Raw genomic sequence first — 281,691 nt, 5'->3', positions numbered from 1 at the left:
TCACGAACCTTGACGGAACTAGCTTCCATGTACTTGGCAAGAGCTGCAACTTCAGGGATGATGTAGCATTTCATGCATAGAGCTTGCCGGCGCTGGCGAACCAGTTCGTGAAGCATATTTAATTGCGCCCCGGCTTGGAGAGCATGAATTCGTGGCAGGCCCGCAATCACCCGTCTCGCTACTCTGTTAATAAATTTTAGGCGGTCCCACCCTGCAAGTGTCATGTGATGGAATTGGAGTTGGTAGACCAATCATGGCTGTAGCACTCGGAGCGTATGGGGAGGTGGGAAATGGTGGCTGTAGTGCCTCCTGACTTTTGAGAAATTCGATGGATGAGGTGCAGCATTTCAGATGCTTTCTGTCGTACTGTGCGAATACAGGGGCTGGCGGAGCCGGTATCATACAGATCAAGGCCGAGGACTCGGAGTGAACTGACAACTGGGATTCTATTCCCCTGTAAATAAAGGTTGATAGGGGTGGCTTTAAATGCACGACAGAATGAGTCGTCTTTTGGGGCGACAGCGCGAGTTGTCTGCTACCGGAAGTTGTACCTGTTGTAGGCCGTCAGTCGTCCGCCTGGCGGCTGAGGCAGCTGAGGGGCCGCGAAGAATCAATGTATCCTTGCGCGCTTCTAGTTGCGGAGTCACAGCCCCCTCCTATTCGGGTTTGCGTACCTGGGTGTGGGAGTAGGGGAACCTCCTTTATCGGCGGCAATAAAGTTTCAAATAATAATAATTCTCTCCCACTTCTCCCTTTTAGCGAATAAGCAAATACTCGGAACTGTTTGTTTCAATTTATTGTTGAATGTTCCGATGAAAATGTGTTTGATAAGATGTTATTGCAATGAATGTATTTTTTTTTCTCTCCTGCTTGAGCAGCACTGCTTCCTGCAGTATATGTAAATAAATTAATAAACAAATAGTAAATTCCGGACCGGGAAGAGTAAGATGAATTGGTTTTAAAGGGAAAGGAGACAGGATGCATCAGGATGCACATGAAATCCTTCAGACCGATTACGATAACTTCTATACAGACTGTTAATGCACGTGGTAAAATTAAAAATGCTGCCAGGAAGTAATATGATACTTGGAAGATTTCAGAAAGGCTTTAGGAATGGTAGGCGCTTAGATGAGGACCTGTTCGTGCTTAAACATAAACTGCGCATACGACAACATAAACGGGGAACTCCTGTGGAACATACTTAGGTATGAAGGTACCGGTGACGCGATAATTGATTTCCTACAGTAAATATACCGAGATAAGGCTGAATTACCTGGGAAGGCATAAGAAGTGCAATAAATATCGAGGTATGCAAAGGATTAAGACAGTGTTGTCAATTATCAATACTGCTGTCGTTGCTTTATATGATATAAATCTAAGACGAAGGCTAAAAGAAAGTAATCTTTACGTTTTAGTACGCTACATAGATTAGGGGGAAAGGCGCTATAGAGAGGATGCTCCCCCATTTATTGTATGCAGATGATATTGTCATGAAAACCTGGATTTACACGAAAAGTAAGAGGGCAGAGACAAACTCAAAAGCTGTTCTACCGCGAGTCTCAGCTTCTTCAGCTTCTTCGTATTTCGGGTGCCACCTGAAACGACCAGGTGGCATTATTGTACTGTTTGCAGATAACCAGCCATTGAGGCATCTGCTTGTCTGCCCTATGTATTTCTTGCGTCAATGACAGGTTACGGGAACATAACAATGACGTCAGGAATGGTGTGAGAGGGCATTTGGCCGGTCACATCAATGAAAAAGAAAAAGATGGTATAACAAAAAAGTGTCCTGATTGTCATCCTGATTTTAAAAGCTCTTCTGTCATTGATTGCCACAAAGATCAGCTTACCAGGGAAATCATAGAAGCGTTCAATATACTATCCCAAAAAGGAGATACGTGCGTCAGTGCCGCCTCAGTGTTTTTATCTGACAAAGAAATGCAATTCCTCTCTGCCAATCTGTGAATGTCGCTCGACGATAACACTGTTTGATTGCTTCCATGTATTTTCAATCGTTTTATGTCTCCTCTTCATTGTTAAGAAAGTGCTTATATTGCTTCTTTCATGCAATAAAAGTTCAGTTGTAAGTTAGCGCCCGTCCCGTGTGTCTCGCTGTGTCCCTGTCTGTGCAGCTTCATGTGGCAAGAAAACCGTCGCCAACTCGCCTAAGCTTCGATCCTGAAATATGCATTTGTCTAACCGTTAAATATGCAGAACATAAGGACTGAGAAATAGAAAGCTTCAAACGAGGGATAAAAAACTATTATTAAATAACAAAAAATCAGAGTGCAGAACTACGCTCGAATTACGTGGTTATGCATGACCAAGGTTTTAAAAAAGATTCCAAGCCACTTTACTATATCGAATTCGTGCGTACTCTGCTCGTACCCCTGGATGGATGTGCAAGGCGAGCCTTGCAACGTCTCCGCCGTGTTCCACATGCTTTGTGTGTAGAGATATGGAACACTAAATTATGTGCTGTCCGGGGTACAGTGTTGAAAGGCGCGTGCTGCTCGCTTCACTCAAAAAAGCAGAAGTCCGCCGTAGTTCAGGACATTGTCTACCCATGCAGAGAACAGGTATTGCATAAATGTTTCACACCTTTTTTTGGTTTTCTTGAAAGACATAGATCTTGACGCCAGATGATAACATCAGTCGGGATTATTTTTTACTTGTGATTGTGTTGACTTGTGGACACTAATAAATATTTAAGTGGTATTACGGTAGAATAGTTGCCAGCAAAATCCGTAAGGCAACGAAAAGCTTCACCGCTCTCTCAACCTTCTATACCGAAAATGACAGATAGCGAACAATCGCAGGTAACACCTCACTCTTTGAAGGTACGTGTGGGTGTCATAGGACGCGCAGCTACAAAAAGAAATTTAACCAAGAAGATAAGACGTGAGTAATGTGGTGAAAATCCGCAGAAATAATTGATCAACTTATACGCGAATGGAATTATATCCATCCCAATGTTGATGCACGGTCGTAGGGTTTAGAGACATCAGTGGCCAAGTGAACCTGCGCTGCGATGGTGACAGGAACACAACCTCCACGTTCAGCACAAAGTGGTCTCTCCTATCTAGAAACTCTAACAGAAATGTGCTGCAGCGCTCTGTCCCTCCACATTCTGGGTAGTTGGCGGTGTTCTGGCCTGGTCACCGTCCGTGCCGTCCGAACGAGCTCGTCATTCTAGGGTACCGGCATTGTCCCTCAGCGCAGTAAGGCTATGACGCCTGAATCCAACCCTAAGGCGCGGCGCAGCGCAGCGTGGAATTCAGGTTCCGCGCTAATTTTTGAAGAACGTGTGGCATCTGCCACGCCAAGGTATTCAGGCGCGGCACCATCCATGGACGTCCCTCACTGCTCCTCGTATATGAAGGAAGGAGGTTTCGCGCCTCCCTCTTCTGCAGACCAACTTGGATAGCATTTACCACCGGCAGCTGGGGTTTTGGATTCTCCACCTCCATTGAACATGATCGCTTGCTGAAGCCGACAGGTTTCTGGCGCTGTGGAAGGGTGCGCACTGGCCTTATATAGAAGTGAGTTCATAACGTTTAACAGCTGCGCGAAAATATAACGGCAGATTAGTACCCTTCTTTTCATATCTTTCTTAACGCCTGGCCGTTATCCTGCGCACAAAATGTGCGTATATTATATGAGATTATAATCTTCAACAACTGTAACTCCACTTTAGGCGCACCATGACAAAACCGGCGAATCTTTCTCCAATCAAAACCGTACTGAAAGGTGTTTCCTCTACAAAAGAATTCCAAGAAACGTATAATGGTTCAAAGGAATCTCCTTCAGATTTTGAGAAAGTTTGTCTGGTTTGCAACAATCGGTAAAAAAGAATGAGGTGCATATATTGTGCAAAGACGAGTTGCAAGTGCCTTGTACACAAAGGCTTCGCGGGGTGCCCCTCTCGAAGCATTCAACACATATCACCTTAGCCTAAAAAGCACTTAAATAGCATTCAATTAAAACACATAGCATGCTTTCTACATGTAGAGGATATACTGCGTGTTTTTGAGCGCTATTTGAGTGATTTTTCGGAATCGAATCGAATGCGAACAATGTAGCTAAAAATTAGGTTAAACACGCATCTTATGGTGAATTCATTATTAATCGCATTTGAGCTGTATGTTCTGTACTTTTCGCGTAATCGCACACAATCTGTAACCGTGAGAACCAGCGAAGCGTTATTTCAGAGAAGTTGCGGTATACGGATGATAGCGCTGAGGCGTCATTTGACGGGAGTGTGTTGTTGGCAACTGCCCCAACAATGGAGCATAGCCGAAGCGCCATGCCTCGTGCACCTCCCAACAGTTCATGTACGGCAGACGGCCCTGCAACCAGGACGTGGCAGCGAAATAATAAGCTGCTGCAAGATATCTTGAAGAATTCTCTACAAAATGTTCCACCGACTCTAGCTTCTGCTGCACAGTTCCCGCTTAGTTTCGATGCTTACGCAGCACATCGTGATATCGTGTAACGTTTTCTTGTTTTTTTTTTTTTTTTTTTCAATGCAAGTGAATCAAAGCGAGGCCGCCGCATTTGAACTCTGATACCGAGTCATTCTTCACTGAACACTGCCCAGTCACCCTCAGCACCCACTATTCAACTATGCCTCCCACTACCTGGCCTACCTGATTGGCCGCGTACGCAGAGGTGATCTAAAGGAAATTGCTATAGTCGATACTGCATACGATGCCGAAATTCTGGGGTTTGAAACGATGCAAGGGCTGTCGAACCAGTGTTTGGTTGGTCTTTCCTAAAAACGTCCCAGCGTTGTACTCGTTGCCGCAACGAATCTCACTGCTTCGAAGCGCTATTGTAACAGCTCCGTCCAGGAATACAAGGCAGCATCCCTTTGATAGTCCTTTTCCTCCCAATATTCACACTTCTAGAAATGAGCAGATAAAAAAAATTGCATGTCGTCATTTTTTTCATCTCTCACGGATAACCAGCACTGTTTTGCATAAGCGGGACATTATAAAGAAAAGACAGCGGCGACTGCGACATAAGCTCCCATGTGGACTGATTTGTGCTTTATTGAAGTTCCTATCTAATGTTGCATAGTGTTCCGGCTCTCCTAAAGTGCAGGTATAAGCAAGTTTACCTAGACCGCTCATCTGTTTCCTTGAAAAGTAAAGAAAGAGAATTTTTAGATGCTGGCGCTTGAAAGCAGCTAGTAGGCATACGAACGACAAAACCGACAAGAATGTGTTCCTTCCGGCCCAGTCAACACAGCAGATGTCATTAAACTTTTGGCACGCTTTCCCGGTAAAATAGCAGAAAACGAATTCGAATATATATATATATATATATATATATATATATATATATATATATATATATATATATATATATATATATATTATATATATATATATATATATATATATATATATATATATATATATATATATATATATATATATATATATATATATATATATATATATATATATATATATATTATATATATATATAGCAGAAAACGAATTCGAATATATATATATATATATATATATATATATATATATATATATATATATATATATATATATATATATATATATATTGTAAAGAAGACAAAGAGCGGAAAACGCTGCGGCATCGCCATCACCATCGCTTGTCTCCGGCGCCCATCTCTCGTGCTGAAGCTGTGCCCTGCGGCTGGCAATTCGACCCTGCTGTGCCCGAATTACTGGCAGCGCTAGACGTTCAAACGAACTATTAAATCCACATTTCAGCTCCGAAAACCACATGCACACAAATTCACACAAGAATATATATATATATATATATATATATATATATATATATATATATATATATATATATATATATATATATATATATATATATATATATATATATATATATATATATATATATATATATATATATATATATAACGTCACATGCGTTAAGGCAACTACACCCGACTGCCGATGTGCTGCATGTAGTTTGTGCAAATCGCGTTCGGCATACGCGCTAGACGTAGGGCTTCGTCGGCACATTCGCGCATTGTCAGCTCGCCGAACTAACGACGCGCGATTCGGCAAGGTGTCGGACCGTAATAAACCCTCCCTCCCCCGCCGGCGACTACATCAGCGCGCGGCGCTAGTACAGTGATCCCACGCATCCCCTGCCGTTAGGATTTCCTCCTGCGAGCACGGCGAATGCGTGTGTGCTAGCGGTAAAGGTTTTGTTGGGTGCGTGCCCTTGGTCCGCTGATGGATGGACGTCGGGAAACCCCAGCCGGTCGATCGGGGCCAGCGCTTAATCCCGGATTAAGCCTATCTCTGGCCACCTAATCGCCCGGGGATCAGCCGCGCTGACGCCGCAGTGCCACGTGCAGGAATGCCACTGCACGCTTGTGCTCAACGCGCAGGAGGCTTGGTGAGCCCTGCCACCTCTGAGCCGGCCACCTTATATGAGTTGCCGCTACGAGAACGTCATTGGCCTCGGTCGACGTACGCATGCGCACTTCGTGTGCTCGCCTGGATTCATGTGATTTTGATGACGCTTCCCGTATAGAGCAGCACAAGCTGTGTGGAACACGTGTAAGGAAGCCCACGAAATAATTTCGTTAACTTGCACAGCTATATGGTGCACGCGCTGTGAGCCTTTCACTAGTTTTGTTGGGGTGCATATGCTACACGATTAAGCAGTGAAACCATTCTATAGGGATCGGACAGCTGAACGGGTGGGGCCGCCTCTCGGTGCTTCGCTCGTTGCGGGAATGCACCGGTTGGGGCCGGCGCATTAGAGTGCGCAGTCTGTAGTTAGTTTGTGCGGAAATTACTTTGGTACTCGATGTTTTGGCGGTGATGTGCGTGAATATACCTATAGGAGGCCAGAAAGTTCGGCTACTTGTGTGTATATATGCCCGGTGAAACAAAGTCTGGGCAAACGTGTCAAGTTGGCTGCAGTAGCAGCTACGTGAACACGTTGGGCGCTACTAAGTCGATTCATTAACTCTACGGATTTCCACACAAGCATGAGCGGCGGATAACCTGGACACGGTTGTTTTTAAGACAAAGGCACGTGTATCTAAGCATTTTATTACTGTGTGGTTCTGGAAAGTGTGGAAGTTCTTAATATCTTGTAGCAACCAGAATCTTTGTGCCTTCTGTTCCCCATATGCAGGAGTGACAGCACGGCAGTCTCGGAGCCGGGGCCGCACTCCTGCACATCTGTAGCCATCATTTGATCGGCAGTTGAAAATCGGAGGAACCCAACAACCTAAGTTACAACGCCAACATTTTCTCCGCCAATGTGCATGAAAAGGCCGGCACGGAAAAGGTAGCCACTATCGTCGTTGGAGCGGCGTTACACGCCTCACAGATGGACAGAAATTATGTTTGCACAGCTGCTTTCGCTGGCATAGTTAGAGAGTCATTTACTTTTATCTCTTAACAGAAAGATCAGATAACTGACACTAACAATTACTATTCCTATGAACCTCTTGTCCTGTTTCCTCTTTTCGTTCGTCAACCAACGCCAGCATGCTGACAGCTCTGCATTGACTCTTAGAATTAATTCAGGTTTGTCTGGGGCATGCGCTTCTCATCTAGTAAAAGCACTCAATGCTGAGCTCATTCAATACAACATGGTCACAAAGGCTGCTATCAGTGCCACATAAATTTCGAGAAATAAAAAAAATTAAATATTACAAACGAGCATAAACGCATTTTTTTTTTTTTTTCATTTTGAAGGCACGCGATTGCTCCTTGGAGTGTTAACAGGTTCCGTATACATTTCTTCTCTAAAATCAAATATTTCTCTGTTGGTTATTTCGCATTAGCTTCGCACTTGACACCGGTTTACGTATTTCTCAGCTGCACCCATTTCCTGACCCGCCAGTGCACGGCGTTTCTCACTGGCCTTTTAGTGAACGCGAGATTTTCTTTTTAGGACGTATAGTAAGACCAGGCCGTTTTACCTCGGAACACATTAAACTGCACTCCAACAAGCCGCAGTTAACGAGTGACACGTTATGTAAAAGGCTCCCATTTTGATCGTCCGGGGGCCCTATTCTCGACACATAAGGCCGACGTTCGGCGCCATTTTGTTTTCTCTGATTGGTTCTCAGAACAGTCACGTGTTTCAGAATACGTAACCTGATTGTGTGCTTACGTTACCTGGCACCGTCCTACTGCACACGTCACGCGTGTGTCACAATTTCAACAAAATGGCGAATTGTCGAGAATTGGGCCCCGGGATTATTAAGGACCAAATAGAAAACTGCCTACATGGACGTATGCCCTCATATTCATCGAAACGCGGCTACCGCTGCCAGGTATATCAGCCCTGCAAATTCGTGGTACGCTGAGAAAGTAGAACACCTTAGCGAACAAGCCATTAAAGCGAGTCTTTTAGCAACTGAATTCTTTCTTCGTTGTTCAGCAGCTTGTCTGACAATACACCATGCTCTCTGTTTTTATTCGATCGAATTTTACGATATTGGAAGTCACGGTTTGGTCAGTATGAGACTACTGCCTTCAAGGGCTCTAGACAGGTGCCGTCAATAGTAATGAACGTCCTGCGCTGGGAGAACACCTAGATGAACAAAATAAAAATATTCCTAAAATCACATCATCATAGCAGGTGTTCGAAAAATGTCCGAAAGGTGTCGCTCAGAGCAGGAAAATTAACTTTTCTTTTCTCAACCTCTGCAGTAGTAGTAAGTGATTTTTTTTTTATTCAAATAAACAAAACGGAAGTAAAATTATGTTTGCCAGCAATGATATCTGCTATCTAATCATCAGAAGTACCTGAACTCGGGCGGCGGAAGTAAAGGGATAATAAGGAAGATGGATAGAAAATTAAAGAGGTGATCGATAGAAATAAAGAACAAAGGTCGCCGGAGAAGGGGTAGGCAGCGAACACGATGGTTAGATGGCATCCTCGAGGCGCAGCAGATGAAGTTATGTGATGTTAGGAAGATGGTTAGAGCCCGGAAAGCGTGGCGTGACATGGTCCATAGGGTCACGAAGAGTTGGACACAACTGAACGACTGAACTACTAACTACGATAAAACAAAAAAATGTACACTGCGATATAGGGGAACGGTACCATGCTGAGGCTCGCCCTCTAATAGTTTTAGGAGGAACAGGTTAATATCATATCCGATGCCAATCATTTCTCTAGCAGCTCCGACGGGTCCAACCAGAGCATAGTTTTATATGTTGAGACGCTGCAGTGCTAAGACGCTGCCCAATTTTGCGCATATGATTCTTAAATTGGGTAGTCGGGAGTAAGGGCTGAGTGAGCCATTGTAGCATATCTGTGCAGGGAGTCCTGAAAGTTTGTTTGCTTTTCGCACCACCTAGTTTCTTTTTATTGCATTTGTTATTTCACTGCTGTGTTGTATATGTTTGGTTTTATTCCTAATTGTGCAGAAGAGCTTCAACTTGCACTGTAATTATTGTTTATTTTTGCCTGTTTTGTTAAACTGCTTAGTTTGTATTCCCACCCTGCTAAAATCCCAACACTGGGATTGCAGTATCAATAAATAAATAAATAAATAAATAAATAAATAAATAAATGAATAAATAAATAAATAAATAAATAAATAAATAAATAAATAAATAAATAAATAAATAAATAAATAAATAAATAAATAAACAAAATAAATAAATAAATAAATAAATAAATAAACTTCTGCCTTGTTTACTTTTCTACTTTTCCAGCTCTCGTTGCAAGCCCGAAGCTAGAAAATCATCGGCTATAATTGTCCTCTAATGGTTTGAGCCTATATTGCCAAACGAGACAGATATAGCACTTTTTTTTTCTTAAACTGCAGACCATTGCAACTACCACGTACTACTACTGCGTCATTGCTTCGTGGCTCGGCGGTATATGATCTTCCGGCAGGTTTCGACAACAAAAAAGGTGGACGTGCAGGGCGGGCGCGGGTCTCGTCGCCGAAGTCGTTTTCATGAGCGCCTAACGAAGACGTTCCTAGCGCATTGTGAAATGGCGCGCGCGGCATTCCGAGTAGAGTCGTGCTTCGTTAACACGACCCCCGTTAATATGGACGACTCGAATTATGGGCAGTTTTTTGGGTATCAAACGTTTTGCATGCATTTACGTTTCGTTGTTATGGAACTCGCTCTCAGGACAATGTAAAAAGAGAAAATGCACAAATACCATTAGGGTTCATGTATATTTTTCGCGTTAATATGGACAGCCATGAAAACCAAATCGTTACACTGCTTCAAAGATAATTTCTCTTCTGTATTTTGTTGACAGGTGCCCCATGAACGTGGTGCCAATGACTGATTGATTGCCCTATTCGCTTGTGGTTTCATATTGTTACGGACGACAAGGAAGAAGAAGCGGGCAGTGGCGCGGGCAGGAGCGCTTGCGCTAGGCCCACGAACATTAATTAAACGTCATCTACCATCGCCATCGGTCATGTTCTGTCTCTTGTCTTCATCGGCTTGCCGCTTCGTAACATTTGGTGGAGGTGCGGGGTACGGCATCCCCATCCTCGCCTTGGAGCATCGACGCCATCTTCAAGCCGGGACCATCACCGAGGGCCCAGGGACATCGCCGAGCAGCTTCGCCCCAGCCCTTCAAGCCCAGACCTGAACAACTACCACCGCCCAGCCCCCAGCCCGGACCTGAAGACAAGGAGAAGAGACATACCGATCAGAACCGAGATGAAGGACCCGAATGACCCGAAAGAACCGATGGACACGAACACGCAACCATCGCCCAAGCTGCCCGACGTGACCTCGAGCCATCGGTACCATGGACTCTGGTGACGGATGGTTGACAGCTTCAAGAGAGGCGGATCACCCACGCATCAGACATCGTACCGGCAAGCCGTTCTATTCTTCCTCTTCTTCTTCAAGCATCCAGACACGCCCATCATCATGCCATAAAATCATTAACATCGCTAAACTTCCTCGTCCACGATCGGGACGATCACTCGGTGGCCCCGGGTCATGTTACGGACGACAAGGAAGAAGAAGCGGGCAGTGGCGCGGGAAGGAGCGCTCGCGCTAGGCCCACGAACATTAATTAAACGTCATCTACCATCGTCATCGGTCACGTTCTGTCTCCTGTCTTCATCGGCTTGCCGCTTCGTAACAATATTTTAGTCGATTCACGTTACGATTTTTCGTATTGCATAAATTTACTTGAAAAAAACTGTGACATCAGCTTACGCCTTGTACAAAGTTGGCATCAGTAACTTTCAGCCAACTAAATGCTGATGTGTAGCAGGAGTTTTTGGGCGATGAATAGTAGAAGTCAAGTAATTTATTAATGAAACGCCATCGAGAACAATATGCAACTGCTTCACAATACTATCAATTGCATCGCATTTGAAACATAACGGTGACTCGGATAATGTTCTTGTATCTCCTAATGTCAACTTCGCTGGCCTACAATATGCTCTAAAGCAGACCTTATCCTTAGCGTTTTATTTCTTTTTTCAGAAAAAATCCGATTCGTCATTACGGACGACTCACTTTATGGACAATTATTCTCTAAACCAGACCTTATCCTTAGCGTTTTCTCTTTTTTTTTTGTTTCTGAATAAAAAATCCTATTCGTTATTGCGGACGACTCCCTTTATGGACAGTTTTGTGCGGAAACCAAAACGTCCATATTAACGAGGCACGACTTATATAACAGAAATACCATGCGTCGGGTGGCTTCGAAAAACGCACTACTATGGAGGTAGGCTGGTTTAGTTAACTATCATGACTATGGAGATAGACTGGTTTAGTTAACAATCCGGGATAATATGCTTGAACGTTTTGATAAAAAGATGCTCCAGCAGTTAAAATTCGGGCAAGGGCCACTGCACGTGGGCGAAAAGGGCAGATGTGGATGCACCTATGAGACGGTCAATCAACTAACCGCCACTTCGGGGTAAATGACGCACGCAAACACTTCCAATGCGTGCGCACATCGTACCTTTAAATATGTATAGCGACGTGAATATAGGTGAAAACAGACTGTCTCAGACAAACCGATATCCATAGCTCAATAGTCAAGTTATTGTTTCTGCGGTTTTCTTCGAACATTATTTATTTATTTATTTATTTATTTATTTATTTATTTATTTATTTATTTATTTATTTATTTATTTATTTATTTATTTATTTATTTATTTATTTATTTATTTATTTATTTATTTATTTATTTATTTATTTATTTATTTATTTATTTATTTATTTATTTATTTATTGCGTTAAGTTTGCCACATGGCATAAAGGGTGGTACTAAGGGACGGTGTTACAAGAACGTGTGCAGTCCACTCATGTGCAAGAAGTCGCATAAACTGCGAACATTAATGTTCTTCGTTATTCTTAACTGGATGACTGCTTCTTCGAACACTGAAAGACTGAAACAAATGGGTGACACTCAAAGTGAAATTTAAATATGACGCAATCGGATCTCCTAGAAGTGCGCGCTAAAGGGCTCTTGGAAAAAAAAAAATAAAAAGCCGCAGACAAAGGGTTTGTAAGTGGAACGGCGCCGACGGGCGCAAAGAGTTTTCGTCACAGCGGCGCTCGCGGGAGCTTCTTTAAGAGCAGCGAAACCGTTCAACCTGGTCCCACTCGTTTTTATTTTTCTTACCATTTCTCAAGTTACTTCTCTTTCTTGTCGCCTATATCTACTGCAGCTTCAACTCCTTGCATGCTTGTGGAAACCCACCTTGGTGCTCTCGCGGCATGCCGCCGACAAAAGTAGGAGCTGCTTCCAAAGAAAGACAGATCGCGCGCCCGAGACTTTCTCGCTTCTCCGGCAAGGTGCAAGAGCGTCGTCATCGGCGACGACGGCGCTGCCAGAAAAATCCGCGCGGCGGCGGACCACCGAGGCGCTCGCGACACTCGATGGCAAAGTCTGGCGAAAGGCACCTGTCAAAAGTTTGCGGAGTCGACGTCGAAACCTGGATTTATGAGAGGTGCAACGAGATAGATGGCCCCATCTTCACATCGGGGAGACCGGCGGCTTCTCGTCGCTTCTGAAGCGCCTTCTCGACTTTATTATTATTATTTTTTTCTATCCTCGTTGTTCGCATTTCTTTCTATTCTAGTGGTGGGGATAGACCGGCGGGCGTTGGTCGGCTCCTCAGCCTTGCTCGCGGCTGTGCGCGCGAGATCAGCATACTGCAAGCCAGAGCAGGAAATCACCCTTCGGCGCCCATAGGACAGGCCTGCCCGCTTCATACTGCCTGCGCTTCTACGCGCGTACGGAGCGAACTAAGAAAAGCAAAACATTTGTGGGCACGCAGCAAAATACATATTGAGGGAAGCGACTACATTATGGGGGCCGCCGGTTCGAACCCTACTCGTGTCATCTTTCTTGATCTCGGCTCTGGTGCGGGGTTTCGCTATAGGTGCCACTAGGAGCAGAGCACAGGAGGAACGGGTAGGTGTGAGAGATGCATGGCGTAAGAAGAACGAACGAGTAGTAAGAAGTGCTCTGAAAAGAGAGCTGGAGAAGTCATTGCATATGAAGCGATCAGGCGAGTATGAAAGAAACAGCGAGGCTTTTAAAGTTGAGTGCGAAGTTAAACTGTGCGAACCAATATGCTCCGAGAAATCTGCATAAGGCATCGTTGACCGTGGGAGGTATGTTACCTATGCGCGCGTGCGAAACCTTGATGAAGTCACCATTGCGTCTGCATATTGTGCTTACTGAGTCTACATTCTGTTATGCAATGTTGCCGACACGCTATCACTCATTCTGCCCTTCGCGTCAGCATTTATTCGAATACTTTTCCCGCGCTAAATCGTCACTGTCCACATGAACTCTGCCTTCGGTTAACAAGGTTCAAGCTCACCCGTGTTCTCAACAGTATAACAAGTGAGATGCGGAGTCTCAATGTACTTTTTATTTTTATTTTTTTGTTAGTGGCCGGAAACAGGTAGCAACACGTAAAGCAGAGTCTTCTTTTCTACAGCAGGATAGACCACTTAAAATTCTCAAATTTCCAAAATGACTATTTTGCTTGGTCGAAATAAGACACGAATGATCAGCCTTTATCAGAAAGAGTCAACGCGCTGGAGTTCTGAGGCAACTACAAGAAAGAAAAAAGGTTGCATCGAACCGTGGCATTGGATCGCGTAGCGACAGTGTCCTGAACAATCCACGAATTGTGTCTGCGGACAGAGTCCAAAGCGCAGCTTTTTAAGACTGCGAGTTTGAACAGATTGCGCGCCATGTCGCGCTGGTGGAAATGCGTAGAATGCAAGCAGACGCCTGCGAACCTGTCGGAGAGAGGAGAGAATGGTCAGACTCTCAGTGTCGAAGGAATTCCGACCAGCTGCGTGGCTGTGACAGGCTCGATTATTTGCACTCGGTAGGGTCACCAGCCCGACTTGTGATGGCGGGACAGAAGAACGCGAGCGATAGAGAGGGCGGAAGTAGAAGGGAATGCAGTGATTGAATTCGCTGCATTCCGCTAATACTGCCTTGTCTCTGGCGACGTGGAAACACTAAGGTGCCTGAAAATGGGGAAAGCTATTTCGATTCGCCGAGAATCAGGGTTGCCTAACAAGCCAGTCTTTCCGTTGTTTATGTGCGAAAAGTTTATCTTACCCTCCCTCCCTTTCCTTGCTCACAACATCAACCACCCCGTGCTCTTTTTCTCCTGCTCGGTTTCTGTTTGTAAGGAGGTAGTAGCGCAGCTGTCGCTGAAGCTGACGAGGTGACAACAGGACCAAGAAGTACGAGGAAGTGTAATTCAGGAGCGGCTGTTCTGTATCCGCACAACTTCGATTTATATTATTCAGAGCTGGACACATGAGAAAAACCTGAGAGATGCATCTTGCACGCTGACTTTATATGCCCTGATTTTTTTTACCAGGAACCCCGAGGAAAAGGCTTCCTATAGTTCGAGCGTGTTGGAATATCTTCTCTCTCACGGGAATCCAGTGTAGTCTTAGAGTGTTACTAAGCACACGAATAAAATAATTCACTATATAATACACACATGAAGTTCCTGCCGCCCCAAGCAAGCGATACGCAATGCGTTTCTGAGTTACCAATCTCGTCTGTAGCGCTGCCGAGTCCCAAGGGATTCCGGCCGACGTTTAGGACAATGAATGGGGTTTATAGGCTGACGCCTTCTTCCTCGTCATTTTTGACGGGTGCGAATAAAAGTTATTTTTCTCTATCTCTGAGTTAGAGCTATATGAACGTATCACATCGCTGTCTGAACATATCAGCCGTCACGTGGCCAGACCTGATGTTTTTTTCTGTCCAGTGGTTTTCGTCTTCTTCAATCAAGCTTCCTGCTACTTTACCCATCACAAGACATCTCTGTGAATCTGCTATGACTGGTTAAACTGTTTGTCGGTGGCATATTTAGTGGAGCCGTGCGTATAGTACGTCTTGAATTTACTTCTAATACACCTCTGAAGCCAGTTTTGAGTGCGTGGGCACAACACCCATGGATAAGCCGCCACCTGCAAGGCCTGTTGCAGATTCGCGCATGAGCTTACAAGCGGAACGAAGTGGAGGAAGAAGAGGAGGAAGAAGGAGAAGAGGAAGAAGAGTTTATGGCAATTGGGCTAGCCCTACTAAAAGTTCCCTGCAGTCAATCAAAAATAATTTTTCTATCAGACTCTCTTTCTGTTTTGTTGTCACTGGAGTCAGCACGGGATGCTCTGTTGAGCCGTTCACTAAAGTATTTCATATCGGGGTGGGTGAAAGAAATACGCTTCATCTGGGTCCCCGGACACAGCGGTATTTTCCATAACGAAGCGGCAGATTTCCTGGCTAAATCAGTTCTTGATGCATCTGTTTCATGTACCATCCATAATATCACCATTTTTGGAGTGTCCCGTTTCCAGCGATATCAATACCTAGCCGCTACATGCAATGATTCTTTGCTATCTACAGCCGAATACCAGCATCTCATATATTCATGGAAAGTTCGAGCATGTAAATCACGGCAGTGTGAGGTAACGATGACTCTCCTGAGATGCAGGATTCCTCGCTTAAATCTTTATTTATGTAGATGCGGGATCAGCCCCACAAACCTTTGTGAGGCTTGCGGTGAAATTGAAAATATTGATCACTTCCTTCTAACTTGCCGAAGGTTATCGCATCAGAGGAGGGTGCATTTAGAAACTCCAATTGCACGCTTGGGATTTACGTTATCGGTCCCGCTTCTACTCTCCTTCGGTGCGAGTGCGAAAGGATTTGCGTTGCCTCAAATTTGTCAGTACTTACATAGCTACATCACAGCTACGGACAGATTCCCTTGCTAATTGCATTCCAAATTTACAAAACTCCAAATTTTTGCTTCATATTTTTTCATTCAATAAATTTGTGGTCTTAAATCTTTTGTTTTTGTTTAGTTGTCAATTACTTTAATACACTAATACAGTTTGTGTAGGACATTTGGCAGTCCACACTGAACCCTGGCCAATCCCCCTTCGTGGGTATGTGCCAAATATCAAGGAAGAAGAAGAAGAAGGAGACTACGCCATATTGACAGCCAGGGGGATCAGGGATTAAAAACAGGAGGCCTGGTGTCCGCCCTCATTCTTCTATAAGGCCGACAGCTTGCATTCAGCTGCATGACAACGTCATCAAGGGTCATAACCGCCACCACTGGCAGCCAGACTTTCCTGGTTTTCGTCCTTCACGCACCTCGTTCACAGCTACCGTACAACGATGACAGGCTTGAGGACATGGAAGGTTGGTTGGTCAGTTTAGACCGTGTGGCGAACTTCAACCAGTGGGACGGTGAGCGCAAGCTGAGCAACGTCTAATTCGTACTTCGGCATTCGGCCAAGACATGGTTCGAGAATATTCATGATTCTTTTTTCCCACCTGAGAGGCGAGAGGAAGGAGACTGTGACCGTTCTGTACTCGATATTGCGCTAGCCAAATTATATTGTCGCTATGTTCTTTTTCATCCACAATGATCGTGCTATGCCCGAGGGCACAAGGTACACCATTTAATGCTAAGTGGGAAGGACAAGTTGTTTACTGGACTTGTCGGTGACACTCCGAAAACTAAGGTCTACTTGGCAAAACAAATAAGGTAGCAGCCGCTCATCCCTGCACGCTTACGTCGCTGCCTGCCGATGAGCTTCTAAGGAGCACTGTGCGTGAAGAACTCGGGGAAACCGTCTGCATTGGCAAGCGTCGATACTGCAGCAGAAGGGATCCGGGATGAAATCATGCGAGTGGTGCAGACAGCACCAGCAATCCCATGCACAGTCGGTGCCCTATACATATACTTACAGCGATGCGCTACGAAGTTCTGCGCCACTGATTTATAAGTCTTGATCCCCTCACTTCTGTACTTCTAAGCAGCACTCAATATTAGCCATGTCCGCCATTGCTTATGCAGGATTTTATAGAAAGGGGTTTTTAAGGCTTTCGCATTAAAATCGTAGTTGGTCTACAGTGGAGGAACTGTCGCGTTCATATGACCGCGATCGCCATTGCAAATTTAAATGCCCGTTTTCTTTTTAACCCAATTACGTTAAAGGCCCCGTTCTGCAAATAACCTGGCGTGTTGAGTGAAAAATCTTGGACATGGCTATGCAAGGTGATAGTTGGTGTGTGGCCTGGTCAGGTACTGATTGGTCGGTGGCTTGCGTGACGCACGAGGCCACGTGACATATGGCAGGCACTGCCAACTGCGGACCTCCCTTTTGAGACGGGAGGGAGAGAGGAATCGGACCTTACAGGAGTTATTCGTGGACCAGGCAGGCAGGTTCGCATGCTTGGTTAAAGCGAGGATTTATAAGCATCTATGCGGGGTTGTGTTGCACAAAATTGGAATACGACATGTTAATGGATATAAAGGGGTTAGTGATTAAGCTAGTACCAAAGTGCATGAAGGAGAACGAGGATCCGCCAGGGGGAGCAGCAGACGAGAGCCAATACCATTATCGCGTCACGCCCTTAAAAGCAGAGCTTGATTGTTTCATGATTTTTTAGAGCGCAGTTGTTGGGAGCCCGTTCCCAGCTTTAGCGGCATCGCCGTCAGCATAATCGCAGGGCAGCTGCAGAGTGACCGAAGGGGCCACCTCATCACAGATGGCCAACCTGCAGTGTGATGTTTTGCTCGGCCTCCCGCAACTCGTCATGGTCAGCGGGAACACAGACGTCTTGGGCACTCTGGTGAATGGCAGCCTCGTGATGCCGAGGGACCCCTTAATGCTACAGCATCCCAACACGAATGGGAAAGCTTAATTGTACTGAGGATGCGGTACCTCGGGTGGGTACTTTATTGCAAGCGGCATAGTCCAACCTGGGGCTTAAGATTCTGTTCGACTTTGGGCAACCTTCTTTGGTCGTATACGGAACATTTACGCCTCGGACAGTTAGGTGAACGGCAGCATAGCTCTGGAGGGACCCCTTAACTCTGTCGTGTCAAGGGACCCCTCGAAATGCCTGTACTACCGTTACTGCTGTGGCGCTCACAGAGACCACTACACAGCGTTAGGGGCGGCCACCATCCCGTGTAAGGGTGTGCCTGCAGTATTCATTGAACTGTTCGGTACTTCCGATGAAGATGGTGGACTGTGTGCTGCTGCAAAGCTGGACACCGACTTTCTGGTAGCGGGTGCATACGTATATACTTGCCTACCGCGCTTGCCAAACGCGTATACACTTCCTGCGTCACGCATTATTCGCATATAGGTCGACACCAATTTTAGTAATGAAGGACTTAAATCTAAGGACAGGTACTCCACACCGATAATGTGCGAAAACATCTCGCTTGTACCCATTGTGACTCCACCTCTTCTTTCAGAAGCAGCTACTGGTGCTGCAAGTACATATTTCCCTCAAATTTCTCCGACCGCAAGGTTTACTTAATCCCAATCAGACTTGGAGAGCAATATATATATATATAACTTGAAGAACGCGCATATGTGCAAAATAAAGTGTGCTAACTGTACAGGGTCATTCACTTCTAGCTATAACACGGTCACTGATTTCTAAGCGACATTGCATCCGAAGCAGGCGCATACCGAAGCAAAGCCATACACCCACACAGGGACCCACAGGTGGCGCTTCGCATAGGCTACCCCTAGAGTTACTATATAGTAACTCTAGCTACCCCATGGCTTTATTGCATGGACGGGCCAGACGCAATGGCGCTTTGAAAGCAGCGACCGTGTTACAGTTAGAAGCGGACAACCCTGTACATACTACTCTCTCAAACTGTTCGCCACAATATGGCGAAAAATCCAAACGTGCAAAAACGTTGCGCTCAAATATCGCATTATAAAGCATAGTAATCGTCAGGACAGTTTTATTTTTCTTCTGGCTTGCAACTTGGAAGTCAGGGTACTGCAATCATCTTTAGATTATTTCTGACCCAGACAAAAATGCACCCTCTCCTGATTTAATTCCGTCATGATGTCGATAGCTGCAACCTTGCCATTTCTGCTTGTTTCATTGGACCGCCAACAGCGTCCAATGCTCTTTTGCGGTCTGAATTCACGAAGAAACTTCTGTCACTATATTACTGTTCTCAAGATAGCGGAGATTCCAGAAGATTTTATTTTTGTTTTTAATTATTGGGAAGAACCCCCACAAAAATACTGAAAGTACCAAATTGTATACAGCAGCGCAGGGGTATACTTGACAAAATTACTTTAGAAAAAAAACTAAATTACATCAATAATCGTGTTCTTTAAAAATCTCTAGAATGTAATAAAATTACTTACTAATTACTGCTTTAAAAAGTGTTAACGTTAGATTACAATTAACTTCGCAGAGTAATGTAGTTACTCTTAAATTACTTTTTGGTTTTCATCCATACGCAAACTAAGGTAATTTAAAAAAAAAATGCAGCCTCTCTGTAGACTCGACGCACACATTCTTCCACATTCCCACCACATCCCACAATATTACACAAGTAAGACAGCAAAATGAGACAAAAGGAGTATAGTCGAACACTCGTGCCTTCCACTGCGTTCGAGAGGGAAACGAGCGGCGAACCCCGCGTTTTGCTTGCCCGGAAGTGGCTTCATTATTTGAAGCTCCCGAAGTAGGTTATTTATTAATGTGAAAACCATTCTTGTATCACGCGTGGCGTACAGGACCTGTGCACATAGCGTGTCACCAAATCACCAAAGCGTGTCCCCATGGCATGTCCCTAGGGCTGTCAATCATTAATAAGAATATATATATATATATATATATATATATATATATATATATATATATATATATATATATATATATATATATATATATATATATATATATATATATATATATATATATATATATATATATATATATATATATATATACATCCGTTCAAAAGAAAGTTAGGCGTGGTGAAGAAAAGAATTTAATGACGTTTCAGCCGCGACGAAGGCCGGTCCCGCGGCCGAAACGTCAATACATTCTTTTCTTCACCACGTCTGATTTTTTTTTGAACATGTTCTCAACCAAGCCCAAAGAATCACCCTTTTTTCCCCATATATATATATATATATATATATATATATATATATATATATATATATATATATATATATATATATATATATATATATAGAGAGAGAGAGAGAGAGAGAGAGAGAGAGAGAAATTTAAACTCTGCCCGCATATAAAGCTCCTCTTTAACCGAGCCGCATGAACGTGAATACAAGGGTACTGGCGGGCTGATTCTAATGTCACCCTCCAGGATGCAAAAAGACGCCTCAGTTGACAGCTCCTGCTAAACGTGACGTCGGGCAACCATGTGTCCAATCAGTGCGCGGCCATGCTACCGGCCAATTTCCTTCTGTCAGCGTCATGCTCATGATTCTTGGCTCACAACGACGACCCCGGATATTGTGATGAACGGGGCCTTTAACGATATCGTGTTAAAAATGCCGATGTGTCTAGTTTCTTAACAATAATAGCGGCAACAACGATCCCGCTTTCGCATTTCTGCAGTGCAAATTCTGCAGCGCTCTGAAAGAGCTTTGCCTCGGTGTACACAGGAACCGACCACTGCAATTTTCGCTAAGTAATATTCACGCTGTGGACATTCCCGCTCATTTCGGCTGAAACATTACCGAGGTCAATGTAAAAACACAAATCCGAAAACATATCTTTTTTTATTATTACTGGAGCAAGAGAAATGTGATAAAATTTTGCATCGTTTCTTTTATCAAGTAGTATATAAAAAAAAAACATAAGTGCAATATTCTAAAAATATTTGCCGTTTTACCTTTTTTTCACACTTTATTTATGAATCACTTTTTCCAAACAACTTTTATTTTTGCGCGGAAACTTTCGAAAGTGCCTACGTGCGAAAAAAGATATTCTTGATAAATATACTTCGTTGAAAGACCACTCATTCAATGTTCAACATGCTTTCTCCCTTTTTTTTTTTTTTTTTTTCGTAGTACTCGGCGGTGGTCGTCTGGGACATTTCTTGCGCAAAGACTTTTCTGCTAACTCTTATGCTAGTGAACCCCCTACTATTTCTGTAGAGCCTATGACGTAGTTACTCACTACCTGGCCTCCAACCTGCTTCTCGTGTGCACTGAAGTCGCCGATAAGTACAGTATACAGTATTTTTGCCAATTGTATGTCTTCACAAAATCTTCAGTTTACATTGTCATCATGGCTATATGCAGGCCCCGCGTAGATCTGTATACACAACCTTCAATGTATACCTGTTACTAAATTTTATTGCGATACCCACTATTATCTCATTAATGATATAGAGCTCCTCTTTGCTACCAGCTAAGCGCTAACCAACAAGTTTCTTTATGGGGAAGGTTGCAAGCAAGAACGGCATTTATTTGAAGTGATGAGAGCTGCATACAAACGCAAAGAAAATAAAACAATCAAGTGAAATATAAAGACAACACTATTTAAAAACTTCACCAGTTCAGACATGCAGGCACAAACACTGGCTGGCATTAAATTGAGCGTGCACAGCTATTATAGAAAGAAAAGGACCCAATAATGGACTTTTGCCGCTCTAGGCGGATTTATCCGATGGCGGAACGGATCACCGTCCCACGGCGCATCTATGGACAACACCAGCCTCCGATGCGCACTTTAGCGACTGTTGTCTTTGACAAAGAAAATAATAAAATACCAAAAATGGCGGGTGTCAGGCAGGAAGACGGGATCTCTCTGTTGCTATTCAGCGTGTTGAAGGTATTCCGACCCCTTTATTGGGAACAGTTGGGGATAAGAGTAAAAGGAGAATACCCTCGAAATTTCCACTTCACTGACGACACCGCAACAAGTTGCTAGGTGTATATAACTGAGGGTGAAGATTGCTGGAAAACGTATCAACAACCTTAGATATGCGGATGATACCACTTTAATGGCAGAAAGTGAAGTGGAACTCAAGAGACTTCTGATGCGCGCACAAGGAGAGAGTGAGAGGTTTGGGCTTAAACTGAGCATTAAAAAGACAAAGATCATGGCGTCTTGCCCTATCAAGTCCTGGAGCATCAAGGGACAAGAAGTGGAAGCTGTGACAGATTTTCTCTTCTTGGGCTCCAAGATTACCCCGGAAGGAGACTGCAGCCATGAAATTAGGAGACGCCTGCTTCTGGGAAAGAGAGCCATGGTTAGCCTTGACCGCCTAGTAAAGAGCAGAGACATTAGTCTGCCAACCAAGATCCGTATAACTCGTGCTATGGTCTTTCCAGTTGTGATGTATGGATGCGAGAGTTGGACTGTGAAAAAGGCTGCACGCCGAAGAATTGACGCGTTTGAATTGTGGTGCTGGCGAAGACTCTTGAGAGTTCCTTGGACTACCAGAAGACCAAATCAGTCGATATTGTCGACCATAAACCCTGACTGCTCATTGGAGGGTCAAATTCTAAAGTTAAAGCTCAGATACTTTGGTCATCTGATGAGAAGAGAGGAGTCGCTGGAGAAAGATTTGATGTTGGGAAAAGTTGAGGGTCGCCGGAGAAGGGGTAGGCAGCGAACGCGATGGTTAGATGGCATCCTCGTGGCACTGCAGATGAAGTTATGTGATGTTAGGAAGATAGTGAGAGACCGGAAAGCGTGGCGTGACATGGTCCATAGGGTCACGAAGAGTCGGACACGACTGAACGACTGAACTGAACGAACTACAAAGCATGATAGAGAACATAAACAGGCAAATCTGATTGGTGGGTCTAAAAATCAATATGCAGAAAACTAGCGTAATGGTGAACAGTCTCGAGAGGGGACAGCAGTTTATGATATAAGCAGAGAAGAGTTGGAAGCGGTACGAAACTACATCCCTTAGGGCAGGTAATGAGGGCAGATCCAGACCGCGAGAGTGAAATAATTAGCAGAATAAGAAAAGGGTGGAGCCCATTTTGTTGATACTCCCAGATTCCGAATGGCAGTTTACCAGTGTTCCTTAAGACAATAGTCGATACGAGATACATCTTACCGGTACTTATCTTTTGGGAAAAAATGTGGAAGCTAACGAAAACCGTTTGGATTCAGCAATTTATTTAGTTTACCCTCAGGGTACAGAATACATTACAAAGGGTAAGGGCAATTCACAACAATAAAAATAGCACAAAGCATAATTTAAACAATAATACAATAATAGAGATAGAAATTATTATTGTAATCACAGCGTATAGCGAGTTACGAAAAGGAAAGTGATAAATCTAATAGTGTTGCGAGACAGGAAGAGAGAAGAGTTGGTCAGGGAAAAAAAAACGCTTGTTAATGATGTCCTCGTCAAATTCGAGAGGAAGTGATGGGCATGGGCAGAGTAAGATTGTTAACAGATTCCAAACGACAAGTTAGGTGTGTGCAGGAGATTAGGAAGTTTGCATGTGCAAAGTGGCTTCAGCCGGCACAGTACAGAATTGAGCAAAGAATAATGGGAGAAACCTTCGCGCGGCTGTGCGCGTACTGATGCTGATGATAATGATGAGGTTGATAGTGCCCTCCTGTTTGTAACTTCGCAATATGTTCGAGCATTTCCCGTTTTAGGCTGTGATGCATAGAGCCGCACACATGATGGCATGTTTTTCTGTTTTACAAGAATGGCATGCACCTTAGCATTGCGTACTGGAAACCCCCATCCATAACGAAAGCTACAGTATCGAAAAAATCTCCTTCAATATGTTTTTTTTTTTTTTTTTATGCCGATTCCCCCTTACAAGCTCACGAGGGAAGTTCTCTGAAGCCTCTATGCGATCTGAAAACCTCTGAATGTAATGCCAAAGGAAGCACTCCTCTGACCGCCTACTGTAACAAGTAGTGAGAACAAGCTTTTCACCGCCATTCGCTTCCTATACGCATGCCTCCAGCTCATCGATAGAAATATTTTCCGCAACTGCGATGCTTATTGGTTTCATTCGCCTCCCTTGCATCCAACGCATTCCAGGTGGCGTCTCAATGACCGCATAGGAGTACACATGTCCGGACAGATCAGAGGAGTACATATGCTGTGACCGTCTGCATTCTGCTCATATGTAGGCCAATTCGGTCTCGTCGCTCCCCGAACTCAGCACGGGCCAGACGCACCCCGCTCGTCATTCTTTCGGCAGAAACAGGGTACACTTAACGTTCAGCCGAAGCGGCAGACTAAAGCGACTCCTATCGCCCAATCGCGCCTTTCCACCAACTTTCGGGCGCGACACTCCCGCGAGCGCTTATATGCACCCAGTATAACCGTGCCAGCTGTACAGCGTACATAGTACGCAGAGAAGCATCGCTTTCCTCTGCGGCGTTTGCAGTGGCCCTCTTACTCGGCTGGCGGCCCCTGGGGACAGCCCTGGTCTCCCGGGTACCTGGCGTCGCCTACTGTACTCCCCCAGCTGTAGGGCCGTCCGCAACCACGGCCACCGCCTCGGCGAGCGAATCCCTCCGTTCTCTCCGCACCTCGGCTGCTGTGTGCGCCTGCGCGGCGAACCCCTCCACCTCATCATTCATGATTCCCCCGTTTCGTGATTTGTCACCTTCGCTGCTCTGCACTGGTCCGGCCGTTCTTGCTCGAGTCAGCACACGCACGCACTCCCCGCGGACTTCGCCCCGGCCCTCATCTCCTTCCTCGCTCTGTTCTCTGCATTTCTCCCTTTTGTTATTTACACCTCCTTCACCCCATTTTACTAGTTTTCCGCTTCATTCGTTTAACGGTTTTTAAGAGAAGCGTTGTAACAGGAGCGAGTAGAGAAGAGGGCGAAAGCGTCGACCTCGCGCTTTTGAAAGTCGTGGTGAGGCACATTCTCCGTGTGTATATGGCTTCACGCTGCCCGCCCCTTTCTCGCCTAACAAAATTTTGTTTTTGTTGCACGGGGTTATGGGCTGTGTAAAGTCGATGAGGAAATTCGAGCGTTTTACTGGTCCATGCATTGTCAATGAAATGTATATAACCAGAAAACAGAAGAGGAAAACAGCTGAACCCTGCCGCAGTGCGCTGTCAAGCGAATGGTTCGCAAATACATTGGTTTGGTTTGGTTTGTGGGGTTTAACGTCCCAAAGCAACTCAGGCTATGAGAGACGCCGTAGTGGAGAACTCCGGAAATTTCGACCAACGTGCATTGACATCGTACAGCACACGGGCGCCTTGCTTTTCGCCTCCATCGAAAAGCTGCCGCCGAGGCCGGGATTCGATCCCGCGTCCTTGGGAACAGTAGTCGAGCGCCGTAACCACTGCGCCACCCCGGTGGGGTGCAAATACATTGTCTTGTATTTAACTTCTGCAGGTTTCTCCTCAGGGTGAGGCTCGGGCAAGCGACGCACAAGTATGCGTGCAAGGTATTACCAGTTCGAATGGGACTGCTATTAGCGAATTACATGTTTGTAAATTAGAAAGCATATATGTTTTTAGCCCTACCATCTATATCATCTATGTATCTATAGGGTGCCGGCTGAGGAGAAATGTACTTCAATGAGTAGAGTTTAAACCATATTTTAGTGCCACAAAGCCCGAAGAGCCTTCTATCTTGGGAAAATAATAAATTAGGTGATTCTACTTCTTTTTCATGGCGCGAAAAAACATGATCAAGGTTCCATCTGAAGTTTTTTCTGTCGCAAATCATTATGGCTGGTTCGCATAAAGGGTGTGAAATGGTCGCGAGTGAGTGAGTGAGTGAGTGAGTGAGTGAGTGAGTGAGTGAGTGAGTGAGAGAGGAAGGGAGGGAGGGAGGGAGGGAGGGAGGGAGGGAGGGAGGGAGGGAAACAGCTGAGCTTGATGGACGAGGAAACCATTGTTTCTAATTCTAAGACAGCCGCACATCAAACGCTGTCTCGCCAGAATTACAGAAATTACTCTGGATATGACGAATGACGTGGAGCAGTTTCCTTACAATAGCGGTGTATGGTAATGGTTCATAGGAATTTCCATCCGAAAGGTAAGTAAGGTCATTCACTAAAAGTCACTTAGGTTTCCTCAACGCAGCTCTGATGCAGCAAACTAAAAACAGAGAGCGAAAGAAGTAATATCTATTGAAAAACCCGAACGCAAACTGAATTGAGTGATTGCATTTTCAAAATTGTGTCTCTAGTTCCTTGTCCAACGCTTAATTCTTTCTATGTGTTTAAGTTTGTAACGATAGGAGGTAATACAAGCAGTATCAGGGATGAAGTTTTGCCCATTGTCCCAAGGGCAGTCAGTGCAAAACACGAAGACTCGGAAGAATATAAGGCGCGCAAGCTCCACTTAGAGTAGACACAATAGCGCCTTTAAGGCAGCTTTTTTATTCCGCGAGTCTTCGGCACTGAGAGACTGGCACAAAATTTTGCAAAATTGTAAAACGTATTTAATAATAATAATGTGAAGAGGAAGAAGTGCACGAGGAACATTCCGGGCAGTGACATCGTGATCGCTGCGCGTGTTGGACCTGACTGTGTTCGCTGTCGCTGTGCTCGCCGCTGATTTCCTAGTCCTGCTGATCGAGTCCTGCTGATCTGCTCAACAAACCCCCATCTTACATTTGGTGGAGGCGCGGGGTAAGATTTATCCTCCCGCCCTGGAACTCCGCAGCCGCACATTACCACCTTCTGCGATGCCTGAGGACGTTAACCACCAAGCCGTACAAGTTTGCTCGGCCATCATCTGTCCCGGTTCCCTTTGCCAGCGAGACCCCGCCATCTTCAGCGGCACTGACGACCAGGACGTCGAGGACTGGCTCACATCCTATGAGCGAGTGAGCGCTTACAACAAATGGGACGCGGAAACGAAGTTAGGCAACGTGATTTTCTATCTTACCGGCGTAGCAAATCTATGGTTTCGGAACCATAAAGCGGACCAGCAGGGTCCGTGTTCAAAGCCAGCTTCACTGAAGTTTTCGGCCGTCCGGCTGTGAGGAAACTCCGTGCTGAACAGCGCTTGCGTGCGCGGTCTCAGCAGGTTGGCGAGAATTTCACGAGTTATATCGAGGACGTCGTCGACTTGTGCAAGCGCGTGAACGCTCAGATGTCAGAGGCCGACAAGATTAAGCACATTCTGCAAGGCATTGATGACGACGCCTTCCAGATGCTGACTGCTCGAGATATCCGCACCGTCGCAGAAGTGGTCACACTGTGTCAAAGTTATGATGAACTGCGCAAACAAAGGGCCATAACTCACGCGAACACCATGCACTCTGAGTCGCTTGCTGGCCTGACAGATTCAGCTGAACATTCTGCGCTGCTGCCACAAATCAAGAGCTTCATTCGGAAAGAAGTTGCTCGACAGCTCTCTCTTATGTCCTGCCATGAAGAGCCTTCCTCACACCTAGCTCCCAGTTTGCGCCAGATTATTCAAGAACAAGTAGCTGAATCTCTTCCTCCAGCCCCTCAATCCATGCCTGTCGTAGCCCCGTTGACATATGCGGCTGTTGCTGCCCGACCACTACCTACGTATGTTCCGCCGCAACCTGCCTATATACGTTCAGTCGCCTCCTGGTCCTGCTCGAGAACCTGCGCAGTTTATTCGACCGGCTCCAAGACCGCGCAATCCCTGGCGCACGACAGATAACAGGCCAATTTGTTACACTTGCGGGCTGGCTGGACATATTTCTCGTTATTGTCGAAACCGTCTCCCAGTGTCGGCACCACCTAATCATGGTTCTGGGTACTGATGAGACCGATGAGACCGTTGTCTTCACACCAGCCCATACCTTCCTGCGCCGCAAGTGCCTTCCATTGCCCTACGCTGTGCTCGCTATTTCCGCAGGCCTTTCCATGTTATGGGTCTCTAACCCATTTAACTCCCCTACTGCTTTGCGCCATGGTGAATGCCTCGACAGTATCCAGCCGAGCACATCTCTTCTGATCTCTGAGGAACCTGACGAAGCGTCGCACTCTGCCGTGACTGCGCTCAGCCCCCCTTCACCTGCGCCTGCTCCTTCCTCTACAGACTTGTTCCTCCGCTCCATCGACGCCGATCTTCCTCCAGCGCAGCGCACACAGCTTTTGAACCTACTACATCAATTTCGCTCCTCCTTCGACTCTCATCAAAGTTGTTTGGGTCAAACTGCTACAGTCACTCATCGCATCGACACCAGCACCCAGGCACCACTGCGACAGCGCCCCTATCGTGTGTCTGCAACCGAACGCCAGACTATTGAAGAGCAAGTCGACCTAATGATTCAGAATGGCATGATTCAGCCCTCAAGCAGCCCTTGGGCGTCACTTGTTGTCATCGTAAAAACGAAAGATGATTCTATCCGCTTCTGTGTCGGTTATCGCCGCCTGAATAAGATTACACGAAATGACGTCTACATTCTACCACGTATCGACGACGCTCTCGATTGTTTGCAAGGAGCCGAGCTCTTTTCTTCCCTAGATTTACGTTCCGGGTACTGGCAAGTTCCCCTGTAAGCGGCTGATAGCCCCAAAATTGCCTTTGTAACTCCCGACGGCTTGTATACGAATTTACAGTTATGCCGTTTGGCCTTTGTAATGCTCCGGCAACCTTTGAGCGGATGATGGACACCATTTTGCGTGGCCTAAAGCGGAAGACGTGCCTCTGCTACCTCGACGACATTGTCGTCTTTTTTCCTGACTTTGACACACACCTCTCACCATTCTTGGCCACGTTGTCTTCAAAGAAGGTGTATTTCCAGATCCTGCTAAACTTCGTGCCGCAGCAGCCTTTCCCAAACCGACTTCCATCAAACATCTATGTAGCTTCTTCGGGCTGTGCTCTTACTTTCGCCGCTTTATTAGAAATTTTGCTTCAATTGCTGCTTCTGTCCGGCAGTTCCGACCTTTCGTCGTGGTCGCCAATGTGCGACGATGCCTTCAATACTTTACGCCGCATCCTCACGGCACCACCTGTCCTACGTCACTTCGACCCCACAGCGCCTACTGAGGTCCACACAGACGCCAGTGGTATTGGTCTCGGCGCTGTGCTCGCTCAGCGCAAATCAGGTTATACTGAATACGTGGTCGCCTATGCCAGCCGTACACTCACGAAGGCTGAATCCAATTACTCTGTCACTGAAAAAGTGTGCTTAGTGATTATTTGGGCTCTTACTAAATTCCGCCCTTACCTCCATGACCGCCCTTTTGACGTAGTGACGGACCACCATGCGCTTTGCTGGCTTTCCTCACTCAAAGACCCGTCCGGCAGACTGGCAAGATGGGCTCTTCGCCTTCAGGAATATGATGTCCGCGTTGTTTACCACTCCGGCCGCAAGCATCACGATGCACTTTCCCGCTGCCCCCTTACAGCTGAGGTCGCGAGCCTTTCCTCTTTCGACGATTCCCCGCCTGCGCTTCACATCAGTGACATGCCGTCAGCGCAGCGGCAAGATCCTTGGATAAATTCTCTCCTCGATTTTATCTCCAATCCTACAGCTGCTTCTCCATCGCGTGCTCTCCGCCGCCATGCTTCTCACTTCGCCATTCGTAATAACTTCCTCTACCGTCGCAACTACTGCGCAGATGGCTGCAAGTGGTTGCTAGTTATTCCTCGGCAGCTAGGTTCGCAAATCTGTGACTATTTCCACGCTGACCCACAACCCGGTCACGCGGGCGTCTTCAAGACATACACTCGTCTCCGGCTGCGTTACTACTGGCGGGGCATGTACATCTTCGTTCTCAAGTACGTTTGCTCATGTCTCACCTGTCAACGTCGCAAGTCATCTCCTCAACGTTCCGCTGGAGAGTTGCTTCCGTTACCCATGCACAGAAAAGTAAGAGCTAGGTGGCAAGCTGATTGGGAAAATGAAAAAAGATAAGCTACATTCTGTAGAGCCATTTTTAGGAGAATGGAAATCGTGCTATCAGGAACGTTTTATCGAGGATATTTTATGTCGTCTACGCATGGAACACACAAACATCACTCATAATTTTCTCTTGGCAAATAAAGACAAACCAGTGTGTATGAATTGTGCGGAGATGAGCTCACAGTCAATCACATTTTAATTTCATGCCCGTAAATTGAGAACCTTAGCAAAATAATTTTACTGTATTTTATAATGAACATATTCCATTTCATCCTGCATTGCTTTTAGGCGAACAAGCATTCGTCAATATTTCTCTAGTTTGTACATTTCTTAAGAAAGCCAACGTTTCAAATCAGATATGAAACCACAATTCTAAGCACTTCACATAAGAAATCATCTAACCTTTACCCAAGCTCCTGACACGAGACCCAAAAATCGTGTTTCGCCCCGATGGAGGCCTTGACCTAAGTAGACACAACGGGGGCTATATACTGTCTCTAGTTACCAGCGCGCTGCAGCTACCGATAGACGCAGTGCGAACACAGGACGCCATCCGGATAAACCCCAGGCACAATTCATTCACCATCAGCACGCCAGCCAAAGACCGTGCCCGCAGATATGTACAACTAGAATTTATCAAGATAATCGACCAAGTCTACCCAATGAAAACATATATCGCTCCTCCGGACAACGCCATTCGCGGCATCATTTATAATGATATCTACAACCAGACATCTGAAGAAATTTTTACAGAGCTAAATACGTTCAACCAAAACCCCTCCTATCTCATCACTGATGCACGCCAACTCGGACGCACCAAATCAATTCTGGTCACTTTCATAAATACCGAATCGGTACCTCAACAGCTGCGCTTCTATGGAGCGGTCTACCACTGCCATTCATTCCTCGCCAGAACAGAAGCCTGCTTCAACTGCCGTCGCTCGGGACATCGCAGCGACGTGTGCATGGCACCCAAAAAGGACTTATGTCAAAGATGTGGAGATACCCATGCATGTAAAGACCGACCCTCCAACGTGTCCACCAGTGCATTCTATGCGGCGCCTCCCATTTTACGGGCTCCCGCGATTGCTCGGAGCGATTCAACAGACCAGGCAACAAGAGACTGACACCCTCGACAGCTGGTTCAGACGTTGAGAAACCAACCCGGCAAACCCGAAGCAAGCACCAGACGAGTTCCGCTAAGCACGTCCGCTCCAGGTCCACCGCGTCCGCCGCTTCGACCAACGCCAGTAACCGCTCGCTTTCCTTCCCGCCCCTCATCGGCCAGCGTCCGCCGGAAAATAAGGTGAGCTGGGCCCCATGATCTTCCTCCATGGTCCAAGAAAATAATCAACTTAAAGAAAAGCTAGAAACTCACGGCAAGCAAATTCAGCAACAGAAAGATCAAATAAAAAACACTCAATGACCATATGACCATGCAAAGCTCACTCAGCAAATCTAAACGCTAATTTACAGTCTCTCCTCCGCAGAGGGAAGGGAAAGTTCTTCCACTCCCCTCCCAGGTCTCCCCACCCCACTTCCACCGCCTCCTCCGACATGCAACAACACAGCATCTACCGCTAAAACTCATTCGCCCTCCAAACGCAAAGCACCTCACCAAGACATTCCTGCAGTGGTCGACTCCCAAAAGCCTGATTTGGTCGCCTCCATAGCTTTATTCGAAAAGAAGCTTGCGGAAAAATTTGAATCTATGGCCGCCAGAATGAACGCATGGGCAGCTGGAGTAGACGCGCGGATAGCGGTGCTCGAGCAGCAGATGCAGCAGCAACAGATCCAGATTCAAACTGCTCTAGAAAAGCTGCTCTCTACCACAATCTGAAATGATCCCACCCGCATCCCAGCCCCAAGATAACAGGACGTCAACAGGACATTAAGGTGTGGCAGTGGAATTGCAGAGGCTTTCGCTCCAAACGTATATAGTAATCTGCAGTTTTACATTTAATCCCTTCCGGCCTATGAAACACCAACGGTAATCGCATTGAAAGAAACAAACTCTCTCGTAAACATAGCGATATTGTAGCGCAAACCAGACGAGACACACGAGAAGACCGAACAACACGAGCGCTAACTTCCAACAACAGTTTTTCACACATGCAGCACATTTATACGTCAAAGGCAAGATATGACATGTGCTACAGTATCATCGCCGGAGAAAAGACAGTTCCTTATCACATAAACAAATCGACGGAGTGCTAATACGTGTCTCTCCGGAAGCATTTATCCTCTCCGCTTCAATTATTACACGTGTGGTCATATTAAAACTTCTTGCTAGCACAGCAGTTTGGACGATGCCTAAATGGACGATGCCAACAGGACAATGCCTAAATGAGCGATTAATGGAGCACGCACGTAACGTCAAGAACGGGAAGGGAAGTTCACTTGTTGATCACATTGTTTCTTGTAAATCGAGAACTTGGAAACCATACTTTGAACAAACTGCTGTGCTAGCAAAAAGTTTTAATATAATTCAGGCGATTCTTTTGCAATTTTCAGTTTTCTTTTTTTGATCGACATTTCAATGAGAAATTTCCTGATCCGTCGGTGCGATTAGAATATCACTTGGAAAATATATTCCTGAAATTAGATGAATGAACCGCGAACAATAAAAATGTTAATAATTATTATTAGATATGTGTTTTACTTTATTGATTTAAGAAGCTACAGAAGATATTATTCCAATTCTTCACACTAGCGCCAGAAGTCAGCAAAATATTTCGTTTCAGTAATCGTGAAAAGAAAGAATTTAAGGGTTTTACAATGAATTTTAAATAGAAATAGAAGAATGAATTTGACTGCGCAATTCGTTACACATTACGTCCAGGCTTGTTTGCATGGGAAGAATAACTAGGCAAAGCTGTTCGCGAAACACCCGATATTTAATAATTTCTTCCCAAACCCTTAATTACTTAGCACCCTGCCGCAAGCTCTAAATATAGGTTAATTGCCAAAAATGTTACCTGGAAGAGAATTTGGGGCAAACTGATTTTTTTTTTTTCGGAGATACAAGAGCGTGAAAATTTTAAGACTAATTCGAAACAGCTGAGTGTGTCGCACATGCGACGTTTGATATGGAGCGAACTTTCGGCACAGCGCTATTTCTGCCCCTCCCAAGATGGCGAACGCCGGCTCCACAGTTTGGGCACCACTTCAACTCCAGCAGTAGACGCGATAGTGCTTTTAACGCAGCTTGTTTACGCCATGGTTCCTCGTTACTGTTCGGTTCGTCCAGTGGCAGGATTCCATGGGGTAATTGGAATGGAATCAATCATATCAACTCCCCTCTCTGTGGGTAACAAATCAACAGGCACGCAAACCGTAATAATTAAGGCTTGTCATTACGTTCCCTCGCGCTTCCTTTAATCGTGTGCAGTCACGGTGGCTGTCAACAAATGAATAAGGCTCACATTAACAGCGGAGCAATTCACTTGTTTAGAAACAGAAGCTTCAGAAACCGTCATTGTCCTGCAACCACTACAGTACACAACATGCAAACTATTTGTTCACGATCTCTCTCTCTCTCTCTCTCTCTCTTTATTGCCGGTATAAGCAGACTAACGCCATGGTTTTTAACACCTCCTTTAACTCTCAAGCGCGAAAATGACTACGTAACGAGGCAGGTAACATACGTTCTGACAGAAAAAAAAAATAATTGGGGGGACACTTCAGTTCCGCTTTTAAAACATTATAATGACTCCCATCTGTGGCTCCTCTACTCAATTAATCTATGATCATTTAATTTGTGCCTCCGTTGTCTCGCACGTATCGATTAGCACGCACTCGTAAGCTACCCATTAATCTGAAAGGCCCTCCGTCATAGATATTTACAAAGCCTCGCTTTAACTAAGCCGCCGTATGACGTGCCTGCATGCCTAGGTGTAAAGCCTCTTAGTTCTCGCCCAAGGGTAGTTCGATGACGGAAAATGCAAGCCCAAGTTGGCAGCGCCTACCATGCCATGTGTTACCGTGACTTCCCACAGCCGTCCGGCTAATGAATGCCAGATCATGTCACCTGTCAACTAACTTCTGCCAGAACTATGCTTTTGATTTTTCAAGTGCAACCCCGACGCCGGATTTTCTGGAGAAGGTGACATTTAACGTTACCGCGATAAAGGCAACAGACTCAAGCTTTAGCTTAACGCACATCTGAACGTCAGAAGCCTTGGAGATAATTAAGAAATAGCTCACGCGGCACTACAAACAATACTGAAAACTATTCTCTCGGTGGTTATAGTTGTCCCAGCAAATGCAAGATAATATTTTAAAGCGCTTCCTATTGTTATCTACTCTTGTTTTGCTTTTGTGCGCTGTTATAACTCCTGCTGCATTAAACACAGAGCTAGCTGACTGCCCCGCGTACATATGTGATTGTCAGTTAAAGTAATGATGGGCACACAGGTACTTTTTGGTGTTCAAAGCTGATCCCCGGCTAACCTGGTGTTACCTCACCAGCCAGTGATGGCGCGCAAATCTGTGTAGGAAACAGTGTGACGTAATTGACCGCTGGCGCGCGCGCGCGTGTGTGTGTGTGTGTGTGTGTGTGTGTGTGTGTGTGTGTGTGTGTGTGTGTGTGTGTGTGTGTGTGTGTGTGTGTGTGTGTGTGTGTGTGTGCGCGCGTGTGTGTGTGTGTGTGTGTGTGTGTGTGCGTGTGTGCGTGTGTGTGTGTGTGTGTGTGTGTGTGTGTGTGTGTGTGTGTGTGTGTGTGTGTGTGTGTGTGTGTGTGTGTGTGTGTGTGTGTGTGTGTGTGTGTGTGTGTGTGTGTGTGTGTGTGTGTGTGTGTGTGTGTGTGTGTGTGTGTGTGTGTGTGTGTGTGTGTGTGTGCGTGCGTGCGTGCGTGCGTGCGTATGCGTATGCGTATGCGTGTGCGTGTGCGTGTGCGTGCGCACTCATAAAGAAAGCGCAGTACGGCGGCCACCATCTGCCGTCGTTCTGGAAACCCTTCCTGCATTGCTCGAATGCCAAGACACGCCGGGAACAAGCGCTTCATTGTTTTTCGAGCGCGCCAGCTAACGAGCCGAGGAAATAATCAAGCGTTAATTAATTAATTATCTCTACATCCAAACCGTGGAGCGCAAGATAAATGAAGGGGCGAACGTAATGGCAGCTGGTGATTAATTGCCCCCAGGCTGATTGTTTACCTTCTCCTTGAAGTCATTAGCGCCTCCCCGGCAGGCTTCCGCAGAAAAATGCACCCTCTCGCCAGCGGGCCCCGGTTAAGACGACGGTCGCGTTCCACGGCTGCTGTGTGGCTTGCCATTCTGCGGGCACAGAGCTGTTTTCGGGAGCCGTTGTTATCGTTAGCGGTGCCAAACCTTGAGTTTCAAAGCTGCGTTCTTGTGCTTGCTTAATATTCGATAGAGTACATACGCTCGTTCGATCGAAAAGGCACCGCCGTCGCCGTGACCCATAACAGAGAAAAATGTGTCGCAAAAATTACGCACGTGATTTCATATCAAAATAGTATCGCAGCCGTTCTTTATGTCGCATTTCGACATGGAAGGTATCGTAGTGAAGGGTTACGGAGTAATTTAGACCGCCTGGAAATCGTTAACATGCACTGACACCGCACACAGGACACCTCTCCGTTTCGCCACCACAGAAACGCAGCCTTGATTTTCGCCTCAGTCGAAAAGCGACCGGCGCGGCCGGGAACCGATCTCGCATCCTTATAGGCGCAGCAGTAGGGCGCATTAACCACTGCAACACCACGACGGTATACCTTACAGAAATGTGTCAGTTTAAAAGAGGGAGTTTAACGGGGTCGGCTTCGTCATCCATCATACGCAATCCCTACCCAGTAGGGCAAGTTCTTTGCCGTTATCTTTACCAAGCGCGGTCGGGTGGCCGAGACGATGGTCTAGACGAAGCCACTTAGAACCTCTCATACAGACGGAGAGGGAGTCTACGTAAAGCATCGCGCAATCACAGATATACTTTCTTGGTATGCTGTCGTATATGCATGGGCATTTAAAAGCTTGCGCGTAGAGGCAGGTATAAAATGTACATCGAGACGACAGTGAATAGTGCATATATACGTCTAGCCACTGCGAGCGTACAACAATATTCACCCCTCTAATTTTTCTTCCTAAAAATGAGCGGCTTCATTAGGTATTGAGACCTTGCGTGACTTTTCATGTCACACTACTACTAAAGGTTAAGGAAAAAATAAAAATAGCGCGGTAGCGTTAAATGCCCCATTCCGCAGACAATCCGGTGTTGTCAGCGTTGCAAACGAACCAAGTGGTAGCTGACAATTGACATGAACGGATACTGACTGGTCGGTAGGTTGTGCAACGTCTCGAGATGAAAAGAAAAGCAGGAGCTGCCGGCTCGGGCTTTTTCTTACAGCTGGGTAGGTGAAATAGAAATCAGAACTAGCAGCACTGTTGGGCGATGAGTAAGACACGCTTCCCTTAGGCCACGCAGGCTAGTCCTTACAACTTGGTTAAAGCGGCGCTTGATAGGTATCTATGTGGCGTGGTCTTTCACACAATGGGGTAGCTTACGAATGCATTAAATAATGAATATATGTGCGATAACAGAGGCATTATTGATTAAGCGAGTCGAAAAGTGCATATGCATGAAAGAGGATCCGCAAGACGAGACGCAGGCGGCAGCCGTTAACGCGACCATGGCATGCCCTTAAGGAATAAAGGAAAAAAAAAAAAAAAGAGTCCCACCCATCTTTCCTTCACACCCAAATAGTTTCGTTGCTTTGAGCTGTATGCTGCGTATCCGACACATGACCATGCATGCAGTGTGCGCTTCCAAAAATACATGATCGATGTTTATCTCTTAATCAGATGGGTTGTGTAATGAGCGGCCGACGAAAACCTGGTAAAATCCCACCTTAGAGCCCTATACTGAATTTATTTATAAATGAAGAAAAAAATATCTATAACAAAAAGGAAAAAAACAACAACAACGACAGAGTGAGATTTAACCGTGACGCAATGGTAACGGCAAGAAGAGGCAAAGTTTCATCACGCAGGCTGCTTGTTTGCGCTCTCGTCATCTCATTTCCCCTGTCCCCTGCTGCACGTCTTACCCCGTACCCATGTGCCAACCACTGCAGCAAAGACGTCGTCACAGTGACCGTACCAAGTTTCGAGGCTTTTGCACGCCTTTTCCTTGTGCAGCTCACCGACAGCCATTATTATAGAGACACTGGATATTTCATGCACGTTCTTAACTGCATCGCACGGTTGCAAGACGAAGGTTCGGACACTAAGCGTGTTTCTATGTCACATTCAAAGCGTGTCGAACACGGCAGCGAGCAGTCGCTATCTTCCTCTACTCAGCGTATGCGACGCTCCACCTCCCAGCATTGCAGAGCACGGTTGCATGCTCTAGAGTATACGTGGAGACAGTTAGTGCCCTTAATAGCGGTCATAAAATCGGTGGCGTGGAAGCGAGAAGCGATTCTTTTGCGAACCTAGGAAAGGGACGCGAGAGAAATACGAACCGGGCATGAACGAAATGCTCTCCACGCATTTCAAACAGGTTCCCGGCGCTTTGCTACTGCTGCTCTCGGGCTCAAATGAATGATAAAGGGGAAAAAAACGGGCGACATGTGAGGAAGACGTATTGAATTTATATTAGTGGGCTACACGACGCTGATCAGGAGCTAGGAGAGAAATTTTGAAACCATTTGTAAGTTGAGGACGAGACATATATCCCGAAAACCCGAAAACCACAAATATTTGATTTCTTCGTTGCCAGTGGCTGTTGGTTTCCTTCCTATGTAGATTACAAGCACTTCATTTCCCTATATTTGTTTGTTGATTATCCCGACAATGGCACTGATTCAGGCAGCATTGATGCTACAGGGCGTTGTCGCAAATCTCCCACCCTCCCCTTTAAATTACGTTCAACGTGATATTCGCGTTCGGTGACACAGGAAGTACCGCATCCAGCGCTATGGGTGACGTTAGTGAATTACCAGTCTTACACACAACATAAATAAGTATGACAGTAGATCATGGCAAGAAGTCTGTTGGTAGAGCATCAGATTCTAAAGTGAAGGTCATGGGTTCGGACCTTCCCGATAGCATAGGATTATTTTTTTTTATCTCATAATCAATTATCTCCATGATTGCATTTATTGCTTCGTGTTTGTCAACACCCCAGAAAAAATTTTATATGTCTTCCTTGGTGTCAGTGTCAGTTGGTACACTTTACATAATTTTGAAAAGAGAACTCTGTACTTATAATTTTAAACACCCGAGATGCCGTCTCTGACGTCGCTTAGCGACAAAAAAAAAAAAAAAAAGTCATTACTACGGCCTGGTCGCTAGATCCGGTCCCGAAAAGGCGCTTCTTTGGTGATTATTTACAGAAGCATTCGGTTGTAAGGTGATTACGTCTCCTGGTGCGTCATGGAGCTCTTTGCAAGTTCGCTTCGCGCAACATACGAAAGCTGAAAACCTCATTTAGTTCTTGTAGACTGTGGGGTTTTTATTTTTTCTATAGAGTTTAATTAGAGGCAAATAAGTTTTTTGTTTACAGATATAAATTTCGCCTTGTTTCCCATATTAGAGGGGAAAAATATGTTGAGACTAATTTTATCCTGGACACACGAACTCTCAGTTGCTTGCGCAGCCTGGTAGAAAATAAAGAAAGTGAGAAATAATGACACTTTCGAAAGTTGTGCTGCTACTGCGTGCATGTTTCGGATGAAAATAAAAATCACTGACTGTTTCAAACAAGCACACTTCAAATCCTTTTAAGAGTTCATTCCAACTCACCCTGTGTGGACCGAACCTTTGCACTGTGCTTGGCATATATATGATACTGAAAGAGTAATTTTTATGCCCGCTCTCTATGTGCAGAATCCTTCCTCTAAAAAAAAAAAAAAAGGAGGAAAAAAAAAAACGAGAAACGGGCCTATCAGCGAAGCCTGTAGTGCCGGAGCCGGCAGCGGTTGTGCCTTTATGGGGCACGGCGTACTGAGGAGGACAGTTCATATATAGCAGGGGATGGAGAACGGGGACTTCGGAGCACCCATTTACGGTGGCGTTTATTGCCCTCTATTGCGTTTACTGCCGACGGCTGCTTCGATCATCGCGTCCCACGCAATCGGTGACCCTGCGTCGCTGTGCAAGGTGGAAGGAAGAGAGACCTGAGAGGAGCAGTAATGGGACCGGTAGGGAAGAAACGATGTCCACACAATATACCATCGCACACTGTTAGATGACCAAACACAGGGGCGGCTATATATGTCGTCGTGAGGAAAACGACTTTACATGATCGGCTCACGCGACTGGAAAGCTCGAGTATTTGCGGCCAGCAAATTGGAGAGGTGGTTTAGCGGTAATGAGGTATGTTTTTCTTAAGCTGTCAAGATGGTGACTAGAGGTGGGTGCCATGGATTCGACAGGTGTGCAAAGGAGGTGATGACAAAATGGTGGCTATGCTGATTCTTTGGTGCCCTTTGATTAACGCCAATGTGTTAAAGAGTGCTTATGTACGCTGTAGACACAAATATTTAAAGAAATAATAAACAAAATTAACTAATAACAATTATTTCCATCTTATATCATGAAACTATAATGTGAAGCTGAAGGTCGTCAACATCGAAGGCGAGCTCAGTGTTTACTGTCTTAAAAGGCAACTTTTCCCTTCTAAAACTGCATAACGTTACCTCAGAAGAATTGTTTACTACAGAAAGTCTGGGAAGGCCGATTGTGTCTTCGTATCTACATGGACGCACGCACGCACGCACGCACGCACGCACGCACGCACGCACGCACGCACGCACACACACACACACACACACACACACACACACACACACACACACACACACACACACACACACACACACACACACACACACACACACACACACACACACACACACACACACACACACACACACACACACACACACACACACACACACACACACACACACACACACACACACACACACACACACACACACACACACACACACACACACACACACACACACACACACACACACACACACACACACACACACACACACACACACACACACACACACACACACACACACACACACACACACACACACACACACACACACACACACACACACACACACACACACACACAACAATAACAACTGTCAATATTCTTAAATCACCATTAAAGGACCTCTCAGTCAAGCATAATTCCTCCATTTATGCAGGACATATTCCATTTTCTTCGAATGATAGAGCGCCAAGATTTGACGGGAAAGGTTTAGTCTGACTATATACTTTGTCGCATGTACGTACGTCAGGGCAGTGTATACGAACATTCTTATTGATTAAGGTATCGAGTACTAATCGAAAGTGCATGTTCACTTGAACCACTGATTCAACTAGTACGCACATTAAATTACTTTGAGTTTGAATCACTTTATTACCTGCAAATATTGAGAACTAGCATGGACACTCCATTTGCGCTGACTTACGCAAATATCCATGAGAAATCAGGAATCCAAGTTATTAAATTAATTCGCTGAAAAAAAAAAAGTGATCTACTGGCTGTGTGGAGATGTTTGTATTAAGGAAACATGAATCAGAAACACTTCGTGTTCTCCCATCTTAATTATAAAAACGCCATTAAATTCACTTGCCAATTTTCCCGATTGAAATTCAGTTTTTCCTAGCACCACTGTGTGCGTGTAAAATAGAAAACTTAAAACTTATTTGTACACAGGGTTCTCCTCACAGTCGGCATCAGCATGGCCGCCCTCTTCTCCAACCACCTGCCCATCACCGCCTACCTCTCGGGCTTCAAGTTTGATACTGGAGGTAGCGCTCTGTGGCTGTGCAGTGGAAGTTGCGAGCGCAGAAACTGGCTTCCCCGAGCGCTGTTTCACACACTTACTAACCAGAGACGCAGGCCAGATAGCTTGCATGGCTATTTTGACGCCTGAGTGATTTTACTTTTACATTTTCGGCTTTAATTATTGTTTAATCGTGCTATTGACATAACGTGATACCATCCTGACATCATCCGCTGTCGATTACAACAAGAACGACACAAAACTCTACACAGTTTCTGTAAACACATTTTTCACACACAACCTTGCCGACGTAGCCTAGGAAGGCTATCGCATTTATAAGGAAAGGCGAGGATTATGGTCACTGCTTAATTTAGCCAATTTTCTTTCACCCGTTAATATGGCGGTAACCTTTGTACACTATGAACTGAAAATGTTCGCAATGTCGCGTCTGCAAAAAGCGTCCGCAGCAAGCTGGTGATAATCGCGGAAGACGGTGGTATGCGTGGCAGTGCGTGGCCTTCGGCGCACGGGTGCCGATTGTAATTCTCGAACTTACGGCGCGAACTCTGCTCTCTTTGTCGTCTTCTACAGGCAAATCTTGTTAATTATATTTCCGTTCGTTCCAAAATTCGGATAATTTGAACTAGGAGCGCAGTTGAGATCGACGCGAATGTAAATTTATACCGTCGGACGCTCTAAACTTGCAGCGGTTTATTCGTACGGGGGATCACGTTCCGGCAAATCTCGAGAAGCTATAGCGATCGTCCAGATAGACCTCCCCGAGCCTGAAGCTTATGAAACGCCAGTGGCCGCGCATCTCAGGCTTGCGCACTATGAGAGGCGCCATCTCGCCGCTATCATCGACAGCACTCACGCCGCTTCAGGCACTAGAGCGGGCTTTTAGTTTTATTTCGTGATGGCGTCACGCCGGTCTAACGAATGCTTTTATTTTTATCTCGCATCCACGCGCTTCCTCCGCCCTTCGAGTACGCTGGAGTTGCGTCATATAGATGGTTCGACCTTTCTGTTAATGCGGTGAAGCATCTTCAAAATGCAACAAGACCGATTAGAGTCACTGGAGTACCGCATTTGTTTTCCCCGTGCCGCCGGCTCGCCTACTGGCTAATCTGCGTCACGTGACTTCACGTCGCCATATCCCTTCCAAGCGCGTGCGCGGAATACGTGTCTTGCGCGGGAGTTCCTGTTTTTACGATCGTTTCTCGCAGTGTACACACGTGAGAAATTGTGCTGTGCCTCTGGTGTGGCATCAGGCCTTAGTCTAGAAATGCCTTTTCTCTGTGCCTGAATGAAAAGAGTGATCTGCACCAGTGGTAGGTGTGGCAATTCACAGAACCTACCAGAAAAATTCGTGCCCTCAAGGAACACCTTGTGCGAAATACGCTGGTTCATTGGTTTGAAATTTTGTTCGTTTAGCCGCGAAAGAAGCGCACGAAATGGTCAACGTAAACAGGGTTCGCCTAATGGCAACGTGCGTTTACCTTCCAACGCCGTGTGCCGCACGTCGAAGTTTGCAAAAGCTACCCTCACATTAAGTTAAATATCCAGCCATCTGGCATCAGATACATCTATATTCAGTTCTGCGAAATCACACACACTGTTTGTTCGTGTGCGGATCGAGTGACTCTGGACCGATTGTAACGAGGCGCCCTATGCTACTGCGTCGCACAGCGAAAAGGGCCGCGCTGGCACTAGCGATTTCAGAGCGGTTCTTCGAAACTCCCGGCAGTGTGCGCAGAACAAAGTACTAAAGGAATCCGCGAAAAATTGTAGTTGCTTCTTAGCTTCCATCTCGGATGTACAGCCAATCATATACCAGGTGTTCGTTAAACAGAATAGTTGTGATGCTAACGGTTTTCGGCAGTTATTCAGGACCATTCGATAAGTCGAACATTTTGCCTAGCCCCTGACAGGGCGAATTAGCAAGATTTTACTATATTCGCAATCTGGCTGCCACTTTTTTTTTTTTTTTTCGATTTGTGTTTCTGAACAGCTGCATTTTATTTTTCGTGCAATATTACCATTAGTACAGCACCTACTTTTCTGATGCATCTACGCCTTCAAAGCTTTCATTTTTCACAATAGTATGGTGCCACTGAACGTCCCGCATTCGAGAAGGACAAACATATATCTCGTGCACTCTAGCACTAGCGACACGTGAGCAAAGCCAAGAAGAGATTTGAAATCGTGCCATGCGCTGGAGATAGGCTAGAAAACTTTTTTTTTTTTGTTATTCAAACCATATGGGCACCGGTCCACTCTCGGCTAAACACTATAGGTTAATTCGAGCGGTATACCCACTGGCTGGCAGATCACTAAACAAAGGGCAAGAGGACATTCGGAGACTCCTACAGACAAGAATTTACCCCTACTCCCTGCTCATAATCAGATGGTATCCGACGTAATACAAAGAAACATGCAAAAGCTGCAAAAACGCAGCAGATACAGTTCACATGGTCTGGACATGCCCAAACACAACACAAACATTTCAGGAAGAAAGAACAGGGGCCACCTGGGTGGCTGGCTCTGACGTTCAGCTCGGGCCCGAAAACACAGCTTACTCTCATCCAACTGGCTGAAGACGCCGACCGGATCCAAGAGCTCCAAGCCGCCGTTTAAGCGGATGGGTATCCCCATCCTAATTTGTTGGTAAATAGAGTAATTTCAATCAACCAATCAGTCGATCTCTCCTTTAAGATGTCTGCTGTGTTGTTATTAATTGGTTTGTAGTCAATGTTTCAAGTGTCCAACACTGAGCTTTATGAGAAGAACCCTGCTTGTATAGCATACCAACAAACTGAGAGTATGTACCATGGATTTCACAAACAATCATACGAGGTATTACAAACAAGTCGTATTTGTCCCACAGGCGACACTGGTCAGAGAAATAAGTAGCGATGATAACGACTACTTAAAGCGATTACAGCCATTAAAGCAATACTAATAAAAAGATTTATGCCTGTGACTCTCTGACTATGGCCCCCGAAAAAGCAGCCATTCTAAAATGCAACGACATGCTCAAAAAACGTTCAAAGACCAACATTGCAGGCCCGATTTTTTTTTTCTTAACGAAATACTCCGACACCCTTTCCAATACAAACAATATTCTGCGAAAGTATCACCCCATGTTAGCATATAATGGCAGCCTGGAGAGGATATTACACCGGATGCACCAAATGCAACTTGCAAACGTAGCACCGACCTCAGAGGTACAAGTAGCACCATGGTCAAAAGCGCGCCAAACGCAAAATTTTGCACAAAAACTCAGGTTTTAGTTCTACATTATCAAACCGAGTAGAATGCTCCTACTTCCAGAAATAGTATCAGAGAGAAACGACAATTATAGAGCATAAGATTAAACGTTGGTCAAGGGGGTACAGACAAAAACACCAGGGAGCAATTTCGCAGCCTTTCAGTAAAGATGGTCATGAATTTGATGAAATGAGACTATTTATTCTTCAAATATGCATTGGATATTGGGGGCACAAAAAATGCAGGGAGGTATTTCTGATCCTCAAATTCAAAGCAGCACTCCAACTAGCAGGAACAAATATCTCGCAATGAAAATTAGAACGTTTTGAAATATATGCACTTTGCGTCATAGTCATTCTGGTAGGCTATCACATGGAGTGAAGCGTACTTTTTCTACTGTATTTGTACGCCTTGCTGTACATCCCACCTGCACAGACTGCATAAACGTGTCTTTTCAAATAAAGATATATTAAAACACAAGCTCCCATGCATGCACGCACACACACACACACACACACACACACACACACACACACACACACACACACACACACACACACACACACACACACACACACACACACACACACACACACACACACACACACACACACACACACACACACACACACACACACACACACACACACACACACACACACACACACACACACACACACACACACACACACACACGCACGCACGCACGCACGCACGCACGCACGCACGCGCACACACACACACACACACACACACACACACACACACACACACACACACACACACACACACACACACACACACACACACACACACACACACACACACACACACACACACACACACACACACACACACACACACACACACACACACACACACACACACACACACACACACACACACACACACACACACACACACACACACACACACACACACACACACACACACAGAGACTCTTCATTCTCGGACAGCAGCTGCATACATATGAAGAATGCTGTTAATGGCGCAGTGTAATGTCAGCAATTTCTTAAGTAATTCCTAGACGTCCGTGTCATATAGCAGCAGCCGGTACTCGGGGTTTGCCCTCTTCAAGGTGCCTCGATATGACTCCACACTCAGTCTCGACGAAAGCTTATACGGGGGCAAAGTTATCTTCGCTACATGCATCGTCATTTCCTTTCCCCATCCTTAGCTCCTTCTTTTCTTTTTTCTTTCTTGTTTTTTGCTTCCCTTACAAGATCGGACTTTTCCGCCTCTCATTAGCCATATCTCTTTACAGTCTTTTCACTCGTTCTTCGCCGGGGATGTACAGGCTCTCAATATGTTGCACGACATTCCCGTTCATTTTTTTTTTACACGTTTTCAACCTGGAAATGTATCTGGCTAACTAATCAATGCACGGGATCAGGCGTAGTCACATATGCAAATCATCCCTAATACATCAGCGCCAACGGCGCCGAGATACTAGTCTCCTTCGGAGGCAGTGAAATAAGGTCCTAGTATCTCGCGAAGCAAATAGGGCAGCCTCTCAAGTATGAAACTGGTAAATGTTTTCTTTCTTTTTTCTTTTTTTCGACGTTTCAAAACGACGTGTCATCTATTACGATTCAAGGCTTTTTCATTAAGGGCAAGTTTCGGCTGGCTAGACGGCATCTCGTTGAGAAATAATTTTCCCCCACAAGTCTGCCGTTGGCGCACTAAAATAAGCTTGGTAACTGGGCTTTTTATTGCATGTGAAATTACCTCTATAGCACAGTTTATATGTAAGTATATCGGTACCCTTACCTACCAGTTGGCACTGCCAAAGTTTGAGTGTTTGCACATCGATATGGAAGGTATTGCTCAGGAGGCACTAAGGTTTGCTCCCTCGCTTAAAGTGCAACCACCGGTGTTCACTCTTTCCTAACTATCAGAGTCGTATTTGGAGCGGCGAAGTGCGACATTTTTGCAGCCGGGATGCACTGATTTGTTGGTGGAGTTTGTTGCGCGACGAGACTGCCTGACATGGCATTACCTGCCAACTAGCGCTTCTCATGTTGAGATGGGAAGGTAAAATGGGAACCGGACCGATCAGGAACATTTCCCTCGATTATGGCACGCTACTCCTAATCCGAGCCTAATCCTAATCCTAACGTTCGCCCAGCTTGTATAAGAGGTGCATTGTATGTGTGGCGGGTGTCCTTCCCTTGATGGGGTACCTTCCCACTGTATGCGAACCAAACAAGGACATTGGGTACTTCAGCAAGTTGCACTCAAACATATCGACCTATCATTACCCTCCTTCTCCACTCGCAGAAAACCTGAGAGCGACGTCTATTCCAAAAAAAAAAAAGAAAAAAAAAAAAAACGTTGCACCCGATACCAACCCAGGCAAACGTTCCGATCGCGTTTCCGAACATGTTCATCCTACTGATTCCACGATCGTCTACACAGATGCATCTCGAACTAACGTCGGAACGGCTGCTTACTCAATTGAGAGCTGCGGCGACGCATACCCTTAGTCCTTACATAGATCCTCCTCCTACAGCGACTCTAGAGACCCTACCAATAGTCGCCAGTATTCAGGAACTTGCACAAGCACTCCCTAACCCTTCAGGATATACGATATACACGAATTCAATACAGCCTATACGCGCCATTCACACGGGTTGCATTCCTGAAGAACTGCAAAAGGATGATCTACATAGAGCTCTCACCAAATTATATTCCAACACTGCACACTGAGGTGGATTCCTGGTCACGGTGGAATTTCAGGCAATGAGATAGTGCATTGCCTTGCCCGCGACCGGGCGCCTGAGATTCCCTGGCCTTATCTACCTACGTGGGACGCTACTCTTCACTACAAAAAAGAAATCAACATTCACTATGACGAATTTAGGGAAACTGTTCGTACACTTCCTCTTCCTGATAAATTCCTCATTACCACGCAAATATGCATTCTTCGACGCATAGAACTAAATATGCTACTTACTTCTGCGCGATCATTTCTATACCGAATCAGACCTTCGCCTGCATGTCCGTATTGTTCTGAACACTATGAATTTAGAACACTGCATGTTTATCTGCCCTGTGGCAGTTCAGTCACCTTACTTTCCCCCCTCTCCTCCCCCAACGTGGCGGGCTTGGTTAGCCTCTGACTAGCCGAAAGACCAGTTGGCCTTGCTGACCCTGGCCCAGGACATCCTCGACTCTTAATAGTGCGTTAAATAAAGTTGTGTCCTCCTAATGAGCATGTGGGAGATAACAGAGGTGCAAATTAACGGAGTAGAGATTCCTCGAGCAGCAAACTACGTGCACGCGAACGAGGATCTCCAAAGGTGTGCCTGTAAATTGGAGCCAATACAGAGCAATTGCTTTATACCCTTAAAGGCGCAACTTAAGTGTCTCCTCAATTTTATATTTCTCGGACACTGTGCCATTTCGCGCATTTCTTCTTAGATTAGAAAAAGAAAAACGGCCATAGTTATTTTTGTGTTATATAGAATATATTTTAAGGTGGGGGTTTAATTCTACAATGTTTGTGAACTAGAGTCGGCGTAAAAGCAGTCACCGGTCAGCGAGACCAGCCAGGCAAGCAAACTAGGCGAAGACCACGCGGCATCCAGCGCAAGCCCGTCTTCTTTATAATATTGATAAACGAACACTGAGATAAATATGTGCGGGAAGGTAAATTACCTAGAAAGCCTCGGCAGGCAAAGGCATTTGCAGAAAGAGAAATAACCTGTTATGTACAATCTATCTGTCATTGAGCAATTGGTTTTTCAAAATTTGTGCAAACGCGATATTGGCCAAACTGGCAGTGTGTTGTTTTCTTTCGACTATATGGGCTTAATATTTTAGGCTGTCCGCGCATTCACGATAAACAAAAGTTGTTTCCAGAAATATAATCGCATTTGGACTTTGCCGAGTAAACCTAGAGTAGAAAACAAAATGCAATACTGCAGTTCTAGACCACTTCTGCAGTGCATATACGTTGGCCGCTTGCATTGAGCCCTGAGTTGGAAATGAAAACAAATAAGCTAATCTGAGTAACCAAAACAAAGGAAAGTAACTAATGATGCCTGCTACCGGCCTGAGGCTATTAGTCCGCTGGCAGAACGAGTGAATGAGCGGCCCAGTCAAAGCTGTCTGCGTACCCCCCAGTGGCTTCAGATTAAAACACGAGGCCGGGACAAATAATCGTAAAGAGAGCGCTGCAGCCCTCGAGCCGTTGATACAACGGCCGCAGGGCCCCGAACCAGACGCGTCTGCTGCCGCCCACTTCCGGTGTCGTCATCCTCCCGTTTCCTGGCCTGACTTCCGATGGCGTTGGCCTCAATTTCCGCGCGAACTCCGTGCTCTGGGAGGTTATCCGCTCAGACCCGTGTCGTACTCCGCCTGGCGGCCGACGAGGTCCCGATAGTCTCATTTGCGACTGCCTGCCGCTCTGAACAGTGAGGCAATGTTGTGTAACAGACGGAAAGACAGAGGCGATTGCAGCCAGAGCAAAATGAGCGACGACAATTGTATATCGACCTGTTCGTCGCGCCATCTTCTCATCCTATGCCCTCTCCACAACGTTAAGCCCACACATTAGGTCAAAGCACCGCAGTGGAGGTAGCGTACGTTTCTCAAGCCCTTCAGTGTTTTAAAAGCATGTGCGAGAATACCTCTTGCCAATTTTCCAGAAGAAAATAGTCTGACACACACACACACACACACACATATATATATATATATATATATATATATATATATATATATATATATATATATATATATATATATATATATATATATATATATCTCCTGATGACGTACGTAATCTGGTAAGAATTCGTTACTTCGGCGAAATTATTCGTTACGCCGCCTCGTCGAATCACCCGCTCTCTGGGTGTGGTAACTATGGTGGGCCTAGTGCTGAACTGATCTCTTTCGTCTCTATCGAAACAGGGGAAGACGAGAAAAAATTGCCAGCGATTATTATACTCGTTAATACTAAATATGAGCGCAGCTATCCAGGTATTCTGGCTTGTGATATTCTAAGGCCAATATTTAGAAAGTGACGTGTGTACTGTACATGGACTAACACGGTGTTTACAAACAAAGGGGGCGCTCGCGACGCCGCAGCAGACTGAGGTTGAAAAGTAGGCCTAGCGCCTATAGGAATACATGGAAGCGGAAGTTTTCAAAGCAGTTTTCACATTTCACGGGGCGCCTACGATGCCATTTTTTTTTTTTTTGTATGGAGCAAGCTGAAGATCCTTAAACAGACTGTGAAGGCATGAAACGCCATTTAAAAGGTGCAGTATTTTTAAAACCCTGCGAAACGTATAGGGGGGGGGGGGGGGGGGGTGCGAGTTGGAAGGGCGAACCTTAGAAACATGATTGTAAACACAATTTACCTTAACATTTTTCTCGTTTCGCAGAACATCAGAAGAGATGCCGGTGATAAAACTTCGACGAAAGTTTGGAAGAAATGTGTGACAAAGTATGCTACGTCATTACGCAGGCAATCTATTTTTAAAACGCCGCTAGAAATATGTGTTGTGAAGCCGTACATAGCCCCGACAGGCTCGTTATATCCGCTGGGTGTTTCTCCGAATACTGCAAGCCTCTCTTGTAACCTGATATGCTGTCACTTGCACGAAATTTGCTTACTAATAATGGTCGGCCAAGGTGTGCAGCCTAGAGAGAACGACATCTAAAGTACTTCTTGAACTTCACTACAAGAAGACGGAAGAGAAGGGCCTACTGTAGCAGATGGTGGCTGCGGAACGATGCCGGCGTCCGCGAACGTGACAAGTGTGAGCCGACGGAGCATTTTGCCCGTCTCCTGCTGCGCACAGTTCGTTTATCATGCTGTGTGAGGACTGCATTCAGCTTAAACGTTTTTTTTTATAATTTTAGCAGCAGTATTCAATAAGGAATGTAGCCTGTGCGGTGGCATGACGGACGAAGAGGCTGTTGCGATTGCGAGAAACATCCAGCGGGTAACTATACTTTTTCAGGTGTGTGCCGGTATTTACGATGCACATATCGAGAAAGTTTAAAAATTGATTGGCTTCAAAATGGCTTAGCATACTTTGTCACACTTTTTCTTCAAAACATTAGCTATCTTTTAACCATTTGCTGTGTGCATTGGTGCTCTCCGAAACCGGAATTTATTTTGGCAAGCTTTCCTTGCATTTTTTTCTATGAGCCATGCTCCTGCCTTGTATCCTCATACATATTTCGCGGTATTTTAAATATACTCCGCCACAGTATGAGGTTTCATAGCTTCACTACGTGTTCAACTATGCTCATAGTTGCTATGCACCGAATGGCGACATTATAGAAGCAACTTGAAGTTAGGAAACTACTTTGAAATGTTTTGGTTCAATTTATTCCTATGTGTGCTAAGCGTTCTTTTCACCCCAGTCTCAGCTTGCTTACATCACAGGTCGTAGTTGTTCCATATGAGCAGTTAGAGCCTGCTCTATATTTTCCCACATAAAATCCTTCATGCGACCCTTCTTTCTAAGTTCTTTATTATTATTATAATGGAGGCCTGTCGGCGCTGCCACCGTGGCTCGTCGACCTCATTTCGATCGGATAACCACCGGAGGCCGGAGCCGCACCACCAGGAAAATGGCAGGCGACTGCATTCCAAACCAACTACGCCACATTGTTGACTAGGGTGCCTCGATGGCCACGAAGGCAAGAGCATCGACGCACCCTATTGTTGAAACTAAAAAAGCGCCCCTACTACGCTAAAAAAAAAAAGAAAAAAAATTAGCCGTGGCTTACTCAGCTAGAGAGAACTTCTTGTTGGACTGGTTGGTGTCTGTTCATCCATCATTGAGTTGTGAGTGGCGCTCTGTCCTGTTCTTCTTTTCTTGTGTGTGTGCGTATTGTTTTAGCGCCTTAAATTTAGAATTTGCTCAGCTAGGTCAGCATATACGTAGCAAAAGCATATGTACCTGGCGCTGGACTGCCTATTCCTCTCCAATCCAACCAGTGTAATCCGATCCAGTCCAATCAAGTACAGTTCATTCCAATCAAATCCAATCTAATTCAATCCAGCCCAATTCAATTTAAACCAGTCCAATCCAGACCAGTCAAATCCAGTGCAATCTACTGTAGTCAAATTCAATAATGTGCAATGATGAGCACACGCTCGCCCGAAATTCGCCGCTGATTAGCCTATCATCATCACTACTACCATCCTCATACCAGGAGAGGAGAATTAAGATGCACTGTTCAGGGTCCCGGGCGTTTTAAAGAAAAACGCCCGGGACCGTGAGCAGTGCACCTCAACAGCAAGACATCCCTTCTTCTTAGCCGTGCTTAATAAACAATTAAGTTCCCATTTGCCTTATTTGTTTGCATAGGAGTGAGAGTCCTTTTGTGGGCTTTTGTTAAGGAAGTTCACACATTGCATTTCCGCACTGGACGGTTTGCTTAGAATACCTACAGAGTCTATCCAGAAGACGGATAACAAAAGTTCTTATTGAGACCTTATTTCCTGTACCGATGTAGTGGTCCCCTTTCTAGACCATAGTGCATTAAAGCGGGTGCGATCAACGGACGTATATACAATCAGCCGCAAACTTCCCTTTTTAAACTTCGCATGCCAACCTTATCTGTCAAAACGTGGATTCGAGCAAAAAGGACTTTTGTGCCGTGGTCAGTGAACTGTCGCCTGTGTCAGCAGCCAGAAACTATAGATAATTGCTTTGTCTATTGCCGTGATGCAGTGTGTGTGTGTGTGTGTGTGTGTGTGTGTGTGTGTGTGTGTGTGTGTGTGTGTGTGTGTGTGTGTGTGTGTGTGTGTGTGTGTGTGTGTGTGTGTGTGTGCGTGTGTGTGTGCGTGCGTGCGTGCGTGCGTGCGTGTGTGTGTGTGTGTGTGTGTGTGTGTGTGTGTGTGTGTGTGTGTGTGTGTGTGTGTGTGTGTGTGTGTGTGTGTGTGTGTGTGTGTGTGTGTGTGTGTGTGTGTGTGTGTGTGTGTGTGTGTGTGTGTGTGTGTGTGTGTGTGTGTGTGTGTGTGTGTGTGTGTGTGTGTGTGTGTGTGTGTGTGTGTGTGTGTGTGTGTGTGTGTGTGTGTGTGTGTGTGTGTGTGTGTGTGTGTGTGTGTGAGAGAGAGAGAGAGAGGGGGTGGGGGCATTCTTCAATGGTCTCTCAAAAAGTACATTGATATTACGCCTTATAAGATTTTGCCCTGCAGTGGAGGCTTCTGAAGTGCAATGTGATCTTTTGTGCTCATGGGACTGTTTAGCCTGTGGAGAAGCGGCATGACAGATCGCCACGCAGAGCCACCACGTTCATCGAAGTCTCTGTTCGGAGAACAGTGTGGATGGTGCGGAAGGTATATGCTGCGCAGGATCGACCTCCTGCCTGGGTACCTTTACTAGATGCACGTATATATATCCCGGAATGTTGATGTGTGGGCGAAGTGAGAGCTTGATACTGGTATGACTGTATATGACAGGTTGTCGGATGCGACCTGGTTAAATCGGGCTTGAAGTACTACCATGCAATTAAAAAAAAAAAAAAAGAGAACTCACGGTCCCGGGCTTGGCGCAGTTGGTAAAGCTCTCGGCTGGGTATCTAAAGGATAGAGGTTCGATACCTGATGGAGACTTCTTTTTTCTTTTTTTTCATGAGGAGACCGGCCCAGCGGTGTGACGTCATGCCATATGGAGCTTGCAAGCGCGCGGAGCCGGCCAGCTGCGGTGGTTGCTACGCAACGGCTCTGGTCGTATACACACTAGATGGCGAGGTGGCGGCTGCTAGGAAGCGGCGCTATAGCAGTGCAACTACAGTGGAAGTTGGTGCCACGGCGAAAGCGCTGCATCGCGGCCACTGTAGCTTTTGCTACGAAACACCATTGTTGCCCCTATGGGATGTCGCTCTGCTAGACATATAGCTGACCAGCCCCACATTTTGACAGAAGAAGCACGCGCGCCTGCTTTTGGCTTACGTAAGCTGCGCCATCCGCGGATGATGCGGAGCCGGTGACGTCGAGTCACGTGGTGCTCGTCCGCTCCCGGACGCGTATTAGCAAACCATATCCCGTAGGAGCACTCGAGCAGACGACGCTCTGGCGCGTGATTTTTCTGAGCAACGCCACCAGGCGACAAATAGCGGATATATTGTCTGAACGAATAAGAACACATTTAAAGGCCACTGTTCCCGTCGTTTTGGTGGCGCAATGGATTAACACCAAGCATCTCTTCACTGATGCCACTTAAACATGCGTTTGAATCCTGTGTTGTATCTTTTTTTTCTCAATATTTTTATTTTTTTTTTGCAGTTTCCTTCGCTGTAAATATATCCTGCCTTCAGTGAGATTGTTACCTTTAGGTTGGGTTTACAGACACCTTTAAGTAACAATCGGTATGACAACCGTTACACTAAGCAATTACTTTCCCCATAATCATTTCCTGCCTCGGTGAGTGTATGTTACCTTTAGGTTGCGTTCAGAGACATCTTTCAGCAACAATCCCTGTTTACAGTGAGTGTATGTTACCTTTAGGTTGCGTTCAGAGAAATCTTTCAGCAACAATCGCCGTTTAAATCGCTGAAAGCGTCATCTGCTCGAGTGCTCCTACGGGATATGGTTTGCTAATACGCCTCCCGGACTCCAGCGATTCCATCAGTCATGTGAATCGGCTTTTAGGAGGACCTTCAACAACAATCCTTACTGTGCGAGGCTGCACTGCACGTTCATAACTTGATTTCCCTTCTTCTGTTTGTTGCTAGCACATACCCTGTTTTCGTATTTATTTATTTATTTATTTATTTATTTATTTATTTATTTATTTATTTATTTATTTATTTATTTATTTATTTATTTATTTATTTTTGCCCTTCTGGCACCTTTTTGAGCTTTCCACTCTTGGCAAAAATCTTTTTAAGCTTCTTCGGCGGCTTTGAGCGGTCTGGATTTTGTTCCTGTAAAGCGTGCTTTTTTGCACTAAGAGTAATGCTGAGGAGAAGCACCAGGCGGTGTTAAGGAGAAAAGTGAATTCAGGAGTCGAAATCTGGGTTGGTTGGTACATGCTTTCAGAAACAATTATTTTAGATCAAGCTCTGTAATGCGTTTCCGTGACGTTCCCATTTTTTCCTTCTTTTTTTCCATGTCATTTCTGACCTTGTTAACTTCACTGCGCATGCATAGTTTGTTTTTCTGGGGGAGGCTTGCTCTTCGGTCAAGCTCACTTTTTAGCCCTAGTCTTCGTTCTGTGGTATGCTCTTGTACTTCGTCTTTTTAAGGCGGTGGTTTAAAGGCCCCGTTCCTCGCAAAATCTGGGCTCGGCGTTGTCGGCATTGTTGTAGGCGTCGGCGTTGTGAGAGAGGAAATAAACGGCATGCCTCTGACAGGGGATAGTTGGCAAGTGGCATGACAGTGTACTGATTAATCGCCAGGTTTTCGACGTCACGAGGCCATAATACATGGCCAAGCTGGCAAGCGCTGCCACCTGGAGCTTTAATTTTGAGATGGGAAAGCGAGATCAGAGTGCAGTCTTGCAGGACGCTTGGATTTTGAGTTTGACGTGCCCCTGGACATACAGGCACACTATAGCACAATCTGGTTAAAGCGCTGCTTTATATATACTGCGGATGGTCTTTTCAATAATACTGTTGCTTACGGCTGTATGCTAATTAGTATGAGTGGAATGGTAAAGGCAAATTTAAAAGATTTTTGATTTGGTGAGTAGCAAAGGCAGGTAGTACTTGAATGAGGATTCGCAAGGGGGGCCAGCAAACGAACATCATACCCTGTAAAGCAAAGCTTGAGTATTCCACCAGTTTCTTTGCTCTTCGTTCAATGCATTCTTCGCAGGTGCAATGCGAAAAGCACAGCTTGAAAAGAAAATGTTATTGGAGACATTGAATGGTGCGACTGTATAGCGTAGACTACCACCCTGCATATGAAACCCGGCTTTAACAAAGCCATGTGAATTTGCTTACGTGACCCAGGGGGAACGTGAATTCAAATGTCCTGGCAGTCTGATTACGGTATCGTCGATCTCGCGTCGGTTGGTTCGTGCGAGCCATTCGCGTCGAGTTCGCTCAAAGAGCTTGCCTCCCTGCACTCGATCAGGTGTATTCTTGGAATCCTGAACAATGCGCAGTCCGATCGCACCAGCATCGTCTACGCGCATGCATCGCTTCATGTAAGCTCCCTATAGGAAGCCTGCTGCTAGCATTGCGGAGTGTAAAACACACCTTCTTATAGTCATTTAATTCTATATAACTTTATATCGCCAGTCCGCAGAGCATCACAGCCGCAGCTAGGTCACCAAGTGTGCATATGCGGTAATGGTCTCAGTTGAGCAGCTCTGTCGGAATAAGCACTGGTTGCTTGAAAGGGTCGTACTGTGAATGCAAGGATCTTCACACTTATATAAACCTGTATAAAAACAAGCTTTATGAGTTATCCCAGCTGCATTCTACAATCATGCTCTTTGTATTCTTTCTGGGAGAACGGGAATGAGTAGAGACGTTAGAGCCGAGTTCCCACGAAGAGTTCTGCTATGCCATTCGTGCAGACGGGCACACAGCAGAATTGCACGTTTAAAGGGACCATGAAAAGCTATTTACCAAAACCAAGAAACGAGCACGCAAAAATCAAACGTCTCCACAACGCGAACATTATCAGCTTCTCTTGAACTGAAGACTTCGGGGGTTGAAAAGGATGTTCCTCCTCCCCCCAAAGTTTCCTCATAAAGTGCGGGTTAAATTTAGGGCGCCGTAGGCAATAAAAAAATCTACATATGTAAAACAAAGCCTCGTTATGCACAGAAATAACTAGAAGAGTCCTCCGTCGGTGTATAGTGCGTGTGTACTGTGTTTACTTATCAGGGATACTTGATTGGGGAGTATACACCGCTGAAAAGGATGTTTCCAAGCTAAAGAAATTTCCTTCTGCTTAATCGCCTCCCTATTCTAGATAAATTGAAAAATCAAAATGTATTGATGCCATACTTATGCCTAGCCATCTATAACAAAATTTGTTGCATTCGCTAACTATTCTTAGATTTAAAATGAGTACCACGTTAAATGATCAATGTCATCCAGAGGGCTGTATTAGAAAGAAGAGCTAGATGGAGCAAGGTACATCAAGGAGCTACATGTGAAGAGACTCTTCTTGAGGCCACTAGATGCATTTTTTTTTTTTTTTTTTTGTGAAGTAGGTATATGCAGCAATATCGTGTATCCGTTGTCAGAAGGACTTAACTGAAGAAAACAACGCAGAAAATAAGTGAATCACGTAAAAACCTCCAGCACAATAAGAATGGCTTCTGGTCGCCGAGCGCCATTTTAATTTATTGTCACCTGGTTACGTTATTCACACGTGGGACGATCTGCACTTTCTCATTAGTCAATCTGAAGGGATCATCATCGCGCTCTCGGCGCGGGATGAAGAGACCGTGGGAATGGACTCCTACTGCCAGCCGGTTGCCCACCGATTTTCTCCAAAGGGCACAATCCGTCGCCAGACCATGGCTATCGTGTTTCCAGTGTGCATGGCTGAGAAAAGAGCTCGAGCCTCCACTGCACGGGGTGGATTTACGTTGTATGACGGCAGAAAAATCACCGATCCGTCAGCACAACCGCACCATTGTGCTAAAGGGCCATTCCGTATGGGAAGGCGAGCACAGGGCCAGGTGATGTACTTGCCTCCCCCCCACCCCACTCCTGTCCTCGGATTTGGACGATGCTAAAGGTGAAGATAACGTACGATATGGTATACGTAAGTATAGCATACAGTCGGCTCATTGCCCGGCTGCCGCATTAGAATTAGTTCCGAAGATTACTTGTATTGTCCCTTTCATATCGCGGTATGACGCTGAATTGGATTGGAATGTGAGCCACTGTTAGTATGGCGCCTTTGATCAATGCCTATAGTCTCGCACCACACAGCAGTTGGGATGTCACACGCCTTGAAAGCGTGGGGAGTTGATTAGCTCGTCGGCATAAAGCAGAAAGTCAGCATGTCTTGCATTCGCATTATCTTTCGCGCAGCAATCCGAGGGTAAGCCACTGTTCTGTATAACATATCAATACTTCTTAAGCTGTCGCCAGTGTTTACTGACTCGTTGCATGTTTGGCAGAAAACGTTGTCTATAGATTTCCGCGAAGGCTTCGACGAAGATATTTCGCGGCAAATGATATGATATTACTGTATATAAATAAAAAAAAACAAATCCGCGTTCAATAGGGAAAAGATTATACGTTTGTAACGCATATAGACTGCACTATTATCTTGTTCTTGGAGGTTTTATATTTAAAAAAAATTTAGAAAAGAAAGCGCGAGGACAGATATCTCAAGCACCCAAGCTGCGCCCGTGGGAAATATAAAAGGGGCAGCGAAGAGATTGCAATGAAAAGCACTGAGCGAAACAATAATGAGAACGGACAGGAAATAGATGTTGACATCATTTAGCGGCTGATATCCATAGACAGCATCACATAGTTGTGAGAGCTCACAAGTAAGAAATATAGTCTAACAGTGTATGCAGAAAATATATAGCCATTTACGCAGTTTTTCTACCTCTATTTCATTTTATTTTTGTTTTCTCGCTACGTATCTTCATCCGAACTCAGAAATGTATTTTATTTACTGTACTTATTTATTCACGCCTCAGATTTGTGATTCTTCATTTTCTTGTCATTTTTATGCACCATAATAGCCTTACATCAATGTATATATCTCTAATTACGTCGGCTCGGTATTTGTATAAGCGCCCTTCAGGGGTGTCGAGTTGGGCGATCCGGTTAATTATTACAATATCGACCTTGTTTTTCGTGTCGACAGCCACCATGCAAAATAAGGATCAATGTGCCAGTGTGTGTGTGTGCGGTAATGTGGCCGAGAGGGCGTTGTTTCCGGCATCCCTCCAAAGTGAGCGAAACCCGATCGGGGAGCCCAACAGGGCGGCGGCGACTAATCGCGCGGGACACAAACCGCAGTCAAGCAAGCGTGCCGTCATGCGCCGCTGGTTCATCCGTCACCGGGCCTGCAGTAGCCCGGCCGGGGAATGCAGCCGGTGCGCGCGCCCGCGGCCAGAAAACACGCGACCAGGGCGTGGGCGCAAAACCCGCGTGTGACACGCGCTCTGATTCCCGGACCATGCCTCGTCGGTGATATTACGCACGGCGCTGCTGGTGCATGGGCTCGCGCCTGGATCGGCCGTGCGGAGGTTTCGCATGTATATCGGCGCATCGCTGTTAAAGGCACACTTCGTTTCCTCTTTTTTTTTTTTTTATCATTTTCTGTCGATTATCGAGTCTCAATTCTTTAGGCTAGCTTCTTTCTTTTTTTCTTCTTTTTTTTTTAGGAAACAACCTTGAATCAAAAGAAGCAAACCGTGGCCGTAGCTGGGCAGCCAGGTCAAGCCGTCCTTGTGCTTGAGGAAGCGATGACCTTAAGAACCTTATAAAACTATTCTGTCATACGCGTTAAATGACTTATAATTAGCTATAGCTAAGAGCTATAACTATAACACTATAACACTCCGGTACACCTTGTTGCGTCACAAATACAGTAATGTCCACACAATTAGCCTCAACTTCGACCATGGTAACAGGACATTTTAAATTTGATTTCGACGCGAAGTAAGAAAAAGTTGAGCTCGGTGCGTTTGAAAAAAAAAAAAAAAAAAGCCAGTAAAGGTTTTTTAGAGAACATCGAAAACATCTTGACGATTTTTCTGCATCAACACTTTTGAACTCGTACCTAATGGAGAAGTCATCGATTAAAGAAGATACATTGCAAAATATTGCTCGATTCCTGCATTACAGTTCGCCATTGAGCGGTAACCGCATGAAGTGAGATTCCTTGGTCTTGCGTCGCGTGGCACCAATACCATCGCCTGTCGCTGGTGCACCGTGCACGAAGCGACGAGACTCGGCGGAAGAGTGGCGCGTATTCAGTGTTGCTCCGTTACCGCCGCCACGCCGTTCAGTTAAGGGGAGTCTAATTTCGCTGACACTCTATTGTTGAGACTGCACAGCGTGAAGTACAATAGAATCACTAATAAAAATTGTGGCAACACATCGCATTTCTAAGGGAAACAACGGAGTGGTGCCAAACTACACTTCGTGGCGTAAGAAGTGTCTTCCTCCCACCGTCCGTTCGAGAAATAAGAATATCTAGCCACACCAGCGTTTCTTGTCCTTTATTAACCTACCAGGCTTTCAATAAACAGTCTCGATGGGCTCATATTGCACGGATTGGACGAAGCGACCGTCTTCAGGTTCTTCGCTCTAACCGGACCTGAAAAACAAGCTTCAGTTGCAAGAAAAAAAAAATATCAGAACGGACGTCGCGCACCCCCAAACTCATTTGCGATTGGCCGCGTCGCGAGCTGCTTCCGGGCGAAATTTTCTAAAAATCTAGAACCTGAGCGACGCGACGAGCGGCAATGTTTTGGAGGCCCTCGGGCCACCTTGTCCCCTCGTGCTTCTAGTGTTTTACTGTTCGCCTGAATGCAGCTAAACAAAGCTCAAACTCGATGTAAAAGGTTTGGAACAACAAATCGTGAGTAGTAAAATATTCGGGTTCACTAATCACTGTGGTGCATATAGGCCCGTTTTAAGAGCACTATGAAAATATTTCAAAGGAAGGAATTAGCAGTTACTAGCAAGGAGGCAAAATACCGGCAGCGGGAAAGGGACCCGTAGTTATAGTTTCCACCTTCAGCGTACACGCTGGCGGCAGTACAGTCTCTTCAGCGTCATTTTTCTTTTCTCTTTTTATTTATTTTTGTTTTTGCGGAGATTCTTTTCCGTTTCTTGCCTGCATGGATTCACGGCGTATATGGCAGCTTCCACTCCGTGGCAGCTTTCACCTACCCACGGGTCCCGCTACATTTCTCGCCGCACGGGGCGGCACGTGTGGAGCTAGGACGCAGTAACCAGTGTGACGGCCCGTGATGCGTACGCAATAGGTCACGTGTCACGACACGCGACGCGACCTTTCCCGTGTTTGGCGGCGGAAGCTCTAGCTTGAGGTAAAAGACACGGGGGGGTGGGGGGGGGGGGGGGGGGGCGTTTAATTGAGCCACCCGCCGCTGCGGGGCGCCCCTGACGCAAGCTATACCCGGTAGCCCGGTGTGGCGCGTTTCCTCTTCGGGTGCGTCGTGCAGGGAAGCCAAGCCATGCCGACGGGGAGGCTTCCCTACGGGTCGTCTAATAAAGTCGTCTCTATTTGAGTGACTCAGCAATATCGGATGCAACCCGGATGTAACCCGGCCCGCCCGCGAGCCGCCTCCGCGCTGACCGAGACGCCGAGGCCCCGTTTTGTGTCATTATTTATTGCCGCCCTTTGTTGATGGATGCTTCCCGCAGCGCATATGGGGCAGGTGGAAGCCTCGCCGGTGTGCTTCGAGCCGCTGATGTGCGAGAAGCGAGCAGAAACATGAGCATGCGCTGCCGCAGCGGTATACACGTCGCGTGTGCGAGCGTGGCGCGCTGTTTTAGTGCGCTTAGAGAAGCGTCACTTTTTTATTTTTTGTTTCCATGGGTGATGCGCTCGATGCTCCCCGTTCGTGCACGCTATATGATTAAACTTTCGGTACTGGATGAGCTGTTTGGCTGAGCTTCGAAAATCGCCGACGACCTCTCACGCGCAGTTATTTTGCTTTCATTGTCTGGCCACTTGTGCGCGAGTAGTGCGAACTTATTAATTTCAAACGTCCCCTGTCTTTGCTACCGCTCTCCACTGTACTTCTCCTCGCTACCTCTCCCTGTCCCCTTTATATCCGCCGGCAGCAGTTGTGGGTCTCAGGATATTAGCTATAGTGACTGCAGCGACCGGCGCAACATTCGTTTCATTCTTCTAACTTTCTTTCCACCACCATGTAAACGTTGTCTGCGACAGCAACCCCAGGTAACCAGCTGCCTAAATTGCCTATACGGCGAGAATATATTAACTCCGGCGTTAACATATTGTGCCGTGACCCATTACAGGAAGGCTAAACAAGATGCGCCTCTGTCGACGGCGTCCGTTGACAACTGCACCCAGTTCATCTCCTGTGCAGCACTGGTACACACTGACACTGTACGATTGCATGTATGTCAGACACAATTTTTATTGAGTTCCTCGCTGACTCGCTTCAACGTGGATCTAAAACTTGAGGCGTAAGCCGTGCTGTAAGGAGTGCTAATTGAGCAAATTCCTTTGAAAGAACAACACGCTGCTCTGCGTAGCAAGTCTTTCACGCCCTATATAGATAACACATGCTGAGGGTTGGTGCCTACAATATCAAAACCTGTCTTTGTGTACTATGGGGAACACGAAGAATATCGGGTAGTGAAGGGAACTGGAAATGAAAGTGGAGGGCGGGTTGGTTTTTAGAGGTATAAATGGCGTTCCTCGCTGTCTCTCACTTCTTTCTGACCAGCTGAATGCCGCAAAGATTCAGGCGCACGGATATGCATGCACGGTGGCGAAGGGCAGCTTTACTAAACCATGAGTATATCCTTGTCATATATGCTCTCGTGTTTCGCATTTTTCGCTTGGGCGGTGAACTGTGTTCACCGATCACGTCACGCATTCCAGCAGGTCATATATGAACCACAACCACGCGCGTTCCCCTTTAGCCGCCTTTGTTTCAGAACTTCGTCCATGCACACGGAGACTTATAATATACAATAGTGCGGCCGCATGTGGGCCCGCGTATACGAGCACAGGGCGAGGTTACGCGGCCGAAATCTCAGGGCTGGAATGTCGCAGAGGGCAGCATGGATCAAGGAAATGTGCGGAGATAAGGGAGGAAATGCCAGAAGCATGTGTGCACGGAGGCGTGTACTTTTGCAGCTACAAATATGAAAGACGAATCCGCCCAAATACGGGAGGATTGCAGTTACGATATTACACCGAGGCAGGGAGGAAATTCAATAAACCACGTGCGTACTTTTTGATTGATGCACTAGAAAAAGAAGAGGAACAGACAAAACAACTTGGGCTCAGGTACATATAGCTGTTGTCATGACGCCGGTCACCGCATTCAGTTCACGACGATACGCGGTTATTGCACAACTCGAGAACGAAGCCCAAAGAGGGTCCTCCAACTTATGGTGTCGGCCTGCTATGATGTTGCGGTCAATCGCCTTTAAAAATCCTAGCCACCTCCGATGACTCGCTTCTGGAATGAAGCGATGGTGTTTTTGATATTCTTATTAAAATGTCTCCCATTTGTAGAAGCAGCCGCCTATGGAGGCCCTACTACACCGTTCGGTTCCACGCAGAAAAAGATGGGGTGTATCAAGCGATGGCATTTCGGAAGCGTATTTCTGGATCACCAGCAATAGCCGACACCATGCAATATGAAACCCAACGACCGGTGGCTCCAAGGAACACTGCGTGCAGCTCCGCATGAATCTTTCTTTTCATGTTATATAATAAATTTTCCTCGCTTCCTAATTTTTTTCTCATTCATTTCTTTCCAACCTTCGCTTCCAACCACATAAGGCTGCCTCGCCTCCGACTGGCCCGCGAGTAGAGAAGGTAATAAAGCAGCGGCCAGGAACATTCTCCCCGGTGTAGCTGTGCGACGTATGTGCACTGCGTCCTCTGTAAGGGCGCAGAGTATCGAGACCGGCCCCAACGACACAGTAGTGGAAGAGGATGGAGAGGGGGGACTCAGAATCGCGGTAAAGCAGCGGGATCATCAGCAGCAAGCAAGCAGTGGCGAGGGAAACAGCGCTACCGTCGCGGCGCCAGTAACAGTCGACCAGAGTCCACTCGACCACCCAAGTGCGGGGGTAGCGGCGGCAGGGAGTTTGGCCGCGCGGTGTCGTCCCCGTCGTCGGCTGGATGGCTCGCTCGTTCGTCGCATGCCGAGCGTGCGCGGCGAAGCGCATTCCAAGCTCGTAATAAACTCGGGACGGGCGCGTCGCGCGCAGATACAAGGAGCGTGCGGCGGACCCGGCTCCATTCCTCCTTTCCCGAACGCCCTCTGTACTCCAAACCTCGGGCCGCTCTCGTCGCGACAGCTAGGTAACCTTTATTGAATAAATTCCGCGAGTCCGTGCCTCGCAGCCCCGGTGACGAGGGGCGCGGCAGGCTCCGAGTGCCGGCGGCGTATGTATGTGTACAAAAGGAAAAGACGGTGCAACGGGTACATAAGTGTATCGATATACACACGCAAGCTGTGTTTGGCGCGTGGGCCAACGTGAGCGCCGCGAAACACGTGTCTGTCGGCGGCGAGGGGTCGCTCGCGAACGTTGATGCCAAGAGCTACACAGATGATTCTCCACGCATAATTACATTCTATAAGTATGCCTAATTCTGTAATGACAGGGCTGATGATATAGTACATTTTGAGCGGCGCGGTCACACTGTCATTTGCGGCACAAACCATAGTCGTATGAAAAGTTTAATGAGCTTTTCTTACGAAAGAGCCCTGACGCTCGACTGCTTCTGTCACGCGTAAAAGGATTAGCTTGTTCGATAATGGTTCGTTACACCTGGAATAGAAAGTACCTGGAACCTAGGCTCTGTGAACGGATATAAGCTCTGTTAACGGGTTTACTGTAAAGTACGTCGTATGACATGCTAGCGAGCCGCAAATTTGACAGAAAACAAAGTAAAGGATCACTGGTGGCGAAAATTTGATTATGATAGCATTACAACCTATGCATGAAGGCTCATCAACATAGTGGCCGGTAGCTGGTGCCGCTTAGCGACTGTTAAGCGGCTCATTATGTGGTTCAGCTTAGCAATACCTAACTAAATAATTTTCTAATCAAGCTTCCACGTACACAACAGTTTTTAGTCAGCCGACGATATCATCCACGAACGCTGATCCTAATGCATTTATTATTTTAGATGTGCACGGGCCTGCATATAATTTCATGCACACTTTTCTGTGTGTGTGTGTGTGTGTGTGTGTGTGTGTGTGTGTGTGTGTGTGTGTGTGTGTGTGTGTGTGTGTGTGTGTGTGCGCGCGCGTGTGTGTGTGCGTGTGCGTGTGTGTGCGTGTGCGTGTGTGTGCGTGTGTGTGTGTGTGTGTGTGTGTGTGTGTGTGTGTGTGTGTGTGCGCGCGCGCGTGTGCGTGTGCGTGTGCGGGTGTGTGTGTGTGTGTGTGTGTGTGTGTGTGTGTGTGTGTGTGTGTGTGAGAGAGAGAGAGAGAGAGAGAGAGAGGGAGGGAGAGAGAGAGAGAGAGGGAGAGAGAGACAGAACAGCTACGCAAGTTTTTCCAAGTAGTGTTGTGTTCCAGATCTAGCCTGATTGACGCTCCAAAGTTCTGACGTCAACCGATTGACTCAATCGCACCGGTGCCTGAGCACTGACGATAAAAAAAGCAAAGACAGCCGCGGGCGAAATATCGCGAGCTGTCGACCAAGACGGGACATAGCACAGTGCTCCGGCATCGCCGTCGTATACGTATTATAGGCCAGTCCGCCAAATCAAGTGGGACCCATTATTTCTCTAATAGCCGAACCTCGAGCTATGTTTGTCTGTATGTGTGCGTGCTGAGGCAGAGTAGAGGGCCAAGTAAAGTAAAAGGCGTTCACCGAGAGAAAAAAAAAGAAAGAATACGTTAGTGCCTCAGTCGACTGCAGAAAGGAGAAAGCGAGGCTGTCAACGTATTCGACTGCTCCATCACCACTGCCTCCAAACAGCGGCGGCTTTTAACAAAAGCTTTCACCCGAGAGAAATCGAGACATCAATTTGTCAGTATATTTAGACATAACTTTTTCTCTTCTTTGTTATACCCCACAGCGTACACGCCAGCCCCGGTCGCGATCAAGTAGACTGGTGAAGCCGCCGCGAGTGTAAGCGAGCTGGAAGATAGCGTCGTTCCTACGCTTTCGAGTTTTTAAGCCGCGTTTATCGAAATTAATCGTTTCGCGAAAATAAAGCGGGCAGCGCGCGCTCTTGTACCTCCGGCCGTCTCACTTCTTGCGGCAGTGCTTCTTATGATTTTGATTTCGTTTCCAGTTTTCTTTTCCCCTTCACTTCGCGAGCCGCATTTCGCGCGGGCCGAGTGAGACGCAGACGGCGCCCTGCACGACAGCGCGCGCGCGGCGCATGGGGGCTCCACGAGCGACCGCCTCACCCAAAGTGTCAGTCGGCCTGGCAGCTATTATTTACCGGCGGCGTCGACGACTTTATCGAGTTGATTACAGCTGCACTTCTCGGGAGGATTTAGCCGTCTCTTGATACTTCAACCTTCTCGTCATTTCTTTCTTTTATTTATTATATACGCCGAGACGGTTCGCGGAAGCTATAGCTCGCTTGCGTGCGGTGGCTTTTTCTTTCTTTTTTTATTTATTCTGGCGTTACAGAGTGGCGGTTGCAAGTTCCTCGAGCCCAGAAAGCTCTCCATCGCTTCTTGCCTTCGCTGCTCTTTCGCCTGCCATTGCCATTCCTATATTTATATGCGAACGGTTAAAAACGAAGCGACCGACCATTCACCAGTCGATTTTATCTCAAGTTTCTCGCTCTCTTTGCAATAACTACATCGCTTTTTAGATTATTGCCCGGAAAGGCTTCATCTTTTATCAATGATTGTTTTCATTTGTCAAGTCTTTGCACGCGTGTGCTTTTAAACGGCACTCATATTTTCTTGGTATATAAGTTTCAGTTCTTTGTTTAACTGTTTTGTTACATCGGAAGTAAACGTAAACGTTCACGTTCAATGCCATGTTGTCTTCGGCGTCAAAAGGCGTGCATGGACATAGGAAAGCAGGCTTTGTCATTGCTCTTCTATATATATATATATATATATATATATATATATATATATATATATATATATATATATATATATATATATATATATATATATATATATATATATATATATATATATATATATATATATATAGAGAGAGAGAGAGAGAGAGAGAGAGAGAGAGAGAGAATATATATGTTGCAAAATATGCTTATGATACCTTATGCTGTGCATATTTATATTCAACCGGATCTGTACCAACAGTATCTCGTTGTACGATGTCTCGCAAGTTGCTGAAGGACATCGAAATATCGAGATATTGAGGGCCACTGAAATGCAGTGTAAATCTAGCTTGGGTTAGCCTTGTGCAGAGGACGCAATAAAATATTTTGGCTTTTTCTTTTTACATGCCCTCAGGAACACGGAGAGATGGTAACACTGATGCTTATTAACCCAGCAGCTATCCTCAAATCCCAAATGTACACGCGTTCTTGACCGATTCCCGTAAAACGATTTCAATGTAAGATATGATAAATACCGGCTAGAAAATAGTGCATTCACAGCTGCTCTCCTTGTACTTGAGGTGCACATTACCCTGACAATGTTTCCTTGTTCAAAAGAATTGCATTCATCTTTTTCATTGAAAGAAAAACAACTCAGAGGCGTGCGTGCGAGCAACATATAACGCGCATAAGTGAAACGGGCAAACATTAGTTTGGCAAGCCTGCATGCTCATGTAGTCACCTTCTTATTAGTTTTCATTTTAACCTTCTGTTTACTTTACCTTCAGGCGCGCTCTCTCATTGTATCAAATCGAACGTGTACAATAACTCCACAAAAACGCAAACAAAATGTGTATTCACAGACTGAGTGGGAGGGGAGGGCCTAAGTCGCCACCCATCGGAAGACAAAGCAGCGAAGTGATCTTGGCGAACTACTTGAGATGCCATCAAGTTGCCGGCTGAAACGATGCTAAAGAAATAAAAATAAACCAAACGAACCTTACACACACACATAGAGAGAGCTTTTTGAGTCTTACTTGAATCTTCGTTCTTTCTTGCTTTTCAGAAGTTGGAGCCTCGAAGAGAAGTCTGGAAAAAACAGTAATGAAAAGCAAGGCGACACGTTAAGAGCTGTATAGAACCAAACTTAAAATGTAGAAGGATCGCAGCGCTACTTCAAAAAATAAAAAATGCCGCTTCTGGCTCGCGCAGCTGCAGCAGCGGGGAGAGAAGAAAAGAAACACAATTAAACGTCGACGTCTAAATCAAGAAGGCCAAACTTTTTTCAGGACCATTTATCTTCGTTAAGGAATTATATCGTGTCAAGGTGCCTCTTTTTCACCCTCAGCGCTTTTTTCATTTTTTTTTAGTCCTCAAACAAAAATAAATAAAGGAACAAGCCAAAGCAAAGCGCGCCTGTAATGCGCCGGAGGCAGATAACTTTTCACACAAACCACCGTTGCTATAGGCTGCTTCAGCGCTTGACACTTTCCACTGCGTCTCCCGCGTTCTCCCCGCCAGGGTTTGCAGGCGCCTCTGTACTTTCTCAAGCCTGTATTTTCTTTCGTAAGCGTTTCCATTTTTCTCTTCTGAGCGCGCCTGTTTCTTGCTGTTTATGTGGTCGTCCTCTCCTTACACATCCTTTCAATCTCACTTCGATCGGGTTCTAATCGCTTGCTTTTCAAGAAGAAGCCGAGAGAAGTCGCCAGCGAGTGGAGGGCACGCAGAGGGATATGGTGGGGGAGGTTCGGAGTGCGCACTGCTGACGCGCTGCATGTGCAATAGTGAGCTTGCTTGTCATTTTTCTATTTTCTTTCTTTTCTGTTGTCTCAAAAATGCGAACTGGGTAAAGGGGGGGGGGGGGGGGGGTTGTTCTCCAGACGTTTAAGCCTTGGCTCCAAGCATCTTTAGTTGGTTATTCGCCTATATACCTGAGGCCTTCTGCTCTTCTGCTCATGAACCTAGTGAACCAGCCATACGGAGACCGAAGTTACTATTCATGTTTACTTTTCCTTATAGTATGTTATTGCACAAAACGTTGCTTAATTAGCACTCCACAAAGGTGAAGCATCATACTGGGCTATAGCCCATAGCTGTTAATTCCATGCTGCCAGATATATACATTTATAGTATGTCTGTTATAGCTTGCCTTCACATTCATATTTCCATTCAGTTGCGCACATACACAAACCAGAAGATCCCCGCGACATTATAAGATATACGAATTTATCGTGCGAATCGGCCCGGAATGCCAGCCTCTACATAATAACCTCGAAGCAAGGTTGCCTAACAATTGTGACTTTCAGAAAGTGGTAGCCAAGCTGTGCATTCACGGTCATCAGTTAGCCGCTATCGCAAGCACATAACTTTTTAACAGCTACACCTGATAAAAGAGAACCAGCATCCACTTATGATATATGCTCATCATTAATTATCGAAAGATGGGGTGAAAATGTAATTAACGTCATTAAAAATGAAGAAAGAGATTGGAGAAGCGAGACACGAACATGGCTGACAGTTTTCGTAGAGAGGCCATCAATATCGTACTCATGTTGAAAATAAGCTTGATCTGATAAGTCACGATAATAAAAAAATAAAAAAGAAGTCCACAGGTGTGCCCCCCCCCCCCCTTTCCCTTCTTTTCACAGACACAAATAAAAACATTCAGCCGCAACAAGAACGAAGGTTCGCTCTTACCACCTATCGAATAACGCAGGAAGGGAACATGGAAGCAGAGTTTAAGGAAGTGTGCAGGGGGAGAGGCAAAAGGCGTTCTGCAGACGAAGAGCGAAAAGTGAAGGAAGGCCATGGTGCTGCGCCGAGGATGCATTAAAACGTCAACCGACGGAATTGACATTCTGTCTGGAGCTTCGAGCAGCGCTGGAACCTTTGCTACGCAACTTCCCACTTTGCCGCAACTTCCCACTTTGCTATATATAAGTAGAACCTTCCCGGCCGAGACTCAAATCACCTCCTCTCCCGCGTTTTATCATCTCTCTGTGTCTTTCTTTATGCGTCATTGTAGGCAGCTGCTTCCTTACCTTCCTTTCCTCGCAAGCTGGAAAAAAAAAAAAAAATCAACAACCACAAGAAACTGATAGCAAGCGTGCAGTCCTGTCGAGGCTTGCTCTTTGCTATTTTTTTAAAGTGAAAAGAAATTTTTGCCCAATTTCTGTTATCCTTTATCTGTGATCGGATTAAAGTATGACTTTTCCGGTTTTGCGCTTTGCGCGTGGGACATACAGGCCAACGCTATATGATAAGTGAAATATGCTAGCATGCTGTCAGGGATTATGCTTTTTCAAGTATTTATATTAGAAACTGGATGGCCTAACAATAACACTTCCAGCGTTATAAAGAGCTGCTATGAACTTAAAGGCGTGATGACAGGGTCGTTCGATGTATTGCCGTTTTACACTTCTGTGAATAATATACAAAGTCTATGATTCTCTCAAAGTTTTAGTGGCTAGCACGCCAAGCAAACTGAAAAAAAAAAAAAAAAAAACGTCATATGAATCGGAATCGGGAAACTCCTCCCACCGAGAGCAGCCGCCATGTTGAAATGTTCGTGTGACGTCCACTACTCCTTCTATAAAGTTAATAGAGGAGGTCGTGGTGGCGTCACAAGAGAATAGGCAGTTAAGTGTCGTCTGCAATATCAACGCGCACAACTCTTTTTATTTTGTGGACGAGTGGCATAGTTGTCGCTCATGCAGAACTGCTTGTGAAGATGTTAGTGCGACTAAGGTATGTTTTCTTCACCATAAGGCATGATCACAGTAAGTGGGCTGCGCGGTTAGGTTCCCTATCTTATCGACGCACATTACACCCGCGAAGAAGCGAGCATGACCAACGGTCGTCTATTGGCGTATTGGGGTTTTCGGGGACCCGTGACGCCGACGAAATTGCATTAGCGGACGGTCGCTCGATCTTTTGGTCAGATCGCAGGCCAAGCGAGAACTTGATACCCAATGAGTTAACGGCCGGAACAGCTGCGCTTGGATGTAGCTTAACTGTGTTAGAAAAAGGAAAACAAGCAGCTACACTTTATATGATCCTTCCTCTCATCAGCAATGACTTCAGCCAGAAATGTCAGTCGGCATCGAACTGCTGACCCGTTCCACGACGAGTCCTAGCGCGAGCACGCGGGTCTAAAGTTTCAGTGACTACGGAGCCTGCATTCACATACAATAATGGGGCCAGCAGAGACCCTCAAATCGACGACTGCTTATGATCACAAAGCGCATTGAGCGGGAAGCGTCGATGTGACCCTGTCTTACGAGCGCAGCCGGCAGCTTGACGCTGGTATCCGCGGCTCGGGCAGGGGACGTATAGCATCCACGGCACTTCTTGCAGCGCTGTTGTAGTTTGTGAGCAAATAAAGTTGTAACTGACGTAAAAAGAAGTGCATAGTTTTGGTATTATAGATCAGCTTGCATTTCATGCCATTGAACGAGCAGCATGCATGCATCCAGTCATATACAAAAGCTACGTAAACAAACACGCTTGGAGCCCAGTCGTAATCCGCGAATCGGCGCATTCCTGCGGGAGTTTAGCGCTCCGATGCATGTTTACGTTCAAGCGCTCACGGGGCATTTGCTGCGGGCAAGCACTAGAAAAACACAAGGTTAGGCACGGGAGTCAGTAGCAATCGTGCGCGCGCGGCTGCGGGGGAGACGAAGCGGAGACGGTGGTGGTGGAAAGCATTTATTACAAAAGGAGAGGCGGCGGCTGGGAGGCTCTTGTTCGGTGCGCGCAGTCAATCCCATTCGAATCGCATTGGGTTTTTCGATTACGGGACCGAATCGGCGGAGCAGGCTTTCGTGCTTTGGCTGCGGGCAGATTGAACATAGTTTTGCAAAAATGCTTTACCAGCCGAAAATAACTGAGAGGTACCGCTTCGTTCAGAAGTTTTTTCTGTTCCCCTATAATGTCGCAAGGTGTGCTCTCGCGTCAACATGCTCTTTTGGGTTTTCCTCTTTGTTTTTGGACCGAAATAGCGACAGGTGATAGCTCAGCAACATAACGCTAACCGCTCCCCCTATATGTATGCTTAAATAATACAGCATGAGCCCATCGATTTCGGCCTCCTCGACAATCTATAGACGGAGGCCCGAAACAAGTCCGAGGATCACTAAGGTCGCAATTTTGTAGTGAAGGCTTCTCAAAGAAAAAAAAAAAAAATATGCGAATAAAATCTTTTTCGTGAAGAAAAAAAAAAAAGCTCTCAGCGACCATCGTCCACGACGTGCACACAAGAGTGCACCCGACACCACGAATAGCAGATATGGGGATGATATGTCGTTGTGACATAGCGGCCAATGGTTGCCAGACCAGGAAGCTGCTTTCGAACTTGAATGAGGTCAGATTTCAAGGAATTATAATTTAAGGTGTGTGGAGTGAAATGCGATAGTCATTTTGTGCTGAAATGTTAGCTGTCATGACCCGTTTAAACCATCTTGCAACGAAAAAGATTGTATTTTTCGTATTCACTGCTGCTCTCCATCTGTCCATTGAGCCGTTGCTTTGCATCTCCAAAACTTCAACTAATCTTCGTTCGAGTAAATGCGCGTAGTGCGGCAGTTGGTGATAAAATGAAAAAAAAAAAAAATTATAAAACGCCGAAAACAGTGAAAATGGAAGAGTTAATTTTATTGGAACTCAAAACGTACAGCCTTGGTCAAAAGTCCTGAAGCCAAACGATTTTCGTCTCAGCCGCAAAATGAAGTCGTCACGTCATAATTAAACCCCAAAGGGCACACAAAATTCCAGGAGCCGATTCATTACACGACAAGAAACTGTATCATGTAATTTCACAGCCATTTAGCGTTTAATAGCACTACGAGGGCTTTATTTTATCGCTTATTCGAAAATCCTTTGGCTTTAGGACTTTTGGCCAAGACTGTATGTACTTCTGTCGAAGTGTTAAACGAATCTGGCGCATCGCAGTTACCATCCAAACATACTCGCCGTCATTCAGAGAATAGAGCAATGATGCGGTCTTCACACAAGAGGAATTGTAGCAGCTGCTCAAATTATGCATCGCAGAATTGCGACAGTCAGATCGCTGTGCGATGCTGGGTGTGCTGCACTTCTCTCGATTTGCATGAGACCCGCCAGCAGAGTCCTAATGTTGCCGGAGAAGTGCAGCGTGTGTGTCGCAGCATAGGACAAGGCGAGTTCACTCGACGCCATCTTGAAGCGTTCTCCCTTCGACGTCTCCCGCGCAACCCTCGTCCCTACTCGAGCTGCTCGAACTCGGCTTCTCTCGCGAGAGAGAAGGGCGCGCTCTAGGCGGGAAAGCACGCCAAAAGCGAAGGTAGCGGGGGCGAAGGAGAGAAGGAGCGCTTCGGTGGGCGGAGCGCCGCACGCGCCACTCTCGATTGGCCCCATTCGGGAGGTTGGGAGGAGGAGGCGCGTTTCATCGCTCCCCGATCGTCGCGGCCATCGGAGACTGGCGTGAAGGAAAAGGCCCCCGCAAGCCCCGATCCCTAAAACGCTAACAGTTTCCCCTTTACGTGCAATCGCCCGGATAGCGAACCTGACCGATCGTTGGAAGCAGCAGAGATCGGCTGGCCGCTCCGGCGGCACCCCGACCTGTGTGAGAGTGGTGTTTGTTTTTGGCTTTTCCGTGGTCGTCGGGCCCGTGTCCAGCGAAAGAAGGAAGGAAAGGTTTCTACGTGAGCCCGGAATCACCACTGCCGCCTCATCGCGAAGGAACGCCACGATGCACCGCGGACGACGGCAGCGCGGCCAGCAACGCCGGAAGTCAGGTGAGCGACGACATTTTCGAAAGACCAGCGGCGAAAGGAGGAGAGCAGCTTCTACGTTTCCGGCTATCCACGGCTCCGATGCTTCTCGCGTACTCAGAGAGAACGGAGGCAGCTAGCGAGGGCGAGGAGGAGGAGAAGGCGGAGGCGCTCGCTAATTGCTGATTAGGTTTGATAGCCGGAGAGAAGCGAGGAGGGGGCAACCTGATTAAATTTGCCGGATTAACGCGTTCGCCCCCGTAAATGTGCCTATTTGCTCCGCTCAGGGCGCGTCCTGGCAAATGGGCCGCGCTCTTGCTGCTGAGGACGTTCTTTACGTAAAGGGGGTTCATTTTTCTCCTCAACGCTGCTCTTCATGGCTCCCCAGGGCGAATGAAATGTAAAGTGAAAGCTTGTTACCGAATGCATCCGATGTATTCTTCATCACGATGGTGAAACACTTCGAGTGCTGTGCATGGCTACCTACTCAAAAATTGAACTCTCGAAACATATTCAGCCGGTTTAGTACACCTACTATAAGAGCCGAGAGTGGTGTAAAGTATTTGCCTTTTTGCCTCATTTTCCAGTCGGTTATTAATTCGCGCGTCATGGCGTTCCGCAATCACAGATAATTTCCGATTATCTTTATTGAGTTCAAGCGAGAAACAAGAGAGGCCCACGCTATCTGCCTCTATCTTTCAAACACACGGATGCACGGCCCGAATAGTTACTCATGCCAATTTGCTGATGCAATGACTCCCATTTGCAGCGCGTGAGTGAGGGAGGTATTTTAGACATCCTCTGCATTTCGAAGGCGCGAATACAAGGCAGTTTTGTTTTTATTTGCGAGGAAGAAGGGCTTCTCCCCATATTGTTTAACTTATATACACTAAAGTGCAGAAGAGCATGTTGTCGGGCTAGTGGTTCTGCAACAGTTCACGAGCTCGTGAACTGTTGTGTGTGTTTCTTCCAGTGTCCTGTTTAAGTTGTTGCGCATTTCTCTTATATACTATCAAAGTGCAACTCCGGCACTTTGCTGATAGCACTGAGATGATCGTTGAACTGTGTTTCTCAATGCTTTCTTAGCGCAATACACGGTTTAATCTTAGCAGGTTATCAAATTATACGCTGATGTCGTCACAGACGCACATGCGCCAAGTGCCCGGCTTTTGGTGAGAGTCGAAGCGCTGTGCTGTAGGCAAAACGTCGTTGTGCACACTCTGCTGGCTGGGATATCGCTTGCACTGCTGCCTCTCCTCCGACCGGTATACCGTCGCTAGCCCGCAGGAAGCAATCACCAAGGTTTTCGAAACAATTTATGCGCTGGCGCTCTGGGGCGATTTGCATACTTCGCCAGACAGCGGTGCTGCGATTATGACGGCCGCCTTCGAGCGTTATACTGCTATAGTTCACCGAGCATCCCTTTTATTATACTTCGATATTGACTCAAATGGTTTTGACAGCGATCGAGCGTTATACTGCCATAGTAAGCAGTCTCTTGGTTGCGACGATATCGACTAAACCACAGAAATTGTTTTGGCTGTGGTTCACTTATAGCAGTAAATTTAGGTAGTCGGATTTTACTAGCTAAAACAAGACAGTATACTTACCTCTGATTTCTTCATTAGTGTACGGGAGACCATCGTCTTGCTAAAATGTTCTCCACTGTCCTGTTCAGCGCACATAGTCAAGAGCTTGCAGCATCAGCCTAATTTACGTCTGCCGGGAACGTCTAAAAATTGCCAGAGCTGCCAGTACGAGTTCTGTGAAATTGTCGACCATGCGCACGAGTATAGAAAACTGGGCGAGTTGGATTGGATTCATCTTAAAGCAGCGCGAAACACAGAACAAAGGAACAGCAGACGACACAAGCGCTTTCTAACAACTAAATTTTTGTTCGTAGAAAGGTGTAGTTATATAGGAACCAAACACACATGAAATCAAGACGAGACACGTGGAACCACCGCGATGCCCTTTAAAAACAGTGCGCAAAGTGAGTGAAATCTAGACCCTGGCCCCTCTCTTTGCAAATCCTAATTACATCAGTGACACTTCTAGGGGATCCTTGATTCAAAAACACCAAAAAGTCATCGACATAACGAAACACTTTCACAGCTATGCCCTCATGTCCATCCTGCTGAGAAAAATGTCACTTAGCACAGGGGCTACCCGAGGTCCAACAAAGGTGGAACGCAAGTAAAAGGATAAAAGTTCAAGAAAACTCTCCACTGAAACACCACACCTGCAAATGAAGTCACGTTCGTCGTTATCCTTGACGATACATTCCTTAACGTTCTTCAACATCTGTGCACTGGGCAGGGAGTGTAAAGATTGTTACCCCCATTTGGACAGGACCAATATCTTGTTCAGTCACCCTGATCGGATATGCAGAGAGCTGGTCGAGGCGTTTCTGATAAGTGAAGAGTTTGACGCGTGCGTAGCTATACACCTTCCGTTAATCTTGAGGAAAAAGAGATTCACGCTCTCGGTGAATATTTGGCGACGAGGTGTTAGTGGGTGTTTGTCATGTGGGAGGTAGATAGTTTTGTTAGTTGTGTTGACGTGTTCAATCCTCACTTTGCGCACGCGCACTGTTTTTAAAGGGCATCGCGGTGGTTCCACGTGTCTCGTCTTGATTTTATCTGTGTTTGGTTCCTATCTAACTACACCTTTCTATGAATAAAAATTCTGTTGTTAGAAAGCGCTTCTGTCGTCTCCTGTTCTTTTGTCTTGTGTTTCACGCTGCTTTAGATAAATCGACCACGCGCGTCGGCTGTGACTATCGTGAACTGTAGTGGATAGTGATACTGTTATTGTTCGGTATAAGTTCTTGACTGTACATTTGCTCTCTTTGTGTCGGCAACAACAGTCGCTCACCAAAAATATTATACTCGAATAAAGGATTTTTAGTAACATAGCCTCAGGCGCACATCCATACTCATTAAAAAAATAATGATCGAACTAATGTAGCAAGATGTTTGACCTTAAGGCCATTTTGTTTTTTTTTTTGTTTTTGTTTTTCATATTGAAATTTCGGATTCCTCAGGCTTTTTAGTGGTGCCAGAATCGGAGGGTAGATTGCTGCACGTGGCCGACCTTTGATTTGAATGCACTGCAACAGCCTTATACACCAACCCTATCGTTTAAAAGTAATTTACAGTCGAAATTCAATTTGTTTCTTGCCTTGCATGTAAAAAGACGCGTATGAATGTTCACTGAATAAGCCTATCACCCTTGCGAGAACTGCCATGTCTAATCATGCATTTTCAAATGTATTTATAAGCAGAGACTATTTATCGTAACAATTAGCCATGACATAGATACTATATATGCGTATACAGTACTGAATCAACCAGGGAAAAGCAGTGAAACCATGTGCTAACTGTTCAGAAAACAAGCCTGGGTACACATTGTGCAATAACTGTTGGCAGTTGTCCCGCTCTTACAGTTACAATTGGTCGCTCCTTAAACCAGAAGTTTTACGTAGCGAAATCATGCTGAGTGCCATTTTAAATTCGCCTTTTCAGCATGTGCATGGTAAGGACCTGCATCTTCCCGCCACGCACAGTAACATAAACTCCCAGCCGGTCGTGTTTCTCCATTGAATATAGAAAGTGCTAAGCATGCAAACTGCACAATTCGCGTTTTGAATTTCGGCTGTTATTTCCATTTATTTTCCGATTGTTTTGATATCCCTTCATTTGCAGGAGACGCGCGATCCGTGCTCCCTTGTGCGGAAGCTCTGAAAGTCATAACTGTTGTTCTGCGTTATTGCACAATGAAAGAAAATCGTTGCTCTGTTGTACGCATGCATTCTTCAAAACCGGTGAATGACCGACCACGCGTATAGCCTCCCACCACATGTTTGCCGGTATCCATCTCATTACAGCCTTGTATTCAGATTAGACAATCTTATAACATATGTATCGGCACATCGTTCCATCGCATACGCCAAATGAATCGTGCACCCTTCGTCCGCCATAGTATAAGGACTTCCAGCGGCGGAAATGGGGAGGGCGATGTGCGCGGTCTTTCGTGTTTTCAAATCTTTTCAAGGGTGTTGCACAGCCAGCTATATGGATAGTGCGCCGCCATAGAGGGGACTGATATATTCTGTGTGTGTACACAAAGGTTCAGAGCCGCAAAGTGTTTGGAGAGCGCTGTTTCTACTTTATTTATGTTGTTTGGGTGACACGACATCTGCAGAAGGTCATAGTATGCCGGCCTTTTATTGCAGTTTTATCAATAAGCGCGCAAGCTAAGGAGAAAATTTACGTAACATCGAAACAGGATAGCAGTTTGGTCTATTATTAGTGTTCACATCACATCACATCACATCACATCACTTTATTACCTTAAAGTGTTAGTTATCTTATGGCTAGGGCCCAGATTACAAGAAACGTAGGACAAAACAAAATACACGTGGCAACAGTATACTGCAACGTATACCGTGTATTCGTCAGACAGAGGGGCTTAACGTATCGGGAGGGTTACTTGAGCCTTAGGTATTGAATAAGGCAAACGATCAAGCGGTGTGGCGGATTTTTCTTTTTAAACAAATATCCTTTGTTCGGAGCGGTGTTTCCTATATATATCTAAACAATCATGCGGTCTCTGCTGGCACACGCTGGAGTACTTTTTCTTGCGTGCATGGTTTCTCACGTATCTCTCATGTTCGAATGTTCTGTCACCGACTGTGCTCATCACGGGGTAAGCGCAGGTTTGATGGATAAATATGTACAGTCTTTCTCAAAAGTGTATAGCCCAGGGGGTCTTCTTGCCTCTTCGTGCGGCTTGTAATGAATTTCCAGTGTTCTGAATCTCTTGATGGTAAGAATTTTTGCCCTACCCTCTCCAGTAGGAAGGACCTCCGCTAATGCTAAATCAGCGCCACTACACGGCTTAGAAGTAGACCCACTAGACTGTACACTTTTGAGAAAAGCTGTACAATAGTAAGGAGGTGCATGTGACATGGTTTCTGCGCATTTCTACTTTTTGGTCCCTTTCATTCTGAACTGATGTGTCCTTCACCCGCATGCGACGCATTTCCGCCGAGATGTGCAGCCTTGATAAGCTTACCATTGATTCCGGGGACGACGAGAGGGGAACAGATTTAAGGAAGCGCGGCGCCTCAGCGGCGGCGAGGGCCTACAATCGTGGCACCCGAGGTGGCGGCGCCGAAAGGAACAGAACGGCCTTGGAGGGCAGCGGTTGCCGCGGCCAGCTGAAAGACTGGACTTGTCTCCCCACTTTCCCCTTCGGCTCGCCAGTTAGCCACCTTCTAGAAAAAAAAAAAAAAAAAAAGAGGAAGGAAGAACAGGCAGACATATTTCCAAGAGTGACAGGGCTCATCAGCGGCGCCTGGCTCGTTTCCTGTCAATCGCATGGCTCCCCTCCAAGTCAGTCGTCGTTCTTTCTGTCCGTTTTTTTTTCTTTTTTTTTTTGTTGCAATGCAGAGATCATCTCTTCCTTTTCGTTCTTATACACTCGTACAAGTAGGAAGAACCCTTTTTCACTATGTATCATTTCTCCGACCATGGGTTAGGTTCAGCAGCCGTGTTATGTTGCGCTAGATTAAATTAAAATACTTGAATACTGTGCACGCAGACACGTTCACGAAGTCATGTAAATAGAGCGCCGGTATCTTTCGGCACTTATTTTAAATTCATTACAGATCATTTGGCTTTTCAGGACGCGCTCAAGCTATTTACGCATACATTCAGCGATTGCAACTTTAAGATAAGCACGAATAAGACGGTATCGTATGCCTGCCGCTTCGTATCGTCGTCCGTTCATCTTTCTTGTGTATTCCTTCTTCGTTTCAAGGAATTATTTCGAAGACGTGAAAACATTGCCCTTTCTTAATGTGTGGCTATAGCTAATGTTTGAGTTTCTATAGCCTTGCTACGTAATCAGGGCACTTTTATCTGATATTTTTTATTTAAAACACAGCGGCAAAACCTCGGTGCTATATTGGATGTCAAAATTATGTACAAATCGGGTTTTTCCAGAAATTACTTCATGAATCAGATCATTAGTTACTAGCAAAAGCAAGTAACTTTTTGCTTTCGCTTTGTGTATAATATGAGTATGCTTATTTTTGTTATCTTCTTAAAAAAATGATGGTCAGACTCAAAAAGCGGTTGCCTGCGTTTCCTTTTCTACCTGATTTGCATTTCATACCTTGTGTTTCATCGCCATGTGCAAAACTGGCACATCCCCACGAGACTTCCCCACTTTAGTGTGCCACCGAGGATACGTTCAGCGTCAGAGTGGGAATTTGCAATGAGCAAGGACAACGGGGTGCAATATCGTTATCTTGATAAGCGGTTAATACAACCACACCGGTAGTATATCATTAGGTCAGTCACATCTTCCTGGCCGTTTTCTTCGAGCGGGTATAGTTTCTCAAGTACCCTTAGGGGAAGCTAAACACATATGTAATTGAAATTAAAGGAACTTCAAAGTAATGCACATTGAACTAAAACTTATCGCTCTCGGACGCCTTAAAACTTTCGTGTGTGTCTTCAGCTTTTTCAGGGTATAGTCGACGGACGCTTCTGAGCGACGCTTTTTTGACTGGAAATTTATTTTAAGCCGGTTCGCAAATTATCTCGGGATGCGCCAGTAGCCTAAAAAGTTTCTTTACATAGTATGCGAAAGTCGAGTGCTGAATGAAATCCGTCATATATAGCTTTCTGCAGCATCGGGGGGCTAAAATGTGCAGAATGATCGCAGAACATCTCGTGTTTTTACTTGTCAGGTGCACGCATCAGGCGCAATGCTCCTTCCCGACGCAGACATGGCGCCAATGGTAGCTGGCACGTCAGGCGACAAACTGCCTCGGTGATGGGCAACCGCACGGGGAGCGGCTACTCAAAGACATCCAATGTAGCGGGGGCGGATGCGGTCAAGGAGGCCCGAAGGTCAAGGGGGCTGTCGCCGACAACGCTGGAGGTCCGCGGGGGCGAGGGGCAATAGGTCACTGGACTCTCGAAGCCGCCACACCGCATGTCGCGACGCTCTGGCACCATGCGTGAATGGGCTGAGAGGGTTGCTTCGTGGCAGAGGCTGAACGCAGTGTACTTCCGCGCAGACGCGCGCGTCCGTTTTACGCTTTGAGGGTGACGATGAGCCGCCTCGTTGATTACACGGGACGTCGTTTTCTTTTCACGCGGACACGGATCTGTTTTTGAAACTTGGCTTCACGGCGCCTGTCTCCGTCTTGCCCACCCACGGATACCAATTTACATGAGCGTCGGCTATACAGCATGCTTTTTCGCTCCTTCGCGGCTTTTCTGGACAAAGGAGGTCCGTCTAGACTGCCTCGATACCTTCGCCTCCGCGAAAGCGGCGCTGACCACTGAGGCACCTATACGTCCGTTCGCTGGAGGTAGACGTACGTTGTTGGACTAAAACATGACGTTGCGCCTATATGCATTGTAATATAGGAAGTGAGTGAGCGCGAAACAAACAACGATCGTCGTTGTTTGCGTGTGTGTGTGCACTCCTTTCCAACAGTATACTTTTAAAATACCTTTATGAACTCCTCAACAAACTACATCAATACCCTTCTTCTTCTTTTTTTTTTTTTTATGAAGATTCAAGAAAGGAAAATGAGAAAGACCTTTAAGGGCACAACATCTTTTGTGGGAAAGGAGGTACTTCCAAAACAGTAAATAAGTCGCGGGCGAAGTTGGAAGGTAAACGTCGCACACGTTTCTTTCAAAATAGAGGCAAAGAGACCCACCCCAATCGCATATATACTGAACGACACCTTTTTATAGAGGATGAAGTCGATACTGATGTATAATGAATTAAACCTGCTGACAAGCTTGTATATAACGCAAAGAAGTGGTAATGAATCTTGCCACCACTTTATCCGATCGGCCAGTCATCGTGTGCACCCCTATTGACGTTTCGCACTCCCGCATTTTGATTGCTGTTTTGTGCGACGTTTAATACCCCCTTCCCTCTGTCCTCATACTTCCATTTCTTTCTACTTCGATGCAAGTACTGTACATGTACATTATAGTTGCCGCCATATCTTGTCCTCGTTAGGTGACAGAAAAAATTGTCGGAATATAACCAGCCCCTGTGCATAGCATTAATTGATTACGAAAAAGCATTTGACTCAACCTTGGCATCCATACAGGCATTGCGAAATCAGGGGGTAGAAGTGCCGTGCGTGAAAGTACTGGAATATATCTACAGTGGCTGTACAGCAGTAGTTCTACACAAAGAGAGTAACAAAATTCCCGTAAAAAAGGAAAGGTTAGGCAAAGGGACACCATCTCCCCAGTACTATTCACAGCTTGCTTAGAGGAAGTATTCAGACTTGGATTGGGAGCAGTTAGGAATAATGGTTGATGGTGAATACATGAGTAATCGGCGATTCGCGGGTGACGTTGCCTTGAAGTAACTCATTGGATGGATTGCAAAAACTGATTGATGACGAAAAGCAGAAAAGTAGGACTAAACATCAATATACAGAAGCAAGATAATGTTCAACAGCCTCGGGAAGGAACGTCAGTTTACAATTACGACTGGTAACGAAGTACTAGAAGCGGTAGGCGAACACGTCTACTTACGACAGGTAGTAATTGCTGTTGCGGACTATGAAAAGAAATAACCACGAGAATAAGGTTAGGATGGAGCGAATCTGGCAAATACTCGCAGATTATGACTAGCAGCTTATCAGTATCGCTCAGGAGGAAAGTACGTAGCTGTTGCATTTTACCTGTACTCACCTACGGGACTGAAAAGTGGATGCTAACTTAAGCTGAGGACAACGCTGAGAGCTATAGAAAAAAAAAATGGTAGCTGTAACGTTAAGAGCTAGGAAACGAGCAGAATGGGTCGAGGAAAAACTGAAGTTGATGACACTGTGTAAATCAAGAAGAAGAAATGTACGGAGAATGTAGTGCAAAGACAGGATAGCCGATGATCGCTGTTAACAAATGGATATTCAAGGAAAGCGCAGCATGGGGGCGGCAGAAAGTTAGGTGGGCGGATGAGGTTAAGAAGTTCGCATGGATGAACTGGATGCAGCTACACAGGACGGAGTTAATCGGAGGAATGTGGGAGAGGTCTTACCTTGCATTGGGCATAGTCAGGCTGATGATGATGATGGAGTAAAAAGCTAACCGTCAGAGAAAATTAAGCGGGCAAGAATTTCGATGGCACGAGGCATGGTTAGCCGGCCGTCGGCATACCATGCTTCTGTTTTCATTTTGCTATTTTGAGATAGGTTATCTTTCTAGCAGTAATCCGTACTATGGGGATGAAGAGGAAAGAGGCAAGAGTTGATTGGTAAGGAACCTGTGAAGCAGACCAAAGGATGCGTACTCATCTCATTTAGAGAGATAACAGGGGGCCTCTTTTACCCTGTTTGCTTTGGTTGTGTGCAAGAAAAGCAATTTAAATGCGATTTTAATACTTTTCGTAAATATTAATTTGTGACGTGATTACTTCTTCTGAACAGTAATTGGTAGTGTAACTAAATTACATTCGCCATATGTATTTAGGAAAGTAATCATTGATGCAATTTCAACACTTTTCAAAAGTAATTTTGCCATGTATACATAGCGTCCCGTTACTGATGCGCATACTTTTATTGCTGTTCTTTTTTTTTTTTTTTTTTCGAGTACAAGCAGCTGCGCACGACTATGGAGGAAAGATATTCTGCGGCAAGCGTTCCTCAAATCTCGGCTGGGCGCTCCGTGCCGAGGAGCCAAAGCCACTCGCCCGACTCGTGATGTAACAGGACCGCCGAGGCCAAATGTGCACCGTTCTTTTGTACGACGAAGGGCATTCGCAACGGTGATGACCGCCTTTAGCAAAGTCCCATTTACAACATATATGGCATGTCTTCGTGAAATATTGAAGGCTTAGTTGCATATACCTTAGTGGATATACCGGGGGAAAAAAAGGGGGGGGGGGGGGGTTCAGCTTGATTTTTTATGTACAAGATGGTGGTAGACTATAGCGAAAATATTCGCGTCTGCTGGTTTCCCCCGCCAACAACAGCTGTCGTCTCTACTGGTGTTTCTGCGAATTAAGGTGATAAAGAATTCTGAAAAATACGCTTTAAGGCCTATTTTGAGAAAATTTGAGATGTAGAGAAGGAATCAGCGGTTGATATATCAGCATTGCTTGACGCCAGAAAACAGGTGAATCGTGCAAAGTATAGTATATAGCTGAGTGGTTAACTAAATTGTATTGTCTTACTTTTCAACTATTAGACAGTGGTACCTGAATGTACCTTTAGACGGCCGCTTGCAATAGCCATATCGCTTTGCCTTGCTTAACAAACTGCGTCCACTGAGCGACGGTTAGCGCAGCGAACTTCGCCTGATTTGCCGCAAGATGCGTGCATATAGTTATCGTCATGAGCACGTCGCATAGGCAACTTCCGGAAACAGCAAGATGTATGCCGCTCCTGACCGCTCGTTTGAAACACAGATTCTTTCTCGGTGGGTCAAAAACTGCCGACATTCTGCACTGCATATCAGGGCAGGAGACTTACGTCAACAAAGGAGCGGAACCTTAAAGTAGTTGGGGCTCGTGCAGCATGCTTGAAGCCGAGAATTGTGATGAAATGCAATACAGTATACAATACTTTGCAAATAACTTACGATGCAGTACAATACAATACAGCACAATGCAATACCAGCCTGATAAAGAGTTCATTCAGTTCAACGCCAGTCTCTTCGTCTGCTGGTTTCGGCATCCTTACCACGCTCCATAAGAATGACTAACGATAACATTGAAAATTCTTCAACCGATCTGCGCCCGTGCTTTTCGTGATTATATGGTGTGTCCAGCGTATAATGTGGGAGGCAAAAATTACATGTCATAAGCTGCACTGAAAACTTCCAATAAGATACGTCAGATATACGTTGCAATACTATATTACTCAGGTGCACTTAAGTTTCCTTACTTGTGGAAATTAGAAAGCATCTCAAGTTCCGTACCCAGTTGATTTTTATAGATCGATCATTACGCGTTTCGTCGCTAAATTTAGTAGCTTAATTGCCGCATAGCTAATTAGTAGTTTGTTCGACGATATAGTTCGTTGCGAGAACGTTTCGAAACCGTGCAGAATAACTACGCGTCACACCCACATTATGTTCTTAAGAAAGACTGTGCTGACTCAGGGGATACATTGACGTCCCGAGACTAACTATACGACCTCACTGTTGTCCACGTACCGAGACTAACTATATACGACCTCACTGACTGTACACAGCGTTGCTTCAATGATTCTTTTTTAATTGTATGATTATCGTCAGTTATTACCGTTATGGCATGTACACATCGCGTGGTCACGCATGTTGCCCACGCTACCCATTTCTCATTAAAAAAGGTAAGAGAGAATTGGGCTCACTGCGCACTGTATAGGTGCTTCCCATTTTTTGTAGTTTTGTAGTCCGCCGCTGACGAGCTTGACCTCTCAGCGGGAAGCATGTATAAAACACGGTCGAATAGAGTCGGGGGATCGAAGGGGAGCATGGGAATCCGGTGATAAATAATATGAAATCGGTCGACGTGAAAAGCGCATGTATTACAGCAGTCAGCCAGTCTAGCCACCGCGTCATCAAGACTGATGAGAAAATTTCGATTTTCCTTTCTTTGATTGCCGAAAGAAACGTAAATGAAGCGCTCGACTGCAATAGCTCCCCCTCCCTTCCGAAAACAACAACTTTTCAAAGCTTGCAGGCAAAAGTGGCAACCATGGGAACAGCTTTGCAGTAAGAACAGCTTTACTTGTAATGCGTTAAATTGACATTAAACTTTGTAGCATAGCTTTAATGCTTATTGTGACGTTACCTTCCTGGGCCCTTAAGCAGAGATTTCCGTTTGTAAGTGGTTGGGCATACATATGTCCGATCATACTACTGCAATAAAGGCGAATGCTGCAAGGTGCCTAATTTGGAGTACATTTAGCAGCAGACACGCCAAGTGCTGATTATGACAGTGTTTACGCAAGGTAAACACACCCGGTTTCACGTTGTTTGAATATAATGCGTCTTGCGATGCTGGGATTACCACGTTGCAAGATTCTCTTGGTCAAATTCATTGCAAGAATGTTTTAGTGCGTAGCACTACTAGCCGCAGTCACAGATTTCGCCAATTTCTGCGCGAAGTCGCTATCTCTCTCTCTTTGTGAAGTTGAAGTAGAGAAAGACAAGGAGGTGACGCGCGACGCACGACTTAGCGAACTCAACAGCTGCCGGCTGCGTTTCTATGGAAGTGAAACGGAGAGGCATCCGTGTGCTGTGCGATGTCGGTGCACGTTAAAGATCCTCAGGTGGTCGAAATTACTCCGCAGGCACCCTTTTCTTTCTTTCCGCTTTCCCTTCCACCACCTTTCCTTTTTCCTTCCCTTACGGCGCCGTTATGGTGTCCACAGCAACAAGTGTGCCAGATACTGAGCCTTTCCTTTCCTATAAACTAATTTATACTTTTCCGTGTGCTTCAGGCGTTTTAACTAAAGAAGAGGCGGAGCGGTCACAGATGTAGCGCGGGCATGTCAGTTGTGGACGCCGGGGCCCATGCAGATCACAAAACTGTGTTCGGTTATCTGCATTAAAATAAAAAAAAATAATAATAATAATAAAATAATAAACAATGACCCCGCTGCGGTGGCGCAGTGATTAAGACGCCCGACTGCTGTACCGGAGTACCCGGATTAGACCTCGACCTGCGGCTGCTGCGTTTTGATGGAAGCGAAACGAAGAGTCATCCGTGTGCTGTGCGAGGTCAGTGCACGTTAAAGATCGCCAGGCTGTGGAAATTCGAAGCCCTATACACTTTGGCATCTCTTTCTCTCTTTCTGCTTTCATTCCCACCTTCCTTCTTTCCCTGACAGACACTGCGCCTTTCGTTTCCTGTAAAATAATTTAGTGTAAAAAAAATGTACAGTGTTGAATCCTCTGATACATGAGAACGCTTTATATCAAAGCGGAACGAACCATAACAAGCTGTAAAATGTATAGAAACGATATATATATATATATATATATATATATATATATATATATATATATATATATATATATATATATATATATATATATATATATATATAAAAGTGGTAAGCAGTGCTGCGCACCTACTTCGCATTTGAGTGAGTACTCAAATCGGCTGTAAATTTTTTGAATCCAAAATATCTTGATCACGAATTACATCATTTCATTTTTATGTGTCAAAATAGCGTTGCTTACGTCCCCTTCTGCCAAGAACTTTACTACTGCGAGGAAAAAAAGGCGACACAGTTTTCCGCTTCCGGGGTGGTGCAGTGGTAAGACGCCCGACTACTGTGCCGGAGTACCCAGGTTCGATCCCGACCACGGCGGCTGCGTTTCGATGGAGGCGAAACGAATTGGCGTCCGTGTGCTGCGTGATGTCAGTGCACGTTAAAGATCCCCAGGTCGGACGGGGAACTCATGGCGAAACTAATTAACATGTACGTAGGCGACACGCAAACCTTACCCCTGCCGGATTACGAAGGACCCTTAAACGAGGCCCTAGACGCGCCGATCACGGAGGCGGAGGTTCGCGCCGAAATATTAGGCCTAAAAACAAAATCGGCTCCCGGCCCAGACGGAATCACAAACAAGGTTCTCCGAAATTTGGACGATAATTCCATCCGCGCGCTCACCAAGTACATGAGAATCGTATGGGACAGAGGCCGCCTCCCACAACAGTGGAAGACGGCAAACGTAATTTTGATACCGAAGCCAGGCAAACACCCTAAACTAGAGAACTTACGACCAATCTCTCTAACATCCTGTATAGGGAAATTGATGGAGCGGGTAGTCCAAACGCGACTAACGCGTTTCATGGAGCTTAACGACCTGTGGCCACACGAAATGGTTGGGTTCCGGCCCGGCCTGTGCACACAGGACGTAATGCTCCGCTTGAGACACGATATCATAGAAAGCGAAACCAGGGACGCGAGGGTACTACTAGGTCTAGACCTGACAAAGGCGTTCGATAACGTAAAACACGCGGCAATTCTTTCTGGTCTCCAAGAATTGGGGGTCGGAAAGAAAACGTACGACTACGTAAAAGACTTCCTGTCGGGTAGAACGATAAAGATAAAGTTTCAGGACATTGAATCCTCCACCGTCAAACTAGGAAGCAGGGGTACGCCACAGGGTTCGGTGCTGTCCCCGTTCCTCTTTAATGTTGCCATGCGAAACCTCCCGGCAGAACTGAGGAAAGTGGAAAACTTGAAATTCAGTATGTACGCGGACGACGTCAACCTGTGGGCTACCCAGGGGAGTGACGCGAGCATCGAGGAGCGCTTGCAAGCGGCGGCGGACACCGTCGTGTCCTACGCGGCCGAAAGGGGCCTCTCGTGCTCTCCACAAAAATCGGAACTGTTTATATACAACCCGAAGGCGCTCAGGTGTAAACGCCAGATAAACATCAGCGTAACAGTAGACGGCCAAATAGTGCCAAAAGTCGAACAAATTAGGATCTTGGGGCTGTTTCTACAAGCAGATGGGTACAACGATACAACGGTAAAGAAACTGAACGCGTACGCCACGCAAGTCACGGGTCTGTTCAGGAGAATCGCACTAAAGGGTCGGGGCCTTAAGGAACGAAGCCTCCTGAAACTAATGCAGGCTTACATCACTAGCCGCATATGTTACGCCACACCATTCCTAAACATTAGATCAGACGAAAGGCAGAGAATAGACGCACTCATCAGACGATGCGCGAAGAGGGCTCTGGGACTACCCATCTCGACCTCGACTGAACGCCTCCTCGAAATGGGGGTGCACAACAACTGGACGGAACTAGCGGAGGCTGTGCGCATGGCGCAACTAGAAAGATTAAGCAGAACCACCACGGGCAGAACCATCCTCGGCTGGGTGGGACTGCAGTCAGATAGAGGAACAAGCCACACAGTAGACATTCCACGAGAGTGTCGCGAATATATAATAGTGCCCCCCCTACCTAAAAACATGCACCCTACGTACAACAAGGAGAGGAGACAAAAGAGGGCCGAGACGCTCGCAAAGAAAGCGGGGAAAATGAAGCCGGGGGAGGTCGCCTACGTGGACGCGGCTAGCGGGAAGTCGGGGGCGGCGGTGGCTGTGGTCGTCAACGGCCGCGGCGTGCCCGCCGCCGCCGCGTCCGTTAGAAGCCGAAATGTAGACACGGCTGAAGAAGTTGCAATAGCGCTCGCTTGCGTTGGAACGGAAGCCAGCATAGTTATTAGTGACAGCAAAACAGCTGTCTGGAACTTTGGAAAAGGGAGGGTCTCGACGGAGGCAGCCAAAATTTTAGAGAAAAGAAAACTTGAAAGAAAGATTCGAATTATTTGGACCCCCGCGCACGAGTCCGTCCCCGGCAACGAGGCGGCGCACGAGCTAGCCCGAGCTCTCTACTTCCGGGCAGCCGTAGAGCCGCCTGATTGCGATGGGATGGACGAGAGGCTGCAAACTTATAAGGAAATTTTAGAACACTACAGACTTAGCAGAAGGTCCCTGCCACCACCGGACCGAACGCTAACTAACAAGGAGGCCGTCGCTTGGCGGCGCCTGCAAGCTGGGAATTTCCCAAGTCCCGTCTGGCTTTTCCACACGCAAGTGGAGGAAAAGGCGGACGATAGATGCGAAACCTGCGGAGAAAGGGGTACTCTTGATCACATAATCTGGCAATGCCTTGATTCCCCTGGCGCCAAGGAAAACATAAACAGTAGAGAAGCCTGGGAACTGCTACTGCGGAGCGAGTCCCCCGCCAACCAGCAGCAAGCTGTCCGCCTGGCGGCTGAAGCCGCGAAGAAACACTGTCACTTCGCCTGTCTTTAGTCGCGGAGGCCCCGGCCTCCGTCCCATAGGCCTGCGTGCCGGGGGCGGGGAGTAGGGGGCCTCCTACATCGGTGGAAAAATAAAGTTCGTAACAACAACAACAAGATCCCCAGGTGGTCGAAATTACTCCGTAACCCTCCACTACGGCTGCTCCTCCACTTTAACTCCCACTTTCATCCCTTCCCTTACGGCGCGGTTCAGGTGTCCACAGATCAAGTGTGAGAGATACTGCGCCTTTCCCTTCCTGTAAACCAATTATTATTATTATTATTATTATTATTATTATTATTATTATTATTATTATTATTATTATTATTATTATTATTATTATTATTATTATTATTATTATTATTATTATTTTCCGCTTTCATCTCATAAGGCATGTTCGGGACAGTTTCATGGATTTTGTTTATAATAGGTCACAATGTAAATAGTTGCCATTCGCGGCATAACAAATGCCATTAGAAATCGTAATCATGGCAAAACATCAATTTTTTATGACATGACAATACAAAGGTACGCCAAATTATTTCTGCGGTGATCGAGTGGAAAATAGAAACCAAGGAACGGGAAGGGAGGGAGAGAGAGCTCGCGGGAGCAAACAGGAAGAAGAGAAGAGTGTTACCATCGTCACCTCGTTTTTCGGCTCGACACGAGGCGCCGCCGCAATTGCAGCATAGTTGAAGGGCGTTCATGTAAATTCTGTAGGGTCGAGTCCACTCATTCCAACCCCTGAACTCGACTCGCACTTTCAGGCCCATGTAAAAAGTGCCCTTGAAGTTTCTCCGCTACATGACGTCCTCGTTTTGTCTGTATTAACAGATACATGGGCGTAGCTTGAGTACACGTGCACTTGTTTGAATAACCACTTCGCAATATTTCTGTTAAACCTCTGGATCACCTGTAGCCATGTAGCTGCATGTGTTCTAGCGGAGTACACAATGCTGCCTTGGAGATCCTGAATGCATTGAATTTTCACAGCGTGTTGTACTAGAAGTGTAGACAAGCTTTCGGAAATCCCTGCGAATTAAAAACTGCATCCTAAATTACACTGTACGTTCCCGACATTTTCATCTCGATCACACTTTGCTCATCGATGCCATCCACGTTCCTTTTGACTCGAGGCGTGTCCTTGACGGCGCTCATGTTGTTCCCGCTGCAGCGTTTGCCCGATGGACGTGAGGCGGGCCTTGTACCACCATCAGCCCGCAGCCGCCTCCGCCCCGGTCGCCGCCGCAGCAGAGCCGCTGCAGATGCGCAGCCCCATGGCCGACCTGCACGGGGGCCGTCAACGGGCCCTCGAGCTCAGCCTCCACCTGCTCAAGACGTACTCGTACAACGCGGGACTGCAGCAGCAGACGCACGAAGGTGAGCCCTTCTATTCATCTGCCTGTGAGAGAACGCACAGGGCATATCATAGCATTGCACAGCATGACATAACATCATGTCACAGGAAACACCCATATGTCATCCTTTGCTTCGATTATAATTGGTTTCTTTCTTATCTAACAAGCCCTTCCTCGTCCTCCTCTGCAATGGGATCGGAACTGTTACATCTTGAGAAATAGTTTCATCTTTGAATTTCTACTGCACAAAGGTAAATGGTCGAAGAAGAGCCTCAAATGTCTAATGACATCGCGCCAAATCAGATCGCTTTATATATTTAATAATCGCATTTGGTGTGTTATACAAAATGTATAATTATCAGTAAGTCATGCCGAAAGTTTGGCGAGTTGGTTAACATTCATGATGGAAAATAGCGCGGAAGTACACGAAGGATGGAAGGAAGTAAGACACGGAGTCCGTACTTCGTGTACTTTCGCGCTATTTTCCATCATGTATCAGTAAGTCTGTTGGCAACTACACAATTGGTAATAAACGGGATGGACCAGAGCAGCTAAAATTTTAAACGGGGAAAAAGTGAACCATGGTGTAAACAAAGCAATTGCTTAAAGAATACTTATTTGCAGGCGCAACATCGTTTTCGCTTAGTTGCACGGCCATAAATTTTGCTCTCTTATCCTGAATGACGTGTGCAAACGAATAATCTTATGTATGCCCTCCGCAATACTGCAAGAGAGCGTTTAGCATTCTGCCTTGTCGACTGTTATTGGCGGGCATGTCTTGAACAGCTGTCTACGCTAAGCACCACCTGTAGTAAAAAAAAAAAAAAAAAAAAAAAAGAAAAAATAATAATAATAATATATACGCCACGTTGCAGCGTGGAACAAGCTGGATAAACTTCAAAATCGCAGTAAAGGAACTCGAAAGCAACCAACGCTCAGGGGATGATTGTCCACGCAATCGCACTACATCGCACGTCAACCGGCGTTGCTTGCCTGGTGGCAAGTTCCAGCGCCGTCCGTTCCTCCGACCGCCACCGCTGCCTCGTGTCTCCGTGGGTGGAGTCCGTGACGTCACGGCTTTTCTTTATCTTTACCATTCCTCTCGCTTCGCTTGTTGCCACAGCGACGGAGCCAGCGTAGCCGTGGCAACGGCCTCTCCGCTTCCACTCATTGGTTAGGGCAGGCGTTCTTTCCCTCCCCTTACTCCTTTTCCAAATAGCGGCGAAAGACTCGAAGCAAAAAATAAGCGCCAGACAAAGCTCATTATGTCCCGGTGGCGACAGGCGCCGGGCATCTCTGGAAGCATAATAGAGTTTCTGAAGCCGGTCAGAATGGCAGAGGGTTTTAGTTAAACGCATTGCACTTTGAGATATATTTCAGGTTAGCAAAGGGAAGAAAGTAAACAGTTATAATGCCGCCCTGGCAGAACGCAGCATGAGCGAGTTTTCGGTGGCCAGATTCCAGTTTTTATGATTTGAAAAATAGAAAAAGCTTACTTGTATTGAGAATTGGCGATTAATCATGATAGCTCGAGAATCAGCTTTGCCCTCTTCTCACTTAATGCAGAAGCCCTAGCAGTGATTTTCAACACGGAATAGGTACCGCATGTTACGAGAGAGCAATATAGCTTCTTTTCTTTTTTCTTTTTTTTTTTCTGAAAGAGGAGGTGTTTAAATCAGATTTAAATCATTGGATAGCAAAAATAATAAAATACAGCAAGACGTGTTCGGTTTGTTACGCTCGCAAAAGCTCCTGGAGTACTCATAAAAGCGAACATATATTCTCATCGCAGTTTATGAATCGCCTCTCAACAAAGGACAGCAGAAAGCTGGCTTATTTCATTCTTCTGGAGCGTAGTACAGCTAATATATGGCCGTAATGGAGGCACCTTAATTACGCTGGTGTATATAGTTAACACAAAACATTTTGATGCGTTTGTTTTTCTGAACAGGCATGGACGTGACGTACCAAGACAAAAAAAAAAAATTGATTTCACCTGACTCGGATAGCGTGAAACTTGTTAAGTAATGGTTTTTGAACAAGTATACGATCCAACCAGCGTATGCGCGACTGAAACAGGTGTAGTGTTTCAATATCAGCCATGGAATGATGACACGGAGAGCTTATGATTCCATGTGATAGGATCCGGTGGATTGCTTGTTGCATGCGACCCGAGACAAATATAATGCACACGAGCACGGAAAACAAACCGTTAAAGTATTTGTCTGTGACGAGGATTAAAAAAAAAACAAGCGCATTGACTTATATGCGATGTCTTTCTATACATAGGAGAGAAAGAAAGGAATACTATAACTTTTGGCAAATTTCCATGAAAGAAAGCGCGAGTGTCATACTTTCTGAAAGAATTACCGCACGGGGGCACTGATATCCTACATGAAAAAAAAAGTAAAAGTAGACAATGGACGTATAGAAATAAATATCGAAACTTTAAAATGCGGCATCGCATCGTGTCAGGAAAGCTCAACAATGAACGTTGTACAGTGCTTCTAAACGATGCTATGCGGAGGTGTGTGTTATACGAGTATATAATACAAATTTTTAGCCGCATACGTCTTGGAAACTTTCGAAATGTGATCAACAGGCGAAAGGTATACATGTTACATCCACGTCCGCTTCGTGCACAGGTTGGGGAATGAGCTTTAAATATTTGAGGCCCACGCAATCTTTCTATAGGAATCTACGCTTATGCTTGTTATAGGAGTGGATGTAATGTACATTTTGCACTAGAGCCTCGACGGAACAGCTCAGTTCTTATAGCGCTAGACTATGCATGAGGTGAGAGATCTGGCTTCGATCGCCGCGGCAGCCACGTTTCGATGGAGGCGAAAAGCAAGGCCCTGTGCACTCAGAATGACATCAGTCAAAATTATCCGATCCCGTTCAGTATGGCTCCCCTCAAAGCTTCAGTCGTTTTGGGACATTAAACTTCGCAAAACAAACCAAAAGCGAACCAGCATTCAGTTGCACACATATCAAGCGAGCAAAAACGGAGCCTTAAGTAACAAATTCTTCATTGCTTCCACAAACCACGTGCAAGCGACTTCACTGTTTGCTTTGGTTTGGTTTTATGGGGTTTAACGTTTCGAAGTGACTCAGGCAATGGGAGACAGACTCCGAACATTTCGACTGCCTGGGGTTCCTTAACGTGCACTGACATCGCACAGCACACGGGCGCCTTGCTTTTCGCCTCCAGCGAAAAGCGGCTGCCGTGACCGGGATTCGATTCCGCGTCCTTGGGCACAGCAGTGGAGAGCCGTAACCCCTGCGCCACCCAAGGCTTCTTCTCCGTCATCTTCCAGTAATTACAGTGATGCTTTGCATGGACGGCGGGTGTGTTTTGAGCGCAGAAAAGCTTTGCCACAGCAAATAGCCCGGTGTGGAACTCAAACCATCAGTGCTAACAAATAGCTGCTAATGCTTAGTGCACGAACACTAACGGTGGCAGGTCGAACAGCGAAAGTATATCGACAGACGCAGAGCGTCCCGGTCCAGCACTAAAGATTGGCCGACGATTACGATACTCTGTATATTGCGAAATTTCAGCGCAGCTCTCCAGATTTTAGTTTGCCAATATACTGAGCTAAGTAATATTGACACGCTGCATTCTTTATCTTCCCTCTGTGCTGATCGCGAGCGTGTGCCTCCTCGAGGCGAAGAAACCGACGTTCGTCTCCTCGAGGCGAAGAAACTGAAGTTCTTCTGTCGAAGCGGGCCTGCTAGTTTCCTGCCGCACTGTGACTTCTGTTACTCCTGTGTCCCGCGGTGACTTCTGATCACAGACTTCACACCGTGACAATATGAGTCACATGTTTCTATATATTGTGATGTTCGACCCTAATACATAGATACTTATTTATTTCAAGGCCGTGATGCGACCGCGGTGATGGCTTCAACGTGCGGTCCCATTTTCTGATTTATGTTCCCGTTCATGCTCCTGCTACTACCTAAATCACTACTCTCTTAATTTGAATCTCACATGATGCATGTCAGCTTGAACGTACATAGAAGGGATTTGCAAGCTGCCCCGTTATGTGAAAGACCAACCGACACATAAAAGTCCCTCTTTACCAAGCCGTCCGAATGCCCCTGCGTCGCCTAGTGGTTGCATGTCTGACTCGGTGCCCAAGGACGACATATATGTCCCGCTGCCGAGCTGGGCAGTTTATTTCATCACTTCCATGCATGCCTGAAATCCATCTATATGCCAGAGGCAAGCTCGCGAGACTTCAGTCACAACCGTCTCACCGCCACCACCGACCCTTCTCATACGTTTACGCCCTTCCCCTCTTCCACCGCTATCCATATATATATATATATATATATATATATATATATATATAGATATATATATATTGAGGGGCAAGCTCCTGTAATATACATGCTTTTTGTCATCTTTCGTGTTGGGTTTGTTTTTGTTATGTTATTGTTTCAATTTCTCGCATTTGCTGTCGGAAGTTTGCCCCGCTGCTATCTATTAGTGTAGTTTTCGTGGAAGTACCTCGCTTACTTAACACTCGTCGCCTCTCCATCTCCGCTACTGCTTCCTCTTTTCTTGTGTTAGTAAGCTTCAATCAACGGGAGATCGTCTTTTGCGCCATTTCGATTATGTCCGGGATGTGTGCTTCCTCCATAGACGGAGAGCGAGAATTACCCCTCTCCCTCTCTTCACAGTGTTCTGAATGTGCGAGCCATTCCGTGCTTATTCTTGACCTCATAAAGGACGGTCCATCGTATGAAACCATCGGAAGAATAAGCTAAGAATAATTAGGGAAAGTTCCTGACGGCGACGACGGCCGCCTGTAACAATAAAAAAAAGAAAGGCATGTTCCCGTGTAGTATGGTGCGGAGTTTATAAAACCATTTTAATAGTAAATCGTTGGAAAGGGGTGCATCCACATGAGCGAGTAATGACCCATCGCTTTGTTTTTGTAGTACGTTATTTGCTTAGCACTCAGTTACTTTCATACCGTGTATATATAGGCGCAACGTCATATTTTACAGTCCAACAACGTACGTCAGCCTCCAGCGAACGGACGTAGGTGCCTCGATGATCCACGCTGCTTTTGCGGAGGCGAAGGTATGGAGGCAGCCTAGACGGACGCACACCTCCTTTCTCCAGAAAATCCGCGAAGCAGCTCATGTAAAGGAATCCGTCGGTGAGCAAGACGGAGACAGGCGCCGTGCCAAGTTTCAAAAACAGATTCGTGTCCACGTAAAAAGAAAATAACGCCCCGGGTAAACGAGGCGGCTCATCGTCACCCTCAAAGCGTAAAAACGGACGCACGGGAAGCATACTCCTTAACTGCCGCGGTCGGGAGCAACCCTCTCAGCCCACTCCGTCCATTCACGCATGGTGCCAGAGCGTCGCGACATGAGGTGCGGCGGCTTCGGGAGTCCAGTGACCCATTGCCCCTCTCCCCCCCGGACCGCCAACGATTCCGCGAACAGCCCCCTTGACCCTCAGGCCTCATTGACCGCATCCGCCCCCGCTGCATTGGGTATAGGACTCTGCACGCATCACAATGTCTTTGAGTAGCCGCCCCTCGCGTGGTTGCCCGTCGCCGAGGCAGTTTGTCGTCTGGCGTGCCAACTACCATTGGCGCCATGTCTGCCGCGGTAAGGAGCATTGCACCTGAGACGTGCACATGACAAGCCAAGGATGGTGCAGGCTAAAAACCACGAGGAACGGAAGCGCGCTCGAGTTGAAATCAACACTCCGCGATGCTGGGGTCATTTTAGTCTACCACTAACCTGCAGGTTAGTGGTTAGCATGACGCGCATTTTAGTCGGCACTCGGCCTTCAAAAACAACATGATGATTTTTTTCAACCTATTCGCGCATCCCGAGGTGATTTCCCGACCGGCTTAAAAACAAGGTGCAACCGAAAATGCGTCATTCAGAAGCATGCAGGCGTAGACTTCCCATAACGCTTAGCCGTAAGCCATCGGCAGCAGCCGCAGTCGCTGCAGCCGCTTCGACCTTGGCCCACTTCCGCTCAAGCTTCTCGGCCACGGGCTAGTCTGGCTTCTCGTTGTTCGATGATCTCGGCATCCTGTATGGCACGGCTGCGGTCTCTGTCTATAGCGAGATGGCTTATGTGTAATGGCGTATTTACCTAGGTTTAATGAAGGAGCGGCGCTGATTGGACTTCATCAAGTCGACGATGTTCACTGCAGAGCGAAAGCGTTTTGCAGTTGTAACTATGAAAGCGATTATGATTACCGGACAGTGCGAGAGTTCAAAGTGAAACGTGCACCATCCACGGACCTTGAGGTTTGTGTATGGGAAAAGTAGAGATAACGCTCTAATAAAAAGCGGCTTAACGTGAACCTATATCACTTGAAGCATCAAAACGCAAAAAAAAAAAAAAAAAAAAAAAAAGTCGAGCGCTGCCGAGGCAAGAAAAGCGGATGTTGGCGGAGCCTCTTTAGGCAGCGCCTCGCTCGAAGAAATCATGCGGGCGAAGGCAAGTGGCACGTTCCTTGCTACTGCGGATCCCACAATCTATGAACCGTCGTGAACAGAGCGGTGCCTCTTCTGTTTTGCGTTGGGCACTTACATTTACTTTAGACAACGCAGTAGATTGGAATATTTTATTTAGAGCGCTAGAGTATGAATGCGTCGTAAGAAGCGACCTAGACCCTGCCTCAGCTTGTCAACTTTTTCTTTGCGCAGCCGTCAAGGCGGCCGACCTGGAGACACTGAAACCAGCGGTGGAGCCTCCTTCACAAGGTCACGCGACACTGCAAGTGCTAGAGGCCGCTACGCGGCCCCTGGGGTCAGCCGTGGCGCCTGTGCAGGCCAACCCGCACTCCATGGGCCTGCCAGGGCACCTTCAGCAGCCGCCTCAGCATCACCAGCAGCCGCAGCAACACTCGGTGAGGCGCGGGAGGGAATTTCGACATCATCAGTTCTCGCGGCTGGTGTCCCGAAATGTTCTAAAGATAATGATATTTGCACAACATATACTGACGTTCCGGGGCGCACAATGCATTGGACTGCTGTTCTTAAATTCAATGGGGATATACTGTATATATATGCATCTCTCAGTATATGCACAATATATGTGTTCCTGTCTGTTCTTTCACTTAAGAGGGAAGCGTGGGCCTGTTTGCTGCCAGTGAAACCGACGTTCCCACTGCCTGCATCGGGCTGGTAGAAGTAGGAGGGGAAGTCGGAAGGGTTAGGAAGAATAAAGTGTATTCGCACGCCGCGCTACGAAGATTCGACGGCGGTTTGGGGCACTCTCCATCTTCTTTTATTGTTGTATATACCCTTTTCTTGTATTATTGTATATTATTGTATATACCCTTTTCAGAGAATTTAAAATGACCCCCCCCCCCCCCCCCCCCCTGCTTTTTCGCGGTGAGACGGGCCCAAGAACTAATAATTTATTTTACAAGCATGTCTGGCAAACGAGACTACAGTTCGCCTAAATTCCAAGCTGTAGGCAGTCCTCTACAAACTCGTTCTAACCTCCGTTACGGCTCTCAAACAATTGACTCCAAACCAAACAACCCGGGCCCGCGATGAATGTGAAACCCGCCGTGCGCCGCCTGTACCAGGTACACGTGACAACAGGCTGATGGAGTTACGGGAGTCGCTTTTGGCCGGTTTTCGGCGTTCGGTGCCACCATCTGTCATGTAGTGTCGGAACACAGCAACGCATGAAGCCGAAGATCAAGCCTATAGTGACATTGAACACGTTCAAGTGACTTTAATAACGCCGTGTACGCCGCGCCACCTCAGAACTTCAACAACTCTGGATTGACGCCTGTAGAGTGAGCAAGCGCGCTTGGTGGCCTTGGGCACGCTCTCTTGCTTGCAAAAAGGTGGCATTTATAACATTCCCTGAGAACAGTGGCACCCTTGGGAACTACTAATTTAGTACGTATGGCCTAGCGAACGGTGTTCATACCTCTGTGAGTGAGTGCATTAATCTTGATTATTTGCTTTTGGTGGTTTTGCAACGTTATTATTACTATTCAGTCGATATTGTCGACCATAAGTCCTGACTGCTCATTGGACGGTCAAGTTCTAAAGTTAAAGCTCAGCTACTTTGGTCATCTGATGAGAAAAGAGGAGTCGCTGGAGAAAGATTGGATGTTGGGAAAGGTTGAGGGTCACCGGAGAAGGGGTAGGCAGCGAACGCGATGGTTAGATGGCATCCTCGAGGCGCTGCAGGTGAAGTTATGTGATGTTAGGAAGATAGTGAGAGATCGGAAAACGTGGCGTGATATGGTCCATAGGGTCACGAAGAGTCGGACACGACTGAACGACTGAACTGAACTGAATTACTATTTTTACTCCACCGCGGTGGCGCAGTGGTTACGGCGCTCGACTACTGTTCCCAAGGACGAGGGATCGAATCCCGGCCTCGGCGGCCGCTTTTCGATGGAGGCAAAAAGCAAGGCGCCCGTGTGCTGTGCGATGTCAGTGCATGTTAAAGAACCCCAGGTGGTCGAAATTTCTGGAGTCCTCCCCTACGGCGTCTCTCATAGCTTGAGTTGCTTTGGGACGGTAAACTCCACAAACCAACCAACCATATTACTATTTTTTTTTTCTATTGATGAGTCAAGAGCTTTGTTATTTACTTTGCTGTGTATACTGATAACAAGCTTGTTTTTGTTCTTATGTCCTTGTTTATCCATATCTCTTATTTGTATTGTACTAGTACAGTTCTCTACAGAGTTACACATTTGCACACATTTAAACAATTTACATCGCTCATCACTGGTACTTCTCTTCACGCTTTTGCTTTGTTTTATATAGTGCTTACTGTTCGTGTAATGTTATTTATAGTGTATATGCAATGTAATGTTGAGCTCTATATCGTCAGACCAAGGCGGTTCCTGCGAATTGGTGAAAAAAGAGTAGTCGGAGCCGCTATGCGGCACCAACCTCTCTCCCTTATTGTTCATGTCCTAGCAGCTTCCTCTGGCTACGCTAAGAGCGCGGTCAGCTCACGGCCGCTTGGCGTTTGGCGGTGGCACGTGAAGCGACGATTGGCTGCTCAGTTCTGGCCTAGATTCATGTCGTCCTTCGCTCCTGAGGCCTTATGCCTACAATGTAAATAGAAAAAAAAATGAGGGAGGGGTGCTTAGATTCCCAGAAATACGGTGTTTATTTGGCACTGTAATAAATGAAATTAGTCATTGCGCATGCAGTTACGTAGGGGTCGCAGCTCGACTCGAAATCTCAGTCGAGCACAGAACATGTCGAGCACAGAACGTGTTCGCAGGGCTCGTCCGGGCCCGTGGCCGGGCAGCCTCCACCCCAGCAACAGCACCCTCCGCACAGCGGGTCGCACGGCGCAGAGAAGCCGGCCAAGCAGAAACGCCACCGGACCCGATTCACGCCGGCGCAGCTGCAAGAGCTGGAGCGCTCCTTCTCCAAGACTCACTACCCGGACATCTTCATGCGCGAGGAGCTGGCCATGAGGATCGGACTCACGGAGTCGCGGGTGCAGGTACGTCGCGCCAACACTATGCGGCTTGGCCTGTCTGCGTGCGTGCGTGTGTATGCGCGCGCGAGTGTGTGTGTGTGTGTGTGTGTGTGTGTGTGTGTGTGTGTGTGTGTGTGTGTGTGTGTGTGTGTGTGTGTGTGTGTGTGTGTGTGTGTGTGTGTGTGTGTGTGTGTGTGTGTGTGTGTGTGTGTGTGTGTGTGTGTGTGTGTGTGTGTGTGTGTGTGTGTGTGTGTGCGCGCATGCAAGAATGCACATCTTGTATTCTTCTAGTATTGTAAATGATTCTAATTCAGTGCTAACATAATAAATTAACCAACTTCGAATGAATGGTTAATTAGCCAACTTCGAATGCATGGGTATTATATAAGCAGCTAGGCGTTCTACACACATTGACGAAAAATCAGTCGACGCGCGAACTATGGCGCTTTTGAAAGGCAGTGATAAATGCAAGTTCTTGTGTAATGGTTATAGGCTACCATATGTTAAGCAGCAATGAAGTTTTTGTCAAGGATGATATTGAAAAGTTCATTGCAAATTTTCGGGAGGTTCAATTTTTGAAAGTGCTGTGTATTATATACTTACAACCCTTGCACGATCTTTGATACCGAATGTAGTTATTTATCAGGATACCTCAGTTACTGCCCACGCTGAAACTGACAAGTTTCGCTCGTCATTGCGACTAATTTGCGTTAACCTGAAAAATAGATGCTTTGTTTTCTTCTCGTAAACATTGAAAGGTTTTTCGAACTGGCTAGAACCGATACTGTTCGATATAATTCTTCCCCACTGTCCTTATGCGTGAAATCTTCTAGTTCCCGTTGTCGGCCCCTCACCGGCCATATGGCGCCGCAAAGGAGAAAACGATGGCGAATATACCGAATTGTTTGGTTGTATTGGTACCTACTTTAGGTAAATGCTTGCCACTGTAATAGAAAATGTAAAAAAAAAAAATGTGTGTGCAGTATTAGCTGCTGAAAAACTGTCACGGAAGAGCAGAAAAAAAAAAAAAAAGACATGCGATGAAACGCATATTCATTCCATATTAAAGTCAGAATGTTGGTACTTCTGAAATACCTAAAAGAAATTTCGCGCAAATTCTTTCGGGGAGGTAAAAGTAAGTGCGAACCGAGAAGGAATGATCCATCCATTAGCGTCAGGGATAAATCAGGCATGGTTGTAACTTTAGTATCTTATTTTGTGGTCTTCGTCAATAATAACTTACAATCTACATATGATTTGCTGTGGAGAATGGCTATGTGCACTAGCCATCTCGCAAAATACCTATAGGTGGAGATTGCAGTCATCGGAATTAGCCGGGAGCACTGACGACGTGGTCTGCTACGATGTGCAGTTAGCGTATGAAGCCAATTGGGAACTGCCTTCGACTCTAGTTTCTAGGCTTTTTAGTTTGTGCAGCTATTTCTGTGTCCAAATGTAGAGCAGAAAGCAGCATGTATGAATACGCGATGAACTATTCCGATTTAGAGTAAACACAGCTATATCAACAAACGTTAGGAAGAGGAAGGAATGGCATTAGTGCAGACATTTTTCATGATGATTTAAGTTATTTTTACGTGGTGACAAGCAAGAAGACAGCACAACATGGCCACAGGATGAACGATGATTTAATGTCTGGCCTAGCGCGAGGGCTCCTCTTGCGCCACTGCCGATCTTCTCCTTCGCAACGCTTTCCGGGGCTACCGATCGATCGTCCCGATTGTTTCGTTGAAGTCGATGGTGACGTGATGGTGTAGATGTTCAAGGAAATATAGAAGAGAATGATGCACGCGCTTGCCACCACGATGACGATGAACACGATGATGCTCGGGTGATCCGCCTACCCTGAGCTGTTCAACCATCCGCCACCAGAGTCCATGGGACCGATGGCTCGAGGTCGCGACGAGCGGCTGGGCGGGGGTGGCGTGTACATGTCCGGTTTCTTAGGGTCCTTCGGGTCTTTCGGGTCCTTCGTCTCGGATCTGGTTGGTCTGCCTGTTCTCCTTGTCTTTAGATCCGGGCTGGGGCTGGGCGGTGGTAGTTGGTCGAGTCTGGGCTGGAAGGGCTGGGGCGAAGCTGCTCGGCGATGTCCCTGGGTCGTCGGTCGATGGTCCCGGCTTAGAGATGGTGTCGATGCTCCAAGCCGAGGATGGGGATGACTTACCCCGCACCTCCAACCAAAATGTTACATGGTGACGAGCAAGAAGACGGTACAACATGGCGACAGGATGAACGATTATTTAATGTCCTGGCCTAGTGCGAAGGCTCCTCTCGCGCTACTGCCGATCTTCTTCTTCGCATCAATAATTTCACCTTGGATACTTCTTAAGACCTTATATCTATTGCCTATAAAGCGATCAAAAGCTATATTTATTTGTTGAATGTGGAAAGAGAACAATATATTGGAAAGCATGTTAACATGCATTTGCAATGGCCTACACTTTCACGTGGAAAACATCGTGGATGCTTTAGACATTGATTGCCTTTTAAGTCGTCTGTTACTTTGTGACGTTCACGGCTTTTGGTAAGAAAAGACGACAACACAAGTACACAGCAACGCAAAAAGATAAACTTTTCTCCACATGAATTATTAGGGCCCGTTCTCTCAGCTGTTACATTCATTCGGCGACAGCAGCGCCACTTCATCGCGCTTAAGTCACAGATTGATGCTGCCTGTTAAAATAAGCTACTTCATACCTTCCACTGAGGAAAATGTTTGTCATGGCAGTTAGGGGAAGTTTAAAGCAAGAGGCGAAGTAGAAGCTGCTTTACGACCGCCATTGAGGTGCTTTTGCTAATGCTGGAGAAATGAGAAGTTTGAGATCTCGTACCTTAGCAAGGAACAAAATAATGCAATATATCTTTTCATATCCTGTCTTGCCTACATCTTGAGCACTGTTTGAAGAAGTTTGAGCAAGGTTAGGAATGTTTTTGTTTATATTTTATATTTCGGAGGAACTCACACAGACACAAATGCAATATTTTGCATAATATTTCTTATGCTCGCCAATTATGTATAGGAATTAGTTAGTGAGCTTGATTATTGCACAAGTGCTTACTAGTTCGTAAAATTTGAAGAAGGTGTCGCTTCTGGTCGCGGAGCAAATAATTCGTAAACAAGGCCGAATTTTACAAAAGGTAATTTTTTATTTTTTTCCTTGGAAGCATTAACATCCTCATAATAGTGGAAAGACACCTAACGCGCTCTTTGCCACCTGTAGTTTTACTGCACAAAATATATTAACCATGGCTTAAATGACTCAACTTGCTTAAGTAATTGCAAAATCAGGACACAGTGATGTGTACGAAAAGTCTTTATGTGGCATAATATTGTTCGTATCTTTTTCTCACTTAATATCAACCCTAGGAAAAAAATATTTGCACTTTTGACATATTGAGTACTACGTGCGCAATATATCCAAAAACAATATAAATTGAAAATTTCAAATAATTAGGCAGTTTTATGTCTCGTAGAATCACCCTTTATTTATAAGAAGGCGGAGCTGCTGCATTCTAAGATGTGTTTTTTGTTGAGGCCAACGTTCCGTACTCGAATAGCTTATAATTCACTTTTGCGGTGGTATTCGACCCTTGGCGCTTTTAACCTGCGACAGCGGTTGCCCTGTAATGTTGCTTTTCCTTATAATGACTGTTGCTGTAGGAAAGCCAGCTTTTCAGTATTGTGTCTGAAAAACGGCCCTCGTGAAGTGTGCTTTCAAATCCATCTTCCATTTCTGTAGTTCTGTTTACAGAACGTTAGGTTTTTCTCATTTTTTAAGTGCATTTGAAAATATTACGGTTTTTTTTTTACTGTACTTGTCAGTGTTCAATTACTTTTTGGTATGCGAGACTAGTTTGGCCTGTGATATGGAATGCAACGAGGATGGAGATCTATACTTATAAGGTGAAGTCACGCCTGTCAGCATAGACTTTGCAGCACCATGATGCTTGATTATTTCATATGATTCTTAATATTTCTCAAACATGTTCCTTTTCATGCGGTTAAAACAGTATGCTTATTTTTATTTCGACTGAGAATAATAAGCCTTGTGCATTACTCGATTGATGCATTGATGCATTGATTATAAAATCAACTACATATTTCAAACTAAAATGGGGGTGAAATATGTTTTGTGGCAAGGTATGTGCAGTAAAATGAAGGAGATATCGGCTTTATTGTTAAAATGAAGAAACCATTAACTGCCGCGTTTTGCACAGAGGGAAACCTCAGGCACATATGCGCATTTGTCATAAGTTTCATGAATCATTCAGGGCTCAAATAATAAAAACCTCTCAAGAAGCGCAGCTTTTTTGCTCACTTCCTTTTTTTTTTTTTGTGCGAGAAAGGTGCGGCCGACCTCACTTCTCTTCTAGGGAGTCCTATGTAACATGTAGCACTTTTATCGGTCATAATTTCATGTATTGGCAAACACTTGAGGTCAGAAATGCTACCCATTTGAAGAACGCAGTTTATAGGAACTCAGCGAGCCAAAGGCATGTGAAATACGCAGTAAAAGAACCAAACCCATCTCCATGCGCTGTACACAGGCGCTGATTTTTGAAAGAACATCCCGCCCACGAGCTTGAAATTGCACATGAAAGAAAATTAGGCTGGACTTGATCTTCTGAGAAATAAAGTACAATAAATGCATGGTTAAAATGGGACCTGCCCTCGCCGTCGTTAAGCTGATGCTCTTAGACAATTTCTTTTTCGTATCTTGCCTTCGAAAATATTTTGTAAACACGCTTCGCGCGACCACCGGCATCCCCCTGCACTGTTTGACGCGAAGCGTCTGCAAAAGCCCCGCATATAACCTTGCTCAAGTGGAAAGAGACACCGCTTAGTGCTAGAAATTAAGAAACACATCGTCTGTGAAATTAACTGGGAGTAGCGCAGTCGCGTGGAAACAGAACGCCGCAGGCCGCGCTGTACAGCGTCGACGGGACGCGCGCTAGCCGTGTTTCCAAATCAGAGGCGCAAAGCCAAGCGGCGTGTAATCGAGCGCCCAGAGCAAATAACGCTCGGCGAGGACGAAGAAGCGGCCCGAATCAAGCGGCGCCTGCCAGGGGCGGCGTCATCGATCGGCCGGCGCTTGTGAGCAGCGCAGGAAGCCGGGGCGTGGCCTCTCTCATATCGACCGCTCCACGTGATTGACAGTTGTCGCCGAGCTGTCACACGCGCGTCGTCGCAGCTTGCAGGCTCAGTTGCACCCTTTGCTGTGTCTAGCTATGTGCACGTTCCTTCATCGATTACATTCGAGAGCGCCCAGCTTTGAAAAAATAGCAAGGTGAGGCTGGAGCTCGGGGGGCACAAGAGTCCTTTCTTATTTTCATAGCGAATCAAAACATTAGAAAGATAGAAGAGCATGCCAGGATTAATTTTGTTGTTTAAACAGATGACATGCTGTCTCTGCTTGAGGAAGACAGCAGGCGAAATATATAGTCGCACATTCAACAAAACTGAGTGTACTCCGTTAATACAGGGCTGCGAAGTAGCATATGCTCTCATTGCGACATGACTGGTACTATTTATTGCTTTCGGACGGACCGAAGAAAATTTGAAGTGCGTTTGTGTTCTGAGCATGAAATGCAGTTATACGCACGGACCTTTGTTGCACTCTTGGGGCAACAGTGTTACAGAGCAAGCATATGAAATTTTCTCACGTTTTCGGTAGAGAAGAATATTTTCTCGGGTTCATGCACACGCTCAGCAGCAGCGTGAGCTAAAAAAGTATATTGTATAAAATACTTCCTAACTTTCGATAGGTAAAGCATTTCAAGCGCTTTATCATCAAAGCGTGCTCTGTAATATCATCGTCGGGAGTATACTTAGACTTTTTCGCTTATGCATTGAGTGCACGGAGTCATTTTGTGTACCTTTTTGTATGAAAAATAATACAGAAAAATGACTGTGGCTTTATTTTATCCCCAGGCGGTTAAATTTCAGACGAACGCCTTTTTCGTCACTTTTACCCCTTCCAAGTATACGCTTTCGTCAACTACTGTAATCACCCCCTTCGTTCTCTTATTTATAGAGTGCAGATTGAAATGCGATGCGCAAGATTGACTGTGCCCATTGGGAACGTTAAGTTTGAACATTTCAGTGGCCCTCGAATACAGTCGCATGTTGCTACAAAAACTGAAAACTACATGATGACCTTTTATGGCCTTCTACCATTTATCTTCCATTTTCGCCGTAGTGCTCCTGCAGCTGCTGCACACCGTTCTTAATCAGCGATTTGTTGCTTTGCGCTTTCGGCTCGTTGCCGAAGCTAATTCCCCGTTGTTGTCGTTTACGCGAATGAACACAAAGAGCAAATGGTGAACACTTTGTGCGGAATGCACAATATTTCAAAAGGAAAAGAAAGCAAAGGACAAAAGGAGCTAATACTCAAGAGCGCGTAGCTAGAGCAGGATAATCAAATAGGTCATATCAAATGATATTAAAAAAGCAACGTTCTTACTGCAACATACATTTTTGTATTGATGCGCAGTAGGCGAGGTTATTGGCCACTGCATTCACATATGGATGCAAGTTGGTCACGAAGGTCAGTGACCAACTTTCATTCTTAGCCTTTCATTCTTTTATCATCCGTGCCATGCTCCGTCTTGTTCGCTTAATGTCAAAAATTATGAACCAACTTGCACATATTTCGCTTCTTTTGAACGACTTCCCCGCCGCGGTGGCTCAGTATTCACGGCGCTCGGCTACTGAGCAATGACACAGGTTTTGATTCAGGCCTCGCATTTGTCTAAAGGAGAAACGCAATGCAACCGTGCACTCTCCGATGTCACTGCACGGTAAAGAACTTGTGCTGTGGAGATTATCCGGAACTCTCTACTACGGCATTGCTCTCAGCGTAAAAGTCCTATCATTAAATTTATTTTCTTCCTTAGAACAATGAAGGGCCCTAAATAAATTGTTTTCGCTTTGGTAGTATCACGTGTTCAGTAATTCTATCACCGAAAAAGACAACACGGCACTTGTACGTGTTTGGCCGAACGTTTCAGTCGCTTGACTTTTTTAATCACTCCAAGCTGCCCTTGTTTCACGCTCGCTACGCTTCGGATATCATCTTCACCTAATCTGACAGAGTCGGACTTGGGTGTTCAATTAAACCAAGCCAGTCACTTCCTCATCGCTGTGTGCTGCTGCTAACTACTGAAATAATGAAATTAAAAAGAAGAAAAACTAGACAAAATGGGGCATAGCAAAGCTATACTAATCAGAACTTAGATAAACGAGTGCTAAACATTACTTCTGAATGTATATCAGTGCTTAGCCAAGCTAAACGACCGCTTAATATTTTTCCTCATCTACGGTTTTGAAGCCGAGAGCTTACTTAACCACTTCACGTCCAATCATATCTGTTCTAACGCTGCGAGGAAACATGCGCAATCTGCCGTGCATAGTCACTCCTTTTTTTTTTTTTTCCTCTCCGCACTCGTTGATACATTGTATTGATGTTTATGGCGATCGACTCCGCCGCATACAGCAAGCAAGGCACAAGAAAAGAATTGGGAAGATTTCATAGGCGTTGTCAAATGTCCGCATAAGCAATAGACAACGGCCGCCGGCCATATACTGCCTGTCAGCCAGCCTACCCACAGAGCAACTCTACGCAGAGCTCTTGAAAGCGAAAGGAAAGGGTTGCGAAGAGAGGGATGGCCTTGCGGTGGTGCCGTGCGGCGAAGGGTGGGAGATACGACGTGCTCCATTAAGCGCGCGCTCGGGCCGAACGAAAACGTGCGCGTGGCCCGCGCGGGCGCGATATCACCCCAGTTCCAAGTGCAGCCGTGAAGAGCGCCAAAATGAGCCGTAGAGAAGACGGGCCGCATTTGCAGCGCGCGCACATGAGTGCGAGCTGCCGCATCAGAGGTACTGACTCCCCACGCGCGCTAGGTTTTAGTTTTCGTCGCCTGCACGGATACTGCATTCAGTTTTATGTTTGCGCACGGCTTTGCTTGCGTGTAGTTGAAGCTGAAAAGAGAGTTGAGATTGCGACGAGTAGATGCAGTTTTGAAGTGCTTATTCAGTTTTTATTTTTGGAAAGACAAGTTAACAAGAGGGACGCGGGGCGAGTGTACAGTCCCAGATGCATTTTTAAACGAGGAGGCATCCAATCTACTCCCTGCTTCTGATAAAATGCATGGTTCCGCTCTGACACGGATGCTCGGGCGTTGTACTTATGCGGACTATGTGCGCGACATCGCGTTTTCTTTTTCGGGATTTTACTGCTAGGCGATAAAAGACTGGTGGATTGCGGAAAGTGGTCATATTATGCTTATTGGTGTATCTATATTTCTGAAGGTTGCTCTAAATATGCCTTTTGTGGACTTATTTTCAGTGGCACCCGTAGGTAACGCTTAGACAAAATGGACCAAAGTGGATAAGAAAGGTAACACGTGTTAACTGCTATATATATATATATATATATATATATATATATATATATATATGAAGGCAAGGCGAGGAAATAATTTAGATGAGACATACAAGGCAGAAAATGAGTAACTGATAGTCTCTTATACTAACGGTAGTATAATACGCAAGAATAGAGATGTCCAAGGTGACATCATTGAGTCCGGTGTGGGATGAGATTATATAGATTCGGTTTCCATAATGCTGAACTGAGTTGAGATCAACAGCTAAGGTCTTCCCCCTCTATATGTATACCCCTGAAGCAGGTTCTTTTGTGACATGAGAAAATTTTAGCAGGCAAGCAGATATATGTAATATTGGCAACAGCAATAAACTGAGGCATAATTTAATGTTTAAAATACGTATCTTTAAAGTTTCAATGGAGAAAATGAAACGCCGGTGAAGATTTTGTCGTTTTCATAATTAGAAAACAATCGTAAACTAAAATACTGGAATTCATTTTCAAAGCGTAGAGTACGTAGAACCGAGATGTAGCTAAAATAACGGAATGGCGAGTTTCGCTATCGATTGTACTTGAATCTTTTCTGCGTGTGGAATACGCGAGCACTTTCTCACCTTTTATGAAAGACGCAGTAGGATGCTCACGCTGTTCCTTATCTCCTAGATTCGATGGCCGTTAGGTTCGCCTTGAACAACAGTTTAACTCGATTTACACCTGTTTACCTGTTACGCGCGGATATTCTTTCTGCATAATTTGTTCTGCAAGCAATACACGAGCTGTTCGTCAATATGAGAATCTTATCGGACGCATATCTGCAGCAATCCTAAACCTTGTCAGGTAGCCCCACTGCTATTGACTTTCGTCAGCTTAGTGCAGTATCGTAGGTGATTCCTTTCTCGCATGTGAGTATCGATCTCCACCGGCGGAAGAGGGCAAAAGAAAACAATAACTGCCTGCTCATCAAGCGGTGCTCGTCGGTCCGGCCGAACACCCGTACAGACAGGGACGACGAAGGAACGCAAAGTGCTTCGGCAGAGAGACGAACGGTTGGCAGAGAGACGGCACCTTGTGCGCACTCATTGCCAGCCTTCAGTGGAGGAACGCCGTGTGAGGCGAGCAGGAAGAGTAAAATAAAAGAGAGCAGGAGCAGCAAGAACGGAGGGGAGCAGAGATTACTTTTTAATGGAACAGCAAAACCACATTAATATCAAATGCGGGTTCCCTGTCGCGGGCCCGACCCACGCTCCTGCGCCGCGTCCCCAGAGGACTCGCGGGCTTCGGACTCGGGCTTCAGGCTCGACTCGGCTCGGCTGGGAGAGACTTGGCCGCCATGCACCCCCTAACGGTTCTCCCGGGCATACTTGGAGGAGCGTGCAGGGAAGAGGAGAGACAAGTCTGGCCCGCTGAAAGGGGGTTCCAGCAGGAGAGAGCGGAGCTCGGTGGCAGCAGATCCCTTGCTCCTGACTTCTGCCTCCGCTTTCGTGCTGCTGACGGTTGTCACCGTCATTCTGGCCTGGCCTTTTTGGTAATTTATACTAGGTGGCCGCGGCTCTGGATACGACTTTGGCTTCGCCGAGCCGCTGGCTGCGGTCGCCAGGAGGGAGAAGAGGGTTGTGGGGCGAACGGAAAAGGCGACTAAGGTAGAAAAGGGAAGGCGCGGGAGGTGGGGACGCCATGAGAGGCAGCCGTATCTTCTTTCCGAGGTGCCACCGTTGGTGAGAGTTGCGGTGGCCGAGAGAGCGGCCCGCGGTTTTTCTTTCACCGTCAAGAACGCTAGCCTCGTTGCCGGTGTTCGTTTCCTCCTGTCTCTGGAGGACGCCGCCTGCTGCCACGTGCGTTCTTCTCCACATCGCCGTGTGGTCACTGTTGCTCCTTCCTTCTCTCCTTTTCTCGATATCTGTGGCGCCGTCGTTTTCTTTTCCTCCCCCGTCTTTCTATTCCTTTCCCCGGAGCCAAACGCCACCCTGGCGTCGTCGGCTCTTGCTCGATCGTATATATCCTGAGGCGTTCTAGTTTCGCGGCCTCTTTTCCCGCCCTCTCACTCTCTCTTCCTCTCCCAAGCCTGCTGCGTTGTCCTGTGTCCGGTGTCTTTTCTTGTTGTCCTGCTGGTGAGCTTGTCGAGGATTGCTTAGACTGTTTATTGGTCGGGCTCCCGGCTGTCTTTGGCGTCTGCTGGGGTTTAGCCTGCAGTCTCGTTCCTTCTTGTGGCAACTTTCTTTCCCGCTATACGGCTGTCGCGGCCGCGAGTCCTCTTTTGTGTGCCGTTGTCGTAGCCGCAAAGTTTCATTTATTTCGGATGTTCGCGCCGCGGTGCTCCCTTATATGAACGGGAGCAAGCCACTGCCTGCTTTCCTGGAAAGGAAGGAATTTGTAGGCCCGGGTGACAACAGCCCTCTCATTAAATGCGAGGACAGGACAGTGAACTTGCCGCAAAGAGTTCCCTCCTGATCTGTCGGCTTCAAGTTGTGTATTGTGTCGAGCGGAGGCTTAAGCACGAAGCCTTGCTGTGCGCTGGTCTAAGCGACTAGCGCATTCTTTCAGCCAATAATAGCGTTTCCTTGTGTCAATCCTTTTGCCAAACCTTAACCTATAAGAAAAAAAAAAACGGAAAACGGGGAGAAAAATGAAAATCGGGAGTTTTATTGTGAAACTCTTTCTGGTGGTGAAAGAGATCTTTGTGCAATATTGATGTATATTTTAATCTTATCACTATTGTGCTTGAAAGCGCCGTATTATGTGTCAGCAAAGTGTACTTTTTGTCGCAGAAACAGCGTAAACTCTCTCTTTAAGCAAGCTTAGCAAAACCAGATGTCAGAAGCCATCCAAAATCAGATAAACAATCACACGCCACAAGCGTAGCTGCCGCGATCAAAGGCCGTGTTTATTATTTATAAGAGGCACAAAATCAAAACAGCTGTTTTCTAGAGTTATAAATTGAAAGGCGAGCCACTAATTAGTGTGCTAAAACTCTGGATGGGTCATTAACTGACAAAAAAATGGCGGACACTCAATTAAGCTTCGTCTTTAAGGATATGACGCGACAACTTTTGTGGCTCCCTTTGCGGATCCTCGTTCGCGTACGTGCATTTTGCTCCTCGCTGATCCCCTGATTTGTGCCTGTGCACATTTACTCCTTAGCGTACAGTCTTAAGATGCCACAATATGTATTAGACTGTCCGACATAGCTATGTACTCTCACTTCTGCACGAACGTACATTTGTTGCCTAGGGTAGCGTGCTTCACTCGGGATTCAACACACAGCTCTATTTCCGTCTCGCCCTCTAACTTGAAACAGAGCGGCTCGAGTTTGAACACACACACACACACACACACACACACACACACACACACACACACACACACACACACACACACACACACACACACACACACACACACACACACACACACACACACACACACACACACACACACACACACACACACACACACACACACACGCACACACACACACACGCACACACACACACACACACACACACACACACGTGTGTGTGTGTGTGTGTGTGTGTGTGTGTGTGTGTGTGTGTGTGTGTGTGTGTGTGTGTGTGTGTGTGTGTGTGTGTGTGTGTGTGTGTGTGTGTGTGTGTGTGTGTGTGTGTGTGTGTGTGTGTGTGTGTGTGTGTGTGTGTGTGTGTGTGTGTGTGTGTGTGTGTGTGTGTGTGTGTGTGTGTGTGTGTGTGTGTGTGTGTGTGTGTGTGTGTGTGTGTGTGTGTGTGTGTGTGTGTGTGTGTGTGTGTGTGTGTGTGTGTGTGTGTGTGTGTGTGTGTGTGTGTGTGTGTGTGTGTGTGTGTGTGTGTGTGTGTGTGTGTGTGTGTGTGTGTGTGTGTGTGTGTGTGTGTGTGTGTGTGTGTGTGTGTGTGTGTGTGTGTGTGTGTGTGTGTGTGTGTGTGTGTGTGTGTGTGTGTGTGTGTGTGTGTGTGTGTGTGTGTGTGTGTGTGTGTGTGTGTGTGTGAAGGGGAAATGAGGGTGCTCGTTATAATACATGAGGGAAAGAAGCCATCAGTCGGCGAGGCCAAGGAAAGCATTGGGGATTGTACTTTGTCTTTCTTTTTTTTTTAATATTTACTTCGATAATCACATAAATTAGTAATGTAGTCTGTTCAGGGGAAATATAAATAAACGCAAAGTAGAAGAAAAAACAACGTGCCGATGGTGGGAACCGAACCCACGACCTCCGAACCCACGACCTAATCTCCGAAGCTGCTTATACAGCTTTTCTTTCTTCGCATCTTCTGGTTACAAAAGGAACTTTGAACATTGAACTCGGCCATATCACGTGATCTTCTTTCCAGTGGCATGCCGCTAATCTTTCAATCATTATAGCGACAGCGCCGAAAAGCCTTTATGCGTTCTCGGGACGCATCTGTCTTGTAGTTTAGTTACAGCTGTCATGGCCAGGCATTCCATCTCTAGCTTTGTATTCTCTACCCATGTGGCATGTATTCGGTGGGTTGTGACGTCACGAGACCACGTGACATATCCGAGATGGCGAGAGCTGCAAGTCCGGATAGCTCCTTTGAGATGGAAGAGTGAGGCGGTGATCGAAACTGTGATTCTTGGATTCCATGACAGATACACTTCCCTAGGCCGCGCAGACACTTTTGTGCAGCTTGGTTAAAGTCAGGCTTTATACATCTGTATCGGAGGGTAAACCAAGGTAAACAAAGTTATATAAGGCTAAACATGCTAGTTTACCTAAGTGGCACACATTTTTCAGCTTATGCATTTAATTCGGAGCCATTTTTTTTGTTTGCCTAACTTGACTTAGAATACCTGGTCAAATGAGTAATTACTCCCTTATTATAAAATACCTGGCTGCTTTGGCTAACGTACCAAACAAAACCCTTTTTTCTAACAAGGTCTTCCTTTCCGTTTCTACCTACGTATTCGTTCACAGTATTTTATTTTCATAATACCAGAATATTATATGCATGGAGTTCTGCGATTTCGTATTCTTAAGGTACCGAAAAAAAAAAAAAGACCATCGATCACCCTCGTCAGCCTAAGCAGTAAATTTCGGCGTCGATATGGCGCTTTCCTCTTTAGAGTTAGCGACTAGTACGTATTATTTCAACAAGCCGTCTTGAATTCCTGAAATGCACAGTTCCATTGACTTTAATGCCACAAACTTAATGAGCATTTCTGCACTATCTAGAGCAGCAAGGATCATATCATCAAAAGCATTAAAATTTCTGTGCTCAGTTCTGGCAGCCAAACGTCTTGGAGCACCGTTGCTGCTGCCACCTCTGGCGTGGCAGGTATTCGATAAGCACAAGCCATTCATGAGTGTGTTGAGGACGGATGCGGTGTAGATGGGATTATTTATGAGCATTTTAGAGTGTGTGTGTGTGTGTGTGTGTGTGTGTGTGTGTGTGTGTGTGTGTGTGTGTGTGTGTGTGTGTGTGTGTGTGTGTGTGTGTGTGTGTGTGTGTGTGTGTGTGTGTGTGTGTGTGTGTGTGTGTGTGTGCGTGTGCGTGCGCGTGCGTGCGTGCGTGCGTGTGTGTGTGCGTGTGTGTGTGTGTGTGTGTGTGTGTGTGTGTGTGTGTGTGTGTGTGTGTGTGTGTGTGTGTGTGTGTGTGTGTGTGTGTGTGTGTGTGTGTGTGTGTGTGTGTGTGTGTGTGTGTGTGTGTGTGTGTGTGTGTGTGTGTGCGTGTTTTGGGGGGGGGGGGGGGGTAAATATTTCAACGCAGCTTGGAACAGACCTACATGCCAGAGCGTAGCAAAAGCTTCAATGTCGCAGAAGAATGGTTGGGATAGTAACAAATAGGGTGACAAAGGGTAAAAAAAAGGTCGAATATTTTAGTAGAGCGCATGGTTTGAAGATACTGAGACAAAGAATGGAGATGATTTTTAACAAGAACGGTTTGTGCTGATCAGGGTGACAGTAACTGTCCTCGCCTGAATGTACGTCACCTGTTGATGTGCCGTCCCCTTGGCCTCCAGGTGTGGTTCCAGAACCGGCGGGCCAAGTGGAAGAAGCGCAAGAAGACAAGCAGCGTGTTCCGCAGTCCCGGCGCCCTACTGCCCTCGCACAGCCTGCCTCCATTCGGCTCGGTGGGCGCCGAGGCCGCGGCAGGGCTGGCCTTCGGTTCGGCTTCGGACCCCGGCGGCCCGCCGCGCTGGGCTCCACACGCCAGCATGCCCCAGATGGGTCACCTGGGACCCGCGCTCACCAGGCAGCCGCCGCTCGGACCACCCACCTCCGTGCCGACCATAGCCCAGGTAAGCTGGCTGTGCAAGGCAAGACGCCGGTCACGCGTAAAGAACAACCTGATCGCTTTATTCTTGAAAATGACGCAGTAGAAGAGATGAGACAGAACGGATGCAGATGGCGCTGAACTTTGTCCGCTGCTCTCCCTTACGGCATGGCATCCCTCATTGCCTGACTCGTTTTGGGACGTTGAACGTCATAAGCTAAACCGTATATTAGTTGTGGGCTTTCGGATCCTGGTTTGTGAAAAAGCTGCACTGATTAGCTGATACCTAAGTAACAATGCATAAGTATCCGCAAGCTGATAAGGACAAAAAAAAAATGGGGGAGAACGTGATGGTTAGGAAATTCAAATTGTGGTAACTTTTATTTTGATGGGCCACCGGATACATATGCCATGAGTAAAGTGGATAAAGAATGAAAGGCAGTTGAGCTAAACAGACGAAAATTTTTTGGATAAAATGACACCGTTGTTCTATGAGCTTGAGCCACGTGAAGAAATATTTATGGTTTGGTTTGGTTTGTGGGGTTTAACGTCACAAAGCAACTCAGGCTATGAGAGACGCCGTAGTGGAGGGCTCCGGAAATTTCGACCACCTGGGGTTCTTTAACGTGCACTGACATCGCACAGCACACGGGCGCCTTGCTTTTCGCCTCCATGGAAAAGCGGCCGCCGAGGCCGGGATTCGGTCCCGCGTACTTGGGAACAGTAGTCGAGCGCCGTAACCACTGTGCCACCCCGGCGGATGAGGAAATATTGAACCAAGTGTGAAAAAAACTAGCTTGGAAAATGCGTCACTAAGGGAAGGTGCTTGGTTTTCTACTGTATTTTCTTGCGAGGTAAAAGGTGCGCTCATTAAAAAATGTCACTTGCAGTGTATATCTAGTCGGATATCACTTTATGGAACAGTGAGCCCTACGCAGTGGCTAAGAGGGATCAATAGTTGTGAAAATTGAGCACTGAAAGTTCCCCCCCTCCCCCTCACTCAAATTTTAGTCTATTTGTAAATTAATGATTAAAATATTTCCTAATCTTTGCTGACTGCTTGGCATGGCGAGGTCGTGGTGCGTTATATAACCGTACAGAAAAATTCTGAGAAAGCGCAGTTTGTATTTTTTCAGAACGCAGCCCGTAGGTTCCAGCCATTGGATTGCGCGTCGTCGGCTTAGTCGTTATCTGCGTAACCTGGTAGCCCGTGGCAGGTGGCAGCAGAACGCGAAGCACCATTTGCTTAGAGATACAAATCCCGCATCCTGCGTTAGGCGGGCAAGGAAGTTGGAGACATGGCCAAAATGATTGGGAGGCGAGTTCAGAGAAAAGAGCAACCGGTGGAAGGCTGAAGAACCCGCAGGATTGCTACTGCGGAAGGAGCACGGAGGACTGTGCAACGTGAGGATGATACTAGAAGAAGCCAAACGGCGACAGTCATAGGTAGTTGCTAGCGAGAGCGATGGAATGGGTACAACAGGAGGGAGAGCATGAAAGGCGGATGATGGTTATGCGCGTAGAGAGAGAGATGAGGGCAGCGACAGAAGAGAGAAAAGTGAAAGCGTAAGGTCGGAAGCGGAGGAGGAAGGTACCACGTAGTGTAGAAGAGAGGGGTCACGCTCAGAGTACGCCGGATGATGCTTAAAATGTCGTGGGAAACATATGATTACGCAAAACGCGTCCACGTAGCCCACGACGCGCCGCTTGAGACGAGGTCGATGAAGCACTGTGGCGGCGTAGACGGTATCATGCCGGCACCTCCATTATAACAATCAAGAATTAATTTGGAGGCTGGTTATTTGCGGAAAAATATAGGGTACGCTCATTAGCGTGACGCATGCGTGCGAATGCACATTCGCGCGCGCACGCACGCACGCACGCACGCACGCACGCACGCACGCACGCACGCACGCACGCATACCCACACCCACACACGCACGCACACCCGCACCCACACACTAGACAAAAATTTGGCAGCTCCAAACTGATTATCGTCGTGGTGATTATTTTTGAAGCAACACGGCGCCGCTTAATGCCAGTGGCTATCACTGTAAAGATGCGCTTAAGCCTCGCGGCTAGAAGACTCTCACTTTTATTACGGATGCTCACATCCTACGACCTTATGGCCCAGTCTACTGAGAGGTGCTGAATTAGGCTTTCTACAAAGCTACAAAGCTTCGTGCAATACTGCCAAAAGTAAGGGGCGCCGACTCGGCAACTTTCTACTACAAAACATTAGGGCACCCGAGGAAGTGGCCACCAGTCAGTCATTTGCAGCTTTCTGCTGTATTCCTTTGGTATATATCCTGCAATCATGCAGGAAATCAAACATGCTTCCTCCAATCAATCATGCTTGGAAAGTAGGGATTTTGTCCTCTTTAGTGTTGATATAACGGGATAAGAATGTATGGGCTTCAGCGGGCTCTCTAAGATTTCATCCTGTGTCCGGACCAAACATTGACATTCCGTACTAACGAGGCATAATTACATTGGATAATTTTGCCCCCACCCCGAAAAAAAAAAAAAGACTATTTCATAATTTCAGTGCTCTACATTGACGGGGACTTCATATCGCATGACTATGTAAATGATCATTTCCATGCGAAATGTCCCAGACAACAGAAGCGACCAGCTCCAATTCTTCTGAAAAAAAAAAGGAAAAAAAAAAGGCATGTTGGCATGTCTGCGAAAGGTATTTCGTATAAGTAGTTTTCTCGGTATTTTAATTTATTTTTTATTATTATTATTTTTTTTTTTTGTTGTTGTTGTTGTTGATGTGAGGGTTACTCGAAGTTCTCTCAAAAAGCAAAATCTGGCCTAAGAAAAAGTACTTAAATCATGAGTCAAACAAGATTCACTGACAAATATTATTTCATAATATTTAACTTGCATTGGTTCTTTCGTATAATTTGATAAATAAAAGAACATAAGAATTTTTCGCATTTTCTTTGGTCGCTAAAATGCAAAGAAATCCGTTTTTTTATTATTCTTCAATGAAGGGGCGCTCTGCTAGCAGCATGCTTTTGGGGCATCATGCGCGGAAAGCTGGAGGCCCGGACACCAGAGCAAAGCTATCCCTTTCCTGTGGCCTCAGTTATACCGCAGCCGGCCTTGTCCACTATTTGCATGTTTTTGAGCAGCAAATACCGGTTCTCAAGCATACCGTCACATGGCCCTTTTTCTTTTTCATATTGCATGGGCTCACTTTTTGGAACGCAAAAAAAGAACAACTACTTGAGATCTGTTGCCTAGAAAATAATTTATTGTAACATTTCTGAAGATGCTCTATAACTTTGCATACCACACATCGGTTCTGCAGTCAATGCTTAAAATGTTGTATGATTAAATATTACGAAAATATTAGTTAAAAAGAAAATGAAGAATACCCTCCTTAAATCAAAGCTAGTCGCAGCATTATGCATTAAATTCTATCCGCGCCGGAAGTGCCTTTGATTTTTAATACCTTGGCTCAATTTATTTGGGACAACCTGTATATAGTGGCAGAATTATATAGTACTGCGCTAAAACACATGTGTTTATACCTGGCTGCTCAACAAATGCAGCACTGATGGGAGGGAAGGGGGGGGGGGGGGGGGAGCATATATTTTATTTATTTATGAATCTCTCAGGGTACAAATGTACGTTACAGAGAGGAGGGGCGAATATAACATATATGTAAAGACAGGAGGCAACAATAATAAATGTACAAATCTCCGAAAAACAAGTTTGTTATATAAGTTAGCACTTAAAAATAACAATGAGGTACATGTGTAATTTTGGAAGATGGCATATAAAATATAACAAAACAGAATACAAAATATAATAAGCAACACAGTATACAATAAAGATAAACAACTAACCGTACAAGAAGTTCTAACACTAGGCAAGAGAGAAGGTTAGCAACGCGGATTTAAAAAAAATGTTTCTTCAGGTATACTTGTTAGGGATGCAGGCAGGTTATTTAAATCTTTACAAGTCAAGGGAAGAAACGAGTCAGAATAGGCAACTGTGTTTGGTGTATTAACTCTATAATCATTTTGTGATGTAAATACTCGCTATTGTCGCCGACAGGGAATGAAATATAACCACATCTTAGTACAACAGGAGAGGCGCAAGCTATCGGTTGTGCTATGAGAAATCAGACATTGCAGAAGAGTTGGCTGAGCCATGCTGCCCTGCTCAGTCTTCGAGGAAATGCAGGGGCTCTCTGTACTCTACCACGTGAATAGACCACGTCACGGCGCTCAAGCTTGCTGCCAGCGTAGACCGATCGTGGCGTCGGCCCCCGCTGCACACCTTCACAGTGAATTCTGTTTTCGCAACAGTCGTCAATTACGACCACGGCATTTCTTCACCCCAATTATTCGAAACCTATCTGAATCCTTGAGGACGTATTCGTAGTTTTGAATAATTTTAAAGCGGCGATATTTCATTCTTTCATTGAATAAAATCGAAATATATCATTTTCGCTATTCTAAAATTTGGTATACTTGTGCACGCTGAATTTTTGTATTGAGACCGAGTTCCTCATTTGAAACTTTTCATCCTCAATTGCAGGCTGCAAATTCCTGCAGTCCACCAGACTTCGGAAACTGCTACAATTCGTTACAATCCTGGAGCATGCTCGACTCAAACATGCTATGGAATTAGGGCACGCCAAGCTACATTATAAGTAAGTAACAATGATTTCTTTACACCAAGTCAGGAAAATAATTTCATATATCTAAATGTTTCTTGCTAATAATAATATACAGTATGTTCATAATGACAAACAAATCAAGCTGCAATTATTTTTAAAGACTAAGACCAGCAGTATCACAAATATCATCGTTATTTTAAATTTTGGTCAGATTATTGATGGAAATTAGGCATGTTTGATGAGGTTTGACAATAATGGTATGCCACAAATGAGGAACAGACTACCGATAAATCCTATTCGTTATTGAAATCAGACAGGCGGTCTTTATCATTGGGAAGGCTATCCAAATGTTATCTTCATATTATCGAATAGATGTCAGGTGGCTGTGATGGCAGTCAGAACAGTAGACAATTTGTCGACCTTGAAATTTATCCTTTCACTTACCCAGGACAAAATATTTTTTTCCTATTTTGTGACATGGGGGTTTCGAGTCACGTTCGTTTAGGGATTCACTACGCCTGACACCCCGCAATGCATTTCGTATATACTTGATACCAGCACACACTCTTCACGTGTGAGTTGATAGCTTAGTGTACACATGTTCAGGAACACATTTATACCTAAAATATTGTTGCATAATTGTTCCTTTAGATTTAACGTTTGTATTTTAGTTCTGAAAAGGGCGTTGTATGTTGCATCAAGCACAGAAACTTCGTTGCTCGACATATTATTCTTGCGTTCATCTTCGCCTCATGCACACTGTTATTGCAGTGAAGTACCCTTCGCAAAGCGGTGCTCGTATTTGAAGCGATTAGCCACTACGTGACTGCGGAAGCAACCAAACGTCATGCCACACCATTGTTTCACTTCTTTATTCTATTCCGTGTTCAGGTTCCTGCTGACAAGAGAAAAAAACATGTTTCAGAGGACAGCCGCACTTCACGTGAAGCCTGTCATCCCCCAAGCGTTTTTTCACGATATACGATGAGCCAGGGATCGTGATGCAAAGGCGCAGACGACGAACCTACGAGACGTCTTCGTGCGTGTGCATGTGTGCGTGATGTGTCTGTGTGGCTGATGCGCTTGGAGCAAAATAGACAACACAGATGACCCTGGCATTAGCCATGGGAGGTGACTGGATACTCTTCGGTGTGAGTGGAAGAACAGGTTGTGCGCCAATCGTCGAGCGGCTGCAGCTGATTTCTCGAACCGAAGAAGACACCATTGATTGTGATAGGATTGTCCTGGCACAGCCTATCGCAAGCGCTGATGAAAGACACGATGGCACCTATCAGACGGCCCGTGTAAATATCCTGTACCAGACATTATGCTTTTCGTTTTGTCGTCGCTTCATTTCTGTTGTCCCCTTTTCACTCGTTTCCGGGCGCTACGTCCACGTCATCATGACAACGGTGGAAGATGAGACAGTCAGCGGGTGCTCCTATATTTTTCGCGCCATTTCGTTTCCTACAGTCCTGTTTTGTTTTTGCTATTCCGTTTGTTCGTTTCGCACTCCTGTTAGTTTGTTTTCTCACCAGGATCGCTGCATGATGTCGCCTCGCAATTCATAACGACACAATGAAAAAAAAAAAAAGAAAAAAGGGAGTACAGAATTCGGGTGCGTGGTTATATGTTAGAACGCTGTCTGAGTCACATGCGCAGCTTGAACAATATGCTTTGTGTTGAAATGTTTTCCTTCCCGCTTCCAGCGATCTCTCGGACCACTGCGCGTTGATTGTCGGCATTTGAAAGCCGAGAGTGGCTGTATACAGCCGGTTTCCTTATCGATCTACGGCTTTGCAGAGGCTCGCTCCATGGCAACCTTTGCGGATGTGGCAGTGGAGATGATCTCAAACGGCTTTGTTTGATTGCGGCATTTCGATTCGGACGAAACGGTGTCATGAGATACTGGCGCTCTGCCATTGCGTCTCGTTAATTACATCGATTTGGCGTGTAAACATTATTACTGTATTTCTTACGGCACTGCAAATATTGCTTGCCCCTCGCAGCAAACGAGTGGTGCTGATCAGTTTATTCACACTAGGAATTAATGGTCAGTTAGTTTGCCCCATGAGGTACTACGATAAAGAAACAACTGTGAAGAAAGTTTTGTGCAAGCTTAGTTCGCAAAAAATATATTTAAGAAGAGCTAAGAACGCCTCAAAGAAAGGTTTCTTGCGGCTGAAAAACCAATGAAAGGAAACACGAAGGAACAAGTAATCTTCTGGTTGCCTTGCATCCTATAAGAAGAGTCACTCGTTTTTTCTAGAGTGCCCTTTGTTAATTTGCAACAGTAACGAATTAAACTATCCGCTTGCAATTTTTTTCGAAAGTATAAAGAAAAATAAGGTTAACAATAAGAGGTCGGGGCGCAATGTGTAACACGTATCGCGTTGATGAGCGCATGTGTCATAGCTTATCTGAAATTTCTTGCTGGCAAGCGCACTGTACAAAAAGAAAGTGTAAATTTTGAATATGTCTCAAGTGTTGTTTTTGCTCTTAATTGCAATGTGACTGGTAGTTTATAACCTGTGTACACTATTTGTTTCTTTAAAAAATGACCTTCATTTCTAGAGTGCCGATTAATGTTTCGGTCCTTGGAGAACGCATTTCCTTTTGTGCTCAAATAGCGTGGCTGTCCATAAAAAGACCGTTTCTTACACTGCTCGCGAGGACAATGATCAGTGAACGGACACACAGGGTTTCTTTCCATGAATCTAATGCTGAATGTTGTTTGAATCATCGTTAAAGGCTTGGGGACATGTTGTTGATGTGATTTATTTCTTGTTTATGTGTTCTAATTTTACAGATATGTTTGTCTGGACAGTTCTGGCACTATGTCTGTCAGTGTGATGATATTTTTGCCGTCCTTAGTGCTCTGATGATTATTTGCCTTATGTTTGATATTGTGCCGAAAGACATTTCTTCATAGCCTTCATGCATTGTTAAAATGATCTCATATGTTAATGTGCGCATGCTACCATCTCGCTTTGCTCCTTTGCTAAAGAAATTTCTGCTAATGCCTTCTGCAGTGCAGTACTTAATTTGCATATTAGCGCTCAAAAGAGAAGCCCTGTACGAGAACCACCGTTCACTTTCCTTTTGCATTAGGCCGCATATGCATGACAGTGTTGTTCAACTGGCTGGCGAAGTAGCCAACCAAGTGGCTTTGTTCTGTTAACCACTTGTTTGTCAACGAAAAGGCGTCCCTGAATTCTTCCCATCTTATGCGTTGTGACGCCATATGGCATATATTTCCCTGATTAGTTTTTATTTCCATGATTTCGTACAACGGGCCTGCATTTTAGCCGTGTTCCATGCAACTGAGTGTTTCTTTGTTTTGAATGGGTTGCTGTGTCTGAGCGACACAAGCCTGGCCGGAATAGTGCAATGAAGTTTCTTGATACATGTTTCGTTTTTTTCATTTGTGATTATGTATTTGCATTGTGTTGTGTATCAGTAATGCGCGAGAATCGATAACATTTCGAGATGCAAGTGGTTTTCTTCGTCTCTAGCTCAGGAACTCAGTGTGGAAGGATGGTGGTTGAAGCCGATGCGAAGGCGCTGAACGAACCCCAGTGCTGCATAAAATTTTGAGCTTTACCGATTCATGCACGTCCTTGCCATAAGCAATTTTACATGCTCTGTGGTACTGAACGCGTGAGAACAAGAATCTCTCTCGCATGACGTAGAAGACGCAGAGTTGCTGGATCGGGCACTCTAACAACGGCCTTTCTGTGACGCGAGGAACCTTTTCCCTCTCTTCACATCTTCTTCCACGCTGAGCTCACGAGTTTCGCAGGACAGCGGGAACTGTGTACCCGCGTGCGATATAGAGTGATTACATGTTTCATCATACCTTCGGATCAAAGAGGAATTGATTTTGCTGCGTTTGTTTCGTTTGATCACTCACGTGGACCTGCGACAATGGACAACAATTGAGAGTGACTTTTCGTGGAGTGCGGCTTTAGCACTGACCGCGGTTAAGGGCCAGCGTCAGCGCTGCGCGTTGCACTCGTGCTCGTGAGATTACGACGAACCTGTTGCGTCTCGGCTGTGAGGTATATGGACACGGATGCTGGGGGACGACACATGTCCGGCACGTCTTTCTTATAGGGTTAAAAGTTCCTCGCCACGAGCCGACAATAAAGCAAATGCCATGTGACCCAAAAAACGGTGAACAAAACTGTCTTTTTGTCGTATCATCGCACGTCTTGGTGCCACACGGCTTACTTGGATCTACACTTCGTATGTTCCCATATTTAAACTGTGCAGCGTGAGTGTATTCTTTTCTTTGCCACTTTTACACCGCACATACCGGCAAATAGATATTACATCCCGTCTCATTATTCACGCTAAGTGGTACAGAGTGGCGCGGAGACCGTCTATTCGAATCCAAGGTCGAGGTTGCCTCTATTGAGGCGCCAACAGAAGGCATCCGTTCAATCATCAAGACGCCGAACCTTACCCTGGCACAATTGAGCCACGCACGGTTTGGGGAGCAGGTGGATTCACCTCTCTGTGCATGGGTTCCTGGCGTCGCGCCACATATCAATCGCCTGCAGACGACAATGCGTGATGGATGCAATTCCCGTCTCCGGCTGTAGCTAAGCCCAACCAGTGCTACAAATATCACACACCGAACTTATCATACACCGTGAACATGCCGCTTTATATACTCTACACCATGGAGTGTTGACAAAGCAGCGTCATTACGCAGGGCCTCTCCATGTTAGCCACGCTAAAAAATAACTCGCTTGCAACATAAAAGTAGTGCTGCATCAAAGTAGGCTACTGATCGAGTTGGTGACGTTATTCTATGGCAACAGCGCGATAGACGTGAGAGAGCACTGTGCTGTGCCTTCTCTTCTGTGCCACAGTGGATGCTGTTCGTGTGTTTCAATCTGGTGAGTTCCACTTGAACCTAACACATTACATGCTAACAGTTGATCATTCGGGTCTTATATTTGGTACAAAACCTGAAAGCCGGTTTAACGCCTATATCGAAGGCACAACTGTTAATCCCACGGTTGACTTAAAAAGGAAATAAACAGTGTTCACTTGCAGTGAATGCGGGTGGCACTGGCTGCGGTGTGGACAATGGAATGGGGGTTAAGAGGGGAAGGACCGCTCGTGGAACGCTCGCTGTGAACATGGCATGCGCTAGCTACTTCCTGACAGGGCAGGCGAGACACACTACATTAAATGCCTCAGCTAAAAATGAACGCTGATTGCTTAAAATTCCCTGATGCATAAACGAACCGTCGTTGTAATCTTCCAAACCGCAAAGGCGCACGCGACCATACGTTGGCTGCTAAGATACACCGATTGCACCGCAACGTTGCCCTCCTACGTACACCCATCATCATGGTCTTTTTTTTTCCTCACATCTTGTCCCCTTTTTAGGACCCGTGGTGAAAACGACGACGCATGAATAAAACAGAGGTGAGGTGGAATCCTGAATACTCATCGGTAGCAGGGAATCCCCGTGGGGAACACCGCAGCCAGATCGAGAGCCCTGCTGACGTCACAGCCTACCTCCTGGTTTTACGCTACGTTAACCGCCCGCGTGGGCTCCAGTCACGCCCGACCGAAGCCATTGTGGGGCGAGGAAAGAGGCGCCGGAGGACGAGGCCATCATGAATGAAACGGGGCTCATAAATAATGATTTCGTTGACCGGGCTTTTGGCACCTAGACGCCGCCGGAGACCTTTATATATATATATATATATATATATATATATATATATATATATATATATATATATATATATATATATATATATATATATATATATATATATATATATATATATAACACGCGAACACGTGAGGGAGGGGAGAGTGGAGTTGACTGCGCCATCACGTTGCCGAACGACTTCGAGAGAAACAATGACAGCAGGCGTTCCCCTTCTGGGAGCCGTAAGCGACGACGCGAAAAAAAAAAAAAAAAAAAAGGCTCACTGTGGAACATGAATGGAGTTGAGCAAGTAGAAAAAGTATGTGAAGAGAATTATGAGGCTGATCTGCAACGGCGACGGCAGTCAATGCTTTCCGGGAGGTGGGAAAGACTAATGGGTTACGAAGGGTACAGATTCGGCTGCTGTTTTAGCAAGTCCCTTTTACCGGCACCATTTAGGTATATGACCACCGGCTGTCATGCACGTACAAGGCCACATCTTGAACAGAATCACAACTAGTACTACAGTAGTATTGTTCCAGTTGACACATTAAATGACAGACACATCGGACTTATGCATTTGTATTTATTCTGTCTATATGCCTATATACTATCAGTAAACAAGTTTTTCGGCGAAATTCGATATGCATGCTGGTGACCTGCAGCTGTCTCAGGCGATCCGTAGGTATATCAGCCTACCCTTCCACAACCCCCTATCCATCCTTGGCCCAACTTTCTGTCATATCTGTTATTTCCAAAATAGTCAGCTGTGATTAAACTTCTGCCTTTACCGCTTGTCATTTGCGGCATACGAAAACTAAGTAAGAAACACTGCCTGCGACTGGCACTATGCGTACGCCACTATAATTGGAAGCAAGGCATTACGGTGGGCCAGTTAGTATGGCGTGCTGAAGGATTATTTTACCATTCCAAATAAGACGCACACACAAATAAGGAATAACACAGAACAAAGGCTGTCCTATGACTTCCAGCCTTTGTTCTGTATTTTTATTCCTTGTGTGTGCGTCTTATTTGGCTTTCAAAAAAATATAGAAAACCTTCAGCCACCACTGAAAGCCTCTGATTACTAACATAATTTGGCATATACTATCTGTATGTCAGAAGTTCGAGGGCAGCCCGTAAAGTACAGCCCTTGACAAGGGATTTATTTTTGTATATTAAATTGTGGCTACTTGTACGTCGCCAGCTTGAAAATCTCTTCAAGATAACAAGAATACATGTCCTCAAGCATTCGAAAGTTTCGGCAACCACGGATGTCAGAAGTGACCCATCAACAGCTCGAAATCAAACCAATTGGGTTCTGTACTTCTGACAACGGTTGTACATTATTTTACAACAATGCGCTGTTGCAAGAAACTGCCCGCATTGAGAGCTGATGCTAGAAGTGCCTCTGAGGAACTAAATCGTGAGTCGTTTGTTGAGGGAGAGGGAGACCACTGACCGAACTTTACAGAGTTTTCTTCGTTGAACTCGAAGAATGGTAAATAATTAGCTTGAATAAAGTAGTGTGCGTGGCCATGTCGTTTGGCAACCAGGGCATCTGCAGTCAGTCGATCTTGATCAAAATACTACAGATATTTGGCCGCTCACTCGCAGCTGCCGTCCACTTGTGGCTACCTTCTCGCTAACATCACGGCCGGTCAAAAACCGTTTCCGGCGAGTGCATTATGGGAGCCGCGTGCGCTCTCTCTCCGCACGGCCGTGCTCTTCCAAACTTGTATCCTATTCTTCTGCATCAGTTCTACTCTCAGTAACGTCATGCAGATGCTACTGATGAGGACTGCGACGGCCTCATTGTAGAGTCAAAAATCCAAAACAATATTTTCCGCTTTTTTTTTCCTTGCGTCCACAACAACGGTCATGTAGAAGAAAATTAGGAGGACTGTTGTGAACTTTCACGTCGCGTGCTTGGTAAATTACGGCAACTGAAATAAAAAGCATTTCACATGCGCCCATTCCGTCTGCGTCTGGTTCACTTGCTCGACGCAACAAGTAGCAGCTATCTCTGCCCGACAGAAACGAGCTCATGTAAACCCGAACGGCTCGGTCTGGGTCAGCCCGACAACCCCCCACCCCCCCCCCCCCCCCCCCTACTCGACCTGCTTGCGTCGGGATCATGTATACAAGGCTAGTGTTGCATACCAACAGCAAGCGCATGGTATTTTTCGCCCTAGCGATATGCCACTCGGCGTATGCGACTGTTTAACCTTCTCGAGTTTTGCGAAGTAAAGGCTGCCAAATGCGGCGGTCATCGCTTGCCCTACGCGGAGAGGATAGACAAGGGAGAGGAAAATGGCTTTGAATTTTCTTCCATTGTAGAGAGCGCAACCCCCCCCCCCACACACACACACAAACACACACACACACACACACACACACACACACACACACACACACACACACACACACACACACACACACACACACACACACACACACACACACACACACACACACACACACACACACACACACACACACACACACACACACACACACACACACACACACACACACACACACACACACACACACACACACACACACACACACACACACACACACACACACACACACACACACGCACTTCCAAGGTGGGCTATTAGACCAAGTGTCCACGGGCTTGAGCTACGCATAAAGCCCGATTCACTAGTCATTTCAGGCCGCTCGATGCAATGGTGCCAGTGAGGTCAGTCAATATCCATGCTTTAGCCCCTTACTTCTAAGACGCACATTTCGAAATTATCTTCAAATTAAGCCGCATCTTGAATGACAAGGAGGCGTAAAGTAGTTGACCTGCCCCGCCGGGGTGGTGCAGTGATAAGACGCCCGACTACTGTGCCAGAGTACCCGGGTTCGAACCCGACCTCGGCGGCTGCGTTTCGATGGAGGCGAAACGAAGAGGCGTCCGTGTGCTGTGCGATGTCAGCGCACGTTAAAGATCCCCGGGTGGTCGAAATTACTCCGTAGCCCTCTACTACGGCTCATATTTCTCTCTTTCCACTTTCACTCCCACCTTCCTCCCTTCCCTTACGGCGCGGTTGAGGTGTCCACAGAAGACAAGTGAGACAGTTACCGCGCCCTTCCCTTCCTACAAATAAATCAGGCGTAAAGTAGTCGTTTTTTAAAAAATGCTGCACCAACTAGCCCAACAAAACGTCCTTCTTGTAAAGTAGCCGACCAAAAGGAAAACACTGCTCTTAAATAACCACCGCTCACTTTCGTGCAGTCTTCAGTTTTGTGCATTGATAAACTATATACGGTCGCTATCACGCGCATTATTGAATGGAAATAAGGTTTATAACCTGGCTTTGGAGAAACCTTCTCGGCATGCTAGGAGAGAGCAAAACATCGTTTTACTGCTGCATAGCTTAAGAGTCTTCTGCAGGTCGTATTTTGCGCGTATACCCTTACCGTGCGCACCCAGCAAGCTGGTTGCTCGTTGGAGTTTGAATCTCGGCTCGTGCCTCGTAGCACCATAAATTTAATTTTGAAACCATGTTCTTTAGCATACTTCAGCGCAACAATACTTGAAAATTTTAAAAGGCGCAACGAACTACGGCATCAACTTTTTGCAATTTTACGAGGCTTGTGGGATTTGCAAGAAAGTGAAATACTAAACATCCATATAGTGTACACTCCATCACATTTGATTTGATTTATTGCACTTTGTAGCAAAAATACAATTTTTTGCCGTGGGACCGAGGCTAAAGGTGACGTACAAGTCACCTGACGGGGCCTTCGGCACCACAAATGACATGTGCAACACAACGCAGCAGGCACAGAGCAGCACAAAATAGTCAGTCATATGTGAGAATGTAATAAAAACACAAACCAGGGGCAAAATACATAAAATTCAATCTGTAACATACATCAAGGTAACAGTGTCAACAGTAATTGGTATTACACAACGGAAGTAGGAAACAAATAATCACGTATGTTCCAAAAAGTACATCTTAATTTTTTTTTTTTGAATGTTAACAAGGAGGATGATTCTTCAAGTAGATAAAATATGTTAGGATAGCAGTTCAAGAGGTTAGGGATTTGCCAGTGAATGAACTGCATACCATACCCGGTCCTTATGCGAGGTTTTATAAAGTTCACATTTCTAAGGACGTAATGTGGATCAGTGTTGATAAACGTAGTTAAAAACGCATTACTGTCAGTTTTGTATTGTCGGTATATAAATTCGTATAGTCGTTGTTTATAGAGGGCTGTAATACTTAATATATTACTTAGTTTAAAGTATGCAGACGCAGAATCATATCTAGACAGGTTGTGAATAAACCAAAGGCCTTTCTTTTGCAAAATATAAACCTTTTCCATGTTGGTTTTTTTACCCACTCCCCATACCAACAGGCAGTACTGAACACGAGACTGGACAGTGGATAAATATAGTTGCTTCCTCAAGTGCATTGGCAGAAGCGGGCGAAATTTATTCAGTATGCCTATGTATCGGGCTGTTTTGCTGGATACAAAGTCTACATGATAAGACCAGCGGAGGTTTCCGTGAAATAGAACACCTAAATACTTATGCACTGAAACACATTCTAAGGAGACAGATTGGAACGAAAGTGTGACATTTTTATTTATTGGTTTATTGACAGCGGAAAAAAGTATATATTTTGTTTTATTAACATTTAACATCAGCTGGTTTGCACAAAGCCAACTCGACAGATCTTCAAGCCATTTGTTAGCTGCAGACACTAGGGAGGGTAAGCTTGGCGAGGAAAAAAAGGCGCTCGTGTCATCGGCATAGAGCAAGATATTGGAAGTTCCAGGGATAGCAATTATATCATTTATATATAAAGGAAATAATAGAGGGCCTAGGATGGAACCTTGAGGAACACCGTATTTTATGAATTCTGGATCCGAGGCAAAATCATTTATAACGACAAACTGAGAACGGTTTGACAAGTAGCTTTGGAGCAGTTGAAGTGCGACACCTCTTATTCCGTAGTGTGGCAGTTTTTCAAAAAGTATTTCATGCTTAATTGAGTCGAAAGCTTTGTTGAAATCCAAAAAAATTCCTATAGTACACAACTGCATGTCTATATTATGTGCTATCTTATCTTTAATGAATAATAGAGCAGATTCAGTTGACTTACCTCTCTGGAAACCATACTGGGCTGCAGAGAGCAAGGCATTTTCAGTCAAGTGCTTAGTTAGCCTTAGATTAATTACTTTTTCTACTATCTTGGAAAACAGTGGGAGGACTGATATTGGGCGATAGTTACTGATACAATCGACGGCACCCCCTTTGTGTAGAACTATGACTTTAGCCATTTTCATTTTATCTGGAAATATTCCTGTAGATAACACCTGATTAGTTAAGTGGCATAACACTTCAGATAGAATATCAGAAACCGCTTTGATTGGTGCTGCCAAATACCATCGAAACCACATGAACTGTTATTTTTAAGGTCATTAACTAGGTCGACAATTTCGGTTTCTGTGACTGGATAAAGAAACATGGACTTAGTCAGGTTGCACTGAATATACTTATCGAAATCGTAAGAACCAGAAGTAGTAAAAGATCCAAAAGTTAAAAAATGTCTATTGAACACATTACTGAGAGCCACACCACCGTACATTTGGTTATCAATCTTTAATTCAGCAGGTAAAACTGTATGGTGTTTGCCAAGTAAGCTTTTTACAATGCGCCATGTCTTTTGAGGATCATAATAAATGTCAGCAAATTTATTGGCATAGTAGTGGATACGTGCTTTCTTTATATCGTTACCTAACTTGTTACGGATCTTTTTGTATTCCTGAAATAATAATTTCTCTCTGCATGATAGGAACTTATGGAAGAGAGCATTTCGCGCTTTTATTCTTATCACTAAGTCGCGTGTAACCCAAGGTTTCCTAGCCCTTTTGCTCTTTTTTATTGTGACGGTAGGGAATGCAATATTATACAATTCAATTATTTTTTCGAGGAATCGTTCGTATAAGTCATTGGGGTTTAGGACTGATAGAAGTACGTGCCAATCAACAGCGGCTACAAGAGATCGGAATTGTTCAATGTTGACATTTGTTATCTTTCGTGTAGTGTGTGTTCTGTCTGTGCAACGAGAATCTTTAGACCGCCCTCTTGGTATAAAGCAGAAAAGGGACAAATGATCACTGACGTCGCTAGCGAGGACACCAGACATCGTGTTATCGGGTACGCAGCTTAATAAACAAAGGTCTATTAAGGATTCAGTATTATCAGTGACGCGGGTAGGAGTATTGATAACATTGCTGAAGCCATAAGAAGACAAAGTGTCTACGAAAGTGTTAGATACATGGGAGCGTCGAAGCAGATTGATATTAAAATCACCCATAATGATAATAGGAAGTCCTAATACAGAGAGTTTATCTAACATAAATTCAAGAATACGAAAGAATTCTTCGCTAGAGCTTGACGGTGGTCTGTAAATAACGCCAGACATGAATGCCCTGGTTTTGACAAAAAGTGATTCAATGTTCTGGTTCAAAACAGTATAGTCAGATACGACTTCATAGGAAAGGCTTTGCTTAATGTATACTGCAACACCACCGCCTATTTTATCTTTTCTGCATAAAGCTTCACATTTATAACCTTCAAAATGTACTATATCATCATAATTCCTGAACCAGGTTTCTGAAAAGCCCAAAACATCAAACTCGTGCTCTAAATAAGAAAAAAAACTGCTAACTTCTTCATCCTTGTTACGCAAACTCTGCGCATTCAGGTGATAAAAGGAAAAGTACTTCGCCTGCTTATTGTTTAATAAAGGAATGCTACGAAAAGATTCTATGTTATGATAAACACAACCAGATTCGAGACCTGCCATTCTTGTGAAGAACGGGCAGCAGCAGAAAATGCTTGCCCCTTATCATTACAGTTTTTCCAGATCATGCTCGTCGTAGATCCTAAGAACTTTATCGCCTTCTGCCTTTCGAGCAAAGATGCGTCCGTCTTTCTGCCACACAAAAGCATAGTTAAGTTCGGTTCCTTTCGAGCGGGCTAGCCAGAGTAACCGTTTGTTTTCCGGAGTTAAGTTGTCAAGAAGCTTCACGTCTGAGTCTGTTTCCCTGAGAAGAGTACGGCATTCCATCCATTTCTGCTTTAGGGATACCTGACGAAATCGAGCAATGATGACTGGTTCCTTCCCAGACTTTGGTGGCAAGCGATGTAAAGCTTCAAGATCCGAGTCTTTCAGCGATGGGAATTGTAGCGAAGCCGCTAAGCTATTCATTTGCTCAAGAAGGTTTTCATGCTATGCTGTTCTTGAACAACACCATGCCCTTCCATGTTCAGTCTGCGGTTGTATTGCTCCAGTTCATTCATCTGAAGCCTTATTTGTCTGGTCACAGGGGATTTTCCAGTTTCAATGTTTTCTACCCTTTTCTTAAGGGCAGTCATGTCATTCTTTTGTTTCTCAAGACTTTCTAGCACAGTGTCATACTGGTCGGAAACGAGTTTAATTGAACTTTCAATACCGTCAACTTTAGCAACGAGTTCACTGAGTGCGTCAACCTTGGCAACGAGGGGAAGAAGCAAATAAAATTTGTCATTCAGATCCCTTAGCAGGCGTTCAACATTTGCATTTTCAGCTGTTGAAGGAGTACACCCACTTTTCTTTATTGCTGACTCACAAGTTGCGCATTTCCAGGTTGACCTAAAAGAGTCACCTTTGTTACGAAAGCTCGACGCAGACACACCGGAGCATTTTCCAAGGTGATAAGAATAGTTACAAGCGGAGCATACTAAAATCATTTCATCATCAGTCACATCTTCATGGCAGGACAAACACTGCGACATGTTCGCAAAATGCGGGTTCTCTGAAGAAACGGCAGGAAATATAAAAACAATAAAAAATAAAAAAGGACAAAACAACGACAGCAGCAGCGGCAGCAACAGCGGTTACCCAAACGACGTTTTAAAAAAGATATACTAAAGCCACCAACCTGCAAGAATATTGCGTGGTAGTTAGAGCAGATCACCGGAGCAGGTTACCGCGTGCTGCCTGCCACCGCTGCTGTGTGCAAATGTCAGCGCAGCCGGTGGATCCCGCCTTTTAAGCAACGCCAGGGCACTTCGATGTTCCGGAAGTCGACAGTCGTGTAGCCAAGTAAGTAGTCCTTATCAGGGGAATGATGGGAAATCAAGTTGATCCAGATCGGCGGAGACGAGAGCAAGGTAGGCGTTTTCTGCAAGAATATTGCGTGGTAGTTGGAGCAGATCACCGGAGCAGGTTACCGCGTGCTGCCTGCCACCGCTGCTGTGTGCAAATGAAAGGTTTAACGCCGCATTATTGACCCCGAACGAACAATTCTGCAATCATGCGCTGAAAGTCGCCACTGAAGGAGTCTCTGAAAAAAAAAAAGAAAAGAGAAAAAAAAAACTCGAATTCGGAGAAGGAGAGGCGGAAATGAGGGAGAGTAAACGGAAGAAGCTGCTGGTTTACGGTTTTGCACGCGGTGAGAGAGTTAGAAGTTAGAGGGGAGAAGGGTTAGAAGTTCGATTCAAGTGGAGAATGAATTTTTTTTAAAGGTTAATGAATTGGATTGACTTTGAATTGAATTATGAAAATTTTGCTGGATTGGGCGACGGACTAATGGATCGGATCGTGGACTGTATTCTGGTCTGGCTTTACGTGACTTGCGTTGAATTTGCTTGCGATCTGTCTGAGCCGTCTGAGCTGACGGGCAACTGATCGAGAAAGTCACCCATGAGCCAAAAATCACATCTGGCCAGAGTTAACATCAGAAAAATGCCAACGCTGCGGACTTAGAGGATCATTAGATAATATAATATGGGAATGCGAAATATAGCCCGGGCAGAAGAGAAGGGATCAGCAAACTCGTCTGGATGGCACTTATGTCAAGCGAAGACATGCTAGATCAACTACAAGCAGTCCAACTGGCCAAGGCTGTAGCCGAGACCCAAGGACTCTCTGCCTACACCTAAGCTGGCCAGACACAACGTAGAGCTTCGGTCTGGCCTAAACTGAATGCCCTCTTTGTTGGACGAAATAAATTATTTCTCTCTCTCTTTCGCCTTAAAATGAAATGCGATATGAGGCAGTGACTTCACAAGAGCAATGGGCAAATCCATCGCTTGTTGTACAACGACAAAACGTAAATACAGCAGACCTTCAGGGGCCGCCGATTGCAGAGTTGAGTCTGGCTTGATGCGCTCTCTGCTTAGGTGGATCAATAATTCTGTTGTACGATATAGATGCTAGTGCGGTGTCCTATAAGTTTGAGGCGCTAGTATTACCTGTTCATTCCGAAATTTCCACTTTCCGGACGTCTTCTCTGTCTTCCGTGTCACACACACTGTGTCGAGTAAAGACGCTTCGCGTGCGCCTATTTTCACATATTTTATTTTTGTATGCTTCAGGCTTGACACACAGTGACATCCCGCAAGCTCCGCTCCTTCTTTCTCCTTTACCATACTTTGCTTATTTGCTTGCCATTACTGCCTATTTCTTTTTTTCGTCTCGCGCGCATGTGTAAATGCAAGGGGTGTGAGCGTTACCCTGCCTGGAGCAGCCGCAAGCTGCAGCGCAGGAGCCGGAAGCGCTACAAAATAAAGCCGGCGTACATCGGTCGCAAATTGCCGTATCATGCTCCATTAGCCATACGGGCGCATATACTCCGACTAGAGCCGGCTTCCCTCACCGCGGTGCTTTTTGCTGCCACTCATCTAACACCTCCCCTCGCTCAGGCGTCGCGTCGGCGCCGCTTCCCGAGGGAAGCGAGATTCATGCCGCCGAGGGTTTGCACGTGTACCGTACGATGCGATCCGCGCACCCGCAATCGCGTTTCTCATCTCCCTCTTGGACACTCCCGTGTACGTGTAGCCCCTCAGAGACCGCTGAGAGAAATTTCCCTCTCTCTACTGCAGCACACGTCCTTCCATTGTGCGTGCTTGTGCTGTCCCATTCGCATTAAATGTAGCCCATGTAGCGCCCTTGTAGGAACTGCCCCGCTTCCTCCCCTTCTCCGCGCCGGAAAGCAAATACACTGCATTGTGTGTGTGTGTGTGTGTGTGTGTGTGTGTGTGTGTGTGTGTGTGTGTGTGTGTGTGTGTGTGTGTGTGTGTGTGTGTGTGTGTGTGTGTGTGTGTGTGTGTGTGTGTGTGTGTGTGTGTGTGTGTGTGTGTGTGTGTGTGTGTGTGTGTGTGTGTGTGTGTGTGTGTGTGTGTGTGTGTGTGTGTGTGTGTGTGTGTGTGCGTGTGAGTGTGTGCGTGCGTGCGTGCGTGCGTGCGTGCGTGCGTGCGTGTGTGTGTGTGTGTGTGTGTGCGCGTGCGTGCGTGCGTGCGTGCGTGCATGCGCAGTCAAAAACCAGATTTAAAAAAAGAACTTAATTGAGCAAAGCTATCCCAATTCCCCCTGCTTGCACTAACTCTAAATAACGAAACCAATTTCGCTGTCTGATCCAATTTAACGAACTGTTTTCTTTTTCCAAAAATGAAGGTGAACAATGTAAAGGAGGCTATGACAATGCTGACTTTTTTTTTTGTGTGTTTCGTAGAGTACGCCCGAAAATATTTTGATTTCGTAGCAGCGCGGAGCGTCTTCGTCCCGCTTTTGCCGAACTGCGCCGTGCAAAACGAAATAACATTTAAAATATTGAATGAAAGATGGTGGGTGAAGTAGTCCCTTTGTCTGCTACGTCAGTTGGCCGGTAAAAACGAGGGGATGAAAGACGTGCTGGCCGCACTTCAAACTTAGAGCAATTCGTGCGGTCGTTGCTTACAATGCGCACGCAAGCAAAGATCACCGATTTCGTTGCTGAGCGATAAATATGTTTTCCTCTGGGGCTCTTTTTATTGAAGTTTAACGTTTCTTAGTTTAACGAAGGTCTCGATTTAACGAAATAATTATTGGCTCATCTAAACTTCGTTAAATCAAGTTTTAACTGTATTAAAATTGTTTCCACCCGTGCTCAACAATCGCGAAGCCCTGCTCAATTGTTGTAAAGTAGTCGCTGCGACATTTTCGCAGTGTACTAGTCGTGCCTAGCGAATATGGACACTTTGGTTCAGGAGAAACACTGCGTGTAAAGCGAGCAAACGTGCCGTAATAACGAATTACGAAGAAAGCAACATTCGGGAGGAAAAAAAAAACAACAACGCTGTGATTAAGGTCTGCTTTTGTGCAAAGTTGCGGCCTGTGAATATGAAATTAGACATAATTTTGGGAGCTCATTATCCCATTCACTATTACGCTTTGAATGAATGTGGTGCAACCTAAAAATTGACGCGTCCAGTGGTCTAAGATATGTTCGATGTCATCTCAAGGATAATTACGATTACTCAACTTTACAAGTGCTCAAGTCCCACGAGCCACTGTTACATATCAACTTAAGTCGGCTGAACTGCACAGTGAGTTTTCATCGGAGCCTTTCACGCAACCCGGAAATTGCTTACTAAAATGCATTGACGGCAGCTTCGCACTGCAAAGCATGAAACCACGCAAAGCAAAATAGATAGCGTTAACTAATTTGCATCTCGATAGAATTTGTGTAATGTTCTGCACTCAGAATGAATAGAAAATGAAACAATTGGTTGAGGCTGTAGAGGTTTTCGTTAACGTGAGAAGTTGGGCTAGTTGGTAAGTATTCATGGTAAACGATCGCCAAAAGTCAGACACAGCAGAGAGAACAACACGACACAAGCGCTCTGAGTAGCGAGTAGAGATTTTGTTCGCATCATTGGCTCAGAACAGCCCCCATGCTCCTCTCACTCGCGTCGCACTGAACTATGAAGCCGCGGTCATAGGCAGGAGCCCTCAGCACGGGGCGGCTGGTCAGCACTTTCTTGAACGCGAGGAAAGCTTGCTGGCATTCCAGTTCACCTTAACAGGTTCATCCTTCCTCAAACTGTCCGTGAGCGGAATCGCCATCTCAGAATATCCCGGTATATAGTGCTGATAATATCCAGCCAACCCGAGAAAGGCGTGTACGTCGGTCTTTGTTGCGGGCCTGCATGGGATAATTGCGTATGGCAGCGATATTTGCGTCTAGCGGCCGGCGGTACCCCTCCCGATAACGTGACCAAGATACTCAACCTCGGCCTTTCGAAGCTGACACTTCTCTGAACGGACTGTCAACCCTGCCTCTGCAAGCCGGGTTAAAATATCACACAAGTGACGCTCCCAACTATCGGAAAATACGGCAATGTCGTCGAGATAGGTTAGCGCATATGCTTCCGTTCCTGACAGCACTCTATCCACCAGCCGCGAGAAGAAAACGGCGCATGTTTCCACCCGCTCCTCCAGGTTAGGAATATGGTAAAGTTGGTCTCGCGTGACGTCATTTAACCTTCGGTAGTCAATGCAGGGCCGTGGCTCTTTTCCAGGCACTTCTACTAGCATGATGGGGGAGGTGTATTCGCTTTCCGTCAGTAATAACACCGAGATCAAGCATGCGTCTTATCTCGTTATTAAGAATCTCTTTCTGCCTCGGCGAGACGCGATATACGGTCTGGAGCGAATAGGCTCCTCAGAAGTGAGCTGAATGTCATGCTCTACCAAGGGTGTTTTTTCCGGCGTATCAGTGAAAATGTCCTCGAAGTCTGAAAGTATCCGCTGGAGGTCCTCCTTTTGTGGCTCGCCGAGATCTGAATCGCCACGTATCCTCTCGAGAACTCCAAGTGACAGAAGTTGTACCCCTACCGGGAAACACAAAATCGGTCTCTACCTCTTCGGGTGCATTCAGGGCTAGCTGGACGACCGCCTTCCTTTGTCGATTGGGCTTCATAAGGTTGGAGTGGTAAATTTTTACCTCTTTTCGTCTACCGGGCATCTTTACCGCGTAGTTGATTTCCGAAATTTTATCCACAACCTCTGCTGGCCCCTCCCACTGCACTTAAAGTTTGTTTGCTTTGAATGCGGCCAGCAGCATTACCTTGTCTCCTGCCGAAAACGATCGCTGCCGCGCGCCTCGGTCGTAGTAGAGTCTAGCTTTCTGCTGAGCCGATCTCATGTTAGCTTCGACAAGCTCTGCATGACTGAAGCCGTTCTAGCAGCTGACGTACATATTCGAGAACGGTGGGGTCGTCGCCCTGGCCCTCCAGGATTCGCGCAGCATGCGAAGGGCTGAACTGAGCGATCGGCCGTATACTAGTTCAGCTGGACTAACCCCGGTGGCTTCATGCAGTATGGAACGCAGCGCAAGCATGGTAGCCGGCAAACACGCTTTCCAGTCTCGGCGATGTTCGTAACATAATGCCCTGAGGACTCTTTTGAGCACCGAATGCCACGCCTCTACGCTGTTACTCTGAGGACGTCTTACAGAGCTTTGCAATATGTGAATCCTGCATTTCTCTAGAAAGGTGCTAGTGAGTGCACTCGTAAAAACACTGCCTTGGTCGCTTTGCAGCTCGGCAGGGAAACCCACCCTAGAAAACACCTGCAATAGACCGTCTACAGTTCCTACCGAGTTCAATTCCTTCAGGGAAATCGCCTCAGGAAACTTTGTCGCTGGGCATATATATGATCGTTAGGATGCAGAGAAGCGATAGCCCGAAGCGGTCACAGGTAGTGGACCGACAACATCCACCACAAGGCGCCGGAACGGCTCGCTGATCAGTGGCACAAGTTTCAGAAATGCCTTCTGTTTATCTTGCGATTTTCCCACCCTTTGACAAGTGTCGCTGGTCTGTAGAAACCTCTTAAACATCCTTAAAACACCCTGGCCAATAAAATTCTCTCAACAGCACAGCCTTTGTTTTCTTGATGCCGAGATGACCGGACCAGCCGCTTCCGTGACACAGCTTTAGGATACTTGTCCTATATTTTCGTGGCCCCACTAGCTGGTCGTAATGCATACCTTTGGTATTTTTGTGCTGCCTGCAGATTATTCCTGCGCGCTTCGTCAGAACAATGTTCCTTCTCGCCAATTCTTCACTAACCTGACACTTCAAATTTTCGAGAGTGTTATCGCTCGCTTGCTCAGCTGCTATGTCATCTCGGTGCACCCTCATAAGCACCGGGAAGCCGTCCAATTGGTGAGGCAACAGAGAGATTTCGAATTCCTCACTGGACTCACTAGGCGGCGCAGAAGGCATCACATTCTCGAAAGGAACCGCCGCGGCATCTACGTCAGTACTTCCCTCGCAGGTTGCATGCTGTTCACCTTCACCCGAATGATCTAACTGGGCTGCGATTTCGCGGGCTTTAGAACGCGTAAGCGCGTGCACGGAACGATCCCCGCAGCCCAAGCCCTTTTTCTTTAGTTGGTCCTCTGAGCGGCTAGAAGAGAGATAATGGCACTGCTCTGGCAAGGTCACTGGCACTGCCGACTTTGTATGCAGTACTCCGAATAGGCCCTCAATTTTGACGCGTCCAACCGGCAGGCAAACGCTGTCTTCCTGCGCTACCTGTCTGACCCACGCGCATTCGCCGGTGAAATCCAGTGGAGAAACGAGCGTGGGGTGCACCACATCCATCGTGGCGGCGGAGTCGCGCAGAACATATCAATGTTTCCCATTTACGGCCATTTTACGCAGATACGGCTCCAGCAAGCGCATGTTTTCTTCGTCTAGGTGGTGAGCGAGAAAACTACATTTTCCCTTCGACAGCTACTCGCGATGTGCCCCGGCTCGTTACACCGAAAACACACTACAGGTTTCCTAGCCTCCAAGATTTTAGCACGTTCCTTCTCCCTCCTTTCTTTGTTAACATCGTTTCTTGAGGCTGCGCCGTTTTCGCGGTCCCCGCATATGGTCCCCGTCTTTTGTCCCTTTCTCTCCCCGCGTAGGGGGTACTCGGCTCTTGTCCCGCGGTGGATGCCTCCTCAAGGTTCGTATACAGACAACACAAATACCCAAGCAAGTAGCAGAGGGGACAGCTGCCGATGTAGCTCAGTTGGAAGAGCACCGGACGCGATATTCGGAGGTCGTGGGTTCGGTTCCCACCATCGGCACGTTGTTTTTTCTTCTACTTTGTGTTTAATTATCTTTCCCCTAAACAGATTACATTACTATTTCTGTGATTATCCAAGTAAACAATAAAAAAAAAAAAACAGACATAAAATACCATCCCAAACGCTTTCCTTGGCCTCGCCGACTGTTTGCTTCTTTCCTTCATGTATTATAACGAGCATCCTAATTTCCCCTTAATTGATCTGCTTGTAGCTTACGGGGGTCTCGGTTCTGGCAGTCTTGAAGCCATAGGTAGCGTAAAAGGGTTCTAGCACAGCTTTCGCCTTCGCTCTTGATCACGTTCTACGTGACGCTGGCGGTAACAAAGGACGTTCCACGTCCGCCGCTATGGCTGAGGGTGGCGCTGGTGAACACTCTCAAGGTTCGTATACAGACAACACAAATACCCAAGCAAGTAGCAGAGGGGACAGCGGCCGATGTAGCTCAGTTGGAAGAGCACCGGACGCGATATTCGGAGGTCGTGGGTTCGGTTCCCACCATCGGCACGTTGTTTTTTCTTCTACTTTGTGTTTAATTACCTTTCCCCTAAACAGATTACATTACTATTTCTGTGATTATCCAAGTAAACAATAAAGAAAACACAAAGTACCATCCCAAACGCTTTCCTTGGCCTCGCCGACTGTTGGCTTCTTTCCTTCACGAAATCTTTGTGAGGCTTTGTGACTGCCCGCTCGCCCTCTCTGCTTGCGTCGCGCCTGACCTGAAACTCATCTGCGAGTTCGGCGGTATGTTCCAAGAATTTCTTTTCGGGCCTATCTTGCACCCACAGCCGCGACTCCTCATTCAGACAATTGTAAAACTGTTCTAAACAGGTTTCATTGACTACCTTTTCCCGCTCGTCACAGACCTCGGCGGTCTTGAGCCATTCGATAAGATTTGCCAAGCAAAATCCGGAAAATATTCAGAAGGCCGTTTCACTGCTTTTCTGAACCGCACGACGGGAGGCTCCGGCTGAGAGGCAGTACTTCTTGAGCAAAGTTGCTTCTACCTTATCGTAATCGTCCGCCTCCTGTTTGGTAAGCCGAGCAAGCACGTCGGCCGTCTCGCACGGCAAAACTGTCAAGAGGTGCTGGGGCCAGGTGGAACGAGTGATTTTGTTTTTCTCGCATGTGCTCTCGAAGTTGACAAGGAAGAGCCCGATATCCTCACCCGTTGTGAAAGCTTACAAGCCTTTCATTTTATGCGGCTTGGACGTCTAACGGCTCCCAACAGCGGCCCTGTCCGCTTTCGCCACTTCTGCCCATGCTTCCGCTAGCCTCACCTCCAATCGTTTTGTCTCTAGCTCAACCTCCATTGCCTATTTTCTTTTACATTCCTCAATTTTCTCTTTTCTTTTACGTTCTTCAATTTCCTCTTTTCTTTTAAGTTCCTCAATTTCTTCTTCTCTTTTACGTTCCATCTCCTCCCAGCTTCCACAATATCCTGGTCTTCATAACCGTTGCTTTCGATCGTGCTGACAATCTGCTCTTTTTTCTCGATTTTACATAATCAAACCCAAAATTCCTCACATATCAAATAGCTCCGGTATCCGCAGCTTTTTCCAGTCCATGACTGCCCGTACTTGTGACCACAAGTCTCTCAGGAGTATGTTGGTGCAAGCAAGGTTCAAATGCGAACAGGCTTCGCCAACCAACTTTCCTACTAGGAAGAACACCTTACGTTAAGCCTGGCAAAGTTCAAGGAGAGAAGGCGATACACCCTCAACCAAAGCAAGGACACCACGCAGGACATCCCACCACTGCCACCAGTTGTCGTGACCCAGGTTGCGTGTTGTAGGCCCGGTTGCTTGTGGGAGCAGGAACAAGGACGAGGCAGCTGGAAACCGGACTTTGAAGTGAGATGGGAAGCTTTATGTACAATATTTACATGATAGCGTTTGTAGTGAGAAACTGACTGGAGGAAGCCTCCGTTTTACGACCAACGACGCACACTTGTGCCAGTTTTTATAGGGTGGATTCCCTATGTCTCCTAGATGGAAAGGCAGGGCAGTTTATGAGGGAGTGTCTCTGTCACCTCACTCTCCCGCACACTCACACACACGCACCAACACTGCTTGCACTCGTTGACACGCCCATCTGACAGGTTCTGGCTTGAGGGTGAGGAGGTGGTCGTCTAGACTGTATAGATGGCGTCAGCCGCTTGTATTCATGCGTTTTTGCACCTGGGCTGACTCATCGGTCCCGGCGTCTCCGGGATGCATTCAGTGAGGCAACTTAGCCGAAAGCTGTCCCCGCTTTCAGAGGCGGCGCAGTGAAAGCTCGTTCATCTTCGGACCGACGAAGTTCGAAACAGTAGTAGCTCTCGGGTTGCTGTTCAATGCATGTGCACTGGAGCTTCACCTTGCTATCTGCCCTACATCTGCTATCTACACTGTAACCAGACGCCGCGATAACACGGGGGTTAAGGAAGCGAGATGAAAGCACTATCGGAAGCTTTGAGCGCCCGCTTCACCAGCGCGGGCTATAGCCCCTGCCTCATGAGAGATTGCATGCTGCGTCAGATGCGATCAGTGGAAAGCATGAATGTTGTGTTCCAGGGGCAAAGCGAGGTATCGAATGCCAAGAAAAAAAAAAAACTATCGGTAACCAGATTCTCGCGCCTATTTCAGATGACGGCATCCAGACGGCCTGAACTGGGCCTTACATTTTATGGATTCCGGGGTACGCGTGGATCACGGGGAATTGGTACGCAGACAGGGTAGCCCAAGGACAAATAACCTACCATGCGCCCAACAATCTCGCGGCAGAGGACCTGATTTCACTAGACCCCGACTACACCATAATACTACAGCACTACAGACGCCTGCGGAAAGTATATCCAGAGCCACAAAAATCTCAGTAACGAGGAGGCCATAGATGTGCGGCAGACGGGCACCTTCATTAATTTACACATATATTACACGCGACGTGCACCCTATTACATTTAAAGACGAATGCCATGATGCGGGAGGACCCCTACCTTGTAGCACATAAAGTGGGAATACAGTGCACACCAAACACAAACATTTGCAAATCCAAATGAAAGGCAGTGGGAGGCTTTGCTGGCCAGCTCTGACCCGGAGGCTAAGCTTTACCTGGTCACAAGAGCTCGCAAGCTGCGAAAGCCAGTGGTGCCCTGGACTGGGGGCACCATCCGCTCGTCAGCCTCGGCTGAAGAGGCGAAGATAAAATGCCCTCAAGCATTCAATAAAGTTCACTCGACTGACTGACCGACTCTGACTGACTGACGGAGCGACCGACCGACCAACCGACCGACCGACCGACTCGGCTGCGGGAGGTGGTCAGTTAGAAACCGGCCGCCGGACACCTACCGGTAAAATGGGTACAGGTGTCCCCCGGCCCGGCGCCCGGCTTTCTAGGGGTGTGCACTTGGAAGACGCTCTGCTAACCCTGCTGCTGTAAGTTTCGAACAAGTCCTGCAAAGGGCGCGGCGTACATCATGCTGACAAGATCATTAAGTAGTTGCGCCGATGTGGCAGTGATCCGTTCCGCCATCGGACAACAATAAAGCGCGGTTCACATGCAAGTGATTGAGCGAACTGAGCGAACAGCGGCGCGGCGCTTTCGCGAGGCTTCGTTATGGCTTCGTTTCACACGCGTCGCGTCAGCGTCAGCGCGATTTTCATTGCTGCGAAAACCAACGTTGCTAGTAAACAACGCACGCTCACAGTCGGTTTCGGTGGCTTGCAAGAACGAACAAGCTCAGTTTTAAATATGATTTCGTCACTTCTTCTAAACATTTGTATAAATAAATGCAAATCTTGCGTTTTAAGAATTAAATCATGATTACTTTTTATTATTTATATACATTTTTTCCAGCACCACCAGCAGCACGCGAGGGGGCGAGACTAAAACCCGCCATGAATAGGGTTTTTTCGGCTAAAACTTTGTCCCTAGATTTCCCCAAACGCATTGAACGCCATGTTTTTACAAAGTACCTAAATGCTGACTATTATGTGCCTAGTTGAGTCTGAATTTGTCCCCAGATTCTTGGCGGGCTGGCGGGCTTTTCGGCCCTTTCCTCGTTGTCGCCGACGGCGTCCAGAGCTTTTGGATTGACGACATCGGCCGTCGCTTCTCACGTAAGCCATTGTCATTGCTGTTGTTTTTTGACATTGTGCGCTGAGTGCAGCGGTAGGTGGGTGTCGTGTCCATTTTTGTCCGCGAAATCAATGCGAGAGGTGTCATTCAGCAGTGAATTAAGGTAAACAGCAACCCGGTACTTAATTGTTTTTGAGCTTGCAGATATGACAGATCGAAATTAGCGTGCAATTTGTCAATTACTTATATCTCTGTGGCATGGATGCCACCTTCTAGCTTCGGAAAGCAATCTGAAGACGGTGCAAAACTCGTGTGTTTTATCAGAACATGTATCGATATATAAGCAGTATAGCAAAAATGACTTTGGAAGGAATGAAATTGTTTCCAACAAAGCTTTGCGCAAATACATTTTTTTTTTTTTATCAGGAGCTTGCGACAGCGCAACACGACAACGTAGGCACTATACTGTGTCAGCTTGCTGCTTATCTGATTCTAATTTAAGATGATTAGTATTAGCAGCATTTGTTGTTTTAGTGGTTATTTTATTACATATACAAAAGGAAAGAAAAGATGTTTGCCAACCCCGGTATCTGATATCTGAAGCACCTGAACAGGGGCGGTGGATAGCGAGGAAGGGGTAGAGGAAATCAAAGAGGTGAACGATAGGGAGAAAGGATAGGGTAGGTAAAAATAAAAAATATATATATACACTATGACACAATATACAGTAGTTCGCTTGAGGCCCAGAGTAACGAATGCAGCGAGCTGCCAAAATGCGGCCAGGAAGGTAGCTTGCTTAACTTCCTTCAGGTCACTTGCAGCTGCCTTGTTGCTGTATACATGTTAGTAGACTATAAACTTGGGCTGATATCTCATATGCAATGCTGCTTGGTAGAGCACTCACTTCATTTCAGTGTTTACATGTGTCTATGCCATTTTTTGTTTTTACTTTCAGCAGTCTTGGAGACGCAGCCGCTCGTTTATTCTGGACAACTTTCGCATCCTTGGCTCCCTACATGTACAGTACATGTACCAAGGTATATATATGTGCATTATATTCAGTATTTTCATTTTATTTTTCAGTGCATGAGTATCGTTTCTGCTATGGATAGCAATTTGTTAAGTGACTGAAAAACATTTATAGCAACAATTAAAACATATGAGTGTCAATCTGTGAGGCCACATTGTTGCCATTGTCGTTGGTATCGTCTGGACATGCCACACCCTATACCCAATGAATATAGTCATTCCACCAAACTGAAATTGAATCTGGGTTGCAATACACACTTATACGCTATAATACCCTAGCACTCAACCCAACACTACGTCTCGTAACTGCCACACTTGTTGGCTGCTTACTGCACCGAGCTACTCCAGCACTTACTGTTAGCACTACACACCCATATATTTTTTTTATTTATTTATTTATTTCAAATACCCTAAGGGCCTTTGCGGGCATTGCATCAGGGGGGATTCACCAAATAAACACAAATAATTTACATTGCAAGCAAAGAAAAAGCTGTAAGCAGAAATAGGTGCACAAAAAACCATGAACAATTTATGCAGTGACATCTAGATGCTAGAATCTAAGAAAGAAGACATCTAGAATGGGAGCAGTTAGAGATAAGAGTAGATGGAGAATACCTCAGTAATCTGCGATTTGCTGATGACATTGCCTTGCTAAGTAACTCAGGGGATGAATTGCAAAGAATGATGACCTAGACAGAAAAAGTGAAAAAGTAGGCTTGAAAATCAATATGCAGAAGACTAAGCTAATGTTTAATAGCCTAGGGAAGGAAAAACAGTTTACATTAGGTAGCGAAGCACTGGAAGTGGTAGGCGAATATATCTATTTAGGACAGGTAGTAACAGCAGATCCGGACCATGAAAGGGAAATAACAAGGAGAATAAGACTGGGATGAAGCACATTTGGCAAGTACTCCCAGATTATGACTAGCAGTTTATCGGTATCGCTCAAGAGGAAAGCATACAACAGTTGCATCTTACCTGTACTTACCTATGGGACTGAAACATGGAAGCTAACAAAGAGGGTTCTACTAAAGTTGAGGACAACGCAGAGGGCTATGGAAAGAAAAATGGTAGGGATAACGTTAAGAGATAGGAAGCGTGCAGAGTGGGTCAGAGAAATAACTCAAGTCACTGACATTCTAATGGAAATCAAGAAGAAGAAATGGGCATGGGCAGGACATGTAGCGCGAGGAAAGGATAAGTGATGGTCGCTTAGGGCAACAAACTGGATTCCAAGGGGAGGAAAGCGTAGCAGGGGGCGGCAGAAAATTAGGTGGGTGGATGAGATTAAGAAGTTTGCAGGGGTCAAGTGGATGCAGCTCGCACAGGACCGGGTTAATTGGAGGAATATGGGAGAGGTTTTCGCCCTGCAGTGGGTATAGTCAGGCTGAGGATGATGATGACGATCTAGATGCTTAAATTAGCATTACCTCATAGTATAGACATCCGCTCACTTGTCCTTATTGTCATCCATGGCTTGGGCTTACAACCTCCGACTGCTTGCTCCTTCACACCCTCGTAGGATAGTCGTGCATGGCGTGTGAGTGCCGTAGATATAAACCAGTATCCTTCAATGCTCTAACCTCACCCAGCACCGATTCTCTTTTTTTCTCATTTATTTCCCCTTCCCCTCCCACACACTGTCACCTTCATCCCTCAACCCTCATCAGGAGTAGCATGCTAGGCTTACCACCAGGCAGACATCTCCTGTTGCCATTAAAATATATCTCTCTCTCTCTCTCTCTCACCCAGTATTATTGAGCACTAGACTGGATTCAGCATTTTGCGCTGCCCTAGCTTAAGCATCTGATGCGAAATTAAATATTAGCAGCCACATCCTCCTGATGTTATTCTTGCTTTAAATGGACATCAGTTTACAGAACAACAGAATGATGATGGGAAATCGTATTTCCACAGATACAACACAAATGGAGTTTTAGGCCTCAGGAAAGCTTTAAATAAATATTTAACTTGATCTCAAACAGTTCAGGCCTGCCATAGTCAAGCCCCCACTTCGCTAAAAAAAGAAAAGCAAACAAACAGCAACAGCACGCTAAAATGCAAATGCATATGGATACATTGACGTCATTTGAGAGGCTACACATTTCACATTCATGCGACGCAATCGTGCGCAGCCACTGTCACTTCCTTGATACTGTCCAGACCTGTACCTGCTCATTGTGCCTTACGTTCCCTATTCCTGTGAACTGTTTCAAAGCTTTCTCCTTGTCAGCGGCTTGTGTTACCTTCCCACGCTTACAGCCACTTTTGCCCTTGCATGCAACATGCTTGATTCCATGATCTTGAAAAGGCTATAACAAGTTCCTGCATTCACATGGAAGCAAATTTGTAAATATGTTGTAAGGCACAATGCTTTGGTGTTATACTGCTACACTTGTCTGTTTATTTGTTTATCTGTTATGTCTGGGCAAGTTCTGTTATGTCTTTTTTTTTTGTCCTACTGTTATATGTGCTTGGTTTTTCCATAACCACTTCTCTTGATGTCATACGACTCGAGATGCTTGGGGCATTAAACCCCATAAACCAGATACCAACCAACCGTCTCTTGGCACTAGCCTGATTTCTATTATTCCACAGTTTTTCAGTGGCAAGAAAGCATGCTGTCATCAGTCTCTCCTTCCTCCATCCTTTTGATTGCTATGTGGTTATTTCTTTCCCTGTATCATTTAAGGGGGACACTCTCCTATGTATAGATAAATCAGCAACCGTGCGGTACCCACTTATTGCAACATTCTTAACAAAACATATTCACTGCAGCTTAAATGTGGTGCTGTCATTATATCATAAGCAGAACAGGCCTCTCGGCACCCCTGCTCCTGACCTGAAGCTCCGGATTCTACACGGCCTACCCCGACGTGAAGCAACTTTGCTGTGCTGCCTGTGGGTTGGTGTAGCGTTCACAAATTCTCATTCGTTTGTGATAGATATGGCTAATAGCCCTGCATGTGCAACCTGTGGGTCTGACGAGACTATAGGCCACATTCTTTGCGAGTGGACCACATACAATGCGGAAAAACAATTTCTCTGCCCTGCACTAGAGTGTCTATATGGACACCCGCTGACAGAAATCAAGATTATATGCCATTGGCTGCGGCGATCGTCTGCGGTGAAGACCTCCCAGGCACTGCTCTGCTTCATGAAAACCACGGGCCTGATCGGTAGACTGTGATTTTGCTGCGATGCGACGTGATATGGCTGTGATGTGACAGTACTGACTTCATATTTCTGTAACTTTCTTTTACACATCACTTTTATATCCACTTACCCCCTTCCCCCAGTGCAGAGTAGCAAATCGGTTTCTTCTTCGGTTAACCTCCCTGCCTTTCCTCCTCTTCCAACACCCCTGCCTATAGTTACACTCAGAACTTGCCAGTGCAATGAACCTAAACCTAAAGTTGCAAACCAAGATGAGGTGAAAAGCAACATAAAGTACTGTAGTTCATGGTCAGGACTTTTATAGAGACTCCAATTATAGTTTGATTCAACGGCAAGTATCCGAAGGCTGTTTGCTATGCAGCACGCGCGGTGTGGATGTTCTTGATTGCATACAGCTTCCAAATTTATTAAACTGTCACCACAGAGAAACAAAAGAATGCGTCATTCCAAGCATTTAGTCGAGTATCGAGCACGCTGTGATATGTTCATGTTCTCCTTCTTTCCCCTGGCGGTCCGCGAATGGAAAGGTTTAGCCGATGAAGTGGTTAATTGCTCATCACTAGATGGGTTCAGTTCACGGCTGGCAATTGTTCCTTGAGTACCCTATATATGTGTAGCCTGACCTCTGTACAAATATAGTGAAACATGTGTCTTCAGCGTGATTGTATTGTATCATATCCTTCTTTTCCATTTCTTGTTCCATACTGCCATATAGAACTATATAAAAATTAGACAAGTGTGGATTGTCAGTATTCCTGTCATTTGCTGTTTCTATATTATGCCCCAAACCTGCAACAGCCTCCAAAAGGAGGCTAGCAGTATGTATGAAATAAAATAAACCAGTTTAGAAAGCTTGTGCCTTTCCTTGCTTTTTGGACGGAACACAAGTTCTCGGGCCATACAGGATCTGCAACTGCTATGGAGGGTCGCACAGACAAGCTAGGCGCTGCCCGATCAGTTCATGTTTCATTGTCAGTATATTTTATGTATATACTAAGGGATCCCCCCCCCCCCCCCCCCCTTTTTTTTTTTTTTTCTCTCACTGTGGCCAAGGCCAGACAGGAAAGGAAAGAGGACAGGCCATGGTCCTCTTGCCTTGTGGAAGGCGAGGGGACGGGTGAAAGGGATAAATTGAAGAGAAAGTGTAAAGTCACTAGGGGTGAGTTGGCTCCTTTTCCAAGGCTAGGGAACATTGGCCTATCTTGCATTTTCTGCCTAGCCTTGGCCACACTGCCATAAGTTGTCTCCGAGTGTAATTCAAGTCGAAAATGACTATTAGTGGGATTTGTTTTTATGCTATGTATGGCGTAAATTTTTTTTCGTGGCCAAACTGAATCTCCCTTTCATGCCTGGCGTCTGCCTATAAACTCGTCGAATTTGCGCCTAATTTAAGCGAAAAACGCCATCCTTCTGCGCAAATTAAATTTTCAACATTCGCGGCCATTATCATCATTATCGTTTTTGTAGCGTCTCGCGCCATCTGTTGTGTATGTACACCAAAAAGAGAAAAAAACCAAAACATTCAAGATGGCTGCCTCCATGTTTTGCGCTGAGACGCATAAGTGACCGTCTTTTTTGAAGATTTCTCGTCCTGAATGTTTACCCATTACAAAGTTTCACGGTCCTCGCTAATAAATAACACGTCCCGCATCCAAGGTGCTGCTTTTTCTTGCAGGTAAGGACATAAGACGTCAAAGGGCCGCCGCACGTCCTCGCGACGGCGCGATTGTTCCCGCTATACGAGATGTTGCGTTTTGTTGCGCCGGTTGTTTTGTGCTTTATGAAAGTTATATCTTTGTGCTTAGGTTCAGAAGTGTGCACCTAAGTGCCAAGGAATGGGTGACGCCGGGACTAAGGAGGTTGAATCAGGACAAAAAATGTAGGCTTTTCTCTGGCTGTCCAAACTCTATTCTGATCTGCTTACCGCCGTTTTTGCCCGAATTCCATCGCTTTTAATATAATTTATTAACCTTTTTTCCTCGCCCAGCACATTGATGAGCACTGCGGCTACGTAGGGCCCATCGCGCGGTATTCGAGGGAGCTGCTCTTGATGGCATAGAATGCCACCACGGTAGGGAAGATTTCTCCTTTGGCTACTACTCTTGTCTGCACCCCTCGCTCTGCTGATGACATTCGAAACGGCACCGCATGTTTATTTACCTTATGGAATGAAAAACGCAAGCGGTTTAACTACTACCGAGGCACTTTTTTGTGCGACTTTTATGCTTCTGAGTGTTCTTTGCTAGAAGCTCTCCGGCACCGATGCTTGCTGCTTGTGCTAGTGGAACGGTAGAAGTAGTGGCGTTCACGGTTTACATTGCTTGAAAGCAGTTTGTCTAGTGAACACTTCGCAGACTTGCAGCTTGTGTCAGCAATACGGCTATTTAATGCAGCAAAATAGAGAAATATTAATGCCTTTGTCATGAGGCGAGCCCAAGCTTTTAAGAATGGAATTATCTAGTGGTTGCATAGCGTTTGACCCAACAGTCGGGCAGATGACTCCACAGGCTGAGAATATTTAGTCAGCCATTTCCTTTCCTGTCCTGTGTACGTACCCTCTCACTATTTTGTAATGTTGGTAATTTCCTACACCTAGAATAAAGCAGCTTGTGCTTTGCCCTGTGAACCATTTAACATTTCCTAATCTAGACTTGCTCAGCACGTGTGCCAATGCTTTTTTGTGGATAGTGCACCAATCAGGCCAGTAGAAGACTTTACTGCCAAATAGTGTCATAAGCTTGAGCTTATTGAAGGCACTGTGCAGCTGAAAAAAGCCATTTAGCAATCGCCATTCCTTGCAACTTTCAGGCTCCAGGGTGTTTCCGAAATGCAAATTTATTGAAGAACCCTGGCTAGTTTTGTTCAAGCTTGGTTGCGGGCTAGAGTGCATCATTTTAAATGATGCACATTAGCCAGCTGACAAACTTGCACTGCAATAATTTGCACAATGCTAACGAATTAGGAACAGCCCAACAGCTTGAGTAAGCATGAAGCATGCAATAAAAATGGATTCCTCACAGTTAAGCAAGGTGCGAAACTTTTGATTATCGGTTTTCAGATGGGCATCTTATGCACAACAGCTGTGCAGGAAACATGGATTTCATGTTTGGCGAAAGGAATTTTGGCTTTGTACACATCTTTGAATGAAGCTGAGCATTGGGCTTTTCAAAATGCATCATTTCATTTTTTGCATGTGCAGCTTTGTGGCCAAGCTTTACCTTAGCTTTGTCACTGCAGCCTCCTTGCAGGTTGTGCACAAATGTTGCTTGTTTGCAAGGCAGAATCTTGTAGAAAATGTTTCTGCACTTGAACTTATGCCTACAGGTACACCAGCTGGGAAAACTTTTCATGTCGTGGATCTGTTTTCAGCCATGTTCACTTGTACCCTGCTGCGGTGGCTCAGTGATAAGAGAGTTTGATTGCTGATCCCAAGGATACACGTTTACTCTCAGCTGCAGTGGCAGCTGATGGAGGCGAAATGCAAGGCGGCTTTGTACTTTGCGATGTCAGTGCACATAAAAAACCCAGGTGGTCAGAATTTTCTGGAGCTGTCCACTACAGCATCCCTCATAGCCTGTAGACATTAAACCCCATAAACCAAACAGAACACTTGTCAACTGTAAACTTCCATGAGGAGAAAACAATCTATGCAGCTCAAAAGCAGGCCCTGTGGCTGCAGACAGTTCACCAAAATGTACATGCAAAATTAATTGCAAAATAAAGTACAATCCCTTTGTGCATGTTACATAAGGCATTGCAATCCAAGGCAAGCACAGATGGTGGAGGTAGGTGCAGCGTATGTCTAGTTATCAACAGGCAGTATTTCTGTGCATATCAGCAAAGTATATGGGGTTTTATTTCCAGGCTGTAGGAGGGCCACAATTTTAGCCTCTTGGGAACCTTTATTGTGCACTACTAATACTGCTGCATATCATACGGCCATTTTCGCATATTGCCTCTATTGAAGCAGCATCACTTTTCTATGTAAAAGTGAATATTCTAGTGTCTCATTGCAGGTCTGCAATAATCATTGTAAAAATGTTGAGAATCTTTCAGACGACTGTGTACAAACTTGACTAACTACACATAACTTTCCGCATCCACAAAACCATATGCTGGCTTAGTCCTTTATCTTGGAGCTTCATTTGTCATTGGCAATTGTGCCAGTATTGCCAGTGACAAGTGGCACTTGTCCAACCTGCTCTTACATTGCTTGCACTGCCAATGAAAAAGGAATAGATTTGGTAAATACATTGATTGCATTTTCAACTCTACAGAGCCATAGTTATCCATGGAAAAAAAATGCGCATTTCAGTCTTTAGCACACATTTTTGGCATGACAAAAGTCACTTTATGATAGTGCCACACACAAAGAGTGCCGGTGGCGGTGATGCCTCAAAAAAAAAAAAAAGAGCTCTTTCGTAAAGTAGTTCAGACAGCAGCTTTGCTGACAATCTAGTATTGTAACTGACAGTTACTCTGACCCCGTTTGCGATGTGCATACACTGGTAAAAAAAAAAAAAAACTAAGATGGCGAAGTGACAGCATGCTTTACTAATGAAGGAAACTTTTTTGAATTAGAATGGTATGAAAAACATTACAACTAAACCTGGCGATGTTAGTATGTTTTTCGGGAGTTAATTTGGCAGTTACGGGGTTAACGTGCAGCTAACTCCATATAATTAGCATCAATTAAATGCTGTGTATCTTGGGGACCATCATTAACAATGTCATGCATGTGAGCCATCACATGCTTGAGTTCATTAAACATACAAAATACGTAGGCACCTTTTATTCAGATAGCATTTGTATACAAAATCAAAAGCACCATGGCAATGTCAGAAGCAGCTTAGGCATATAAGCACAGCCTATTTTGAACATGACGTGGAACAGGTTCCTTAGCCCTCATATTTTTCAGAGTCGGCTAACAAACAGATGTGCATTTGCAAAAACCTGCATGGTATGCAGATGAGCCATTCCTGCCACTAACAAAATGAGCCACTTCACAGATTTCCATATGGTCCTTCCAGGTTTTGAACTCTGCAAAAAGAAAGATTTTCCAAGTTGTCAAAAGTGAGTCTCAAAAAAAGACAGCTAGAAACAGAACTCTTGTAGACTGGAAAATACAAAATACAAAAAAAAAGTACAGGTATTGCCAACACCAGCAGATTGCACAAGTAAACTGCGTATGTTGACATCAATTTTTGGAAGCAGATTTCAGAGGCTAGGCTACACTGCCATGCAGTCAGCCATAACTACTGCTGGATGAATGTCAACATATCCAAAATGAGCTAGATAACTTCTTATAAGTTGTCCTTTGTGTGCCTTTATAGAGGCTCTGACTAGGTTCAGACTTGGCAAATAGACTTGTCCTCCACACTCATCGGTTCTTTACGATGCCGCCACTGGAAAGGCCTAAAGCTTTTCCTAGTGATTCATTGATTTGAACGACAACGTCTTCGATGGAACTCTGCCTGGTTGGGTACTTGCAACAAAAGTTTAAGAAACACCATCACCAACCAAATTTTTTATTAGAACCCGACGTTTCGGGACCAACTTGGTCCCTTCCTCAGGGGCGACTGAAGTTTGAGGCCCGCAGTAGCAGGCACACGTGGCGAAGTCCAATTGTGTAGCAGAGCCAGGGTAGCGTCCCCGGATTCCTGTTCACTGCTGCAGCTGTCAGCCGGATGAACCGAAAAAAGACGCGACGTCTTTTGAAAGGATTGGTCTCCACATCAAGTATGTTCACCTCGTCAAAGGTGATTTTGTGGTCGGCACATTCACAGTGCTCGGCGAGGGGGGTTGCTTTTCGAGTTCAATTGCCGGGCGTCATTTTTGTGCTGCAATATGCGCCGACAGATTTTTTGTTTCGCCGATATACGAGGCAGAGCACTCGGAGCACGAGATTTTATAAATAACGCCTGGTTATTTTTCTTTGGGAATACGGTCTTGTGGTAGCGGCAGAAAACGGCAGACTGTTGAGGTAGGTTTGTGCGACACACAGACGTGTTTGCGCAGGATGCGTGCAAGCGCATCACTGGTGCCCGCCACGTATGGGAGCACAATGCGAGGGCGCTTCGTCGTTTCCGTGCTGACCGACCCTCTTGTCCTGCTAGCTCGACGGCGGGAAGCACATTGGAATAAAGGCGCGTGTATAGACATTCTTCTTCAGATTGGCCAAGCATAGGCCGCTGCCTGCTACTGCGGGCCTCGAACTTTCGTCGCCCCTGAGGAAGGGACCGAGTTGGTCGCGAAATGTTGGGTTCTAATGAATAATTTGGTTGGTGATAGTGTTTCTTAAACTAGTGGTTCATCACACCGATTAACAAGCTAATGGCAGAAGGAGCACAGGTAACTTCTTCAAGAGCCTACATATGCTCTTTGCAACCTTGTGTTCTTATTCCATCATTTACTATCAGCCAAAAAGAACTCAGCACTTTGTTTGACAGCATTATCTGCACACTGGATTCACTTTCAGAGTTTATTTCGTTGCAACAAGGTGCCAATCACGACAAAGGCACTGGTCATTGAACAACAGAATGCTCAGTGCTCAGTTTAAAGGCAGCAAGGAAACAGAGGTAAACCTGCCAAGTACAATGATCAAGAACAATGTAGAAGCAGTGTTGTGTTGTGGCAATTATTCGAGGTAAATCTGTGCATCATCATTGTACAACAAAAAGAGTAAAAGCTGCGTCCAGGTGGCGTAAAGCGTGAAAAAAAAAGAAAAGCTTTACGGTATGACTTCCCTCTCAAAGAAGCATCGGCCCAATGCTCTACATTGAATAGAAAGGTAGGCAAAAATAAACATCAAGCAAAATATAAACACAGTGCCCATCAGTTATAATAGGGCTTTAGGCACACAACATACAATTTCTGGACATGTATCATCCCTGGGGTGCTGTCAGCAGCATCTGGGGACAATTCCATAGCCCATTTCATCTAGATGAGTGAACTTGATTTGCGGAAACAGCAGCATAAAATTTATGGTTTTCATTAAATCCACGATGGTGATTCAGCATCCAAACCTAAAATCGGTCTGCTGGCTTGTAATCTTCATTGTCATTGTAGGTTACGTTAGGCATTGGTGCCTTGCTGGCTTTTTATGCGCAGCTGGGCGAGTCGTCGGGCTACTTCTGCACGCTGAAGGTGGGCAGTGACACTGAGGCTTTCCTTTTCCGTTACATGTGGCATCAGCATGACATTGAGCACTGTATTAAGGCGAAAGCCTTTAAAGGGAAACTGCTAGACTTTGTAGTTGTAGATTTTGATGAGTTTCAAGGAATCAAACGATTACAGGTTCCAGGTTAAGCATGCAAGATATCTTCGCGCTAGCGTTTCAAACAATGGCGCAAATAGCGATTTAAACCGCTTCAGCTATCGAGCTTCTCCTCACCACACAGCGACGCTTGGGGGGCACATAATGACATCATTGACGGCACCAGTATGTTTCCCGCATAGAATGGCTTGGTTGGGAGAAGTAAAAACAAGGCTACCAAAATTGAAGGCCCAGAAACATTGTTTGATGGCGTCAAAAAAGGCACCGCATGATGTGGGCGAAGGTAACGTAAAGAAAAATTATTACCGTCCGTGATGTCATCATCTAGCTTCTACGCAGTCCTTCAGTGCTGTGAGGAGAAGCTCGAATTGTAATCGTTGATTACTTCATCAGTTTTAAAGATAGCACACAAACACTTTGCAAGCATTACCGACAGCTTATGGAGAGTCAAATTCTTGAATGTCGCAGAATTCTCGAAAAGTGATGCAGCTGCGCTTTAATGGCTCATGCTGTCGGCGTTCGTTCGGTCACAATATAGCTTTCAATCAAATTACATCACCTGAAACCGAAACTAATGTCATCGGAAAGGTAAAAATCCTGCATCCACCGGGAATCGAACCTGCATCCCTCGCATCGCCAGCCTAAGCTTTAACCAACTGCGCCACGCCCGGGATCGTGAACTGCACATATATCTTGTCTACAGTGATTTGGTTTGGTTTGCGGGGTTTAACATCCCAAACGACTCGGGCTATGATAGATGCCGTAGTGCAGGATTCCGGAAATTTCGACCACCTGGGGTTCTTTAACGTGCACTGACATCGCATAGAACACAGGCGGCCTTGCTTTCGTATCCATTGAAAAGCGGCCGCCGAAGCCCGGATTCGATCCCGCATTCTTCGGAACAGTAGTCGAGCGCCGTAACCACTGCACCACCCCGGCGGGCCCTTGTCTATCATGAGGATGAGTTAAAACACACATCATAATTCTCCTTGTCTGCGTGATGCTAATGCGGCCACTCCCCTTTGTAGCGAGGGATCACAGAGTTCTTCATTGGGCCAATAAATAAAGGAGTAGAAAAAGAACAAAAACTATACCAACTGCTGTGCATTGGTCAAAAGTCCAGAAAAAAGAAATGAGGAAGGAAAAGGGGGGAGTCCTTCAACTTTTCGTTTACGCCACCAGTCAAGGCGGTGCTTTGTCATCTCTACTGCCCTACCCAGGGTGTGCTCTTTGGGTGGTGACATCGACTGCAGACCAAGTGCTGTCGAAAGAGTCTCCATCAGTGCTGATGTCGCAGTTGTAGGGGGGAGGGCCACAGTTTCGGGCACTCGATCACAACATGCTGTATGGTTTTATCGGCTGCGTCGCACTCGGAGCACTTGTGCGCAGAAAACCACTCCGTGCCTCGCAGAGTAACCCGTTGCCGTCCGCTGTCTCGTGTGTTGTCATAGATGTTCTCATTAGCGATCGTGTGTTTTGTGCTGGAGTCCACCGCCAGGGATGACTTCGCCCGTGCTTCGCTGTGCCATCTCTTCATTTCTGCTTCTCAAACCTGGTTATGGATCTGCTCTCTCCACGCAAGCTGGAATATCTCCAACAGGCCGGCTTGTGGAATTCCGTACTCCTATGCCAACCTTCGCGTTCAAAGCATCCATCTGGTGTTGGAGCACTTGAGTACGATGTACTTGTATACCTCGCTGGACCATCTATGGCGAAGTGCTCAGCCGGCGCTGCAAGGCAAGCTTGCGGTTGTCTCACATGCGACGATAGTAGCGCTGACAATGACGCTGCAATTAGTGATAATGACAATGACGGCATTAGCAATGATAATGGTGCATTTCGTTGATAATGATAATGAGAGCAAACGGATGCACCGTGTGCACCAGCAACGCTCAGCCTTTCGCACTTCTGCAGTATAGATTCCACAGTGCTTTTGGAATTTTCGGGCTCCCTGCCATACACAAGGTGGAATAGAGTTGACCTGCTTCTCCGCTCCTAGCCGGCAGCAACAGCGCGGCAGGCTACTGTGCTGACATTAAAGCGAGAAACTAGTTACATCGGCTTAACTTTCAGGCCGACTGACTGTTAATGCATGCAAGGAGGACAATGCCACGGACAACGAGAAGTGGGTTTTTTACACGACAGATATTATGCTGTGCTTCTCGCTTTCTACAACGATAATTAGTCTGAAGAAGCCTTTGGCCCTTTGCTTCGGCGTTGCGAGTCAGGTAGTCAGTTGCTACTATTATCCACTTATTGCTAGATGTCAATGTCGGGAAATGACCTAGTAAGTCCATGCCGATCTGTTGAAATGGCCTCACAAGTGATTGGTTTGGTTGTATATCCTGCAGTCTTGTTAGCAGTGTTCGGTGGCGTTAGCAGTCGCAGTAACTCCTGACATAGTGCGTGACATTAGCAGATAGACGAGGCCAATATGGGCCAATATTATTTAACCTGAATGCGACTCAGAGTAAAATAAAGTTTAGACGCCCAGCTGTGGGCTCATCATGAAGTGCCTGTAGGATTTCATCGAGAAGGCCCACAGGGACAAGTAAGTAGGCGGTCAGGGTGCGAACGCCATTATAAAGCGCAAGGGAGGCTAGTCCACGTTTGAACACTCTTAAGTGGCAGGATGACTTTCCTTCAAGGTAGTCGAAGTCTGAGTGCTGAAGTTGCGTGAAGTACGCCCCAAAATAGCATCGTTATTGTCTTCTTCCAGCACTTTTGGACAGGGGCTCGTGAAAAGCAGTACCATGTGTGCGTGGCCAAAATAGGTGTTTAGAGCAGCTCTTGGAGCAAGCAAATATGCTTTTTGGAGCAGCTAAATGGAGCAGAAAGCAGGACAGACGTTCTGAAACAGCTATGGAGCAGAAATGTTAATGTTTTATAGCAGAAATATCGGCTTTTTGAAGAAACTTCAGAGCATGTGGTCAATTAAATCTCCAATAAGTCATAAAGGCCTTTCTACCCTTCTTGGCAGCAGAAATTGTGCTGCTTACAAACAGGCCCGCTGTGTTCTGAAGATGTTTTACTGCAGACTGACTGTAACCAACATGTGACCAGCGTGCAATTTAAAGGCCCATTCACGATTGAGGATTGCAAAGGGTGTGCGATTAAGGAACCGCTCAGACTGACCGATGTTCACACTTGCAAAGGCAAACCGTGGGTCGCTTTCCCAAATTGGCCTCATTCAGAACGAGACTTGTCGACCTTGACTGCTCACCAAAACAGAAGCCAGATGTAAACCGAACTTCGATTCATATCAACTGTGTTGCTGATTGGTTACCGATTTAAGACCAGGAAGGAAACGTTGGACATGTACCTTTTTATATATGGGAGCGCTTGTTGCTAAACAAGCTAACTCTCAAAACGTAAGAATAATGTGCTTCAGATTGTATGCTTAAATAATACAGCATGAGCACATCTATTTTGGCCTTCTCGACAATCTCTAGACGAAGCCCAAAACAAGTCCAAGGATCGCTAAGGTTGCGCACTATAGTGAAGGCTTGCCAAAGTAAAAAAAAATATGCGAATGAAATATTTTTGCTGAAGAAAGAAAAAGGCTCTCAGTGACCACAATCCACGGCATGCATGCAAGAGTGCCGCAGTCACCATGAATAGCAGAAAACATGGGGATGATATCGTGTGACGTCAGCGCCCAAGGTTGCCAAACCATAAAGCTGCTTTCGCTATTAATAATAAAAAATCATTATAAACTATCTACTGCACTGAAATCTCAAATTTGGAGGATTTATAATTAACGTGAATGGAGTGAAATGCAATAATCAGTTTATGCTCAAATTTTAGCTGTCATGACCCCTTTAAGTGAATATAAATAGTTCAAGCATATGGTACCAACATAAACACTACAGAATTATATGAAAATGTCACTGAACTACGAGCACGTGAATGAATTAAGCTGCTAAATTTGAAAATAATACACAAGACGCGGGCAGAGTCATTAAACAGAGCCCTAGAATATAATTTTTTCCATCTCCTCACCTTCAGGTGCATTATCTGCTCTGGTTTAGAGCTCTGCTCTTAGTTTAGTGACTTCACATAAAAACAGAACCTCATCTGGACGTAGAACTTCTCTATGCGAAGAGTAATTTTTCTGTCATTTTCAATTTTTCTGTCCAGGCTCGGGAACCTCTGGGCTTTTCAAAAACATCGCAAAATTATGAATGCTGCTTGTCTTAATCTCAATTATTGAAATGAAATAAATAATTTAAAGAAATCGAATTTTCCAGCGTGTTTACGAGCTTTGCAAGCTCTGCAGACGTATAAAGAAGACCTCGGTGGTCAAAATTTGAGATGAATTTGTTTTTTTTTTTTTTTGCACACATAATTTGCTCAAAATTAGATACAGAATAAGTACTACATTTTGATTTGTGCCTGAACTTTCGAGCCACATATCTTGCAATATACCGGGTGCACGAGGCATTTGAGGATGCAATGTTGGCTTCAGGCAGAGAATATCTCCAGCAAATATATATATATTTTCACCAAACTTTAGGAGATATTTCTCTTACTGTTTATTTTCACATTACTCAATGAATTCGCCACTTGCAGCAATAACCAATTCAATTCGGCTTCGGAAATGGCTGCATGCACGGATCAGGTGGTTCTTAGAGGTACTGCCCATTGAGTTCGCAGTGGCGACCTTAAGAGTTTTTTGTGTTATGTGGCATTTTGTCGGCTTCTCTCTCAGCGACGCCGAGTGTATTCAAATCTGGACAACTAGGAGGCCACAAGTTGGGAGTGATGTGGTTATTGGAAGTTGTTGGCCAGCCACTCGTGGGTGACGCAGGCGGTGTGGGCGAGAGCCGAATGTTGCTGAAAGATACAAGGTTTTCCTTTCGAAACAGTATCAGTCCAGGGCTTCACAACGGTGGCAAGCACCTCTGCGTACTCGGCAGCATTAACGCGGAGTCCTTCTGCAAAACAGTGTGGCAGCATGACATCACCCTTGTTGCCGACGGCTGCTGACACCATCACAGACAGAAATTTTGTCTGCAATGCTGTCGGCACCTCATTAGCGCTTCCGTAAAGCCATCTTTCATTATGGCAATTAGCTTTTTGGTCTTGATCGAAGTTCTTTTCATCTGAAAGAAAAAAAAAAGCATTCCAGGCTCTTCAGCTTGCCTAGCAAGCGCTTGGACCAGAGCAGACGATTCTCCCGAGCTTTACCAGAAAAGAATTGCGGCCTCCTCATGACACAGAAATGGTACCTCACGTCCTCGTGCACAGCAAGCCTGGCAGCTGACTCTACGACATCGAGCTCCTTTGCAATGTCCCACATTGACTTCTCTGGGTTGTCACTCACGATGACTTGCAGCCTCTGAAGAAAATCAGGTGTTCTGACGACGTCTGACCGCTGACTGTGCTTTTTCCTTTTCGCCACAGATGCCACGTCACCGTCACAGCACACTAGTTCTGTCCGCACTTTGTTAACGAAAGGCTTCGCAACATTTAGAAAGTTGGCAATTTCCAAGTCGCTGTGGCGCACGGCCAGTGCGATGAGGACTGCATGGCGTTTCATTTCCTGTGTCAACTTGTACGCTTCCATTTTTCAACAAACTGCGCAGTATAAATGATAGGGGTCAACCAACAAGAAGCCGCATGCCTAGATACATATGCTGAGCCTGCTGGTGTCTATGGCGATAAGGAGTAGTAACCTCAAATACCTCATGCACCCAGTGAGCTACGAGACTGCTATAACTGTGCCTAGTGACGGGCAATCAAAGTAGCTTCAACGTCCTCGAGCCCTCCCTCGTGAAGCAAGTGGTCAAATTCATCATTCGCAAAGAACACGCAGTGAGCAAAAAAAAAAAAAAGAGAGAAATTACACGCTCTCAATTTGTGTTTGAAGTTTTCAGGTGCAATCAAATCCATTCGCTACAACCCATCATGCTTCGAAAATCTTAATGAAAAGCATGGGTAAAAAATTGTTCAGAGTGCAATACGAAAGACCTGCAGTAGACCTGCAAGTAGTGCTAAAGGAACACTGAAAGAAAAAGTAGGCTTGCAGCGATGGTATACTGGCTCCTAATCACAAAAACACCACTTTCACTGAAAACAAAACTCTTATAAGGTAGAAAAAAGAGAACAGAAATGCAGGCATTGCAGAAATACAGAAATCGCAAATGCATGCACAATGACATGTAAGGGATCCCGGAGGCTGCCTAACATGTATTATGGTTGCATGTTTGAATTGTTAACTTTTGTTTCAAAAATGGCAAAAAGACAGGCTAAATAATGGGAGCCAAAAATAAATTTGCGCTTGGCAGTGCCACAGGCAGTCAGTTTCGTTTTGGTGTTTTGGTTCTTTGAAGTCACAGCTATGCATTTGGCATCACCACATGGTTTCATTTTTGATATACATGCTTTGGTTTACAAGTGCGGAGCATCAGAGTTTTCCTCTGATGAAGTTCATGCCTCAGTAAGCGCTTCTCTATTGAAAAATCTGGTATGAAATGCACACAGGATTAAGTTACAACTTACTGGGCAGAATAAACCTGCACAGACCCGAGTGGAGCTGGGAAAGAAAAGAAAGGCTAGAAAAAGTAAGATTTAAATTGCATGGGTGCTTAAGGGAAAAAAAAAAAAAAAAAAAAGCGAAAAAAAAATGAAAAAAAAAAAAAAAAAAAACGGCCTCGAACAGGATTTAATCCTAAGTCCTTTGGAGTTTTAACTGAATGTCTTAGCCATTGCGCCACACGAACAGCTGAGACCTCTCGCATTACATTACTTGTGTAGTGCAATTGCATCCCAAGTGTGCTGAATGCTTTTGCTGGCTGTTAATAGTGTCACCGATGTCTCATATCTATGATAAGCATAGGAGTTTGCCAAACTATCTCGTAATATTTCTATTTCTCTATTTTCTGCTGTCCCAGCGTGCATGCACAGACCTTACTGGCACATCAGTTTGCCATCTGCAGGGCAGCGACGTTAGAGTACACCACATAAGGTGCAGGCACCCAAGGAAGCATTGAACGAAAGGGAGCTAAGTTGGTTCATATTAAGAAATACAATAGTGAAGGAAACGAAATAAATTGAGCAAAACAGGCCCTGTGTACCCCTTCTTTCTTTTAACTTTCTGCCACAATGCATTGTTCACGCCTTGCTGCTATTCAAAAAAGACCATCTGTAGCAGTCTTTACTCGTCACTCGTGATGGTAGCTCGGCAATGTTAGTGGCCGCATCCATAGCTTCGCTAGCTACAAACTTTGCCGCCACGCCGGCATTCGTACATTCTATCCTGTTAGTCAAGTGACCTCAACTCTAAAAAGCACCGCATGCTCTGTGGGTGCAAAGGTCAAGATTCACTGCGAGAACTTTGCAGTCAAGCTCAGGATCTATGCCTGGTGCAAACAAATAGACGGCTTTGGCGAACTGTAGCTTTAATTTCAGCTGCTGCTAGATTGCGCTGCTCGCTATGCATCAAGAATCACGGAGTCTATGTTTACACCATCGTTTGCATCATTTTCCCAAGTCTAAATCCCTTGGAAGGAAAACAGACCTCTTCAACTTCAAATCGAAATATCTCGGCAATAAATGTGTCTTGCTGCCGGACAAGTGACAAAAAAGTCACGAAACACTGCACTACTGAAATCTGGCAACAAAAAATATTGTGATGGGTCCCATACTGCAGAAAATCTGGCATCCATGAAAAATTATGGGCATGTATCTGGCAAGTGGCAGGAAGGTGACGCAGCACTGCAATGACTGTCCGCCAGGTTGTGTGACATCACAAGGCCACATGACATGACCAAGTCAGCAGGTGCTGCCACACAGGGTGCTTTTTATGGTATCAAGTTAAAAAGGAAAACAAAGAGAACATCGCTTGGAGCAATTACGCACCACTATTTGTTTCTTGCAGGTGTATCCGTGACAAAGGTTTGTGCATGCAGGGCTACCTGGAATCACTTGAGGCAAATCCTTGAAGCCTTTGTTATGAAATATTAAATATTGCAGAGGTTCAGCTCTCTTTGAACCAAGTCAAAAGCATTAGCCATCGGCCGGTGCCGCATTTGTAGCTGCCGCTTCAGTCTTGGCTTGATTCCGCTTTTGGTAAGCTTCTCGGCAATAGGCTAGTCTGGCTTCTCGTTCGATGTCTTGGCAACCTGTCTGGCATGGTTGCAGTCTCTGTCTTTGGCGCAAGTGGATTCCTCTACACCACACTGCCTCCTTTTGTCATGCCGCGTAGTGAATTCACCCAACACTATGCTCGCGGTCTCGACTGCACTTACCCAGAAATGTTTTAAAGCAACGAACAGAATATGGGCACACAAAACACAGACAACAGAACATGTTGGTGCCGCTGCAAATGAATGAACAACGAAATAGCTATTAGAAATGACAGCAGTGCCTACTCTGCTGGCAGAAATCTTGAGCAAAAATTTCTCATCAATTGGCCCTAATTGGCTATACAAGGCCATGCGACATTTTCCCATGAAAATAGCAGTGACTGAAATTTTTCATACTTTCACAATCATCTTCTAGCAAATAATGACCTCCTTTTGTTTCGTACTACATGCGCCATAGTGTCAGCAAATAAATTGCAATGCTGTTTGTACAGCAAGCGACTGCAGGCAAGGGACACGTCTGGGTGATATTTTTGAGGTAGTCGTGTAAGCAAGTTTCCAGGGCAAAAAAATTATGGCATGTAATTTCTTCCTAACAAAGATTACCAAAGTACTGCCTGCTGAGAACTTATTCTCGGCAAATAATTTCAACAGTGTATGGAGCAGAGCATGAATTCGGGCAGCCCGAAAACTTGGGCCGGGCTGGAAAATTGCCGTTTTTATGGGTCAGGACCTGGCTCGGCCTTGACATGCAGGCCTGGGCTTGCAGCTAGCAGTGGCGGAACGAGGCCAGGCTGGGTAAAGCTGTGTATGGCTTCTTTTGGAGATGGAATTCCAGCACTAAAATCATTCCGGTGGTTTATGAATAAACCACTACTAGTACATAGGTTGACAGAGAATGAGAGAAAGCTCATTTGTAAACAGAGTTTAATCAGTGACACTCGGTGTTTTGTCCAAGTAATTTAGTACGAACATGCCGGGCTGCATTCAATGACACAAGTGAAAAAAGTTAAAAAGGAAAGGCTCAAAACTCGATAGCGAACTGTACTACAATGGAGGTGTTATGAAGTGCTGTAACCTGTCAAGGCTGAATCGCATGCACGCGAAAACTCACGCGAACGCGAACGCGACGGCGGCACGCGTCGCGCGAAGCCTTCGCGCGAACAGAAATGCATGTGTCGCTTGGCTCGTCGCTCGGATCTGCCGAAATAGAAAATTTCGCTCGTTCGCCCGGAAGTGAGCGTACGTCACTGCCGCTCATTTCGCATGCTTTCTTTATTTTGCTGTGTTGCATTGTGACTGTGCATTACCGCGTAAACATTTCGCTTTGTACGAACAATGGTGGATAGCCAAGGATTCAAAGAACGTCTAATCGCAACCGAAACAACAATAGAAACAAGGGGTCACGTGACTATTCGTGCCGATTACAGTGCAAGCAGTGCAAGTTCACACACATTCGATACTGTTTGCTGTAAATACATTTTACTTTGCCATGTTGTCGCAAAATAACGTTAATTCTTGCAATCGTTATGACCGTTGTTGGATTTGGCAATAGTTTTGATGGTGTACTAAGCCACTATGCCAGCCAAATGCCAGCTACTAAGCCACTATGCCAGCCAAATGCCAGCCACACAACCTACACAGAGCGTTGTCGCCGTTTCGCTCGGTTCGCGCTGTCGCGTGCATGCGTCTTCCCCAGTAGGCGACGGAGCGAACCATGATCGCTTACGCCGCGCCGCCTTGTCGCTTCGCTCACTTTTTCGCTCACATGCGTTTCCCGCTTCATGCATGACACAGCCCGTTTGCATAAGCACGTGCCTACTGAAGTACTCAACACCATCAGCTTAGGATTTCTCAGCAATCAGTGAGCAAGAGGGTAGCTTCTAACCTTTGTGTTACCGCTAACGGCTGGACATTTGAAGCCTCATAACAGCCCCTGGACAAGGACCTTCAATTGACTGCTCGGCAGGCAGCCATCTGTTCATAAAAATTCTGACTGTCTGCTTTGCCCCCCCCCCAAAGAATGTCTCTACGCTATAATAAATGCTGTAGGATAACAGCTTATTGCTTTAGGAATCTTTACATATCCAATAACATATACATGCACAATGAACAGATGAACAGACACTACCGCTTTTCGTCTCCACAGAGATGTGACAATGTGGCTGTGATTTCTTCAATGAATATGTAAATTTTGTTTTTTTCTGCCCTTGCCCACTCATGTTCCTGGGGCAAAGTTGCCAGGGGCAGTCTTTTTGTAGGTGATTAAGCAAAGAACTTGCACCAAGAGCCAATTGCTTATAAGCAGTCATAGTTAAAATGCCCGTAATCCATACCTTTTAAATGTACATTGTGCTAGATAGCTTTACATAAAATGTCTTGTCAAAATATTCTTCACCATGCCTTTGCTTCTGTCGGTGCTTTAGCTGTGCCCTTCTCTACCAAGAATATTTTGCAAGGTTTGTCTCTCATCTTGATTTACTGTTATGTGCTAGTTAAGCAATACATTTTTAAGGCGTCTGTTCAGACTTACTTTGCAGGTTTGGCACAGGCCCTGTCGTGGAAGCGCAGGCCGGGTCCGGGCCATGTAATCATTGCCGATGGGCTTGGAACCATGGATCCGGGATGGTCTTCAAACGTGGGCCAGGGAAGGGGCTGGAAAATCCAACCCGTGCAGGGCTCTAGTGAGGAGTGTAAGAAACTAAAGGTACAGGAAAAAAAAAATCACACACACAAAAGGGGAGCTCAGTAGCGAGTTCATTACTTCGAAGCACCGCTACGTGGTCTCCGTGCTACAATGGAGTTGTCTAAACGGTATTTACGTTACCATTTCTGTTGTCTCAACAGAGCTTATCCTTTTGTCGTACCCGACGCAAACTAGGCAAAATTTCATCAAGGGTACGCAGAATATCATCCATATAGCTGCCGCTTTTAGCTGTGAAAGGTTCAGTGCTAGTTTCGAGCTTTTGGTGCTCAATATGTATCACTAGTTTCAAGCTAGTGATGCTCGAGCGATATCATGGGCAAGTACTTTACCAGGATGTGATCAAAACGAACAGCGTATGGAGAATCGGGGCCAAGAACGTAAAAAGCATAAAATGAGCTTCGTCGCCCTAAGCAGCTAATCACTGACGAGTGCCGTGAGTATCTGGTTGATAGAAGACAAAGCATCAAGCGCCAGTTAGCAGCATCATAAGACAGTGCAGTGCTCGCCTTCAACAGTGCTAAATTGGCGCGTGCTGCAAGTGCATACCTTGGCACAAATCCCTGCAGTATGTGACAAATAAGAACGGTAAGCGGACAGCATATAACCACGAACATTGCACGCAAAACGGGCAGCTAAAATTTGAACATGGCGGCACCTTCATTGGCATGCTTTGTCCACAACTAAAATCTTTTCACAGACCGGGCACTAACCTTTCTGTACCGAAGCCGCAGCAGATGTGCCAGAGTTGTTCATGGCGCGCACGCCAGTCAGTTCGATCGCACCCGTCCGTGCAACAGGCACAGTCTCGTTTACTACAACAAAAGCCACGGCACCAAACCGCCGCCGCGGCACCGGCGGCATCCCCAAGCAGGGTGGGTGGCGGGCGATGAGCGGTGGCCCGCCGGCACGCCGTGCCCCCAACTAGGGACAATCCGACCTAGGGATTGCTAGGGATTCAGGGCGGCTGTCCAGCAAAAATCCAGGCAACACTGGCATTATTCATGGCGAGTTTTAGCCGCTCCCCACGCGAGGAATAAACACAGCCTCATTTCCAGGGTTTCCCGCGCAAGTTTCGCACTGGTCACGTGGCAATGCGCGGCCGCCTCATTGGTTGACAAGCGGTGCTGCCGCTCGTTCGCGGCGATGGGATTCCAACTTTCCCGAACCACGGCCGGTCTCGAGGGAGAGAGCGCTTCTCTTCTCTTACGGCCTCTCCAATGGGGTCTGTTTCTACCGGCCGCCGCGCCTCGGTGGGGTCGCCACCGCCCCACTGCTGCTCCTCTGCTACAGCCGTTCACGCGCAAGGGAAACGCGCGCTCGCTTTTAGCTTCGCCCGCGTCAGTTGCAACCGGCAGGTCCTGACATTTCGCCCCTTATGGTTTATACAAAATCCGTAATCAACATCGAATATTTATCGACTACGAGGAATAAAATACAGTCAACAATCCACTCACGCGCGCGCTCCTTCGTCAGTGCAGCCTTGCACGGTCGAATGAAGCTTCTGGAACACTTCAACATTTCTTACCCCTAAGTTTTGTACAAAACTAAATTTACCAGGCTATGCAATGTGCCTTTGAATGTTTTAAGCAGGTGTAGCGCGACCTGACGTGAGTGCATGGTGAACTGTTGGGTGGAGATTCTGTCAACCGCTACCGTTTTCGTTTAGATCAAAAGAGGCACGGGCAAAAATTCATGGCGCGTCTCAGATTCAGAGTAAAGAACAAAAATTTACTCATATAGTAAAAATTTCGCTTGTCTAGTGGAGTGGGCTATTCTAGCTTCGTTCAAAACATATCAGTCAGTTGAAAGACCGAAGATGTATATTATAGTCTCGCGACTACTTTTAATCAAGGAAATCGGCATAAACAGTTAAGCAGAATCGAAAAGAGCGGCAAACAATAAAAAAATTGTCCTTCAAAGTTACACATTGCACTATATGTTCATCAATTCATCAAAACGCGACCTGCGTCTAGAAAATTCAGTCTCAAAATCTTCCTGCACGGCTTGTGCACATAAGGAGTTGGCCTCTCGGTCTTCTCTGTCACTTTCCTGGTATAATTAATTGAGAAGAAGAATTCTGATAAATGTTTCAAATATCAAAGAAGCGGACCTAATAACATAGCTGTTGTCAATTCCTTTCGGGCAACTCAGTGTTGAATTCTGAAATGCTGACTGAATCAGGATCTTAAGTACTTCGAAAACATTTGTGTGTATAGTAGGTGCACGGCAGCTTTTTCTTAAAAAAAAAAAAAAAAAACTTGTCCAATAGCAACAAGCTCTGGTTTCGGATAATGCAGTCCACTAGAATATTGTCCTCGTAGAAGAGCGTACTACATGGGGCTGCTTCTTTCGCTAGTTTCAAGAAGAATAGAGCAAGCGTCACACCCGAAGTTGATTAACTAAACGATAACGCGTAAAGCAAACCGCGTAAAGCAGCGGCGGCGTAAAGCAAACCGGAATATGTGACAGTGGGAAATGGGATGGTAGGAGATGCCATAACTTCCTTCAGTGCCTTGATTTTGCTCTCAGATCAAACGTCTGTCTTGACAATGTAGTCATGCCGCTAGCTGTTGCGGCCCTCGCATCTAGCATATGTCATTCCCTTCCGCACATTAATAACCTTACTTTCCCGAAGATAGCCTCAATGGGTCGCTATATAGGGCTTGAAATGAGTCTTCAGTGAGAGTGACCTTCTTTAACGCTTTAAAGTTTCTTGCATACTTTCGATATAGCAGCTGAACTCATTTGTAAGTCATTGCATCGAGTATCACCTTCATCATTTACTGGCCTCTTTTTACCACTTCGAGCACAAGTGGTGTCATGAATATCAAACCATTTTTTAGTGCTTTCATAACAAGCTTAATATCATGTAAAAATTTCATTAAAACAATGTTTATTTGCAAAATTAAAAAATGTGTATAATACCACACATTGGCTAATATATGAATTGTAATAACATTTAAAACTCAACCCTACAACGCTTACTTTGACTGTTATACTAATCTTTTATATCATGCAAGCATTTTGCAATTTGCACTACATTTTTATGAAATTATTTTCATCTTCGGTGTTACATGAATGATTTCGCATCTAGCGCTAAAGACGGTTTTGCTGTAGCAGACGAGTTGCTGTCATGTTAGCCTTGAAGAAGCTTCGATGTGATCACTTGTCATTCAGTTTTATTTTTTTTTTTTGTTCCTATTCTTGTACAGGCTTGGGAAAAATTCGGACTAAAATGGACAAAAGTAGCTACCCTGCCGCAATGTATGCAATGCTTGTCGAACGTTTGCTGAAAGACAGTGTTTTTTATATGCGTTCACGTGTGTAGTACGTTGACGACATGCCGCTGCATCATCTACGTTCTGTGTTCTTTCATTTCGGGGCTGCACTAACCACGAAACTCGCGAGCGACAGCGCGAAACCAGGCAAATGCCACCCGCCGCCACTGAAGCAGATGCGGAGCGAACGGTGAGCAGGTCGCGCCCCTTGCGGCGGCGGAGAGCGTGACTCGAGGAGAAAAGTTCCCATTGTTCACGCGGCGATTGAGAAGGCCGTAAGAAAGAACGCGCGCTCTCTCCCTCGAGACCGGCCGTGCCCGAACCTCGCCGTTCGCGCCGCAGAGGCTGGCCCCGCCGCTCCAAGCAGGTTTTTGCGCCGCCGCGGCAGAAATCGCTAGCGTTTCGCTTGCATGTGAAACAGGCTTAAGTCCGCCTCGCGCGGCAAAAGCCCATTCTGCACTGGCCCTTTTTTTTCTTCTTCTTGAACCAACATTTTGGTTCATGGCCCCTTTCTCCAAGCATTTCAACCCAGAAAAGCCGAGCATCAGGCCGGGGAAACCTTGTGCCCATTGGAAACCGGTGGGTACCCGGCGGCACTGGGGATCGAACCCCGTCCCTCCCGAATGCGAGGCGGATGCTCCGACCGACCGACCGACCGACCGACCGCCTGCTTTTTTAAATTGGTTCACAGGAAGGGAAAGGCGCAGTAACTGTCACACTTGCTCTGTGGACACCCGAACCGCGCCGTAGGGGAAGGGAGGAGGGTGGGAATGAAAGTGGAAAGAGAGAAAGAGGAGCCGTAGTGGAGGGCTACGGAGTAATTTCGACCACCTGGGGATCTTTAACGTGCGCTGACATCGCACAGCACACGACGCCTCTTCGTTTCGCCTCCATCGAAACGCAGCCGCCGCGGTCGGGTTCGAACCCGGGAACTCCGGCACAGTAGTCGGGCGTCTTACCACTGCACCACCCCGGCGGGGCCCGCCTGCTTGCCTGATTGGGCTTTCTGCTGCGTGTTCGATCTGTTCACACTTCATGCTGGCACGCATAGCCGGGACTGCATGGACGAAACTGTACAGGAATGAAACTAGTGTGCGCTGTCGAACCATTCCAATAAACGAATGCCGCCTAGAAATACTGTGTGTTAATGGGGCAGTTCTCGATGCCCTTCACAATTTTTCCATTTCACTAAATATTATTTGGAATATGTTGCTTCCTCATTGAACTTTATCGTCTTTTTGTGCAACCCGCGTTAAGCAAGGTGATTGCGAAAAACATCTGTGTGCTGCCCGATGCCACAGCGCATCAGGAACTGCACGCCTACAAAACCGATTCCGAATCATTCATTGCTGTTTCTGTCACAGCTAATTTGCAACGTGAAGACAAAACAACGACTCAATCTATTTTTGTCACGGCTGCAGAAAGTTGTTGTCCAAATAACTTATGGTACATACCCACAGAGGGGGATCGGCCGAGAATTGGGTAGCAAAGAATTTTTTATTGTTATTATTTTTATCATTTTTTAAGTATACTTGCAAAGTGGCGCGCTCGTTTGGGGAAGGTGGAAGGAAAACATTGCACTGAATGTTTTTAAGATGCTGCATACATGAAGTTTATGGATCATTTTCATTCGGAAAATCTCCTATATGATCTTCAGAAGGAAAACAAGGCTCTGGTGGCCATTGGCGATCTCAAGAAGTGCGAAATTCTGCAAGGTAGACAGAGGCTGGCCTAGCTTACAGCCTTTAAGTCTGTAAGGGCCAGAAGTATCGAACTTCTGTGTGTGATGAAAAAGCCGAAGCAAGATTTCCGTGCTCTGTTCTTACAGTTTTCTATTACTCGCCCACAGAACTACTGAAGCTCATTTCTGTAGGCTGTAGTAGGCATTTTGTCACAATTTACTATTCTTCACTCGTAGCCCTGCTTTGAGGCCATTAATCACAAAGTATAAAAAATGTGCTGCAGAAGCTTTGCCAGAGAAAGGCAATATCAGACATTATTACTCAGTGCGAGAAAGGTTTCCCATTTGCATCCAAGAAACTTTCTTCTTTCATGGTTGCATAATAAAGGCTAGTTACTTTCACTTGTGGCTATTTTCTTTTCTGCCCTCGCCTGACTTTCTATTAGTGCCCACAGCAAAGCTTACTGCAAGCATTGAGACCTTGCTTTCACTTGATGTTTTCATTATGAAGAACCACAAGACAAGCTCACTTTATGCCTAACTTTTTGCACTCGACTCGCTCACCTTGAAAACGCTGCATATAGTGCAGTAGTTATTATACCACATTTTAGTATGTATGCATTAACCGCCTGAGTGCCTACTACTGGAAACATCTTAATTTACGCAACATATTTTTTCTGTTGAACCAGACCTCGAGCACAAAGTAGACAGCATCAAATTAGTAACAGGCTCTTCCCCGCTTTGAATGGAAGTAAAATGGTTTCAAAAGATGCAATTAAAACAAATATTTTTAGTATTTCCCTTTTTTGACCGACATAATGCAGTAATCAGTATTGAAAATTCAAGCACGGGACTTTCAAACATGGAGAGCTTCGTAAATGGCATAAAATATCCCACACACTATGCTTCGTTAATTTTGTCTATGAGTGGGGTTTTCTCGCATGCACTGCAGCCTTGGCAAGTGGATGTGTCCCAATTACTGCTGGAATAGCTACGTCACTAAACAGGCCCTCGACATACATTAGTAGAGGCTTTTGGCCGTGTAGTCTTGGCTGCACACATGTTGGGGTATATAATGCATGCATGCAGAATGAATACAGCAGTGTTAAAAATGCAACTCATACGTCATGCAATTGCATTTTTGCGATACAACTCAAGTAAAAATAAAAAACTTGAGAAAATTTTTTATTTCTTTCATGATCCTCCTAAAGTTTTCATTGATTGACAGTATAATGTTAACCATGATACAAGCTCGCACATATGTAAACAAAATCAATTGAGCTGTCAAGAGCATGTAGCTTAATATAGTGAAGATTGTGTACCTTTCTAAGGATTTGAAGCACTAGTAGGTAAACCTAGATCTTCAGAAGGAGGAGCACAACACTCAGTTAGAATCGCATGTCGCAATATTAGCTGAACAAAACGCGGTGTACCAGTCGTGCTTACAGGCAGCACCAGACAGACTAGCAACCCTAGCTGCTCTGACTCTCGGAGGCAGTGCAGCCACACTAGAAATCTTTGTAAAAGTGCAGAATGTCCTACTGAGATTTTATTGCTTTCAGTTCTTTACCATCGCAGCTACAGCTCGTGCGATAGTCTACTCGTATGTAATGGTAAACTGCGGCTTCTGCTAGCGCAGTATCCCTAGAAAATGTTTACTCTAGTATATTTTAGATATATAGGCAGCAACTGCCTGATAACAGCAACGACAAACTAACTCAGGCAAAATGAATGATGCATGCTAAACTTCAGCGCGAACACACTGAAATATGGTTGCGCTTGCAACAATTTTTCAACCTTTTTCTTCAGATACGAAATGTTGAACACGGTCATAATATACGCGCAGATTATTATGACCTCTTTTAACACTTCATTCCCGGTTATAAAACACAAGACGAGTAGAATTCAAGCTTGCCGATGCAGACTTTTCAGCACACTGCAGCAATATTATGCTGTCGCGTCTTGCAATAACATTATATGTTTACTCAATAAAATATAAGTGTAAATATTTCAAAGGAATTAAACTTTTTAAATGGGGAGTGTATTCATAAATTATGTTTGCTTTTTTAATTCCACATTTAAGCAAGAGAATAAAGCTATCTACATTTCTATCAGTGTTTTGCTGGGAAAGTTTCTTGATGAGGACTTCAACACATCAACCCGCCCGAGAATCTTGCGTCTCCACTCACAGCAACGACAAATTATTGAGGCGGCTGCCAGTTATGAGCAGCTATAATGTCTAATAATTTATAAAGATGAAAGCCTTTAATGCCTCGTCATTATCAGTAGGAGCTGTCGACAGAGCATGGCACACTTCAAGGAAGATAGTTAAAAATAAACCTTATCTCCACTGGGAATCAAACATCCATCCCTTGGACCCCAGCCGAGCGCTCTACCAACTGCGTTATGTCCTGGATCGTGAAACGTTCATCCTAATTTCCATTGTCTGTCGTGACGATAGCGGGATTCCGTGAGTGACAGATACCGAGCCTTTCATTTCCTGTAAACAAATGCATTCAATGAAATGCGGGTTGTTTGACAAGGGACGCACCATGTACCATAATGACTGGTCATGATGTCACCAGGCGATTCATGCATAGACGAAGCTGACCCCACCGGGCGTTCGTGCGGGGCCTTTCATTTGGCGCTTCCTCAAATGCCGCACCAGACAGCAAACAGAAGCAGACCCAGATGTCTAGGAGGCATTAGTACAGCAGGCATTAGCGGCATTTCAAATTGATTTACAGGATAGAAAAGGCGCAGTATCTGTCACAATTCTCCACGGACACATGTACCACGCCGTAAAGGAAGGGAGGAAAGTGTGAGTGAAAGAGGAGAGGGAAAGAGAAATGATGTAGTGGAGGGCTACGATCCACAGCGCTATTAATCACCTCACCGCACTTTAGTGGTTCAAAGTGCCCTCTAGAATTTATTGCTTTTCTCACAGCTTTCACTGCTTACGCTCAGATTAATAAAATACACAACTGACCTCAACAGCAATAATGTCAGAGGTCAGTCGGTTTAGCAGCTGGTATGAGCTGACTCCCAACTGAAAACCAGCGAGATCCCTTTGATTCCACTTGACCACCAACTGAGATCCGCTGCCTTCCAGCTGGTAAGCATAAGGAACCTGGGACCAGCTGAAACCAGTTAGAATGAGCTAAAAGTTTTGGATGTTTTTTGTCTATTTGGGAGAGTACAAAGATTTCTTTTACTTTTAGTGGCGAAATATGAGGCTGGCTTCGGGATTAGGTGTACAATGTGGCAAATAGCTTTTGAACCAGTCGACTATGCAGTGCATAAGCTTCAATTTTAATCATGGAAAATCAGGAAGATGACTTCTATTTTTCTGACAGAGGCTCAAAATTCTCCATTTTTTTCTGCTCATGGGGGGCCCCAGGGAACTCGGGGCCCGGTTCATTTCAACACTGGATAATCCGGCCCGGGGCCCAATTAAAATGCGAGGCCAAATAGGCAGGAAGGAAAGCAGGATGATTTGCACCAGTTCTTGAAAGAGCAGAACAGCAGCAGCATCCGTGTGCTCGTATTGCTCAAGGAGCACCATCACCACAATGTGCAGAGCATTGCAAAACATGAACGCACGAAAAGGCGATATATAATTTAAAACTGCATTTTTTTCTCTCCTGCATTGCCGGTTTTTAAGGTCAAACGATGATTGCAGTGTCATACACGTGCTCAGGTCACGCAAGGCGCGCAGATAGAAGAAGTATGGTCACTGCTTTTATTCTTTTAATCCACATCCACTCTTATGCAACCATGTCCAAAAGGTGGAACTGCAAAACAAAAGATGAATAAGCTGTGATTATATGACAATTTTATTCATGTCTAACGTGACCACAACTCGTCTATGACACCGCAGCCATCGTTCAGCAGCTACTGGAAACTTGGTCACCCCTCCAACATTTTTCTACACGGACAGCGTCCTTCCGGCCTTCAACTGCTAGCTCATAGACTTCTGACAAATGCTTTATTTCTACGATGTTATTAATGTAAGTGCAGTGAGGCTGATCTAGTTGGCTTTTTATATATCCAGTCATAAAGCACTTTGTCTGAGTAGCCTGAACAAATGTTTCAATGGATGTTGACTGACCATAACTAAGTGAATGCACAAACAATTTAATGCAGTTTGATCTCTCTTGAGTACACCTTTATAAACAGGTCAATTTAAATTTAGGTTTTATATGCATTAACAAATACACCTCTGAACATTTAAAAGTAAGGAAAGAACAGGGGCATGCCCATGAGGATTTACATAGAATTGTCGGAGCTTTTAAGGTCGGTTACTTTGTACAGCAATTGATGAATATGTTCAAAAACAAATATTTTGTTACCATTTAGCACTACAGCCACCTTTCGCACCAAGAACCTCAGCAGCAAAATATGCATTCATTATCCCTTTAATAATGTCCACAAGAAAGTCTGTACAAAGCAATACAGTAGTGCTCAAACACATGACAAGAAAATTTACACTTTAGCCCTGGCCTGGACTGGTAAGTAGAGCTTGAACTCTGCAGGCAGCTCATCTTCAGAGTACAGGCGGTCTGCAAAGTACACTCGCCGAATGCGGCAGTTCGCGTGTATCTGGAAAGAATTAAGAGACATATTTAATGCATTTACAGAATTCATTTATCATACAAGTAGTTACTTTGTACACAGTTCCCATTACAGTATAGGAGGTGTACAATTCACACAACTCCCACAAGAAACCACGCTTAAGACAAGCCACAAGATCAAAGGTACTTTTTTGCAAAAGCCACATGCTATGCTTCCAACATAAATGACACTACAACTTCATTCACAAATGAAATTTAAACAGAAGGTAAGCTGCAACAGGTAGAAGTAAATGCAGTGGCCATGTAAATGCGCAGTCATGTACAACCATCAATCAGTGAAGCAACCTTCCTACCTGCACTCGCAACATTTCCACATAGCTGGTTCCATAGGCACGGCGTGTGAAGTCTGCAAGGTTGAACTGAATCTGGTTCCAGCCTTCATCAAGGCGCATGGGCATGGTGCAGATGAATGGTTTCACCCTTGTTGTGCTTTGGAAGTTGCTAGCACGGAAACGGCGACGGACGTTTTTGTCGTCTAAGATCTGTGCAGTAAGACAACCTGTTGACATGCCTGAAAGCACTTCAATAAAGATTACAGCCAACAACAAGTGTGTTCCTTTACTTACGAATTATGCTTTTTATAAAATGGGTACATGGAATTTTAGGAGTCTAGGGAACATTCTGTGCAGTAATAATTTTACACTTAGCAATAAAACTTTATTATTAAACATGCAAAAGTATTGCACAATATGTAATTAGCCAAGATATTGGCATACCTATGCGACCTAGCAGGTGAACATTTATTTTGGAATTTTGTGTACATACTTGAAACTACAGCAGAAAACAATGCACAGTACAAGCACCTGTCTCATCTATTTCTTATCTTGTATTTCCCCCCCTTTTCTCCTACCTCATGCAAACACCAACCAGGCCACCTCATGAGACTTATGCACAGATGTTTAGAAGCCATCAGTGCAGTTTGTTTTATTCCCTCTGTATGGAGTACTACTGCTACTGACCACACTGCTCTTCACATAACAAATACTTATAACTAGGGCCTCAATAATGGAATAAAAGGTGTTATATTAAAATGAAAGTGGAGTGCTTGGTTTTTCTCAGGGGAATTCAGGCCTCTTGAAGGACATAAAGCATGTTCTAGTAATGTGTTGCGGGGCTAGTTGGTTCATGTTCGTATATATAAGCGCAACAAAGACTACACATCGGAAAAGACAGGTCAGGGTGCCTGTCCAGTCTTTCTTGCCTTCTGCGTAATCTTTTTTGCGCTTATAGTATTAGTTTACGACATGCATCTTTCAACTGTTCCTTCATTTGGGGGAGAGAGCCAGAAGACCAATGGTTCCAGGTTAGGCTGTAAGGTACAGCCCTCCATTGGTACCATCAACTGCCTTCTTTTTTTCCTCCCAGTGTCGAAATATCAGTAAGCCTTGCATTTTTAAGCATGTGTCAATCTTTTTCTCTCTCTCTCTCTCTCTCACACACACACACACACACACACACACACACACACACACACACACACACACACACACACACACACACACACACACACACACACACACACACACACACACACACACCATTTTTAACATCCTATTAATGCGAAAGCTGCCTAGTAGAAATTGTAACCTGAAATATCATTAGATGCTTTTGTTTCAGGTATCCACAATCTCCATCTTAAAACCAGCAAGTGCACCAACGTGAATGTTGTGGCCATTTCATATTCAGCCATTTTCACTGATATAAAATAAAATGAAAGCCTATAGAAACCACTGCATAAAATAGGTCCCATAATCAATAGAGTACCCCAAACCCCGGCTATTACCTGCACTTCAAACGTGAAATATTTCTTCATGTTCTTGACAATCATGATGAGGTAAGGAAGCCGGATGCCGAGAGTCTTTCTAGGATCAGCAGGGCACGTGATGAAAGTTGTGCTAACGTTTGGGAAAAGAACAAAAATGACATGAAAATTAGACTTTGTTTAATTATGGCATAAAAAGGCGAGTACTGATCATGCCAGCAAAGTTCAAGTTGGAGTGCTTACCTCACGTTTGTACCGAGAATTTCGAGCACGAATGACTGGATGTCGTTGTCAGTGATTCTTTTTATGTGCCCATTTTTAACCTGCAAGTATTTAAAGCTTTTTAGCTCCGTGGCCATCAGGAAAACCAATGTTTTCATTTTGTACACACCGCATTGCGGACACATTCGGTGAGTACCCTACCTTCTTATCCCAGATTTGAAGTGGCTTGCTTCCAATGCTATACAGTATTGACAAAAACCCGCTCTGAAATGTATTCTTGAACATGCTGAAAGCAAACTACTGTTCTTACTGCAAGACGTAAGATAAAAGGTGTAAACACACAATCCGCATGGTAACCTAGCGCGTCGGTTTCGCGGCGTTGAGTGATTTCGTCGTCGATTGCGTTGCGATGCGAGAAAAAAAAAACAACACAAACATGACCAGTTAAGAGCTAAAACAACAATATATTAGAGTTGAACAACATAGTCGAAATGAAATTAATAAAAATAGTGCAAGATAATGACGAACGTGTTAACGTTGAACACATTTTTAAATGCCGAAAGACAAGTTGACCAAGTGGCGATTGTCACCATCCTGTTTCAAATGGGATGTTAATGTTACCAACTTCATCCGTCTATCGTCGTCCGGTGCGCTGTGAAAGCGGCGGAAAACTCGCTGTTCTGTGGCCGCGGTTTCTTCTGCATTTCCCAATTTTTCCTTGACGTGAGACATCGGAAAATTGGGTGAAATGTATTACTGCATCAGCAGCGGTCACTAGTGACCGGCTGACGCTGTGGAAGCCGGCTGGGACCCGCAACAATGAACGGAAAGTTGGATGGCTGTCTTGTAGTTAGCTGCTGTAATGACAGCACTGACGTTCTCATAAAAGGTTAGGTGATCCAATATTTCGTTGCAGTGCAGTATATCTGATCATTTCAAACCTTGATTTCTTGGGTATTTACTGCCTTGTTGCTTTTATGCCTGCAATCACAGAAATTGTGCACCCACTATCTGTTTCACCTCTCCACGTTTCCGAGGGTGCCCAGGCGTTCCCATGGGCGATCGAAACTAAATACTACACAGCTACTGTCTACCTTCACACGACGGCAGCGTCTGTGGTTGATTACGACGACAGCGCTGAAAACATTCATGGCCTCATAGTACTGTTCGACCCAAACCAGGTGGGTGTATCTGCTTCTACGCGCGCTCATCAGTACCGCTCATTGATTGTCGCATGTCTCACACCAGAAAGACACCTTGGATTTGGCTGCCAGGTGGATCGAAAAATGTCCTTGCGATGTTGTGCTCCTCGTCTGCGGCCGGTGCCCACCCGCAGCGGAACCTCAAGGCAAGCAACGACGACATAGCTTAAATTGTAATACGCATAATTTAGTTGACTGCAGCCGGTTACTAAGCAGTGGCCATGTTAACTTATCGTCCAGGTGTTCTGGATTTAGCTGCAAAACTACTGAAACTTGAACACAATCTTCATTAGTACTTTGCGTCCACTGTCATGGACACTGTGAGCCTTTAAAAAACTAATGAGACAAAACTTTATTCCAGGGCTTTCAAGGCAGCAGGTTTTGGAGTGGTGCATCGAACGGAGTTGTGAATTGATTGAAACACGGCCAGACCACGAAGATGATGAGGAAGGTAATGCTCTTTATTCAGCTTTAGTCACCATTTAAGTTTTAGACTAGACTGAAAAGTTAGCAATTTCATTGGATGCATCTAATTTAGTAGTAGTAGAAAAAAAAAATTAATGGCAGTAGTAGTAGTAGTAGTAGTAGTAGTAGTAGTAGTAGTAGTAGTAGTAGTAGTAGTAGTAGTAGTTATTGTAGAAGATTATGCAGCCACAAATTACAGGCCGAGTATGTTGACTAGCTGGGCGACTTGTAGACACTGTTCTTGCCCTCAATGGCAGTCCAGCCGAGCCAGCTGGTGATCGAAAGGGAGGGATAGAAACTCGACTGCTGAGCACCCAGGCATTAAAAGAGGAAATGTCATAGATTTGCGAAGATGAAGGGACTGTTAGGAAAGGAGGGCCGCATCGATGGAGATAAAGGTAGAGGCAGGAGGGGGTAATGAGCATTAATTTGGATGTGCTGGGGAAGGTTACTCTGGGGCATGGTGAGTGATGGATGAAAGGGTGAGTACAGGCGTTTATTGAAATGAAGCTAGCGGTAGTTTCTCAACAGTGTGGCACAGGGAGTATCCCACCTACTTAAGAGGCTTGGGTCAGGGGATTAGCATGTGCTTCTGTCTGTGGCAGAGAGCAGCTTGTGAGTTGGAGTACACTGTGTACTCCAGAAGAGAGGGAAGGAGGGCATGAACAATGGCAAGAATAGAGAGACAGTGCATCCAGTGGGTGGATGAGCCGGCCACTGTGTGGGTTTCAGAGGTTAAGAAACGGATGGCACAAAGCGTAGGATCCCCGAGGAACCACGATAAAGTTACAAAACTGTTTAAGTCAAAAACCACTTTACAGGATTGTTTTCACTAACTGCACCATCATTGTCATTCATACTATCATCATCACTATCGCTACTGTCATCATTATCAACTAAATTTGCTGTAATTGCTATCACTGCTATCATCACTGTCATTGTTACTGACTGCATCGTCGTCGTCATCACTACTATTATCCTCACTCTAGACAAGAATTACAATCGGTTTCTTACGAGCCTGGCGTGGCCGACTGGTTTGTGCGCTCGGCTGGGGATCAGAGGGGTAGTTGTTTGATTCCCTGTGGAGACAAATGTTTTTAGCGAAAGCTACACTACTGTAGGTTTTCAAGCCATTGACGTGGCACCGTGGCAGGAGCTGCCAACTTGGGTCTCTTGTTTCACATGGGACGGTTATGTCAGAATCAGCCTGCCAGGACCCTGGTATTCACGTTACCCCTACAGGCCACTAAAGCACGTTGATATAGCTTGGCTAAAGCAGGGCTTATATCTGGGCTTGTAGCCTATGCTATTGTGTCATGTCCTTAAAGGCGGAGCTTAAGTGTCCCCCATATTTAGATGCAATAAACAACTTTAACACCACCACCTAAAACGCTGGTAGTGTTCGATGCAATGCTTGGTCGCCTGCAGCCAAAGCTTTCACTCCACACTCAGTTCATCAGAGTTGAACCAGTGTAATCTTTTTTTTCTTAACTGTCAGTTTGTGTGAACATTTCCTGGGAACATTTCCGGAGCCCATGAGCCTGGAAAGGTTTTCGCTTAAAGGGAGGCATCTGTGTAGGACACTCCGTGTGTAGCGAAGAGTGGAGAATGGTGGCCATGTGATGACAAATGGCTTGGAGGACAAGGGGCATATCTTATAAGAGGGGGAGGATACAAAGGTTAGAAGCTGGGTTATGATGGGAAGAGGTTGCATTGGAGATGGCAATGGTGTGAAAATGAGCAGGTAAGCACTGGCCTTGATGGGCGAGGAAAAGTCAAGCAAGTTGGGAGTCCTAGTGAAGATTGATGAGAGAGTGGAGAGGAAGAGACGGGCCCATGGCAAAGAGCTTAGGGGTAGAGGTTGTGATAGGAAGATTTAGAGCGACCGTTTAGAGGCCCACACCAGTGCAGTCTTGGGGATGTTTAGCTAAGTGTGGGCGAAGGGAATGTATGGTTAAAGTACAGGAATAAACAGCGTGAAGGATGAGGACAAAGATGATAAAGACACAAACACAGCGCAGACACAAACTCATCTTTGTCCTCATCGTCCGCGCTGTTTATTCCTATGAGCAACCAACTAGCCTGCACTTCAACGCTTGTAAAGTACAGGAACTTGTTGAAGGCAAGTATGTGACCACACGCCAGGTGACCACACGCCACAGAAGGTGAGTTACCGAGTGTCTAGAGACAACAGCACAGTAGAGGACTTGCATGCAAAGGAAGGTCAAGAACTGTGCATTTGTTGATGATGGGAATGGCAGTACCATAGAAATAGAGGGAGATTAGGGGGTTATGAGTGTGCTGGTATGAAGTTTAGTTGAGAAGAAGTTTGGATTTTTCTGGAGCAGGATAGATACATTTAATTAATACAGAAGGATACAGAAGGTCTTGCATTGTGAGAATCACATGCTGCAATATTATTTCTTAATGTTTGAATCTTTATAGTTCATTCCACACTGCACTGGACAACAGGAAAGTGTGTTTTAAAGATGCTGCATTCCCGCACCTGGTAATGCTAAGTAATGCCCTGCGCACTCACTGCACTCCCTTTTTTTTTTAACTTGAAATGATATTTTCATGAGACAATGACCAAAATTGACAAGGGATATGAATGAGACTTTTCTTACAAAAACATGAAACAATATTGTTGTAACACGTCTCAGTTTAAGGTCCACTTGTGACATATTTTCATAATGAATGTTTGCATTTCTGGAAGATAACATGGTTCTTGTAATAAGAGACATTGACAGTTTAACATAATGAATTGCATTCACCATCTGCACAATTACTGCGAACAGAAGCGTATGAAATAACTTTCAATGGGCAAGTATCACTGGCGCAGGTACAAGAATATCGCAGAGAGAGGATACTTATAAATTGCAGCAAAAGTGTGTTCAGTGGAATGCACATAAAGTTGATATTAGTGTCTGACATCTCACATCATTTCATTTTAGTTAGCATTAAATGAAAAGCTTCTATGTGGCTTAAATTCCATGAAATTATATGTGGTTATCAATACATCAAACCATTTGCAAGGGGTTTATATAACATGTGGGACCATTTGCAAATGGAACCTCTTTCATGCCGGTGTTGGAGCAGGTACCATTTGCAAATGGAATTAGTTCGACGAGACACTTTAAAGTTTCCCACTTCAAATTTTCACCTGGGTTTAGAAATGACTAGAACAACTTAGGTATTTCTGTCTAGGTATTATGTGTGTTCCTTTTTGCTTGGACATGCTTCTGCGTCATTTTTAAAAGAGCATGTTAGCTTGAGACTCCAGTTTAGAGCCGTTCCCTCATTTTTGTGAAATTGGGGTTTGTCAGGTGGATGCCTCATTCCTCGGTATTATCTTATAGCTGACTTTGATGTGTATTGTACCAGATGCAACTGGGGTCAAGAGAATTGTTGAAGCACTCCATGCACATCCGTGGCCTCAGCTTGAGATGAAAGGTAAGAAAATCACAAACTTGCATATAGTGCTGCTTTGCAGTCTGTTGCTGTTCACAGTAAAGTCCAGTCTGTAAGTATGCCTGTAAACTGAAGAAATTTCCAAAGTCCCAATACAATCTTTGTTTGCGCAGTGAACTTCACTAGCACTTCTAGTTTTGTAGTTCCCCAGCATGCACTCACGTAGAAACAGCATGTTTTATCTGTGGGTGTTGCGCAACTTTATCAGCATGTTCCAACACACCATATTTAGCAGTCGTTTGCATCTCAGGGTTGTATAACTAGCTTGCACAAGTCTCAGCATTGCAGGTGTTTGTTGTTAATACAGTAAAATCTTGTTAAAAGAGACATGATTACAAGAGACACTTGGTTATAAGAGACATTTGAAAATAGTTTGTTTGGTTTTCTTATGTTTGCCATGTTAACAACATTGCATACAAAAGACATGGTTACAAGAGACACTCTGTTACTAAAGACAACTTTTGCTGGTCCCTAAAGTAACTTCTTCACTATTTAGAAGAGACACAATTTACCCAGGTATGCTCAAACAATGCAGCTGACTCATACCAACTTGTATGTGTGGGAGTTTAGATTTCCTTGTCAGACTAAATTCTATTCCATATCAGTGTCTTCTGTTTGTTGCATTATGTCAGGAATCAAGAAAGAGTGCCTCCTCGTAACTGAGAAGTCAGCAAGAGGCATTCCTTCTTGGTTCCTGACATATTGCAGCAAAAAAAGGACACTGATATGGAACAGAATTTAAATAAGGGAATCTAAACTGCCGCACATACGAGTTGGTAAGAATTTTTGGCTACAAGAGACATCTTTTTTGGGTCCCTTGAGTGTCTCTTGTAATGAAGTTTTACTGTAGCACAAGTTTCGAGGAAACCATTCACTCTTCATTCTCACTTTTGGGATATGGTTACACCTGCACACCTCTTCCTATGACAATACTATTTGTCCTGCGGTGGATGCAAGATGAAACAAATAGTATGCAGCAGTTCGATGCCCAGTACCTTCATGCTTAAGTAGTCTGCATAGTATGTTTATTTATTTATTAGAACCTCAAGGGCCCCCAGATGGGACATTACATGAGGGGTGGGCACTTGAACGGCGGTTAACAATGGTTTTTGTGAAGTGATTACAAAGGTGATGAGGCTTCTTCGATGGCAGTCTTGAAATGAGCAGAGTCTGAGATTAGGGCAAGGCTGCTGGGAAGGTCATTCCAGTTGCGAGCTGTGTACACGAAAAAAGACCTGGAATGTAGTAGTGTGGGCACGATGCGGGATGACGCTGTTAGAATGGCCTGTGCGGGATGTTCGACGTACAGGTTGGATGAGCTGGCTGTCACGAGGTGAACTATGAAAGAACTTGTGATAAAGGCAGAGGCGTGAAATTTGGCGACAGGAAGCAAGAGAAGGAAGTTGAAGTTGAAGCTTTAATGCAGATATGCTAGAATATCTTGAGTAGTTTGATAGGATAAAGCGAGTAGCACGGTTCTGTACAGATTCAAGAGCTGTTATAAGGTTAGTTTGGCGATGATCAAAGATAGCACTAGCGTATTCACTGTTTGTTAATGGATCATACATGTAAGCTGGATCGTGTTTGTGTGCACACATATTGGTTCCTGGGAGATATTACAAGCACAGATCCCCACTTGCACCAAGGTCCACCCAATAAAAAAGGTGAGGTGAGGAATATGTGACGTGCATTCTGTATCATGGAGACCCCGTATCAAGGAGGCATTGTGTGCAGCCCAGACTACGTTATGGCCGTTCGGCCTTCATTTAGGGTTAGTTTGCATTTAGGGTTTAGGCCGAGTATGTGAATTAGTGTCACTGCAGAGAGTGAACTTCCTGTAAATATTACCAAATTTTTAGTTGTGGGTTTTGTTCGATCAACTGGTGCATGAAACTTTGGTATGCATAGCTCACCATGTGGGATTCCTGCACCTGGTAAATAATTTGCGAGGTCTAATTTCTTGCTCAAATATTTCTCTGATGTTCCAGTTTTGGTTTCAACCACTAAAAAGTACCTGTGACATCAAAGACAAATTGAGGCAATGTTAAGGTTATATCAGGAATACAAAAGCTGCAATAAAACCTCTGATTATTGTTATGCTAGACTGCTTCAATATCTGGAATAACTATAATTAATAAACAGCCACAACACTGCAATTCTTTTGCAATATCACAGGCACTGTTCTGTGAGACAAAAATTGTAACTTATATACCAGACTCGGACGAGTTACTAAAGCAATCATTGTTCACTTATGTCTTGTGGATCATTCCGAACAAACACATACAACCATATTTTGATCTACAGATTTCTTTCAAAACTAGACATGCAAAATTAGGCATGCACTTCATTTTTTTCGCGATACTTTTGGCATTGAATTGTAACACCAGTGAAAATATCGCTTAGTTTCCTGCCACTTGTCATGTGCAGAAAATTCAGTTGTTTACCTGTTTTCCATGCACTCTACCACATCAGTAATTCATTCACACATTTTTCTGGCACTACACGTGTTGTCTCATGTAGATTACCTATATCAAGAAAAGCAAACCTATTTTTGCTCACACAGAACGGTAATGATGCTCTCCTTTGGTCCTGTTTATTAGTGAGTGAAACTTGCTTCCTTCTAATGTCAGTGCATGTTGAAGAACTTCAGATGATCGAAATCTTTGGAGCCCTCTACTATGTCCATCATAGCCAGAGCCATTTCGGAATTTTTGGAGCCCTCCACTATGACGTCCATCATTAGAGATACCCACATATGGTGTCTTTATTACTATTATTTCTTTTATATAGCAGAAACTCCTGGGCCCAGCAGAACCACGAGTCAGTGCTCAAGGCTATCTGCAGGAGATAGTGGAGAGAGTAAGCATTTATTTTTGTGGTTTATTGTGTCATTGATGACTTGTATTTTTTTTTTGCAGCTGATAGGGACCTGAAGCTGTTCACAGAAGCCATGGTCACTGATGGCGAAGACGTGAGCTTCGAGGAACTGTTTGCGAAGTTCAAGGACATGAAAGGTACAACACTTAGCGTTCTCTGGGCTGAGCTTTAATATAACCAGTTGCTTCTGAAGCTGCTTTTTTTTTGTGCTAGGATTCAGTGTAATTCAACTTGGCAAAATGTTTTCTTCACGCTAAACTGCTTGCACCATGTAGTTCTGACTGTATGTGTAAAGGGTTGCTATAGAAAAGGAGAGGCCAGACTATTAGACGTTATCATGGTGGACTGTTTCTCATTTTGCTTACAGTGGAAGCTGACAAGCTTTCTGGAGAAGAGCGCAAGAAGTTTGCTGAAAAAGTAAGCAAGAGAACTTATGTTGTTGGTGTGCATCTTGCGTGCCCATCAGACCATGTAGTGCCATGGTGATGTCAGAGTAAAGACCGAACAGTATTGGCTGCTTTAGAGTCACCATGCCTGCCGACAGTGTGCCTTCAGCAGTCAAAAATGCTATGTTGATGTTTTAAACTTGCAGTTTTCAAGCATTGCATGTTTGTGAATTCAGATTAGAGAGTCCTCTGCATGAAGGAAAAAGTACCAAGCATTGAACTTGCCAAATTCTGAGAGCTATTATGAGAGATGTGAAGCTCTTCTCAAGATGCAGATGTGTATTAAAAGGATCTTATCCTGTACTGAAATGTAGAACAGTACAAGGCAAATCATTGCAGGTACTAGCTACAGCCGCAATAGAGCTTCACTAAGCATGGTATGAGAGTGGTGGCAACAACAGTGAGTTTTGCTTCTTACCATCTGTGTTCAGTGCTTATTTGTGTTGCAGTCAGCCATGTTGTTATAAACTAAACCAAGTGTTGTGGCTATTGCCAAAGTTGTAACGTCATGCTTAAGGTTTGGAAAGATATCATGGTGCTCAAGAACATGCACAGGCACGCACACACACTGGAGTTTAAGCAGTGTGAAGAAAATTACCTCTTCATTGAATTGACTGTAAGCATTGCTGTAGACAGGACAAACATTTTCTTAGAATTTTAATTTTTTTTTTTATCAGTGGACACATTGATTATTGCTGCAAACAGCATTGAGCAACTGAGCATGGAATCAAGCTCTGGCAAAACGACAGTCAGGGTATGCATACTGATGTAGTCGTGCTTATGGACTGTACTGGCAGTACCTGAGCTTCACTGCAATACAGTGTACTTCATTTTTGTACAGTTTTTATTGCCAAAATGAATCGGAATTTCTTTTTGATCTGGTAATGTCATAACTGGTTTTGTCATTATCAGGCAAGGTCTGCCCACTGCTATCTTAATCTCTTACGTCTCTTTGTCCTTTTGTTGTTAGCTTCTCGCTGCCCTATACCCAATTTGTTTTGAAGGAAGAAATAGCGGCCCACGTTTGAAGAACAGAAGTTCCCATATAGCAGGAAGCATGTTTAGGGTATCCAGGTATAAATGGCCATAAGCTGCAATTGCAAAAAAAATATGGAAGGCACTCAAGCTCTGCGTTTAAGGGTAGGATGCAATAGCGTGAATGGCTCCCATTTCCTGGCTCCCCTTGTGGATGCTTGTTCCCACGTGTGCCATTTGTTACCCCCTAAATCGCCAATCCTTCAATTTGTGCCTCTATTATCCTACATCTGCTAATTAACACGCTGTGTAGGTTACCGCAAAACAGAGACTGCCGAATACAGGTACAAAGCCCCGTTTTAAACATGCTGTGCAAACGGGCCAGTGTGGCCTAGGGTAGCGTGTCTGACTCAGGACCGAGACGTCACAGAGGGTCCAATTCTCACGTCAACCTGCCATCTTGAAAGAGCTGTCAGAGTTGGCAGCTCCTGCTGACACAGCCATGTCGTGGCCTCATGACATCACAATCTGCCATCCAGCCAGTGCTTGTGCATGTCACCTGCAGCTATGACCTGCCAGAGGATATGCTCATGATTTCTTGCTTATAACACTGACAGTGCCAATGAATTTCTCGAGAACGGGGCTTTCAACATGATAGCATTAAAAATGGTAAGCCCATAGCCAAAAAAATAAATGCAAAAATCTTGACCTTTGCCATGTTTAGTGACTATGCAGCCAAAGCTAGAGCGGAAATGCGCCAGTTCACTGCGCAGCAGAATATGGTACAGTTCCTTCAGAAATTTCATGGATCGTACTCGGGAACTTTATACTATAACTGAATTATTCATGTTACATCAAAATTAAGCTACAATACAAGCCAGTAAAACATTAGTGTAGGGCATTATAACACCAGGACAACATGCTATGCAAATGTCAATAGCTACACCATCTGTCGGCAGTGCCACAAAGCGCACATGGGCTGCGTCTACACCATCTACTCGTCAGTTTCTGTGTACTTGTCTTGAGAACGTCCTTAGTGTGCGATATTTCTTAACTGCACCTTCAGTTATATAAAGAAACACATCTCTGCATTGGTAGCAGCTCTAAAATGTATATTGTATTGTAAAGGCAGAACTGAAACTGCAACTGAGGTCAGATATGCCAGGACTACTTGGTGTAGTAACACTATGACGAAAGCCCCAACCCCATAGCCTCAGCAGGATAGCCACAGAAGGCTGTCTGCAAATATGGGCAATTTCAGTCTGACTGAAGAGTGTTGAATGGGCATGTCCATTAGTGGTACTAGTGAGCATGAGATTTGTTCATTTTGCTATATCTGCCTTCTTTACACACAGGTTGCCATTCAGTTCTGGAGGGCATTTGGAGGTGAAGAAGATGAAATATGCGGTCTTAGCTCTGAAGATGAGGGTGAAAAGTAGGACAGTCATGTACATAAATTTTCAAGAATTGGAAATAAACTTGCCTGTTCATTTGGGTTATATAAATGATCTTTTTTAGTGTGTTTGCTTAGATTCTACAAATTAGGCCTTTTATACAAGGCATTCGGAGTGTCTAGACAGGTGTATTGACAGCAATAAAGACATAACAAAGCAAGGATTTTGTTTTAAAAAACATTAGCACGCATTTGTTTTCTTGTTAATGATGAGTAAAACATTGCTGTACATTGGTCACCATGTGGCTATTGCCTACGACTACTAAAGCATTCTTTTCGATGGAGGCGAAAAGCAACGCGCCTGTGTGCTGTGCGATGTCGGTGCACGTTAAAGACCCCCTGGCGGTTGAAATTTCCGGAGTCCTCCACTACGGCTTCTCTCATAGCCCGAGTTGCTTTGGGACGTTAAACCCCACAAACCAACCAACCTACTAAAGCATTTATAATTGCAGCTTTCTTTTTTTAACAGCTAAGTGATGGCTGTCACTCTAGGTCACATGATGGATGAATAAACTGCTGTGTAATCCTAGCTTCATTTGTTGCGATTCCTGTTCTTGATGCAGGCTGGCTTTATTATTGCATCTATTATCATTATCGCACTTAGATAAAATAACAAGAAGCAATTATATTTTTTTGCATTTCTTGCGTGACCTAAACTTGACCTGGGATGTCATAGCTGTCGTTCACCTCTTGGAACTGAAATGGAAACAATTGAGAAAAAAAATTTTTCAATTATGAACAATTTAGTAGCCATAGGCAAATAGCATGTGGTGATCCGTCTATAGCAGTGTCTTTTCCATCATTATAAAGAGTAAAACACACAACCAAAAATTTATCTGTACTCATTCAACTGCAGTGTGCTGCTTGCATTGCACAGTATTGTAATAATGACCCTTTAATATGCAAGACAACCATATACTATATAGTAAAGTGCAATATGTCATGTTTAAAAGGACTGTGCTTTGGTGATGGAAGGTTTCTTCTCTATCACATAGCCCAGCATTTTGTTGGAAAACTTACGAGACTGCATGCGTCAGCTGCATATCCACTGCTGTGCAATTGTGTTATGAAATTTATAATACTTTTTCTTTGGTGTGATGTTGGGAATCCAAATACTCTAGAGCCACATATTTTTTTCCATAAAGAATTATTACTAATGGGTTGTGAACTAGTTTGTAAAAACAAGCAGATTTGACCATTTCTTTGCATTGTCGACAGCACTAGAAACTTGGACATGTTACCAATTTGGTCAAACGATTGAGTGCATCCTCGGGAGTGAGAAATTGTAACGAGGCATTCAAGCACACTTAGAAGAGTGGACACCGTTAATGTTCTTAACATTTCTTCGTAACCGAGAGCCACTTACCTTCATTTGCAGGTATTCATGTTATGTACGATTGCTTGTGCTATTCCAATATACATCAGCATAAACAACGGGAAATTGTTTTGGTGACGTAAGGGCAGTTTAGCAGCATGCAAAGGCTAGCTTCGAAAAGCATGATGCCTGCTTTTTAAGCATTTTTATGTACTACAGACTGATGCTTCCTTTCCAAACTAAAAAATTGCAGCCTACTGCAAAGCTGTGTTATAGCACTTAAACCACAGATGTTACTCTCTGCAATTATGCTGGCAACTGCACTCCTGCATTTGAAATCCACAGTTTGCTTGTCTGCAAGCCAATATTGCATTCTGATCTTCATTTTACAAGCAGACATACAATTTACGAGAGCCTCATCTTATAAAATAGCCGTTTTATAGTGCCAAGTACTTGTAGCTCAGCCAAAAGGGGGAGATGGCTGGCTTATGATTTAGTTTGGTTTATGGGGTCGAACGTCCCAAAGCGACTCAAGCTATGAGAGATGCCACAGCGGAGGACTTTGGAAATTTTGACCACCTGGGGTTCTTTAACGTGCACTGACAGCACACAGATGCTTTGCTTTTTGCAAAATAACAGCTTGAGGGGCTAGTTGGTGCTGCATCTTATTCGGAAATGTGGTGCAACAAACACAAACACAAGAGAAGATACACAACACATGCGCACACTACCAACTGTAATAGGAATCTGAAAACACTTTCTCTTCACCACTCCTCCTCTTCTACACTCAGGCACATCTCATCTTCCTCTTCTTTGCCAAGGGGATAGTGGCACCTTCTTCCTCCCAGACGATAAACATCGTCCAAACATGGCGGTCACCAATCTCATCTTCCTCTTCTTTGCCAAGAGGATAGTGGCACTTTCTTCCTCGCAGACCATAAACAACGTCCAAACATGTTGTGTTTTCTGCCCCCAAAAACTGGGTGGGTTATGTGCATTAATAGGGAAGAAAAAGAAAGGACAATGCGATAAGGAGCATGCAAAGAGTTTTTTTGGATGTTGGGTGGGAGTGATTTATGAGGTTCCTCTGACGTGCGGTAAAGTATATATAGGGCAAACTGGAAGATGCATCAATGATAGAATGAGGGAACACAAGAAGTCCATGAAAAATAGCAAGGGGTCAAATTTACCCCTGCACTGTCAGAAGTGCAAGTGTGAGCCGTTGTTTAGCAGGCTAAACATATTAGGAAAGAGTCGGGATAAGATTGCACGGGAAATTTTAGAGGCGTACTGGATACAGAAGAAAGATGTATTAGTGAAGCTTCTTTGAGCTTACGTAGAAAAGAATTTACTTTTATTGAGCAATCCTCTTGAGTAATGCAAAGAATGAGATTATTATCGGGCCTCAAGCTGTTATTCTTGGCCTAAAGCTGTTATTCTTGGACTCCTCTTACGTTTTGGGGCCAGGGTAGTTTAAAGAGTTTTTTCCCTCAAGTACATGGGCTTCTTAGACGTTGGCAGGTTAAAGTTTTTCAATACATAGGGACTACACAAGTTATGTGGTGTGGATGGACATGTCCTACTGTATATGTGTGGCGGTGGTTTTTAGTGTATGACTACGTGACTATGTGGTGATATTTGCTTGTCCAGCGTGGTATGAGTTACTGGGCAAAGCAGAGGTGTGGAGTAACAAGACAGTGTAGAATTTGTGACTGCCATGTTTGGACGTTGTTTATGGTCTGCGAGGAAGAAAGTGCCACTATCCTCTTGGCAAAGAAGAGAAGAGGAAGATGAGATTGGTGACTGCCATGTTTGGACGATGTTTATCGTCTGCGAGGAAGAAAGTGCCACTATCCCCTTGGCAAAGAAGAGGAAGATGAGATGTGCCTGAGTGTAGAAGAGGAGGAGTGGTGAAGAGGAAGTGTTTTCAGATTCCTATTACAGTTGGTAGTGTGCGCGTGTGTTGTGTATCTTCTCTTGTGTTTGTGTTTGTTGCGCCACATTTCTGAATAAGATTTTGCTTTTTGCCTCCATCGAAAAGAGACTTCCGCAGGCAGGATTCAATTCCACCTCCTTGGGCAGTAGTCGAGCGCCCTAACCACTGCGCCACCACTTAGTGGAGGCCTCCAAATAATTTCAACTACCTGTGGTTCAATGACATGCACCGACATTAGCACCATACTTGGACACCTCATGTTTAGCTTCCAACCTGCGGCCACCGTGGCCGGCACTGAACCCAGGTCTCTTTGCTCAGTAGCCGTGTGTCCTAAGCCACTGTTGCAAATTGTGGTTTCGACATCATGAAGAGATAAATGGGCAGATTGATTTAGACCAAATGGTGTTCGACATATGCCGATATCACACAATACACAGGTGCCCTTTGAGTTGCACTTCTATCTAAACTTGGAAATTTCTAAGTGTGCACTCTGCAGAAGTCAAATTACCAAAGAACTGTGTTTCAACAGGCTGCAGCCGCTAGCTCCAATCTGAACAATGGGAGGTCAACCCTCATACTCCCTGCTCTTGAATATAGACGATGGCGTGCTGACAAGTCTTGAGCTTCACTGACCATCCCAGGTAAAGAATGAAAGTGGGAAACTTTAAAGCAGTTTATCGAACTGGATCCACCTGCAAAAGGTCCCACATACTACATAAACCATGCACTTGCAAATGGTTTGATGTAGTTTGGTTTTCGGGGTTTAACCTCCCAAAGAGACTCGGGCTCTGAGAGACACAGTTTGATGTAGTGATAATTGCATTGCTTTCATGGAAGTCGGGACAAAGATAGCTTTTGCCAATATGGAAAGACATTTTAGAACCTACTCAGTTCTTTCAACAGGTGAGACTGTGGACAAGTTGCAGCACACAACTTGTGCTGACTGTTTTCAACATGGAAGCATTTATCATGCACAAGAAACAAGTCGGACACTAATATTGTAAGCACTGTGAGTGAACTTCATCTGAACATAATCATCGGTCATCGGGTCGTGGGAAGAAGACGAAGTGTAGATGAGTTGTGGCTAGGCGGTAGCTACTGCTTCGGCTTGTCTGAAATAGGAAGGTGAATTTGCCGGTGCGTCCTTCTGCCTCACTATGTAAACTTTGTCTTCTACACGAGCACTTTTGCTCCCATTCATATATACTATGCGAGGCTCTCATATATTAAGGTTCACGCATTTCTGTCAACAGTGACTGTGCAGATGGTAATGCAATTTAGTAGTTTAAACTACCAGCATCTCTTACGAGAACCATGTTAGTGCTGTCTATTTGCCAGAAATGCAAACATTCATGTGAAAGTATGTCAGATGTAGACCTTAAACTGAGGCCACTTACACCAAAGCAGTTTTCAAGTGGAACCACTGCAAACCAAATGAGATCACTTGCATGAAGGTGGTTGCCAAGTAGAACCACATAAGACCAACTGGCAACGCTTACTTTTTAGTGGTTTTTCAAACTGCTTCAAACAAAACAAGATTACTTACACCAAAGTGGTTTTTAAGTGGAACCACTTTTCAAACTTAATGAGACCACTTACACTAAAGTGGTTGCCAGGTGGAACCACTTCAGATGAACTGGTACCACTTTTATTTAAAGTGGTTTTCAACAGGTACCACTTTGTTGCAGGTGCATGTAGTTCCACTCGCAATGGCACTTAAATTTTGATTTGGGACTTTGGCCATCCTGCAGCAAAGCCTAGTTATTTCGACCTTCAAGAAACTGGGAAAACGATCGAATTATCGGATGACCTTACAAAACTGCCAGAAACAATTTGCACCACACTAGAATATGAAAACTAAGGCATTTTTTGCTGCTTCATTGAGTGCTTTGCGCACACTATAAGGAATGTCAAAGAACTGCCCCAAAATCATGCCTCCTTGGCCATTTTTGCAATCACACTTCGGGAATGCTTCACCGCAAAATGCGGTGGTTCAGTGTATTTGAAAGGTCGGAGGAAGTGCATGGATGCAAGAGAAATATGCTAGGTGTCAGAATAGCATGATGCTATCACAAAATAAAGTAAGAGACCAGTGATGCATGACAGCAAGAGTTCTGGGAGATCTGCTCTGGACTGTCGCTGGCTTTGCATCAACTGAATTACGAATTAACCGGTGCGAGCCCACTAATTTGCCGAGTATCCAACGGCACATGGACATCGACCATGCTCTTAGTTGAATTGACAATTGAATGAACGAGGTTTCACGGATCTGGGTCTAAATTGTCTAACCCAGATTTCCCGCGCCCTGTTTTTGTGTATGGAAGGGGTGGTGTGGGAGGGGAGCTGAAGTGGTCCCCTCCTAATAATTCAAGCGCAACGATGACGGCACATAGATATAGAGACGACAGGACATGCGGGCTTTTGCCGCGCAAGCTGGACTTATTGTTGTCCAATGGCGCAACGTATCACTGTCCCATAGGCACAACTATTTGGGACCTATGTCCCCTTTCCCAAGCATTTCACCCCAAAGAGCAGAGTACCAGGCCGCGGGAAAGCTTGTACCCATTGAAAAACTGGTGGGTACCAGCGGCTGCGTTTCGATGGAGGCACAATGGAGAGGTGTCCGTGTGCTGTGCAATGTCAATGCACATTAAAGATCCCCAGGTGGTCAAAATTACTCCGTAGCTTTCCACTACTGCTCCTCTCTCTTCCCACTTTCACTCCCAGCTTCCTCCCTTCCCTTACGGTGCGGTTCAGGTGTCTGCAAAAAAAGTGTGACAGATAATGCTCCTTTCTTTTCCTGTGAACCAATTATTACTATTATCTGGCAGCACCAGGGATCGAACCTGATACCTCCCGAAAGTGTTTTACTGAAGTGGTCTGTAATTGCTAAACCATGCCAAAGGTGTGCCTTCATGAGTTTCATTTTGGTGAAAAAAAGACATTTTTGATACTCTGTTCACAGCAAAAGACATTTTAGATACTTTTTCAGCAGTAACTGTAGTGCAAAGCACTGTTTCATATGCCCCAGTGACACACTAGCTTGTTAAAATGTACACATAGTTCATGAAATAATTTTGTTAAACAGGAGAATATCGGTGAACTGCATAGAGACCTTTTTTGAGGGCGCGAGAGTTAGTACATATTGACATGATAGACATGGTTTCTGCAAAGCATGTCCCAACTGCCTCAATGCCAACTAGTAGAATGAACAGAGGAGACTTGGACGACTTTCATGAGGTATTTTGTGTAGGCTTCATATAAAAGATCAAGCAAGGTTCTATTTCATTGGAGGAGTGAAGTGACCTGGGTTCACTCTGGCCATTGAAATTGCGACAAACGTGAATCCTACAAAAACACCTGTAGAAAAGCTCTTTGTCTAGTCACGGTCATTGCGGCTTATGGAGCAGCCTAGTGCTAGAGTTTATGTAAATAGAAACTACAAAGCAGAGAATATATAGCAGCTTTTGTATGTGTCATGTGATCTCATGGTCTTGACACTGAAATCTTCGTTAGACAACATAAAACCGAAACTAGGAAATAAAAATTCAGTTACAAATTATCGAGTGCTGGCAAATTGCATGTGGTGACCCATGTTTAACAATGTCACATGCAGAGTTATCAAGCATAATTAATACAGGAAAAATTTAGTCCCAATCTTACAATACATTGAATAACTTATAAGTTTACACCCACGTACACCAACTTTCTGGGTTGCTTTTTTAGCATAAAACTGTCAAAATAAACTTAACCACAAGAAGGATCTGTTGTGGTAATTGCACATCTTGTCTCTGGGAAATAAAGCATGTGGTGCGGTTTAAGCTCTGAAGTGATGGCTTTTTTTTTTTTTATATCAAATTAGAGCATCCCTTCACAAGATTCTAATTTACTCATGCTATTTGCACATTGCAGGCTCTACCGGTTGCATATCGCAGGCGGTCAGTTTTCTTTGAAGGGCAATTCACAAACACCCAAGTTATATACCCCCATTTTTTTTGCAGTGTGTACACAAATTACACCAGTTAGCTCTCTGAGATGTAAAAGAAGACAAGCCACGACTAATATTGCCAGCAGAACATGGCACTCAACGTAGAATAAGCATGATGAATGTGCCACACAAAACACACTAAAAGGCATTTTTAGACAGCACGAGCATTCTTTTATTGTTGACGAGAGATTCCACTTTATGAGAAGAAATGTCTCGCAAGTCTTTGTGGGCTGCGAATAGACAAAAACCTCTGTTACTCTTTATATTCACAGCCCATGATGCCAAGCTCTTAGGAACTATGACTGACTTGACAAAAAAATGTATAGGGCTGCAGACTTTGTCTTCTCCTATAAATAAATTGATTTCCATTTCTCCACAAAAGTACACACATTCCAGTGCTCCATCCTCCATCACTGAGTTTTCAGTCCACACAGCAGATGCACGCTGTACTAACTCTTGCTTCAACATACACTTCATTTCATTCAAGAGAATTTTTTTTTCAGTAGACACATTCCCTGGAAGAATCATGCAGAAGTTGCATAAACCACTCTCCAGATGCATCCAAGGCTTAGCAGATGAGTTGGTTGCTAAATAACATGATGATGCCATGGCACAATGCGACTTGCTTGGTAGAAAAAAAGAACAAAGAGGGTCAGTTTGAGAGGCCTGAGCTCTTGCAGAGCCAACCTGATCAAAAGAGCATCTTCCAACAGTTGGCTAGCGTCCGCTGCACGTCAACTGCATTTGTCACTCACTGCACATGCAATACCAGACCACTGCAACCCGCACAGCTCTGCCAACACAGCTTACTATTGAAGAGGGTTCTTCACAAGCTTGATGACACCTCGACCCAAGGCCTTTCCATGCATTAAGTACGGTTACCACATATCTGATACATTTTCACAAAAAGGACTTTTCAACGCCGTTCACTGCAATCTTATGAGGTACCCTTGGCACTTCTTGTGTGGTCCCATCAGGCAAGCGGAACATTAGTGAGACCATGTGCACCATTGCCACCAGCATATGATAAGGTGGCTCGCAATCCCTCCCAGTCACTTCCAACACACATCTTGCTGGCTTGTCCACACGGAGCTCAAACTTGGTGGGGAAGAAACATTTGTGCCTGAGTGAAGTAATGGCAGCATCTTGACCACTCCCTGAGTGGTGCTGTCACAAAAGCTACGGTGCAGAAGCCCAAGCAAGGCTGTGCCAAACTACCTGCACCATGCCACACCATGACATTTCTTTGCAAGAGTACAGGCAGCCCACAGCAAAATGAAGTGCCATACTCTCCTGGGCTGCAGGCCACTATTTTCAACCCAAAACTGCCAACATAGTGCAAAGGCATGCCAACACATGCCGAATCTCTTCCAGTAAAGAGGAATACCATGACTAGATGAGGGACTATAACAGACAAGCACATGGCCACTGCATCCTCACAACACCTTTCAGATGTACATTGGGGTTTCTTGACCAGTCAACAACCTGAACATGGATGTAGGCATCGTCTTCATGTGAATCTGCAAAGAGAAATAACAGAAACACAACATAGTAAATGCATTTTCCACCAAGGAAAACATACAATTTTTACACAGTACAACTAATTGATGACACCCCAGAAAGAGTGCTAAACTTGATAGCTGGCGTAAAGCTGAGTTGAAAAATATCTGCAGCAGCTTTTCAAACATGGCTTGGTTTGGCTTGGTTTGTGGGGTTTAACGTCCCAAAGCGACTCAGGCTATGAGATACACCGTAATAGAGGACTCCGAAAATTTCGATCACCTGGGGTTCTTAAATGTGCTCAAACGTGATATAGTCATACAGTAGAACCCCTTTCTAGTAAAGTCACTGGGACCAGCAAATATCTTTACTATATCAGTTGTTGGTGATGACATGGTCCTGAAGATGCTGTCTGGTAGTAAAATGGGCACTTACTGAACACATCTTGTTGCTTAATTAAAAAAAAAAAAAAAGAACTTCGAATTACCTTCTATCTTTCCCTCAGGATATCTTGCAATTTTTTTCAGTTATGAAAATTTCTTACATCTTGTAGAAGTACCTTTTAAGCATGAGAACAACATAGCTACGAATACAATCAAGTATGATTTCATGTGAAAACCAAAGCCTTGCATAAACACGATGTCACTTTTCGCTGTTTGTTTTTTAAAAGGCAATAAATTATAAATGAGCGTGGCAGTCAAGTGCTGCAAGACCGTGCACAAGGTGTGGCACCTTCACTTCTTGCCTCTGCTGCCTCATGCTGCAGTGCTGTGAATGTTCACCCGTTCCTTCCCCTTACCTATTTCTTGCTGCAATTTTACTATCCTTTACTTTCTGAACGAACCGCGCAACCTCCTTTCCATGTTTGCAGAAGGCTTTTTTTCTTTTTTTTTTTTTCATATGTGCTGCGTGCTTTCTCTCACAGCTCCAAGGCTTTCGCAAAGTAGGTTTCTCCTGAATGCTGCTAAGCCTGGTTGTAAAGACACCTAAAAGAACACCCGGTGTTATTTTTCTGTTTTCAAATACTAAAAATCTTTGCCTCGCGATTCTGGGTAGTGTGCGGGCGGCGATGTCATATCGTGGGAGTCGTCACTGCAGTCAGGCGCACTTTACTATAACTGATTTTTACCAAAAATATCTTTACTATAAAGAGGAAGAAATGTACAGTCGTCTATGGATAATGAACTGGGATTTCTGTTTCACTTTACTATATCCGAGCTTTTACTATAGTGGGGTTCTAGTGTATCAGCAGCAATGAAAAGGCCCAAATGTACTAATACAGCCAAAGCTCGTTAATTCAAGCCTCAATAATCCAAATTTCTAGATAGTTCAAACTAAACTCCCTTGTCCAACCAAGCTCCATAGATGTCTATATATCTAGTTCTGCCACGGATAATTCAAACTACGCGCTGCGCAATTGGGTGGCCTGGTGCCCAGCACCTGGCTCAAGGAACACCCCAAGAGAGGGTCGCAGTGTCACGAGGCTGTGTCGCCTCCAAAATGGGTGGGTTGAGCAGATGTAAAACCATAGAAGAATGGGCAAAAATCAAACAGGTGCCATCACAGGTGCGGTGGCTGGAACTGCTGAAGAATAGTGGAGGTGGTGGCCTAGGTGGCAACTGCCTGCTCTCTGTGCCCAAGACCTTCGGAAATTGTAACTAAAAGCTGGTTAATTTGTCCCTCATTAATTCATAAACATGGGTAAGTCTCACTGTTGGCATGATCCCAGCCAACAGTGAGACTTATTCACAATATTACCATTTTCGAACAGTTCCTTTTTGCTTCGAAGATCACAACAGTATGTAAGCAATAAAGCAGTGGTGGAAATGAAAAAACAGTCGCACTGTTGTCGTCTAAAAGTAGGTGACAATGGCAGAGTCTATCGCCAAATAAATTTAGCACAATTTCAAGTGGTTCCATTCAATTTTTCAGGGCCATTCAAATATTTGCAGATTTCTTCTGGTCACATGAAGTTAGAATTAACAAGCTTTTACTGTATTAGAAAGGAATCAAGCCAAACTTGCACAGTTTTTATAGTAAAACATTGAGGCAAAATAATACATCACACAAAACTGTTGGGCAAAAGTCTAAACAAGGTTCAAAATGTACAAAAATTTGCATGTGCTCTCCTGAGAGCAGCAGACAAAACATGACCTACCTCTCCGACTGATGTTGCCAGCAGGTTCACAATTTTCTCATGAGGCACAGCCACGACGCTCTGTCCATTAATCTCAATGATGCGATGTCCCACCCTGACACCACCGCGCTCCGCAATACCACCGCGGAGGAGGCTGCAAATTACACCATTCTGCACACTGAAGCCCAGCTGGTATTTGGTGTCGGGGCGCTTGATCTTGACTTCAACGACCGGTGCACAGGGCACGACTGTGAGCTTCACAACACTCTGGTGCTTGGTGTTTTTGACATATGCCTGGCAGGTGGATAGGGGCAGGCCTACAAGGCTGACGCCATTGATGGCGATGATCTGATCGCCAATGTTCAGCTGTGAGCAGCGGGCAGCTGGACCATTGTGTGCCATGTTGGCCACAACCACGGTGGGCAGCATGGAGCCCCAGCCACTCTCAACAATTACCATGCCCAGAATCTCACCCTTGTGCTTGGGCACAACCACCTCTTTCTGACGCTCTTTCTTGGCAAACATTTCCAGCTCATTGCCAAAAATTTCCTGAGAGTTGAGCACCTCCTGGTAGTCCATCTCCTTGACAAACGACGAGTCCTCAATGCCATTTGCTTTGAGAAACTCCATGTATGCTACCTGCAGTAAACCAAACAATGTTTCATGTAAAACAAAACCAAGACATCTTTTTCTGAATACTGCAGCCCTAACAAAATGTGAGCATGTTGTTCCCACCTTGACTAAACAAAAAATGAATATTACTCGAAATACGGACATTTCAGCCACCATTGCTAACTCTACTCTAAAGTTCCATGCTAACAGACAGTTTATAGACACATGTATGTAACCTTTTAACATGCAAATAACGGCTCAACAGGCAAGAGAATTTGGCTGGCAGATTAAAAAAAGTAACTACTACTGTAATAGTTGCACAAGCTTGCTTGCTTTTAGACAGCATGGCCTATACGAACATACAGTCAACCCTTAATCTGCACATCCTGATGTACAACTACGGATTAATTTGGACCCTGAGAATTCTTAACATAGACAAAATTTTCACTAAACAAGCATTTTTACATTCTGCCTGAACAGAAATGCCGCTGCTATGGCTAGGTTCAGAAACGGTCCAAGCTTTTGGTAACAGAAGACATGTGCATTGTGACTCAGGAATAAATGGAGCATAGCACATTTATGTCTACTATTTACCACCATCATGGTGAAAAATAAGTGAAACATACAGGCAGCATTAGCCACATAATCAAGGAAAAAGAATATCACGTCAATATAAAAGAATTCAAACACACAACAATAAGCTATTCAGCAGATTTCAATGGAGTGCCACAATTTCACTGTAATTTATTCATCTGGGAGTACACTGTTCAGTTAGCACCTAAATGCAAGTCAAAGCACATCTCAACCTGAAAGGCTTGGCCAATGGACTGTGCAATGAACTGGGCCTCTTCCGACTCAAACACGTGGCAGACCATCTTTGGAGTGCGTCGCAGCTTACTCCCGCCTCCCGCATCATCCTCCAGAGTTCGCCTCCGTGCCATTAGCACTACCAGGTCCCCGATGTCCGCAATATAGGAGATGCTCCGCAGTGCATGGTCCATCATGATCTCCTGTAAGCCAAGGCATCAGCTTTCAAAAGGTGCTTCCAACAACAATTAAATGTCCTACCTCTCTCTCCTACAATTATTTATCACGACAGAAATCTGAACAAGATGGTTCTCACATGGTTGTTGTCCTTGAGAAGGACCCAAACACCCTTTAAGAAAGCTTCTAGAAGCTAGGTCTTGCTCTATAAACAAATGAGCCTAGAGTTGGTGATAAAGGGAATCGGCATAACAATCACGACACAATGCTGCATAGTGCACTGCAAGAAATAAACAGGTGATAAATAAACACAGCAGGCTGAAGGATCATTGCTGCAAGTTGTTGCATTCGAAGACACAAATGCACATGAGCCCATTTGTAATGGCCACAGTTATAACGAATAAGGGTGCAGCCACTGTCAAAATATGTATCAGGGCACAGCGTCTCGGATCAAACGAACAAACATGGCCACACTGCTTGTTTATATTAAAAGAGGGAGCCCGCAGACTCGCCAGCGCAGTCAAAAGGTGTGCTTCACGCCAAGGCGGAGACTGAGGAGTAATTCCCAAATCCAGCAACCCACCGGTCAAACAAAGTGTCAACCCACCATAAAACAAAAATTTAGAGGTCACTGCAGAAACTGCATAGGGAGAATGTGCAAGCATCAGCGCTGCTGCAAAACTTTAAAATTTTTAACTTTTTACCTTTCATTTATTTTTATTATTTTATTTTGATTTCTTACTTTGAGAGTTGATGCAAATCATCACTATTGTCAATTATCATAATTTATTATTTTTTTATAACTATTATAGCTTTGTTACTAATTATCATTAATGGGTAATAACTAGATAACAATTACAACTACTTTGTATAACCTGACTCGCAGCTCACTTTTGGTTGACCCCTGATGTCACCAGTTGATGTCACATCCGGCGGCACATTTTAACGCGACAGTGTTAAAGACCTCGTTCACCGAAAAGCTGGTGTTGGCGGCTCTCCACCAAGGTTGGTGTTGTGAGTGAAAAATCATGAGCATGACGCTGAAAGGCGGCAGCTGGCAGCTGACATGGCCGAGCACTAACTGGATGCAAGGGTTTGCAGACATGTTTAGCAGGAGCTGTCAACTCGGACCTCTCTTTTCATAATGGAGGGTGATATGATCGATACCTGAGTCAGCCTGCCAAAACCCTTGCATACACGTTATCCATAGGCCAAGTGGGCACGTTCATAAGGCTAGCTTAGAGCGGGGCTTTGCAAGTGGCCTGGTAGCCTACACTGTCGCGTCATACCCTTAAAGGCAGAGCTTGAGTGTCCCCCATAATTACTGTGGACACAACATAAACTAGTAGGGCTTTTCACAGTAACAAAAATGGCAGAATCAAAGCCGCAGTTAACTGGTGCTAAAGCACACCCCTAGATGCTATCATGCCATGCAGTGCGAGTGTATACCACTGTTGAGCAAAGCTTGTAATGTGTTAAACGGAGCAGCGTTGAAAGGGAAACTGCCGCACATGGCCAGTGGTGCACAATTATCACTCATATTTGAGGTTTGGATAGGTAAGCCTTGCTGGCCCCCCTAGTCCATGGCGTATGTCGCTGGCCTAGTTCGACTTCTACCCTCTGCACAGCAGGCATATGAAGGCAGCGTGTGCTGAGGAAACGTCATACATCCTGCGAGCATGTGGGCTATGGTAACCTTTCCTCTGCTTCCCTGCAGACAAACAGGCGTGGATGGAAACCAACAACCGGATGCTGTGAATGCCTCGATTGTTATCGCTATTATCACATTCCTAAAGCCCCTGGTTCCCAGATAGTGTCTTGCCTAGGAGCATACGACGCCGCTCAAAAGCTTAAAAAGTGGCTGGATAGTGTGTGCTTTGAAAAGACTGATGTTCACACACTATTTTATAAAGAAATAAATGCCACTTCAATAGTTGAACTTGCCATTTATCTTTTTGCTTAGAATAAGGTAACTCCACTTGCTATGAACTTTGGATACAAAAAATGAAATTCGTGTGACTGTCAGGCTCATTATAACTCGGCTCAACTGTATAAATAAATATAACGCAAACTAAGTTTTGCATGGTGCTACCGCTACCAGAAAATTAACATACTCCTTTCTTTATCCCCTATTCGGCCCTATTCGGTGGCCATCTTGACATAATGAAACAACTGCACTAAAAAAAATGTGCCTGTAACCAAGCATATTGCATTTCAAGTTTCAGAAATTTGTAGAACTAAGGAAGCCCCATGCCATCTTACAATATTTAATAACAACATTAAAATGCACAGTTATCAATGTTCACAGTATCATCACCACTAGTTCCATTGAATGACTAGGATTTAAAGAATAATGCCCACTGATCATTTGCGCATGCCTTCATATTAGCAGCTGTTGTAAGCTGAAATTTACTTACAAGCATGCTGCTGTCACCTATACACTCCAGTGCTGTTACTGACACTTGTGAAGTCTTGCAAATGAATTACAAATTTAACCAATCATCTAAATGAATTTGGTGTGGTGGAAAGATTACCTTGAGGTCAGTGTTGAGCACCATGATTTTTTCAGTGGAGATGAAAAGATCCACTTCTGTACTAGGCTGAGCTTCTCCTTCGGGCGCCTGCACAAGAGCATCAAAACAACCATTTTCCCAACATCTACTACAAGCATCCTTCAATGACTGCCATACATACAGTTCAAATACCTAAGCTGCTTTGCTTTCTGCACAACAATTACTGCAGACAAAAACACACCTGCGCATTACACTATACCTATGAATGGATATGGCCATATGATTGCCATCACCTAATGTCGGCTAAGAATAGCAAACACTGTCTCCTTTATAAAGTGCTAAGAACAATGAAGAAGAAGCAAAGGGAGAGAAAAGGGAGACATGCAGCTATCACACATGCAAAATAAAGGAGAGAGAGACAGGAGGCAAGCATAATGACTTTCGTTTACTGTCAGCACTCACCAGAGACTATTTCCACGAAGCAGCGGTGAAAGAAAAGAAGTCAAAGTTTACAGCCGCCAAGAAAAATGCATGTTTATGATCAGCTTGAATTGCTATCTGGGTTTAACTTCACTATGGTTTTCCAAGTTCTTGTGCCATATGCAGGAAAAATAAAATTCTTTTTGACAGCTGTCAATACACACAGGTCATAAATATAGTGGAAGCTTTTGCTTAAACCAATCCATTTATGTTTGCAAAGCTAATTTAGAATACAGATCGAAAAAGAAGAAGAAAAAAACAACAGCCACACTCTACCAGCAAGAGACAACCCTAAATGATCTCAATGATTATGTGCTGTATGAAGTGCTGTAGCAACAGAGCTAATAAGCACTTAACGTCCCAAAGTGACCCAGGCTATGCGAATGTCTTAGTGGAAGGCTCCACATAATTTTGACTGCCTGAGGTTCTTTAACAAGCATTGACATTTCACAGTACATGTAAGCCTCATGTTCCTTCTCATCAAAGGCAGTTTCCTGGTCTACTTTCAAATGCATTATGTTTGTTTAAGCGTGGCTTAGGAATGGCCATGCTTATCAGTGCTTCACAGAATGTTAGCAACATACAATGCATTTTCTTTTTACCACAAGTTCACCATTAAGCATGGTCAAAGGTGAAAAGAAGTAGCTGTGGGAAAACACTCTTGTCCTATTCCTGGGACGCAGACTACCCTTTAAAGAGCCTTTAGTCTTTTATTATAAGAAAAAGTTAAACGAGAACAATTATTTGAATGATTACCTTAAAAATGATGACTGGTATGCATTCTGAAAGCTAGAACTCAATGGCTCAAGAATGAAATATGGAATGCACAACCAGCTGTGACCTTTTCAGTTTGCTGGATTAGCAATGCTAGAACTACCACACAACTTGCTGCAAGAAAGCTACAAAGAAAGCTGCCTGCTGAAAAATTATGCTTCAAACTCCCAATCAATAATCCACTTAATAAACAGCAAAAAAGTACCTGATAACTTGAAAGAACTGCCACAGCACATTTCTAAAATAAGCACCAATTCAAAATGGTAATCTGCTAATATGCTGAAAAGGTGACAGCGCAACAGTGATGGTTCTTTGTTGCTTTTTTTTCACATACACACATACACCATCTACGAAATTCTTTTCAACACTTTGTCCATCCTTTTCTGCCTGCACTGTGGTGATTTCTTTGATAAGTACTACTGCCATTATAAGCATGTATGCAACATGTCATTTGTTCACTAGTAAATAAAACTAAGCACTCAGAGCTCTACAGAAGCTACCACATGTAGCATGGTACGCAATACAAGTATCTGCATGAAAGATGCCAGGATACGAGGGCCATCAGCTATGCAAAGTAACGTAATGAACAACTGGTTGTGAGCAGACCTTGATGCGCGACACGGCCTCCTCTGCCTGGATCATGCGGGTGGCCTTGGTGGGCTGCCCCTCACACACAAGCTGCGTTGACCCCAGGTAGCGGGCTCGGAAAAGCACCCCTTCAATCAGCACTGCCGGTTCATGCACCAGCACTGCAAAAGCAGCAGAGGGGCGGGTACCCTTTGCCATCAGTCAGTGTAGGAAACCAAAAGGAGAGCAATCAAATTCGATAAAAGGTGCATCAATTTTCGGTTTCATCATGACCTTTCGACTTTGCTTCGATGAGCAGCTTTGAACGCTACACTTTTGATATAAGAACAGTGCCATGTCCAAAACTATGCATTCCACCAAAGACTGCACCGAAATTCCTCGAGAACAAAGCACAACTCGCGACAAACAGGCATCCACAGAGTTAGGCTTCAGCATAATAAAAGTGGTACAGTTTTCGATATTCAGCTGCACACAAGGCCCTGTTATTTATTTATTTAGCTTATCGATGTCAAAACGTTGCTTCGTAAACTTGGCCACGAGTACTGCATTCAAGGGAACAAGCTAAACTACATGTAGGGCAGCACAAATATTGTCTGTTGTGCCATTATATGCGTCCTGTAGAATGCTTCTCCCAGGTAAACCTTTAAACCTGCCCGGACACTTGAATTCATGTTATCTCTAGGCCATGGCGACACGTTCAAATGGCTTGGCAGTCTACGCTATCATGTCATAACCTTAAAGGTGGAGCTTAAGAGCTCCCCATAATTCTTGTCTGTGCATTGCAGTAAATATTTTTGAGCTCAGAACAAGAAGGAAAGGTGCGAAGGTAGGCAGGCGGAGCTGCTTTGCGGAAGGTTTGAAGGGCTTTATTATATGCTCTATCAATATCACCAAACCTGCCCGAAACCTGAAGAATTATAATTCGATAGTGTTACACCGAAAATCCGGCGCTGGCACTGTCTGCCAGCATTGGCGTTGTGAGCGAAAAATCATAAGCATGGCAATGGCAAGTGGTAGCTGGCAGCTAACATGGCCACGCGCCGACTGTACATAGGGTTTCCTGATGTTACGTTTGGCAACTCGAGCTTCTCCTTGCATATGAAAGGGTAACATCAGAATCAGCCTGCCTGGACACTGAATTCATGTTATTCCTAGGCCATGGAGGCACGTTCAAACGGCTTGGTAGTCTACACTATCATGCCATAACTTTAAAGGTGGAGCTTAAGAGCTCTCCATAATTCTTGTCTGTGCATTGCAGTAAATATTTTTGAGCTCAGAACAAGAAGGAAAGGTGCCATCAGTGCCACTGCTGGAACAGCGGCTTGTTTTGCTTTCCCATCAGCAAATACGATGTGAATATCTTCTCACAGAATAGGGAAAGTACCCCAAACAAATTAAATACAAAAAAACAATGCTGACTAAACGCTGTTCCTGTGAAAAATTTCAGCTCCAGGGATTCAACAGCTTAGCTGGAAAAAGCATTTTTCAGAATGCGTGCATTTGCACAACACGTTGCATAGAGAGAAAGAAAAATAACCATGACGCAAGTTTCCTCTTTTAGCCATTATTATGTTTTAGCGTATCCATCTCAAAACAGCAACGTATGTCTATGTTTATGGAACACAAAAGAGAGTAAATTTCCAAAATTATAAACAAATATAGCTATGAAAATATATGGTTATTCAAAGTAGACTGGCTGCAGAATATATTTAGTAAGAAATGGAAGAAAGTAATGAAACTGTGCAAAAGTAGATAAAGAGGGAGACTTGATGCCAGGACAGAGCACACATCTCTTTTTTCCGCTACTTTTGTGCAATTTACTTTTTTTACCGAGGTGCTGCATGGCCATAGAAACTTTTATTTTACTTGGGTCAAAAATATGAGAAAAGTAAATAACGGGAAAAGCATGAGCTTCCGAGGAAAAAAAAAAAAGGAAAATAAAGAAGAATGGTTTAGACATCTGGAATGAAAAAAAAGAAAAGGATGGGGACTTCATATACACAAGCCACACAGGACTACAACAAATAGGTGAAATACTGGCCGAAAAAGTTTAGGGATGTGAGAGTGCAAAAAAATAAAAGTTATTTCAACACGATCACATAATCCAACTACTTCAAATATGGCAAGGTATGGGGGGTGAGCATGCTTTATTTTTTGATAACGGTATAATAAGACTGGCGAGGCGGACCTATATTTTTTTCAAAGGCACATGTCCCGTAAACTTCTGTAGCCAACAGCACAGTAGCAGCAGACACGGGCTAGTAGAATGCATTGGTGCACTAGAGCCTTAGTTGCCACGTGGAAGCTATACTAATACCCCTGTCAAGCGGCAAAATAAAGTGCACTTACGGCGAGTGTCACTTACGAAAAGTGCACTCTATCGCTGCTAAACAGCGTAACATGAGTGCGCTTAGTGTGCACTCAGGTCGGAGTGCGTTCACAAAACAGACTTCAAAGGCTGAGTGCGTAGCCTCGCGGGCAGAAATTTCTTTGTCACAAGTGTATTATGTAATAAGATATGTATACAAGTTGATTCTACATGTTTTGTACATATTTTCATTTGATGAAATGTTTTATAATAGTGACGGGCAAAATATCAAATAACAAAAACGTGATGTAACCGCGTACGCAACTTCCACATCATGAGTGGTGCGCCACTGCGGCTACGCCATTGTCAGTTAGGGGGCGGTTGTTATTGTTCATGGTGTTCGTTGATAAGGGGTCTATGAATCATGGCCCGGTATCAAATTTTAAGCATTTTTTAAATGTTTTACTACTTTAAAAAGCAGTTCCCTGAACTTCGCGCTTGGAGGTTCCAATTTCTTTTTTAAAACATGTTTTTCAGTTGCTAGTTTCGTACCAACGAGTGCTTATGCGAGTGCACTTCGCTTTCCCGTTTAGCACTGCGTAGCGTAAAGTCTCTTTCAAGCTGCGAAGTGCACTTCGTGGAAGTGCACTTTAACTTGCACGCTTGACTGGGGTATAAGTGTAACTTGCACCTCTCCAGATCGCATGGAAGCAATCTAAGGAGGTAGGCGTCATATCGACTAGTGATCATCTCATTTCATTACCATGCATTAAACCGTGCGCCAAGTTTGGTCTGAAATGATAAGCCATCAGCTAGCAGCAAAAATATCAGACTCTGGTTGGGAGCACATACACAGAACTGCTTTCATGCTGATTGCAAAGTGCACCCTACTGGCTAGTGTTTGAGGTTTCGATGTTTTTCGTTGCAGTGAATTGCATCAAACTGACTGGCCAATCTCGCTTACCTGTACGACCTACAAAATCCTCGAACATATAAATATTAAACACATTACATCATTTGCAGAAAAAAGTAACTTAATCCCTAGTCAGCAAGCATGCAATCTGAAAAAAAAAAAGGCACGCCCTAGCGCTTCCAACAAACAAATCAGCTCAAACCAATATAATATTACCAGACCTGTACAAAGTGTTCAATCGGGTTTTCCATTCCAAGTTCCTTCAGAAACTTATTCATTAGCTTGGGGAAAACAACATTACCAAGTGTTGAAAGGCTATCTTGCGGGTTGATGTCAATATATACACTACAAAAGTCACTCTTTGGACTGTGGCAATGTGTTGTCCCGCATCCCACAAGGCCCCATTTTAAAGTCAAATCAACTTAATTCAGCATTTTTTTGTCCTAATGAATAGAAAAGAATTGCTAGGGTAGGAGCAAAGAGCTACAAATGCAGTAGCTTGACAAGGCTCCTACCCCCAATTATCATGGCCAACAGACTCATGTTATTACACACACACACAATATATATATATATATATATATATATATATATATATATATATATATATATATATATACATGTAGAACAAATGAAAAAAAGTATGCAAAAGAATGTACAATATAGACAGGTGCTATGTCTAAAAACATTTTGATGTAAGAAATGCACATGTATCTGTATTAACTCATCACAGACTTAATATACATTTTTCGAATACATTTCAACTGTCAGAAAACGAAGGAAACATATTTTACAGGACAAAACAAAACTTGTGTCGGCACCTCCTGTCTGCCTTCTTCTTTCTATAACTTAAGGATATTTGCAGATGGCTGCATTATCTACAAGTAAACAATGTGCCGTGAAGACCAGACAACCTTAAACAATGCGCCTGAAAATATGACACAATAGTGTCAAACATGGCAGATGGCAATTCGAATAGGAATAAAAAAAAATACATTTAGCATGACTGCAATGAATAAGAGTACCTATGATTTTTCCCGTATTATCAACATGGACATATGTTTGTTAAGAGAGTGGAAATATCTTGGCACCGTAATTTCATCCAGCGTAACATGGAATAGAAAGGTAACATATATTGCAAATAAAGCTCTTGTAGCTCTGTACTCGCTAAAGTGCTTACTTAAATCTGCTTCGGTCAATGCATACACGCCACTTGTTCGCTCTGTACTCAAATATGGAATAGTAGCTGACCCATTTTTCCAGACTCCAATAATTAGGACTTGCGCAGTATTTTGGTCTTCATTCAGAAATCATCGCGCACCCCAAGGAACGTCCACATTTTCACGACCGATATTTTGGATTCTGTGGAGTCCAAAATTTTTATATTTAGGACTAAAATAGATTATTTTCTGGCCGAAAGCTCATTTTTTTCGGCATGACACAGACGTGGGTGGGCATCCCTGTCACCACCAACCACCTCTTTGCAACCATAAAAAGCACCATTTTGAATTTAAACTCAGTCATTCAGGAGGACTAGCTTGACTATTGTTCAACGTTGCCATCTGAAGCAGTGGCAATAATGGCACACTTCTCGTTGTGAATGAGGCGGCCTAGAAAATGTGCGCGATAGGACAGAAAATGGAACATGAGCAGCGTCCGCCTCGGCTTTGACGCCGTCACCGCCCGCAAATCAAGGGGGGTTTCGCAGTCATAGATTCTATTGTGTGGTCTTTGCAACTTTCGGTACCCATGACAACTGAATGTTATTGCGTCGCACACATTTATTCGCAGCATGACGTCGCAGTCATAAGTGAAGCAGTGCAGATGTAATGAAAGCATGATTTGCTGAGACAGCTTCACTGAAGAGATGGCATATAACACGATCCACTTTCGCAGGGCGCCAGTGCACATGCGCAGATTGCCTTCAGCGAGTTATGCATGTCTGCAGCATCAGCGCCAGTCAGCATGTGTACCCTGGTGGCCTGCAGTATCCGATCACAAAGGCGTGTGTGCATTGGGTGGTGCACGGAAGCAGACCACAGCAGCAGATCGCGCTTATGCTACAACTCCTCTCTGCCAACTCTACGTATAAAGAAAACATGGGCAGCAGCGATGTTTGCAATATTTTAAAGCCATTTTTCTTTTCACAGAAAAGTTATTTCTTTAAAAGTTAAGGATTTCTTGCACTGGTAGACTTTATTCGGATCCCTTTTTGGGACCCATCGGGTTCAAAAAAATCGAGTCGGCAGCTGTAATATGTTGGTTGTCCTTCCGTAAACAGTACACAGAAAAACTAGTGAGCATTCAAAAATTAATCAAATTTACTGGTATAACGAAAATAAGACAAACGTTTAGAAACAGGCACTGGAAACAGGTAACCAAAACTGACAAAAAAATGTAATAGAGCTGTAAGAGTGAAAAGACTGCAGAGCCAGATGAACCAGGCATAAAGACCCACTCAGACTTGTCACTCACAGAAGTTGTGCAACTGTACTGGCTGAAAAGCGACTGTCGCAAATGGTCGCATCAGCCAAAAATCCACAATTGTAGACCAGTCGCACGGTGCTCAATTTTCCAGCCTTGCAACTTCTGGCCGCAAATGGCAAATCAATCAGCAGCGTAGCTGCAGTGAACAGAAGCTAGTACCACATCTCACTTCTCGTTGATGGTAAGCAGACAAAAACAGGTAGACGGGTCGCTTTCCCGAATTAGTCTTGTTCTGAACGAGACCAATTCGGGAAAGCGACCCGACGGCCGTCCCTTGTAAGTGTGAACATAGGTAGAGCTGAGCAGCTTTGTAGTCGCAAGCGACAGCCAGTTGCATGCGCTTCGCGACTCGCAAGTGTGAATGGGCCTTAAAAGTGTTGACTGACAGCAGACTGCTGGCCAAGTTTGTGCAGGCAGCGTGAGTAGCGAGCTGTGGATTGTGGTGGCAGCTATTGCCAGCATCTGTTTGGCCTGAGACAATAGTCAGATACAAGTAGTACTGCGTCTGCTGCACATGAATGCTTAGTAGGAAATCATTTTGAAGCCACTGCCACTAATAGAAGTTAACGATTCACTGGAAAGTACACCATCTCAATAGCCGAGATCAAAGCTAAAGCAACAAATGTCAAACGTGCAAGAGAGCAAAAGCGCAGAATCAACCAACAAATCATGCATGTTAAAGTTTCCAGGCTTTTTTGCAAGACTATGCTGTTCGCAACCAGGTGCACATCACAATATTCCAACCAAATCATGCATGAAGCTTACTCAACACCAGCATTTTTCCCACAATTTTACCAAATATTACCGATGCCATTTCTCCATCTCATTGGGAAAGTCACCAAGATGCTATTAACATATATGATCACACCTGGTTCTGAGAACTGGCGCAAAAGCTAGCCATATTTGGGAACACAGCGCGGAACAGGACGCAACACAAGAAAACGAAAGTTGCGTCCTGTTGCGTCCTGTTCTGCGCTGTGTTCCCAAATATGGATTTGAACCAACTAGCCCAACAGCAAGTGTTGCTTAAAAGCTAGCCACAGCAGCCTTGCATGCAGCAAAACAAAGTAGATTTTTTTTTTTATTGCTTTGCAATGCAAAGGCAGGAGAAGAAAAAAATGGCAAGTGCACTTGCAGAACTCACCAAAAACAGGTGACAGTGTTGGTGATCCAGGCACAGAGAGAGCAGTGAGTGAGTGAAGGCAAGAAAAGCAGATGAAGACAGTGCAGAGGAAATGGAATGCAAGAGGGGCCTCATGAGACACCAAACAGTTGCAGATTTGCCAGCACTGCTACTCTGCAAAAAACATCCACTTTGGTTTGCATTACAGGACCCTTTAGGTAGTGGCAACAGAGTACAGGCCACAGTATTAATCCTGACACCCAAAACTGTAATTCTTCACTAACTGCACCAACAGAACCATACCCCGTTATTAAATGAATATCCTGCACTCAGGAGAGCCAGATGGCGGCGAACACAAGCGAGACAGGAGTGATGAGTCTGTGTAGTGCTCACTTTGTCTGCAGACAGCCTTCACACTTTGAACAGCACTAAATGGCCAAAGAATAAGCGGTACCACTTACCTTCCTTCGAGGTGTTTTTCTTTTTTCCCACAGAATTCTGGGCCTGTGGGAACCACAAGGGACACAAGCAATGCACAAGAGCAAGCCAGAGGAACAAGAAAGAGAAAGATGTGCCCGCAACACAGATTACCTTGTCATCGAAGAAGCCCCGGTCGTCTGACCGCTGTGCTCCCAGAAGCCGGTCAGTTTCCTGATCAGTGTCACAATCTAGGGCAGGAGCATGCATGGGTGGTCAGGTTAGTGCACAGCAAACCACACACACACACAGTAGAAACTCATGCTGTTCTCTCCTCTGTGATTTGTGAACAGTGATGCTTTAACAGAAACAAGCCAATCAGAAAATGGCACTACCAAATCGAGTGTTAGAGAGGAACACTATCAATTTTCAGCACAGCAATAGTTTACAGAGCTCGGAACAAGAAACTGCCAAAAGATTCGTAGCTCTTAGCTTAGAGGCTTAACGCCTTAATTACGGTGAGCTGACTGGCATTTGCTACCGAAATGTGAAGCGGTAGAAGGCCCTAGGTCTAAGCCTGGAGCACAGACAGCAGATTTCGCTCTATATCCCTGCACTTTTCTACAGCAGCAACGTAGGGCAGTCCAAAAATTTGTGAGTGCCTGCGCCGTGGTATGGCTGTGCAAGTGGATACGGCCATGCATCCAGATTTTGGCTAGCACGTGCAGCTTGGCTCCTGCTTGGCCTTGTACACAAATGGAAGCTGATGAAGATGACGACATATGACGCGAGAGAGTAGCTGTTTAATCTGTGCAACATTAGGCTGCAGCGGTGGAATAATTAGGTAATCTAGCAACTGACTAGTGCGCTCTGCCATGGGTTTGAATATTCGTGGCTGTTTGCGGCAAGCAAAATCCAGTTTGGAACAACTCCTTTATGCTCTGTGACAAGAGTCTGATAATGAAAAATAAGGCAAACGCAAGAAATCGATACTTGAATACAAATAAGAACCCAAAACATCATAACATGTGATGTAAAAAACAGGCAGCCCGTGAGACATAAATAGAAACTGACAATAAGAATTTAAAAATTAATGAATTGGCTGTACCTCGCAGCAGTATACCAGACAATCTTTCACAGGTAAGACATCCAGTGGACATAGTGCAATAATGTTCATGTGCATAGCTCAAAATTTTGTGCATATTGGGTTTTCAGTGCATCATCAGGTAGGTGCACTAAATTTTAACACAAGGAAGATTTACTAAAACAAGACAAGACTGGTACGTGCGTGAACTTTCAACTGTTTATTACATGTACTTCTCTCCTTATATACACACATACACCCTGTGTATATACACACATACAAAGAAAAAATGCATACCAAGATTCAAAGAAACTGCTATAATCGGACATTTCACAGACCGGCGTGAAAGAATAATCTTTGAAGCATACGAAATGGCATGGGCCGGACCCACGGCATGCATAAGCGATCCGTCGGTAGCGCTGATGCGCAGAGAAATCCAGTAGTTAACAGGCAGTGTGATGGAAAGCGGTGTTACACCGGTTACGGTTTGATGAATTGCACCTATAAACTTGCATTTGACAAGTGTTTGTACACGTTTTGTACACCCAACATAAGACGGTTGTGATTACTGATCTTGAGCCGGGCATCCTGAAGAGTGAAGTTGAACAGGCCTTAGCCAGCCTTGCTAAGAACAAAGCTAGCAAAACTGATGGCATTCCAGCTGAGTTGCTTCAAAACCTCAACCATGACGACGCTGTTAACATAGACATTATGTCAGCAAATTTGGACAACCCTGCAGTGCCCACAGGATTGGAGGAGGTCAGTTTACATCCCCATTCTACCATTCTAAAGAAAGGCAGTGCCAAAGATTGTTCCAACTACCGCACGATCGTGCTTATTTCGCATGCTAGCAAGGTGATGTTGAAAATCCTCCAAGGTAGGCTGCAGCAGTATGTGGATCGGGAGCTTCCGGACGTGCATGCTGGGTTTCGCAAGGGCAGAGGAACTAGAGACCAGATTGCCAACCTTTGCTGGATCATGGAAAAAGCAAGAGAGTTCCAGAAACCCATCTACTTCTGCTTTATTGATTATGTGAAAGCGTTTGACTGCGTAGATCACAGAAGGTTGTGGCAAGCTCTCCAAGAGATGGGAGGTCCAAATCACCTCATCTGTCTCCTCAGGAACCTGTATGAACGGCAAGAGGCCACAGTCAGAACTGGGCATGGTCTTACTGATTGGTTTCCGATTGAGAAAGGAGTGAGACAAGGCTCTATACTGTCGCCCTGCCTATTTAAACTATATGCTGAGTGCATCATGAGGAAGGCTGGTCTGGACGAGTCTTCAGCTGGAGTGAAAATTGCTGGAAAATGTATCAACAACCTTAGATATGCGGATGATACCACTTTAATAGCAGAAAGTGAAGTGGAACTCAAGAGACTTCTGATGCGCATACAAGAGAGTGAGAAGTTTGGGCTTAAACTGAACATTAAAAAGACAAAGATCATGGCATCTTGCCCTATCAAGTCCTGGAGCATCAAGGGACAAGAAGTGGAAGCTGTGATAGATTTTCTTTTCTGAGCTGCAAGATTGCCCCGGAAGGAGACTGCAGCCATGAAATTAAGAGACGCATGCTTCTGGGAAAGAGAGCCACGGCTAGCCTTGACCGCCTGGTAAAGAGCAGAGACATTAGTCTGCCAACCAAGATCCTTATAACTCGTGCTATGGTCTTTCCAGTTGTGATGTATGGATGCGAGAGTTGGACTGTGAAGAAGGCTGACCGCCGAAGAATTGACGCGTTTGAATTCTGGTGCTGGCGGAGACTCGTGAGAGTTCCTTGGACTGCCAGAAGATCAAATCAGTCGATATTGTCGACCATCAACCCCGACTGCTCATTGGAGGGTCAAATTCTAAAGTTAAAGCTCAGCTACTTTGGTCATCTGATGAGAAGAGAGGAGTCGCTGGAGAAAGATTTGTTGTTGGGAAAGGTTGAGGGTCACCGGAGAAGGGGTAGGCAGCGAACGCGATGGTTAGATGGCATCCTCGAGGCGCTGCAGATGAAGTTATGTGATATTAGGAAGATAGTGAGAGACCAGAAAGCGTGGTGTTATATGGTCCATAGGGTCACGAAGAGTCGGACACGACTGAACTGAACCGATATATAAGGAGAGAAGTACATGTAATAAACAGTTGAAAGTTCGTGCACGTACCAGTGTCGTCTTGTTTTGTGAATCGTCCTTGTGTTATGTTTAGCGCGCCTACCTGATGATGGAAAACCAACTAGCTGCCATTACAGCATTACTTTCAATGCATGTGCATTAGGAAATGCAACTGTAAAACAAAGCAAGTCAGAGCACTAGCTAGCTCATGCCAAGAACATGAGCCGGGAGCACTGGCTTGGCTTTCACAGGCATAGTATGCCAAGGGAGAACTAATTTTGGTGACTTTCTTAAAGAGAAAAAGAAGAAAAAAATCTTAGGCTGCATTTTAGAACTGCCCAAGCAAACAATGCCAAGATCAAGGGAATGAACCTACCATCATCAGGAGCTTGGTCCTCTCGAGTGGACTGTGAAAGCCTGCAAATAATTACAAATAACGCTTTACTAAAAACTCTTTTTGAGTGCTCTAAAGTTAAGCTTATCGAAGTCACACAATACTCCATCCACGACACTGAGTGAATGACTGTCGTCACATATATTTGAAAACAATTTCTGGTTTGGTTAATAGCGATTCAGGCTATAAGGGAGGGCTCTGAAAGCTTAGACCACCTGGAGTGTTCTTTGTGCAATGAGATTAAAATGAAAATTCAAAGATCTTGACTCATATTATAAGAACTGAGCAAAGAAACAAGGTTTTATAATATTAATTTGGCATATATAAAAACAAATGGGTGGATCCATTGTTTGAGAAGTTCTCATGAAGGAACCAAGCACTCTGCTCACACTAAATTTTTTTCGTTGCACCCAAAACATTGGCTACTCAAAACACAGTTTTTGGTCCCTTAAGCTCTTTTTTTTTTTTTTCTTTAAGGATAGCTTTCATAAACTAAAATAATGTACTGCTATGAATAAGGTAGGAATAAGGTAAACGAGTCAGACATATTTCAAGAAAGAAAAAGAAAGAAAGCAGCAAAGAGACTGGACAACGAAAGGCAACAATATGATGGGCACTATTAGTGCCCATCCATTACTTTGCCTTTTTCGCACCCCATCCCTATGCTACACTCTTCTTATGAAGAATGAAGAATATGCGACTGCTACAGAAGCAGCAAGATAGGGCCACAAATGTCTCCTGTGGCAGCCTTAGCTTGAATGATAATGCCAGTGCAAGGCCGAACTATTTTAAGGATTGGAATCTCAAAAGCCACTGACGCAGGAGAACGGAAAAAAAAAATTATGCAGCATGATTCAAACAGTAGACCCAAACTACAAATATGCATGCATATGGCAAGAAAGCAAAGGCCTAGTGCTCCTTAAGAGCAAGGTAAGAAATATGCAGTAAAATTTACTACCCAAGCAAATGACAACTCTAGCTGCCTCTAAGCAGTCACTTATGTGAACATCCGACTCTTTGCAGTGGCACTGAAGGTTAAAAATGGCCACTTTGCATGAAGGAAAAGAAAGATCACATGACGTAACTCAAGAACAAGCAGTAAAAGCCTTCCAAAGCAGTCTTCACACCCAATGACATTGAGCAGTTTTCATTACACTGCGGCTAATCCCTTATCCACTAGAACGTGCCAACTGGCTGTAATAGTGCAAAGGTATTAACTCCGGTGCCATTGGTCGAAAGGCCTCCTTTAAGAAATGTTAGCCACTTTGTTCATCAGTAGCATTTAAGTGCTGTCACGCTGGCTGTTTTTCATTCTCAGCAAGTGTTAAAGGGCAGCTGCATGACTTTTCAAGAATTCAGCATAAATCAAGGATTCAATACTATACAAGCTGTAGGTAATGCATCCAAAGTACTTTTGTGCTAGCATTAAAACTGATGTAATCGACGATTAAAACCCGAGCTTCTCCTCAAAGCACTAAAGGACTGCAGAGAAGCTCGATGACGCCAAGAACAGTAATACCTCATATTTATCACCTTCGCTCAAATCCTGTGGTGCCTTTTCCAATTCTGCCAAGCAATGTTTCTAGGGTTTTACTTTTGGTAGCATTGCTTTTACTTCAAACCAAACATCTCTATGCGAGTGATATACTGGTGCTATCAATGACGTCATCATGCGCCCCCAACCCATCGCTGTGTGCTGTGAAGAAGCCCGATAGCCGCTGCAGTTTTATTCGTTAATTGTGTCATTGTTTCAAACGCTAGCATTAAGATATTTCACACGGTTAAATGAAGCTACAATCATTCAAACCCTTGAAATTCATTGAAACCTTAAACTAGTGCAGATGTCCTGGTATTGTGAGACAGTGGTTAAGATGCTCAAGAGTATCTGGATTTGAACCCGATAGCCGGCGGCTTTATTTTGATGGAGGCGACGTTCTATAAACTAAGTCCCAGTCAGTGGGAAATGCCACAGTGCTTGACATGTCGCGAGTAAAACTTGTGAATCTGGTCAGGAATACCCACAGTAAGCGTGTCGACAGACGTATGCGCTATGTTAAAAGTCCCTGATAGAGACTTTTCACATAGCCGAGACGGGCTATAACACAGATACACTGTATTACCTGATGCCTGCTGCGCACGCACAGTGAAAGGAGCGATAGTAGTAGTAGTCTTTAGACTATATCTTTAGAAGCACAAGGTACTTTGGCAAGTGAGAGTTATGTTGTCTGTAGATTTCGAAGCCAGACAGTGGCCGGAATTGCATGAAGGAGTGCCTTTCGGGTGACATGCTGCTATTTACTGACAGAAATAGCCACATGTCATGCATACAGAAAAGGCGTTTGACAAAGTTCCCCACCGGCGGCTTTTTTTGAAACTTTCACGGCTTAATCTCAATTCCTTGGTACTTGACTGGCTTCGTAACTTTCTAACTAACCGGCAACAGTTTGTTCTCGCTAATAAATGCTCTTCTTCTCACTCCTCTGTTATATCTGGGGTACCCTAGGGCACAGTCCTGGGCCCCCTGCTTTTTCTTATCTATATAAACTACCTGCAAACTGACATATGCTCTAACATACGCCTATTTGCTGACGATTGTGTTGTGTACCGTCCCATAATCACTCACAGTGATCGCCAACTTCTTCAATCTGACATTGATCGCATTTTAACTTGGTGCAGTAAATGGCTCATGTCTCTTAACGTGAAAAAAACTTCTTTACTTTCTTTTCACAGGCGTCCCTCTGAACCACCTTTTAAGTACCTAATAGCTAATTCAGAAATTGCAGCAGTAACCACATATAAATACCTTGGCCTTCACTTAACACATGATCTTAAGTGGACATACCACGTAACTCAAATTTCTAAGGAAGCAAATCGAGTCCTGGGGTATTTTCGGCGAACACTACGTCTAGCACCACCATCGTTAAAATCACTAGCCTATGTAACATTTGTACGGCCCAAACTAGAATATGCATGCGCTATTTGGGACAATAATCAACTTAATCTTTCTAACACGCTAGAAGCAATACAAAACCGCGCCGCTAGATTCATCTTCTCTGCATATTCTTATCATGAAAGCGTAACGAAACTAAAATACAATGCTCATTTATCAAATTTAGCTAACCGGCGTAGCATCGCAAGACTATCTCTTTTTCATAAATTCTATTATCATCTTTCGCACGAATCTGTTATCATCCCTGCATACCGCATCTCCAGCCGCACGAACCACGAAAAGACAACCCATCCTCCGCAAGCCCACACATCTGCGCATCTATATTCGTTTTTCGTTCGCACAGCAAAAGACTGGAATGACTTGCCTGCCGACGTCGTGCTCCATACAGACCCATCAATGTTCAAAGCATCACTCGAAGCAATATTATGCCCTGTAACCCACTCCCTCATGTAATACCCCTTCAATGGGGCCTTTGAGGTCGAAATAAACATACCAACATGAACAGAGCAGCCCCTTACTTGTGGTAGGGCAGGTTCCTGCTTCAAATTTCATGTTATATTATGGCTGCATTCCCATATTTTCCTAATATATGCCAGTAGCTGATCTAACTTTAGTGAGCGCCGGCAATAAAAAGACTTGACACAAGTTGGTTTTGAACTTAGGCCAAGGCAAAGAAATCAGCTTCGTTGGCCACTTCACCACTTCTGACAAAGCTATACTAGAGAGTGGAATGGGTGGTATTCATTTTGAATGTGTGGCCATATGGCTTCCAGGTTGTGTGAGTGTGTTCTACGAATGCCCTGTTTTTCCGCTTAAGTGATAGGTGCCCCTGACAAACTCATGTCACAGTGCAGCCTACACGTGTCTGAAAAAGTTGTGCCCAGGTTAGCCTTGATGCTGGCCCGGGCTCGTCTGGATTGTCTGATTAGCGCCACGCTCAATAATTACTTGACACAAGCTAGTGTGAAGCGTTTGGAGAGACTGATGAAAAATGTCAGCGACAATTTGACTTGAGGAATGCACAAGCTCATGTGAAGCATTCTAGAGTACCATTGCCCAATATCCTGCGCTTAGCTATGCTAAACCTTCTGTCAGCTTTTTTCTTTCTTTGAAAAGTCTGTACATGCAACACCAGAACACAGTGGGAGCCAACCCTTGGCATATGCAGACTTTCTAGACATGATTATAGTATGTAAAGTGTAAAGATCTTAGTGGAAAAAACACAATAGCATATGACACGAATGGAACCATTTCTGCTCTCAAAAATACCAATGAAAAAATCTGAAAAGTGTTTGAGAGATAATGTTTTAAAATATAGATTCTCTGAAAAGTGTGCCTGTTGAGATTAAAAAATCAGTTTAGATGGTGTGCTATATTTGCCCAATGGGACAGAAGGCCATCTCTCATTTTCGGCAAAGTTTAAATTTATGTGCTTTTCTACTCATTCAAAGCAATTTATAGCAAGCAGGCTGTTAGGTAATATGTGATTGTAAAATGCCATTTGTTCTTGCAATATTTTGTGCCCAAAGTTTATAGTTCTGGAGCTGAGTTATGAAATGATTACATCACAAAAATTGCCAAGAGCTTGTCATTAGCCCTACTCCCATTGGTCAACATGAGAAAATCATCTGAAAATTGCACTTTGCATGTCATGTTATCTTATTTTTAACTATTACAGTTTGGTTGCAATGAAACTTGACACACTCCAAACAATATATTACTGTAAAAAAAAAAAAAAAAAGAATGTTTTTAAAAACTCTAGAAAAAGAAAATCTGAAAATTGTGCTTTGCACATTGTATGTTACCTTACTTTTAGCAATCAGAAGTGATCAATAGGAGTGGGGCTAAATGACCAGTATATAATAGATTTGTGACAGGTTTGTGATGAAATTGTCAGCCCCAGTGACCCAGATTGCTTACAGCATCCATGGTGGCCTCACATGTATGGTGGTGGCAGCTTTCCCGCTACATAACAGTAAGAAACTCGGCAGATCCAATCAATGTATACAATATGGCTGCCACAGCAGAGTGCTGATATATGGCACAGAGATGCACCAAGATGTGCAAAGCATGGATTTGACATCTAAAAGAGGAAGTGCTCAGTTACAGCTTTAATACTTCCCGAGATACATGCACATGGAGAAATGGCCACTGCAGGACCGAGAGTAATAGCTTTCCATGACAGCCTGTGGCACAAATAATTTCACAATATTATTTTAAGAAAATTCAAAGTGTATAATTCATCTTTGATGCTGTGCCCATTGTTCAATTATTTATCCCCCTCCCATACTGTTTCTGCTGCGTAACTGGCGCCTAGGCATACCTTTGGGGTTTGAGGTCGAATGAGTTTCCTTAACTATTTATAGATAGCAAATGTGAATCGATGGCATGAAATGTTCTTGTGCAGCAACCCATTAATGATATTAGAAGATGCAAAAGCAGTTCAATTCGAATGCCATTGAAATGCTAGTGTGACAAGGGCATAAATAATCTTTTTCTAACGGTGATATATGGGTTTGCTACAGTCAATACCTGGGCACCCAGACAGGTGGCGCATCACCCCTCTCTGCTGGACCGCAGCTTTTCAGGGCCAGACGCTTGCTATGCTGAATGGCCTGCTGAATTTCGCGGATGGCGTCCGAGACCACATCGTCCGAAGAGGGCGGTGGTCCTCCAGTTACAGATCCCTCCGTGTCTGACAGATGGCCACTAGAAAGGCCGTCCTCAAGCACGGGCATGGCGAGCGGCGCATCAGCTGATCCAGCTAGTGACATGGCCTCGCTAGCCGACTCGCAGTCCGTGCCGTCAGGCGAAAGCGTCAGATTCCTCGTCTGCTCATCCATTTGTTCACCGGTTTCGGTACTACTGTTGCTCCGCGGCCGTGGGCTCAGTCTCCGGGGACTTCCTCCTCCCGCACTTCCTGGATCGGGGCTCACGGCGGTAGGCGTACTGCCGCCAATGTGCGGACTGGGGGGCCGAGGGCTCGGCGGGGTGCGCGGACTCGGCGTGGCCCCCGCCAATCGTTGCCCGACGTAAGAGCTTCCACACACCGCATTTTCGTCCGTTTCCTGGGCGTCGGCGGCCACTCGCTGCGGGTAGCCTGGCCGCGGTCCATAGCGCCGCGGTGAGCCTTCGTACTGAGCGATGGGTACGTTACCGATGATCCGTGCAGGAGCGGAGCGCTCGTCAATGTCGTCGTATACTTCGGCGCCACTGACAGGTGCCTCGTACACGAGTGGCTCGTCTTCCCACGCTTCGGCTGCATCACGCTGGCGCCGCTTGGGCCGGCTTCGGCTTTTGCAGAATATCTCCCGACCGCCGGCGATCTCAATTCGCGACGGCGTGTCGTAGGCGCTCACCACGGAACCGTCCTCCATCGGGTGATGGTTGTTGTTCAAGCTATCCGCCTCATCGTCGTCGTCTTGGGAGTGGCCGTCGTGACGACCTCGGCACTTGGGGAAGAGCCGCGCCACTTCGTCCGTGTCGCTGCTCGCTTCGCTCGACGGATGCATGTTGCAGACGGCTCCTCAGCCTCCTGCACCCAGCGGAGACAGCTCAGAACGCCGATTGCATAACCGATACAGCGGCGCCGGCAAGCAGCGTGAGAAGATTGTGCGAACACTTCAGAGCCGCGCAATAATTCAGGAAAGATCGAAATACAAACACTCTTAGGTGCACACTCCTATGTCTGCCATGAGCAGCAACGTGGGCCTATGCAAGGCGCGTCACACGCAACAAATCACAGGCTAGAGGAGAGCCAAAAAAGCACAGGGTCGAGCTGACCCAACCCACGCTGGTAGCGTTGAACCCCGACTACATCGGCTCAGAATCGATCGGCGTAAGCAGATGATTCACGCTCGACAGGACACCGCACCTTAGCGTATGCTATCGATGCCGTGTACCTAAACTGAAGTGTGCACGCATCACGAAAACAGACTCTGGAGCTACAAAATTTGTAGGTTTTAGAGAATTACACATATTCGTGGGCGCTCGGTGAGCGGAAGAACCGGTGGACGTAGGTAAGCTCTGCCAGTTAACGCACCAGCCCATTTTGGCGAACCCACTTCGCAAGGTTTGCCTCAAGAAGATTCAGAGGGGAGAGTCCACAGCTGTTTCTGAGAGCTGCGTATGTGCACAGCGCTACGAAACATCCGCAAGCACGGAAAACTACATGACGGCACCAGCTGAAGAATTAGGCTTACCCAGCACCGAGGTAGACAGCCCCTGAGAGCAGAGCTATGGCGGAAGGCATGGATACACGCGAGCGATCAAACTTTGTCCTGGGGCCTTGCGCGGCCTCACCAAAGCTTCACGACGACTGCCAGGGTCTAGGCAAGGACGTTATACGTCCCCTTGTGAACATACACGGCTTCCACACCGAAGAACCCATAACCGCAGGGCGCTGCAAGTGCACCCTCGCACACAGCGCCCCACTAGTCACGTGGCAGACGATGCACGAGCAGACTTCCGTACGTAGCAAGCCTTGTAAATTTTCTCTCTCAAGTGCTTACTTCTGCCACTGTACAACATGCGCGTACTCAAATTTCATCTTGCTGTTCGAGTGGAATTCGTACTGGGAGCGAGCAAGTCTAGTTCTTGCCTGCGCTTCCAAGCAGAGAAAAAATGGTTTGGCGCATATGATGTGTAGTTACTGATGCGCCATGAAACAGACATGAACACACAGGTGAAGTTCGAGCCTTTTATTCGCGGAGTAGCTCTGTAGTGCGCCCGTAACCAACGTTCTGACAGACACAGCGGGACAAATGAACAAAACCAACAGTATAAGATGTCCGCACAGTGCAGAATAGACCGTCGGTCCTTGCCATATTTTTACATAAACTTCTATTAAAAAAAAATTAACCAACGGAGGCGACGAGAACTGGCCGATTGCAAGCGCGGTGTTAGCCTTGCCAGAGATTATAACTTGTCGAAGTACTGATCCAGGTCTGGCAGAGAGTCCTTGAGTCCCTTGCGCTTGCGGGTCTCCATGACAACGTTGTAGGGGCGGGACTTGCCGTCCAGTGGGTCGCCGGGCAGAATCTGCCAATGGTCGAACACACACTGCGGGAAGGCCTGGCCTCCAGTGTTGGAACGCAGGTCAGCTGTGAAACCTGCAAAAATAAATAAATAGTGCAACCCTTAGGGTGTTGCTTACATTTCAGGCTGAAGTGTATACCCCTACAAACTACATTGGCTGTGATGAGTAGTTAAAAGCTCAATGCTTTAAATGAGTTGCACTATAGTCGAAATCACAAAGTACATACCAAACGACTCGTTGACGGGCAGGTAGGCCTTGACCACGAACATGGGTGTTCCGGCAACCTGGGATTCCTCAAAGACGTGACCTCTGCGTCGGTTGAGTACTCCATAGATACCACCCACAGCATTCTCAGGGCATTGAATCTCCACCAGATACACAGGCTCCATAAGCCTAGGCGATGCAGTCAACATGCAGGCATAGAGGCATCGTCGAGCTGTTGGGATGATCTGGCCACCTCCACGGTGGATGGCGTCAGCATGCAGGGTAACATCATGGATGTCGAACCGCACACCACGCATGTTTTCTTCACATAGGACCGACTCCTTAGTGGCCCACTGGAAACCAGCCACAACAGAGTCCTTGATTTCATTCAAGTACTGCACACCCTTGGTGACGTCCACAAGAAGGTTGGGGCCAGTGCCTTCAGGTCCAAAGGCCCAAATCTTACGGGCCTCAGTGGCATCCCATTCATACTTGTCAGAAAGGTAACGAGCACGAATCTTGAAATCATCACGAGGGTTCACTTGACCCTGTAAGGAAAGAAAGGCAACAGCAGTCAAGTTTCAAGCACATTAAAGCAATCTGACAGTCATGGCGAATCAGAAGTCAACACTACCAGCTCACGACAACTGAACTGGGAAGCAAGCAACGTGCTGCCCAAGACATTGATAAGAATGCCACGTAAAAAAAATCCCAAGCAGTTGTCTTTGAAGCTAATGGGACGACACTGCTGATGTAGTCCAAATAGCATTCAGAGAGGAGCTCAGCAATACCTACCAATAAAAATTTAGCTTGCTGAAGACGTACCGATGTATACTGTACCCTTCCCATGCAGGCGCAATGGCCGCGAGGGCACTCACACGTCAATGCGCGTGCGCAGGAGGGGTCTGGCAACCTGGTATACGTCTATGTCGGTACATCTCCAGCAAGCTAAATCTCTACTATGTCCTGGACTTTCAAAACATTCAAAGACCTCTTTTCCTCATTAGTTCCTGGAAGTTCCTTCAGCAACACACCAAAACAATTACATATAAATTTGGTTTGACTGGATTCAAGTGTACCCCACCATCCTCGCAACTTCCAAGTGTTGGCTGTCAATAAATAAAATAGTTATTTTGTGAGGTCCTTTGAGGATGGGACCTGTCCAGTTCATTCCCAAGGGGGTTAATGAGGGACAGGCACCGAAGGCATAGGACCTAACCAGTCATTTGTTGTCCCCCTGTTTGCATTCGCAACTTCTCACAAAAGAAGTGCGCCAAGACAGAGGCGTTACTTATGGCTAACACACACACACACACGTAACATGGCATATATCTTAAAAGCCCACATTTTGCCTAAAACAATCGAAGGATAATCAAGTGAATATTGCAACAATGCACATGCCTTGTCAATGTCCTCAGGCAGGCCATCTGGCAGTGGGCAGGCCTTCATGAAGAGACGGTTGTGCTTGTTGGGAGATTTGGACAGACACATGATGCTAGACTCGTCCTGGACAGACTCCCTGTAGGAGACAACAGGGTCAGTCTTCTTGAGTGGGATACCCGCATGGTCTTCCTCCAAGTCCTTGAGACAGATCTCCAAGTGCAGCTCCCCTGCACCAGCCACAATATGCTCTCCAGACTCCTCAATGATGCACTGCACCATGGGATCAGACTTGGCGAGGCGCTTCAGACCCTCCACCAGCTTGGGCAAGTCCGAAGCATTCTGTGGCTCCACTGCCACACGCACCACAGGGCTCACAGAGAACTTCATCACACGCATGTTGTGTGCATCCTTGAAGGTACTAATGGTGCCCGTCTTGACCAGGAACTGGTCAACACCGACCAGACCACAGATGTTGCCACATGGCACATCCTCGATGGGCTCCACGTAACGGCCCATCATCAGCACAGTCCTGAATGAGGAAGGGTTTGAAAAAGGGAAGTGAAATATGAGAGGAGATTTCCTAAACACAATATTGCATGCCTTTAGCAGCAAGAACAAGTAATAATGTTCGTAGACTGGTCAAATTTTGCAAAAAGCTCCCACTGTGGTTCCTAGTTCACGCACATGTAGGCTGCTCGCATTAATTAGGAATAGCTTGATCTGTGGCTTTAATATCTCATTATTACAGTCGAACCTCGTTATAATGAACACGGTTACAGCGAATTATCGGATATAACGAAGTAAAACAAAGTTTGGTTGGCTGTGCTTTATTTTTATGGGAGTTCTATCTGTATAACGAAATGAAAAACTGAAAATTTTGACACTAAATCGGTTATCGTATTCACACAACTCAAAATCCGCAAAGAAGAAGAAAAAAAAAAAAAAAAAAAAACATTTTCACAACGCTAAATTTCGGTTTTATCAATCGCCTCCACCTAAAATGTGTTTGAATCACCCGCGCTTTCGCACGCCACGCCATCTAGGGACCGCGAATGAATCTAGCATCAACGGCTGCCTGGCATGTGACCGGCACGTGATCGAACCACCGCCCGCGTGCCCCTGCCCCTACTTTTTGCCGACCCGTGCATGTGCTCACTTTCCTACAGTCGTCTTGCAGCATGGCGGCACCGAAACGCAAAGCAGTTTCTCTTGAGACAAAGAAAAATATTCAGGGCGGTCGACAGCGGTGAAGCGGAAAATTTCGAAGAGACGACATGGCGCCAACTGGCGGTTCCGAATGTTACGTTAGAGGACTTTATTGCTGCCGATGTGTGGCGCCCGAATTGACCGACCAAGAAATTGTCGATCAGCTGCTTCCTACAGATGATGTTATGAGCAGCAATGAGAGTGAAGAAGGCGAAGCGCGAGCTCTCAGCAGCACCGAGGCCGCCGATATGGAGAGGAAATTGAGAAGGTACCTTGAGAACCTACCTGTGGCCAAATCAGCTGACATTGGGAAAGCGCTGCACAGTGTCGATTTCGTTGAGAAATTTATTCTATCGAATAGTGTGAAGTGCTGCCAAATGAAGATTACGTCGCTTTTTAAATAAATCAGTTCTGCATGGCCTAAATCCCGATTTGTGTGCTCATTTTTGCTTGGCAGTGCAAAATGAAAGGTAAGGTTTTGCGTGCTTATACCACGCGTTAAAGAAAAAAAAAAAATGCTTTTTTTTTTTAGCTCTGTGCTTTCCATTTTAGGGTAGCCTTAACTTGGGTTTATGAACAGAATTTTTTTTTTGCAGGAATTGTGTGTACTTTTACAACGAATATCGGATATAACGAACAAATTTCCGCGCAAAATGAGACTTCATTATAACGAGGTTTGGCTGTATTAGCTACCAGTTGTAGGCAACCACTTAATACGGATATGAAACCTCACTTTCTTGATGCTGCATGTACCTGCAGTGTAAGAGGCATGGAAGGTTGATTGGTATCACCCTCCCACCTCAAACGGTCAACCCAAGTTGGTAGCTCACACCCACAGAATCAGTGCGTAAGGAGCAGGGCTTTTAATGCTGTTGTTGGCCTTCACTGTTTTCTTTAGCTCCAATGACTTGTTGGGCCTTTAGAGGATGGGACCTGCCTAATTCGCTCCCAAGGGGGCTAGACGAGAGACAGGCACCGAAGGCTTTAGACCCAGAATACAATGTTCCTCTGTTTGCATTCGCAACTTCTCTTTGGAATGAGAAGCGCGCCAAGACAGAGGGTGCGCATGAAAAACCTCTAGCCTTTACAATGCTTGCAGCTATGGCCAATTTCTGCACAGCCATTTCAGTCTGACAAGCAAACAATTCCAGTCCACACTTTACATGATACTTCACAGAACTCTGCAACACAAAGCCAAGAGCTATAGAAGCCAGAAAGCCTCTTAGCATGCGCTGCCATGCTCCAGTAGCAGCTGGAGACCCCAGGCTCACCTCTGGATGGCCTTTTCAGCCAGATCCTCCTTCTTGCCTGGCGTGTAGTTGGGGCCCATAATGCGTACCTTCTGGCCGGAGGACACAATGCCAGAGAAGACTCGCCCAAAGGCATAGAAGCGGCCCTTGTCAGAGGTTGGCACCATCTTGGACACGTACATCATCAGAGGTCCTTCTGGGTCGCATGCCTTCACAGCCACAGCAGCCTCATCGTCCTGGGGACCCTCGTACAGGATCTCCATTCGGTAGCGCTGAGCAGTCACAGGTGATGGCAGGTGGATAGTGATCATCTCAAAGAGAGCATCTCCAGCTGGCAGCCATGTCCGCATCACCACCTTCAGCAAGTTCTTGCCTGCACAGAAGCAAACAGCATAAACTTGTCATTAAAAAACAAGATTATTAAAAGCTTCTGAGCATACCGTACAGGAACCAAAAATTCAACAAAATAAACCCTCCATCAGACAACAATTAAAAACTGAATACACATGTTAATGCCAAGCAAAAGTTCAAATCACTCAACGTAGTGGTCGGTGAAATGATGGTTTGGTTTACAAGGTGTAGCGTCCCAAAGAGACTGACAATGAGAAACCAAAGTACAGACCTCTGGATATTTCGGCCATCTAGGGTTCTTTAACCCTTCTAGGGCTTTTGCCATAAATTTAAGGCAGCGGTTTTCCGTCCCACAAGGTTTTTGTCGTACCGGTACAGTTTCAATTCTCTGCTTAAAATTTTGCGTCCTAATGACGATGCATGCTCACTGGGAGGTGCTGCTACCTCCTAGGACGACTTACAAGAAGCGTAAATTGATTGCACTGCCTTTTTGCAAAGATGAACAGAAGTGATCAAAGGAGGCGTGCAAAACTTGATTTTTATCTGTGTGGCCACTCTCGTGCAGGGGCCACAGAAACCGATTTCCATCTTTATTGGGGCTGCTGTTAGCTTGTTTATCATAGACGCTCATGAGGTATCCCTGCTCTCCTTGTTTACTGGGTTTCCTAGGGTTCTTGAGTTTGCAGTGTTGGGCAAGGTTGACTCCAAAATACAGTTCCCAATATTTTTCTACAACATTTCCTTGACTTTACTGACATTGAACTTTAAAATCTGGATTTTTCAAAAAAATTCGACCCTCCAAGGGGTAAAGTGCACCAATATTGCACAGCACACTGGCGCCTTGCTTTTCACTTGTATCAAAAAGCAGCTGCCACGCCAATTGGTGTGCTGAATGTTCTAGTCCGGCCAGCATCATACTGTTTACTGCTAAGGGTGTGCAAATTATTCCAACATTGCATAAATTCAATATACAAATCTCGCGGTGAACAGAACGTTCGTGCTACCCTAAATATCCATAGCTCAAAAACAAGTTGCATGGAAACAACCATTACTGCTTGCTACGTTGGCATCATGCTGCATGATTAACGACAATCACTTGCAATGCTAGTGATGTGTGGGTTATGTAGTAGTGCATTTTGGATAATCCACAATTTTCCACATCATATACAATGCATTCTGGCCAAGGTATTCGACAAAATCATATCACAGGTATGTTGCTGCAGTTCCCAAACAGTACTTGATCAGTTTTGCCACACTGTTTCTGTCATAGGCGTTCGACAAATATAGATATATTATCCATACTCACTGGTCAAATGCGTGCATCAACCTAGCAGTAATATAACCACACCACTTCTACCCAGTAACCCCCACCCCACCCTGAGTCCGGCAGGCAACACTATCAACTGAAAAGCCATGTTGTAAGAATGAATTCCTTTACAGTGATGGGAAGAATGCTTTGGGGTATTTTTTTCTCACTCACACTAAACTTTAGAAACGAGGTCGCAGCAATGCATTCACCTTCCTTCTCCTTGTCGTCACCCTTGAGCACGATGTTGAGCTTCTCCAGGAGGCGGGCAGTCTCTTCCTTCTTGTAGTTCATGATTGAATCGAAAATCTTGTATATAGGGTCCAGGATGAACATGGTGAAAGCCCGTTTGTAGTCTGCATCAGGCTTCTTAGCCCATTTCTTGGTCTTGGGGTTATAGAAGTTCTCACCCCACAGACGACCCATCAGCTTGTCCACATCAATCTTGAACTTTTCTGCATAGATCTCTGCAAACTGCTTAAGTGTGAAGGCCCAGCCGTGCAGCCCTGAGCCGAAGCCCACATTGCCCTTCGATGGCTCCACCTGCCAAAGGATTAGAAAAACGTCAAATTTATCTTAAATTATAGGACTGCAAGGCATTAGTAGACACAAATAACCACGCGAAACTCGCCTATGTAAAGTAAATAACTTGTAATTGAATTCTTTCTGCTATACAGTTTCAGTAGCCAAACAATGGATGTGAGGGCACGAGTACGAGGACCGCGTAAAATCTCAACTACAGGGCAGTGCATGATAGAAAGTCTTGCAAAACTTGTGCGCCTGCGTTTTGAATGAATCTGCTGCCAGAATTACTATTCTTCCTCTATGTGTTATGAAAGTTCCCCCTACTATTCCCTACTATTATTCCGCGAGAGTCCACACACACTAAACCAAATAATGCATGCACGAGAAATTTTCTCCATATGCCATTCAGGTTAAATGGCCACAGTGAAATATTACAATGATTTAGCGCCTAGTTTACACGGCATGACATTCCAAAGTGACTTGGGCTACGAGAGATACCATAGTGGAGGAATCCAGATATCACATAGTACACGGGTAGCTAGCTTTTTCATTGAAATCAAGAAGTGGCCAGGTTTTGAGCCTGCACCCTCGAGTTCACCCATAGAGCGCCCATTGTTTTCAAGCATTTTTTTTTTCATGTTGCTTTTGTGTCACGACCTTAATATTAATATTGCATCCATACTAAATAGATTTAATCAGCGATGCTATATATATATATATTATTTTATTAATTGCAATTTGTAAAGTGAAGATTCAGTAAATGTTTTGCAATCAAGTTCGCAGTTTCTTGTGTATAAGAAACATAGTGACTACAATAAAAATAGCATCACCTGTTAGAATACATCTCGCACCCCAGCCATACACCTCATGGTTGCTTTTGATAAAGTGAAGCTACCAATATGCCTCACAAGAAATAGGCTAAAGATATATTTTCCAAATGTCGTACCTCGATATAATCTTGCGATGAAAATCTGATTACATATTTACAACCAACAGGAAAACCTGAAAATTACTACGATGTTTCATTCAGCATTTCACAGAAAAAATAACGGTTTAAGACTCATATCCTTTTAAGTACTCGCTCTCAGCCAGGAAAGCTATTAATAATGCCATAACTTCCACTGCATACACTGAACGACTCAGCAGCATGCAAATGCTGCAAATACGTGGCCACACACCTTGATGTCACCCATAGGGCCACTCTCATCCCCGTAGGTGGCAATGATGACATTAGTGTTCTCAACAGTCCGCTGGAAAGTCTGGTACAAATCTTCAGGTTGCAACTGCAGTGTAAGCAGTGCAAGGTCCATCTTGTTCATGAAGAGGACAGGCTTGATCCGTTCAGCAATGGCTTGCCGAAGCACTGTTTCTGTCTGGACGCAGACACCTGTTAAGTGAAAAGTGAACTGCACTCATCAAAATGTCTGCTTGAGCAGGGAACCAAAAAATTCTTTAGCGAAGCCTGGCCTCAATGGCTCTGGACACAGGCAAGTGACCTAAACTTCGGGCCAACCCCATACCCAATTGTTCATATATGAACAATATCTTTGTACAAGCTACCAAGCTCCTCCAAATCCCATGCGCTGGATCATACCTCATGCCCCAGAGGGTAGTTTGAGAAAAACTTTCAGATTCAGCATCAGGCGCACAGTAACCTGAAAGGTCAACTAGTGGCCAAACATGAGCAGTTTATTTCCGCTTACAGTTTAACAGGTATGCACGATCGCTACATGTCTCAGAGTTAACAAAGGTCAGTAGGGTTTACACAACATATGCTAATGCAACTGTCACTGGGAGCAGACTCGTTCAGTTTTTGTTGACCACAACATGATATCCGTACCAAACTTCAGGCTACCATGAACTTCCTTGTTTTCAACCCTACACGTGGTATGAACTGGTACTCATATGGCACCCAATCACGATGCTGGCCCGCCATACATAGGAGACGAACTCCTGCAAGTCCTGCTCCGAAAGTGTTTTCTAGTGTTCAGCTAGGCTCACGTGCCACATTCGTACGGTCTGCCAGAATCTGCATGCACCGGAAGTTGGGCCTGTAATTGTTGTACACTACAGGTGCATGAAAATGTGTCGTAAACGTTCTTTAAATGCCAGGGTATATGAGCTTGTTGGCGCTGCTCAAGTCTATGCATACCATCTGTTTGATACAAGCTGTTTGTGAAAACATATGCTTGGTGATGGATTCTGCAGCAACCAAAGCATAATAATTGGGACAAGTATTGGAAATAATGACAAAGTGAAAGGCTTAAGTTCATGGGTCTCTAACATCCTGCCGGCTGAAGCCGTTGGAGAAGAGCTCCTTGAGCAGATTTTACAACCTTGATTGCAAGCCACCTTGCGACTTCCACCAATACTCTTGCAGCAAAAAAATTCTATTAGGAGAATGGGTATGTCACATTCGCAGCAACCAGTGGGAACTGGTTCCTCTTGTTACTGAAGGACTTTCTATCCAGGAGCACTTGAGAAGCGGGAGAAAACCTCGTAATCTTCAACAGTGGACTACAATAGTAGTAGACGTAGAATTCAAAGTAATATCTGAAAGAGATCAGTTAGGGATACTACATACCACTGACGCAGTCGACGACGACAAGAGCGCCATCTGTGACACGAAGAGCTGCAGTCACTTCTGAGGAGAAGTCCACGTGCCCCGGAGAGTCGATCAAGTTAATAAGGAAACCCTTCTCATTCTTCTCACGCTGGTTGTCCTCCTTAATGAAGACCAGATCCTTGTCAGCCAACTCAAAGTACATCGACACCGCTCTAAAAAGAGGAAAAGCAACACAGGCAGACATGTCAAAGCTCTAGTGCCACAATGGCACCAAGAAAGCTCTGCCTTTAAGGGTACAATGTGATAGCCTATAAGGCCCCACTTTAACCAGATCCTATAAATGTGCATAGATTAAGGTGGGTTCAGACGAGACGGTCCGCGCGCGTCACACTACCTGTGCCCCACGTGACACCGACATTGCTGCTCTGAACGACAGAGAGCCGATTGAATATTTTAAGTGCCTTTTTCAGTCCGCGCAGACCAAGATTGTTTTTGCTTTTTTTTTCTTTATCGTTGCTATTCAGTTCGAGCGGAGTATTGTTTCCTCCTGTCGCTGCAGTGCATTTTTGTGTGTGTGTGTGCTTTGGATGTGCCAGAGTTGTAGCTTTACTTGGTTTCTAGTGCTTATTATGGGTGAAGTAGCAAAAAAACTGCTCAGTGATGAAGCAACAGTCAAGTTTTTAGCGCTCGTAGAGCGAGAGCTGCCCACAGATATGAAATATTGAAGACTCAATAAATGAATGTTATTTTGCGGAAGCTTCCTCGTCGTCCTCTCACATTTTAAGTGGAACAGCCAGAGCAGAGAGATCATGTTTTCGCTCGGCATCCATGTTGAAACTCACGGTAGAAAGGTTTTCGGCAGCGCGCGAACAGTGCTAGGGAGGAGGGTACACGCGGTTGGTCCGCTGGCATTGTGTGTATGCTCGACAGCCGGATCGACATGCGGCACCAAATCTGCACTACGGTCCTTTCGTATGAACCCACCTAAAGTGCTTAACTCTGCATCCAAGTGCACCGGAAGGTAGGCACTTTTTGTAGATCTCCACCTCAAATGAGCAACCGAAGTTGAAAGCTCCCCCAAAACTTTCTCCTACCGTATTCTCGCATCAAGTCGCACAAGCCATTCAAGGATCTGTGCTCAGCCATGCCATACTGCAATTTTTTGCCCACAATGCAGACGCTGAATTTTCTGAGCAACGAGTCCATTATAGCATTAAAAGCATTAACACATAACAAAACATGCAGGCCACCCTAAACTCACGCCCAGCAAAGCCTAGTGTTTACACCCTGCATTACAACCAGTTTTCATTATATTACATTACAATGCTGACTGAACTGCAAGTTTGCGTACGACCACTTACGTAGATTTGATGGTGATACAGCGTTCCTGCTCGTCTTTGCGTGTGTCTGTGAATCGCATCTCGCCGGCCTTGGCTGCAGCAATGATGCCAGCCTTTGACACAAGCGAGTCCGTCAGTGTTGACTTGCCATGGTCTACGTGGGCTATAACAGACATATTCCGAATATTCTTTTTCTTGTTCATGAGCCCACGGATCTCGTCCACCGTGAAGTTCACCTGCAAAACACCAGTCAAGTTTTAAGCACAAACCCAGTTGCATCTCAAGGATATTATGGTTCACTGGCATCCTTGAGCTCAGAATTTGCAAAATTGGAAAACCTAGCATCAGGACGGTTGGCTGAAGCAACCTTTCTCCTCTGTCATTTCAATGTCAACATGGGCATGGCAATACACGTGCCATATGCTTGGCCGTGGAAAGGGCGATCGTGCTAGCTTAACACTGGTACACAAAACTTCACAAATAAACATGTATGTATGTTTTTAACATGTGAATATGACTAAAAAATAAAAGCATGCAAGGCATACTTCGCCTGAGCGTGCCACTTTCACAACTTGCCAGACATGACACTCAAATATCTTATACATATTCATTTCGATATTTCAAGGTCTTAATGCTCAACTTACCACCTCCAACGGTTTCCTGCCAGCGGAGCCACAACGTACAATAGAAGGCAGTCTTAACGGTAACCACCATAGTAAAACCACCGCTACGAAACCGAGGGTATCCGAAACAAAAAGATTGCCAAACGCCGCAATATGCTACACAACTGCTGACAGGCAAAAGAGAAGACTCGCGTGAGCAAGGAAGCCATTATTTGCGTTAATAGCCACGCGACCACCGTAAGCTGACAGACACCACCGGACTCAGCGCGTTTTTTCTGCTATCACGGTCAAGATTACAATGGCAAGATCAGCAGCACGCCACGTGTCGGCGGCAGTTAGCTAAAAACGCGACCTACATTCTGAACACACCTTCGCAAAAGCTTATTACCTTCAACACGAGATCACCTTTGATCTCAAACTACACAGTTCCCTGCGCAGGATTAAACCATTTAATGTCTCTCAAACGTTGCATTTCGACAAATTTTCATTGATTACAAAAACACGCATCTCGGATGTACAGTACAACTGGGCAGGGAGTTTTGTTCCGAGACAAATCGCAAGATGTACGCATGCAGTTGCAATAACTGCACTACGGCTCATCAGATACTGCTCGAAAAAAAAAAAAAAAAAACAAAAGCAGCATCATCACGACAATACCGCTGTCATCGCCCGAGGCACTAACACATTCGAGTGACATCCGTGTCCGCACATCAGCTGAACGTCACATCTGTTCCTGCTTCCGGCAGTTAAAACTGCTGGAGCTAAAAACCTGCGCAGCGATGCGCTATAATACATTTAACACGAGCTCTCGTCAACGACAAAAATCATGAAAGAGCAAGTCCATCTGCCTTTTGCCAGAGACATAATGCCGGCCAGATCAGTCTAGAAGCTGTGCATAGTAAGGAACACTGAAATAATCGCAAAGTCTGTAAAGGTAATTCACTACTTTTCAAGTTCACGCAGGTGTTAGGAATGAGGATTGACAGAGATTGAACAATGATGTCACATACCATCTTGAATTTTTAAAGTTTTCTTCCGATGGATAGAACTTCGGTCGTACCACTATGGCGGATACGAGGGAAAAGGATCTGCGGTAGCGCTGGTGGCGAGGTTAACTTTTATGTGGCCAGCATGAGGCCAGGCATTCGCCACATAAAAAAAAAAAACGTTACATTTTTATTTATTTTAATCAAATATAAAAAATTGCAGCCAAAATTTTGTTTTATTTTTACAAATAAGGTAACAATTTTGTGTTGGTTGTGGAATAAATAGTCAATTTTTGGCTTCATAAGGTCACTGAATCAACTGCATCTCCTTGCAACGATGTCGACATCACGACAATGGCAGCGCCCGTGCGCGTAAATCCTTGTTCGTAGGTCGTGCTCCGTTTTTCTAGGCACAATAATTGTGCCCAAGTTCATTTACGGAAATTTTATCCTTGATTCTGGTACTTGATTTGTAGTGTCTGCATCAAAAGTGCTGCCATCATGTCAGCCTTGACAACTCTAATTGGAGCTGCAGGCCGCTGCTTCAATACGTTGTGAGCAGACCTTTCAGTTGTGCCGTTTCTGCTGTTGACCAACTGCTTCCGACGATTTAGAACATTTTTTGCTAAAAGTTTTGGCGAATTTTGGCTCGAGCGAAATTTTTTTTTTGTGTCTCTTCTCAAACAGCTTACCTTGAACGCGCATGATTCGTTGCCTCGTGGTTGCACCGTGCTTGTCCGGTGAAAAACCACTCAGTTGTCAGCTCGAAGATGATCACAGGTACAATTGTGGAGATTAAATCTGTTTCATTTTTTCGTCGTTGGCCACTACTGGTAAAGGAAATGTTAGTTAATTGTGAATAAGACAGTTGGCGCTTGTGTTGTGACCTTTGTCCGTGTCTGCATTACGCCGTTTCGTTTGTGGCGTTTGCGAGCCTTAAAATGCCGTCCCTTTTCTACATCTGCCCAACTCGTAGCTGTGCCCACGATGCAGTGACGTTGCAGGCTCTCCCATCCCGTCCTTTATTCCGATCTCAACACTGCACGACGTTTTCGATCGATTGATTGAAACCAACAAAACGTTGCCGGCTAGCTGGTTCATCGCAAGGGGGAACAGCGCAAGCTACACTCGGACAAAAAGGGGAGGACGAGACACACGCAGCGCTGACTTACAACTGAAGGTTTATTTCAGACACGTCGGTAAATATACAGTAGCATCAAGGGATACAACAGCAACCTAGTTAGAAACAGTCATCGCCACCACAAAACATACAGGAAAACACAGATCATCCAGCTCCCGATAAGAACTGCAATTCTTTATCTATTAGCTGTTCTTAGCTGTTCTTATGGGTGGGTGGGTGAGAGCGGGAGGGGGGGCACTAAAATTCTTTTTTCTTCAATACGCCGGCAGTGAGGATCGCAAAATTAAGAACGTGGCGTCGAGCCTGCAAGTGCCTAGCGATCATGTTCAATATTCAGACTTAAACTGAGTTATATTACCTTGATGCCACCAATAAATACGCAGTGACTTTCTGTACTGTCCATTTTTAAACTTTCAAACCATCTTTTCTTGTGCAGGTGTACAGGGCTCTCTGCACAGTCCGGTCAGTTGCTGCAGCAGTTGATTGTGTCACCGGAGTCGCAGCAAGTCAGAGGACTTATGCGGCGTTTTTTTCCTCGTCCCAGTGAGCACAAGAGGATCACCAAGTTCGGTTTTAAGACCCGCATGTCGACCAAAAGTGGGAGAAGGATTCTGTTCCGTCGCATGCTGAAAGGGAGACATGTTTTGTCTCACTGACTGCACTTGTCATCAAAGATTTGACTCGACACCTAGAAAAGCACCATTAAAAAACCCTCATTGTAATCCAATGTCGTTTGTTCGCACAGCTGTAGCTGAATTCCTCAGTTTGTAAATAAAGAACGAGGTTAGCAAAGTATCAGTGCTTCACTCTATGGATAAAAAGACAAGCTCATTCACCAAGACGGTGCTGGATAACCACTACCAATTTCTAATGCCTGAATATTGCCACCTCATCAGTCCCATCTTTTATATATGCATTATACAAAGGTATACGGACGGGCCATGGTTTTTGCTTGCAGTTTGTGTCAGAAACTTTATACTTGTATTATTTATCAAGTTGGCATAGAAGTTGTTTTCACAAGGCACACAATTCTTTTCTAATTCATTTGGTGACCAGGCAGGTCTCTGCTAAATGTTCAGGTTACAAACATCTGCTCAGATAATAGTCCACTCATTATGCTTAGTAGTGGCAGAGCTATTAATATAGTCATGCTCAAGAAAAGCTCTTGACTAGCTTTCTGAAAAGTGATTACCCTGATAAATGCTTTCATTGAGACATGGCTCAGATAGCTTGCTGCCTTGTCTTTTAAAAAGCCTCCATGTTTTAGTCTCTGCGGCCAACAATTACTCTGGCCTCTACATTCCAAGCTCGAAATGTCAGGCAAATCGAAAGTTTTATCTTATACAATAACCTATAAGTACCGTGCGTTTGTCACTCCTACCTTAGAAGATGGATGAGTATTTTGAATTTCTGTACTCTGAATTTCTTTGAAGTACACACAATTCCAACGCCCAAACAGTCACTGCATGCTGCCTCAACTCTTGGCTTCAAAGCTAGGAGATTCATGGTGAAGGCGTTAAGTGGACAGAGCCCATTTATGGAGGTAATTGCAGCCAGACTGAGCAAGAGAGGGGACGTGAAGAACCAGCTGGCATTTGTGACTCTCCCTCTTAACTCTGCCGTCATCAGTGAATTGAGAACTTCAGCATTGCATTTGCATATGTGCTGTTGGCGGTTGGCAGACCATTTCTTTCTCACCTTAGCAGCGGCAGAAAAGATGTAATAAACAGGTGCTTTCCCAAGAGGAAGCGTACCAATATTGAAGGGCTAGACACAACTTGGCCCATCATCTCAGCAGAGAAATAATGCAGCCACTTATGAATAACCCACAGTTCACCACAAAAGCAAGGTTAGTGCCACTCGATGATTATCAAGACCTTTACACGAAACTGTCATCAAGCTTCTAAATGCTTCTAATTTTCAAGTAACAATTATTGCTCCCAGTCAGCCAATAGCTAATGAGAAGCTATGAAAAGGCTTTGGTACCAAACATCATTGCTCTCTTTCAGGAAATTCTTTCTGAACTGTGTAAATGCCAGGCTGAGCCTTTCTCTTTCACCATTTACTTCATAAAATGCCGAAACGAGGCTAAGAACAACTGGTGAGGTACTTTCATTTAGCAGCATGTCAAGATATAAAGAATTTTGGTATGAAATGCGTATGTGTAGATATATTGATTCCATTTTATTTTTGATACACACTCCCCAAGTAGCACCTCTAAGTTGCAGCAGACATACTTAATTGTTGGACTAATGCTCGATTCTGAAAAACAGCTGAGGTGTCTGTGCGTGTGTTTTGGAAAGTCGTATCATCAGCGGACGCAGTAATGAGGGAGAAGTGCACTGTTACTTGTGTCGCTGGGTTCAGACCATGTGCATTGCTGCCCCACGTTCCTCCTATATTCTGAGTGACATTACAGCTATCATCCCCCTTCTCCTTTCATGGTAACCGCCTGGGTGGTTGCTGTGGTTACAAATTTCTGATTAAACCACAGACTACTACCACTACTACTTCAACAAGGAGTGCACAAAAAGTAGGGGTGTGCAAACTTTCCAGATTTTGAATACAAATCGAACATGTTTGTAATTCAACTCGTGTTTGGCAAACTCATGTTTGGAATTTTCGAATATTCGAAAATTACTGAATACATCAAAAATTCCCCGCTGTTTCACTACACTGCATACTTCAGCGCAATGCAATACGCAGTGTGAAGCATTCTCAAAATGTGATGGGGCTGTTTTGTAAGAGGTACCTGACCGGCCCTTCTGTGAAGAGGGCTTTCCAGACTTTGCGCAAAGCAAAACACTTGACAAAACTGGTAAGTAACGTCCTCCTCACTTAGGTTTCTTCTCAAATGCAGACAACCATCATGCAGGTGTTCAAGAGATAAAGTTACTGTGATGAAATTGGTTCTCGGTAGTTTTTTCAGATTCAGTCTATAATTCCATCTTACGGTCAACCCATTTTCATGCAGGTTCTTCCTGTGCAAAACAGTATGTGGAATCGTATGTAAAATTAATACAGGATTATTTTTCAGTTGGGTATACACGTCTGTAGAATTCTCATTTAATTTTATTTTCAAATACCCATGTGAATTCCAAAATAATTAAGACAAACAGTGTTTCCTATTTTTAATTTTTTATTTTATTTTTACTGATTAGATACTTTTCGAAGGCATTTCATCCCCATATTGGTGTTCAAAAACTCCAATATTTGCACTTCCTAGCAAAAAAGTAATGCCCCTTCATTTTTTTTTTTAACACTCCTCGTTCAAAATTCGTGAAACTAGCAAAGTATTCTGTCGAACCAAGATTATTTTTCAATGTAAGCACCGCCAACTTTTATGTCCCTGTACGCAGTTGAACAAGAGTCGCATGCCTTCTTACCATTTTCCCCCTCTGGTGCAGCTGTCTTCACGGTGAAAATGACTCTGTTTTCAAGTTGCACAAAAAGACGGAAATCAGACAAGTCAGGACTGCAAGGATGATAGGAGTGTGCAGTACATTCCAGCCAAATCTGGCCATTGCTTTTTTTGTTTTCAGTCTGGTGCAAGGTTGGGTGTTATTGCCTGCTATACCTGGCCCTGGAATGCCATCAAGAGCCTGAGGGTGCTCTTGCTCACTGGTAGTGCTATGTCATACATGTTGATAGCGATTACACTGAAAAGTAATATAGTTCCAATGGATAAGTTTTCGTGAATTTTTAATGATTATTGCTTCACACACACACACACACACACACACACACACACACACACACACACACACACACACACACACACACACACACACACACACACACACACACACACACACACACACACACACACACACACACACACACACACACACACACACACACACACACACACACACACACACACACACACACACACACACACACACACACACACACACACACACACACACACACACACACACACACACACACACACACACACACACACACACACACACACACACACACACACACACACACACACACACACACACACACACACACACACACACACACACACACACACACACACACACACACACACACACACACACACACACACACACACACACACACACACACACACACACACACACACACACACACACACACACACACACACACACACACACACACACACACACACACACACACACACACAAAAGAAAAACGATGTACATTATTTTCTGGAAATCTCTTGTACTGTGCTGCGCAAAAGTGGAGAGACCGCATGAGCTGCTGTGACTGCTATTTAAATATGGGCGTCTAATAAAACTACTCGGGAAGCGGGCAAGTTATATCATGGGGGTTACCATATGCAAACCTGAAAACAGCCACTGCGTCGCCAGGAAACGCTGGCATGCAATTTTGTCAAACTGCATGGTCTCTCCACTTTTGCGCAGCACCTTACATCCTCGTTGCTGATGCTCAACCCAGTGGACATTTGTCTAGCAACAAAAGACTCGTTTCGCTGAGATAGTTGAGTTCAAAAATCTTGCCATTCAATTCAAACTCATGATGCCCTTCCGAGATTTGTGCCCAAAAGTCTGTGTCTAGGCACACATTTTAGTTGCTAAAGTGGTTGTTGATGGCAACACCAGCAATTTATTAATCTGTGCTTTCTAGCTCAAGAAAAGTTTTGGTAAGAGTGGCTTCTATGTGATTAAATTGCTGTACCCTATCTATACATGCCAATTTGTCTTCAGTGTACCCCTGCAGCAGCTATTACTGCAAAATTGCATGGTAAAAAGTAGAAGCTCTGGCTGCACCTTTCTGGAGTGAAGTGGTTCAGATGTCTGAAATTTACACTTAACTGTCATGTACTCTGCACCTCGCATGATCACATGCAAAATCACAAGGTATTTAAACAAAAAAAGCTAGGTAACTTTTCCAATCATTTTGCCTGCAAAGACTTTTGTGGAACATTATTTACCTATTCAGTTCTGTTTGGCTGAGTAGGTTCATAACCTATCCTAGGTGAGCAACAGTGAGTGGTCTGGTTACTGTTACTTTATGAAAACACACTGTTGACACACATGACAGTGTTTCTATGGTCCATGATAAGCATGCCTCTTTGGCCAGTCTTGGGAAGCTCTACACCCAGGTCAGACAGTAGCAACAGTGTTGAGACAGTTGGCAAATCTGAATTTCCCAGCAAATAAACTGTGTGTGTGAAGACATATCTTCTGGTGTACGCTTTGTACAAACGCTGAAATGCTACCAGACAGGCACTGTAACTAGCACCAATGTTGCTTTTTTGAGGCTGTGCTTGCAAGGCTGTAGAATTGGACTGCTCACCACTGTCTTTTGCTGCAGCATGTTTTTGCTTCCACTGCTGGTGTTAAGTGCTGTACCCGCACTATATGCCAACATGTCACTCATATCTTCGATAAAAGCTTTCTGCCTTTCCTTTACTCAACACGTTTGCAGAATGGAATGTGAATCGGAAGGTTCTGTTCGTTCACTGCATATGCGCACAGTCACCTAGGGGTCAGCACCAGCATTTCCTTACTCACTGCAGATTTTGAACTCTGCACAGTACAACTTAATTGCATTACAACATAATACAGCAACTTTGAGGCCTTTATATGGGCTGCACTGCATGGGTGAGTGTGTATGCAATTTTAAACATCCTAAAGTTTGACATAGGCTATGAAGGATGATGCAGCGAAGGGCTTATTGATCATCTCCCATATTTTATGTGTTTTTGTTGAATTGCGGCTGCCACAGCTAGGACATGCGCCAGCCAGCTGTCACAGAGTTTCTTTGATCAGACTCGGCACAAAAGTTAAGGTGATGGCTGTCTTGTAAATGCATTACACAGTACACACTCAGCATTAATCTTTTGTGAAGTGTGGGCGCCAAGCAACCCAATACGAGTTTGTACTCACATGCAAGCGAAATGTGTCAAGTTCTCGTCCAATTCTGCATATTCGAAACCATTTTCTCTCTTCCACAGTGAGAAGAGTAATTTAAATCAAACAATGCGGACAAACTGCAGAAAAGCAGGACAAAGTTATATTTTTTGAGCCAAATTTTTTATAATGCAGTCTCATGACTGTCTTAAGAACAAACTATATTCAAGTAATATTTGTACAGAGGCTGATAAAAGAATTCAAGGCACTGGGGCTGATGAAGCATATGTTGACCTCATAAGGAAGGAGCAGACTGGCTGTTGGATACTGGCTCAGTTTCTCGTGCGGCATAGCGCGTTCCATCAAACTGGCGCAGGTGGATCTGGAAGAAAAAAAATTCCAGGAGGAAAAACATTTTACAAAAGCTTTTTGAATATGTTGCCAACCATTAAAATGCTATTCTATTATTTGCTTTCACATGCCAGACACAAGCTCATACACAAGTTCACCATGCCAGACTATACTCACTGCAGGGCAAAGACCTCTTCCGTACTCCTCCACTGAACCCGGTCCTGTGCTAGCTGCATCCACTTGACCCCTGCAAACTTCTTAAACTCATCTGCCCACCTAACTTTCTGCCACCCCCTGCTATGCTTCTCTTCCCTTGGAATACAATTTGTTACCCTAAGCGACCACCGGTTGTCCTCTCTATGCACTACACACCCTGCGATGCCCATTTCTTCTTCTTGATTTCCACTAGAATGTCAGTAACTTGAGTTATTTCTCTGACCCACTCTGTGCGCTTCCTATCTCTTAATGTTACCCCTATCATTTTTTTTTCCATAGTCCGCTGCGTTGTCCTCAACTTAAGTAGTACCCTCTTGGTTAGCCTCCATGTTTCAGCCCTATAGGTGAGTACAGGTAAGATGCAACTGTTTTACTTTCCTGTTGAGCGATACCGGTAAGCTGCTAGTCATAACTTGCAAATACTTGCCAAATGCGCTCCATCCTAGTCTTATTCTCCTAGTTATTTCCCTTTCATGGTCTGGATCTGCAATTTCCCTTTTCCCTCTTATGGTCTGGATCTGCGGTTACTACCTGCCCTAAGTAGACATATTCGCTTACCACTTACAGTGCTTCGCTACCTATTGTGAACTGCTGTTCCTTCCCGAGGCTGTTAAACATTACCTTAGTCTTCTGCGTATTGATTTTTAAGCCTAGCTACCTTTCTGCTATTCTTGTCTAGGTCATTAATCATTCTTTGCAGTTCGTCCCCTGAGTTACTTTGCAAGGCAATGTCATCAGCGAATCGCAGATTACTGAGGTATTCTCCATCTACCCTTATCCCTAACTGCTCCCATTCCAAGTCTCTTACTTCCTCTAAGCAAGCTGTGAATAGTACTGGGGAGATCATGTCTACTTGCCAAACAACTTTCTTTATGGAAATTTCGTTACTTTCTTTATGCAGAACTATAGTTGCAGTGCAGTCACTATAGATATCTTCCAGTACTTTTATATGCGGCTTGTCTACACCCTGATTTCGCTATGCCTGTATGACTGCCAAGGTTTCTACAGAGTCAAGTGCTTTTTTTGTGATCAATGAATGCTATGTATAAAGGCTGGTTATATTCCGAGAATTTTTCTATCACCTGATTGATGGTATGGATATGACCAATTAAAGTGCCCTTTCCGAATTAAAGTGCCGTTTCCTGCTTGATCTTTTGCCTGACTGAAGTCTTAAGATTATCCCGATCCTGTTAGCGATTACCATAGTAAGCACTTTATAAGTAACAGATGGTCAGCCGACTGGCCTGTAATTTTTCAACTCCTCAGCTACCCATTTCTTATGAATTAAGATAATATTAGTGTTCTTCCATGACTCTGATACCGTCAATGACACCAGTCAATGCATATACAGGGTGGCCAGTTTTTCTAGCACAATATCCCCCCCTCGTCCTTCAACAAATCTGTAGTTACCTGGTCCTCCCCAGCTACTTTCCCCCTTTTCATGCTTCCTAAAGTTTTCACCTCATCCTTCGTCACTGGCGGAACGTCTGACTGCTTTTCACTACTGCCTATCTCATTATTGTCCCGACTACTTTGGCTACTATACAGATCAATATAGAACTTCTCAACTACTTTGACAATCTTGCCCACATTCGTGATGACATTGCCCGCCTTGTCCCTTAGTGCATAAAACCGATTTTTGCCTATGCCCAATTTTCTCTTCACGGCTTTAAGGCTACCCTCATTCTTCAGAGCATGCTCAATTTCCCCATGTTATACTTCCTTATGTCGGCCACTTTATGCTTATTGATTAGCTTTAATATCTCTATATCAAAGGAGTGCGTTTCCGATGTGTTCACCAGATAGGTTGCACATCGAACCTGTTTGTGCAATTCCATCACCACACAGATATATTTTTTTTTATAAACCAGTGAGGAATGGTGGGACACTGGGATTCCAACCACAGTTCTCTTTCACGTGAGGCGGATGTTCTACCTCTACGCCAATGCAGCTAAGCATCAACTACTTGATCAATTTACTGTGCATGTATCAGCATGTGCTGCTTTGAGTACGCATATTCATTGACAGTGACACTTCACTGCATGCGGTTATCTAAACTAGTACTAGTATTTGGCCCTGCACCTAGAAAGAACTTTTTACATGCACCAAGCTTCAATATACACAACATAACACTAAGTGTTTACAGCATTGGGAATTGTTTGACAAAGTGCAAGAGTTGAACAGCTGTGAGTGAAAGTAAAGCAGCTACATAACATTAATTTATTTTTGCTTTGCTTGACAGCGCTTAGAATATTGAAAGTCTTGATACAGTCCTTTCTTTTTCATAGCTAGAAGAGTGTTTTGATCTTTTATGCTTAGATTTGTGGTCATTCTAATGGTGTCCGGGCTCTGGCCTCAGAGCCGAAAGCCACGCCGCACCCGTGGCAGGGAAGCAGGGAAGAACGACACATTGAGGTATACATAGCCAGTGGGCAAAGCTGCTTATCGTGAATTCCTCATTTCCATTCTCGGCCATAGTAGCATCTGCGCGCTCTGACGTCGCGGTGCCGTGTCTCTTCCTCCGCTGCCGAGGTTATCTGTCGAGTTGAGCGGGGACGGCGAAGGACGGTTGCCCGGTCTGCTACATCAGTCAGTCTCACCCCTGCCCTCTCGTAGTGCTTCAAAGCAAAGGAGGCCAGGAGGAGGGTGTTCGCCATGCCGTGCAGGCAATAGAAATGTCGAACATATTTTGGGGATTCAATATTTCCCTTGCCCGCAGGATGTGGCGAACACCCTCCTCTCATTCTCAAGGGGTGTTCTCCTCCTGGACTCCTTCCCTCGGAGATACTGAGGAGAGGGCGGGAGTGAAAGGGACAGGCGCAGCGTACCAAGTGGCCCTCCTTCGCTCTCCCCGCTCACTTCGATGGACAGCCTCGGTAGCGGAGGAAAAGAGAGACGATTCCGCAACATTGGAGCACGTCGATACTGCTACGACCATCTGAGGAAGAAAAGTGAGAACTCCCAATAAACAACTTGGCCCACTGGCTGTGCCTCAGTGTGTTGTTCTTCACGACCATGACAGTGGCCCGAGCTAGCGGCACGGCTTTCAGCTCAGAGCAGAGTCCGGGCACCATTAGAACCACCACAAAATGGCGCACCAACGTGGGGCTCCATTGGCAGTGCAGTTGGGGAGGCTAGCTCAGGAAAAATGGTGGAATTCCAAGCAGTACGTCATCTGATCAGTCCGCTGGGAGATCCAGGCTAGTATGCGAAGCATAGCCAGATGGCAGAGGCTTCCCACTGCCACTCCGATACGCCTCAAGTGACACCGCAGGTGCAGTCTGCCGAACCAGTCATTCCTGAGCTACTTGTCAAGCTACTGCCAGTTGCTGACACTACCCGTTACACCCGCTCGGGAAAGACGGCCAACTGGCCCAGCTAACAAAGTTGCCATTTGTCCGTCTCCACCCAGAACCGCAGATGTGTCAAGTCCGTTTGCCAGCTGGCTCAAAACAACGTGCACAGTCTGTATGGCGGAAAATGCGGGTGAGAACGCCGCCAAAGTGCACTGAGCCCAGGTTCAAAGTTGAGCGGATCAGAAGAGTCGAGAGCCAAGTTGACTGGAGCGACTTTGCATGGATATGAGACTCCTTTGTCATCATATAAGAAAAAAAAAAAAAAACAAGCATGATGTGCACAAAGATGCTACATGGTATACTTGATTGAACTGGAAACCAGTATGCAACCTGTAGTATGCATAATGAAAATGAGTATCAAAATTTAATTAATGAATTTATTTGTAGCTGGTAACTAAAAATAACATGATGGCTAGTAAAGCTCCGCTAATTTAGATTTTAAAAGACCTGCTCCAATTACCTGAAGGGAACTTCAACATTTCTCTAGGCCCACAAAAATAAAAAATAAAAATGGAACTTAAAATTCTATGAAGCCTTGTAGGAGGCTCCATGACAGAAGCACCGGAATCCCATTGTTTTGCCCTGGTGGAAGGACAGTGGAGATGAGCGAGGTCACTCGCATTCAGAAGTTCAGTTCACAAGCAGTCAGATGCCGTTCGAAAAGGGAGTGTGAATATGTGATCGCAGATGCAATATCAATACAAGCAGCTGTGCACCAAATTTGCAGAAGCTCCTCACACTGGGGAGCACCCTGTTGCGGAAGCCTCCACAGCACGTGCATCTCGTAACAGTAGGGATGCCCCCTCAAGGATGTGTTCAGCAGTTAAGTTCCTGTTATAGGTTAAAATTTGAGAGACAAGGGTCACTTTTTGTCATAAGAATGTTGCAAGTCTTAATGAAGAGACAGAACCTCTGAACAATTCAGGCCAAATTGCACTGTGAAGCCACTTGTAGTTTGGTTGGCGTTGATTAAATCTAGTTTGGCTGGTAATGCTATGAGTGAGTTGGAGACTTCCTGCCGGTCTTTGATAAAGCTTTGATACAAAACATTAGGCTAGACATTGACGCCTCAGTTGAGGGCTGTAAAGCCATTATTCAGAGCAAAGGAGCAAGCGCTGAGATTGGGTATAAAGCTGCTCCAGGGTGCCACAAAGCTCATGGCAGGTGTTGAAGACAAGCATGGCAATTGTGCGAGAGTATGGCAAGTGCCAATGGGAATGCAAACAGCAGCCACAGTACACACGCTACAAGTGAGATGGCTAGCTATGACTGAGTGCACACAGACATTGACTTTCAGGATGAAGACATGGTCCTCAAGCGCAACTACGCATTCAGTGATGTGACCATGCGATCGTGACGGATCGTGCGCCCAGATGGGTTGGGCAGTAAGAGGCTGCTGAGATGCTTTCACGGCTGCAAGCTGAACGACCAAGGTCAGATAGGCAGACCCATGCCAACAGTACTTTCCAGAGAAAGTGGCTGTGGAAAAGGAAAAAGCATGGACTGAACGGCGCGGAGGCTAGCAGATTCCAGAGAGGTCTCTACGGGAATCGCTGCAACACCTGAAGCCAGCTAACTTGCTGTGATAATAGAAAAATGCCAAACACTTGAGATCACCCAAAAAGCGGCTCTGTTGCACCCACAGCCAGTGATATTGCTGAAAGATTGTTAAATGTTGTGCATGTGGGATCATGCACACAGCTACTCCGTGGGCATCACTACAATGCCCCCAGCCAGCCAGATTGCTGAAACAAGGGGGAGTGCTCCGAGCATGAGATCATGCACACAGCAGCGTCGGCGGTGCCGGCTGCCTATGCAGCTCGAGCTGACGACGGAGAAACGGCAGACACTCAAGCTCGCGTGAAAGTGGTTCTAATGCGAGGAGATCTTCATGACTCGAGACACAATACAGTAGAGTCACTTTATAGTAAAGTCACTGGGACCACCAAAAATCTTTACTATATCAGGGTCTTTGCTATATCAGTTGTTGGTGATGACATGGTCCTGTGATGCTGTCTGGTAGTTAAGTCGGCACTTACTGAACATGTATTGCTGCTTAATAATAATAGAAAAAAACGCTCTGAAATACCTTTCACCTTATCACCTCTTAGTGCAATTTTTTTCAGTTATAAAAATTTTTTACATCTTGTGGAAGTACCTCTTAAGCATGAGGACAATGTGGCTACGAATACAACCAAGTTTGATTTCATGTGAAAACCAAGGCCTTGCATGAACACTGTACCACTTTTTGCTGCTTCTGTCTTTTAAAAGGTAATGATAAATGCCTGTGGCAATCAACTGCTGCAAGACCACACAAGTGGCGCCTCCACTTCTTTCCTCCACTACCTCATGCTTCGTGCTGCACAGTGCTGTGAATGTTTGCCCGTTTCTTCCCCTTCCCTATTCTTTTCGGCACTTTACTACAGTCCACGCCGCCTCCTTTGTATGCTTGTAGACAGCTTTACTTTTTTTTTTCTTCTTACGCGCTGCATGCTTTCCCTCACGGCTTCGAGGCCTCCGTAAAGCAGGCTTCTCCTGAGTGCTGATAAGTCTGGTGGTAAAGCCACCTAAGAGAACACACTGTGTTTTTTCTGTTTTCAAATACAAAAAATCTTTGCCTCACGATTCTGAGTAGTGCGCGGGCGGCGATGTCATAACGTGGGAGTCACCGCCGCGGCCAGGCGCACTTTACTATAACCGATGTTTACCAAAATTGTTTTTACTATAAAAGGGGGGAAATTTACAGTTGCCTATGAAAGATGATCTGGGACTTCAGTCTCACTTTACTATAAAGAGTTTTTACTATAGCGGGATTTATCTGATATCGGTGAGTTTGCCAAATGCCAACATTGCCGACCACCAAGCTGGACACTGCGAAATGTCTCATGCAAAAAAACCTCGGCCCTGTGTAGATACGCAGGCCTGTGTTGTTCTTCTATGCAAAGCTCTGCAAGAAGCCTGGTGCATGAAGGGACGGAGCCTGCTGCCCTGATTTACGACCTGTGGGGCGTCGGTACAGCCTGTGACCGAGTGGCAGGCCAGCGGACTGATGCCGCAACATTGGAACGCGTGAATGCTGCTACGACCGGGGAAGAAAATTGGGAACTCCCAACAAGGAGCTTGGCCTGTTGGCCATGTATGCCTTGGTGTGTTGTTCTTCCCACCCATGAATATGGCCCGAGCTAGCGGCGTGGCGTTTAGCTCCGAGAACGGAGCCTACGCCATGAGGACCTCCGCAATTCCCACCAAGATATGTGACGATGAGACCTCTTCTCTTGTTGAAGAAAAGCAGCAGTTGGTCTTTAGTAATGCCACACCAGCCAACCCGATCTAACAGGAGCCACAAAAGTGCAAGTGCACACACATGCATGCGTAGACAGACACACGCAACCAAGGTGACAACAGCTGATGGACTCTTAAAATGCACAGAACCACTGCGAATTTCTAATGCAGTCAGAGGAAGAGAAACCCTGTGCATAACAGATCTGCATCCATGTGTAAACGCCACTTCTACCAATACCAAACTTGTGTCCAACCGCTACTGAGGTGTAGAATGCACTCACCTGAAGGTGCATGGTGAACTCATCGCTGCGACTCAAAAATGGAAAGTTGCCTCCCCGTTTTAGGTGGGCCCTTTTGGCATGTGGATAGAGCTTGTATAGTTCCTCCTTGACTTCTTGCTTCAACGCGCTTGAGTCAAAGACCTGTGCATGCAGACAAAAAACGCAATGGCTGAGATTCATTAGGTATCATCACTATTGTCTCGCAGCCTGGCCACTTCCAACTGTTCATGGAATACACATGTGGATACCGTAGTTGCAAAAGCCGCCAGGACCTTAAACTTTATACAGCGAAATCTGAAACACGTGCCGCCTTGTTTGAAATCAATAGCCTACTTAACCTACGTTCGACCACTGCTCGAATACGCTTGTGCCGTATGGGACCCTTGGCAAATAACACTCAGCAATAAAACTGAAAACATTCAAAATAGAGCAGCAAGGTTTGTCCTTTGTCGGTACTCGAGAACTGATAGCTGCACCGTCATGAAAAATGAATTAGGATGGGAAACCCTCTCCTCTCGAAGAAGGAAATTAAGACTTAAACTGTTGTACCAAATTTACCACAACAAAACAGGCATTCGAAAGGAAATATACTTACATAGGCCACATTATGTTTCTGCTCGTACAGATCATTGTTTTAAAATTTTGGAATACAGTGCCAGAACTAACATGTATGCCAGTTCCTTTTTTGTTCGATCCATCAGTGAATGGAATCGGCTTTCAAGTCATCAAGTGTGCTCCATAAATGAAGATGTGTTTTTTTCCACTCTGTAACCCCCCTGCTGTAGCGCCCTCGGGCTATGCGGGGTATTCATTGAATAAAGAATGTAGGTCTTTCCCATTTATCTACAATTAGCCTGTCTTGTGCCAGCTATGATCACTCTGTGCCTGCAAATTTCCTCATTTTATCATCCAATCTCACATTGTCCTGTCCCACACCACTGTTTCCATCCCCTGAAAGCTACTTTGCTATCATAATGAACCATCAGTTATTCATTCTTCTCATTACATGCATGTCCTCTAGGTCCACTTTCTACACTTACGTGGATATTAAAAACCTGCTCAGGGAAACTGAAATAGATTTGGACAATAGGACGAGATTCAGAAGTTTGATTGTACGAAGTTTGTAGGGAAAGCCTGTCAAGTAGTTTTGCACTAGCAATTAAAATGACGTATTCATGAAATTAACCATGACAAAACTCAAATTACTCCTCAGTGTTTTGAAGGAGTCATGTTACCGCTGTTGGATTTACCAGATCTGCTGCCTCTGCCTACATGCTGCCATTCATCATGTGATGCTGCAAAACAATACACTAGATAGCATTGGCTTCTTTCTCTCACGGAACAGTTTCTTCATTGGAAATGGAGCGTCGCTAACAATTACATCATTGGGGACCCTGCACAGTGCTGTGAACTGTGTAGAAATCTAAATGTTAACACCACTTTATTTGAAGACTATGCCACCATTTCACATGCTAGGACAAAAAAGACCTTGCATTCTTCACCTGCAATCTTCATAGTATGTTGGTCCCATTTAAGCCTTTCACATTCCAATACCTTTTCAGCTGTCCTTGAACCCGAACCCACACTGCTCTTTTTGCCTGGCATGGATAAATTTCTGCCTGGCTGAATGAAGACAGCCGAAAGTAATGAAATGTGGCAATGCTGAAAGCATAGAGGCTAACACACAGAATATCAGGCATTTAGCTTTAGTACTTTCATACTTTTATGTCAGATACAAGAGAACACATCTATAGCAAAGTCACTCGGACCAGCAAAAATCATCACCATATCAGTGCCTTAACTATATCAGTTGTTGGTGATGGCATGGCCCCGAAGTTGCTGTCTTTAATAACTGCTTGCTGAATACGTAACGTTGAATTCTAAACAAACACTCAGAAATGCCTTCCATCCTGCTCTCATTGTGACATTACATGGAGGTTTCTTTCTTTCGCGATCACATTTTCAATTTTGTTTATGTTATATGGAAGTGCAAGACCTTGAAGCCGTTGATTATTGCATAATCTTCATTTGACCTGCACTGCGGTCTGTATTTGCAAAACGGCTCACTGTCCACGATAGCATTTGTAGAGAGAATTATTACCGGGCACATAGTGCTTTTAATTGCGCATTTTCTTGTCTTGTATTTCACGAATTTATCTTGCTGAATTTTTTTTTTGTGTGTGTTTTTTTCTTTCGCTCCTTTTTTTCTCCCCTAAGCGTGTTCATTTTTTTTTTCTCTACCATACCATTTTCTTCCACGCTCTGCCGCCACTTGCATTCTCCTCTTCAGGGTTTCCATCAAGAAATGAATCAACATAGATAGATAGCTGAACCCTTTCAAATGACATTTGCCTAAATCTATTGCGTCACTGCATGCCTTTGTCATTTTCAAGCCAGTCATCACTTACAGGCTTTACAGGCTTTTCGTATCCAGTTCATTATTTTTTTTTACGCTTCGTTTTTTCCTTCTTTTTAGCTCTTTTTTAGCCAGTTCCGCTAGGTCTAAGCGTTCGAGGCTGGCTTTGTTTTACATTTTCCACACTACAATTACGAAACGCTTCCATAATTCCTGATGTTTCCTTGAATCAAGCGTGTTTGCGCATGAAATGCTTTTTGCTTAAATTCTCAGCAAACTAAAGCGAACCCATTTAGAAACCGCGGCTAAGTTGTAGCAGGACATAAGCTTATACAAAACATCGTGAAAATTTACTTCCAAAGCAGTATACCGAAAAAATTTTTTCCAATGTTTACAATCAGCTAAGTAACGCACTAAACTCGGCGGAATCTGTCACTGTCCTGCTGCTAGTTTTTGGTATAGGCTAGGGCACAGTAACATATTAAGGCCTAGGTAATTTGTGGCAATTTAAGCCAACCAGCAATCATAATGGGTAACTGACGGTGGTAATGCAGATAGTATTGTTTATGTGATGATCCATGACATTAGCATGGTTCTGTGACCAGATATAATGCGAAGGGCTCTGTATAACAATTGTCACTGTGAAACTATCATACTACAGTCCAGAATAGGATTTTAAGTACTATTGGTGCTGCAAACAAAGAATCTTCGTCTCCCGATACATTAGACTGCTCTAGAATCTTCGCAGCCTTTCAAGCTGTGTGTTCTAACCGGTGCCTCTCACTCTTATTCAAAATCTTCATCCTTCTGTAGCAAAAGCTACACTACGTTACCCTTCACGCATTTTGCGATGCCTGAAAAGAGCAGCAGTGCGCATGCGCCAAGACACGTTTTCGCAACAGGAGGGCTGCGTGTTCTGCCACTGGCTGCACTCACTACACAGGAGGAGGAGGAGGAGGAGGGTAGCAGCATCCCAGCAGATGCACGCGTCAGCGCTGAGAGGAGAATGCACTGCATGTGTGTGTGCTGCCACAGAGAGCTGACCGAGTGGAGCATGAAAGCGTCTTCCAGCATCGCATGCTCACGGCATGAAAGTGGATTCTGCGTAGAATGCCGGTGAACTTTGATACATTCAACGGAATGCTGGTTGTATTCGATGCAACTCTCGGTCGCCCGCAGCCAAAGCTTTCGCTCCACATTCGGTTAACCAGCATTGAACCTCTCAAACTTTTTTTCATTCATTCTGCTCTTCAAACCTTTGCTAAGGCAGCTAAAAATCGAAAAAACGCTTTTCAGGAGACAAAAACAAAGGCAGTGAAAGGCGCTGCACAGAGCAACATGTAAATCCCCAGGAAGGGCTAAGAATGTTGAGAATGCTGTTAAGTTAAGAGACGCAGAAGCTCCTGAACTCACAAAAGCAAACTATGCACTCTGCTTAACTCATAGAACAGAAGCATGTGGGCCAAGGTCACTAAAAAAGCACAAGGATAATATGCAAGGGTGAATTCCAATGCCTATAGCCAACCTAGCCATGCCACGCCCTTCGGGCAATCCATTTCATGCTCATTTAGTCTCAAGGAGGGAATAGGATATTATTATTTTATTGATGGAAACTGTGCAAGCGATTGTTCAATGTTTAACTGCTTCTCTCAATAAATTCTTACTTTCTTTTTAACACGCCTTGCGTTTTGTCTCTATTGTAACAAAGCAGTCATGGCCGAGATCAAACCTGCATCCTCGCGATAAGTAACTGATTGCCTATCTACCTATTGAGCCACGGGGCCAGGATTTAGTTATAAATTCATTTTTGCTAAGTCATTCTTTGTCATTATCAGTTTTGCAAAGTCGCCCCCCCCCCCCCCTTTTTTTAAGTGGGAGGGGGGTACCTTTTGTGGGAGCCCCCTTCCAGCCTCTCTCCCCTAAAAGTGGAGAGGAGATTTCCCTTTCTTCACTTTGCCACCTGCCACCAGGTGGTTCTTCTATGCACTATTTCAAACATCAGCTTTTCTCAATTTTCTTAGATAAAGACATTTGGAAAACTGCGCTGGCACGGAGCACTGTGGAGTGGGCCCAAAAGATCGCCTATAATATGACGTTAGCTACTCTCAAAAGGACCGCAGAGCTCCTCCACTGCTGCTGTGGTGGATGATTAAGGCGGAAATTTTAAATGCAACTTACCATTTTCTTTCAGCAACGCAACGGAAAATAAAACTGTGTTTGCGTTTTTAAACACACTTTTGCAACCATATGAAAGCCACCGCGTCTACTGATGCGTCTGAAGCAAGGAGATTGCAGACACGGCTCTAACGCTGCTGCCTGCCTGCTTGAGATACGTCTGCAAACGTAGTGGCTTAAAACAAACTTAATTTGTTTAAAAACACAAACATGGTTTTATTTTCCGTTGTGTTGCTGAAAGAATAGGGTAAGTAGCATTTAAAATTTCCATCTTAATCAACCACCATAGCTGGGGTGGAGGGGCGCTGCGGTTGTTTTGAGATTAGTTGACGTCATATAGCCGATCGTTTTAGCTCACTCCGCACCGCGCAGTTTTCCAACTGTCGCTCATCTAAAAACATCCGCTTTTCTTCGTGGTGGAGCTCCTAAAATGCATTAAAAAAGCAAGCAGTGAATACTGCAATCTCATAGGTTATATAGATAACACAAGACATACCCCGAAATGGAAGGAAATTTTTGAGAAATATTACATCAATAATTGTGATGGGAATTCCATCCAAGTACTGAGGCTCCACATACGAGTTGATGCAATTCAGTGTCAAACGTGCGGCCAGCTCGGACTGCGACAAACTTTCCAGCTGAAAAAAAAATAATAAAAAAAGAGAAGGTTGAAATTGGCAAAGTGAGTCAAACTAAGGGTGGGGTGATTGGATGTGAGATACAGTAAATATTTTGCAGTCAATCTAAGTGCCATATATCACACAAACTCAGCCAATCTAATGGTATACTTGATTACGAGGAAAGGAAAGGTGCAATGACAATCTTGTTCATATTGAACACCTGAACCACCCTACGAGCAAGGAAATGAAGGATAAGGCAAAGACAAAAAAAAAAAAGAGGGAGAGTTGTATGTATTCAAGAAATTGATATTCGGAATTTGACTGTTCGAAAATTCTTGAATACACTGGAAATATTCGAATTAACCGTAGTTTTACCACACTGCATGCTTCACTGCAATGCTAGACCGCATGGGCTGTGCAATGAAGCATGGAGCATTCACAAAACACGACATGGCTATTTTATGAAGGGGGGTACCTCTCCTTTTGAGAAGCGGGCCTTCCCAACTGTGTTTGCAAAGCACCTGATTTCACTTTGGTTTCATCTCAAATAAAGACAATCATCACGCAGGTGTTCATAAGATAAAATTACTATGATTCAATGTTTTTTGCCAGTTTTGTAAGGGGCATTTGATGGACATTCTGCTTTCAGTAGTGATATGACAGCTCCACTCAGTTTCATACAGGTCTTCCTAGTACAGAAACCCAGTTTACAGAATTCTGTAAAAATTGATACTAGATTTTTCAGCCGAGTATGCACTTTTGTGTAATCCTAGAAATTTGTTCGCAAATACATGTGAATTCTGAAATAAACAAGAAGACCAATCTTTACTATATTTTATTCCCCCTTTTTTGTGTGCGTTTGATACATTTTTTTTTTTTCGATATTTGCTGTTCGGAAGTATTTTTTTCAGATATATTCGCAATTGAAGATTTCAATATTTGCACGCCCTTATACATGACAGATAAAAGCCAATTAGACAAACATTTTTCTGTTTGAAAGAAGCAAGCAAAAACCTAATTTGAGTGCACAGCTGTTGCCATGCTGGAACTTTATTACAGCCCATGCTTTATTATATTTAACTCTGTGCATACAAGGCAAGTTATCACATCTGTTTCAATTCAATAAACATGAGATTATTCATAGGATGCAATGCTCCCAGAATCATTAGCTGTCACAATAGCAGCTGTGTAAACAGGATATATTATGTTACGTCCACTGAATGTGACTGCCCATTGTGATTTTTATCTTTTTAGTATGACATCTGCTGACAGTGCTTGCTGGCTTCCCTGCTGTCAAGATTACACTGTTCTGCAAGTAAAAGTGGAAACCTTCACTGCCTAAGTGATGTAAACAACAACAAATTCCAAATATGATGCGGTACACATAGCACAAACAGTACTTAGCAGCTAAAAAAAGAAAGTGCCCTTACTTTTTCAACCATGAAATCTATGGAGTCAGCTATATCATTGTCGACAAGGTGGAGGCTGTAGCTGCCCATCACCATTCTTTTGAGCACCACTGCTGGAAACAGCCAGAACCTGTGACAGAACGACTTAGTATTAGACCCAAGAAAACAGTAGTCATAGATGAGTACAGGCAGTGTGCGCAAGCTGTAACAACACATCATCACTTTCTACCATCAGAAAAAAGTACCCTTAAATTTATCTACTAGCAGACCTGCTAGGCCACAGGTACTTTGCTACTGCCACTAGGCTGACTGTTTACATGGTTTCACTTCCCAAAGCGGCTCAGGCTACGAGGGACGCCATATTAGAGGAAAATTTCGACCACCCGGGATTCTTCAATGTGCACTGACATCTCACAGCACATAGGAATCTTGCTTTTTCCCCCACAGAAAAGCAGCTGCCACAGCTGGGACTGAGCCTGTGTCTTTAGCATCAGCAATCAAGGACCCCAAGCGTTAAGTCAGCACAGCAGAGAAGCACTTTCTCTGCTGGGATTAATATTCCCACAAGTTCAGTTATTTTTCTTAGCCGCCGAGTTCATGGCAGTACAGAAATCTGCGGACAAGCTTTCCCTATGTGATGTTTTGACTACAGGCTAGGAATCAAAGCTCACAACATGCGGTCGAAGTCTCCCCATAACACAGCTTGACTACAGCGCAGGACGTGGTGTCCCAACTCTGAGCAATAAGGATGGTTTGAATGAATGCAGACCCTATGACACTATTCACTTGCTTTGGCTGACAGTCTGAGCATATTTGCTTTTTCACTGCAAAACATTGCAGATGAAGCCTTCTTTTTTCAAGGCCAGCGTCTGGCATCTTCGGTGAAACAGAGCACCAAGTAAGTCATCATTCGATGATTACCAGAGCCTCACGACTTCTATACTTTTCTTTGACCTCCATTTTTTTTTCTTTACGCTATTTAATCATTCACTCATATCTTGCTGCAGATGATTGGGATACAGTCTTGTGGTGCAGAGAGAGAAGGCAGTTCATAAGCACATTGCCATGAAAAAAAAAAACAAAAGGGCATGAGGCTGTTATAAATATGACACAGTGCAAGCGTTATTAGCAAAAAAAATGTGAGCCAAACTCTTAAGAAAAGAGAGGTTTGTAAATATTACAGAAATGCAGTTTTTACCTAACAGGGCTCGGATCAGGCAGAAAATTAAAAAAGAAAGCACTGCAGCAACACCTCCAGAGAATTCTGGCAACTGTGCCTTGCCAAGTGAAATATTTTCTGGTTATGGTTGGTCCACTGCTACCATATGCAACACTTCACTGAAAGCAATGGGAAGTACTACTGGAATATGAAAGCAGAGTAGCCAGTTCTGCTGAAATACGAGAATGTGAAGGCTTTGCACACCGCCTAGCCAGCCTGCACAAAGACGTACAGAGAGTTTTCAGAAGTACCAGTAATGCCCTAGCTCTCAGAACTGTTCACACTCCATATAGATGGTGAGGCCACTATTAGCAGGCAAGTTTATAAAACAGGCAGGTGGCACAACGTACAGAGAGAGCTTTTTTCCCGTTTTATCTGATAGGCTGAGAGATTTGTCATTTCATTCAGTTAATAGATGAATGACATCAATTAATCACTGCCACCATTTTGCAGGGGCAAATGAAGAAAATCAAGGATGTCATTTACAACTTTCTTAGTAAAAAAAAGTCACCCATTTTGAAAAGAAAATGATGCTAGTAGTGCTTTGGCAGCATAAGATATCAGTCTAGCATAGCCATTTGTTTTATGCTAATTTTCCCTCAAATGCCCTTTAGCATTGTTAGGCTATTTTAATTAAAATCAAGTATTGCCCAATAAAATCCACTGCCAGAACAAAATAGCCCAAGTGAGCATGCTTCCTCTGCAGAAAGTGTAATGGGCACAATCAAAATTCTTAGACATGAAGTCAATTTATAAAGAGAACACGAACAAAAAACCAAAATGAAAATTGGTCACAGGATGTCAGTCAGCACAAAACGTGCACATGCAACTTACGTCACGAGAATAAAAAACAGCTGCAAAAGGGAGGGATGCATAAAAGCAAGTAAGGGCAAAACTGATTAAAATATGGCAGAGAAATATGGATATTAAAGAAGAAACAAGCCAATCACCACACAGCAAAATGTAGTTTCTCTGGCTATGCAGAAGTCATCCATCAAACTGGTCAGCCCAGTGAACCACCGGCTATCAACAACCGCACATCTCAAATTGCTAAGCAGCAAAAACGGCATAACTTTTAGGCCATTCAAAAGCTTTGTTAATTTCTCTTTAATAGCACGGAATATCTTGTGCTTTATTAGACATGCAGAAATAAAATCGGCAGTAAATCAACCAACAGAATGCCACTAGATAGACATGCAAACAAAGAAAGAAAAAGGAGGAAACAACATTGCGGAAAAATATTTTACAATGAATTCAATTTGTATAAAATGGTGCATAGTGCTGGCAAGGAATTTCAGTAGCATATTGATTACTGCATAAAAAAACCTCCTCTAAGAACACACACACAAAAAAGTGCTTATTACACAACATTTGTAGTGATAAGGTGAACAACAAAACCTAATTCCGAAGCTGAGGTATCGTCCTGGTCCAAAAGCGGCCCGATACTTATGTGGGAAATTTCGTTTCAATGTGCAAATCGAACGATTTGAACAGCTGTAGTAAAGAAAAATTTAAGTAATTGAAACCAATGAAACCATAAAAGAATAGTACTTGGTTTAGTTTTCTAACTAGTTTCCTCCTTGGAATGCAAAATGTCAAAAAGATGCAGCAGATGAGAGCACTGCCCACTGCTCTCCTCCCTTGGCTCTTATTTCACCAAATACCATGAGGGGTTCTAGCAGATAATTTAGTTATATGTACCATTTCGTCTGCTGGTACAAATCTGATCAAATACTACCCTCAAATAAGAAAAGGGTGCATGCAACAAATAACTGTGCGTCATGCACCCTTTCATTCTGTGTGCAGTGATAGCAACAACTTCCTCACAATGCTTTTTTTTTTTTTTTTTTTTTTTTTTTTCCAGCCCTGTACTGTCAGCCAGGTCATATCTCTTTTGTCCCTTTTGTCTCTGTGATAGCAGGTGGAAAACTCAGCACTCTGCTGAGTTACTCATTGGCAAAATAAGTAGTTTCTTCATGCTGCACATTTCTACACAGACTGGAAAACGTAGCCTAAAATAGCAAAGAAATGCTGCATGTCTTAGCACACTTAGATACACTATTGTCAACATGAAGGGCAGAAAGAACTGCTTTGAATGCATGTGCACTCGGCAACTAACTGGAAAAGGCTAGCCTGCTTTATGGTTTCATACACCACAAAAAAAAAAAAAAACACTAAGGAAGAAGCGTCATTCTAATATGAATTTACACACTTTTTTAAGTTTTAGCCCTAACCTTTGGAGCCTCCTTATTGACCAAGGTATAGGATATAAAATTTAATATTAATCTGAGTAGAGTAGATGTGAAATTTTATTTTAATAAATCGAACTAGGTTGGAAAGCTGAGTAAAGATGAGTATCTTACAGCACGGCAGTGTCTGTGTAGGAGAAGATGGAGGTGTCCGAGAAACTGTTGCACAGCACCAGGGAGTGGACCCTGGGGCAGGTGTGGGTGGCCTCTGCAAACTTTTGGGCCAGAAAACCACCCAGAGAGGCTCCCAGCACATGCACCTTGTCCAATTGTAGATGGTCCAGGAGCTTCCGAAAGCCAACTACCCATTCACGCATAGTCCAGTACACGGGGTACTCCAGCTGCAAACAGTCATTTTGCACTGCAACAATGCATTGCATTCAGAAAGAAATGGGTGGGACACTTCACCTACATTATTAAACTTTTTCTTTCCATTAGAAACAAGCAAATGGCTCCGTCTGACCGTATCCATCATTGATGCTGATTCATCTTCACGTTTTTGTTGAACGGCCAACAATGCAAAACACAGACAGGAGCAAAAGAACCATAGGACGGGCGTTGATTCACAGCCGAAAGTTTATTCAATGAAAGCACACAATTTATAGAAAAAATGGCCAACCTATCAACAAGCGGACAAACGAAAAGCCCATGTTGCTATGTGGAATCAAGGTGTGCAACCTCACTATCGTGTAGTATAATAGATAGCTTGCTAACCACAACCTCGTTTTTTTCTTCATGTCCTAGGCTTCCATAATCTCATGTGTTAGGCCGGTCAGGTGCTTGTACAGCATATCACAATAGTGCAAAGACGGAAAACGTTGTATTGTATTGTGTTGTGCTGGGTTTAGCGGTGCATAAGCAACTGAGGCTATCATGCGCCAATCACAAGGTTAAATACCGGTTTGGTATATTTACAGATTGTAATTATTTTGAGCTTTAGTTTGTGTATGATGTTAACTTCTTTCAAAAAACTAAATATGCAGGATAAATCACCAAAAGCATTTTCACCTAAAACCAATGCCGAGTGTAAAGGAATGTGTTAATTGTAGAACTTTGTGAAATGTTTTCTCCTTAGTGTATTGAATATTTTAGACAAGTACAAGATGTGGTTTACAGTGAAGTCATCATAGCATGCATCACATATGTTTTTCTTGTTTTGTGAGTAGAAAGTTATGTGTCAGACGTGTGTGTCCTATACAAAGGTGGCATACAATCACTTCCTTAAAACGTTCCTGGTGAGTACTTAATTTCCATTCTCCCAACACAGGCTTCATTAAGTGAAATTTGTTATTTATTGCATTATTCCAAGTTGATTGCCATTTATCTCCCTGTTTACAATGTGTTAATTTCATGCAATCTTTAAATGGCACATTTATTTTCTTAATTTGTCTCTTTCAGGCTTGAGCCACACATACATCTGCTCTCTCATTTCCTTCGATTTCAAAGTGACTTTGGACCCAACAGAATTTGATGTTTAGTCCCTGTGCAGTGGCAGTTATGTTGTGTATGATGTCTCCAAGCAGCGGTGTGACTGCATTAATGGGTCGAAGGGCTGTGAGTACGCTAAGGGAGTCTGTGTAAATAACACTGTTTGCAATACTCTTTTTCACTATTTTCTGTAAAGCGACAGAGTTGGCAAAGCACTCAGCGATTAAGATGGATGGGCACTGTGGAAATCTTATTTTCTTCCATCATCCTTGTACCACTGCACTTCCAACATGATCACCTGTTTTTGAACCGTGGGGGGTATAGAAGTCTATGAAGGTGGTGTATTTTTTTTTTTTTTCGAGTTCATGAAATTCTTGAATGACGTTTTGGAGTTCACGTTTTACACAACAGTGTGAGGGTGAGGTTACAGACTTCTGGAAAATTGTACCATGGAAGTAGTGAGTTATGACTTTTGGCAGTGCCAGGCAAACAATTCAGTGTGTTCAGATCTCAACACACTTGTTCAAATCATAAGAGAAGGGGCCTGGTGGCACGAGGTTTATTGGTGAAAATTGTTCTGGATGGACACTGTTACAACTGAATAGCAGATGTGTTTCGGAAGGATCTGATTTTAAGATGTATGCGAATGTAAGTGTGGTTCTTCTATATTCAAGAGGAGGCTCATTCGTTTCTGCAAGCAGGCTATGGATAGGAGGTGTTCTGTAGGCTCCACATGAAAGGCGAAGCTCGGCCTTATGTACTGAATCCGGTTCATTAAGGTATGATGGTCTTGCCGATCGATACACTATGCATACATGGTCTACAACAGAGCGTATTAGAGAGCTGTAGATGTGTAGTAGGCATGTCCGGTCAGATCCCCAGTGCTTCTTTGAGAGCACTTTCAGTATATTCAAAGACTGCAAAGATTTTTTTTTAGGTTACTTCGTGTGGCAGAAAAGTGAGTTCTTTGTCAAATGTTATTCTAAAGAATTTGTTCTTTTTTTACAGGCAAGAGGGTTTCATTTAGGTATAGTGTGGGGTCAATCTGCAGGCCTCTTTCAAGTGAGAAAAGCAAAGCTACTGTTTTGTGCGGAGAAAACCTAAATCCATTTCTGTAGGCCCAAGTCACTAGTTTGTTTAATGTAAGTTGTATTTGCCTCTCGCACGTCGATACACTCGAGGATGTGCACGCAATATGAAGGTCGTCAACATAGACTGAATAGATTATAAATTTTGGGATTACATTGCTAATAGAATTCACCTTTACGATAAACAGTGTCATGCTTAGAATGCCTAGAAAGCGGTGAACCTAGCCGAACAAGAAATGATGGCCTGACAGGAAATCTTTCAAATAGTGTAACATTCTTCCCGGATGCCCAGATCTGCTAAATCGCAGAGAATACCAAACCTCCATGTTGTTTTATACGCCCAGATCTGCTAAATCGCAGAGAATACCAAACCTCCATGTTGTTTTATACGCCTTCTCCATGTCAAAGAAAACAGCTAGACAATGTAGTTTGTATATGAACGCTTCCTGGATTATGTCCAAATCAAACAAGGTGGTCAGTTATTGAACACACTTCCTTGAAACAGCACTGATGGACGTCAAGAAGTTTATAGGATTCAAGAATAAACATTACCCTAATATTTAGGACACTTTAAAAGGACTTGCGAGCCAATTTGTTAGTGCTATAGGCCTATAACTGCCAGGGGAGATTGGCGGCTTCCCTGGTTTCAGAAATGGTACGATTAGTGCTTTCTTCTAAGCCTTGGGTATTTTTCCTGATATCCATATTTTGTTAAAAAGCTCGAGAAATGCCTTTACTGTAGGTCCTGAGAGAAGAGCAAGCATTTGGTAATGAATTTCGCCAGGCCCGGGCGCAGTCTGTTTACCAGCGGCCAGAACTCTACAGATTTCCTGAAAGGTGATGAGACTATTGTAAGGTTCATTGACGCTGCCACTTGTGGGAAGTTTTTGTTTTTAAGCAGTGCTTTTTTTGTTTTAGAAATGAGTCTGTGTGGTGTAAGGAACTAGAAACCTGGAAGAAGTGCTCACCTAGTATGTCTGCCTGTTCATCGACACCTGTCTGTGTACCAGGGGCTGTGAAAAAAGGGATCGTGAAAGGGGAAAAGCGTCCATTTACTTTACGAATCTGCTCCTTTCTTTGACGTTACTGCTGTTTTTTTTTTGTTTTTTTTTTTTTTGTTTTTTTTTTTTTTTTTTTTTTTTTTTTTTTTTTGCAGCTGTGCGACGAATATGCAGAGCTTTAGATTTTGCCTACTTGAATTTTATCACTTTTTCATGCGTTTGGTACCGCTACAAAAATCCCCATTCTTTATTTTTGCTTTTTCGCTTCTCAGCATTCTTGTGAGTACCAAGGTTTATGATTCAGTTGTTCTATTCCCAAGGTCTGAGGAATGACTAGGTGGTGCCACAGTAATAATACACGTGGTGAATAATTCATTATATCATTAACACTAAGATCAAATATTATTTTATCAAGACTGGCTTGGGATTGAAACCGTACCCAATCAGCTAAATGAAGCTTCCAGCGGCATGGTTTTGTCAAAGTTATTGATGGTAGTGATAGTACGTTGATGACAACAGGTCGGTGATTGCTTCCGTATGGATAGTCTAAAATATCCAATTTAAGATCAGTAAAAATAGATGAACGAAACGTCAGATCTAAATAGCTCATGGTACCTGTGCTTGGGGAGCAATAAGTTTGCTTGCCTGTATTCAGCAGGCAGACATTGTTGCTTAAGATTGCCTTCTAAACTACAGCCCCTTGTGTCTGTGCGCTCACTCTCCCGAAGAGAGGAGTGCGTGTTAAAATCCCCGACTGCCAGATACAGCTCCGGTAGTTGCATTAAAAGTGTTTGTAAAATGGCAAGTGTAACTGTTTAATGAGGCTCAAGGTATATGGAACATATTGTTATAGCTTTAAAATGGAGCACAGTTACAGCATCAGCTTCATACTTTGTTTTAAGCTTCATTTCACGAGTTGCCACACCAATCTGTACAACAATAGCTACACCACCAGATAGCCTATTTGCTTTCTCTCGGTCATTATGAAAGACTGTATTTTTTAAAAATACTTTTATGTTGTGCTCTCAAGTTTGTCTCTTGCAGACATAAAACGACTGGGCAGAAATGAGTTTAAAAGATCTCTTACATCGGTGTAGTTTTTGATGAGGCTAAGACAGTTCTAACGTATGAGGAATGCATACAAAGTGAGTTATGGAGGACGTAGTTAAAAGCTTAAGGTTCCGTTTTGTTGAGGGTTGTTATGATGTTTCTCTTTCTTTTTTTCCTTTCGAGAGTTTTGCTGCCGCTGCAGTGGTGGCGAAGAAGGGCTTGTGTCTATCGCCTGTTGAGAGGCGCTGGACGTCCACGGTTGCACTGCGGATGTGTGAGTGTCAGGCTTTTGTTGGGAGAAAGCCTTGTGGGATCCCGATTGGGGAACTGCGGGCCCTGTTTCGAAGATTACAGGGCAGCTTTCGCTGGCCCTTCCTGGGACAGAGATAGCCTTGCCTCTGGCTTTGCCTGGGCAGAGGCCGGATCCTGCTGTGGTGTGCCGCCTCCACACACCACTTTGGAGCAGTCTGGTTTTGCTGTGAACACCAAAATCCCTTGTGCAAAGTTATATTTAAAAGTTATATTTTAAAATATAAAAGTTATATTTTCTGTTATCGTTAAAGTTATGATGTCCTTTTCTTTTTTCCAGCTTGGGCGCGACCGCGAGTATGCTGCGTGGTCACGTTAACAGTTGGCACAGTGTGGTTCAGCGTCACTGCTGTTTGATGAATACTCCCTTGAGGCACATTTAGCACAGGTTTTTGTGTCCACGGTAACTTAGTGAACTATGACCATACTTCTCACAATTGAAAAATCAGTGGTGGCTAAGAATGTAGGGGCATAATACTTGGATCCTCATGTATCCAATTTCAATTGATTCGGGTAAAATACTCGAGTTTAATGTCAAGACCAGATGCTTAGTGGGTATTTCCTCATATTTTTGGATCTTGATTCGATGGACGTTTTATTACTTCTTGGTCAGCGAGTACTTCTTACATTTCTTGCTCAGTAAGATTTAGGAAGTCCCTTTCAGATATTACACCACGAGTTGTGCTCAAGGGCCTGTGGTCTGTTATGGAGGCTGGTGTGCCCCAACAGAGGTAAGGTTTGCAAGTTTGGAGTATTGTGCACTGTCTCGAACTTTAAGGAGTAAGTTACCACAGGCTAGTTTAGTTACTTTGTAGCCTGGACCCAGGGCGTCTGTCAGAGATTTGGATACTAAGAAATGCGGACAATAGTCTGGCTGATTTTCATTGATGTCACTATGCAGAATTACGACTAGGCAAGATACCTTGAAAAAGTATCTTCGATACCTGTACTTGAACCCTGAAAAATTGTATTTCCAATGCCGATACAAGACACAGGATCGAAATCGAGTTTCGATACAGATACTCGGTACTTTCTTTTACCGTGCTTTCTGGAATCTTTAGAGCATTCCTATAGCATAGTTTTTCTGAAAGGGATGTGTCTATACTGACTTCACCCATCCCTCTCTTACCCATCACTTTTATATCCACTCACCCCCTTCCCCCAGCGCACATTAGCAAACCGGTTTCTTTACCGGTTAACCTTCCTGCCTTTCCTCCACCTCATCTCCCTCCTTAACGAATACGCCAGCCCGGAGTTGTTTGGGCAGCTGTCCTCGTCAAGACTCCACATTAAATTGAAGCCATGGTTACAGTTAAGCGATTGCTTCCACAGGCAGCCTAGCAAAATATTTCTTTAAACTAATGCTCTTCATGAGAATCGACCTGTGAGCTCTTGGCTATACATACAAATACAAAGGTGCAACCTGTGTGCATTTGAAGAACTGAGCAGTTATATTGCCATTAGTGTGATAACAAACTTTTGAAGCTCTGCATATTGTTAAATGCTAAAAGGAGAACATGAAAAATAAAATGGCTGAACGGTATTTAGTCCGGAACGAGCGCGATGTGGGCATACTAACAGCGACGCAAATGAGAAAAACCTCTTAAATATGCAAACAAGCACACTGCATTGTTGTATTAGACGAAGATGCCTTTTATCAGCATGTAAGAGTGAACCATAGCCGCGTTGACTCAAGCATCCTGAAGGTACTTAGGGAACTCTAGGTTCACTAGAGTCACTGGAGAACTACGGCTGGTTTTAGATAAAAGATAGTATATATATATATATATATTTTTTTTTTAACAGAAAATAGCTAATATGGCCTCAATCAATCTGCATATTTCAAAACTTAGTTGTTTCTTTAAGATAGATATATCTTTAGAAGTTTTATTCAAGGCTTGCTCAAATATTTTTCGCAAAAAAATTGACAACGCACAGCAAAGGGGGGCTAGAGCGGGTACAGCAGCAATGTGTTGATCCCTACCGCGTGCTCGCCTATCTCTCTGGGCGTCTGTTAAATGCTTACGAGGTTCGTGGTACGCACTCGGTGCTCAAAGTAAACCATCTCGTGAGCCCCTACTTACCATTGCCTCCTTTAGTTTTAAAGAAAGGAAATCTGGAAGTGTGGTTGACACTGATGGGCCGGAGCATTTGTAGGGAACTCAGGCAGTACTACAAGCCGAGCTGTCTCAGGGCCTGTAGTATACAGTCTGAGCGAGCGCAGTCAACCCAAAGTCTTGCAGAGGTTTCAACATTTGAATTTTCCTTTAGTATCGAGTATCTTCAAAATACATGATACTTTAAGAATGTATTTTTGATACCGATACTCCATAATGGCTGCGTTTGGGCAAATTGGTCAGACATGTTTAACCTGAAAAGCAAATAAAAAACACACAAACAACAGCAAGAGAGACGGACACACGAGCGCTCGTGTCTCTGTCTCTTGCTGTTGTCCTTGTGTTTTTTATGCACTTTTCAAGTTAAACCGATACTCTGCTACTTTCAGTTTCAGCACATGATACTTAATACCGATACACAAAATATATCTAAAGATACTATCGAAGATGCATGTATCTTCGATACTGCCCATGACTGTGCAGAGTAATGGTACTTTAGAAAGGTCTCTCTGAATTTAAAAACAAAATAAAATAAATTGTGCAGTACTTTCGGTCCACCTTTTTTGTTTTGGAAAGGTGATCAGCTTGTTTGGAAGAAGAAGCCATAAAAAATGTATATTGTTCAGCTGCAGTGCCGGCCACGCACCATGCAGCCCAACGTGGGGACGGGACAGGAATTTGCCAGCAAGTCCTGCCCACGCAAGCCGTACACCATACTATAACCCAGTATGGCATAACTCAGGGTAGTCAGCCACACAAGGTTAAACTTCGCTGCCTGGAAAGAGGAAGAATTGAAGAAGGTAGGAAAAGACAAGACAGTTGTAAGAAAGAAGATAGGAAAATGAAAGATGGAGGGGAGGACAGGCAACTGCCGATTTCCCCCGGTGGGTCAACCCTGAGGTCTATGGCAGGCGTGGGCCAAAGTGGTGTGTTACCTCTGCTGAGAGGCCTTAAAAATCCAAGCACTTGGTGTCGGCTCAACCACCAGGGTCCCCTTCCCTTTTCGCCAGACATGGCGATGCTACGCACGGCTAAGCCTAGGTGCTCGGGGTCCGTGGTGTCGTGCAGTGCATGCGAACATCTGCTTTAACAGAAACCCCCTGCAGGGGCAAGGAAGGAAATCATGATTTGCAGTCACGGATATGGTTGACATTTAGTAAATTTCCAAGCGTTCAAGTTATTTTTCTGCTCTTTCAAACGTGTATTAATGCCCCGCCCAATGTATACTTGTCAGTGTTGACATTGGGATTTTATAAACTACCTTTTCAGTGCATGGCACACAGTTTGTTTTGTGCTTAACCCCACAGGCTGATAATGCAAAAGCCTTTCAAGGCTTTTGGAACGAAATCTCGTGCGTGAGAGTTGTGCGTGAGATGTGTGTGGGATCTGTACGTCGGATTTGCGCATGGGATCTGTGCATAGGATCTGTGCATTGGATCTGCACATTGAAACTGTGCATTGGATCTGCGCGCTGATATGTCACTTGTCAATTGTCCTGATGACATCATCAGAAAAAAAAAGAAACCCTGTGTCCACTAGGAATCGAACCTCCATCCTTCAGATAACCAGTTTAGCGCTTTAACCAGCTGCGCCACGCCTGAGATCGTGAAATGCACATCATAATTCTGTACCATGAGGATGATATTAGCGATGACAATGATGCTGCAATTAGTGATAATGACAATGATGACAGTAGCGATGATAATGACAGTGCATTTAGTTGATAATAATGAGAGCGAACTTGATGCATCGTGTGCAGCAGCAACACTCGCTTCCCCATTTTTTACAGTGTAGATCCCACAGTGCTCTCAAAATGTTTTCAGATTCTTTTAGTTCCTCAGCCTTTTCTTCCAAAATAGCACAAGTTTCTTGGGTGCAGAAAAAACAACCCCTATATCAAACCCATTTGCCACATTTTTAGGATCATGTGAAAGGCGGTGTACATAAGGAAGAACGGCAACCTTGTTTGTTTCTTTCTTTCCCTTTTTCTGGACTAGGCACCAAAGCTGAAGTCGAAGGAATGTAGGCGCATCATTTTTAGGTTCGTGCTTTATTCTTTGTAATGATGCCTAAGACATTACTGTACACAGAACACTATTTCATATTTTCTTACAACTGCTGAATAATTTATAATTGAATTTTTCTCTCACCTGTTTCGGTTTCAGTTTCAACAGCCGAGTGATAGCTGTGACGTCACAGTCAAGTCTAGGTCATGCGAGGGATGAAAGTACAGCAATATAATCATTGTTGTGTCATTTGAATTCACTACAATGGTAAAGCCAGCCTGCCTCAAGAACTGGAATCACTACAAGTGAAGAATCAGCGATTATATCGCTGTTTTTTTGTGCCGCGCATAAAGACATGATTGTGACGTCACAACCATCTCGTTGGCTACTGAAACCAAAACTGGCGAGAAAAGAAAATTCAATTGTATATTATGTAGCGGTCGTAGGCGAAAACTGCGTGCGGATTGATATACACGAATGAATTATGCATCCTTAACAAGAAGAAAAATGCACCCAAAATATGGTGTCTATAGACCAACCCCAATCTGTGACGTAAGCGCGATGCTGTGGCGCTTCTGTTACCAGGATGGGCCGGTTGGGGGTGAAAACTAGGGTTAGCGCCCATAGGAATACATGGACCCGAAAAATTTCAAAGCAATTTTCTAATTTCATGGCGCACCTATGATGTCGTTATTCGGTACAGAGCAACCATGAACATCCTAGAACAGATCACGAAAGTATGAAATCTCATTAACGAGGCGAAGTATTTTTAAAATACCGCGAAACGTATGCGGGTGCGAGTTGGGAGAGCGACCCATAGAAACACATGTAAATACAACTTACTGCAACATTTTACTCGGTTCAGCAGCGTTGAACCCTTCTCGTTTTTTGGTGAACGTCTTGTATCACGCGCCGACCTTATGTTGCATGGCACACTACATTCCCTTGCAAGTACTGCAAATCTGACGACTTGCGGGACCGTTCACAGCACGATAAACTGACCGCGCACAGTTGCAGACGGCAATGCACCCCCGGCACTGTCGCTAACAGACGCTCCGGAGCTGGAGGCGGCTGCGGTGGGTATCACCAGCTGCGCTGTCATCTGCTGCAATGCGCGACTCTCGTTCGGTCTGTATTGTCGTACGGCGTTTGACAACTGCCATTTAAATGTAACTCTGTCTAGGATGTATCACTTGAGGGACATTATTATCAAGCTAATTTACTCCATGCGGCAGCATATCAGACTGTAAACAAAACTATGTGATTCACTATATGAGCATTTTGGGGGTGTCTGGATTCGCAACATAGATTATTCGGGGAGTTTTAAAAGTAGACGCCTCTGCAATGACGCAGCATACTTCTTCAAAGCGCTGGCCAACGTTTAACGACCAGCCACCACTTCTGGTGCTCTTCCAAATGAGAAAAATGCTGCGGTAAGTTGCGTTTACTCGTGTTTTTATGGGTCGCCCTCCCAACTCGCACCCCCATACGTTTCACGGTGTTTTAAAAATACTTCGCCTCGGTCATGAGTTTCATACTTTCACGATCTGTTCTAGGATGCTCATTGTTACTCTGCACCGAATAAGGACATCATAGGCGTCTCATGACATTAAAAAACTGCTTAGAAATATTTCGGTTCCATGTATTTCTATGGGCGCTAACCCTATTTTTCACCCCCAGTCGGCTGCGATGCCGCGAGCGGCCCCTTTGTTTGTAAACACGGTGTTGGTCCATAGACCTTTAAGCTTTTCGGCTACATTGTTACAGCCCAATAACCTAACATCATCTGGGTATCCAGATTCCTTGAGTCTTAATTTGTTCACTGAAGCTATTAATTACCAAGTGGGTACAAGATTTTGATAATGCAGACACCAGAGATGAGACCACAATTCCTGTTTACTATTTTGGAACGATGCGATTTATAATTTAACAATGGTTTTCCCTCCTTGGTAGGTATTCCCAAAAGATATGCCCCATCTCAACTTTCAAACACAGATCTAGAAACTGTTACTTGCTATCAACTGTGAACTCAGCGGTAGAGTGTAGACCTAGAGCATTTTTATTTAAATACATTAAGTACACTGGTCATGCATCTAGAAAAGTTGGTTTTCTCAAAAGAAAAAAATTAAGAAGTCATTAACATAATGACAAATGCGTGATGCCATCCTCAATATGTTTTCTTGAATGCCATGATTAACAAGGGACAAAAAAATATCCCTTAGAACTGTTGCTACCTTAGATCCAATGCAAACACCTGCTTTTTGGCTATACAGTGTTCCTTCCCATTTAATGAACATAAATTGAAAGATAGCAGCTTAAGGAAGCCAACTCCACAAATGCCAAAACTGCTCATAAACTGCTAATAAACTGCTCCTCACCATTATCAAATGTAACAAATTTTGAAACAGCCCTCATAAATTCATTGTGACAGAGGAAATAGAACAAACTGGTTAATCTACATTGAAGGCCATATGCATTTGTATTTTCATGCCAAAGAAAATTTAACTAATCTACATTGAAGGCCGTATGCATCTGTATTTTCATGCTGAAGGAAATTTAAGACACCCTCAGAGTTGCGAACTCTCAATGGGTCATTAATAGCCAAGGAAGCTAAATGTGGCTGCGAACAGCCTGAAACTTCCTATTGCGAAGTGTTCCTCTCTGTCATAGTAGCTCGAAACAGCATGCCTCTTTTGTGACACTTCGCTGAGAAAATTATTTTTGAACTAAGGCCTTTGGTCTTATTGACACCTGCATTAAGCCGTTCCAGGCTCAAACTTTCCACAAAATGCTGAGCTCTGGCTTTTATCCTTCCTAGCTTTGTCAAAACTAGGGTAAAGTTTTTCTGCACAGCTTCCATCACCTTCACAGGACCATTGTTTTCGAAAGGCCTGCCAAACAATCTTAAAAATGTGGCAAAAAGGTATAAAATGGGGTTGTTTTTCCTGCACCCCAAAACTTGTTTGTGCTATTTTGAAAAAAGGGTCAGGAAATAAAGGAATCTGAAATAACCTATGGTATTCAGCACAAGACAGAGTCTGTGCCATGCATTGAGGAGGTAGTTTATAAAATTCCAATGTCATGCGGACAAGTGTACATCGGGCAGATGGGGCAGTGCATTAATACACCTTTGAAGAGAGCATACAAATAACTTGAATACTAACAAATCTACTAATTTTGTTGATAATGCCCTTCCTTACTTGCACTATTGTGATGTCCTGTACAAGCACCCAACCTGCTTAACATGCGAGGTTATGGAAGCCTACCAACGAAGAATTTAGCAAGCCATCTATTTTACTACATGATAGTGCGGTTGCATGCCTTGATAAGCTTTCAGTTATGAGTAAGCGCTTATCCCGTGGTTCTTCTTAAGTTTTTGTTCCAAACTACGTGCCGTGGCTTGGACTAAAATAAATTAGTTAGACGTTGCTTCCTCCTTTTCGTTATATAGTGAACAGTCTGTAATCTCCATGTTTCGCTCTTTGAACTTGTATGCATTCTTTTTAGTTGCTTGCACAAATTAGTGAGGCATTTTCAGTCTCCTAAGCTGCAAGGACTTCTTGAATTATTGCTGTTTTGCTGTAAAGCTGTTTTGGCTATTTTCATCATCATTTGTTAATTATGATGAATACAATGCCCACATATTCAGGTCTCTACAAGTTGCTCGTAGTATTGAGAATAAATAAAACAAACGAGACTTAAATACCTTAGTATCATTTCTCTTCAAACCTCACATGTAACACATATGTAGAATATGCAACTATGAAACCTGGCCGCGCATTTAATTGCATCAAGCGCAGTTTCAGGGATGCCCCTCATGATGTTAAGGAAACTTCGCATTTCACTAATGTTCGCTCCATCTTAGAATATGACACGGCAGTCTGGGACGAGAATTCTAATACATTTATAAATACATCAGAAGCTGTTCAAGATAGGCTGCATGCTTTGTGACTAATCCCTACACGTATAATACTACTGTCAATGCATTGAAGGAAGCGCTTTCTTGGCACCCGCTAGAAGCACGCCATTCTGTATGTAGGCTTACATTGCCAAAGCGAATAGCAAATAGCACGGGGAACGTTTCAGTTCATTGAGACCTTTATCTAAAGCCGCCCACGTTTATCTCCGCGAGAAAAGACAACAGTTGCAAACAAATGGAACAGCCTAGCGCACCCCTAGATACCAGTAATCTTTTTTCCCACGAAATATAAAACAGAAAATACTTCCAGAACATGTTGTTTCAGCGGCTTAAACCACTTTTCCAGTTCTGCTGATGCAGCACCTATGGGCTGCAGTGAAAGATTACTGCATTTCTGATTTTCTTTTTTTAGTTTTGTATGCTGCTGGCAAGTTGTCTGTGTTGAAGATGTTACCTATTTATTGTGTTCTCATTTGAATGTTCCATTTTTGCTTGGCGATTGACTTGCTGATGTTTTGTAACGTGCCTTCTTACTGTAATCCCCCCGAGTGCAATGAAGGTGCATGAATAAAAAAAAAAAAAAAAAGAACAATTATTCCCTCTGGCAGTTTGCAATGAATGACAGTAAAGCAATTCTGCTTTTCCACGTGAATCTTTGAATGCTGAAGAATGCAATACAGCTCTTCTTTTGCCTACACTTGCAATATTTTATGGAAATAATTTTTGCAAGGAACGTTTTCATGTAAATATATATGCTGTTCTTTCACTGTTATTTCCACAGCTACTGGGCATTTAAAAAAACACCTTCATTGCACAGAAGGCTTTGCAAAGATCCTAAAAGAATTTGGGTACTTATTTCTTGATTATTTAAGCCCCAGGTAAAACATTGACTGTGTTAATTTCAATCACTCGACAACTGTACTAGTGAGTTTAAAACAAAATGCAGGTATATGAATTTAAATACCTGCACCAATTTTGGTTACATTTCACTCGAACAATGAAAATAGTTTTGTCTCATCCCCCTTCAAAGAACACCAGATACCTGAAATTAGTCTAGAGCCAGCCACGTCAGTACCCCTCATATTCCCCATGCACTCACTTTTCTGTGGTATCTTCTATTCAATGCCAGACAACAGACAGGAAGAAAGGTTGTGAACAATTGGAGATGTAGGTATGAAGATCAATGTAACAAATATTGCTGAAGCAAAAAGCCTAAGCAAAAGGAAATCAGTGTAATGTGTAATGATGACAAAAGGAAGAAAATTACTTTTGTTCGTGTGGCTTGTTATCTAATCTATGGCTGCGTGGTTGGCACACATGCAAAAGGATAAAGAGCACCTTAGCTCATGTCACAAAATATAGCTGATTAAGTAAAAAATCAAAAAGAGAAATCTATATTTGCTTACGAAGAAAATATAGGTATGTGTCTGCACTGCATAATATTTCATTGTAGTTAAACGACCTATTAGTTAAACAAAAATGCAGGTACGAAACAACCACTGCAAATATATGTTTTTGTAGATGTGCCAAGTCCCCATTTTTATTCAGACTACACAGGACTACTCAAGTATACAGGACATTGTACTTACTGATATTACTCTGTATCCCCTGGCTGTCAGGGCCATGATTTGTCTGAAGAATACATCAGCTGTACCACTGATTGGTGGCAAGCAAACAAGCGGGCAAGAGATGCTACGTGGTCCATGGTCATAGTAAGTCCACACTTTAGAGCCACCTTCATCTACAATCACCTGAAATCAGCAAAATGAATGAAGTTCCTTATGATATGCTACAGAAGTCCTGGTACACCAAATAAACCTCATCTCGATTTCAATGGGCATATTTTTGTCCTTAGGCACAAATGGCACAAGCTTAGTGATAGTGAGGCATGGAATTTTTTGAGGCAGTTCCAAACAGTAACAAAATAAAAATAAAAAATATATATTTTGCCAACCCAAAGTGGCAGCAATGCAAAATTTACACATAGCATATACATTACAAAGGAGCACTTGTCGCTGTGTACATGCATATCAATGGTTCTCCACGAGAAGGCTGCATCCTTCATTCTCTGGACAACAGGGACAGAGACATTGGGGCTTTCACATCATTCTTTACTCTCCTACACCTTAACAACACAAGGGATGCAGCCCCGGGTTACTACCCGTCTTAGCTCTTGCCTTCGAGTAGCGAATCCGCGTTCATAATTTTTTTTGTTTTTATTTGTCAGAGCCAGCCACCAAGCACTCTTTGAAAACAATGTTTGCGGCTCCCTAGGTAGCACCGAAACATTAAAGCAATGTTACATTTTTGTTTCCGTCGAAAATTATTTTGACGTTCTTAATGTGCTTTATGTTGTAATGTAACAGCAATGTTAGATATAAGTGCTAGAATAATGTTTCAGTAAACATATAACAACATCACTTTAACATGTATGCAACATACATATAACGTTGAAAATGATAAAGCAACCCTTCACGAGCATGTAGGCCCGCCACTTGTGATGCTACAAGTTTTGCAAAGACCACAGCACAGCACAACTCCTACATTCACTTCTGAACGAATAGCAGAGAGCCAAGCTCATATATCCATCATAGATGGGTGCCCCTTGAGTGATAGTGGCAAATGGATAATAAGCAAAGCTTCCAAACAAGATTTAAAAGCTATGCGTGCACTGCATGGCAGGCATCATCTCAAAGATTGAAGTGTTATATAAAATATATGCTTAATAGAAGAAAAAGTTCAGAAGTGCTGGAAATCAGTGCTTGAAATATATTTCCTATGTTGTTTTATAGTTAATATTCAAATATTGTTTTAATGAGTAGAAGATTATACTGAAACAACATTTCTTTGTAACATCAAAATAATGCTTAAAAACAATACAACACATTACACATTCTTCTAATGTTTGGTGCTACTTGGGTCATTTTTCAGGACCTGTAGCTGTGCGCAGTAGCGACAGTCTATTGGATGATTAATTTCTTAGCATCTATAAGAAAAACGTTTACAACCAATCTCTTTGTCAGCAAAGAACTGAAAAATGGAAAAATGAGAAGCCCCACTGGTGAAGAGCATCGGCTTTGCGCGTGTCTCTACATGACTGTTCCTTCTTGTCCTCATTCTTCTGCTCCGTGGACATGTGCGGCTGCACCTCGCACGTGCCCCGTGCGGGCATGCTGCACAGGCTCTGCAGTCAGCCATGCGCTGTGAGCGCGGCTACGCGTAGGTTTTGCCGCGGTCGAGCGCTGGCATCCTGGAGCGAACTCAAGCTTCGGTTCACTATTAGCATCAAGTTTGTGCGTGTATGACTTATTTGAGTGCTCTTTATTTCTTTCCAGTAGTGTTAGAATGTATGTGGCTGGCAATCTGTACCGTTTGTACTATCTCTGAAAGGGCCGCAGCATGTGAAAATATATAATAAAATGTAGGGAAGGGAGCCCTTTTAGCGTGGTGGGTGTGCGTTTGGATCATTAAAATGGCTATGTTCAGCGAGCAACATGATGCCAAGGTTACAGAACTGAGTTAATAGATTGCACATATTTATGGTGAACAAGTGGAAAAAAGCTGGATGAAGAAAGGCATGACGCGACATAGGTACTTGTGTAGTTCCAGTGCTTTCGTTTTTTTTTTTGCACTTCATGACCACGACCAAGGTCAGTATCTAGCGGAAGCACATGACTACTTAGAGCGCTTTTGCTCAAACCCATTTACATAAAATTCTACACTTGAACATATTCACGCTAATTATTATGCCGCTGTCTTGTTTAATACCTCATTGCAAGAACCTGAGAACCTGTTCAGTGCTCTCCAGGAACAGGAGTACTACTATCTGCATAAGTTATGGTTATGGTTCATGGAGTTCAACGTCCCAAAGCGACTCAGGCTTTGAAAACACCATAGTAGAGGGCTCCAGAAATTTCAACCACCTATTTTTTTAACCTGCACTGACACCGTAAAGAACACAAGTGCTTTGCTTTTTCTTCCACTGAAAAGCGGCCACTGCGGCCAGGATTCAATCATGTGTCTTTTAATTCAGAAATTGAGAGCTATAACCCTGAGCCACTGCGGTAAGGCCATGTGCATAAGGAAATGTGAATATCCATTGGCAAAGCCACTCCCATGTCCTACCTGGACCTTCAACGTTGGTGCATGCCAGATCTGAAAAGTTAGTTATAGTGTTTCAGTAGTTAAAAATAATGATTTGGAGTACAGCCTACATTTGAGAAACATAATTATGCACTACAAGCTTTCCTGCTGAATTCAGTTGAAGTTTGGTTTGGTTTGTAGGGTTTAATGTCCTAAAGAAACTCAGGCAACGAGACACTCCATAGTGAAGGACTTAAAAGATTTCGATAGCCTGGGGTTCTTTAACATGCACTGACATCGCACAGCACATGCATGCCACTACGTTTCAACTCCGCTGTAATCCAGCCACCGGCAAATCCAGTCGAACTACCAACATAATAATCCAAGAGGTGACCGATCATTTAGTATGTCATGAAATATAATCCAAGCGGCAACACATTTAATCCAAATGGCAACTCGAATTGTATGAGCCCCAGCCAGTTTAATCTGATTGCCAAACGTTTCAATCTAAATGCTGAAAATGAACATAGAGATATTTCTGAGCATTAATGTTGGAGATAAAGCAAAACCGAGATGGTTTTAAGGACCATGCCCCATCCGAGCGCCAAGACTGCATGTGCTACTTTTCACTTTCATCGTAATGTTATCAGTTTCTTGTAGCAAGTAAGAACAGCAGAAAATTGTAAAACTTCAGTATTTATCAGAACACTTGCGCTTGCAGCTGAAATGATAAACTACAGTATGATAGGCTAGTTTTTTTGCCACTGATTAAGCTAAAAAAGGAACAGTGCAGATGAATAAGGAAAGTGAAAGTTAACACAAACGTTTCAATATATACTGTGAAGAGTGCAGCCAAAAATACATGCCAATATGCAAAATTGACATAAAAAATTTCTGCAGCTTATCAACGACACTGCTCAAGTAATGTATGAACCAGACAAGAGAATTCAGGACCTGAAACATTCGCGACCTGCTCCCTTCTGGAACTATATTCTTGTTTAGATAGCATTATGCTATCCAAAATAGCCTAAATGAGGATTAGTATTGGCAACATTTTGCCACATGCTGTTTAAGTGATTTAGGCAAACGAGTGGACACGTTTGAACACCCCAATCATAAGTAATAGCTAGTCTACAATCGTTTCCGTGAACTAATGAAAAGCTTGCAGCATAAGCGTGAGCTGTAATGGTAAAGGCTCCTTCCTGTTCATGCGCAGTCCTGTTAAAGGCGACGGAGAAGAAGAACCTTTTTCTGGGGGATGGTGGCCCTGAAGCTAGCATATTCAGGCGATTGGGCGATTTCGCTTGTAGGTTTGCTGCTCAGCAAGTTGAACCTGGGGAAAAAAAAAAGAAAAAAAAAAAAAAAGAAAAACAAAAGAAAAATAGAATCAGGAGCGTCAACTTATCACCACTCAGCACGGTTGTCAACACAGTCAAACACATGCACCAGTCGCGAACAACGTCTGTCATATGAACCCGTATTTGAGCGTTGACAAGACTGAAATGACAGAATGAATGCAGACATTCACAACAACGAACGTTAATGTTAGACGGAGAGACCTTTTCCAAGACTATGTTCAATAAACTATCAATCTGCTTATCTTCGGCGTCGAGGTTGAGGCGGGGGGCTGATTCAGTGCCGCACAACGTATCATATGATGACACTTACACTCTTTCAGTGCTCATAGTAATCACGCAGCATTAATACACAGTTGATATCCTTTGGCTGTAATCGTAGGAAACCTGTACGAAAACGACCATAAATTCCACAAATGCCACCAAGACCTCGCGTAACCACGCACTGCCCCAAATTTTGGGCGGTTTGCCTTTGCTTTCCCACTACTACAGCTTTTACCACTTTCCAGCAGACTAACAGCTGTCACTGAGTTATCAACGCTTACATCGCCGCATTTTCGCCATTTTCTTTATCTCAAAGAGATGCGTAATATATAGTTCCAGAAACCGTGTGAATAAAATTTTTAAATCTTCATTTTTTTTAAATAACAGAACGAAATTAAAATTGCAGAAAGAAAAAATGCCGAATGAAATAATTTATAGCCAGACTATAGCCAGACCTAGCCAAACCGGCCAGGAAGCCAAGAAAGCAAAGGGCGTAAGGGCACGGCAAGCACGGTTAGATCCAACGTTTATAGAAAACGTTGGTTAGATCGAAGTTGTTGCTCTAGTTGTCTACCTCGGAGGACTGCTTAACAGTTATGGGTAGTGATGTCGTCGAGCATGGTCATCACGGACATCATGCCCCGAAACCTCCGCCCGTGCCAGATTACAGAATCTACAAAGTCGAGGATGTGCCAAGGCTCATGAAAGTGAGAGACACATTGGCATTGCAGGGCCTTAGGGACCCCTGGATAAGGTAAACTTCCATTTTTTACATAAGACGATTCATTTGAGTCAATATCTATAGAGGTTTCATGTACAGTACTTTGGTTCTTGTTAGAGCGCTTGGTTTTCTGCACCACACAGAGAACGACTTGGTTGGCAAGACATTTACAGTGAGATTGCTTTGTGTCGAGGCTCCCCTAATTATGTAGCCTGCCGAATCGATCATGACTTCGCATTGCTTTTACACGAACCTCTGTAACATCTGACGTACAATGAAATAGCTACACACGGCACTGGAATCCCCTTTGACGAGAACGGGACAGCCGCATGGACGTGGCAGCTGGATAAAAACAGCATGAAATGTTAACTAGTAATGAATGAGGTTTCGCGGTAGTCTGCGGGATCTAACTGAAAACGTCCCTCCAGGTTCACGCATTGCCGAAAACTAGGTTTGAAAAAGATGTTAGTTTTTTTGTCAAGGCATGACACATAAGTTTATAAGTAGGTGCACTGTAACGCGCAGAGCACTTTCCATTTTCTGTATTGAGACTGCAGTCATGTTGCTGTTGCCCAACTGTTAATGTGGCACTTAGCACCTCGAAAAGTTATTGGTTCGCAACAGTTTGCAGCTGCGCTGAATTGCTGAGCCATTTTTGACATTTCAAAACAGTGCCCTTTTTGGGGCATTTCTTGGATGTAAAAGTAAAAGATTGATTTTTACCTTCACATAACAAAATCACACAGAGCAGTGAGCAACCAATACTTGAGGCACGAAAATTGGTCTTTTATGCAAAAGCAGGGGCTCTTGGTAGAGACTGCTTGAAAGGTTGCTGTCGAAATATTTATCACCGCTATTGCGAGGATCTGATATGAAGGTTTGGATTGCGTTTTCCGTGGCATTGGCAGCAATAGACAGTCACAAAGTTTCAGTGTAGTGTCCCATGCCTTCATTGACTACCGCCGACTGTACAGTCATTCACACTTGGCTAGAGTGCACGAGTAGTGCTGTGCGGAGTAAGTGAAATAATGAAAGTACTGACTTTTACTGATAATACAAGGTACAAGCACGTCACCCCTAACAAAGCAGCTGCATTATGATTTGACTTTATTTGCTCTGCATCACACAGTTTAAGTGCTTTAGACAAATGTGATCACAGCATGTCTCTTACGACTTCTACCCTGCATGCTGTGCTGTGCATACTGTTACAGGATAGGATGACACTTGTGACATAGAGACAGAAAGTCACTCCCATACCACCGGCTTCATTGTCCTCTTCACCCTCCTTGCTCGATGAGGAGGCCTCATCCTCGGCTTCCGCTTTCACGGACTGGTCTCCCTCGTCACCATCACCACTGCTACCTTCTGTAGTCTCTCCCTCGACGCCTTGAGTTTTCGTAGGCTGATGTCAGCGCCCGTGTTCGTGTTTCTTCCATGTTTCATGCCGTTCTTTGCGCTGTTATATTTCGTTATGCAGTACCAGCTAGCCTGGCATCTTACACTTGCATTCATGTTTTCGTACGGTCGACTAAGTGATGATGCGTCACACGGAGTAACGTCCCTTAATTTTAGATACACGATGCAAAATGATCAGGACGCAACACAGAAATCCTTGTCCGTGTGTATTTCTGTGTTGCGTTCTGTTCATTTTGTGCAGTGTATCTACTCCTATCATGTACCAATTAGGCCAACAGTCGATTCTGAAGTCCCTCAATTTGCTGGTGTTTATCGTGCTAAATTGAATAATTTGATTGCTACCTTTGTTTTGAGTAGTTTGCCGAGCAACAATAAGAACAGTCTGGTTCCGAGAGTAATCTTCAATACTTTTTTTTCTTTAAATACATTTCAGGAATGAAGTGTGGCGTTACAGCGAATACAACAAGACACCCTCGAAGGTGCTTTTCAAGAATCTTGTTACACGTGGAATGAAGCCTGGCTTTTTGCTGGCTGTTGGCACAGTTGTCTTGGAGAAGGCATACGATTATGCATTTGCAAAGGATGATCATCACCATGGGCAGGCCGATCACTAATTGCAAGAAAAAAAAAGCTAGTAAATAAATCATTGTGTAGTAGTCCTTGGCTGCTGTGAAGTTCGGTTAGTTCCCTCTTCGAATTGTCTACTCATTACCATGTCCAACATTCAGGACAAATAAAACCCACTTGAATTTTTCTATATGAGCACACTTCGAATACATTTTTGTTGGCTCATTGAACAAGAACAGTAATGGCTGTGCCCTTCATGTTCCTTTGTCTTTAGTCGCTAGGTATGGTACTGTGGAGTCTGCTTTCTAGAAGCAATTCTTGGCTGGAGATCCTGGGAGCTTGCAGGACAGAGGGAACACTGACGGCGGAAAGGTAAAAACAAAAAAACTGTGTGTGCACTTTAGTGGCTGACAGACCTACAAGTGGGGCATGTGGCCTATGCAACAATGCATTGGTGCTAGCATCTGGACACATTTTCTACAAGAGGCATATTCTCCCAAATGTTTAACGGACTGTTTCACTGAAGACTCCATGATACCCCTAGCATACAATACATCGTGTGAAGGTTCACAGGCAGTTCTC

The 281,691-nt window shown here is 44.7% G+C and overlaps 10 protein-coding genes and 1 non-coding gene across 21 annotated transcripts; 5 read left to right on the top strand and 6 right to left on the bottom strand.

Annotated features, from left to right (window-relative positions):
- The first annotated feature begins 89,569 nt into the window (after positions 1-89,569).
- Positions 89,570-118,485, top strand: otp (orthopedia homeobox). Its single transcript, XM_084592544.1, has 5 exons — positions 89,570-89,765; positions 96,440-96,642; positions 99,006-99,233; positions 113,579-113,857; positions 118,393-118,485. Exons 1-5 carry the CDS (start codon positions 89,570-89,572, stop codon positions 118,483-118,485), a joined length of 999 nt encoding a protein of 332 aa, XP_084448670.1.
- A 24,472-nt stretch (positions 118,486-142,957) lies between these two features.
- LOC146197978 (uncharacterized) lies at positions 142,958-147,571 on the top strand. 4 transcript variants are annotated; one of them, XR_014704927.1, is made up of 3 exons: positions 142,958-143,179; positions 144,097-144,175; positions 146,980-147,571. XR_014704927.1 is itself a non-coding variant. In XM_084593284.1 (3 exons), the coding sequence occupies exons 1-3, from the start codon at positions 143,270-143,272 to the stop codon at positions 147,355-147,357; spliced, it is 489 nt and encodes a 162-aa protein (XP_084449410.1). In that variant the 5' UTR covers positions 143,199-143,269; the 3' UTR covers positions 147,358-147,571. The 4 variants fall into 4 exon arrangements, 2 of the variants coding, with proteins under 2 accessions (XP_084449410.1, XP_084449408.1); XM_084593284.1 differs by lacking the exon at positions 142,958-143,179 and adding an exon at positions 143,199-143,301; XM_084593282.1 differs by lacking the exon at positions 142,958-143,179 and adding an exon at positions 143,199-143,301 and having other exon boundaries at positions 144,094-144,175.
- Positions 147,572-152,121: 4,550 nt separating this feature from the next.
- On the bottom strand, positions 152,122-166,391 carry LOC146197977 (uncharacterized). 2 transcript variants are annotated; one of them, XR_014704925.1, is made up of 3 exons: positions 166,125-166,379; positions 165,241-165,408; positions 152,122-152,384 (listed from the first exon to the last, which is right to left on the bottom strand). XR_014704925.1 is itself a non-coding variant. In XM_084593281.1 (3 exons), exons 1-3 carry the CDS (start codon positions 166,273-166,275, stop codon positions 152,348-152,350), a joined length of 336 nt encoding a protein of 111 aa, XP_084449407.1. In that variant the 5' UTR covers positions 166,276-166,391; the 3' UTR covers positions 152,122-152,347. The 2 variants fall into 2 exon arrangements, 1 of the variants encoding a protein (XP_084449407.1); XM_084593281.1 differs by having other exon boundaries at positions 165,241-165,388; positions 166,125-166,391.
- An 8,103-nt stretch (positions 166,392-174,494) lies between these two features.
- Positions 174,495-177,515, bottom strand: LOC146197976 (cilia- and flagella-associated protein 20-like). Its single transcript, XM_084593280.1, has 5 exons — positions 177,193-177,515; positions 177,013-177,092; positions 176,791-176,902; positions 175,301-175,489; positions 174,495-174,975 (listed from the first exon to the last, which is right to left on the bottom strand). Exons 1-5 carry the CDS (start codon positions 177,274-177,276, stop codon positions 174,859-174,861), a joined length of 582 nt encoding a protein of 193 aa, XP_084449406.1. The 5' UTR covers positions 177,277-177,515; the 3' UTR covers positions 174,495-174,858.
- Positions 177,516-177,604: 89 nt separating this feature from the next.
- On the top strand, positions 177,605-187,932 carry LOC146197975 (alpha- and gamma-adaptin-binding protein p34-like). 4 transcript variants are annotated; one of them, XM_084593278.1, is made up of 10 exons: positions 177,606-177,880; positions 177,985-178,172; positions 178,240-178,339; positions 178,555-178,644; positions 182,043-182,111; positions 184,920-184,988; positions 185,048-185,143; positions 185,374-185,423; positions 185,792-185,852; positions 187,783-187,932. In XM_084593278.1, exons 1-9 carry the CDS (start codon positions 177,811-177,813, stop codon positions 185,822-185,824), a joined length of 765 nt encoding a protein of 254 aa, XP_084449404.1. In that variant the 5' UTR covers positions 177,606-177,810; the 3' UTR covers positions 185,825-185,852; positions 187,783-187,932. The 4 variants fall into 4 exon arrangements, with proteins under 4 accessions (XP_084449405.1, XP_084449404.1, XP_084449403.1 ...); XM_084593277.1 differs by lacking the exon at positions 185,792-185,852 and having other exon boundaries at positions 184,923-184,988; XM_084593276.1 differs by lacking the exon at positions 185,792-185,852 and having other exon boundaries at positions 177,610-177,880.
- A 7,331-nt stretch (positions 187,933-195,263) lies between these two features.
- On the bottom strand, positions 195,264-222,913 carry LOC146197974 (protein lin-10-like). 3 transcript variants are annotated; one of them, XM_084593272.1, is made up of 10 exons: positions 222,682-222,912; positions 221,012-222,014; positions 215,512-215,552; positions 212,130-212,206; positions 212,000-212,042; positions 204,726-204,868; positions 202,887-202,973; positions 200,175-200,378; positions 198,778-199,395; positions 195,264-196,639 (listed from the first exon to the last, which is right to left on the bottom strand). In XM_084593272.1, the coding sequence occupies exons 2-10, from the start codon at positions 221,989-221,991 to the stop codon at positions 196,568-196,570; spliced, it is 2,265 nt and encodes a 754-aa protein (XP_084449398.1). In that variant the 5' UTR covers positions 221,992-222,014; positions 222,682-222,912; the 3' UTR covers positions 195,264-196,567. The 3 variants fall into 3 exon arrangements, with proteins under 3 accessions (XP_084449398.1, XP_084449399.1, XP_084449401.1); XM_084593273.1 differs by lacking the exon at positions 222,682-222,912 and adding an exon at positions 222,454-222,583; XM_084593275.1 differs by lacking the exons at positions 212,000-212,042; positions 212,130-212,206 and having other exon boundaries at positions 222,682-222,913.
- Positions 222,914-223,164: 251 nt separating this feature from the next.
- On the bottom strand, positions 223,165-235,416 carry eEF2 (eukaryotic translation elongation factor 2). The gene is made up of 9 exons (XM_084593271.1): positions 235,282-235,416; positions 233,670-233,884; positions 232,327-232,520; positions 230,921-231,129; positions 229,430-229,760; positions 227,582-227,933; positions 225,123-225,633; positions 223,744-224,269; positions 223,165-223,590 (listed from the first exon to the last, which is right to left on the bottom strand). The coding sequence occupies exons 1-9, from the start codon at positions 235,282-235,284 to the stop codon at positions 223,397-223,399; spliced, it is 2,535 nt and encodes an 844-aa protein (XP_084449397.1). The 5' UTR covers positions 235,285-235,416; the 3' UTR covers positions 223,165-223,396.
- LOC146197973 (small nucleolar RNA SNORA57) lies at positions 224,853-225,008 on the bottom strand. The gene has a single exon (XR_014705389.1). It is a non-coding gene; the product is annotated as a small nucleolar RNA SNORA57 (small nucleolar RNA).
- A 159-nt stretch (positions 235,417-235,575) lies between the features above and the next one.
- On the top strand, positions 235,576-237,193 carry mRpL34 (mitochondrial ribosomal protein L34). Its single transcript, XM_084593270.1, has 2 exons — positions 235,576-235,811; positions 236,835-237,193. Exons 1-2 carry the CDS (start codon positions 235,759-235,761, stop codon positions 237,052-237,054), a joined length of 273 nt encoding a protein of 90 aa, XP_084449396.1. The 5' UTR covers positions 235,576-235,758; the 3' UTR covers positions 237,055-237,193.
- A 5,219-nt stretch (positions 237,194-242,412) lies between these two features.
- On the bottom strand, positions 242,413-278,681 carry LOC146197970 (maspardin-like). Of its 2 annotated transcripts, XM_084593261.1 has the most exons (8): positions 278,455-278,680; positions 278,032-278,119; positions 274,293-274,454; positions 259,900-260,126; positions 256,339-256,447; positions 254,819-254,926; positions 249,758-249,898; positions 242,413-242,653 (listed from the first exon to the last, which is right to left on the bottom strand). In XM_084593261.1, the coding sequence occupies exons 1-8, from the start codon at positions 278,469-278,471 to the stop codon at positions 242,567-242,569; spliced, it is 939 nt and encodes a 312-aa protein (XP_084449387.1). In that variant the 5' UTR covers positions 278,472-278,680; the 3' UTR covers positions 242,413-242,566. The 2 variants fall into 2 exon arrangements, with proteins under 2 accessions (XP_084449387.1, XP_084449388.1); XM_084593262.1 differs by lacking the exon at positions 242,413-242,653 and having other exon boundaries at positions 249,764-249,898; positions 254,785-254,926; positions 278,455-278,681.
- A 181-nt stretch (positions 278,682-278,862) lies between these two features.
- ND-B12 (NADH dehydrogenase [ubiquinone] 1 beta subcomplex subunit 3) lies at positions 278,863-281,304 on the top strand. The gene is made up of 2 exons (XM_084593269.1): positions 278,863-279,159; positions 280,976-281,304. Exons 1-2 carry the CDS (start codon positions 279,002-279,004, stop codon positions 281,154-281,156), a joined length of 339 nt encoding a protein of 112 aa, XP_084449395.1. The 5' UTR covers positions 278,863-279,001; the 3' UTR covers positions 281,157-281,304.
- The last annotated feature ends 387 nt before the right edge of the window (positions 281,305-281,691 follow it).

Source organism: Amblyomma maculatum, chromosome 2 (assembly GCF_055883805.1).
Source record: "Amblyomma maculatum isolate TAMU_Amacu chromosome 2, ASM5588380v1, whole genome shotgun sequence".
NCBI classification, from domain to species: domain Eukaryota; kingdom Metazoa; phylum Arthropoda; class Arachnida; order Ixodida; family Ixodidae; genus Amblyomma; species Amblyomma maculatum.
Note: the sequence above shows the minus strand (reverse complement) of the source record. Positions and strands in the feature narration are given on the sequence as shown.

Bases quoted from the DNA above. Each gene is read 5' to 3' on its own strand.
- otp (XM_084592544.1), top strand. From the start codon at position 89,570: ATGGACGTGAGGCGGGCCTTGTACCACCATCAGCCCGCAGCCGCCTCC. The intron at 96,643-99,005 runs GTGAGGCGCGGG...ACGTGTTCGCAG, and splicing joins AGCAGCCGCAGCAACACTCG to GGCTCGTCCGGGCCCGTGGC. The intron at 113,858-118,392 runs GTAAGCTGGCTG...CCTCAATTGCAG, and splicing joins CCGTGCCGACCATAGCCCAG to GCTGCAAATTCCTGCAGTCC.
- LOC146197978 (XM_084593282.1), top strand. From the start codon at position 143,270: ATGCGAGAGGTGTCATTCAGCAGTGAATTAAG. The intron at 143,302-144,093 runs GTAAACAGCAAC...TTTTACTTTCAG, and splicing joins TCATTCAGCAGTGAATTAAG to CAGTCTTGGAGACGCAGCCG. The intron at 144,176-146,979 runs GTATATATATGT...TATCATAAGCAG, and splicing joins TGTACAGTACATGTACCAAG to AACAGGCCTCTCGGCACCCC.
- LOC146197977 (XM_084593281.1), bottom strand. From the start codon at position 166,275: ATGCCGCCGGTGCCGCGGCGGCGGTTTGGTGCCGTGGCTTTTGTTGTA. The intron at 165,389-166,124 runs GTTAGTGCCCGG...ACTCCTCACTAG, and splicing joins TGCGGCTTCGGTACAGAAAG to AGCCCTGCACGGGTTGGATT. The intron at 152,385-165,240 runs GTAAGTCTGAAC...TTCTTTTTGCAG, and splicing joins GCCTGTGCCAAACCTGCAAA to AGTTCAAAACCTGGAAGGAC.
- LOC146197976 (XM_084593280.1), bottom strand. From the start codon at position 177,276: ATGTTCAAGAATACATTTCAGAGCGGGTTTTTGTCAATACTGTATAGC. The intron at 175,490-176,790 runs GTAATAGCCGGG...CTTACTGCACAG, and splicing joins ATTTCACGTTTGAAGTGCAG to ATCTTAGACGACAAAAACGT. The intron at 174,976-175,300 runs GTAGGAAGGTTG...AATTCTTTCCAG, and splicing joins TGGAAATGTTGCGAGTGCAG to ATACACGCGAACTGCCGCAT.
- LOC146197975 (XM_084593276.1), top strand. From the start codon at position 177,811: ATGAACGGAAAGTTGGATGGCTGTCTTGTAGTTAGCTGCTGTAATGAC. The intron at 178,645-182,042 runs GTAATGCTCTTT...GTATTGTACCAG, and splicing joins CCACGAAGATGATGAGGAAG to ATGCAACTGGGGTCAAGAGA. The intron at 185,424-187,782 runs GTAAGCAAGAGA...CTTTACACACAG, and splicing joins GCAAGAAGTTTGCTGAAAAA to GTTGCCATTCAGTTCTGGAG.
- LOC146197974 (XM_084593272.1), bottom strand. From the start codon at position 221,991: ATGCATCCGTCGAGCGAAGCGAGCAGCGACACGGACGAAGTGGCGCGG. The intron at 199,396-200,174 runs GTTGAGATGTGC...GGTTTACTGCAG, and splicing joins CCATTGGCCAAGCCTTTCAG to GTAGCATACATGGAGTTTCT. The intron at 196,640-198,777 runs GTAGGTCATGTT...TTCTCTTTGCAG, and splicing joins TGGCAACATCAGTCGGAGAG to ATTCACATGAAGACGATGCC.
- eEF2 (XM_084593271.1), bottom strand. The intron at 231,130-232,326 runs GTATGTAGTATC...TTCACTTAACAG, and splicing joins CGTCGTCGACTGCGTCAGTG to GTGTCTGCGTCCAGACAGAA. The intron at 224,270-225,122 runs GCATGTGCATTG...CTTTCCTTACAG, and splicing joins TGCCTGAGGACATTGACAAG to GGTCAAGTGAACCCTCGTGA.
- mRpL34 (XM_084593270.1), top strand. From the start codon at position 235,759: ATGTCAGCCTTGACAACTCTAATTGGAGCTGCAGGCCGCTGCTTCAAT. The intron at 235,812-236,834 runs GTGAGCAGACCT...TTTCTTGTGCAG, and splicing joins GGCCGCTGCTTCAATACGTT to GTGTACAGGGCTCTCTGCAC.
- LOC146197970 (XM_084593261.1), bottom strand. The intron at 260,127-274,292 runs GTAAGTACAATG...GACTGTTTGCAG, and splicing joins GGGGATACAGAGTAATATCA to CTGGAGTACCCCGTGTACTG. The intron at 256,448-259,899 runs GTAAGATACTCA...GTTCTGTCACAG, and splicing joins TACACAGACACTGCCGTGCT to GTTCTGGCTGTTTCCAGCAG.
- ND-B12 (XM_084593269.1), top strand. From the start codon at position 279,002: ATGGGTAGTGATGTCGTCGAGCATGGTCATCACGGACATCATGCCCCG. The intron at 279,160-280,975 runs GTAAACTTCCAT...AATACATTTCAG, and splicing joins CTTAGGGACCCCTGGATAAG to GAATGAAGTGTGGCGTTACA.